General features: G+C 44.4%; 4 protein-coding genes across 28 annotated transcripts in view; 2 read left to right on the top strand and 2 right to left on the bottom strand.

Annotated features, from left to right (window-relative positions):
• Window positions 1–41,375, top strand: part of PATJ (PATJ crumbs cell polarity complex component) — a 292,499-nt gene extending 251,124 nt beyond the window's left edge. For all 5 annotated transcript variants that reach the window (XM_056532909.1, XM_056532907.1, XM_056532910.1 and 2 more), the window contains 10 exons: window positions 2,390–2,583; window positions 5,182–5,329; window positions 7,341–7,427; window positions 16,106–16,211; window positions 18,175–18,212; window positions 18,291–18,413; window positions 23,146–23,250; window positions 30,865–30,962; window positions 35,201–35,324; window positions 37,308–41,375. In XM_056532909.1, the coding sequence (XP_056388884.1) occupies window positions 2,390–2,583; window positions 5,182–5,329; window positions 7,341–7,427; window positions 16,106–16,211; window positions 18,175–18,212; window positions 18,291–18,413; window positions 23,146–23,250; window positions 30,865–30,962; window positions 35,201–35,324; window positions 37,308–37,454 (1,170 nt within the window). In that variant the 3' untranslated portion in view covers window positions 37,455–41,375. The remainder of the gene's footprint in view (window positions 1–2,389; window positions 2,584–5,181; window positions 5,330–7,340; window positions 7,428–16,105; window positions 16,212–18,174; window positions 18,213–18,290; window positions 18,414–23,145; window positions 23,251–30,864; window positions 30,963–35,200; window positions 35,325–37,307) is intronic.
• A 15,150-nt stretch (window positions 41,376–56,525) lies between these two features.
• Window positions 56,526–211,269, bottom strand: KANK4 (KN motif and ankyrin repeat domains 4). Of its 2 annotated transcripts, XM_056532890.1 has the most exons (11): window positions 211,175–211,269; window positions 187,528–187,739; window positions 131,616–131,679; window positions 125,656–127,308; window positions 115,132–115,243; window positions 114,301–114,507; window positions 89,807–89,894; window positions 78,284–78,503; window positions 67,726–67,868; window positions 63,121–63,321; window positions 56,526–57,039 (listed from the first exon to the last, which is right to left on the bottom strand). In XM_056532890.1, exons 3-11 carry the CDS (start codon window positions 131,629–131,631, stop codon window positions 56,911–56,913), a joined length of 2,769 nt encoding a protein of 922 aa, XP_056388865.1. In that variant the 5' UTR covers window positions 131,632–131,679; window positions 187,528–187,739; window positions 211,175–211,269; the 3' UTR covers window positions 56,526–56,910. The 2 variants fall into 2 exon arrangements, with proteins under 2 accessions (XP_056388865.1, XP_056388866.1); XM_056532891.1 differs by lacking the exons at window positions 187,528–187,739; window positions 211,175–211,269 and adding an exon at window positions 132,717–132,753.
• A 19,407-nt stretch (window positions 211,270–230,676) lies between these two features.
• Window positions 230,677–253,762, top strand: USP1 (ubiquitin specific peptidase 1). Of its 4 annotated transcripts, none has more exons than XM_056532894.1 (9): window positions 230,677–230,833; window positions 241,960–242,203; window positions 244,166–244,292; window positions 244,427–244,528; window positions 244,612–244,772; window positions 246,182–246,828; window positions 247,311–247,475; window positions 247,831–248,032; window positions 252,614–253,762. In XM_056532894.1, exons 2-9 carry the CDS (start codon window positions 242,031–242,033, stop codon window positions 253,323–253,325), a joined length of 2,289 nt encoding a protein of 762 aa, XP_056388869.1. In that variant the 5' UTR covers window positions 230,677–230,833; window positions 241,960–242,030; the 3' UTR covers window positions 253,326–253,762. The 4 variants fall into 4 exon arrangements, with proteins under 4 accessions (XP_056388869.1, XP_056388868.1, XP_056388867.1 ...); XM_056532893.1 differs by having other exon boundaries at window positions 230,792–230,943; XM_056532892.1 differs by lacking the exon at window positions 230,677–230,833 and adding an exon at window positions 231,311–231,438.
• A 2,715-nt stretch (window positions 253,763–256,477) lies between these two features.
• The window catches only part of DOCK7 (dedicator of cytokinesis 7), a 211,460-nt gene continuing 179,579 nt past the window's right edge, over window positions 256,478–288,358 (bottom strand). For 5 of the 17 annotated variants that reach the window (XM_056532871.1, XM_056532874.1, XM_056532880.1 and 2 more), the window contains 12 exons: window positions 287,587–287,687; window positions 284,705–284,897; window positions 282,042–282,185; window positions 276,164–276,295; window positions 274,520–274,534; window positions 261,819–261,953; window positions 260,326–260,415; window positions 259,977–260,213; window positions 258,958–259,101; window positions 258,408–258,514; window positions 257,814–257,981; window positions 256,478–257,049 (listed from right to left, as the gene is read on the bottom strand). In XM_056532871.1, coding sequence (XP_056388846.1) covers window positions 257,007–257,049; window positions 257,814–257,981; window positions 258,408–258,514; window positions 258,958–259,101; window positions 259,977–260,213; window positions 260,326–260,415; window positions 261,819–261,953; window positions 274,520–274,534; window positions 276,164–276,295; window positions 282,042–282,185; window positions 284,705–284,897; window positions 287,587–287,687 — 1,509 coding nt within the window. In that variant the 3' untranslated portion in view covers window positions 256,478–257,006. The remainder of the gene's footprint in view (window positions 257,050–257,813; window positions 257,982–258,407; window positions 258,515–258,957; window positions 259,102–259,976; window positions 260,214–260,325; window positions 260,416–261,818; window positions 261,954–274,519; window positions 274,535–276,163; window positions 276,296–282,041; window positions 282,186–284,704; window positions 284,898–287,586; window positions 287,688–288,358) is intronic. The other 12 variants (XM_056532873.1, XM_056532879.1, XM_056532883.1 and 9 more) reach the window with 4 other exon arrangements.

Below are 288,358 nucleotides of genomic sequence, written 5' to 3'. Positions count from 1 at the left end.
AACTGGGGCGGACAGGTAAGCAATGCTGTATGCTGCCGAAGGCTGTCTGGGCATGCTGAGAGTTGTAGTTTTGCAACAGCTGGAGGCACACTAGTAGGAAAACACTTCTGTAATGCACCATACAAGGTCTCAGCACATTACCTCCCCCTTTTTGATATTCCTTCCTCACCCATATGAAATGCATTCATTACCAATAACAACAATATCTATATAATCAGGCCCACAAGCCGGGAGGCGGCATAACGCCGCATCCGCCAAGATGGATGTCACCGGCGTCTTGCTGGAGGACATCATTAATCATGAATGTAAATGCTGTGAATAAAGGCGTCAAGAAGCAGACGTACTGCATACAGAGTGCTGCACGTTCTGTAGCGGGCCCCGGCTAGTCAGATCAGTCCCAGTCTCCGGCGGGTCCTCCGTCAGCCGGCCCCCGTCCTGCGCACACACCGGCTTTGTTGCGGTATTGCGGTGTGCAGTGTAGTTGCACTCGCTCGCCGCGGGATGAATTGTTAATGCGTCTGCAAAAGCTTTGTAAGGAGAAAGTCTTTGTTTGCTGCTAAAGTCGACTTGTCAGGAGAAATTAGGCTGACCCACAGTGCAGAAACCTCAGCTGCGACTGGTGCCGCTATAAGCTCCAAGCTCTGTACCCGGAATCACAATGACTGTGTCCTGGTTTACCTGCGACAAATACATCTTAATCCTTATGTAACACAGTTTTGCTACTTTTTACTACTAGAGATTCTTGTGTATGCCTTGTGCTTACCTGTTTTAGCTGAAGTGGCAGGTTTGAGTTTGCAGACATAGGAAATGCTATTCCATCACAGAAATTATTTCTTAATGTTGCATACATTTACCACAAATTCTCTGAGAGAGTGGATGGAGTCTGATCACTGCAGTTCACCTAATGAGACTAACTGGGTTACCTGGCTAAACTCCAGCAACCAGAAGCCAACTACATATCCTGATACCATAGAGATAGGAGCAGCAGTATACAGATAGAGCTGGAGGGGAGGTATATAACTACTATATATCCTGATCCTATAGAGATAGCAGCAGTATACATATGGAGCTGGAGGGGAGGGGTATAACTACTATACATCCTGATCCCATAGAGATAGCAGCAGTATTCAGATAGAGCTGTAGGGGAGGTATATAACTACTATATATCCTGATCCTATAGAGATAGCAGCAGTATACAGATAGAGCTGTAGGGGAGGTATATAACTACTATATATCCTGATCCTATAGAGATAGCAGCAGTATACATATGGAGCTGGAGGGGAGGTGTATAACTACTATATATCCTGATCCCATAGAGATAGCAGCAGTATACAGTTAGAGCTGGAAGGGAGGTGTATAACTACTATATAGCCTGATCCCATAGAGATAGCAGCAGCAGTATACAGATAGAGCTGGAGGGGAAGTTTATAACTACTATATATCCTGATCCCCTAGAGATAGGAGCAGCAGTATACAGATAGAGCTGGAGGGGAGGTGTATAACTGCTATATATCCTGATCCCATAGAAATAGCAGCAGTATACAGATAGAGCTGTAGGGGAAGTGTATAACTACTATATATCCTTATCCCATAGAGATAGCAGCAGTATACAGATAGGGCTGGAGGGGAGGTGTATAACTACTATATATCCTGATCCCATAGAGATAGCAGCAGTATACAGATAGGGCTGGAGAGGAGGTATATAACTACTATATATCCTGATCACAGAGATAACAGCAGCAATATACAGATAGAGCTGGAGTGGAGGTGTTAAACTACTATATATCCTGATCACATAGTGATAGCAGCAGTATACAGCTAGAGCTGGAGGGGAGGTGTATAACTACTATATGTCCTGATCCCATAGAGATAGCAGCAGTATACAGATAGAACTGTAAGGGAGGTGTATAACTCCTATATATCCTGATCACATAGTGATAGCGGCAGTATACAGATAGAGCTGGAGGGAAGGTGTATAACTACTATATGTCCTGATCCCATGGAGATAGCAGCAGTATACAGATAGAGCTGGAGGGAAGGTGTATAACTACTATATATCCTGATCACATAGTGATAGCGGCAGTATACAGATAGAGCTGGAGGGGAGGTGTATAACTCCTATATATCCTGATCACATAGTGATAGCAGCAGTATACAGATAGAACTGTAAGGGAGGTGTATAACTCCTATATATCCTGATCACATAGAGATAGCAGCAGTATACAGATAGAGCTGGAGGGGAGGTGTATAACTCCTATATATCCTGATCACATAGTGATAGCAGCAGGATCCCCCTTTATAATAGACACTATAACAGCCAGAGGGACTGAATACCTTTCAACCAGCAGTATTAACCCTTTATCACCCCCATCCCTACTTGGTACTGCAGGTCAATGGCGTGGATCTGAGGAGCGCCTCCCACGAGGAAGCCATCACCGCTCTGCGACAGACGCCCCAGAAGGTGCAGCTGGTGGTGTACAGGGACGAGGCGCAGTACAGGGACGAGGAGAACCTGGATATCTTCTATGTGGAGCTACAGAAGAAGAGCGGCCGAGGGCTGGGGCTGAGCATTGTGGGTAAGAGGTAAGATGGCGGTAACATTCTGCATATATCTCTATAACAGTAACTTCTTTAGGTTGTGCTATGGGGGACAGACTGGGAAAGGGTTTCCCAACCAGGGTGCCTCCAGCTGTTGCAAAACTACAACTGCCAGCATGCCCGGACAGCCAACGGCTGTCCGGGCTTGCTGGGAGTTGTAGTTTTGCAACAGCTGGGGGGACCCCTGGTTGGGAAACACTGCTTCTAATAACAAGTGAAAAATGTAAAGGAGAAAAATATAGAATTACTAATCTATAACCCAGCTTTCCCTGTCTCAGACCTTAACATCAGCTGTAACCCAGCTTCCCCAATCTCAAAACATATCACCGAGCTGTGAGCTCATCAGCAGTCTCTGAGCATGTTACCACTCAGCTTTCCTAGGCTTAGCAAAATGCTCATAATGTATCATCAGTGAGCTATAACCCAGCTTTCCCAGTCTTGAAATGTATTGTCGTTTAGCTATAGCCCAGCTTTCCCAGTCTCAGAACGGGTCCTTATTTAGTTATAAGCCATTTTTTTTTTCAATCTCCAAACACATTTTCACGTAGCTATTAGTGTTGAGCGCGAATAATCGAAATCCAAATTTTTACTGCAAATATCGGCACTTCGTGATTTTGCGAATATTTAGAATATAGCGATATTTATTCGTAATTAAGAATATTAGTTTTTTTTCTTCACAATAAACATCACAACAATGGTGTGTACTGTGTAAATGTTATTTACTGTGCGAGTCGGTGTGGAGCGCGAATATGCAAATTTTCGCAAATATCTGCACTTCGAGAGGACACTGATCCCTCCCTTCTTTTAGGTGAAAGATATAATCGCGCATGCGCACTATGCAAATTTCTTTACGAATTTTCGCATGGAATGAAACGAAAGAACATAGCGAATATGCAAATTTTGCGAACATAGGACGAATATTCGTCCGTATATTCGCAAAATATCGCGAATTCGATTATGACCCCTGCTGCTCATCACTAAGTTATATCCCAGCTCTCCCAGACTCAGAACATATCCTCGCTTATCTATAACCCAGCTTTTCCAGTCTCAGAACATAAAGCCAGCTGTCACCCATCTTTCCCAGTCTCAACACACATCACCACTTAGCTATAACCCAGCTTTCCCAGTCTCAGCAGCAGTCTTAGAGCATATCGCTGAGCAGTAAACCAGCTTTCCCAGTCTCAGAACATATAATCTAATTTCTCCAGTCCGAGCAGAAGTCTTAGGACATATCACTGAGCTCTAACCCAGCTTTTCCAGTCTCAGCAGCAGTTCAGCTGTAACCCACCTTTCCCGGTATCAAATTGTATAGTCCCTTAACTATAACACAACATTCCCAATATTATCAAGTCTCTGAACATATCACCACTTAGCTGTAACCCAGCTTTCCTAGGTTTAGCAAACATTTTAGAACGTATCCTCATTTCTCTATAACCCAGCTTTCCCAGTCTCATAATGTATTCTCATTTAGTTATGACCCAGTTTTCGCAATCTCAGTGGCAGTCTCCGAACCCTGCTCTCCCAGTCTCAGAACGTATCCTTGCTTATCTATAACCCAGCTTTTCCAGTCTCAGAACATAATGTCAGTTTGAACCCTGCCTTCCCAGTCTCAAAACATATCACCACTTTACTGTAACCCAGCTTTCCCTGTGTCAGCAACAGTCTTAGAACAAATCACGGAGCAGTAAGCCAGCTTTCCCAGTCTCAGAACATATAATCACTTAGCTATAATCCAGTTTCTCCGGTCCCAGCAGAAGTCTTAGGACACTTCAATGAGCAGTAACCCAGCTTTCCCAGTCTCAGCATCAGTCATGGAACATAATATCAGCTGAAACCCACCATGTTTCCAAATCTCAAATTGCATCCTCACTTAGCTATAACTCAACATTTCCAAAATCAGCTAGTCTCTGAAAATATCACAGCTGTAATCCAGCTTTCCCAATCTCAGCGACAGTCTCCAATAATATCACCACTTAGCTATAACCCAGCTTTCTCAGTCTCCAATAATTTCACAACTTAGCTATAACCCAGCTTTCCCAGTCTCCAAACATCCTTACTTAGCTATAATTTAGCCTCTTCTGTCCCGGCAGATGTCACATAACGGTAACCCAGCTTTCCTAGTCTCAGAACTTATCATCACTTAGCTATAACCCAGCTTTCCCAGTCTACGCAAAAGTCTCCAAACACAGCACTTCTTAGCTGTAACCCAGCTTTCCCTGTCTTAGAAGCAGTTTTAGAACATAATCACTGATGTGTGTACCAGCTTTCCCAGTCTCGAACCGTTATATGGTGCAGAAACCCAGCTTTCCCACTCTCAGTCCGGTGTGTTTGTATGACACTTGATGCATTTAGTATTAACGTTCCATCCTGGATTGTATGTGAAACAACCACTTGACAAGAACAAGCTGCTCCGGTACGTGCGCGAGGCTGCGCCATTGTTCCTGACGGCTCATTTTGTAGCCCACATGATCATATTCATTGTCCTATTATGGCGACAATTACGGCATCGCCAAGACGGCGAGAGGAGCTGATGGATGAGTCAGAGCTCGGAATAACATGAATGTTTAATGTCTCGTCTTCCAGGAACGGCAGCGGAGTCTTCATCTCTGACATTGTGAAAGGGGGCGCAGCCGACTATGACAGGAGATTAATGCAGGGAGATCAGATACTGTCTGTCAACGGCGAGGACGTCCGCAGCGCCTCCCAGGAAGTGGTGGCCACCGTACTGAAGGTAGGTACTCTGCGGGGAATAGGGGGTGGGACTGAATCTCATGTTCTGAATCTCTGGAGAAGTTGTTAGGGACCAAGAGCACATTGTCCGTCATCATATAGTGCAGTGTTTCCCAACCACAGTGCCTCCAGCTGTTGCAAAACTACAACTCCCAGCATGCCCGGACAGCCAACGGCTGTCCGGGCATGCTGGGATTTGTAGTTTTGCAACAGCTGGAGGCGTCCCTGGTTGGTAAACACTGACCTATACTATATACTACTATATAGTCCAACATGCTATGAGTTGTATTTTTGCAACAGCTGGAGACACCCTGGTTGGTAAATACTGATATAGCGAAAGGTGAACATCACATAGGAGATCTTCACCTGTCAGCAGACATTACATACAGATAGCAGAGATAGGGGGAGGAGACAGCTCTAACATCTGTGCTTCACTGCTGACCGGGGCAATCATGTCCTGCTGTGCTGTACTAACTATTCTGCTGGTGAGGTCACTGTGTACATACATTACATTACTTATCCTGTACTGATCCTGAGTTATATCCTGTATTATACTACAGAGCTGTACTCACTATTCTGCTGGTGAGGTCACTGTGTACATACATTACATTACTTATCCTGTACTGATCCTGAGTTATATCCTGTATTATACTCCAGAGCTGTACTCACTATTCTGCTGGTGAGGTCACTGTGTACATACATTACATTACTTATCCTGTACTGACCCTGAGTTATATCCTGTATTATACTCCAGAGCTGTACTCACTATTCTGCTGGTGGAGTCACTGTATACATACATTACATTACTTATCCTGTACTGATCCTGAGTTATATCCTGTATTATACTCCAGAGCTGTACTCACTATTCTTCTGGTGAGGTCACTGTGTACATACATTACATTACTTATCCTGTACTGATCCTGAGTTTTATCCTGTATTATACTCCAGAGCTGTACTCACTATTCTGCTGGTGAGGTCACTGTGTACATACGGTACATTACATTACTTATCCTGTACTGATCCTGAGTTATATCCTGTATTATACTCCAGAGCTGTACTCACTATTCTGCTGGTGAGGTCACTGTGTACATACATTACATTACTTATCCTGTACTGATCCTGAGTTATATCCTGTATTATACTCCAGAGCTGTACTCACTATTCTGCTGGTGAGGTCACTGTGTACATACATTACATTACTTATCCTGTACTGATCCTGAGTTATATCCTGTATTATACTCCAGAGCTGTACTCACTATTCTGCTGGTGAGGTCACTGTGTACATATATTACATTACTTATCCTGTACTGATCCTGAGTTATATCCTGTATTATACTCCAGAGCTGTACTCACTATTCTGCTGGTGAGATCACTGTGTACATACATTACATTACTTATCCTGTACTGATCCTGAGTTATATCCTGTATTATACTCCAGAGCTGTACTCAATATTCTGCTGGTGAGGTCACTGTGTACATACATTACATTACTTATCCTGTACTGATCCTGAGTTATATCCTGTATTATACTCCAGAGCTGTACTCAATATTCTGCTGGTGAGGTCACTGTGTACATACATTACATTACTTATCCTGTACTGATCCTGAGTTATATATACTCTCTATGTACTCATTGAGCTGTCTTTATCTCAGACTTGTTGGGTTTTCCGTTATCCCCGTGCCGCCATTCTTTCGCTTTGTCATCTTTATCGTCTGTAGCGTTCTACAATCTGCCGATCCTTTTGGGGGATGTAGGGAATCCGTCCCAGTGAATCCCCCGCTGCTCTCCTTCCTTTTCATTAGACATCTTGTAGTTCTTTCCCACACATTTTCCCGCTCGCTCACATCTGTCGCCGGCTCTGATCCCCATTATAACCCATCTCTCCCTTCGCAGGTTCTGGAGACTTTGTCTCCCTTTTGTGTTCTGATTATTTTACCACCACGTTGTGTTTGTTTATGGCTGAATCCCCCTGTTGCTCCGATTCTAAAAGACTCTTCTATTTTATCTAAAGTGCGCACAAGGACTCGTTCATCTGGAGATCGGGAGACTCCGAGTCGCGTCTTGGCCGCCGTCCAGGAAAGACTATCAAGGCAGTCAGGTGCGGAACGTGTTTTCTCATTGATGTACAAGACGTTTATTTACAGCTTCTCTTCCTACTTTGAAGTCTTAATGGTTTCACAGCTTTTATGCCATCTTACTGACATTATGAACAGTCACTGCAATAATATTTTGCAGTGTTTCCCAACCAGGGTGCCTCCAGCTTTTGCAAAACTACAACTCCCGGCATGCCCGGACAGCCAACGGCTGTCCGGGCCTGCTGAGAGTTGTAGTTTTGCAACAGCTGGAGGCACCCTGGTTGGGAAACACTGCACTATTCTATTGCAGTGACTGTTCATAATGTCAGTAAGATGGCAATTTCTTCCAAAAACAGCGCCACCTCTGTCCTCAGGTTGTGTGTGGTATTGCAGCTCAGTTTCGCTTCTCTGGCCTGTTTGCAGCCGAAACATACTACAGCTGGGAAATTATGGAGTTTGCTTAAATCCCATTGACTTCAATTGCGTCGACCACCTCCAGCAGCTGCGAACAGAAGAAAGCCGGAAGGAACAAGCTGGGACAACCCCTTTTTAAAGCGTATCTGTCATTTCAGGTGACTTTTCAGGATAAGCTATGTGTGTACATGAGGATGGAGCAGCACTATTTCTGGCCATTATATAACTTGTATATGGTATTTTTCAACTGATTTCTGCTCTATAATTTGCAGTTCTCCCAGAGATTGTGGGCGGAGCACCCTCCTCCGTTTATAGACTTACATTGCTTGTCTAAAGCTCCCTCCTCCTCCATAGACTTGTATTGCTTGTCTAAAGCTCCCTCCTCCATAGACTTGCATTGCTTTCCTAAAGCTCCCTCCTCCTCCATAGACTTGTATTGCTTGTCTTGAACTCCTTCCTCCCCCTTCCATAGACTTGTATTGCTTGTCTTGAGCTCCCTCCTCCCCCTCTATAGACTTGTATTGCTTGTCTTGAGCTCCCTCCTCCCCCCTCCATAGACCTGTATTACTTGTCTTGAGCTCCCTTCTCCCCCTCTATAGACATGTATTGCTTGTCTTTAGCTCCCTCCTCCCCCTCCATAGACCTGTATTGCTTGTCTTGAGCTCCCTTCTCCCCCTTTATAGACATGTATTGCTTGTCTTTAGCTCCCTCCTCCCCCTCCATAGACCTGTATTACTTGTCTTGAGCTCCCTTCTCCCCCTCTATAGACATGTATTGCTTGTCTTTAGCTCCCTCCTCCCCCTCCATAGACTTGTATTGCTCATCTTGAGCTCCCTCCTCCTCCTCTATAGACATGTATTGCTTGTCTTGAGCTCCCTCTTCCCCCTCTATAGACTTGCATTACTTGTCTTGAGCTCCCTCCTCCCCCTCCATAGACCTGTATTGCTTGTCTTGAGCTCCCTCCTCCCCCCTCCATAGACTTGTATTGCTTGTCTTGAGCTCCCTCCTCCCCCTCCATAGACTTGTATTACTTGTCTTGAGCTCCCTCCTCCCCCTCCATAGACTTGTATTACTTGTCTTGAGCTCCCTCCTCCCCCTCCATAGACTTGTATTGCTTGTCTTGAGCTCCCTCCTCCCCCCTCCATAGACCTGTATTGCTTGTCTTGAGCTCCCTCCTCCCCCTCCATAGACTTGTATTACTTGTCTTGGGCTCCCTCCTCCCCCTCCATAGACTTGTATTACTTGTCTTAAGCTCCCTCCTCCCCCTCCATAGACTTGTATTACTTGTCTTGAGCTCCCTCCTCCCCCTCCATAGACCTGTATTGCTTGTCTTGAGCTCCCTCCTCCTCCTCTATAGACATGTATTGCTTGTCTTGAGCTCCCTACTCCCCCTCCATAGACTTGTATTACTTGTCTTCAGCTCCCTCCTCCCCCTCCATAGACTTGTATTACTTGTCTTGAGCTCCCTCCTCCCCCTCCATAGACTTGTATTACTTGTCTTGAGCTCCCCTTCACCCACATCCATGACCTCTCACCAGTCCACCAGCACCCACACTTCCCGGCTTCAGCTGTTTTTGGCATTCCCGACCACCTCCGGCCACAGTACAGAGAAGCGTAACCGAGCTGCAATACCACACACAACCTAAGGACAAAGGTGACGCTGTTTTTGGAAGAAAAATTACCATCTTACCTAGATTATGAACAGTCACTGCAATAGAATATTGAAGTGTTTCCTAACCAGGGTGCCTCCTGCTGTGGCAAAACTACAACTCCCAGCATGCCCGGACAGCCAACGGCTGTCCGGACATGCTGGGAGTTATAGTTTTGCAGCAGCTGGAGGCACTCTGGTTTGGGAAACACTGCAATATTCTTTTGCAGTGACTGTCATATATACAAAGCACATTGGAGGCTTATGCAAATATAAATGTATTAAGATTTTAAAGGATAGCGTTTTCCCTAAAAAAAAAAAAAAAACCAGTAAAGTAAAGTAAATTTGTATATATGCCACTTACTTCTGAACCCAGGATTTTTTATTGCCCATTTTCACTTAGAACATTACTAAGTTATTAAATTATTCTCTGTGTCGGCAGTGGAAGAGGCATCTGCCTGTAACATTGATCCTCAGCAGACGTGCCACCAAAGACACGTATTCTCTGTAAGAGCTATCGACAGACTGCGATAATAACATTAATTAGATGATCTCTCAATAAAGTGTCCTTCAGAAATCGCTAATCCCAGCAGAACCTTAATGGCGATCAATTCATGTGATAAAAAAAATAAATAAATAATAATCCTTATGAATGTCTCTATTCTCATATCACGGGGTTAATAGATGCTCTCGGCTCTGGATCCATGCCGCACGCTTGCCTTTGTTAGAGCCGGATGGCGGTGATTATCTGCCATGAGGGCTTGAAATAAAAAATTGGAAAGGTATTATTTTCTACGGTTCCTACTTTATGGGATTATATAGTACAAAGTCTGATGTTCAAAGCTCCATTACTGCCGGCGATTGAAACAAGAGCAATAATATGATGGGGACACTGTGCAGATCGCCCGCTCCCTTATGTATTCATAATGTAATGGCTGATAACAGGGAGCAAAAGATTATTTTGCGTGGCAAATAGAAATATTGACTTTCATATTTAAAGGGGCCGTCACGCCCCCTCCCATAGACTTACATTGAGGGGGCGGGGTGTGACGTCATGAGGGGGCGGGGCTATGACTTCACGAGCTCCCGACTCCAGCATTCGGAACAGTTTGCTCCAAATGCTGGGCAGCGGAGTACAGTGGTCCCTCAACATAAGATGGTAATCCGTTCGAAATGGACCATCGTTTGTTGAAACCATCGTATGTTGAGGGATCCGTGCAATGTGAAGTATAGGACAGTGGTCTACAACCTGCGGACCTCCAGATGTTGCAAAACTACAACACCCAGCATGCCCGGACAGGCGTTGGCTGTCCGGGCATGCTGGGAGTTGTAGTTTTGCAACATCTGGAGGTCCGCAGGTTGAAGACCACTGGTATTGGAGGTTATACTCGCCTGTCCCCGCCGCTCCGGACCGTCACCGCTTCCCTGGATGTCGCCTTCCATTGCTGTCCCCGGGGTGTCCTCGATGCTCCGGCAAGGCCTCTGCTTCCCCGGCATCCTCACTCTCAGTCGCCGCCATCACGTCGCTACGCACGCCGCTCCTATTGGAAGACGGGACGCCGTGCGCGGCGACGTGATGACGACGATGGAGAGCGCCGACGATGCAGGGGATCCCGAAGAGGATGCGCCAGAGCCCCGAGGACAGGTAAGTGATCATCAGCAGACCACACGGGGCACCGTAAACGGCTATCCGGTGGCAGCTGAAGCAGTCTGCGCTGCCGGATAGCCGTTTATGCGATGGCCCCGACATACAAAAGCATCGCATGTTGATGCTGCCTTCAAAAAGCGATGGCCTCTGAGAGTGATCGTATGCTGAAATGATCGTATGTCGGGGCCATCATAGATCGGGGGGGTCACTACACCTTTAACTAAAATTAATGATCATCATTCAGGAAGTTTTTGTACACCTGACAACAATTTGGGGGCTCGTCCGGGATGAAAAATTCATTATTTTAACTATTGAACAAAATGGCGACCCCCCCCAACCCAAGTAACTTCAAAGTATCGATTTCAAGACATCTAAGGGAAACTTGATGGTTTCCACGACTTTCCTACACATAGTATCCGAGGCAACATTCTTAAAGGACATCTGCAGCGAAAACAACGTATCCCCTATACACATGATAGGGGATAAGTGTCTGATCACGGGGGTCCGATCACTGGGACACCCAGCGATCTCCGGAACGGGGTACTCGCATTGCCGCGCTGTGCGCCAACTAATGCGTGTAGCGTCGGCCTCGGTGAGGTTGACGGTATGCCCCCTCCTCATACAGCGCTATGGGAGCACACATGGGACGCATGAACGCTGCATCCCCGCCTCTCCCATAGAGATACATGGAGGGGGCGTGTCGGTCGCAACATGACGTTGTGGCCGACACACCTCCTGCACGCGGCTAGGGGATAAGTTGTTTTTGCTGTATATTTCCTTTAAAGGGGTACTCAGGTGGAAACATTTTTTTTAAATCAACTGGTGCCAGAAAGTTAAACAGATTTGTAAATGACTTCTATTTAAAAATCTTAATCCAGTACTTCCAGTACTTATCAGCTGCTGTATGCTCCACACGAAGTTGTATTTCTTTCTGGAGTTCTTTTCTGTCTGACCACAGTGCTCTCTGCTGACACCTCTGTCCGTATCAGGAACTGTCCATAGCAGGAGAGGTTTGCTATGGGGATTTTCTTGTACTCTGGACAATTCCAGAAAGGGATACAACTTCCTGTGGAGCATACAGCAGATGATAAGTACTGGAAGGATTAAGATTTTTATGTATAAGTAATTTACAAATCTGTTTAACTTTCTAGCACCAGTTGATTTAAAAAAGAAATTTTTTTTCCACCGTAGTACCCCTTTAAGATCTTGGAGACTGTGGATTTAAAGGGGTTGTCCCATCTCACCTTTTTTGCTATTCCTGACGCCCACAGCCTGCTTGCGGCTGCTAGGCAAAACAGTTTGCGGAATGCCCATTGGCTTTAATGTTTTTATTCAGTAAATCGCTTTACATTCTGGGGCTATGTAGTGGGCGGTACTACTCAGCGATTGACAGGTAACTATATGTATACATGTGCTTGTAAAATATGTCAATCATTTAGTGGGACCGTCCACTTGATCACTTAGCCCTAAATGAGCAAATTAGACACGTGGGCGTCCTACTCACTGATTAACAGCTCTCTATGTGTACACTAATATACACATATAGCTGTCAATCACTCAGTTGGACCGCCCACATGACTACTGAGCCTCGAATAAGCAGAGATTTACATGAATAAATGACAGGTTATCCACAGAATTATATATCAATCTGCTTAGCTCCTCCCTGCATGTTCACTGTGACACATTCCTTTTAATAAATACAAGTATATTTTAATGGAACTGAATGGACTAATATATTGATTTTTTTAAATGTTTTTAAGTATTTATTTTTAAATCACAGATGAACCCCCAATGTGTTATCCCTCAAATGCTGGCACAGGTTACTTTACATGGGGGCTCGTCCGGGACAAACCGCAGATTATTACAGATCAGTTCTGAAAATTGAAACAATGTTGAGCTTATGTAGGGAATTCTTTCTCTATACATGGATTTCTCTGTACATGGATATTTATTTATTCATGGATCAGAACAATAGGCTACAAAATAGTTTTCAACCATTGTAGATCTCCTTAGTTCTTAAGGCAATGAACAATGTTTTTCATACTTTAGCCCCGGTGGATTAAAAAAAGTGTTTCTCTACAACCAGGCATTCCTACTTAATAATGGGGTACTCCGGTCCGCAGGCCAGGATTGTGACGTCACAACCACGCCCCCTGGTGAAGTAATACCACGCCTCCTCCATTCATGTCTATGGGAGGGGCATGTCGGTGTGGTGTGACAACATGAGGGGGCGTGGCCATGATGTCACAACCACTGCCGCAGGAATCTGGAGTTTGTTTAGAACGCCGGGTGCTGCCGAAGATCGCGGGACCCCCGTCATCAAACATTTATCCCCTGTCCTTTGATTAGGGGATAAGATGTCTAGCAGCAGAGTACCCCTTTAAGTTATATTCTGTTAAGTATTCCAATACTATCCTGCGAGTCTCGCAATCTTCCCGTTTCTCTTATCATAGTCGCCATTTACAAGGCATATCGCCAGACAAGGTCACTAAAACACACAGCGCAGATCCGCGGCCTTGTTCTGCTAAGTGACAATGTTTCACCGAGGTGCTTGCACAACATTGCATATCAATATGGACGATCACTCAAAATCAGCGTTTTTTTCCCTTATAGTCTTTTACCCGGAAAACCTTAAAAGCTTTATCTTCGGAGAATTTTCCAGTCCACCAGCTCAGCGCTGCATGTACCTAAATCTAATGAAACATCAGGGAACTGCTATCTGTAAAGTGTTTCTTGTCACGAATTGTAATGGTGCACAGATAAAGGAAAATATAGGTTACCCCCCCCCCCCCCCCCACCACCACCTTCTTATACACATATCATGCCGATATTATACCCATTTTCTCACCATAGAAACCAATGGCGTTGCAAAAAGAAAAAAATGTATAAAGTCAAAATGTTATACATATTAGAGAAAAGTCGGCCAAACATGCTAATTTTGGTGATACCAAACTGTCTAGTGCAGTGGTCTATAAACTGTGGACCTAAAACTATTTTGCAGCAGCTTTAGGTCCACAGTTTGAAGACCACTGGTCTATTGTGTATGGATGGGGGCCTCCAGACTCTGGTTAAGGCTCCTGCTGCAGCCTAGTTAGAGCTGTGGAGTGGGGGGTTCCTGCTGTAGTCAATTGTTATGCAGCCCCAGATAAAGCTCTGGGGGGAGGCTTCTGCTGCAGTCAGTTGCTGTACAACCCAGATAGAACTTTCAGAGGAGGCTCCTGCTGCAGCCTAATGCTGTGCAGCCCTGATAGAGCTGTGGGGGGGGGGGGGGGGGGGTTTGGGGGCGATGCTCCTGCTGCAGCCAACTTCTGTGCTCCCCTTTATAGAGCTGTGGGTGGAAGCTTCTGCTTCAGCCAATTGCTGTGCAGCCCTGATAGAGCTGTGGGGGGAGGCTCCTGCTGCAGCTAACTGCTGTGCACCCCATATAGAGCTGTGGGTGGAAGATTCTGCTACAGCCGATTGCTGTGCAGCCCTGATTGAGCTTTGGGGGGAGGCTCCTGCTGCAGCCAACTGCTGTGCACCCCATATAGAGCTGTGGGGAGAGGCTCCTGCTGCAGCCAACTGATGTGCAGCCCTGATAGAGCTGTGGGGAGAAGCTCCTGCTGCAGGCATTTGCTGTGAATCCCAGATAGAGCTGTGGGGGGGGGGGGGGGGGGGGGGAGGCTGCTGTTGCTGTTGACTGTCTGAGCATGCTGGGAGTTGTAGTTTTGCAGTAGCTTTAGGTCCGCAATTTGGAGACCATTGGTGTAATGTGTATGGAGAGGGCCTCCAGACTCAATCATTTGTTTTTCATATAGATAAGCAGCCAGCACAGGTGTCTGGATGTAGTGTTTTCTCAGCTTTTCTGTTTTCTACATTTTGAAAGCACATGAGAATCGGGATGAATACCTGTAGCCGGAAACTATTGCAGGATTATGGTTGCCTTCTGATTTCCTGTTGCAGCCCAGATAGAGCTGTGGGGGGAGGCTCCTGCTGCAGCCAATGGCTTTGCAGCCCTATATACTATTTATATAATATTTTTTCTTCCTTTTTCCCGCCCTTACATAGTTACATAGTTAGTATGGTTGAAAAAAGACATAAGTTCATCAAGTCCAACCAAGGACTTGAAGGGGAGGGGTGTGGTGGGATGAAGGGAAGGGATGTGATTTTATATTTCTGCATAAGCATAAGGGGTACTCCGCTGCTCAGCGTTTGAAACAAACTTTTCAGAACGCTGGAGCTGGTACCGGGAGCTCGTGACGTCATAGCACCGCTCCCTCATTAAGTCATGCCCCACCCCCTCAATGCAAGTCAATGGAAGGGGGCGTGACAGCCATAACGCCCCCTCCCTTAGACTTGCATTGAGGGGGCTGGTTGTGACATCATGAGGGGACGGGACTATGACGCCACGAGCTCCTGGCGCCGGTTCCAGCATTCAGAACAGTTTGTTCCAAACGCTGAGCAGCGGAGTACCCCTTTAATGTTACTTTCTTCCAGGAATTTTTTTACCATGCTTTAAAGCTTTCAACTGTTCCTGCTGTGACCAGTTCCTGAGGTAGACTGTTCCATACGTTGACAATTCTTATGGTAAAGAAGGCTTGTCGCCCCTTGAGACCAAACCTTTTCTTCTCTTTTCTCTTTCCCTCTGTATTTTAGTTACAGCTTTATGTGAATTATTATGTAACAGTATCTGAGAATATTGTGCTAAAATACTGTGATAAAAAATTGTGATATAAGATAAAAGAAAGGAGATTCGGGAACGATTGGAGATTTTTTTCTTTTTTTAACTTGTGTTTATTCCTTTAATAAATTCCACAGAAATCACAAAATGTTCCTAATGATAAAAGCTCTGGCCCTACGCTAAACTGTTCCGACGCTCAGCACGCTGCGCCCTTGAACGAGGGATTTGTACCTCATCATCGCCGTCTTCATCCTGTAATTAAATTGTAATAGAATTATGAAGGCTTCACAACGTACAAGGACTTAATTACTCAGCGAATCTTTTGTTCCAGGTCGGTAAGAGCGCTCCGCCGCCCTCGCTCGCCCCAGTCGTAGCCAATGCTCAGAATTACAGCAGCTCCAAGAGATCGTCTGCTCCGTCCTCTCAGAGAAACTCCGGTAATCATCTGTGTTCTCTGCCGCTTCCTCCAGGGTATTGCTCTATAGCAGCAGTGGGAGGCTTAATGGAACTTCTTATACTGCCCCCCCCCCTCCGTGCTCAATTCTCATTACTGTGTAATGGGCATAAACAGAGGTGTCCCTGAGGTTGGTGTATGGGGAGGGCATTATATAATGGTTAGCTGCTATAATGCTGGGAGGGTAGATGGGTATATCAGATTACAGTACAGGTATAATGATGACTCCAGAAAGAAGATCAATGGAATCCTCTGTGTGCAGACACTGCAGGAAATACTGGGGGATGTTATCATTAGAGCATGCAGAATTGTGAATGTGGCTCCAGAGTAATGTGTGACTCCACCAGCAGAATAGTGAGTGCAGCTCTGGGGTATAATACAGGATATAACCCAGGATCAGTACAGGATAAGTAATGTAATGTATGTACACAGTGACCTCACCAGCAGAATAGTGAGTACAGCTCTGGGGTATAATACAGGATATAACTCAGGATCAGTACAGGATAAGTAATGTAATGTATGTACACAGTGACCTCACCAGCAGAATAGTGAGTACAGCTCTGGGGTATAATACAGGATATAACTCAGGATCAGTACAGGATAAGTAATGTATGTGCACAGTGACCTCACCAGCAGAATAGTGAGTACAGCTCTGGAGTATAATACAGGATATAACCCAGGATCAGTACAGGATAAGTAATGTAATGTATGTGCACAGTGATCTCACCAGCAGAATAGTGAGTACAGCTCTGGAGTATAATACAGGATATAACTCAGGATCAGTACAGGATAAGTAATGTAATGTATGTACACAGTGACCTCACCAGCAGAATAGTGAGTGCAGCTCTGGAGTATAATACAGGATATAACTCAGGATCAGCACAGGATAAGTAATGTAATGTAATGTACACAGTGACCTCACCAGCAGAATAGTGAGTACAGCTCTGGGGTATAATACAGGCTATAACTCAGGATCAGTACAGGATAAGTAATGTAATGTATGTACACAGTGACCCCAGCAGCAGAATAGTGAGTACAGCTCTGGGGTATAATACAGGATATAACTCAGGATCAGTACAGGATAAGGATCAGTACAGGATAAGTAATGTAATGTAGGTACAAAATGACCCCACCAGCAGAATTGTGAGTACAGCTCTGGAGTATAATACAGGATATAACTCAGGATCAGTACAGGATAAGTAATGTAATGTATATACACAGTGACCTCACCAGCAGAATAGTGAGTACAGCTCTGGAGTATAATACAGGATATAACTCAGGATCAGTACAGGATAAGTAATGTAATGTATGTACACAATGACCCCACCAGCAGAATAGTGAGTACAGCTCTGGGGTATAATACAGGATATAACTCAGGATCAGTACAGGATAAGTAATGTAATGTGTGTACACAGTGACCTCACCAGCAGAATAGTGAGTACAGCTCTGGAGTATAATACAGGATATAACTCAGGATCAGTACAGGATAAGTAATGTAATGTATGTACACAGTGACCTCACCAGCAGAATAGTGAGTAGAGCTCTGGAGTATAATACAGGATAAAACTCAGGATCAGTACAGGATAAGTAATGTAATGTATGTACACAGTGACTTCACCAGCAGAATAGTGAGTACAGTTCTGGAGTATAATACAGGATATAACTCAGGATCAGTACAGGATAAGTAATGTAATGTATGTACACAGTGACTTCACAAGCAGAATAGTGAGTACAGTTCTGGAGTATAATACAGGATATAACTCAGGATCAGTACAGGATAAGTAATGTAATGTATGTACACAGTGATCTCACCAGCAGAATAGTGAGTACAGCTCTGGGGTATAATACAGGATATAACTCAGGATCAGTACAGGATAAGTAATGTAATGTATATACACAATGACCCCACCAGCAAAATAGTGACATTTTGTTATTTCTGACTCTAGGTATAGAAATGGAGCCCAGGACGGTCGAGATAAACAGGGTGAGTTCTGTGAATATTACACAGTAATGTGCTTTATATATGTGATTTGGTTGTATAATAACAGGTTCTTATCTCCAGGGCCCCAATGATGCTTTAGGCGTCAGTATAGCTGGTGGACGAGGGAGCCCGCTGGGTGACATTCCCGTGTTTATTGCCATGATTCAGGCCAGTGGGGTGGCAGCTCGGACTAACAAGTTGAAGGTAAGTATTTTGTGTAGGTCTCTGATGTGCTTAAATGGGCACTCTCATTAAAACTAATGTTTGCTATTGCACTCCTTATGGTAAATAAAAAAAAAATCTAATATACTTTGTTTAAAAATAATGACCTTTTCTATGTTTTATTTGTGCTTAAAAAAGCTCAAGAGCACATTTTCCCCCAACTCATACACAGACTTAGGACTAAGTGCAGCCTGGAGTGCTGGGGAATGTGCGTCTAACTAACAGCATATGGCAGTTAAGTGTGAGAGGAGCTATGATTGGATGAGGCTGGACACCCCCCCCCCCCCCTCAGCACTCCAGGCTGCACTTCCTGTGTTTAGGCTTCGGTCCTAAGTCTGTGTATGAGATGGGGAAAAATGTGCTCTTGAGCTTTTTTAAGCACAAATAAAACATAGAAAACGTCATTTTTTTTAAACAAAGTATATTAGAAATCTTTTTTATTTACCATAAGGAGTGCAATAGCAAAAGTTTATTTTAATAAGAGTTACCCTTTAAATAAACAAATACAGTGAAAACTCAGCAAAAGACCACCTCTTATAGAAGACCACCATGTTACCAGACCACATTTTTAGTTCCACCATTTAATACATTTTTTTGAGAAGACCGTCCTCTCTAGAAGATCCTTTTTTTGTGTAGTTTTGGGTGGTTGTCTTTAAGAGGTTTCACTGGATCTGCCCATTATGTGAATGATACCCCTTTACACTCTGAAGGCCGCCCTCCTGACACTGCCAGCACCATTGTTCACTGTTGCATGTTAATTCAGTTGCAAAACAAACTAAATTGTTTAAGGGGGAAATTGGTAAAATAACACAATATAACCTTGTTGCATTAGTGTGCATACCCTCTTATATCTGAGGATGTGGCTGTGGTCAAAATTAACCAATCACATTCAAACTAATGTTAAATAGAAGTCATTACGCACCGACCATCATTTACAGTGACTCTGAATAATAACAAATAATGTTCAGCTGTTTTAGTAGGATTTTATGTCCGTAAAATCCTACTAGAACAGCCAAACTTTTGCCTAATTGCATCTCAGAGCAGAAGCCATGGTTCGCAGAGCACTTAAACCATCAGAAGGATCTCATTGTTAAAAGATATCAGTCATGAGAAGGTTACAAAAACATTTACAAAGCATCAGTTATACCATGGAACACAGTGAAGACATTATCAGGGGTAGAAAATATGACACAGCAGAGACATTACCAAGAACTGGAGTCCCTCCAAAACTAATGAAAAGACGGGAAGTAAACTGGTCAGGGAGGCTTTCAAGAGGCCTACTGTAACATTACAGGAACTGAAGGAATTTCTGGCAAGTACTGGCTGTCTGCTGCATGTGACAACTGTCTCCCATATTCTTGTATGTATGGGCTATGGGGTAGAGTGACAAGACGGAAGCCTTTTCTTAGAATTAAAAACATCCAAACAGGCGGAAGTTTACAAAAACAGATATCCAGTCCCCCAAAAGCTCATGGTAAAAAGAGTTATGGTCTGATGAAACCAAAGTGGAATGTTTTGGACATAATTCCAAAAGGTATAACACTGCACATCCCCCGAAGAACACAATCCCCACAGTGAAGCATGGCGGGGGTAGCATCACGGTTTGGGGATTTTTATCTTCAGATGGGGCGGAGTCAGAGTGGAGGGAATTATGAACAGGTCCAAATCCCAGGCAGTTTTGGCACAAAACCTTCAGTTCTCCATTAAAAAGCTTAAGATGAAGATGAAACTCACCTTTCAGCACCACAATGACCTAAAGCTCACATCAAAATCCACAAAAGCTTTACAAGAAGATGAACGTTTGGAATGGCCCAGCCAGAGCCCAGACCTTTATCCAATGGAACTACTGTGGGGTGATGTTAAGACCATGCAAAGGAGATGCTATCATACACTGGAGATGTCCTCATACACGGGAGATGTCCTCATACACGGGAGATGTCCTCATACACGGGGAGATGTCCTCATACACGGGGAGTTGTCCTCATACACGGGAGATGTCCTCATACACTGGGAGATGTCCTCATACACGGGGGGATGTCCTCATACACGGGAGATATCCTCATACACAGGGGGGTGTCCGCATACACGGGCGATGTCCTCCTCATACACGGGAGATGCCCTCATACACGGAAGATGCCCTCATAAACGGGAGCTGTCCTCCTACACTGGAGATGTCCTCATATACGGGCGGATGCCCTCATACACGGGGGGATGTCCTCATACACGGGGGGATGTCCTCATACACGGGGGGATGTCCTCATACACGGGGGGATGTCCTCATACACGGGGGGATGTCCTCATACACGGGGGGATGTCCTCATACACGGGGGGGATGTCCTCATACACGGGGGGGATGTCCTCATACACGGGGGGGATGTCCTCATACACGGGGGGATGTCCTCATACACGGGGGGGATGCCCTCATACACCGGGAGATGTCCTCATACACGGGGGGATGCCCTCATACACGGGGGGATGCCCTCATACACGGGGGGATGCCCTCATACACTGGAGATGTCCTCATACACTGGAGATGTCCTCATGCACGGGAGATGCCCTCATACACAGGGGATGTCCTCATGCACGGGAGATGCCCTCATACACGGGGGATGTCCTCATACACGGGAGATGTCCTCATACACTGGAGATGCCCTTATACACGGGGGGGATGCCCTCATACACGGGGGTGATGCCCTCATACACCGGGGGATGCCCTCATACACCGGGGGATGCCCTCATAAACCGGGAGATGTCCTCATACACTGGAGATGTCCTCATACACTGGAGATGTCCTCATACACTGGAGATGTCCTCATACACTGGAGATGTCCTCATACACTAGATGTCCTCATACACTGGAGATGCCCTCATACACGGGGGGGATGCTCTCATACACTGGAGATGCCCTCATACACGGGAGATGCCCTCATACATGGGGGGATGTCCTCATACACGGGAGATGTCCTCATACACGGGAGATGTCCTCATACACGGGGGGATGCCCTCATACACGGGGGGGATGCCCTCATACACGGGGGGATGCCCTCATACACGGGGGGGATGCCCTCATACACCGGGAGATGTCCTCATACACGGGGGGATGCCCTCATACACGGGGGGATGTCCTCATACACGGGGGGATGCCCTCATACACGGGGGGATGCCCTCTTACACGGGGGGATGCCCTCATACACGGGGGGATGCCCTCATACACGGGGGGATGCCCTCATACACGGGGGGATGCCCTCATACACGGGGGGATGCCCTCATACACGGGGGGATGCCCTCATACACGGGGGGGATGCCCTCATACACGGGGGGGATGCCCTCATACACGGGGGGATGCCATCATACACGGGGGGGATGCCCTCATACACGGGAGATGCCCTCATACACAGGGGAATGCCCTCATACACGGGGGGATGCCCTCATACACGGGGGGATGCCCTCATACACGGGGGGGATGCCCTCATACACGGGGGGATGCCCTCACACACGGGGGGATGCCCTCACACACGGGGGGATGCTCTCATACACTGGAGATGCCCTCATACACGGGTAGATGCTCTCATACACGGGGGGATGTCCTCATACACGGGGGGGATGTCCTCATACACGGGGGGATGTCCTCATACACGGGAGATGTCCTCATACACGGGGGAATGTCCTCATACACGGGGGAATGCCCTCATACACGGGGGGGATGCCCTCATACACGAGGGGATGCCCTCATACACTGGAGATGCCCTCATATACGGGGGGATGCTCTCATACACGGGGGGATGTCCTCATACACGGGGGGATGTCCTCATACACGGGGGGATGTCCTCATACACGGGGGGATGTCCTCATACACGGGGGGATGTCCTCATACACGGGGGAATGTCCTCATACACGGGGGGATGCCCTCATACACGGGGGGATGCCCTCATACACGGGGGGATGCCCTCATACACTGGAGATATACTCATACACTGGAGATGTCCTCATGCACGGGGGGATGCCCTCATGCACGGGGGGATGCCCTCATGCACGGGCGATGCCCTCATGCACGGGAGATGCCCTCATGCACTGGAGATGCCCTCATACACGGGGGGATGTCCTCATACACGCGGGGATGTCTTCATACACGGGGGGATGTCTTCATACACGGGGGGATGTCTTCATACACGGGGGGATGTCCTCATACACGGGGGGATGTCCTCATACACGGGGGGATGTCCTCATACACGGGGGGATGTCCTCATACACGGGGGGATGTCCTCATACACGGGGGGATGTCCTCATACACGGGGGGATGCCCTCATACACGGGGGGATGCCCTCATACACGGGGGGATGCCCTCATACACGGGGGGATGCCCTCATACACGGGGGGATGCCCTCATACACGGGGGGATGCCCTCATACACGGGGGGATGCCCTCATACACGGGGGGATGCCCTCATACACGGGGAGATGCCCTCATACACGGGAGATGTCCTCATACACGGGAGATGTCCTTATGCAACCAGGTTATAGATTTTTTTCTTTCCCCTCAAATATTTCAGTTTTGTTGTGCGATTGAATTGTTCACGTTACAGGTCACATTAATGGAGGAAAAAGCTCTGACCCGGGCATTTATAAGGGCATTTATAGGGCATGTATAAGGGCATTTATAAGGGCGTGTAGACTTTTTATATAGTTGTCTATAATGTCGCCTTTCTTGCTCTCAGGTTGGGGATCGGATTGTCAGTATTAATCAGCAGCCACTGGACGGGTTGTCCCACGCCGATGTGGTTACCATACTAAAGAACGCCTACGGCACAATCGCCCTGCAGGTACGTTGTATCGGCGCAGCGTTCTGTCTGCGAGCGACAGATAATTGTTCTATATCTGCGCGCCATTCTGCACCACGCAACGAGCCAAAAAACCCTGTTTTACCGCAGGTAAGTAAATGTTTTCAGTGTCCCGCTTTCATCTGGAAATTGCAGTGTGCACCCGAGCGATGAACGGATTGGCGTCCGGCTCACTGGTCTGTGATGATCGCCTTCAATCTCATCTGCAGCAACCACTGAGCTGCTAAAAAATGGATGAATGTATTTAGAAAAGTTTTAGGACAAAGATACTTCTCACTGTCACCCCCCCCCATAGACTACATGTCACATGACTGTGATATCTGTTAGACCCCTTGATAGCAGATATCCACTTGTGCCCTTGTGTATGAATGTAAATGATGACCTTTTTACTGCGTTATCTGCTGAAGTCATCTGGAAACCATTATGGTCAGAGACTCCAGCTTAGCTGCATTGTCTATTGGGGTCTAGGATGGTCTGAAATCCCCCTCCTGTCTCATCCGAGGCTCACAATGGTGTCTATTGGGGTCTAGGATGGTCTGAAATCCCCTTCCTGTCTCATAGAGGCTCACAATGGTGTTCTGTTCCCGCTGTGCTTTATACTGCAGCTCTGCTCCATAAGGGAGCCATTATTGTCATTGACTCCAGCTTAGGGTGCATGCACACCACGATTTGTGCATCTGGCAGCCGTATACGGCTGCCGGATGCACAAATTGTGGTGTGCATGCACCTTAAGCTGTATTGCCTATTAGAGTCTATATTAAACTGAAATCCACCTCTTGTCTCATTAGAGACTCACATTGGCATTCTGTTTCCCCTGTGCTTTATACTGCAGCTCTGATCCATAAAGACATTGCTATGATCAGTGATTCCAGTCTATTGGAGTCTATAGTAGTCTGAAATCTTTCATCTGTCTCATTAGAGACTCATAATAGTGTTCTGCATCATTCTATTCCCCTGTGCTTTCTTCTGCAGCTCTGCTCGATAAGGGAACTGTTATGTTTAGGGACTCCAGCTTAGCTGCATTGCCTATTGGGGTGTAGGGTAATCTAAAATCCACCTCCTGTCTCATAGAGGCTCACAACAGTGTTCTGTTCCCAATGTGCTTTATACTGCAGCTCTGCTCCATAAGGGAACTGTTGTGATCAGTGACTCCAGCTTAGGGTGCGCACACACCACGATACGGCTGCCGGATGCACAAATCATGGTGTGCGCGCACCCTAAGCTGGAATCACTGATCATAGCAATGTCCTTATGGAGCAGAGCTGCAGTATAAAGCACATTGGGAACAGAACACCATTGTGAGCCTCTATGAGACAGAAGGTGGATTTTAGACTATCCTACACCCCAGTAGGCAATGCAGCTCAGGGTGCATTCACACCACGTTTTTGCAATACAGTTCCCGTATACGTTTTCTATGGGAAAATCGTATGGAACCGTATTGAAAACCGTATGCATTGACTCTCCATTGAAAACCGTATGCCAAAAGATGCATCAGGTTGTGTCAGTTTTGCATCCTGTACGGTCTTGTCAGTTTTTTTTCCCGTACCCAAAACCGTAGTCTACCACGGATTTTGGTCCGGGTGAAAAACTGTATTAAACCGTATATGTTTTTTTTTAACATGGGAGTCAATGGGAAGCGTACAGAACTGTCTATGCGTACAGTTCCATCCGGTTTGCACCATATACTGTTTTTGACTTTGCACAGTTTTTTTTCTTAGAATTTCAATCAAACAAGTGAAATTATTCAAAATGGGCTGAAAAGTTAAAAACGCATACGTTTTTTTCTTAAAAAAACGGATGCAACCTGACATCAATTTACAAAGCGTATACGGTTTTTAACCGTATACGAGTTGAAATTTGTACACACGTTTTGATACAGTTTAATCAGGTTTTGAGGAATCCGTTTTTCATCAAAAACCTGATATGGGAGCTGTACTGCAAAAACGTGGTGTGAATGCACCCTAAGCTGGAGTCCCTAAGCATAACGGTTCCCTGATCGAGCAGAGCTGCAGAAGAAAGCACAGGGGAATAGAATGATGCAGAACACTATTGAGATCCTCTAATGAAACAGGCGAAAGACTTCAGACTACTATAGACTCCAATAGACTGGAACCACTGATCATAGCAATGTACTGATGGAGCAGAGCTGCAGTATAAAGCACAGGGGAAATAGAACACCGTTGTGAGCCTCTATGAGACAGGAGGTGGATTTTAGATTACCCTACACCCCAATAGACAAGGCAGCTTATTGGGCTTTGCAGGTAAACTGTAATCCACCTCCTGTCTCATTAGAGACTCAAACTGGCATTCTACTTCCCTGTGCTTTATACTGCAGCTCTGCTCCATAAGGACATTGCTATGATCAGTGACTCCAGCTAAGCTGCATTGTCTATTGGGGTCTAGGATAGTCTAAAATCCCCCTCCTGTCTCCTCAGAGTCTGACAATGGTGTTCTGTTTCCGCTGTGCTTTATACTGCAGCTCTGATCCTTAAAGGGGTACTCCCGTGGAAAACTTTTTTTTTTATCAACTGGTGCCAGAAAGTTAAACATATTTGTAATTCATTTCTATTTAAAAATCCTAATCCTTCCAGTACTTTTTAGGGGCTGTATACTAAAGAGAAATCCAAAAACGAAATGCATTTCCTCTGATGTCATGACCACAGTGCTCTCTGCTGACCTCTGTTGTCCATTTTAGGAACTGTCCAGAGCAGGAGAAAATCCCCATAGCAAACACATGCTTCTCTGGACAGTTCCTAAAATGGACAGCAGAGGTCAGCAGAGAGCACTGTGGTCATGACATCAGAGGAAATGCATTTTGTTTTTGGATTTCTCTTTAGTATACAGCCCCTAAATAGTACTGGAAGGATTAAGATTTTTTTTAATAGAAGTGATTTACAAATCTGTTTAATTTTCTGGCACCAGTTGATTTAAATAAATAAAAAAAAAAGGTTTTCCACGGGAGTACCCCTTTAAGGGAGCCATTATGATCAGTGACTCCAGCTTAGGGTGCATGCACACCATGATTTGTACATCCGGCAGCCGTATACGGCTGCCGGATGTACAAATCATGGTGTGCATGCACTCTTAGTAACACTGCCTATTGGACTTTGCAGGTAAAATGAAATCCACCTCCTGTCTCATTGAAATCCAGCCCCTGGTTTAGGAGCGTAAACAGCGCCACTCCTGTCCACAGGCTGTATGTAGTATTGCAGCTCAACTCCATTTACTCTAGTGGAGCTGCAGTACCACACGTGTTCTGCGGACAGATATGGCGCCATTTTAGAATAGATGTATGATCCCTTCAGGTTAAAATTATAACCACCTAGACCTCAGGCCGGGTTTACACGTCGTATACTAGACGGGGGACATTTCTTCATTGTCAGTCACCGTGGCCGATCCCTTGTATCACCAGACAATCTCGGCAAATACATCAGTTCATTCCGCATCTTATCGTATTCTACCGCCACAAGGTCGTATAATTGCGTTCACCGGTGTGGAAAGCCCTGCCAGTGTTTACCTCTGAAGCGGAGATCTCACATTGCGCAGATGATGCCGGAGGCACAGAGATTAGCCGCCATTTAATTTACCGGAGCAGGTGCTTAAATAAGATAAGAGGAGCCGGGGGTGACCTGCCCTGTGCAGATTGTATGGACCTCGGCCACCCCTAGGAGGCGCCATCTGATAACCTTCACCGGATCATATTGATTCTGCAGGGTTTAGATTGAAGAGATGTTCAGGTATCAGTCACAGATCCCAACATCAGGACGAGGGCCGACCCTACAGACTATACACATAGATAAGAGATATATCCAGATAAAGTCTGTATACTGTATAGTAAGGTGACAGAACGGACATTATTATCAGGATCCTAGAGATATAAGATGAGGAAGAGCGATCAGCGGTGACATCACTAAGAATACAGTCTATCCATTCACTAGAGATCAGCGATGACATCACTGAGAATACAGCCTATCCATTCACTAGAGATCAGCGGTGACATCACTGAGAATACAGCCTATCCATCACTAGAGATCAGCGGTGACATCACTGAGAATATAACCTATCCATCACTAGAGATCAGCGGTGACATCACTAAGAATACAGTCTATCCATCACTAGAGATCAGCGGTGACATCACTGAGAATACAGCCTATCCATCACTAGAGATCAGCGGTGACATCACTGAGAATACAGCCTATCCATCACTAGAGATCAGCGGTGACATCACTAAGAATACAGTCTATCCATTCACTAGAGATCAGCGATGACATCACTGAGAATACAGCCTATCCATTCACTAGAGATCAGCGGTGACATCACTGAGAATACAGCCTATCCATCACTAGAGATCAGTGGTGACATCACTGAGAATAGAGCCTATCCATCACTAGAGATCAGCGGTGACATCACTGAGAATACAGCCAATCCATCATTAGAGATCAGCGGTGACATCACTGAGAATACAGCCTATCCATTCACTAGAGATCAGCGGTGACACCACTAAGAATACAGTCTATCCATTCACTAGAGATCAGCGGTGACATCACTGAGAATACAGCCCATTCATTCACTAGAGATCAGCGGTGACACCACTAAGAATACAGTCTATCCATTCACTAGAGATCAGCGGTGACATCACTGAAAATACAGCCTATCCATCACTAGAGATCAGCGGTGACATCACTGAGAATACAGCCTATCCATCACTAGAGATCAGCGGTGACATCACTGAGAATACAGCCTATCCATTCACTAGAGATCAGCGGTGACATCACTGAGAATACAGCCTATCCATCACTAGAGATCAGCGGTGACATCACTGAGAATACAGCCTATCCATCACTAGAGATCAGCGGTGACATCACTGAGAATACAGCCTATCCATCACCAGAGATCAGCGGTGACATCACTGAGAATACAGCCTATCCATCACTAGAGATCAGCGGTGACATCACTGAGAATACAGCCTATCCATCACTAGAGATCAGCGGTGACATCACTGAGAATACAGTCTATCCATTCACTAGAGATCAGCGGTGACATCACTGAGAATACAGCCTATCCATCACTAGAGATCAGCGGTGACATCACTGAGAATACAGCCTATCCATCACTAGAGATCAGCGGTGACATCACTGAGAATACATCCTATCCATCACTAGAGATCAGCGGTGACATCACTGAGAATACAGCCTATTCATTCACTAGAGATCAGCGGTGACATCACTGAGAATACATCCTATCCATCATTAGAGATCAGCGGTGACATCACTGAGAATACAGCCTATCCATCACTAGAGATCAGCGGTGACATCACTGAGAATACAGCCTATCCATCACTAGAGATCAGCGGTGACATCACTGAGAATACAGCCTATCCATCACTAGAGATCAGCGGTGACATCACTGAGAATACAGCCTATCCATCACTAGAGATCAGCAGTGACATCACTGAGAATACAGCCTATCCATCACTAGAGATCAGCTGTGACATCACTGAGAATACAGTCTATCCATCACTAGAGATCAGCGGTGACATCACTGAGAATACATCCTATCCATTCACTGGAGATCAGCGGTGACATCACTGAGAATATAGCCTATCCATCACTAGAGATCAGCGGTGACATCACTGAGAATACAGCCTATCCATCACTAGAGATCAGCGGTGACATCACTTAGAATGCAGCCTATCCATCACTAGAGATCAGCGGTGACATCACTGAGAATACAGCCTATCCATCACTAGAGATCAGCGGTGACATCACTGAGAATACATCCTATCCATCACTAGAGATAAGCGGTGACATCACTGAGAATACAGTCTATCCATCACTAGAGATCAGCGGTGACATCACTGAGAATACATCCTATCCATCACTAGAGATCAGCGGTGACATCACTGAGAATACAGCCTATCCATCACTAGAGATCAGCAGTGACATCACTGAGAATACAGCCTATCCATCACTAGAGATCAGCGGTGACATCACTGAGAATACAGCCTATCCATCACTAGAGATCAGCGGTGACATCACTGAGAATACAGCCTATCCATCACTAGAGATCAGCGGTGACATCACTAAGAATACAGCCTATCCATCGCTAGAGATCAGCGGTGACATCACTGAGAATACAGCCTATCCATCACTAGAGATCAGCGGTGACATCACTTAGAATGCAGCCTATCCATCACTAGAGATCAGCGGTGACATCACTGAGAATACAGCCTATCCATCACTAGAGATCAGCGGTGACATCACTGAGAATACATCCTATCCATCACTAGAGATCAGCGGTGACATCACTGAGAATACAGCCTATCCATCACTAGAGATCAGCGGTGACATCACTGAGAATACAGCCTATCCATCACTAGAGATCAGCAGTGACATCACTGAGAATACAGCCTATCCATCACTAGAGATCAGCGGTGACATCACTGAGAATACAGCCTATCCATCACTAGAGATCAGCGGTGACATCACTGAGAATACAGCCTATCCATCACTAGAGATCAGCGGTGACATCACTGAGAACACATCCTTTCCATTCACTAGAGATCAGCGGTGACATCACTGAGAATACAGCCTATCCATTACTAGAGATCAGCGATGACATCACTGAGAATACAGCCTATCCATCACTAGAGATAAGCGGTGACATCACTGAGAATACAGTCTATCCATCACTAGAGATCAGCGGTGACATCACTGAGAATACATCCTATCCATCACTAGAGATCAGCGGTGACATTACTGAGAATACAGCCTATCCATCACTAGAGATCAGCAGTGACATCACTGAGAATACAGCCTATCCATCACTAGAGATCAGCGGTGACATCACTGAGAATACAGCCTATCCATCACTAGAGATCAGCGGTGACATCACTGAGAACACATCCTTTCCATTCACTAGAGATCAGCGGTGACATCACTGAGAATACAGCCTATCCATTACTAGAGATCAGCGATGACATCACTGAGAATACAACCTATCCATCACTAGAGATCAGCGGTGACATCACTGAGAATACAGCCTATCCATCACTAGAGATCAGCGGTGACATCACTGAGAATACAGCCTATCCATCACTAGAGATCAGCGGTGACATCACTGAGAATACAGCCTATCCATCACTAGAGATCAGCAGTGAAGTATCTTTATTGCCTTCTGTATCAGGCGCCGAACGGATGATGACGTCTTATGTGTTTTCTATAATGACTATGGCAGTGTTTTCCAACCAGGGTGCCTCCAGCTGTTGCAAAACTACAACTTCCAGCATGCCCGGACAGCCGAAGGCTGTCCGGGCATGCTGGGAGTTGTAGTTTTGCAACAACTGGAGGCACCCTGGTTGGGAAACACTGGACTACAGCATAATGGAAAGCAAAGTAATTTACATGTCTCCAGGCTTGTGTTACAGCGCCCCCTGCAGTGTGCTGCGCCCTGTGATTACTGAGCATTTCTCGCACCATCTCTGCGCACACAACTGAAGTGTGAATAGAGACATTTATTATATTTATGCGGCTCTGCAGGGACGCGGAGATGGGATTGCAGTACTTACCATCTAAGTCGCTGTCTTTTATGTCCTAGGTTGTTGCAGATACCAATATTAGTGCAATAGCGAGTCAGCTGGAGAGCATGTCCCTGAGCCAGAACATTAACTCCGAGCACCAGCCCGACGAGGGGGAGTGAGTATATAGATATATATATATATATATGTGTGTGTGTATCTGGAGGGACAGATATATTGTCTTATAAAATATTATTAAAACATTTTAGTCAGCTACCTTCAATACAGCCTATCCATTCACTAGAGCAGCGATTCCCAACCTGGAGTACGTGTACCCCCCAGGAGTACTTATCAGCTCTCCTAGGGGGTATGCTAAAAAAAAAAAAAAAATAACAATGTTTAATCTGTAATGACGGCTGCAGCCACTGCTCACAGCTTCAAAAGCAGAGAAGAGCTGACGTCGCTGTCAACAGAAGCGGAGCAGAAGGACAGCAGAGGTGAAGGGTGGGCACCATGATGCTGTGGACAGTGACTACTGAGTCGGATTTGGTGCTCCATTGCTATATCAGGTCGGGGACCTTCTGCTTTGGGACATAGAAGTTGGTCCCCAGACCAGAGGAGCAATGGAGCACTGAGGCGGGGCAGTATAAAGCTATATGGGGGCAGTATGGGGGCCTACAACTATATGGGGGCACAGAGGGGGGCCTACAACTATATAGAGGCACAAAGGGGGCCTACAACTATATGGAGGCACAAAGGGGGCCTACAACTATATGGGGGCACAGAGGGGGCCTACAACTATATAGAGGCACAAAGGGGGCCTACAACTATATGGAGGCACAAAGGGGGCCTACAACTATATGTGGGACACAGAGGGGGCCTACAACTATATGGAGGCACAGAGGGGGCCTACAACTATAGGGGGGCACAGAGGGGGCCTACAACTATATGGGGGCACAGAGGGGGCCTACAACTATATGGGGGCACAGAGGGGGCCTACAACTATATGGGGGCACAGAGGGGACCTACAACTATATGGGGACACAGAGGGGGCCTACAACTATATGGGGGCACAGAGGGGGCCTACAACTATATGGGGGCACAGAGGGGGCCTACAGATATATGGGGGCACAGAGGGGGCCTACAGCTATATGGGGGCACAGAGGGGACCTACAGCTATATGGGAGCACAGAGGGGGTCTACAACTATTTAGGGGGCACAGAGGGGGCCTACAGCTATATGGGGGCACAGAGGGGGCCTACAACTATCTAGGGGGCACAGAGGGGGCCTTCAACTATTTAGGGGGCACAGAGGGGGCCTACAACTATTTAGGGGGCACATAGGGGGCCTACAGCAATTTAGGGGGCACAGAGGGTGCCTACAACTATTTAGGGGGCACAGAGGGGGCCTACAACTATAAGGGGGCACAGAGGGGGCCTACAACTATAAGGGGGCACAGAGGGGGGCCTACAACTATATGGGGGCACAGACGGGGCCTACAACTATATAGGGGCACAGAGGGGGCCTACAACTATTTTGGGGGCACAGAGGGGGCCTAAAACTATTTTGGGGGCACAGAGGGGACCTACAACTATTTTGGGGGCACAGAGGGGGCCTACAACTATTTAGGGGGCACAGAGGGGGCCTACAACTATTTAGGGGGCACAGAGGGGGCCTACAACTATTTAGGGGGCACAGAGGGGGCCTACAACTATTTAGGGGGCACAGAGGGGGCCTACAACTATTTAGGGGGCACAGAGGGGGCCTACAACTATTTAGGGGGCACAGAGGGGGCCTACAACTATTTGGGGGGCACAGAGGGGGCCTACAACTTTTTGGGGGGCACAGAGGGGGCCTACAACTATTTAGGGGGCACAGAGGGGGCCTACAACTATTTAGGGGGCACAGAGGGGGCCTACAACTATTTAGGGGGCACAGAGGGGGCCTACAGCTATATGGGGGCACAGAGGGGGCCTTCAACTATTTAGGGGGCACAGAGGAGGTCTGGGGATATAGGGAGAGGAGCAGGAGGTCTGGAGATATAGGGAGAGGAGCAGGAGGACTGGGGATATAGGGAGAGGAGCAGGAGGACTGGGGATATAGGGAGAGGAGCAGGAGGTCTGGGGATATATAGGGAGAGGAGCAGGAGGTCTGGGGATATAGGGAGAGGAGCAGGGGGTCTGGGGATATATAGGGAGAGGAGCAGGAGGTCTGGAGATATATAGGGAGAGGAGCAGGAGGTCTGGGGATATAGGGAGAGGAGCAGGAGGTCTGGGGATATAGGGAGAGGAGCAGGAGGTCTGGGGAGATATAGGGAGAGGAGCAGGAGGTCTGGGGATATATAGGGAGAGGAGCAGGAGGTCTGAGGATATAGGGAGAGGAGCAGGAGGTCTGGGGATATAGGGAGAGGAGCAGGAGGACTGGGGATATAGGGAGAGGAGCAGGAGGTCTGAGGATATAGGGAGAGGAGCAGGAGGTCTGGAGATATAGGAGGAGGAGCAGGAGGTCTGGGGATATAGGGAGAGGAGCAGGGGGTCTGGGGATATAGGGAGAGGAGCAGGAGGTCTGGGGATATAGGGAGAGGAGCAGGAGGTCTGTGGATATAGGGAGAGGAGGAGGAGGTCTGGGGATATATAGGGAGAGGAGCAGGAGGTCTGGGGATATATAGGGAGAGGAGCAGGAGGTCTGGGGATATAGGGAGAGGAGCAGGGGGTCTGGGGATATAGGGAGAGGAGCAGGAGGTCTGGGGATATAGGGAGAGGAGCAGGAGGTCTGGGGATATAGGGAGAGGAGGAGGAGGTCTGGGGATATATAGGGAGAGGAGCAGGAGGTCTGGGGATATATAGGGAGAGGAGCAGGAGGTCTGGGGATATAGGGAGAGGAGCAGGAGGTCTGGGGATATATAGGGAGAGGAGCAGGAGGTCTGGGGATATATAGGGAGAGGAGCAAGAGGTCTGGGGATATATAGGGAGAGGAGCAGGAGGTCTGGGGATATAGGGAGAGGAGCAGGAGGTCTGGGGATATAGGGAGAGGAGCAGGAGGTCTGGGGATATAGGGAGAGGAGCAGGAGGTCTGTGGATATATAGGGAGAGGAGCAGGATGTCTGGGGATATATAGGGAGAGGAGCAGGAGGTCTGGGGATATAGAGAGAGGAGCAGGAGGTCTGGGGATATAGGGAGAGGAGCAGGAGGTCTGGGGATATAGAGAGAGGAGGAGGAGGTCTGGGGATATAGGGAGAGGAGCAGGAGGTCTGGGGATATAGGGAGAGGAGCAGGAGGTCTGGGGATATAGGGAGAGGAGCAGGAGGTCTGGGGATATATAGGGAGAGGAGCAGGAGGTCTGGGGATATATAGGGAGAGGAGCAGGAGGTCTGAGGATATAGGGAGAGGAGCAGGAGGACTGGGGATATAGGGAGAGGAGCAGGAGGTCTGAGGATATAGGGAGAGGAGCAGGAGGACTGGGGATATAGGGAGAGGAGCAGGAGGTCTGGGGATATAGGGAGAGGAGCAGGAGGTCTGGGGATATAGGGAGAGGAGCAGGAGGTCTGGGGATATAGGGAGAGGAGCAGGAGGTCTGGGGATATAGGGAGAGGAGCAGGAGGTCTGGGGATATAGAGAGAGGAGCAGGAGGTCTGGGGATATAGGGAGAGGAGCAGGAGGTCTGGGGATATATAGGGAGAGGAGCAGGAGGTCTGGGGATATATAGGGAGAGGAGCAGGAGGTCTGAGGATATATAGGGAGAGGAGCAGGAGGTCTGGGGATATAGAGAGAGGAGGAGGAGGTCTGGGGATATAGGGAGAGGAGCAGGAGGTCTGGATATATAGGGAGAGGAGCAGGAGGTCTGGGGATATAGAGAGAGGAGGAGGAGGTCTGGGGATATAGAGAGAGGAGCAGGAGGTCTGGATATATAGGGAGAGGAGCAGGAGGTCTGGGGATATAGAGAGAGGAGGAGGAGGTCTGGGGATATAGGGAGAGGAGCAGGAGGTCTGGGGATATAGGGAGAGGAGCAGGAGGTCTGGGGATATAGGGAGAGGAGCAGGAGGTCTGGGGATATAGGGAGAGGAGCAGGAGGTCTGGGGATATATAGGGAGAGGAGCAGGAGGTCTGAGGATATATAGGGAGAGGAGCAGGAGGTCTGAGGATATATAGGGAGAGGAGCAGGAGGTCTGGGGATATAGGGAGAGGAGCAGGAGGTCTGAGGATATAGGGAGAGGAGCAGGAGGTCTGTGGATGTACAATTTTTTTCTATTTTTGGAAATGGGCTGCCAAGGGTTACTCAGGCAAAAAAATATTAGGAACCCTTGCACTAGAGAATAGTGACAGCGCCCCCTATAGCTGGTTTGGAACATTTCACTTTCTGTGTCTGTACATTTTAGTAAATTATTTTTGTTTTTCCGTCTTTCTTGTCTATTTTCAGTTCTTCCGTCCCAAAAATCATCCACCTGGAGAAGGGTCCGGACGGGCTCGGGTTCAGCATTGTTGGAGGATACGGGAGTCCCCATGGAGATCTTCCCATATATGTGAAGACAATATTCTCCAAGGTAAATCACATTAGGTTTATAATCTGCAGCTCTGATCATCTATAGACGCCCCCTACAGGAGATGTCAGGTGCAGATTATATTGGTTCCTCCGCGATCCTGATGTGAGGTCGGGGTCTCAGGTTATGTAACTAATATGGGGCGTCCTATGTCACATAATCTAAGAAGACGTCAATGGTCCAGAGCAGTGTTTGGCTGTCCGGGCATGCTTGGAGTTGTAGTTTTGCAACAGCTGGAGGCACCCCTGCTGGCAAACACTGGTCCAGAGATTCTGCATCCTGACAACACTGCCACCTGCTGGCTGATGTCAGGAGCAGCACTCATTCTCCTCCGTATGGAACAGAACATTTTTGTTATTTTTTTTCTCTCTTTTGGCCACATACTAAAACCTCTTGTTTAGTGATAAATCATTTAATCAAAAAAACTACCTTATATATCCTGATATCACTGGGTCAAATGTGGGCTCCATGATGTTGGGGCCCATTTGTGATTGATACCTGTGTAGCACCTATGTCCCTTCTGATCTGCACTATTAAAGAAGCTTTTGACTTCATATCCAAACCCCATATCCCGTCCTCATAGCCCGACCTCCTATCCCGTCCTCCTATCTCCACCTCATATCCTGACCTCCTAACTCGACCTCCTATCCCACCATCCTATCCCACCCTCCTATGCCGTCCTCCTATTTCGACCTCCTATCTCGACCTCCTATCCCAACTTCCTATCCCGACCTCCTTTCCTGTCCTCTAATCTCGACCTCCTATCCCGACCTCCTATCCCGACCTCCTATCCCGTCCTCCTATCTTAACCTATTATCCCGTCCTCATATGCCATCCTCCTATCCCGACCTCCTATCCCGACCTCCTATCCCGACCTCTTATCCTGTCCTCCTATCCCGTCCTCTTATCCTGTCCTCCTATCCCGTCCTCCTATCCCGTCCTCTTATCCCGTCCTCATACCCCGACCTCCTACCCCGACCTCCTATCTCGACCTCCTATCTCGACCTCCTATCTCGACCTCCTATCCCGACCTCCTATCCCGACCTCCTATCCCGACCTCCTATCCCGACCTCCTGTCCCGACCTCCTATCCCGACCTCCTGTCCCGTCCTCCTATCCCGACCTGTAATATGTGACCAGGTATTGAAATATCTCCAGCCGTACGGATATTATGGGAGAACATACATTTCCCATTGATTTGCATGTTACTTTAAACAAAAACTCCCGACCCTCACAAATGGGGGTAGTTGAGGGTTAAATTAACTATCCTATATTTTAAGTGGACATATATGTAACATGTGACCAAGTATTATCGAAATATCTCCAGCCGTTTGGAAGTTATGCAGTAACATATATTTCCCATTGACTTGTATGGGACTTTAAACATAAACCCCGCCCCTGGCAAATGGGGGTGAGTAAGTGTTAAATCCCCTATCCTGTGTTTGTTGGTGACATATAAGTAACATGTGACCAAGTTTCATGTTAATATCTTTAGCCGTTTGGAAGTTTTTGTGGAACATACACACATATATACACACACACAGGTTGAGTTTTATATATATATATATATATATATATATATATATATATATATTATTATTATTATTATTATTTTTTTTTTTTTTGCCTCTATAGTGCAGCATAGGCTATTATTAGAGAATAATGTAGAGGTTCTTGTGTATGCATTGTGCTTACCTTTTTTAGGCATGTGGCATGCATGAGTTTGACGCCATATTGAACCCAATACCATCACTGATATTGATTCCTAATCCATTTACTATGAATCCTCTGGTTTTGCAGAGAGAGAGAGAGGGGGAGTGGAGTCTTATCACTTCACCTGATCATCTAACTTTTTTGCCCAATTGCAGTAAAATAACACAAAAAATGCTGCAGTTTTGCGCTTCTTGATAGTATATACTTTTATCAGTTACTTTAAAAAAAAAAAAAAAAAAAGTTTTAATTTATTTTCACATTGTTTCCCCCCAAGGGCGCCGCCTCAGTGGACGGGAGACTGAAGCGCGGGGATCAGATATTAGCGGTCAACAACGAGAGCCTGGACGGCGTCACTCACGAAGAAGCGGTGGCCATCCTGAAACGTCAGCGGGGGAATGTCACACTAACCGTACTGTCGTAATCAGGTGGAGGCCGAAGTCCTAGGCGGACCCTTACTCTGCGTTGTGCGTTGCAGCAGCTGCCTTGCCATGCTGGTATCTGTAGTTCCACTACTCATGGAGAGCTATGGGGCCGCCTATGGATTACGGATCACGTAATTCCGTAATAATCACGACCCTGTTACCTTAATCCGATACGTCTTCCAGCCGACTAGAGACGTAGACTCTGAGGCCGTTGTGTGTCCGCGCTGAATCCCGTCCCCCGTCCGTCCTTACACTGTGTGGGGCAGTACTGAATACCGTATTGTGTACTGCGTTGCGGCACTATAGAGGGCAACGCTTATATCCAGACTCGAATGTTTTTAGCCAAACGCACCAAGCGCCGGATGTGTCCACATTGTCACCCGTGTTACTACTTTTGTCGCTGTTGCGCAACATGTCTGCCATATATATACGTAAGACCAGTCAGCGACCATACTGGGAAGGGTTAAAAGTAAATTGCAGTCGTTTTAGTCAAATAAACTTAGCTGTCAGTGAATGGAAACCTTCATCCGGTGCAGATGCAGAGAGCTTGTTACAGTGTATCGGTTCTATGCGGAGCTTTTTAATGTGAGCAAGTATGCTTCCATTCACTGACAGCCTGCAGAGATCTTGAATAGAATAAGAAAGCACAAGTATATACAAAAGTTGCAAAAAAAAAGCTTTATTATGTACAGGTCTATACCAGTGGTTTCCCCAACCAGGGGGACTCCAGCTGTTGCAAAACTACAACTTCCATTATTCCCGGACAGGCAACAATTTCTATGCAGACCTACACGTCACCATGGCGACAGACTACCAAATAAGTAGTCTGATCCTGCATTCATACTATCTATTTTTGAGTCCCCCTATGGAATTGCATGTAGTATGGGAACACAGGGCATAATGGGAGTTGTAATTTTGCAACAGCTATAGAGAAACACTTATAAACTGGCTTATTCTCAGTGCAGCTCCTAGGGGGCGGAGCCTGACACAGGGTTTCTGACTTTGATGTTCAAATCCCTGTGTTATGCTCCGCCCCCGAGGATCCACGCTACAATGTATCACTTGTGTTGCCAGGTCAGCGAGTGGTGTTCACATATAAGGCGCCTACGCACTGCATCTCCACTCACGGAAGTGGCTACTTCCACCGGTTAACTTGCACTAAACCAAACCCCAGCCGATTGGCCGACCCTTCACCTTTGTGTATCTGCAATGTATCAGTCTAATATAACCCTTCATATCTCCCTGTACCGCACAATGTGTACACAGTCTGTCCTGTCCAGGTGTAATCTTCAACACCGCCCCCTACTTGTATCTGTATATAAGGTAAAAGTTATATTCTATTTAAGACTAAAGAGCTAATTTTTCAGAAATCTATGGATAAATTGTGAGCTGCGCTGCTTTATTCGGGTGGGGAGAGATTTATTATTAATATATAAATATATATAATTATTATTTTTTTTATTTTTGCATAATCCACTGGTAATAGAAATGAATGGAAAGATCACAACGTAATACATAGCTGCTGAAAGTGAAGCTCCGCCCCCAATAGTCAGCAAATATAAAGGTGAACGTCTTTTGTAATAAATCTTTATTGTTGATGGTTTGTTTTTGTTTTTTAAACCAAGCAAGCTTCTTGGGTAACAGGCCCATGTACAGCAGTTTGTTGATATGTCCATTTATAAGAACAGATCCATCAACAGCAGTTTGTTGACAAGACCATGATAGCAATAACAGATCCACCAATGACAACTTATGGACAAACCCATGTAAGACTTAGATTGATCAACACCAGCTTTTTGACATATAAGAGTAATAGACTCATCAAAGGCAGCCTGTTGATAAGTCCATTATAATAATAACACATCCATCAACAGTAACTTGTGGACAAGCCCAAAGTAAGAATGAAAAATCCATCAACAGCAGCTTAATAAACATATCCATTATAAGAGTAACAGATCTATTAACATCAGCCTGTGTACAAGCCCAGTTTAAGTATTACAGATCCACCAACAGCAGTTTATTAACTTGTCCATTATCAGAACAGATGCAACATGTTAACAAACTGCTGATGATGGATCTTTTAGTCTTATAATGGCATGTCAACAAACTGATGTTGATGGATCTGTTACTCTTATAATGGACATGTTAATAAGCTGTTTAATAACATGTCCATTATAAGAGTAACAGGTCCAGCCTATGTACAAGCCCTATTTGAGAATAACCGATCCATCAACAGCAGTTTATTTCCATTCCAACTATTAGAACAACAGATTTAACATGTCAACAAACTGCTGGTGATGGATCTGTTACTATTATATTGGACATGGTTATTAAGCTGATGTTGTCTATTAGAGCATCAGAACCAACAACAGCAGCTTTTTAACATGTCCATTATAACAGTACAGATCCATCAACAGCAGCCTGTGTACAAGCCCAATTTAAGAATAACAGATCCATCAACAGCAGTTTGTTTACATGTTGGATCTGTTGTTCTAATAATGCACATGTAAACAAACTGCTGTTGATGGATCTGTTACTCTTATAATGGACATGTTAATAAGCTGTTTAATAACATGTCCATTATAAGAGTAACAGGTCCATCAACTGCAGCCTGTGTACAAGCCCAATTTAAGAATTACAGATCCATCAACAGCAGTTTGTTAACATGTTGGATCTGTTCTAATAATGCACATGTAAACAAACTGCTGTTGGTGGATCTGTTACTCTTATAATGGACATGTTAATAAGCTGTTTAATAACATGTCCATTATAAGAGTAACAGGTCCATCAACAGCAGCCCAATTTAAGAAAAAAAGATCCATCAACAGCAGTTTATTGACATGTCCATTATTAGAATAACACATCCATCAACAGCAGTTTATTCACATGCCCATTACCATGATTTGTGCCTCCGAGGCACAGATATGTCACAGATATGCACAGGCCCCATTCATTTTAATGGCCCGAGTGTAGTCAGCTAGTGACTACATTCGGGTCATTTCCCAATGTATCTGAGTTTTGTTTCGGACTGAAAATTGCTGCAAGCTGCATTGCTTAGTCAGAGTCAAAAATGTAAACGCTCGGGAAATGACCTTAACTTGGTGACTAGCACTACGCTTGGGCTATGAAAATGGAGGGCACCCGTGCCTGTCCAAGCATGAACATGTTGGCATGTCATTTTGATATTCTCCGATGTATCGGGAGGCACAAATTGTGGTGTGAACAAGACCCAACAGACAGCAGTTTGTTGACACGCCCATCATAAGAGTAAGGTTGTCTTCACATTGCTGAATCTCTGGACGGAATTTCCGCCAGAGATCCCGCGGGTGACACTAAGACCACGCGGACTGCATTGTCATCCCCACGGACAGCAAAACATGCATTGCCGTCTATGGGGACTGCAATAAAGTCTGTGCAGTCCTAGCGCCCCCCACTGGATCTCCGGTGGAAATTCCGTCCAGAGATTCCACACTGTGAACCCGGCCTAACACATCCATCCACAGCAATTTGTTGACATGCACATTATGAGTATCAGATCCAGCAACAGCAATTTGCTGATAGTTTTTTTAATTATTAACTGAAATAAAAATGGAAGCAGCAGAAGAGATAATAAATAAATGTTACGTTATTTGCCGTTTGTAGATATAATGTTACTAGACGGAACTTCATTTTCCATAGAGCTGACAAATGTGGGCGGAGATCTTCACATTGAATGTACATATGTGTGAATGTTGTTAGTAGTACTGGAGGGTTGGCAGCAGGGACAGAATATTACCCACTGCCCTAGAGAACAGGAGAGAAGTACCCATCTGTGATGTTCCTTCTAGAGATGAGCGAACTTACAGTAAATTCGATTCGTCACGAACTTCTCGGCTCGGCAGTTGATGACTTTTCCTGCATAAATTAGTTCAGCTTTCCGGTGCTCCGGTGGGCTGGAAAAGGGGGATACAGTCCTAGGAAAGAGTCTCCTAGGACTGTATCCACCTTTTCCAGCCCACGGGAGCACCTGAAAGCTGAACTAACTTTTGCAGGATAAGTCATCAACTGCCGAGCCGAGAAGTTCGTGACGAATCGAATTTACTGTAAGTTCGCTCATCTCTAGTTCTTTCTATAGCTGGTGCCAAACTCTGCGATAAGTTATATTGTGGCCATAGAGCAGTGGTCTTCAACCTGCGGACCTCCAGATGTTGCAAAACTACAACTCCCAGCATGCCCGGACAGCCGTTGGCTGTCCGGGCATGCTGGGAGTTGTAGTTTTGCAACATCTGGAGGTCCGCAGGTTGAAGACCACTGCCATAGAGGATTGTGGGGATTTTTTTTTTTTTTCCCTTTATGTCGATCAGTCGGTTCTTTTTCTTTACAGATCATGTGTTTTCTCAGGTGATTTTCTTTGTTGTTGTTGTTTATAGGATTCTTATGTCCGATCCTGTATCTTCTGTATCATGTGAACAGAATATTTTATTAAGCTTATAAAATTCTAATAAAATGGTTGGTTACAGCCCGGTGGGTGCGGACGTCTTCTCTCCCATAGGGACCGCTCTCCGCTTCTCTAGTGATTGTTAGGACCCCGTAATGAGAACGGGAAAACAGAAATGCAAATTTATTGAAAATATAAAACTTTTGATCTAAACATTAGTATTCATACCCCTGACTATGACACGTGATGTTTAGCTCTGGCTCCTCCCATTTCTCCTGATAATCTCTGAGATGTTTCTGTACCTTGATCAGAGTCACTTGTGGTAAATTCATCTGATTGGACAACACAGCCCTGTCTATATATCAGAGCAAACACCAAGTCATGAGGGAGAAAGAACTGCCTGTAGAGCTCAGACACAGCCCTGTCTATATAAGATCTCACAGCTGACAATGTATATCAGAGCAAACACCAAGTCATGAGGGAGAAAGAACTGCCTGTAGAGCTCAGACACAGCCCTGTCTATATAAGATCTCACAGCTGACAATGTATATCAGAGCAAACACCAAGCTATGGGGGGAAAGAACTGCCTGTAGAGCTCAGACACAGCCCTGTCTATATAAGGTCTCACAGCTGACAATGTATATCAGGGCAATCAGCAAGAGGCTAAAAGAACTGCCTGTAGAGCTCAGACACAGCCCTGTCTATATAAGATCTCACAGCTGACAATGTATATCAGAGCAAACACCGAGCCATGAGCGGGAAAGACCTGCCTGTAGAGCTCAGACACAACCCTGTCTATATAAGAGCTCACAGCTGACAATGTATATCAGAGCAAACACCAACCCATGAGCGGGAAAGAACTGCCTGTAGAGCTCAGACACAGCCTTGTCTATATAAGATCTCACAGCTGACAATGTATATCAGAGCAAACACTGAGCCATGAGCGGGAAAGACCTGCCTGTAGAGCTCAGACACAACCCTGTCTATATAAGATCTCACAGCTGACAATGTATATCAGAGCAAACACCAACCCATGAGCGGGAAAGAACTGCCTGTAGAGCTCAGACACAGCCTTGTCTATATAAGATCTCACAGCTGACAATGTATATCAGAGCAAACACCGAGCCATGAGCGGGAAAGACCTGCCTGTAGAGCTCAGACACAACCCTGTCTATATAAGAGCTCACAGCTGACAATGTATATCAGAGCAAACACCAACCCATGAGCGGGAAAGAATTGCCTGTAGAGCTCAGACACAGCCTTGTCTATATAAGATCTCACAGCTGACAATGTATATCAGAGCAAACACTGAGCCATGAGCGGGAAAGACCTGCCTGTAGAGCTCAGACACAACCCTGTCTATATAAGATCTCACAGCTGACAATGTATATCAGAGCAAACACCAAGCCATGAGAGGGAAAGAACTGCCTGTAGAGCTCAGACACAGCCCTGTCTATATAAGATCTCACAGCTGACAATGTATATCAGAGCAAACACTGAGCCATGAGTGGGAAAGACCTGCCTGTAGAGCTCAGACACAACCCTGTCTATATAAGATCTCACAGCTGACAATGTATATCAGAGCAAACACCAAACCATGAGAGGGAAAGAACTGCCTGTAGAGCTCAGACACAGCCCTGTCTATATAAGATCTCACAGCTGACAATGTATATCAGAGAAAACACCGAGCCATGAGCGGGAAAGACCTGCCTGTAGAGCTCAGACACAACCCTGTCTATATAAGAGCTCACAGCTGACAATGTATATCAGAGCAAACACCAACCCATGAGCGGGAAAGAATTGCCTGTAGAGCTCAGACACAGCCTTGTCTATATAAGATCTCACAGCTGACAATGTATATCAGAGCAAACACTGAGCCATGAGCGGGAAAGACCTGCCTGTAGAGCTCAGACACAACCCTGTCTATATAAGATCTCACAGCTGACAATGTATATCAGAGCAAACACCAAGCCATGAGAGGGAAAGAACTGCCTGTAGAGCTCAGACACAGCCCTGTCTATATAAGATCTCACAGCTGACAATGTATATCAGAGCAAACACTGAGCCATGAGTGGGAAAGACCTGCCTGTAGAGCTCAGACACAACCCTGTCTATATAAGATCTCACAGCTGACAATGTATATCAGAGCAAACACCAAACCATGAGAGGGAAAGAACTGCCTGTAGAGCTCAGACACAGCCCTGTCTATATAAGATCTCACAGCTGACAATGTATATCAGAGAAAACACCAAGCCATGAGGAGGAAAGATCTGCCTGTAGAGCTCAGACACAGCCCTGTCTATATAAGGTCTCACAGTTGACAATGTATATCAGAGCAAACACCAAGTCATGAGGGAGAAAGAACTGCCTGCAGAGCTCAGACACAGCCCTGTGTATATAAGGTCTCACAGTTGACAATGTATATCAGAGCAAACACCAAGCCATGAGGGGTAAAGAACTGCCTGTAGAGCTCAGACACAGCCCTGTCTATATAAGGTCTCACAGCTGACAATGTATATCAGAGCAAACACCAAGACATGAGGGGGAAAGAACTGCCTGTAGAGTTCAGACACAGCCCTGTCTATATAAGGTCTCACAGCTGACAATGTATATCAGAGTAAACACCAAGCCATGAGGAAAAAGAACTGCCTGTAGAGCTCAGACACAGTCCTGTCTATATAAGGTCTCACAACTGACAATGTATATCAGAGCAAACACTAAGCCATAAGAGTGAAAGAACTGCCTGTAGAGCTCAGACACAGCCCTGTCTAAATAAGATCTCACAGCTGACAATGTATATCTGAGCAAACAACAAGCCATGAGGCGGAAAGATCTGCCTGTAGAGCTCAGACACAGCCCTGTGTATATAAGGTCTCACAGCTGACATTGTATATCAGAGCAAACACCAAGACATGAGGTGGAAAGAACTTCCTGTAGAGCTCAGAGACCGGATTGTGTAGAGGCGGAGATCTGAGGAAGAGGACTAAACATTTCTGCTGCTCTGAAAGTTCCCAAGAGCTCAGTGACCTCCATAATTCTTACATGGAAGAAGAAAGAACAACCAGGAATCTTCCTAGAGCTGCCGCCCCACCAAACTAAGTAATCGTTGGAGTAGGGTCGGAGAACAGAGATATTCTTTTTTTAAATAACTTTATTTATAAAAGTTTAGATTTTTTTTTTCAAGTTAATAACAGAGAGAAAAAAATAGGAGAAAAAGGTAAATGACATTAATGAAAGGGAACATTAACATTTCTCTATCAAGTATAACGTCCTACCTGTCCGATAATATAGTGAATGTCGCAGAGTTACTCAAATAAATGAACATAGTTATAACGTTTGTGAGATGTCGACAAGGAAAATACATTTACTCCTAGGCACCGATCACGTAAAACAATATGTATCGCCATATCTCAACATAATAAGAATACACATACAGTGCTCCCTCAAGTTACAATATTGATTGGTTCCAGGACGACCATTGTATGTTGAAACCATTGTATGTTGAAACCAGAACTCTATGGAAACCTGGTAATCGGTTCTGAAGCCACCAAAATGTCATCCAAAAATAGGAAAAGGTGAGGATTAAAGAAAAATAAGTAGATAACTAATACAGATAAAGCAAATCCTTACATATAAAAGTAATAAAGATCTGCTGGGAGCTGTAATCACTGTCTATGTCAGTGTTTCCCAACTAGGGTGCCTCCAGCTGTTGCAAAACTACAACTCCCAGCATGCCCAGACAGCCTTCGGCTGTCCGGGCATGCTGGGAGTTGTAGTTTTGCAAAAGCTGGAAGCACCCTAGGTGGGAAACACTGGTCTATGTAGAGTACACAGTCCTATACAGTACACAGTGTCCTAAAAAAGTAAAATGGAGCCGCCCTCACCTGGTGTCCAAAGGAGCAGGTAACCCTGGTGCAGGTAAAGAGTACAGAACATGTAATACCTTCCTGTACTGTAGGAGGCGCTACCAGACACCAGTCAGTGCATACACTTCAGTAATACAGGTAAAGAGTACAGAACATGTAATACCTCCCTGTGCTGTAGGGGGCGCTACCAGACACCAGTCAGTGCATGCACTTCAGTAATACAGGTAAATAGTACAGAACATGTAATACCTCCCTGTACTGTAGGGGGCGCTACCAGACACCAGTCAGTGCATGCACTTCAGTAATACAGGTAAAGAGTACAGAACATGTAATACCTCCCTGTACTGTAGGGGGCGCTACCAGACACCAGTCAGTGCATACACTTCAGTAATACAGGTAAAGAGTACAGAACATGTAATACCTCCCTGTACTGTAGGGGGCGCAACCAGACACCAGTCAGTGCATACACTTCAGTAATACAGGTAAATAGTACAGAACATGTAATACCTCCCTGTACTGTAGGGGGCGCTACCAGACACCAGTCGGTGCATACGCTTCAGTAATACAGGTAAAGTGTACAGAACATGTAATACCTCCCTGTACTGTAGGGGGCGCTACCAGACACCAGTCAGTACATACACTTCAGTAATACAGGTAAAGAGTACAGAACATGTAATACCTCCCTGTACTGTAGGGGGCACTACCAGACACCAGTCAGTGCATACACTTCAGTAATACAGGTAAAGAGTACAGAACATGTATTACCTCCCTGTACTGTAGGGGGCGCTACAAGACACCAGTCAGTGCATACACTTCAGTAATACAGGTAAAGAGTACAGAACATGTAATACCTCCCTGTACTGTAGGGGGCGCTACCAGACACCAGTCAGTACATACACTTCAGTAATACAGGTAAAGAGTACAGAACATGTAATACCTCCCTGTACTGTAGGGGGCACTACCAGACACCAGTCAGTGCATACACTTCAGTAATACAGGTAAAGAGTACAGAACATGTATTACCTCCCTGTACTGTAGGGGGCGCTACAAGACACCAGTCAGTGCATACACTTCAGTAATACAGGTAAAGAGTACAGAACATGTAATACCTCCCTGTACTGTAGGGGGCGCTACCAGACACCAGTCAGTGCATACACTTCAGTAATACAGGTAAAGAGTACAGAACATGTAATACCTCCCTGTACTGTAGGGGGCGCTACCTGACATGAGTCAGTGCATACACTTCAGTAATACAGGTAAAGAGTACAGAACATGTAATACCTCCCTGTACTGTAGGGGGCGCTACCAGACACCAGTCAATGCATGCACTTCAGTAATACAGGTAAAGAGTACAGAACATGTAATACCTCCCTGTACTGTAGGGGGCGCTACCAGACACCAATCAATGCATGCACTTCAGTAATACAGGGGTTTTACCAGAGAATGCCCATTCTGATTGGTCAGTTCTTCCGGCCATTGACACGTTATGCAGATCTGGACTGTCTGTATATTGTATGTTGAGTCTGGTTTCAACTTACAATGGATCAGAAAAGACCATTGTATGTTGAAACTATTGTATGTTGAGGCCATTGTAAGTTGAGGGATCACTGTATTAATATATGAAGTCAATCAGGAGAACAAGTGTTTCAGTAAAAACCTGATCCGGAGCTCTGGACCTCAGACTGGGGGGGTCGTTCACCTCCCAACAAGACAATGAGCACCCAGAAAAGACAACACAGGAGCGGCTTAGGGACAACTCTGTGAATGTCCTTGAGGGGCCCAGCCAGAGCCCGAACCCAATGGAACATCTCTGGAGAGACTTGAAAATGGCTTTCGAGACTTGAATTTCAGTTTTCTGTCTAAAAAGAGGTTCTGCATCAGCAATAAATGACATCTGCAAAATATAAACCTGATAAAAATCCAGGGGCCCCATTAGGAGACTTGCCACAGGCAAAGGGCCCGCTCTGCCTGTCCTTCAAGAGCCCACACACCTTATGCCAGCATTGGGCAGAGGTGGGTATTGTAAGGGATAATGTGCCCCCTGCTGTCCATTATATGAACAGTAGATGTCACATCTATGTCCTCAGCCTGTGGTCCTGAGCTCTTCTATGGTCTCAGACTCTTCAGTGACTTGTAGTGTTATAGTTTGCAGTATATAGTGGGGACATGTACTGCACTTTATCTTGCAGAAATGAACCCATCCTGTTATTTTCCTGCACATTTGGGGAGATTCATCGAAACCTGTCCAGAGGAAACGTTACACAGCTTCTGTCATCTTTAGCAAGGCCTCTACAAAATAAAAGAAGCTATCCGATTGGTTGCTATGGGCAACTGGGCACCATTTTTGATAAATCTCCCCCAATATTGTGTCCCCGATATTTTGACCAATGATGGAGATGCTGCGGCTCCAGTCTGGTCATTCTCTGTCTTCTCCAGCAGATGGCGCACTTGTCAAGCCATTCTCACTAATTAATCTTCTCGCTGCTTCTTACATATGATTAATTTTTTCAAGGTCATTTGAACGACCTCTACAGATGAGCTGGGATGACATCATATGGGCGCCGCTGATCCGCACTGATGTGTTCAGTGACATTATATCCTCCTCACAATCTATAAAACACATTCAATAGAGTTCACAAAGTCTATGGAGCGCGCAGAACTTTATAGGTGCGGGGGAAGATTGTAAGGAAAGGAGGTTCAGTGCAGATTATATATATATATATATATATATATATATATATATATATATATATATATATACACTACAGCCCAGACCCCATAATAGTCACTGCGCCCCCATAACAAAAAACACATCCAACACACATCTTACAGTCTAGAGGCCACATGTGGGGTCAGTAAGTGGCTGCACCGTGTTCTTTATTTATAGATCTTAGATAGATAGATATGAAATAGATAGATATGAGATAGGTAGATAGATATGAGATAGATATGAGATAGATAGATAGATAGATAGATATGAGATAGATATGAAATAGATAGATATGAGATAGATAGATAGATATGAGATAGATAGATAGATAGATAGATAGATAGATAGATAGATATGAGATAGATATGAGATAGATAGATATGAGATAGATATGAGATAGATAGATAGATATGAGATAGATAGATATGAGATAGATATGAGATAGATAGATATGAGATAGATAGATATGAGATAGATAGATATGAAATAGATAGATATGAGATAGATAGATAGATAGATAAATATGAGATAGATAGATATGAGATAGATAGATAGATAGATATGAGATTGATAGATATGAGAGATAGATAGATAGATAGATAGATATGAGATAGATAAATAGATATAAGATAAATAGATAGATATGAGATAGATATGAGATAGATAGATATAAGATAAATAGATATGAGATAGATAGATAGATATGAGATAGATAATAGATATATATGAGATAGATATGAGATAGATAGATAGTAGAGATGAGCGAACTTACAGTAAATTCGATTCGTCACAAACTTCTCAGCTCGGCAGTTGATGACTTTTCCTGCATAAATTAGTTCAGCCTTCAGGTGCTCCGGTGGGCTGGAAAAGGTGGATACATTCTTAGGAAAGAGTCTCCTAGGACTGTATCCACCTTATCCAGCCCACGGGAGCACCGGAAAGCTGAACTAATTTATGCAGGAAAAGTCTTCAACTGCCGAGCCGAGAAGTTCGTGACGAATCAAATTTACTGTAAGTTCGCTCATCTCTAATAGATAGAGATATAAGAGACTGTACAATCAGAAAACTACATATTATTTAAATCAGATTTTTATCATAGATTTATTTTTCTTTTGCTTGAATGTGAAACTACAACTCTAAAACAAACCCAATAAATAAATAAATATATATATATATATATATATATATATAAATATATATATATCAAATATTAATAAAATAATATATAAATAGATAAATCAAATATAAATAAAGTAATATATAAATACATTAAATAAATAAATACAAAAAGGAAAGAAAGAAGGATAAGAATATGATATCTAATGATCTAGGCCTGATGTATGGCAGGAAGAAATGGAGACAGATGGGAGTGTGACTGCGGGATCAGACTACACAGGATTTTCTTTGTAGTCTGTTACCATGGAGACAGCTGAGCAAAGGAGCTGAAGAAACAAAGTTTCTTTTTATTTTCAGGCTGTCCGGGCATGCTGGGAGTTGTAGTTTTGCAACATCTGGAGGGCCATAGTTTGAAGACCACTGGGCTAGAACATTGATCCAGGGATTTATTCTGAGGCCATAGATGACGTTTGGGCAATGGGGCAATTGTCAGTAGCTTCATGGGGGGGGGAGGGGTTCTGCCTTCCCCTGGATCAACACAGTAGGTTTTTAGGTCTTTTTTTTTATTTTAATTTTTTTAACCCTACAAACTAACTATGAATACAGACAATACAGCAAGGGAACCCTTCTCTCCAATATGGCCACCTCTGGGGGAGATTTTTGTATGTGGAATATAAATATTTTTGGAATTTCTTTTTTTTCTGAAAGAGACTAAACGTACATAATTGAGACGTTCCCTTTAATGTATATGAGAAGATATAAACATCTCCGATAAGACAGAAATCACAGGTGCTGCTCGTCCTCCCCCGATAAGCGTCTCGCCGCATAGTAACGTAATGCCGTTTCTGGACTCAGCACAGTAACTGCTGTTTCACGCTTTGGTGAGCAGATGAGGAGACGGCTCTATTAAGAACAGAATATCTTCATGCAAAAAAAAAAGAAAAAAAGAAAGAGCTTTTAGCTTTACTATACATAGATTTATTACCAAGCGTCTCACTGCACAGGACGGAGGATTTCATCCGTCGCATTATATTCGCCTTACTACTGCAATGGTGGTACCAGTAAAACCAGATGATTGGGGGGGGGGGGGGGGGTTGTGGGCTCCCGACTCAAGCTACAAAGCAAGAAAAATAAAAAAAGAGTCCTGCACTGAATCCTAATGGAATTGCTTCAATGTGAAACTACAACTCTAAAACTAACCCCAATAAATAAAAATAAAAAAATTATAGAATAATGAATAAATACAATACAATAGAATACAATACAATAATAAAAAAAGGAAATTAATTCATAATAAATAATAATATAAAAAATAAATACAATAACATAAAATACAATAATAAAAAAGGAAATTAATTAATGATAAATAAATAATAATATAAAAAAATAATAAAATAAAATACAATAATAAAAAAAGGAAATTAATTCATGATAAATAAATAATAATATAAAAAAATAAATAAAATAAAATACAATAATAAAAAAAGTAAAGTAATTCATGATAAATAAAATATAAAAAATAAATAAAATACAATACAATAATAAAAAAAGGAAATTCATTTATGATAAATAAATAATAATATAAAAAATAAATACAAGAAAATAAAATACAATAATAAAAAAAGGAAATTAATGATAAATAAATAATAATATAAAAAATAAATACAATACAATAATAAATTCATTAAAATAATATATAACAATCTAGCTCTGATCTACATTCATACTTCCTGCTGATAGGCCAGAAAGAAATGGAGACAAATGAGAGTACGATTGCGGGATCTGACTGCACAGGGTTTGTTTGTAGTTTGTTACCATGGAGACGAGTCGGAGGAGGAGCTGTAGAAACAAAGTGACAGTTAAAGGGGTACTCCGCCCAGAGACATTTTATCCCCTATCCCAGTGGTCTCCAACCTGCGGACCTCCAGATGTTGTAAAACTACAACTCCCAGCATGCCCGGACAGCCGTTGGCTGTCCGGGCATGCTGGGAGTTGTAGTTTTGCAACATCTGGAGGTCCGCAGGTTGAAGACCACTGCCCTATCCAATCAGTTCACCTGGGTGACCTCCAGCACCAGCAGCCTAATTAAATGACCAGGTGCAGTGATGAGACTCCACACCCTCTCTGCAAGACCAGAGAAGTCATGGGAAATGTGGACAGCACAACTTCTCTGATAAAGGGGTACTCCACCCGGAGACATCCTTTGGATAGGGGATAAGATGTCTGATCACGGGGGACTTTCTGCTGGGACCCCCCGCGATCTCCGTGCAGCACTCGGCATTCTAAACAGTATGTTTAGAATGCTGGATTTCTGGATCCGGAGACATGACGTCACAACACGACCCCTCAATTTGTGTCTATGGAAGGGGGCGGGATGGCCGTCACGCCCCCTCCCATAGACATGAATTAAAGGGGCACGTCTCTGGCCCCGGCGTTCTGAACACACTGTTTAGAATGCTGGGTGCCACACGAGTGCTGCACGGAGTGCAGGGGATAAGATGTCTCTGGGTGGTGTACCCCTTTAACGAAGAAGTTGTGCTGTCCACATTTCCCAGCAGCAGTATAAAGAGCTGGAGGGGAGGTGTATAACTACTATATATTCTGATCCCATAGAGAGAGCAGCAGCAGTATACAGATAGAGCTGGGAGGGGAGGTATATAGCTACTATATATCCTGATCCCATAGAGATAGCAGCAGCAGTATACAGATAGAGCTGGGAGGGGAGGTGTATAACATATATATCCTGATCCCATAGAGATAACAGCAGCAGTATACAGATAGAGCTGGGAGGGGAGGTGTATAACTACTATATATCCTGATCCCATAGAGCTAGCAGCAGCAGTATACAGATAGAGCTGGAGGAGAGGTGTATAACTATTATCTTTATATATCCTGATCCCATAGAGATAACAGCAGCAGTATACAGATAGAGCTGGGAGGGGAGGTGTATAACTACTATATATCCTGATCCCATAGAGCTAGCAGCAGCAGTATACAGATAGAGCTGGAGGGGAGGTGTATAACTACTATCTATATATTTCTTGATCCCATAGAGATAGCAGCAGCAGTATACAGATAGAGCTAGGAGGAGTATGGAGAGGTCTGGGAGCTGCCAGTTTGGATCTGATAATGAAATAAATTAATAATTTGCAGAAAGAGAGATGACAAATGGCAAGTTATATTTTATTGCTTGACTTTACATAAAAATATATAACAATAATCAATAGAATAATATGCGGCAAGACAAAAAATACATTACAGAAAAATACAAGTAGACCATTAAAGAGGATATAAAGATAAGTGCATCGATTATTTGGGCATTAAAGAGTTAACCTATGGAAGCCATGTAATATAATAAGACCTGATCCAGTATATATATATATACATAGGGCTGAGCTCTGCTGACTCTTCTCACTCCCTTTGTGCTGTCATCATGTGGGGTCTATGGGGGGCGCCCTGATCTGTCCGCCCCGGACCATGGATTTTAATGGTATTTGGCACTTTAGCACATTAATATAAGGTTTATGCGATTACAATATCCCGGGGGCTCATTAGTGTAAGGATATATATATATATATATATATATATATATATATATATATATACAGGGATTCTCTGCACGGTAGGAGCCCTTTTAATTATTAGCGTCCATGAAAATCATCTGATCATATATTGTCCGACAACTGGAATCACCAGTGATCAGCCGTGATCTGTAGAGGAACCTGAAGGGAAGTGTTCGATTTTACTACAGCGCCACCACAGGGGAAATTAAGTATTACACAGAACCCAGAAAATGCAATGGACTGTAATGTACTGACCTCCAGAGCTGTACTCACTATTCTGCTGGTGAGGTCACTGTGTACATTACATTACTTATCCTGTACTGATCCTGAGTTATATCCTGTATTATACTCCAGAGCTGTACTCACTATTCTGCTGGTGAGGTCACTGTGTACATACATTACATTACTTATCCTGTACTGATCCTGAGTTATATCCTGTATTATACCCCAGAGCTGTACTCAATATTCTGCTGGTGAGGTCACTGTGTACATACATCACATTACTTATCCTGTACTGATCCTGAGTTATATTACAGTACAGGATCAGTACAGGATAAGTAATGTAATGTATGTACACAGTGACCTCACCAGCAGAATAGTGAGTACAGCTCTGGAGTATAATACAGGATATAACTCAGGATCAGTACAGGATAAGTAATGTAATGTATGTACACAGTGACCTCACCAGCAGAATAGTGAGTACAGCTCTGGAGTATAATACAGGATATAACTCGGGATCAGTACAGGATAAGTAATGTAATGTATGTACACAGTGATCTCACCAGCAGAATAGTGAGTACAGCTCTGGAGTATAATACAGGATATAACTTAGGATCAGTACAGGATAAGTAATGTAATGTATGTACACAGTGACCCCACCAGCAGAATAGTGAGTGCAGCTCTGGGGTATAATACAGGTGACTCTCCTTTCTATATAGATTATTTTTATTGTTATTGGTGGACATGTCATTTAAGCAGAGGGCGATACCTAGTTTTGCAGAAATTTAAATTTTGGTTTAAATATTTAATGGTGTTCATTATCAGGATGACGGTTTCAGCGCTGCCGTTCTCCCTCCAGGAGTCTATTTCTGTCTTGGCTGAGAGATCCGCTCTAATAAGACTGGAAACATTTGCACCCCCCCCCCCCCCAACCAGCGATTGGACGTCTTTGGAAGTATCAGCGCGGTCTGTGTGCTTGATATTCTAAGATCCCAGATAATTACAGCCTGTGTACGAGTGAAATTTTGTGCTAATTTTTTTCGGTCATTTACAATCATGGCAGCTTCTGTTGTGAACATGAAGAATTATTTTGTGCTATTCTTCTTTTTGTGCTTTTGATCATTCTTAAAGAGGTTTCCCCTCCTCCTTTTACCCACAGGAAGTGGCATAAATACTGGTTTGCAAAAAACTACAACTCCCAGCATGCCCAGACAGCCGTCGGCTGTCTGGGCATGCTGGGAGTTGTAGTTTTGCAATATCTGGAGGGCCACAGTGTGAACACCACTGTCATTTGGGTCACAGGTCCTATGCCATATCTTAGGCATAAAAGGGGAATACCCCTTTAAAAAAAAAAAAAATTTGGCGTAATCCCTGGATCTGTATTCTTCTCACGTATCTTATGGGAATATAAAAAATAGCAAACAGAGATGAATTACACCCGGCGATTACATCCTGTGACATATAACCATATAAAAGTCACCTACGAGTGACATCATCCCGTGCTATGACATCATCGCACCTTCTCTTAAAGGCTCCCGCCCCCCCCCCCCCCCCCAAAGTGAGAACATCCCGGCAGGCACAGATATAAGAAGGAACATTCGGATAATCATTTCACATCTTTTCTCATGCACGTTGCACCAATAACCCCGCCCTCTATAAAAAAAAAATTGTGCAAATACATATAAAATTTGGCGCAACAGTCGTAATTCTATGACAGATCATTCAGGAGGGTGCAGGGTGACGAGCGATGTCATGGAGCGGGGGCAGCGGTAACATGCAAGGCTATGGCGTGAAGGCCCCAGTCGGTAGGATGGAGTGGGGGAAGGAAAGGGTGTGAATACTTATTTTGATATCCAAAATATTGCAAAAACGTAGAGAGAGAAAAAAATTATAATAAAAAAAAAGTTGTATTTGCTAAAATTTGCAGTTTAGGTCGTCCAGGAATAGATAAAAAAAACGGAGCTAATTTCTTCTTAAAAAAAAAAAAAAAAAAAAAAAAAAAAAAAGCTCCACCCCTTTCCTCGGGCCGTCTTTGGTATTACAACTTGACACTACTTTCTTTAAAGGGGTTATCCAGGAACAAACTTTTTTATATATATCAACTGGCTCCAGAAAGTTAAACAGATTTGTAAATTACTTCTATTAAAAAAATCTTAATCCTTTCAGTACTTATGAGCTTCTGAAGTTAAGGTTGTTCTTTTCTGTCTAAGTCCTCTCTGATGACACCTGTCTCGGGAACTGCCCAGTTTAGAAGAGGTTTGCTATGGGGATTTGCTTCTAAACTGGGCGTTTCCCGAGACAGGTGTCATCAGAGAGCACTTAGACAGAAAAGAACAACCTTAACTTCAGAAGCTCATAAGTGCTGAAAGGATTAAGATTTTTTAATAGAAGTAGTTTATAAATATGTTTAACTTTCTGGAGCCAGTTGATATAAAAAAAAGTTTTTTTCCTGGAATACCCCTTTAACCCCCTTTGTCACCCAGAAAATTTGGGCTTTCATTTAACAGTTTCCTTCATTTTGGGGCTCATATGATTTATTGAAAAAATGTTGTTATTATTATTATTTATTTTATTTTTATTTTTTTATGTTGGGGGGGGGAATAAAAAAAAATTGATTTTTCTTTTCTATGCTTTTTAAAGAATTGCCATTCACCATGTGGTAAAAAATAAAAAAAATAAAAAAGATATTTGTTTCTTTTATTTTCTGGGCATTAGTGCGGTTACCTTTTACTTGTTTATATATTATTATTATTATTTTTTTAAGCTTTAGCAATTTGGCACAATAAAAAATAAATGTATATAAAAAAAAAATGTGTGCCCACAATTTAACCCTTTTTTAAATTTGTTTTCTTTCAAGAGCTATAGGTGGGGAATTTTTTTTGGGGGGGAGTGTAGTTTTTCCCGGTATCATTTTCAGGTATATACGGCTTTTTGATCACTATCTTTTCCAATTTTTTGGGAGCGGATTAACAAAATACTGTTATTTTCACTTTTTTATTTTGTTTTCCTTTACAGTTTACTATACAGAATAAATAATTATATATTTTAAATAGTTTTATAAGCTGCAATACCACACACAACCTGAGGACAGGGGTGGCGCTGTTTTTTTTTGGGGGGGGGGGGAAATCCACTCAGTTTTTTTTTTATTCTGGATAATATTGGCCTGTAGGTTTTTTTTTTTGGGGGGGGGGGGGGGGTTTGCTCTTGGTAAATTTATAAAAATAAAATAGAAAAAAATTAAAATAAAATAGAAGAAAAAAAATGGCATCCAGAACTTTGGTCCAAAAAATTGGTTGCCTCCAAAATCGAAAAAAAATTTCCAGCGACAATCTAATATACAGTAACCCCCCGCTATATGGGTTACCATTCCTGTAGACGTGAAGAGAATAGACATTGGCGTATCTGACCCCCCCCCCCCCCTGGCAGCGGAGAGCCGGGCCCTATACACATATTTGGAATAGTTGAGTGTAAATGAAGACAATGCAGAGATGGATGATTTGCGCTCTCGCTGTTCGGAGTGGAGTGAGCGCTCAGATGAATGAGTCTTTTGTCCTCCATGGTTGTTTACAATGAACCTCCTTCTCCGGTGTCAGCGGAGGGGCAGGGACAGCCGGGCTCTGTGTGGGCTTGTAGAAGTTCTGCAATCTCTCTGTGGGCGGAATCCAGCACAATAGACAAAGCCGAGTTACCAGCCTGTTCCAAAAAACAAAAAAATGTAGGTTAGATTATAAATAATATCAAAAAGGAGGATGTCAAAAAACGTAACCTGAACTTCCAGGTGCGAAAATTCTGTCAATTACGTTCCTTCACGTGCGAGAGATGTAGCAGAGCTGAATCTGTCATGCGATTTGGCGTTTTTAGCAGGAAACCATTTGAAAGTTGAACAATATTTAGAATTTTCTGCCCTAAATATAATACGTTGTTTTTGTTTGTGTTTTTTTTGCCGGTCTATTTTTAATGTATGGTATGAACAATGCGCAATTTGTATTCAGAAAACCGTCAGGGAAATCCAGGGAGTGGCGGCACAAGAATAGGCCACGATCCATATTATACAAATATTAGAAAATGTAAAAAATCTAAAGCAACTTTATTATAAAAGTCTTAAAGGGGTTCCCCACCATAAAGGGACTTTAGTACGTACCTCCCAGACAGTAATGGACATGCTTAGGAAGGGTCCGCGCTTGTTTCGGGGCTAAATTGCTATGTTGTGAGATTACCATAATGCTGCTGATTTCTTTTGCGAAATGGCTATTTCCTGTTGGAGTTTCCTCCCTCCAACTACAAGTCCCATGATTCCTTGTGTTAAGTGTGAGGTCACTTTTATCCCTCCCACACATCAGCTTCCCCACCCATTGAAACACACCTGTGCTCCCTTCCATGCAATAGACCAGTGTTTTCTAACCAGGGTGTCTCCAACTGTTGCAAAACTAAAATTCCTTGCAGAATGATCTCCCCCACCCCCCCCGTCACCCAGCGATTTCTCCACTGTATATGAGATCTATAGATAGATAGATATGAGATAGATACAGTAGTCCAAAAAAGTATTAAGTCAACCACCAATTGTGCAAGTTCTCCCACTTAAAAAGATGAGAGGCTGTAATTTTCATCATAGGTTACAACAGAGGTCAAACGTTCGCTGTAAGTCTTCACACACTGTTGCTGGTATTTTGGCCCATTCCTCCATGCAGATCTCCTCTAGAGCAGTGATGTTTTGGGGCTGTCGCTGAGCAACATGGACTTTCAACTCCCTCCAAAGGTTTTCTATGGGGTTGAGATCTGGAGACTGGATAGGCCACTCCAGGACCTTGAAATGCTTCTTATGAAGCCACTCCTTCATTGCCCGGGCGGTGTGTTTGGGATCGTTGTCAGGCTGAAAGACCCAGCCACGTTTCATCTTCAATGCCCTTGCTGATGGAAGGAGGTTTTCACTCAAAATCTCACCATACATGGCCCCATTCATTCTTTCCTTTACATGGATCAATCGTCCTGGTCCCTTTGCTGAAAAACAGCCCCAAAGAATGATGTTTCCACCCCTATGCTTCACAGTAGGTATGGTGTTCTTTGGATGCAACTCAGCATTCTTTCTCCTCCAAACACGATGAGTTGAGTTTTTACCAAAAAGTTCTACTTTGGTTTCATCTGACCATATGACATTCTCCCAATCCTCTTCTTGTGATCATTTTGACACCACGGGGTGAGATCTTGCGTGGAGTCCCAGATCGAGGGAGATTATCAGTGGTCTTGTATGTCTTCCATTTTCTAATAATTGTTCTTCACACCAAGCTGCTTGCCTATTGCAGATTCAGTCTTCCCAGCCTGGTGCAGGTCTACAATTTTGTTTCTGGTGTCCTTCGACAGCTCTTTGGTCTTGGCCATAGTGGAGTTTGGAGTGTGACTGTTTGAGGTTGTGGACAGGTGTCTTTTATACTGATAACAAGTTCTATCAGGAGCCATTATTACAGGTAACGAGTGGAGGACAGAGGAGACTCTTAAAGAAGAAGTTACAGGTCTGTGAGAGACAGAAATCTTACTTGTTTGTAGGTGACCAAATACTTATTCTCCACCTTAATTTGCTAATAAATTCTTTAAAAATCAGACAATGTGATTTTATGGATTTTTTTCTCATTCTGTCTCTCATAGTTGAGGTTATAATCTATGATGGACATTACAGCCTCTCATCTTTATAAGTGGGAGAACTTGTACAATTGGTGGCTGACTAAATACTTTTTTGCCCCACTGTAGATATGAGATAGATATGAGATAGATAGATATGAGATAGAGAGATAGATAGATAGATATGAGATAGATAGATATGAGATAGATAGATATGAGATAGATAGATATGAGATAGATAGATATGAGATAGATATGAGATAGATAGATATTAGATAGATATGAGATAGATAGATATGAGATAGATAGATAGATAGATAGATAGATAGATAGATAGATATGAGATAGATATGAGATAGATAGATATGAGATAGATATGAGATAGATATGAGATAGATAGATAGATATGAGATAGATATGAGATAGATAGATATGAGATAGATAGATATGAGATAGATATATAGATAGATATGAGATAGATAGATATGAGATAGAGATATGAGATAGAGAGATATGAGATAGATAGATATGAGATAGATAGATATGAGATAGATAGATATGAGATAGATAGATAGATATGAGATAGATAGATATGAGATAGATATGAGATAGATAGATAGATATGAGATAGATAGATATGAGATAGATATGAGATAGATAGATAGATATGAGATAGATAGATATGAGATAGAGAGATAGATATGAGATAGATAGATATGATATAGATAGATATGAGATAGATAGATATGAGATAGATAGATAGGTAGATAGATATGAGATAGATAGATATGAGATAGATATGAGATAGATAGATATGAGATAGATAGATATATAGATAGAGAGATATGAGATAGATAGATATGAGATAGATAGATATGAGATAGATAGATATATAGATAGAGAGATATGAGATAGATAGATAGATATGAGATAGATAGATATGAGATAGATAGATAGATAGATAGATAGATAGATATGAGATAGATAGATATGAGATAGATAGATAGATAGATAGATATGAGATAGATAGATAGATATGAGATAGATAGATAGATATTTTGGAGGTATGGTCTATGAATTTAGTTAGTATTGTTATATAGTACTGTTATACTATTGTTATACTCAGAGAGGTCCCAGAATCCCCCTTAGGTTCTTGAAGACCCAATTAGGAAACTCCATATAATTTTATGTTCCCTTTATATAGAGATCTCGCAAAGTAAAGAGAACAAAGAATGTCTTCAGACGATCCGCCGTCTCACTATTGACTTTGGCCGTGGGGTATTAGCAGCTTCTGCCACGCTGATGCCAGCTGACACATAGCGGGCATACCAGGCTTATCTGGGTCAGGATTGATATGCCAGGTGGTGACTGATAACGGCATGTTTATAGATAGAGATCGGCAGGATATATCACAGTGTATATAGAGGTGAGGGCCCGGTGAATAGGGCCCCGGAGCGGCACCTCCCCCCCATGTGCTCCTATGTGTAATAATCTGGAATTTCATCCTCTATCATGTGACTCGTCCAAATACTGAGCAAAGTTCATAACTGAGGAAATTCTATACGTGAGGCCGGGGTGCGGGCAGAGCTGCCTCCTGGGCCCAGTCTGGGTGGTCTCCTTTATATTACAGGGGTCTGAGCTGGAATATCTGCAGGGAGGGAAGCAGATCAATCATAAGTGTTACCGCCATATACTGCACTTCCCTCACCTATAGGCCCCATATATGTTGCATAGAACAGATGAGACCACCGCCACTTGATGGACTCCTATGACTAATAATGGGTCTCGCTATGACTAAGTTTCTACTTGCTTTTTTTTTTTTTGCGTTTTTCCCATAAAAATGCCAAAATGGCCCCCATGGCGTTTTGTTCATTGAAAAACGCTGCGGCCAGATGTTAGCTGTAAATCAATGAGAAATCCCAAAATTCGTTTTCCACTTTGCGTTTTTCTGTTTGCCATTTTTTTTTTTTTTTTTTTATCCTTTTGGCGTTTTTTCACTCTTTTTTAGCTCCTTGGCGGTTTTGCAAAGTCGCAGCATGTTGAGCCTATAGAGTTTTTGAGCCCATAGAAGTCTATGGGTGTAAAAAAAAACGCCAAGAAAAACAACATGTGGGTTTTTGCAGGCGGTTTTTATTCTTTTTTGGACTTTAGCAATCCAAAAAATTGATGGAGATACCTTTTTTAAATAAAATTTCATAGGGTACCATTAATAAAAATAAAAATAAAAAGATACAGTAGTGATGGAAAAAATTGGTATCTAACAAAATGTATCTTTTTTATAAAGAAATTTGTATTAATTATTAAAACAGGGATCAATCTATGTGGGCGGGCAGGGACCTAAAAATGTCGCCGACAATAATAAAAATGTAGTGTGTATGTGTTTTTCACTTATTTTTTTCTTTTTAAATTTTTTAGGTAGTACTACTACTCCCAGCATGGAACACATGCTCCATGATGGGAGTAGTATTACCTGTAGTCCTGACACCCGCTGTGATCCTCCTGTATAATGTATAGATGCGGCAGCCGCTCTTCTATGGTCCCCTGCACTGACGTATATATATACACCTATTCATATTTCCCACAGAGAACTGTGATTGGTCAGATGGTTCCAGCCAATCACAACTCTGTGGGAAATAGGAATATGTGTATATATACGTCAGTGCAGGAGACCATAGAAGAGCGACCGCATCTATACATTATACAGGAGGATCACAGCGGGTGTCAGGAGTTACACTCGCTGAGATCTGTCTATTATTGCAGGTACTACAGCTCCCAGCATGGAACAGAGTGTGCTCCATGTTGGGAGTAGTAGTACCTGCAGTTAAGGACAGATCACAGCAGGTGTCACTCCTGACACCCAATGCGATCGTCCTATCTATTGCAGAGATGTGGGGCGGCTTCTTCCAGCGCTCGCATCTCTGCTCTGTACTCCGGCCAGTGATATGAATAGAACATCACTCATTCATATCTTCCGCCCAGAGTGGGGATTGGCTGCAACCATCCGGCCAATCATCACTCTGGGCGGAAAATATGAATGAATGATGTGAATATCTACTTACATCACTGGGCGGAGTACAGAGCAGAGATGTGAGCGCTGTATAGAGCCGCTCCACATCTCTGCAATAGATAGGACGATCGCATTGGGTGTCAGGAGGGACACCGGGACGATCTGTCTATTAGTACAGGTACTACTACTCCCATCATGAAACAGTCTGTTCCATGCTGTAAGTAGTAGTACTACCTAAAAAATGTAAAAAATAGAGAAAAAAAAGTAAAACACACACACTTTATTAAAAAAATTAATAAAAATGCTGTTATAAAATATATAAATTTTGTTATATAACTTTTTTTCCATCACTACTGCATCTTTTTTTTTTTTTTTTTTGGTACCCAACAAATTTAGAAAAAATGTCAAAGGGGCCAAAAATGCGATTTTCACTCAAAGGCAAAAAACGCCAGGAAAATGCTGTGGTGTTTTTTCTGGCATTTTTTTCTTGCGGTTTTATGGCCACAAAAAAAACAAGTAGAAACTTAGCCAAAGGTGTCTGTAATCCACTTGGAGAAGCTAAGTGAACACATAGGTTGCACCATTTTTTACTAACATTTGTGCTGTCTTACATTTCGCCTATTATTATTATTATTTACTATTATCATTATTATGATTAATAATATTCAATAATTATTATTTATTATTGTTGCTATTCACTATTATTATTTATTAATATAATTTACTATTATTTATTAATAATATTTAAAAATGGTTACAATTGTTATTATTTATTATTTTTCATGATTAATATTTAATAATATGTATTATCAATATATTATTTATTGATAATAAATATTTAATCATTTATTATCAATATTAGTCATTATTATTATGTATTGATAATATTTATTGTTATTATTTATTAAGAATATTTAATAATTATTATTATTATACTATTATTTTTTTAATAATATTTAAACAGTTATCATTACTATGATTTGTATTTAATATTATTTATTATAATTTATCATATTTAATATTTTTATCAATATTATTCATTGCTATTATTTATTGATAATATTTTTTATTATTATTATTATTATTATTATTGTTAATAATTGACTATTATTTCAGCCGCACCCAAAACAGTCAAGAGAACGGTTCACCGATACCTTATCCGTCAGGTCCACGTCACAGTCTGGATGAGATAGGAGAAGCTTCACGATTTCCAGGTTCCCCACTTGGCAGGCGATGATCAGGGCGGTCTCGCCGTCCTCAGCCGTCAGATTCACGTCCGCCCCGCACTCCAGGAGGACTTTCACCATGTCCGAGCGTCCGTGGCTAACTCCGAGCATCAGCGCTGTTTGTCCACCCTGCAACACACAGACAATTTAGTTGTCTGACAATCTCATCTTTAAAGAAAAAAAAAAAAATTCTATACTTTTTTTTTTTTTTTTTTATTAATTATAATTATTATTATTATTTTCTTTTTTTATTTAAAAAAAAATTTTCAGGAGGAAAATAAAAAAAAGATTACATGCTTAATCTGCAGTATCCCTGTTCAGATCCTGCTTCTGAAAAAATGTCTTGGTTGTAGTATGGCTGCACTGCTGTTACATGCTGTTATTTCCTGTATAAGATGTGAATGCTATGGATTGCCTATTGTGCTGCCATCTAGTGTCAGAACCTGTAAGTGCATGTGAGAGAGGTCCATTCACTATCACTGCCACATGATACTTTAAATCAGTGATCTCAAAACTGGACCTCCTTCTGTTGCAGAACTACAACTCCCAGCATGCCCGGACAGCCAACGGCTGTCCGGACATGCTGGGAGTTGTAGTTCTGCAACAGAAGGAGGTCCACAATTTGGAGACCGCTGGATCTAACATCCCACTGATGAGGACACAAGGTGCCCAGGGTCCAGCTATTTCTCCCTAGCTACTGTAACATCAACAACTCTGGAGAACTACAACTCCCAGCTGGCCTACATCAGTATGCACCATGTCCAGGGGTCAGACCAGGACATGCGATCGTAATCCAGACGCACAAATGTGGCCATCATCCAGCCATGCATGGGGACCTTTACGGCCCATCCACACGCCAAAATTTCCGCCCAGAGAATTTCCAGGTGTAGATATTGCATGCAGCAGGTGCCGCCGGAATGAATAGGCGCTATGACCACGTGTACATGTGCCGTAGCCATTGACGGCAATGAAGTCCACACAGATGTCCGCAGAAAGAATGAACATGAATGAATTTTACGTGACGGAAATTCTGCGTTGCGCACAAGGCAACAGGAGGCCGCTGCAGCCGTTTGACCCGACAGGGACGCAACTCTGAACGATGCCTCCGTTCCTTACAGCAAGCAGAGATTTTGAAAATGTTGGGAAATTTTGAACACCAAGTCATTGTGATACAGAAAAGGGGAACTCTTCCAAGCGCGAGACCTTTGGACCCATTTTTGGTGACATCATGGTGAATACATTGACACGGAGCGGTGATGGACACAATGCCCCAGTGTCTGGACTTTCCATCCAATCTGCGCCGTGACTGTCGCTATTCATATCACAGCTGGGCAGTAAAGTGCAACCTTTGGCTCTATCGTAAAACTTTCCTAAATACTTGTCCGGTGATGTCACAGACTTACGGACACTTGAAATTATTTTTTTTTTAAAATAATGGGTCATACTGCTGAGCGTCGGCTGCCTCCTGCTGTGCGCGCAAATAAAGCCATCCAGCCATATACATAATAGTTATATATATATATATATATATATATACAGTATATATATATATATACGGTATATATATATATATATATACGGTATATATATATATATATATATAGAATACATAACATTATTATTGCTATGGGGATATAGGAATACGAGGCGGGAGCAAAGGATCGGGTATACTGAAATTTTCTTCTGTGCTCATGACGTTATGCCACGCCCCCTCCATTCATGTCTATGGGAGAGGGTGTGGCGGTGTGAGGTGGAATTTTGCGCCCCGTGAAGACTTGCGTCCGCTCCTACCCCAGCTCTCCAATCTTCGGAGAGCTGAGGGAGGAGCGGACGCAATTCTTCACGTGGTGCAAAATTCCACCTCAGACCGGCACTGTGCATAGTTTTCTCTGTGCACCCGATGACTGGGGTACCGCGCCAAAGATCGTGGGGTCCCCAGCGGCCAGACCCCCGAGATCGAACATGTTATCCCCTATCCAAATTCCCTTTTCTATTAAAATCAATAGGGAAAATTTACAATAATTCTGCAGCGCGCATTGACCTGCCGCAATTTTAAAATCCGCACTGCATGTCAATTTCCGCAAATGTTTTTTTTTCTCCATATCATGTGAACAAGATTTTATTATTTTATTTATTTATTTATTTATTTATTTTAAATCTCACTTGGCTACTACTGTAAATGCAGTGGGATTTTATGTACAGAAATTCTTTGCAGAAAATCCACTTTAAATTCGCCATGTGCGCCTGTACTTAAAGGGGTACTCCGGTGGAAAACTTTATTTTTTTTTTTTTTTTTTTTAAATCAACTGGTTCCAGAAAGTTAAACAGATTTGCAAAATGACTTCTATTAAAAAATCTTAATCCTTCCAGTACTTATTAGCTGCTGTCTACTACAGAGGAAACAGTGCTCTCTGCTGACACCTCTGTCTATTTTAAGAACTGTCCAGAGTAGGAGAAAATCCCCATAGCAAACATATGCTGTTCTAGACAGTTCCTAAAATGGACAGAGATGTCAGCAGAGAGCACCGTGCTTGTGATGTCAGCAGAGAGCTCTGTGTTCCAAAAAGAAAATAATTTCCTCTGTAGTAGACAGCAGCTAATAAGTACTGGAAGGATTAAGATTTTTTAATAGAAGTCATTTACAAATCTGTTTACCTTTCTGGTACCAGTTGATTTAAAAAAAAAAAAAAAAAAAGTTTTCCATCGGAGTGCCGCTTTAACCCCTTTAGTGGCAGTTCCATGTGCATACAGCCGTTTATATATAGCATTTATAGCTCCTCCTCAAGGCTTTAGGACCCAGATATCATTGTGACCTCTGCAGCCCTTATTGCTCTATGTCAGTGGTCTCAAACTGGTCCCCTCCAGATGTTGCAAAACTACAACTCCCAGCATGCCCGGACAGCCTTTGGCCAGTGTTTTCCAACCAGCGTGCCTCCAGTTGCTGCAAAACTACAATGCCCAGCATGCCCGGATACTCTATCCTATCCATGTAATACTACATTCCACAACTAGTGGCCACTACTCCTACACTAATCCTTCCAGTACTTATTAGCTGCTGGATACTACAGAGGAAATTATTTTCTTTTTGGAACACAGTGCTCTCTGCTGACATCTCTGTCCATTTTAGGAACTGTCCAGAGCAGCATATGTTTGCTATGGGGATTTTCTCCTACTCTGGACAGTTCTTAAAATGGACAGAGATGTCAGCAGAGAGCACTGTGCTCGTGATGTCAGCAGAGAGCTCTGTGTTCCAAAAAGAAAATAATTTCCTCTGTAGTATTCAGCAGCTAATAAGTACTGGAAGAATTAAGATTTTTAATAGAAGTAATTTACAAATCTGTTTAACTTTCTGGCACCAGTTTATTGAAAAAAAAAAATAAATAAAACGTTTTCCACCTGAGTACCCCTTTAAAAGGCGTGACCCAGGAATAGCCGAACAGCTTATTTCTCCCAAAACAGCGCCACCTCTGTCCTCAGGTTGTATGAGGTATTGCAACTCAGTTCCATTGTCGTGAACGGAGAAGAGCTGTAATACCGCACACAACCTGAGGACAGGGGTGGCGCTGTTTTTTGGAAGAAATCAGCTCTGTTTTTCTATTCTTGGATAAACCCTGAGATCAGTGGTCTCCAAAGTGTAGACCACCAGATGTTGCAAAACTACAACTCCCAGCATGCCCGGACAGCCGTTGGCTGTCCGGGCATGCTGGGAGTTGTAGTTTTGCAAGATCTGGAGGTCCACACTTTAGACGCACATGCCTCAATTACCATAACAGGCCAAGCAATTAGCGCACACATGTTTGCACGCCTGTGATCTCACACGTGACCCGACCGCAGGGTCTTCGGAAGAAATATCAAACAACTTGGCCAAAAACATAAATTCCTCTGTAACTTTTGGCCGAGCTGAAGACAATTATTTACTACGGGGGGAATTATATAAAATCCTGGGTTTGTAGTAATGTGTTCCTAATTACAAGGGTCTGTCCAGGATTAGAAAAGCATGGCCGCTTTCCTTCAAGAACAGCGCCACTCCTGCTCACAGGTTCCATATGGTATTACAGCTCTGCCTTATTCACTTTAAAGGGGTTGCAAAAAATTCATATCCTGCTGGTTCCGGGAAAAAATACCTATACTTACCTATACCTGGTTCCACACTGGTCCTGTCCGGTCCCCGATCTCCAAACTTCTTCCTGCTTTTGAGACGAGTGCTCATTGCAGGACCTGCCGGCTCAGCCAATCACTGGCACAGATGGGACCTTGTTGCAGGTCCTGCAACAATCGCTCAGCTCCGAAGCAGAAAGACAGGAGGACCAGACTGAGCAGATCTGGAGCTGCAGGGAACCAGGGCTTGGTAAGTATAAGTATTTTTTTTTTTTTTTGCAAAACACCATTTAAACCCATTAATGAAGCTGAGCTACAATACCGCACACAACCAGTGAACAGGAGTGGCGCTGTTTAATAAAAAAAAAAAATCAGATATGTGCAGTAGATCCCAATTGGCTGTATATATATATATATACATTTTCAGTCCTATACCTGAGGGGCGGAGAGATTAACATTTCCCAGCGTCAGAAGAGCCTTCACCACTTCCATGTCTTCGTCCGTCTCGGCTGACGCCAGGGGGGTGAGCATCACCGGGGTGTACCCCGCTTTATTCTGATGGTCCACATCGCAAACCCCTAAAATAAAGAGAGGAAAATGTTACATATATGGAGTGAATGGAGTCAAGCTGTAATACCACACACAGCCTGAAGACAGGGGTTGGCGCCATTTTTGGTAGAAATTAGCTTTGTTTTTCTACTCCTGGAATACCCCCTGAGATTAGTGGCCTCCAAAATGTGGCAAACCAGATGTTGCAGAACTAGAACTCCCAGAATGCCCGGACAGTGAATACTGTGAACTGCCTATTTTGCTGCCATCTAGTGTTCAGAACCTGTAAGTGCACGTGAGAGAGGCCCATCCCCTAACACTGCCACATAATACTTTACATTGGTGGTCTCCAAACTGCGGACCTCCAGGTGTTGCAAGACTACAACTCCCAGCATGCCCGGGCAGTGAATACGGTGATCTGCCTATTTTGCTGCCATCTAGTGTTCAGAACCTGTAAGTGCATGTGAGAGAGGCCCATCCACTAACACTGCCACATAATACTTTACATCGGTGGTCTCCAAACTGTGGACCTCCAGGTGTTGCAAGACTACAACTCCCAGCATGTCCGGACAGCCGTTGGCTGTCCGGACATGCTGGGAGTTGTAGTTTTGCAACATCTGGAGGTCCACAGTTTGGATCCACATCACAAACCCCTAAAATAAAGAGCAGAAAATGTAAGACGAAAACTATCCAGTCCATCAAGGGTCTGTGCCGGCCGTATAAGGTGGGTAATTGAATTGGTTTCAGTCGGTGTCAGGTTTAGGCCGTCAATCCCTTTGATGCGCGATCAATACTTAAATTAGAGACGCGTTTCAAGCCAAATGAGATAAGATCCATCAGTACAGACATCATGAGGTCCGACGTGCCTGAGTCCTCATCGCTCGGCTGGAGATTTGTCTTTTCTGCCCATATTCCGATAGTGATCAACACAGGAAGGTTATAATAATACACGATCTTATAGAACATTAGATTTTATCTCAGATCTGACAAGTCTGTAAAGTTTAGGTGAATCACGGTATAGATTATATATAGTCACGACCTACATCAGTACTCACTATTCTGCTGGTGAGGTCACTGTGTACATACATTACATTACTTATCCTGTACTGATCCTGAGTTATATCCTGTATTATACTCCAGAGCTGTACTCATTATTCTGCTGGTGAGGTCACTGTGTACATACATTACATTGCTTATCCTGTACTGATCCTGAGTTATATCCTGTATTATACTCCAGAGCTGCACTCACTATTCTGCTGGTGAGGTCACTGTGTACATACATTACATTACTTATCCTGTACTGATCCTGAGTTATATCCTGTATTATACTCCAGAGCTGTACTCACTATTCTGCTGGTGAGGTCACTGTGTACATACATTACATTACTTATCCTGTACTGATCCTGAGTTATATCCTGTATTATACTCCAGAGCTGTACTCACTATTCTGCTGGTGAGGTCACTGTGTACATACATTACATTACTTATCCTGTACTGATCCTGAGTTATATCCTGTATTATACTCCAGAGCTGTACTCACTATTCTGCTGGTGAGGTCACTGTGTACATACATTACATTACTTATCCTGTACTGATCCTGAGTTATATCCTGTATTATACTCCAGAGCTGTACTCACTATTCTGCTGGTGAGGTCACTGTGTACATACATTACATTACTTATCCTGTACTGATCCTGAGTTATATCCTGTAATATACTCCAGAGCTGTACTCACTATTCTGCTGGTGAGGTCACTGTGTACATACATTACATTACTTATCATGTACTGATCCTGAGTTATATCCTGTATTATACTCCAGAGCTGTACTCACTATTCTGCTGGTGAGGTCACTGTGTACATACATTACATTACTTATCCTGTACTGATCCTGAGTTATATCCTGTATTATACTCCAGAGCTGTACTCACTATTCTGCTGGTGGGGTCACTGTGTACATACATTACATTACTTATCCTGTACTGATCCTGAGTTCTATCCTGTATTATACTCCAGAGCTGTACTCACTATTCTGCTGGTGAGGTCACTGTGTACATACATTACATTACTTATCCTGTACTGATCCTGAGTTATATCCTGTATTATACATCAGAGCTGTACTCACTATTCTGCTGGTGAGGTCACTGTGTACATACATTACATTACTTATCCTGTACTGATCCTGAGTTATATCCTGTATTATACTCCAGAGCTGTACTCACTATTCTGCTGGTGAGGTCACTGTGTACATACATTACATTACTTATCCTGTACTGATCCTGAGTTATATCCTGTATTATACTCCAGAGCTGCACTCACTATTCTGCTGGTGAGGTCACTGTGTACATACATTACATTACTTATCCTGTACTGATCCTGAGTTATATCCTGTATTATACTCCAGAGCTGTACTCACTATTCTGCTGGTGAGGTCACTGTGTACATACATTACATTACTTATCCTGTACTGATCCTGAGTTATATCCTGTATTATTCTCCAGAGCTGTACTCACTATTCTGCTGGTGGGGTCACTGTGTACATACATTACATTACTGATCCTGTACTGATCCTGAATTATATCCTGTTTTATACTCCAGAGCTGTACTCACTATTCTGCTGGTGAGATCACTGTGTACATACATTACATTACTTATCCTGTACTGATCCTGGGTTATATTCTGTATTATACCCCAGAGCTGTACTCACTATTCTGCTGGTAGGGTCACTGTGTACATACATTACATTAATTTACTTATCCTGTACTGATCCAATCAGACAAATAAACGAGTATATAACACCTGCAGCCCGCCCTAATCTTTGCCCTAGCGGCCATTGGGTACCTTCAGTTGAAAAGGAAAGAAGGGTTTTAAGCTTAATCCACAGGCTGTAAGTCAGGTCAGTTCAGCTCTAGGTTTCTCTTTACTGTTTACATTGGGCTTTTCTGCAGCCAGTTTTGGATTACGTTCACCTTGCTGGCAGATTTCTCTAAGCTGCTGCAGCACTCTTGGGGACCAGATCCTGAGAATCTATTTCCTCTGTGTCCTCTCTTTGCTGAACTGCAAATCCAAGATGGCCACAAGCACATGTCCAGACTCCTCCTTCCCCAGCTCAAGTAACACCTCAGTTCCTCCATCTACTGGACGCTTCATGTAATTGCGGGGTAACAACACGACAGTTATCCCAGGGGGCTACACCTGTATTATACTCCAGAACTGCACTCAGCATTCTGCTGGTGGATTGGCCATATACCTACATTCTTGTAAACTGCCGGAGCACATTCTGTACGGACGCTGGACACGCAGGGACTGCTGGGAGATTTCATCTTGCAGATATTTATTGCAGTCCTGGATGTGAATGGCCTATAAAGCCACCGGGACTTGCATAGTAACTTTATTTTTTATGTTGTTTGTATACAGGCTATAAAGCAACGCTCTAATCAATACCCAATAATCCTAAATGCTGCCACTTTATTGCCTGCTGGCTCGCCGGGAGATGACATTTACATTTAAAGGGTAAAAGCTCATTTAGAAATCGGAGTTGTTTTATATCCACGTATAAAGGCCACGTCCTAGAAGGTGCAAAACAGTATAAAATAAAATCAGTAAATAAAAGAGAAATAAGCAATTCTGCCTAATAGAATCCATCACACTACTGTATAGGAATTCATATAGAGAAGTGGTCTTAAACCGTGGCCCTCCAGATGTTGCAAAACTACAACTCCCAGCATGCCCGGACAGCCGTTGGCTGTCCGGGCATGCTGGGCGTTGTAGTTTTGCAGCAACTGGAGGCACGCTGGTTGGAAAACACTGGCCAAAGGCTGTCCGGGCATGCTGGGAGTTGTAGTTTTGCAACATCTGGAGGGGACCAGTTTGAGACCACTGACATAGAGCGATAAGGGCTGCAGAGGTCACAATGATATCTGGGTCCTAAAGCCTTGAGGAGGAGGAGGGGCTATAAATGCTGTATATAAACGGCTGAATGCACATGGAACAGGTTAAAGGGGTACTCCGGTGGAAAACTTTTTTTTTTTTTTTTTTTTAAATCAACTGGTGCCAGAAAGTTAAACAGATTTGTAAATGACTTCTATTAAAAAATCTTAATCCTTCCAGTACTTATTAGCTGCTGAATACTACAGAGGAAATTATTTTCTTTTTGGAACACAGAGCTCTCTGCTGACATCACGAGCACAGTGCTCTCTGCTGACACCTCTGTCTGTTTTAAGAACTGTCCAGAGTAGGAGAAAATGGCCAAAGCAAACATATGCTGCTCTGGACAATTCCTGAAATGGACAGAGATGTCAGCAGAGAGCACTGTGTTCCAAAAAGAAAAGAATTTCCTCTGTAGTATCCAGCAGCTAATAAGTACTGGAAGGATTAGTGTAGGAGTAGTGGCCACTAGTGGTGGAATGTAGTATTACATGGATAGGATAGAGCAGTGGCCTCTAGTGGTGGAATGTAGTATTACATGGATTGGATAGAGTAGTGGCCACTAGTGGTGGAATGTAGTATTACATGGATAGGATAGAGTAGTGGCCACTAGTGGTGGAATGTAGTATTACATGGATAGGATAGAGCAGTGGCCACTAGAGGTGGAATGTAGTATTACATGGATAGGATAGAGTAGTGGCCACTAGTGGTGGAATGTAGTATTACATGGATAGGTTAGAGCAGTGGCCACTAGTGGTGGAATGTAGTATCACATGGATAGGATAGAGTAGTGGCCACTAGTGGTGGAATGTAGTATTACATAGATAGGATAGAGTAGTGGCCACTAGTGGTGGAATGTAGTATCACATGGATAGGATAGACTAGTGGCCTCTAGTGGTGGAATGTAGTATTACATGGATAGGATAGAGTAGTGGCCACTAGTGGTGGAATGTAGTATTACATGGATAGGATAGACTAGTGGCCACTAGTGGTGGAATGTAGTATTACATAGATAGGATAGAGTAGTGGCCACTAGTGGTGGAATGTAGTATCACATGGATAGGATAGACTAGTGGCCTCTAGTGGTGGAATGTAGTATTACATGGATAGGATAGAGTAGTGGCCACTAGTGGTGGAATGTAGTATTACATGGATAGGATAGAGCAGTGGCCACTAGAGGTGGAATGTAGTATTACATGGATAGGATAGAGTAGAGGCCACTAGTGGTGGAATGTAGTATTACATGGATAGAGTAGTGGCCACTAGTGGTGGAATGTAGTATTACATGGATAGGATAGAGCAGTGGCCACTAGTGGTGGAATGTAGTATTACATAGATAGGATAGAGGAGAGAGAAGGAACTATAGAAATGGAAATGCATTATACCATTTCTATATAACTTTGTTAAAAGTATTTGGGTAAATACATGATGTCCGGAGCCTGTACAGAGTCCTGTTTATCTGGGTATTGTGCCCTTTACTTAGTGCAGTGGTCTCAAACCGTGACCCTCCAGATGTTGCAAAACTTCAACTCCCAGCATGCCCGGACAGCCAACGGCTGTCCGGGCATGATGGGAGTTGAAGTTTTGCAACATCTGGAGGGCCACAGTATGAGACCATTGACTTAGTGACAGAACCATTGCATGGCGCCAGGCGGGTGATGTCCCCCAGTGTCCGGTGTCTCAGCTGCGGCTGGTATACGGCGTTGTGAAGCGGAGCTGTCAGTCAGATATCAGACAGCGGAATCATGGGATCAGGGATCAGCAGGTGACAGATCTTCTCCCTCCTCAGCTCCATCTCTCTGCGTCTCCCCAGTGAATGGACTAATGGGTTTTCCAGGCCGCCCATCAGCCATAGCGGACGTGTCCCGATTACTAATGCCTTGATTTCGGGACACTCAGAAAATCATTATCCCCATGAACTTCCATCCCGCTCTTTTGCAGAATATATGTAGCCAGTAGTCACAGCAGTACCTTTCTCTTTTCCCTAGGAGTCACAGCAGTGCCCCTCATTCCCCAGTAGTCACAGCAGTACCTTTCTCTTTTCCCTAGGAGTCACAGCAGAGCCCCTCATTCCCCAGTAGTCACAGCAGTGCCCCTCATTCCCCAGTAGTCACAGCAGAGCCCCTCATTCCCCAGTAGTCACAGCAGTGCCCCTCATCCCCCAGTAGTCACAGCAGTACCTTTCTCTTTTCCCTAGGAGTCACAGCAGTGCCCCTCATTCCCCAGTAGTCACAGCAGTACCTTTCTCTTTTCCCTAGGAGTCACAGCAGAGCCCCTCATTCCCCAGTAGTCACAGCAGAGCCCCTCATTCCCCAGTAGTCACAGCAGTGCCCCTCATTCCCCAGTAGTCACAGCAGTACCTTTCTCTTTTCCCTAGGAGTCACAGCAGAGCCCCTCATTCCCCAGTAGTCACAGCAGTGCCCCTCATTCCCCAGTAGTCACAGCAGAGCCCCTCATTCCCCAGTAGTCACAGCAGTGCCCCTCATCCCCCAGTAGTCACAGCAGTACCTTTTTCTTTTCCCTAGTAGTCACAGCAGTACCCCTCATCCCCCAGTAGTCACAGCAGTACCTTTTTCTTTTCCCTAGTTGTCACAGCAGTGCCCCTCATTCCCCAGTAGTCACAGCAGTGCCCCTCATCCCCCAGTAGTCACAGCAGTACCTTTTTCTTTTCCCTAGTAGTCACAGCAGTACCTTTTTCTTTTCCCTAGTTGTCACAACAGTACCCCTCATCCCCCAGTAGTCACAGCAGTACCTTTTTCTTTTCCCTAGTTGTCACAACAGTACCCCTCATCCCCCAGTAGTCACAGCAGTACCTTTTTCTTTTCCCTAGTTGTCACAGCAGTGCCCACCCTTTCTCCATGTCAAGTTGACCTCTCCCTGTAACCTATAATTACTCGATGTCATATTTTATAGTTAATAATTATATTCTGTAATAATTTTATGGGCAGCTACACAACTCTGTGTTGCCAGTGTCTCTTCTTAATGTGAATGTTGTATAACCAAGAAACAATAGAACGATGCTGCTGCCAGTCATGTAGCGCTGGGATATATTTATCATGTGGGTATTTTACTGGCGTGCCCCGAGGTGGGTTGTTCAGTCGCGGCACAGACATGTTTTATGATAATGTTGGTGACCTTCAATCACAAACTCAGACAGCAGAGAATTACAGAGCGCCGCCAGCCGAAAATAATCCGCGTGCCGTCACTTCTCCTATACTGCTTATTCTCTTATATGTCCTGTAGTTTCCATCTGTCTCTGGATAGTCAGCCATATTGGATAATCAGCCATGTTGGATAGTCAGCCATATTGGATAGTCAGCCATGTTGGATAGTCAGCCATATTGGATAGTTAGCCATATTGGATAGTCAGCCATGTTGCATAGTCAGCCATGTTGGATAGTCAGCCATGTTGGATAGTCAGCCATGTTGGATAGTCAGCCATGTTGCATAGTCAGCCATGTTGGATAGTCAGCCATGTTGGATAGTCAGCCATGTTGCATAGTCAGCCATGTTGCATAGTCAGCCATGTTGGATAGTCAGCCATGTTGGATAGTCAGCCATATTGGATAGTCAGCCATATTGGATAGTCAGCCATGTTGGATAGTCAGCCATATTGGATAGTTAGCCATATTGGATAGTCAGCCATGTTGCATAGTCATTCATGTTGCATAGTCAGCCATATTGGATAGTCAGCCATATTGGATAGTCAGCCATATTGGATAGTCATTCATATTGGATAGTCAGCCATATTGGATAGTCAGCCATATTGGATAGTCATTCATATTGGTTAGTCAGCCATATTGGATAATCAGCCATGTTGGATAGTCAGCCATATTGGATAGTCAGCCATGTTGGATAATCAGCCATATTGAATAGTCAGCCATATTGGATAGTCAGCCATGTTGGATAGTCAGCCATGTTGGAGAGTCAGCCATATTGGATAGTCAGCCATATTGCATAGTTAGCCATATTGGATAGTCAGCCATATTGGATAGTCAGCCATATTGGATAGTCAGCCATGTTGCATCGTCAGCCATATTGGATAGTAAGCCATATTGGATAGTAAGCCATATTGGATAGTCATTCATATTGGATAGTCAGCAATATTGGATAGTCAGCCATATTGGATAGTCAGCCATATTGGATAGTCAGCCATGTTGCATCGTCAGCCATATTGGATAGTAAGCCATATTGGATAGTAAGCCATATTGGATAGTCATTCATATTGGATAGTCAGCAATATTGGATAGTCAGCCATATTGGATAGTCAGCAATATTGGATAATCAGCCATATTGGATAGTCAGCCATATTGGATAGTCAGCCATATTGGATAGTCGGCCATATTTGATCTGATGAGGCTGCTTGTTCTGCCACTAAGTAACTTTAATGGGGTTATTCCAAGATTAAAACATATGTATCTGATAGCTGGGACCTGCACTGATCATTAGAATGGGGGTGGGGGGAGGTGTCTTTTGTTCACCAAGTAAATGGAACGGCAACACATATGCCCGACCTTCGCTCCATTCACTTGCCATTGGACTAAAATACCCAAATAGCTAAAAAATAAAATGTATCATTGTTACTGAAGCAAACGTATTTCGAGAGGATCTAACCTCCCTTCCTCAGTTCCATCAAAAGTTCTTGGGATATTTTGGGATAACCGCGGAACTGAACTACTGAACTTATACCCAGTCACTTGTGCTCGTCTACGAGGGGGCCTGGAGGGCCCCGAGGATGGGTAAGTAGCAGGGCCCCGTACAGGAAATCGTGGGGGGTCCCTGCGATCAGACACTTATTGCCTATCCTGTTAATGTCCCCAGAGTACCCCTTTAAGTCCCTCCCTCTTTCACAGGGGTGTCAAACGCATTTTAACCAAGGGCCAAATCAGCTTTATGGTTTCCATCAAAGGGCCTGTTTGTAATTGTAAGACTGTATGAATGTAACTACTCCTTAGCACAGTGTTTCCCAACCCGGGTGCCTCCAGCTGTTGCAAAACTACAACTCCCAGCATGCCTGGACAGCCTTCGGCTGTCCAGGCATGCTGGGAGTTGTAGTTTTGCAACAGCTGGAGGCACCCGGGTTGGGAAACATTGAGCTAAGCAATAATTGTTCAGTCACAAATTAGGTGCAAAGTGTGCATGTTGGGTGTTGCAGTTTTACAACAGCTGGAGGCACCCTGATTGGGAAACACTACCTTAGCATAACCTGAGACACCATATCACACACCAAAATAGTTCAACTTGTTATATTGCACCACTTGGTAACCAAAAGGGCAAGATAACCCATCACCCCCCCCCCCTCCCCCCCCCCCCCCCCCGGGGGACATTATCGCAACTGGCAATAAAATCGCAATGCAATATGTCGTGTGGCCCTAACAGGGATTATGTCTTAGCTTCTAAATAATAAAAATCTAAGTAAATGAGTAGTGGAACAGAAGCAATGAAATCATAATTTGCTTGTAATCCAAGAGAATAAACTAATACCAAAACTGATACAATGTAACGAAACTAATGATGCAATGTAAGGAAACCAATAATACAATACAAAGAAACTTATTTTACATGGAACGAAACAAATAATACAATGTAAAGAAACTAATGATACAATATAATGAAACCAATAATACAACGGAACGAAACTAATGATACAACTGAACAAAAATAATGATATAGTGTAACAAAACTAATGATAGAATGTAATGAATCCAATAATACAATGTAATGAAATCAATAATACAATGTAATGAAACCAATAAAACAACGGAACGAAACTAATGATACAACTGAACAAAACTAATGATATAATGTAATTAAACTAATGATACAATGTAACAAAACCAACAGTACAATGTAAACAAACTAATGAAACAATGTAACAAAACTAATAATACAATGTAACTGAACACACAATGTACTGAAACCAATAATACTGTACAATGTAACAAAACTAATAATACTGTCAAGGATCGACCGAGGTGTGGGATTAAAATGTGTGTGACCGCTGCTGTTTATTGCTGAGGGCCGGCGAAAGGGATTCACACCAGACGGCATGCTGGTATAATATCTCCTTTCTCAGCATGCTCAAAGGAGCTGCCCCTAAGGAGTTCTGATTTAATCCAGGAAGTGCAGTTGGTTTTTACATTGTGCAAAGAAGGAGGTTTAGTTATGACATCACAATTAGCATGTTACATTTTGATTGTCAGAATCATTTTGATCAACTTGACAATACAATGTAACAAAACTAATGATACAATGTAACGAAACCAATAATAAAATGTAACAAAACTTATTATAAAATGTAATGAAACTAATGATACAATTTAACAGAACTAATGATACAATGTTACAAAACCAATAATACAATGTAAACAAACTAATGATACAATGTAACGAAACTAATGATACAATGTAATGAAACCAATAATACAATGTAACAAACTTTATGATATAATGTAACAAAACTAACGATATAATGTTCTGAAAATAATCATTAAATGTAACGGAACAAAGTGTTCCTCACCTGTGTTCATAAGCAGCTTTACGATTCCAAAGTTGGAGTGGGACACGCTGTAATGCAGGGCGGTGTTCCCGTTCTCGTCGGCGATATTGACCACCATCTGCAATAGCTGCGGGCTGATCGATCGGAATTCCTCCAGATAAACGGCGACCAAATCCGGCGAGGACGTCTTCTGGCTGGAGACTCGGAACCACTCTTGGCAGACGGTGTATAATGTTTGTCTCTACAACGGCAAGAAAAAGTTATGGGTTAGTTTACCGCGCCAAAAGCGTGATGTCTATCTTAGAACAATCCTCAGATAACCGACGGCGAGAAGAAACCGCAACTCTGTGTTCTAAGAGATTCCATAAATCAAACATTTATTGGAAACATGGAACATCTCTCCCTCCGCGGATAATTCATTGTTTACGCTGTAACAGATCCCTGCGAGGCTCAGATATAAGAGCGATACGATGCGGTCATAACAGAAACCTGGATCTGATTCTAGACTGGAGAGAGCATTAAAGGGGTACTCCTGTGGAAAACTTTATTTTTTTTTTTAAATCAACTGGTGCCAGAAAGTTAAACAGATTTGTAAATCACTTCTATTAAAATGTTTTAATCCTTCCAGTACTTTTTAGGGCCTATATACTACAGAGGAAATGCTTTACTTTTTAGATTTCTCTGATGTCATGACCACAGTGTTCTCTACTGACATCTCTGTCCATTTTAGGAACTGTCCAGAGCAGGAAAAAATCCCCCATAGCAAACATATGCCACTCTGGACAGTTCCTAAAATGGACGGCAGAGGTCAGGAGAGAGCACTGTGGTCTTGACATCAGAGAAATCTAAAAAGTAAAGCATTTAATCTGTAGTATACAGCCCCTAAAAAGTACTGAAAGGATTAAGATGTTTTTAATAGAAGTAATTTACAAATCTGTTTAACTTTCTGGCACCAGTTGATAAAAAAAACAAAAAGTTTTCCACCGGAGGAAAACAAATCTTTTCAGATCAACTGAGGGCAGAAAGTTATACAGATTTGGGAATTACTTCTATGTAAAAATCTTAAAGGGGTATTCCAGGAAAAACTTTTTTTTATATATCAACTGGCTCCAGAAAGTTAAACAGATTTGTAAATTACTTCTATTAAAAAATCTTAATCCTTTCATTACTTATGAGCTTCTGAAGTTAAGGTTGTTCTTTTCTGTCTAAGTGCTCTTTGATGACACCTGTCTCAGGAACCGCCCAGTTTAGAAGAGGTTTGCTATGGGGATTTGCTTCTAAACTGGGCGTTTCCCAAGACAGGTGTCATCAGAGAGCACTTAGACAGAAAAGAACAACCATAACTTCAGAAGCTCATAAGTACTGAAAGGATTAAGATTTTTTAATAGAAGTAATTTACAAATCTGTTTAACTTTCTGGAGCCAGTTGATATAAAAAAAAAAAGTTTTTTCCTGGATAACCCCTTTAATCCTTCCAGTACTTATCAGCTGCTGTATGCTCCACAGGAAGTTGTGTAGTTCTTTCCAGTCTGACCACAGTGCTCTCTACTGACACCTCTGTCTATGTCAGGAACTGTCAAGAGTAGAAGCAAATCCCCATAGCAAACCTCTCCTGCTCTGGACAGTTCCTGACATGGACAGAGGTGTCAGCAGAGAGCACTGTGGTCAGACTGGAAATAAATAAAAAAATAAATAAAAGAACTTCCTCTGTAGTATACAGCAGCTGATAAGTATTGGTAGGATTAAGATTTTTAAATAGGAGTGATTTACAAATCTCTTTAACTTTTTGGCACATTTAAAAAAAAAAAAATAATAATAATAATAATTCCCAGTGAAGAACCCCTTTAATGTTGATATCCAGGATAAAAAAAAGTTAAAACTGCTCTGGACAGTTCCTGACATGGACAGAGGTGGCAGCAGAGAGCACCGTGTTCGGACTGGAAAGAACTACACAATTTCCTCTAGAGCAGTGGTCTCCAACCTGCGGACCTCCAGATGTTGCAAAACTACAACTCCCAGCATGCCCGGACAGCCGTTGGCTGTCCGGGCATGCTGGGAGTTGTAGTTTTGCAACATCTGGAGGTCCGCAGGTTGGAGACCACTGCTCTAGAGCATACAGCAGCTGATAAGTACTGGAAGGATTAAGATTTTTTAAATAGAAGTAGTTTACAAATCTGTATAACTTTCTGGCACCAGTTGATATGAAAATATTTCTTTTCAACCGGAGTACCCCTTTAAAGGGAAACTCTACACAAATTCTAAGGGGAATAAATTCTGGACCAGTTAATTTACTAATCAATATTCTTAGGAAATTGTTGTGTAAAAAATGATACAAACAAAACAATTAAAGGTCTGGTTGTCGCCAAAACGTGGCGAAGTGCGAATCTCTCTATCCGGTTGAATAAAGACAGATTGTGGTGTTCTGCAGAGATAAAACCCGCCCGCGATAAATAGAAATAAAAACCACCTCACATTGTGTGTATCTCTATGTGCCGCGCAGTGAGGTGATTATGCGGCGCTCTCACCCTTCGTGTTAATTACACCGTCTCTCCAGAGATAACCGCACTTCTGCCTGGTAATAAGTGTAATGAGGACCTGAGCGGGAAAAGGTTATTTATAGAAAGATTCTCTACCGCCCTATGAAAAGTGCAAAATAATTAGATCTGGAAAGATAAATTCCTCCAAATACATATTCTCCTATTAAAGTAGTTATATACTATAACATAAGAGCAGTATTATAGTAGTTATATTCTTATATATAGGAGGCAGTATTATAGTAGTTATATTCATGTATATAGGGGCAGTATTATAGTAGTTATATTCTTATATATAGGAGGCAATTTTTATTAGTAAAAAAAAAAAACAGAAATATTACAGTACATTCGACCACAAAAACTAAATGAAAACAATAATCACGTATTATATATCATACACTTGCATTAAAGAGAAAATAAATAAATAACAACACAAAAACATCATGAAGGTGAATATTATTCTATATGTACATTCCTCCATAATGAACGATTTTTCCCATCCTTCCTGACCTCCAAACATTTGATCCACCTCAGTTCTGACATGATCAGGTCCACTGCTCTCCTATCATGGAAGGGTTCACTGTACATGGACACGCGGGTTCTGGTGTGCCAGTGATAGTATTTTATGACGGTGATGATCAGATATAACGTCTCCCGGTCAATGTCCCTCACACTAGATGTTACACCATATATAATTTCAGGGTATTTTAGGGTCTGTAGTCTCAGGATCTTAAGCTTCCTGGATATCGCCTGCCATATGTGTCGCCCTCCCCAACACTCCAATATAAAATGTGTCATGGTCTCCTCCTCCTGACACCCCAAGGGACACTTGCGATCTGACAGACTCAGATATCTTAAATTCCCCCTGACAAATAGTTTGCCGTGTAAGGACAGCCAGGCGATGTCATGAAATTTTTTCGGGAGCCTAACACTATTCAGGAGTCTCAGACTGTCCTGTAAGATGGCGGATGTACAGTCCTTCAGAGCTGGCTGTAAATAGAAGAACGTCCTACACACCATGACATACAGGTCCTTACGGGTCTTACACTCTATATAGGACTTCTCAATGCGCCATCTCTTCAGACATCTGAGCCCGTATTCCAGGTACGGGGGGAGGTAGTCACGCGTCCATCTCCCCCTCTTGAGACTGCCGCCTCGCACCCAAGACTCTGCAAAAGGCAATATCCAGTCCCTGATACTATTCGCCCACAGGGAGCTGTTGTTTGAGTCCATGCAACCAAAATTAACTTTTAGAAACATGGAGTCAAAGAACACCCTTGGATTCAGCATATCCAACCCACCCTCTCTCCTCTGTAGGTAGGTGATCCCTCTTTTTATTGGGTTCAACCTGTTCCCCCAAAACATCTGGAAGAACAGGCTAAAGAGCCGAGCGGAGAAACATTCTGGCAAAGGAAAAACGACAGAGACATACAAGAAGACGGGGACCAGGTAAGTCTTCAACATTGTAACCCTTTCTCTATAGGTCAGCCTCCAGTTCTTCCATCGCTGAACCTTTGCATTTCCAGCTTCCAACTTCTCTTCCCAATTTAGTTTGGCATTATCGTCCCTCCCAAATTTGACCCCTAGGATTTTAATATAGGAGGAGGCTCTCACAAATTGGGGCAGATCAAAGTCTGGATCAGAATCAGATATCCAGAGAGCTTGACTCTTCTCAAAGTTGACCAGAGACCCTGAGGCCTCCGAGTAACTTCTGATGGCCATAGACAACATCTCCACCTCACGAGGCTCAGATATCACTACAGTCACATCATCCGCATAGGCAACAACACTCAGGGGCAGGGAGTGGGGGACCGGCACCCCCTGAAAACCACACTCCTGCAGTGACCTCAGAAACGGATCTAAGGCAAATACATACAGCAGCGGACTCAGTGGGCAACCTTGTCTCACCCCCGCCTCAACCCTGAAGGTGTCACCCTGCCAACCATTGATCAGAGGAAAGCTCTCGGCCTCACAATACAAAGTCTTCAGCCAATCGATGAATTGTCCCGGAATACCGTACTTTGACAAAGTGGCCCATAGATACTCGTGATCTACTCTGTCAAAGGCTTTAGCCTGGTCAAGACTGACAACATATCTCCCACACCTCAGGGCTTTACATCTCTCAAACATCTCCCTTATGGAGATCACTGCCCCAGAGATGTTCCGCCCTTTTACTGTGCCATACTGACAGCCTGCCAACAGTGCCGGGGACAGACAAACTAACCTAGAAAACAGGATTTTTGCCAGAATCTTCCTGTCGACATTCAAGAGGGCAATTGGCCTCCAGTTCTTGATGTCACTCGGCTCTTTACCTTTAGACAGCAGAATCAGCGAGGACACTCTCATGGATGGAGGCATCAGGTGACTTTCTAGACAATTTGTGTAAACATCCACGAGGATTGGGGCCAAGAGGTCTCTGAATGTCTTATAGAATTCTGCTGTTATCCCATCCGGACCTGGTGCCTTCTTCAGATGTAACTTATCAATGGCCTCTTTGACCTCTGCCACCGTCAATTCTGCTGTCAAAGGAGAAAAGTCCAAATCATTAGTATCAGGGAGCGGAGTTGTCTCCAAGAATTGGGTCATCTTGTCTCTATCCAAAACCTTCCTCTGAAACAAGTCAGCATAGTACGATCTCACCACCCCCAGGATACCCTCCCGAGATTCCTGCAAAACACCCTGGGAGTCAGTGAGACCGGTGACAGATTTATTTGCCACCCGCTCCCGGCAATTCTCAAAGGGATCAGGAGACCCTAAGGACCCATAATCCCTTTCAAGAACCAGGGAGGTATACCTGCTGTACTGATACTGCCTTATCTCAGATTTCAGCTGGTCTATCCTTTGTTGGTCCCCACCCGCCGAATATAGTGACTCCAATTCTTTGCGCAGCTTGAGATACTGGCCATACTTACTCCTCCCCTTTTTAAAGGACAGTCTCTTTAAGAGGGTTCTGATCTCATCCTTGACATCCTCCCACCAGGCGGCCATATCATCATAGAAGTCCACCCGCTCTAGCTGACTCTGCATGAAGGAATGAACACATGTCTGAACATAGTCATCCTCCAACATACTAGAGTTGAGCTTCCATAGCCCCCTACCAATATCTGGGCGCTTAGTGGCTCCTAAACAGAAAACCAAGGCCATATGATCTGAATATGGGACAACTTTCTCACACATCTCACTAACCATTTCTGCAGGACTCACAAACGCCATGTCAATCCTACTGCTCCTGTCAGAACATGTGTATGTAAATTTTGGCTTTCTACCGCCCCGTGTAAAGACATCACTTAACCCGGACTGCAAGATCATGTTATTAAGGACTTTTGAGTCCCTGGCCACCGCTCTACCTGAGGACCTGTCACCTGAAGTCCTAGTGACATTGAAATCCCCGGCCATTATAACAGGGACAGCTGTAAACAGATATGGCTTGACATCATTAAACAACTGGACCCTTTCTGTCACTGTCTGCGGGCCATAGATATTTATGAGCCGGAGCCTTCTACCATGTATAGTGACCTCAAGGATCAGACACCTTCCCATGATGACCTCTGTCATCCTATGTATTGTCACATCCCTGGTGGTAAACAATATGGCCACCCCGGCATAAGGCTCCACAGCCAGTGACCAGAAAGAGGGACCAGACGTCCATTCCCTCTCAGCCTCACGTAGGTGCCCCAGTGTAGTCAGGCGTGTCTCCTGTAAGAAGATGACATCTCTGTCCAGATATCTAAGATGGTCATAAACTATGTGCCGTGTCCTCTTCACTTTAATACTGTTCACATTACTTGAAGCAAGTTTTAAAGTAAACCCAGCCATGATAAGATAGTACAAGAAGAGCAGAGACCTGACGCCCATCATCACAAGTCAGAATCTGAGTCCCGCTGTCCACCACCTGTCTCCATGTCTGACTCTGCATTAGCTTTTACAGTCTGGGGTTTTCTTTTTATTGGGGGTTGGTCCCTTGTGTCATCATCACATTCGTCCTCTATTCTTTTTAACTCTGTGTCTAAATCACCGTCAAACTCTGACAGAACCTCGTATCTGTTGGACACGACCATTACTCCTGCCCCATTGTTGACCTTTTTCTGACTGGTGGTATACTCTCTCTCTGGCCTGCGGGATGAGGTGTCTTTTTTCCTTCTTTTAATTTTCTGGGCCTTACTTTCCTCAGATGCAGATGGGGATACAGAAGAGGATACCCCCGGTTGCTGCTGGTCCTGTGGGACAACCTCCATTCCACCTTGTGTGTTTTCTAACTGCTGAGGTGTTGGTGCGGTGTTACCCAAGTCTGGCTGGACCTCCTGTCTTGTTAATATAGACCCAGATATCAAAATCTCCTCCTCTACAGCCTCTGCCCCCGCCACAAGGTCCTCATCAGGAAGCTCCCGGCAGATGTTGTGCCAGGCATTGGGACAGTCCCGGTGAGGGTGACCGATCTCACCACAGAGATTGCACCTGATGTTCTGGCAGTCAGCACTTAGGTGACCAGTTTCCCCACATAGATTACATTTTACCACTGTACATGTATTTGCCAGATGGCCAGGTTTACCACATTTAAAGCACTTTCTGGGCTGACCAGGGTAGAAACAAACGCCCTTTTCCCTCCCAATGAAGAAGGAGTTGGGCAGATGTTGTGTGATGTTCCCATGTTGGCGCAGCTTCACCAGGACCTTCCACCCTCCAGTCCAGATACCGTCATCATCTCTGTTCTTGGTGAGATCAGACACCAGGTCACAATGTCTGCGGAGCCACACCACAATGTCCTGGGGAGGAACAGCTTCATTCCAGAAGATGATGTTTATGATGACGGTATCTGGCTTGGATATGGGAATAAAACTGAATTTACTCCATCCATCCTTGTCTCTGAATCTGGGGAAGTTGGACCAGAACCTATCCAGATTAGACATGAGCTTAAAGCTGACATCATAGCCCTGTCTATCTGGTAGGTTTATTACTGCCAAGATGTCCGCTGGCACAAACCCCATCTGGTGGCACAGGAGCTCCCTCACCACAAACCTCCTATCCGGAAGGTCCTCCTTGGCACCTCTGTGCCGGAATCGCACAACATTCCTCCTTTTAAATGCCTGGCCAGTGTAATTGGCGCTGGAGGTGAAGGATGGAGCACCACGGCTCCAGGCATTTCTAGGAGGAACCTGGCGGGTACCTGCGTCCTGTCTTACAGGGTTGGGGTCTACTCTAGGGGGCCCTGCCACATTTGCTGTGCTTGTGGGTAAAGGGGGGAAATCCTGCACAGTATTTTGTACAATAACACCTGTCCCATCCACCTCTATATCATCATCAGACACAACACCCCACACAGATTGTGCACCCCCTCCAGCCACCGACCCCTCAGGAACATCACAGTCCGCACCCCCAGTCCGTGCCCCAACATTATCACAATCCACACCCCCAGTCCGTGCCCCAACATTAGTGCTCTGCTCCATCACCCCATCACCTTCATACACTGGTAAAAGTCCAATGTCCTGCTGATGTACTGGGACTTCTGGGACTTGTGGTGCCTCTGTTGGTCTCTGCTCCTGCTCAGGCCCAGCTGCAGGTTCCTGTGGCTGTTGTTCCTCGCCATACTTGCATATGTCCCCATCCTGGAAAGAGAACCGTGTCGGCTGTATGAGGGGTCTTGTCCCTTGCTGGGGCTCCTCCGGGGTGATGTCCGGTTCTATATCAGGTTTGGAGTCTGCTTCAAAGTTCAGCCTGTAGTTGGAGAATCGTTCCTGGTTCTTATACGTCTCTGCCAGTGGCCCCATCTTTACCAGTATACAGTCCATCTCCTTTACAATATCTGCGAGCTCAATGCTGAGTGTGTACAGTCTCTTATCATGTAGAGTCTTATACTGGGGATTTGCAGCCTTTAGCATATACACTGAGTCAATCTGCATGTGCAGCATACCCTTCAGGTGCTTGAGCTCCTCCATCCTCCTCACCAGAGCAGGGATCTCCTCCGCCAGCTGTAGCTCTGGTGCCCGGGCGGTCTCTTTGCCCTGCTGGTGGGGTTTGGGCAGTCTCTGAGGCTCCTTGAATGTATCAGACCCATGAGCAGCTGTATCAAGGTCTCTGGCCTGGGATCTGGTGCGGCCTGAGCGGGTCATGCTGGAGACCACATCTTGTTTCTGAAGGTTCTCTTGCAGTGTTTGTCTCTCCAGTGATGTCCTCCTGTGTCTCTGTGCTGGAGAGTGGAGCTGCACACCTGCTGCATATGATCCACTCTGCCCCAGCTCCTGTGCACCATCATGGCCTGGAATAGCAGACTCTGGGTCTCTTACAGAGGTTTCTTTCTTGGAGTCTCTTGGTTGTTCACCAAGCTGAGAGCCTTGGCCGGCCGACTGTATAATATCACACTCACATACACTTGCTGCTTCTTTCTTTACTTTACTCACATCCATGTCTGTACTTTCTTTCTTTGCACTTGCAGTGCTTCCATGCTGAGGACTTCTTTGTGGAAAATCCACTTTAGGATTTACCTCCATATCAGAAAGAGCATTGGAGTTTTCATCCAGTGTAGGCCGAGAAGCCTGGGCCTTGCTTGGGGAGCTTCCCCGCCCAGGGTGGCCCCGCCCTGGGCTTGCTCCAGACATGAGGAGAACCACAGACACACAACCTCACAGCTAGGAGGCAGTATTATAGTAGTTATATTCTTGTATATAGGAGGCAGTATTATAGTAGTTATATTCTTGTATATAGGAGCAGTATTATAGTAGTTATATTCTTGTATATAGGAGCAGTATTATAGTAGTGATATTCTTGTATATAGGAGCAGTGTTATAGTAGTTATATTCTTGTATATAGGAGCAGTATTATAGTAGTTATATTCTTGTATATAGGAGCAGTATTATAGTAGTTATAGTCTTGTACATAGGAGCAGTATTATAGTAGTTATATTCTTGTATATAGGAGCAGTATTATAGTAGTTATATTCTTGTATATAGGAGCAGTATTATAGTAGTTATATTCTTGTATATAGGAGCAGTATTATAGTAGTTATAGTCTTGTATATAGGAGCAGTATTATAGTAGTTATATTCTTGTATATAGGAGCAGTGTTATAGTGGTTATATTCTTGTATATAGGAGCAGTATTATAGTAGTTATATTCTTGTATATAGGAGCAGTATTATAGTAGTTATATTCTTGTATATAGGAGGCAGTATTATAGTAGTTATATTCTTGTATATAGGAGCAGTATTATAGTAGTTATATTCTTGTATATAGGAGTAGTATTATAGTAGTTATATTCTTGTATATAGGAGCAGTATTATTGTAGTTATATTCTTGTATATAGCAGCAGTATTATAGTAGTTATATTCTTGTATATAGGAGCAGTATTATAGTAATTATATTCTTGTATATAGGAGCAGTATTATAGTAGTTATATTCTTGTATATAGGGAGCAGTATTATAGTAGTTATATTCTTGTATATAGGAGCAGTATTATAGTAGTTATATTCTTGTATATAGGGGCAGTATTATAGTAGTTATATTCTTGTTTATAGGGGGCAGTATTATAGTAGTTATATTCTTGTATATAGGAGCAGTATTATAGTAGTTATATTCTTGTATATAGGAGCAGTATTATAGTAGTTATATTCTTGTATATAGGAGGCAGTATTATAGTAGTTATATTCTTGTATATAGGAGCAGTATTATAGTAGTTATATTCTTGTATATAGGAGGCAGTATTATAGTAGTTATATTCTTATACATAGGAGCAGTATTATAGCAGTTATATTCTTGTATATAGGAGCAGTATTATAGTAGTTATATTCTTGTATATAGGAGCAGTATTATAGTAGTTATATTCTTGTATATAGGAGGTAGTATTATAGTAGTTATATTCTTGTATATAGGAGCAGTATTATAGTAGTTATATTCTTGTATATAGGAGACAGTATTATAGTAGTTATATTCTTGTATATAGGAGCAGTATTATAGTAGTTATATTCTTGTATATAGGAGCAGTATTATAGTAGTTATATTCTTGTATATAGGAGCAGTATTATAGTAGTTATATTCTTGTATATAGGAGCAGTATTATAGTGGTTATATTCTTGTATATAGGAGCAGTATTATAGTAGTTACATTCTTGTATATAGGAGCAGTATTATAGTAGTTATATTCTTGTATATAGGAGCAGTATTATAGTGGTTATATTCTTGTATATAGGAGCAGTATTATAGTAGTTACATTCTTGTATATAGGAGCAGTATTATAGTAGTTATATTCTTGTATATAGGAGACAGTATTATAGTAGTTATATTCTTGTATATAGGGGCAGTATTATAGTAGTTATATTCTTGTATATAGGAGCAGTATTATAGTTGTTATATTCTTGTATATAGGAGCAGTATTATAGTAGTTATATTCTTGTATATAGGGGCAGTATTATAGTAGTTATATTCTTGTATATAGGGGCAATATTATAGTAGTTATATTCTTGTATATAGGAGCAGTATTATAGTAGTTATATTCTTGTATATAGGAGCAGTATTATAGTAGTTATATTCTAGTATATAGGAGGCAGTATTATAGTAGTTATATTCTTGTATATAGGAGCAGTATTATAATAGTTATATTCTTGTATATAGGAGCAGTATTATAGTAGTTATATTCCTGTATATAGGAGCAGTATTACAGTAGTTATATTCTTGTATATAGGAGCAGTATTATAGTAGTTATATTCTTGTATATATGGCAGTATTATAGAAGTTACATCAGTATATGGTAGTTATATCAGTATACAGTAGTTAATCCTTACACATGTTGTAAGGCTACAGGATCCCCAATCGTCATTGACCTTTCTTCACGCTCAGATGACATGCGCCCGGGTTTAAAGGAATTGGATCATTTTATGAGATTAATTATACTATAAATTCCATTACCGGCTCTTGTCTATAAACGATAACATATGCGCCAAGCCTGCTGTTTTTTAATTAAAAGTCCAATTATCACTTGTGGTTGGATGCAATGAGAACAAAGGGGGGGGGGGGGTGTTCTGTACCAGCTTATTATCCGTGGTGGTCCTCAGTTCTGCAAGATGGCTGCTCAGTATCTGGCACTCGCTGCGGAAGGATTCTCCCACTGTACACCTGTGTGAAGAGAACAGGAGATCTTTATCATCTAACAAGTCCATTTATTATATATTTTAATAATAATATAATAATAATAATATAACCTGCATTCATTGCCACATTTCAGGAAGAATTCTGTTAATCCAGCACCTGGTTGTTCAGGAATCCAGCATGATGAAAAGTCCTATGGACCCAACAGCAGCAGAAGATCCATGATGAACAGCGCCACTTCTGTGCACAGGCTATGTCTGGTATTGCAGCATTAACTTGAAAGGGTCTTAGCTTCAATATCACACAAAGCCCATGGTCAAGAGTGGCGCTGTTTCTGGATGTAATCATGTTTTTCTAGGATTGCCACAGACATTGTCAATGATGAACCAGGAAATGCATGGACTCAATGCAGATCTTTCTATTTTTAAGACCTCTGCTTGCTGTCAGTAAGTGTTAACATTCTTGCCCGGACAGCCAATGGTGTCTCTAGCTGTTGCAAAACTACAGCTCCCAGCATGCCTGGAGAACAAAGGGTGTCTCCAGCTGTTGTCAAAACTACCACCCAGCATGCCCGGAAATTCAAAGGTGTCTCCAGCTGTTGCAAAACTACAACTCCCAGCATGCCCGGAAAGCCAAGGGTGTCTCCAGCTGTTGCCAAACTACCACCCAACATGCCCAGACAGCCAAAGGTGTCTCCAGCTGTTGCAAAACTACAACTCCCAGCATGCCCGGAAAGCCAAGGGTGTCTCCAGCTGTTGCCAAACTACCACCCAGCATGCCCAGACAGCCAAGGGTGTCTCCAGCTGTTGCAAAACTACAACTCCCAGCATGCCCAGACAGCCAAGGGTGTCTCCAGCTGTTGCCAAACTACCACCCAGCATGCACAGACAGCCAAGGGTGTCTCCAGCTGTTGCCAAACTACCACCCAGCATGCACAGACAGCCAAGGGTGTCTCCAGCTGTTGCAAAACTACAACTCCCAGCATGCCCAGACAGCCAAGGGTGTCTCCAGCTGTTGCCAAACTACCACCCAGCATGCTCGGAGCCAAAGGTGTCTTCAGCTGTTGCCAAACTACCACCCAGCATGCCCAGACAGCCAAGGCTGTCTGGGGCTGTTGCAAAACTACAACTCCCAGCATGCCCATACAGCCAAGGGTGTCTCCAGCTGTTGCAAAACTACAACTCCCAGCATGCCCAGACAGCCAAGGGTGTCTCCAGCTGTTGCAAAACTACAACTCCCAGCATGCCTAGACAGCCAAGGGTGTCTCCAGCTGTTGCCAAACTACCACCCAGCATGCTTGGAAAGCCAAGGGTGTCTCCAGCTGTTGCCAAACTACCACCCAGCATGCCCAGACAGCCAAGAGTGTCTCCAGCTGTTGCAAAACTACAACTCCCAGCATGCCCAGACAGCCAAGGGTATCTCCAGCTGTTGCCAAACTACCACCCAGCATGCTCGGAGAGCCAAAGGTGTTTCCAGCTGTTGCAAAACTACAACTCCCAGCATGCCTGGAAAGCCAAGGGTGTCTCCAGCTGTTGCCAAACTACCACCCAGCATGCTTGGAGAGCTAAAGGTGTCTCCAGCTGTTGCAAAACTACAACTCCCACCATGTCCGGACAGCCGTTGGGTGTCCGGGCATGCTGAAAGTTGTCGTTTTCCAACAGCTGGAGACACACTGTTTGCAAAACACTGCCCTAAACTTTATTATAGGAACGTGAAACATAATATCCAGGTTTGGATTAAGAGAGACACGAAAGAGAAGCCATGAAAGCCTCGTCCTGCGCTGCATCTACATCATTGCCCATTGATCCCATTGCAGGGTACGGTAGGGACACGTGATTTGGCCGCGCTCCCTGTTTTGCGCACAACACGCTGCACGCTGTGTACCGATCAATGGTCTGCACAGCTGGGGGCTGGACACGAATAATGCAGTGAGGCACCTGGTGCTGTATATGAGTCTTGGTCATGTCATTTTGTTTCTACTCTTTTTTTTTTTTCGGTAAAAAGAAACGTACGAATGAGACCGCGCACCGGCGAATTACTGGAAGGGACCCAGGAATCTTTTGGCGATAATAAAGAACTAATCAATTCATTTCGGAATAGGCTTTCTACATGTCCCTGCTGACTCGCTGCATTGTAATTGCTTTAAATGACTATTATTATAATCACCGGCTATTTATAAAGGGCCAGCAGATTACGTAATCCTGAGCAGTATTAAACGCTGTGCACACCTGTGCTTGCAAATAGTCCTGCTTTTTGTTTTTTGTTACATTCCCACCATTTTGTGTATACAGCTCCTTTGCAGACCTATGTATCACCATGTGTGTATTCCAGTGTTTCCCAATCAAGATTCCCCCAGCTGTTGCAAAGCTACAACTCGTAGTATGCCCCGACTGCCAAAGCTGTATACATTCCCTGTCTGCTCCTCTGTGCTGTGCATAAGCTGCTGTCATCCAGGCTGAGCCAGGGTTATTCGGTATAAGAGTTTTACTAGATTGCTCCTTTTCATTGTGCTAGCACAGTTTTCCCAACCAGTGTGCCTCCAGCTGTTGCAAAACTACAACTCCTAACATGACCAGACAGCCAAAGTTGTATTAATTCCCTGTCTGATACTCTGTGCTGTGTATAAACTACTGTAATTCAAGCAGAGTCAGGGTTATTCAGTATAACAGTTTTACTAGATTGCTCATTGTAATAGCACAGGGTTTCCCAACAAGTGGGCCTCCAGCTACAACTTCCAAAATGACCAGACAGCCAAAGTTGTATAAATTCCCTGTCTGCTCCTCTGTGCTGTGCATAAGCTGCTGTCATCCAGGCTGAGCCAGGGTTATTCGGTATAAGAGTTTTACTAGATTTCTCCTTTTCATTGTACTAGCACAGTGTTTCCCAACCAGTGTGCCTCCGGCTGTTGCAAAACTACAACTCCCAAAATGACCAGACAGCTAAAGTTGTATTCATTCCCTGTCTGATACTCTGTGCTGTTTATAATCTGATGTAATTCAAGCAGAGTCAGGGTTATTCAGTATAACAGTTTTACTAGATGGCTCATTGTAATAGCATAGGATTTCCCAACCAGCGGGCTCCAGCTGTTGCAAAACTACAATTCCCAGCATGCCCAGACAGGCAGTTGATCCTCTGTGAGCTTGGTCAATCCTCCCCAAGTCAATGGTTGTGGGAGAAGTCCATGGTGAAGGGGGAATCCAAAACCAGTTAGAACCAGTTTGGGAATGGCTGAATTGCTAGGCATACGTACACCTAGGCCACACGTCTTCTACCTAGGTAAAATCCTGCCTACAATCAAGTCACTGTTCCTGTTCACGCTCTGAGGAAAACACACTAATGTTTTTAATCTCCAAAAGGAAGTTCATTGTCTATGCCAGAGAAAAGATGACTGAACAAGAGCCTCTCTGCAATACACTAATCTCTGCATTGGCCTCTCGAGTTAGTGCCGCTTGGCTGTCGCATCATGAATATTTCCCTAGATACGTCCATCTGGATAATATGTTACAGACCACAATGTGAAGATAAAGTGCACACGCTCTTAATCTCCAAGAGTGAGTTAAAGGGGTACTCTGCCCCTAGACATCTTATGCCCTATGAAAAGGATAGGGGATAACATGTCTGATCACGGGGGTCCCGCCGCTGGGGACCCCGGCGATCTCGGCTGTGACACCCCAGACATCCGAATGACTGGTGATGCGGGGCGGAGGCTTGTGACATCACGGCCACGATCCCTCAATGCAAGTCTTTGGGAGGGGGCGTGACGGCCGCCACGCCCCCTCCCATAGACTTGGATTGAGGAGGCGTGACCGTAATGTCACGAGCGGGCACCGCCGTGACGTTACAAGCCTCTGGTGCTGCACCCGACACTCTAAAGAAACAGTAGCAGGGAGATCGTGAGGGACCCCACCAGCGGGACCCCCATGATCAAACATCTTATCCCCTATCCTTTTGACAGGGGATAAGATGTCTAGGGGCGGAGTACTCCTTTAATTGTCTACATAAGAGAGAAGATGACTGAACAAGGGTCTCTCTGCAACACACAAGTCTCCCAGGTAGCCTACAGCATGACGCTCATCCTCACAGCTTAGACAGTGTCTACTGTACGGCTGTATATTATGTGCACGCATTGCCTTATGAAAGCAACAACAAACTGGAGACTGTGCAAAGACGCGATAATACGAGGTCAAACACTATTTCCATTATAGTGAGAGAGAGGATGACCCTGTGATGAGGGATCAGATGGAGAGGCGGGAGGTCCTGGGCCGCCATCACCGTACTTCATAGCGGATTTGGCTTCTCTGCAGTTCAGACGCATTGCACGGTGCTGCATGCTGTGCAAGAACTGCTGATATCTACAAATAGCATGCACCAAAGAAGTATTAGCGGTCCTGAAATACAGCTGCTAGGATGGTGTTTCCCAACCAGTGTGCCTCCAGCTGTTCAAAACTACAACTCCCAGCATGCCCAGGCAGCCTTTGGATAGTGTTTCCCAACCAGTGTGCCTCCAGCTCTTGCAAAACTACAACTCCCAGCATGCCCAGACAGCCTTAGGATAGTGTTTCCCAACCAGTGTGCCTCCAGCTGTTCAAAACTACAACTCCCAGCATGCCCAGGCAGCCTTTGGATAGTGTTTCCCAACCAGTGTGCCTCCAGCTGTTGCAAAACTACAACTCCCAGCATGCCCAGACAGCCTTAGGATAGTGTTTCCCAACCAGTGTGCCTCCAGCTGTTACAAAACTACAACTCCCAGCATGCCCAGACAGCCTTTGGATAGTGTTTCCCAACCAGTGTGCCTCAAGCTGTTACAAAATTACAACTCCCAGCATGCATTGACAGCCAATGGCTGCTAGCAGGTTGACCAAGATCCACTACTGGTATCATGAAAGCCTCTATGAGCAGAGAATAAGAGAATAAGCTCAAACCTTTTCCTCCCAGTCCCACAACAGGACACCCTGAACTCATATACCGCCCTAGAGAGTTTCAGCCTATTCCAAGTAACACTATGGAGCAGGATTTTGTATGGGGCCCCCTCTATTTAATGTGCACCAACTGAAGGTACCCAACGGCGGATAGGACAAAGATTACAGAGAGCTGCAGGTGTGCTTGTGGGTGGGTGGGTGAGACCTATGTACACACTGTATTTGTCTGATTTGTGCTATACTATACCTTTTTCTTACCTTTTCCTATATGCAAAACAAAGTTAGTTTCAAGTTAGCTTTTTGTCAGCCCCAAAACCCTGTTACCGGAGTAACTGTCAAAAAGTTGCACAATTGCCCAAACCCTTAACACTTCGTCGATAGTTTTTTTTTTTTTTTTTACATTTTTCTTAAATGTGCATAAAAATAGTGTAAAAAATAGTGAATAAGACCCTTGGAATTTCGGCTCCGTCTCTGACAGCCTATATGGCAGAATATCCTGCTATAACATGTGCTGTATGTGTCCGTCCTGTAGTCATTATTCTTGTTAGCGGGTAATAATTGCGCACAATTGTCCCGACGTGTAGTGATGTCACTGACAGGAGGCAGGTGGTAATATCAGGCCTGATCCCTCATACGACGCGTTTCACAGACTCCTCTTTCATCGTGGATATAGTCTGTTCCTGCTCTGATTTCAGTAGGTCGGTGTCTGTCTATTCTTCGGTGTGACCCCGCATATTTCTGTGACGTTACTGTGCAGTTCTTGATGACTGTTTGTGCAGGTGCTGGATACTGAATCCGGGCTCTGACATCTGCTTTCTATGAAAATAACCTACAGATTGAACGGTGACATCACTGCGCAGCTACAACCTGCTGTAGGAAATATCTATACAGTGGCTATTCAATTGTTGCAGAACTACAACTCTCAGCATGCTCTGAGACATAGGCAATGTGTACTCAAATAGTGGTCAACAAGGCATAAAGTTTTTTCAAAACTACAACTACCAGCATGCCTGCACATCCTTAGGCCAGTGTTACCCAACTAGGGCGTCTCCAGCTGTTGCAAAACTACAACTCCCAGTATGCCTGGACAGCCTTAGGCCAGTGTTTCCCAACTAGGGTGCCTTCAGCTGTTGCAAAACTACAACTCCCAGCATGCCTGGACAGCCTTTGACCAGGGTTTCCCAACCAGTGTTCCTCCAGCTGTTGCAAAACTACAACTCCCAGTATGCCTGGACAGCCTTTGTCTAGTGTTTCCAAACTAGAGTGCCTCCGGCTGTTGCAAAACTAAAACTCCCAGCATGCCTGGACAGCCTTAGGCCAGTGTTTCCCAACTAGTGTTCCTCCAGCTGTTGCAAAACTACAACTCCCAGCATGCCTGGACAGCCTTTGTCTAGTGTTTCCCAACTAGAGTGCCTCCAGCTGTTGCAAAACTACAACCTCCAGCATGCCTGGACAGCCTTAGGCCAGTGTTTCCCAACTAGAGTGCCCCCGGCTGTTGCAAAACTACAACTCCCAGCATGCCTGTACAGCCTTTGGCCAGGGTTTCAAAACCAGTGTGCCTCCAGCTGTTGCAAAACTACAATTCTCGGGATGCCCAGACAGCCTTTGTCCAGTGTTTCCCAACCAGGATGTCTCCAGCTGTTGCAAAACTACAACTTCCAGCATGCCCAGACAGCCTTCGGCTGTCTGGGCATGCTGGGAGTTGTAGTTTTTCAACAGCTGGAGGAATCCTAGTTGAGAAACACTGGAATAAAGAAAAGTACCCAGGTCCAGGGTTACACAGCCACACACAAAAAAGATAGGCATTAGCCAAACGTTCTCTATCTCTCCTATAATTCCCCCCATATACATGAACACTCAGCTCGGCTGAGCATTCATGTGTTCTCAATGGAGAGAGTGGAGTTGGTGAGTCTGTCTCCTCTGGTGGCGGCTTATCTTGTGCTTATAAAATCCAACATGCCTGTCTCTTGGGAGTTCCTCATCTTCGGGAAAGCATTCATCATGTTTGTCCGAAAGAAGAAGGCTAAACAAGGGCTTCTCTGCAATACACTAATCTCTTCTGTGGCCTACAGTCAGAGCAGGTGCTGGATGTTTGTCACATTAGTTTTACTGCCCATATCTCTATAAGTATCATGTCACAACTGATTTACAGGGGCGCAGCAATGTTTGCTGTAGTGCACAGCCGATTCCTTGTTGTGCTAGACACAGCGCTGCCATTAGGTTGCGTCTGGAAGTGCAGCTCAAACTGCTTAGGATGTGTATGATTTAGGAACTCATATCAATAGTGTCTGTAAGTTCTCTTACAATATTTCCAAACCAAAGAGCCTCCAGCTGTTGCAGAACTACAACTCCCAGCATGTCTGCACAGCCAAAGGCCAATGTGTTTCAACCAATGTGTTTCTAGCTGTTGCCAAACTACAACTCCCAGCATGCCCGGACAGCCAAAGGCAAAAAACCTAAAAGCGCTTCCCCTACCCCAGTGTTTCCCAACCAGGGTGACTCCAGATGTTGCAAAACTACAACTCCCAGCATGCCTGGACAGCCTTCGGCTGTCCAGGCATGCTGGGAGTTGTAGTTTTGCAACCCCTGGAGGCACCCTTTTTGGGAAACACTGCCCTACCCTACACCCCAAGACAGTTTTTCCCAATCAGGGTGCCTGCAGCTGTTGCAAAATAACAACTCTCAGTATGCCTGGAAAGCCTTTAGTTGTCCGGGCATGCTGGGAGTTGTAGTTTTGCAAGAGCCAGAGACACATTGGTTGGGAAACACTGTACTAGGACAACAAATAAGAGCAATCTAGTAAAACTCTCATACTAAATAACCCTGGCTCTGCCTAGATGAAAGCAGTTTATGCATAGCGCAGAGGAGCAGACAGGGAATGAATACAGCTTTGGCTATCCGAGCATGCAGGGAGCTGCAGTTTGCCAGCAGCTGGAAGCTCCCTGGTTGGGAAACACTGTTCCATGTGTTCCCATACTTAACATGCTCCATAGGCGAGCAAAAAGAAAGGTAACACAGAAAAAAGATAGCATGAATGCAGGTTCAGACTACGTAGGGTTCTTTTTATGTAGTCTGTTGCCATGGTGACACATAATCCTGCACAGAAATTGTAGGCTGTCCAGGCATGGTGGGAGGCACAATGGTTAGGATATACTGTCTTAGAGTATAGAATATTAATTATAGGTGCTGCCTAGAATACTTTTCAGCTATATACTAGCCACTGTACACCGTTGCGAACCGCGGCATTCATTCGGCTTGGTATACAACGCCCCACTGCTATCTAGCTGATATTACTTCACATTCATTTCCTGTTAAAGCTCCATAACCCGCTGACTTAACTACGTGAATAAATAAATGGCGTGCATGGTAAAGTATGCGGAGTAACAAAGATTACGGCAACTTCCATCGCAGCATCTGATAAGAAGGGAAGGAGCCCATTTATATACGTATCATAAATCTGCGCAGGTCTTTTAATAAAGCCGCACTCTGCACAACGCCACGTGTTTGCCTAAGACACATTTAAAAGAGCGGAAAGATGGAGACTATATTAAAAAAAAATAAAGTTCATGGGGTCAGGGGACATAAAGAGGAGACAAAAACAGACTTAAAGGGATACTCCGCTGGAAAACATTTATTTTTTATTTTTTAAATCAACTGGTGCCAGAAAGTTAAAAAGATTTGTAAATGACTTCTATTTAAAAATCTTAATCCTTCCAGTACTTATCAGCTGCGGTATTCTCCACAGGAAGTTCTTTTATTTTTGAATTTCCTTTCTGTCTGACCACAGTGCTCTCTGCTGACACCTCTGTCCATGTCAGGAACTGTCCAGAGTAGGAACAAATCCCCATAGAAAACCTCTCCTGCTCTGGACAGTTCCTGACATGGACAGAGGTGTCAGCAGAGAGCACTGTGGTCAGACAGAAAGGAAATTCGAAAAGAAAAGAACTTCCTGTGGAGCATACAGCAGCTGATAAGTACTGGAAGGTATTAAGATTTTTAAATAGAAGTAATTTACAAATCTGTTTAACTCTCCGGCACCAGTTGATATGAAAATAAATTGTTGTACCCCTTTAACGCACTGTTTCCCAAGCAGTGTGCCTCCAGCTGTGGCAAAACTACAACTTCCAGCATGCCCGGACAGCCAAAGGTGTCTCTAGCTGTTTCAAAACTACCATCCAGCATGCCCGGACAGCTAAAGGTGTCTCTAGCTGTTTCAAAACTACCATCCAGCATGCCCGGACAGCTAAAGGTGTCTCCAGCTGTTGCAAAACTACAACTCCCAGCATGCATGCACAGCCAAAGGTGTCTCCAGCTGTTTCAAAACTACAACTTCCAGCATGCCTGGACAGCCAAAGGTGTCTCCAGCTGTTGCCAAACTACCACCCAATATGCCCGGACAGCTAAAGGTGTCTCCAGCTGTTTCAAAACTACAACTCCCAGCATGCCCGGACAGCTAAAGGTGTCTCCAGCTGTTGCAAAACTACAACTCCCAGCATGCCTGCACAACCAAAGGTGTCTCCAGCTGTTTCAAAACTAAAACTTTCAGCATGCCCGGACAGCCAAAGGTGTCTCCAGCTGTTGCCAAACTACCACCCAGTATGCCCGGACAGCTAAAGGTGTCTCCAGCTGTTGCAAAGCTACCACCCAGCATGCCCGGACAGCTCTAAAGGTGTCTCCAGCTGTTTCAAAACTACAACTTCCAGCATGCCCGGACAGCCAAAGGTGTCTCTAGCTGTTGCAAAACTACAACTCCCAGCATGCATGCACAGCCAAAGGTGTCTCCATCTGTTTCAAAACTACAACTTCTAGCATGCCCGGACAGCCAAAGGTGTCTCCAGCTGTTCCCAAACTACCACCCAGCATGCCGGACAGCTAATGGTGTCTCCAGCTGTTGCAAAACTACCACCCAGCATGCCCGGACAGCCAAAGGTTTCTCCATCTGTTTCAAAACTACAACTTCCAGCATGCCCGGAAAGCCAAAGGTGTCTCCAGCTGTTACCAAACTACCACCCAGCATGCCGGACAGCTAATGGTGTCTCCAGCTGTTGCAAAACTACCACCCAGCATGCCTGGACAGCTAAAGGTGTCTCCAGCTGTTTCAAAACTACAACTCCCAGCATGCCCGGAAAGCCAAAGGTGTCTCCAGCTGTTACCAAACTACCACCCAGCATGCCGGACAGCTAATGGTGTCTCCAGCTGTTGCAAAACTACCACCCAGCATGCCCGGACAGCTAAAGGTGTCTCCAGCTGTTTCAAAACTACAACTCCCAGCATGCCCGGACAGCCGTTGGCTGTCCGGGCATGCTGGGGGTTGTAGTTTTGCCACAGCTGGAAGCACACTGGTTGGGAAGCACTGCCATAGCAAAAGACATGGTATAGACTGTGAATGTTTGCCTTATTTCAGCAAAATGATGTCCTCCAGAGCTGCTCTTCCCATCTATACATGGAGCTGTTTTTTGGTCACCTGGTCACCCAGTCTGTATAAAATTACATACAGACATTTCCTTTTCTTCCCTCTTTTTTGTCTCTATGTTTGAAGTGCAACACCACAAATACAACAGAAGTACGTGCTCCAGAGCTGCTCTTCCTAACTATATCTGGACCACAATAAACACGCCTTTGGGCACTCAGTATATAATGTATATACAGTCCCTTCCCCAGACCTCTCCCTCCTCTCTCTCTCTCTTACTTTACCACCATTTTGACTGCGCCAATTTCACTTGAAAAGGCAGAAGTATGCGCTTCAGAGCTAGGGTCACCACCTTTCTTGCAAAAAAAAAATTACCAGCCATGCTAATTTGCATAATTAATTATATATGCGTGACATCACAGGATACATATATGCGGGTAATTTTGTCCTATTCTGACTCCTATAACTTTTTTATTTCTTCTTATACGGCCTGTATGAGGGTCATTTTTTGCGCCCCAATCTGTCGTTTTTAACAGGACCATTTTTGTTTTGATGTGACTTTTTTTTATCACTTTTTTTTTATTAAATTCAGAAGTTACAGTTAGTTACTAACTACAACTCCCAGCATGCCCTGATACAGCCTGTGGCTCCGCAGCTGCCCCAAGCAAAAAACTACAACTCCCAGCATTTTGGACTATCTAGTAGTATATAGTATATGTCAGTGTTTCCCAAACAGGAGTGCCTCCAGCTGTTGTAAAACTACAACACCCAGCATGCCTCAGCGGAACAATTTTCAGTGCTTTGACAGGACGCTAGCAACTCTAAGGGTCCTTTTTCTTCAGCTTTCTCCACTGTATAGGATAACAGTGCCCTGGCGTCACAAAGTGACCAGGTATTTCCACCAACACCACCCCGTGAGCCGATGCCACAAGCTGTGCTTCAGAGCTGTTCTTCCAAACCATATTGTAAACACAATCAATTAGTTACAAGACCATACAGTGCTGTCTTGGATTATTCTGTATACAAGTACATACAGACACTTCCCAGTACCTCTCCCTCCTCTTCTGTGCCTGGAATGCCAGTTTTACATCAATTGTTTATGCAATAAAAATTCCATTAATTTCTACGATTTAAATAATTTATAATGATACAGCAAGAAATAGGATTTTTACATAAGTTTTACAATGGGGTCACTTGAACTTGAAGACAAAGTTGAATGAGACAGAGATACAATGTAACAACCAACATGAGATGATACAATGTAGCAACCAACATGATACGGATACCATAGAACAACCAACCGTAGAAGGAGATAAAATGTAACAGCCAACACGAGACAGAGACACAATGTAACAACCCACACAAGACGGACACAATGTAACAATCAACATGAGACAGATACAATGTAACAATCAACATGAGATGGACACAATTTAACAACCAACATGAGACGGATACAATGTAACAACCAACATGAGACGGATATAATGTAACAACCAACATGAGACGGATACAATGTAACAACCAACGCGAGACGGATACAATGTAACAACCAACATGAGGCGGATACAATGTAACAACCAACATGAGAAGGATACAATGTAACAACCAACATGAGACGGATACAATGTAACAACCAACATGAGACGGATACAATGTAACAACCAACATGAGACAGATACAATGTAACAACCAACATGAGACGGATACAATGTAACAACCAACATGAGACGGATACAATGTAACAACCAACATGAGACGGATACAATGTGACAACCAACATGAGACGGATACAATGTGACAACCAACATGAGACGGATACAATTTAACAACCAACATGAGACGGATACAATGTAACAACCAACATGAGACGGATACAATGTAACAACCAACATGAGACGGATACAATTTAACAACCAACCTGAGACGGATACAATGTAACAACCAACATGAGAAGGATACAATGTAACAACCAACATGAGACGGATACAATTTAACAACCAACCTGAGACGGATACAATGTAACAACCAACATGAGAAGGATACAATGTAACAACCAACATGAGACGGATACAATGTAACAACCAACATAAGACGGATACAATGTAACAACCAACATGAGACGGATACAATTTAACAACCAACATGAGACGGATACAATGTAACAACCAACATGAGATGGATACAATGTAACAACCAACATGAGACGGATACAATTTAACAACCAACCTGAGACGGATACAATGTAACAACCAACATGAGAAGGATACAATGTAACAACCAACATGAGACGGATACAATTTAACAACCAACCTGAGACGGATACAATGTAACAACCAACATGAGAAGGATACAATGTAACAACCAACATGAGACGGATACAATGTAACAACCAACATAAGACGGATACAATGTAACAACCAACATGAGACGGATACAATGTAACAACCAACATAAGACGGATACAATGTAACAACCAACATGAGACGGATACAATGTAACAACCAACATGAGACGGATACAATTTAACAACCAACCTGAGACGGATACAATGTAACAACCAACATGAGAAGGATACAATGTAACAATCAACATGAGATGGATACAATGTAACAACCAACATAAGACGGATACAATGTAACAACCAACATGAGACGGATACAATGTAACAACCAACATGAGATGATACAATGTAACAACCAACATGAGACGGATATAATGTAACAACCAACATGAGACAGATACAATGTAACAACCAACATGAGACGGATATAATGTAACAACCAACATGAGACGGATACAATGTAACAACCAACCTGAGACGGATACAATGTAACAACCAACATGAGGCAGTGATACAATGTAACAACCGACATGAGACGGATACAATGTAACAACAAACATGAGGCAGGGATACAATGTAACAACAAACATGAGGCTCTTACAATGTAACAACCAACATGAGGCAGTGATACAATGTAACAACCGACATGAGACGGATACAATGTAACAACAAACATGAGGCAGGGATACAATGTAACAACAAACATGAGGCTCTTACAATGTAACAACAAACATGAGGCAGGGATACAATGTAACAACAAACATGAGGCTCTTACAATGTAACAACCATCATGAGGCAGGGATACAATGTAACAACAAACATGAGGCTCTTACAATGTAACAACAAACATGAGGTAGGGATACAATGTAACAACCGACATGAGGTTCTTACAATGTAACAACCAATGGAATGTTTCCAGGTCTTCAGCAGACCATCACACTGTAGTGATTCAAAGCCTCCGAAGCCAAACGGTTCAGCTCGGCTACATAATTTTGCATACATTACATCTTTTTGGTGGTCTGTAGTCTCCATGTCAGCCATCCCTGCCTGGGAGTATACAGAATATTACATCTGGAAATGATCATGGAGAGCACAATAATTTTGCAGAAATGCGGCTCTGGTGATCGGTGGGAATCTGTAGCTAATGGATGGGAAAGAACAATGTATAAATTCCAGGGATCTGCGCGACATGTGACGGTATAAAGCAGCATTCATTTCATGAGCACCCCCCCCTGAAAAAGTCCTTGTGCACATGGCAGGGCCATCTGGACAATGCCCGTATGGCGGTACATGAAGAACTACAGCTCCGTGCTATGTCCTCCATTATAGTTATATTCTCTTCTATGAATTCCTCAATCAAATAGAACATCTCATATTACCTTTTACATATGTCTCTGCAAGAAATCACAAATACAGAGGAAACATACAGCCCTAAAGATTTTTCCCTAAACCTACTATGGATCATCATAGAACAGTGTGCATTACACTTCAGGGCAAGGTTTCCCAACCAGTGTGCCTCCAGCTGTTGCAAAACTACAACTTCAGCCACAGCTGTATTCATTCCCTGTCTGCTCCGCTGCATTGTGCATAAGCTGTCACCCAGGCAGAGCCCAGGTTATTCAGTATGAGAGTTTTAATTGCTTCTATTTGATGTCCTATAACAATGTTTTCCAACCAGTGTGCCTCTGGCTGTGGCAACACTACAACTCCCAGCATGCCCGGACATCCATTGGCTGTCCGGGCGTGCTGAAAGTTGTAGTTTTGCAACAGTTAGAGCCACACTGGTTGGGAAAAACTGTCTCAGGTTGTAGGGTAGGCGAAGCGTTTTTATGCTTTTGAGGCCATATTTGACAAATTATCCTGTTTATTTATAATTGACTCTTAACATTGAAACAAAGGATAAAACAAAACGATTAATAATGATTGTGCTTCTCCTGATTACAGTTCTGCTTTTTGTGATTAGAAAGAGTCATCAAGATTGTGTGGTCAGACATATACCCTCCGCTGATCTCCTAAAATGCTGAGAAACCTCTGCCATAAGGTCTGCAGAATAGTGAGTACAGCTCTGGAGTATAATACAGGATATAACTCAGGATCAGTACAGGATAAGTAATGTAATGTATGTACACAGTGACCTCACCAGCAGAATAATGAGTACAGCTCTGGAGTATAATACAGGATATAACTCAGGATCAGTACAGGATAAGTAATGTAATGTATGTACACAGTGACCTCACCAGCAGAATAATGAGTACAGCTCTGGAGTATAATACAGGATATAACTCAGGATCAGTACAGGATAAGTAATGTAATGTATGTACACAGTGACCCCACCAGCAGAATAGTGAGTACAGCTCTGGAGTATAATACAGGATATAACCCAGGATCAGTACAGGATAAGTAATGTAATGTATGTGCACAGTGACCTCACCAGCAGAATAGTGAGTACAGCTCTGGAGTATAATACAGGATATAACTCAGGATCAGTACAGGATAAGTAATGTAATGTATGTACACAGTGACCTCACCAGCAGAATAGTGAGTACAGCTCTGGGGTATAATACAGGATATAACTCAGGATCAGTACAGAATAAGTAATGTAATGTATGTACACAGTGACCTCACCAGCAGAATAGTGAGTACAGCTCTGGAGTATAATACAGGATATAACTCAGGATCAGTACAGGATAAGTAATGTAATGTATGTACACAGTGACCTCACCAGCAGAATAGTGAGTACAGCTCTGGAGTATAATACAGGATATAACTCAGGATCAGTACAGGATAAGTAATGTAATGTATGTACACAGTGACCTCACCAGCAGAATAATGAGTACAGCTCTGGAGTATAATACAGGCTATAACTCAGGATCAGTACAGGATAAGTAATGTAATGTATGTGCACAGTGACCTCAGCAGCAGAATAGTGAGTACAGCTCTGGAGTATAATACAGGATATAACTCAGGATCAGTACAGGATAAGTAATGTAATGTATGTACACAGTGACCTCACCAGCAGAATAGTGAGTACAGCTCTGGAGTATAATACAAGATATAACTCAGGGTCAGTACAGGATAAGTAATGTAATGTATGTACACAGTGACCTCACCAGCAGAATAGTGAGTACAGCTCTGGAGTATAATACAGGATATAACTCAGGATCAGTACAGGATAAGTAATGTAATGTATGTACACAGTGACCTCACCAGCAGAATAGTGAGTACAGCTCTGGAGTATAATACAGGATATAACTCAGGATCAGTACAGGATCAGTAATGTAATGTATGTACACAGTGACCTCACCAGCAGAATAGTGAGTCCAGCTCTGGAGTAAGGTTGGGTGTGTCTGTGCTCCTGTGACTTCCAGCAAACTTCCAGAGAAGCAGACTTTTCTTCCGCCCCTCCCCAGGTGTGTGGCAGACTCCTGGGTAGGGATCTCTGCTATGGAGCCCCGGGAATCCAGGACTTCATTTTGCGCTCCCCGTTCTAGGCCGGAGGGGTGTGTGTTGCGCGAACATGCAACGGCCAGTAGCCAGGATGGGGTCAGAAGATCGACCAGGGCCCACAGCAATGTGGGGCCCCCTCCCCCATCCCCAGCTGGGAGCTGCAAAGCTTCTAGCAAAAGTTCATCCAGGCCAAGAAGCTCATCCAGGCAGAGGAATGGAGTAAAGGCGTCTACATCAGTTTCCCCAGAACCCCAGCAATGGGGGGTAAAGGGGCCAAGGGAATCCCTGGCAATATTCACATCCAGAATGCAGGCCAAGATGGCTCAATATGAGGAGCTTGGGAAGCAGCTCGGAGGAATAAGAGCGGATTTAAAATTTGCCCGCTACCAAGTGGATCAGTCATCCAGGGCCAAGAAGGCAGCATTTGCCACTAAGGTAAAAACATTAAAGAAAAAAGTGGAGGAGATTGTGCGGATGAGGTCTGACATTGTGGAAGGTGCCGGCATTTTCCGTGAGAAATTTGTCCATGGTGCTCGTTTCTCTGGTATGCCGGTCTCCAGAGATGATGATGATGATTGCCAGAGTGAGGAGGAGGAGATGGAGGGAGGTGAAGGAGGTGAGGAGGGCAATGTGAGTGAGGGGGATATGGATACTAATTCTGTGCGTGACACCACTGCTACCCCTGACCCCCCACTTACCCTGAGTGAAGACCGTGTGAACCCGGCTCAGGTGGCCTTACCTACCTCCAGTGAGGATGATGATGATAATGATGATGGCAGTGACTGCAGTCAAGGCAGCGGCTTGGCAGATGGGGGTCTCCTGCGGGCGATTGTAATGCAGGAGTCCCCCACCCGTCTGGAAAACTTCTCTTTTGGAGAGGATTTAGGCCCAGAGGAGGAGAGGAAGAATAAAAAAGCGAAGGGCAGGAAGAGGAAGAAAACGCAAGGACAAGTGAAGTTTGTCTTTTCTTCTTTCCAGCAGTCTGAGTCAGCTGAGAAGCCGATTCAGGGTGCTGGGTCCCCCAACCTGCCAGACCCCGTTTCTGTAGTGGAGCGGGGCCAGCATGGGGGATACAGTAGTGCACCCAAAATGGCTGCGGGTGCGATAGAAAAAAAAGGGCACCCTCCTGTGAGGGGGGAGGGTGCCCAGGCACCAGAAAATGGTGGCAGATTCTTGTTCGGGGGGCGGTACAGGTCCTGGCACTGCAGGGCACTCCCCTGTGAGGGGGGGGAGTGTTCGGGCACCGGACCTTGTTGGTTCAGGGGGCGGTCCCCTAGGTGATGCAGTCGGTACCGATCCTGGCACTGTGAAGGAGGAGGTTCCCTGCGCGTCAGCCGCAGTAGGCGGGGCGGGAGTGCGTCCGGAGGGACAGCTCCCGTCAAAATCGGCGGCGTGCGATGGGGCGGGGCCACCTATGATGGGGGCGGAGTCTGTGTCTGTGCCCAAAGACACTGGACAGAAGAGCCGTGCAGCTCCAATCATTAAGCCAGCAACCCTTATACCTGGAGTAATAGACCCAGCCAGCCCGGCCTGTAACACATCAAGGGAGAGTGTACACAAGAGTGGAAGTGAGAGCAAAAATGTGAATAAAAATGGTAATGTGCAGGATGTGAGTTATGGCAGTGTGCATGGGAGGAGTTGTAGTAGCAGTATGGATGAAGGGAGAGGGGTGCAAGAGAGGGGTGCAAGCGAGGTGCAAGAGAGGGGTGCAAGCGGGGTGCAAGAGATGGGTGCAAGTGGGGTGCAAGAGAGGGGTGTTTGTGAAATACAGGTGAGGAGTGGTAGTGGTATGCAAAAGAGAGGTGTTATGGCTGAGGCTTACATTAGGAACAAGGGTCCTGGTTTGGGGTCTGGTTCTGGTTCGACTGCCCCCCCGGTAGTGGCTGCTTCTCCCAGAAGCTATGCCAGCGTCACTGCCAGGGGATCAGGGGGATCTCCATCTCCATCTGGCTCTGGGGGTCAAATGCAACAGCGCCTCCTGGAGGCTCTACGTAGGGGAGACAGGTCAATCCATGTAGAGGGGAGGGGTGAGGTTGACCTGTCTTTTTGGATAGAAAGACATGGCTTAGGCGCCTTCCGAGAACAAAACGGGGAGGTGGTCTGGTCCCTCCCAACATCCGGGCAGGAAAGTGGCCGTAGGAATGTGGTCCGTTTGGTGTGGAGGGGCGAAGATGCATGTCCGCCTCGGGGAAAGGTGGTTGAGCTCCTCCTCCAGATGGAATTCAGGGCAAGTGACATCTTTGCCCTGATCCACCCCTATGGTACTTCCGAGTTTGACATCAGCTTCGTTCGGCCGGAGGGTTTGGAACTTTTCTGGTCGAACTATGAGGTGGTGAAAAGCGAGCCCGGCTGGCGGGATTTCGCCGTAAAGGCGATATCCTGTCAGAATCTGGCGAAGAAAGTGACTGTATTGACACGTAACGAGTCACTATCTTGCTATGACATCATGACCTGGCTCAGCAGATATGGTGATGTGACGGACATGCCGAAAAAGAACTATGACGAACATGGGATCTGGTCTGGGGCCTGGACGTTTTCCGTCAAACTGAAGCGTTCGGGGAGCACTGTTGCCCACATCCCATCAGCTGCTTTTCTTGGGAGAGACAGAATCCAAGTTTTCTACCAGGGGCAGCCCAAGGTCTGTCACAGGTGTGGCAGCCCCACTCACTTTAGCGCAGCCTGTACCGTGCAGGTCTGTGCACTGTGCGGTGGGGTAGGTCATCTTGCCGCATCCTGTAGGCAGACCCGGTGTCATCTGTGTGGTGTCTTAGGACACCCTTTCAGCCGTTGTCCTAGCGCCTTTGCCCGTGCGACGGTCACCTTGGCTGGGGAGAGCAGTAATGTTGCCTCAGCTGGGGAGGGCACGAGCGCGGGAGAAGGTGCAACAGGGTCAGTGAAGAGGAAAAGTCCCGCCAAGCTGAGGCGGGAGGCTAATCGGAGAAGGAGCAGGGAACTGGAGAGTTCCCATGTGGCAGGGGTAGCTTCTGGCCCTGCTCCAGAGGTTAGTCCTGAAACTGCTGAGGCCCTGGAGGAGAATGTGCTGGATGAGGAAATGGGGAGAATCTGTAAAGAAGAGGGCAGCAAGGCCGATCTTTCCGATTCCTCCCACTATGAAAGTGTGGATGAGGAAGGTGAAGAGAGGCCAAAAAAAAAGGCCAGTAAAGGGAGAAAGAAGAGGTCGGAGCCCTCTAGTCCTCGTCCTATGGACCAGGTCCCAAGCGGAAGCTTACCTGCCCCCCCTCTGATTGATCTGTCTAACCGGTACTCTGTCCTTGATGACATCTCCTCCCCCTCCATGGAGGGGGGGGGTCGAGGATGGGGTGCCTGAAGTGGGGGAGCCTCCGGGGGGAACTGGGCCCTGTCCTGATGGGGCAATTTCCTCAGGGGATGGGGCCAAACCGGAGCCAGGTGGAAATGGGGATTCAAAAATGGACCAATCAGAATCCAAAAAAACGGTCCAAAGAGAAAGAAGCCTCCTCATCTGGGGATGAGGGGGTGAAGAAAAAACAGAGATAATGGGGGTTAGGGCCATCTAACTCAATCACCCATGATGGCGGCACTCAACCCATTGACGCTGGCATCTATTAACTGTGCCAGCATAAAGTCTGATACGGCTAGATTCGCAGCCTTTGATTTTCTCGGCCGTGTTGATGCCGACATTTTCTTTTTACAGGAGACCAGGTTGTTAGATCTAGCCTCCCTGGTAAAAACCAGGAGAGAGTGGAGGCGCGGCCCCTCCCACTGGTCTCTTGCGGCTGAGCCGTATAGTGGGGTGGCGGTCCTTTTTACCGCTCCTGTTGAATGCAGACGGGTTATTGAGTTAGAAATGGGGAGGTGCCTGATCTTAGATGTCCTCATGAAGGGGCAAGAGCTTCGGCTCATTAACATCTACGCCCCACAAACCAAGTGGGACCGTAAAGATCTCTTTATGAGGATTAAGCCCTTTCTTTTTACAAGCCGACAGGTGATCTTTGGAGGGGATTTCAATACTGTCACAAGGTCCCAAGATAGGAGAGGCTCCAATGATCGGCTGGCTTATGATAGCATAGCCCTCAATAGTATAGTTAGGGAAGCTCGCCTAGAGGATGCCCACATCCGGAGCCCCTCAGGCCACGTGGGTTTCACCTATCATCGAGGTAGCTGCAGGTCTAGGATAGACAGGTTTTATTTAAAGGAGGAAGCCGTCTCTTCCGCAGTGTCCGTGGTTGAGGTGGAGTTCTCCGATCACTGTATGATTTCTTTTTCCTTGAATGTTTCAGAGACCCCCCGGATGGGTAAAGGTTATTGGAAGCTGAATTCGTCCCTCCTGGAGGAAGCGGAGATAAGACAGTCCTTTGAGGATTTTCTTCAGAGTCAGGTACCTTTACTGGACCCATGTAGTAGTAAGTCTGAGTGGTGGGAGATATTCAAGAAGAGGGTTGCGGGGTTCTTCCGCCAGCTCTCGAGCCTCAGGTCCCTGAACAGGTATCGCCTGTATCAGGGTCTGAGGAGGAAACTCGAGCTTCTCGTCTCGACTGGAGGTAGCCGAGAGGATATCTCCAGAGTGAAGTCCTTGCTGATGAGGTGTCAGTATGATAGGCACGCATCTTTGGTTTTTGAGAGGGATTTCGGGAAGTACCGCTCGCCCGACCCTTACAGAAACTGTAAGATGTCAGTGAGTAGTAAAGTGGTCTCAGGACTGATTGATAGTACGGGATCTCTGAATCGGTCCAGATCAGGGATTTTGGAGGTCGTCAGATCCTTCTACTCACACCTCTTGGGAAGGAAGGATCTAGATCGAGACAGGATGTCGGCTTTCCTGGCTGAAACCATTCCTGAGCCAGGGGTAGACCCCTCTCTTGATGTTTTGGCAGAAGAAATCAGGGAAGAGGAAGTGAGACTGGCGATCGAGGGGTTCGCCCCTAAGAAGTCGCCAGGTCCGGATGGCTTAACATCCGAGTGGTACAGGACCTTTAAGGAGTCTTTAGCTCCCCTCTTGACTGAGGTATTCAATGAGTGTCTCTCCTCGGGCACTCTGTCAAAGTCAATGAGGAGGTCAGCCCTGATTCTTCTCTCAAAGGGTAAAGATCCCAGCCGTATTGAGAATTGGAGACCCATAGCTCTTCTCAATACGGACAGGAAGCTTCTGGCCAAGATACTGTTTAATCGGCTGGTGAAGTTTGCCCCCCGACTCCTTTCGGGGGCCCAGCACTGCTCTGTTCCAGGCCGAAGCACCTTAAGTGCTGTCCTTAGTGTCAGGGAGGCAGTGGAGCGGAGTAGTGCAGGTCTCTGGAAGGGGTACTTGTTGTCCCTGGATCAGGCCAAAGCATTTGATCGGGTGAACCACGAGTACCTCTGGTCCGTCCTCCTGAGATATGGCTTACCGAGTACTTTTGTTAATTGGCTTAAGATCTTGTATGCAGGGGCAGAGAGTTTCCCGCTGGTGAACGGTTGGTCTGGCCGCTCTTTTGAGGTGGGGTCCGGAGTCCGTCAGGGTTGTCCCTTGAGCCCGCTTTTATACGTGTTCGCAATCGATCCCTTCATCCGGAGGGTAGATTGTGGGCCGTTGGCGGGAGTCGGGATGAGTCTGGCGGAGCTGGATGTCGCCCAGAGAGTGGTGGCGTACGCTGACGATGTCACCATTTTCGTCTCCTCGAGGGTGGAGGTCGAGATGGTGATGTCGGAGGTGGATCGCTACTCGGAGGCATCCGGGTCTAAGATCAACCAGGATAAGTGTGAAAGTCTCTGGCTGGGAGGGGGAGATCCCACGTTTGATCTCCCGGACACCCTTCCAGGGCCCCAAGAGTCAGCAAAACTTCTGGGCATCACATTCGGCCAGGATGATTATCCCACCAAAAACTGGGATGGTAAGCTCCAGGATGCCACTCAGAAGGTGAATCAGTGGAAGGGTTGGTCTATGACCCTCAGGGAAAGGGTACACCTGATCAAATCGTACCTGCTTCCCTTGTTTATCTATCTGGGCAGTGTATGTATCTTGCCAGAGGCTTACTACACTAGGGTCTACAGCCTGTTTTTCCATCTGTTATGGGGGAACAGGATGAACCTAGTCAAGAGGGAGGTTACGTACCGCACGAGGAGACTAGGGGGTTTATCTATGGTAACCCCGTGGTGTTCTTAACGAACACCTTCTTGAAAGCCAACATCTCAAACCTTTGGTCAGAGAGGGCTCCTCCGTGGGTATTCTCCTGCAGGGAGTGGTTTCGGCCTTTCTTCCAGGAATGGGAGACAGGAGGGCAAGTGAAGGACCTCCGTACGCCCCATGGATACCTTCCGGCTTACGCTACCCCGACTCTGAAGGCGATACGTCGGTGGGGTCTGGGAGTGTGGGAGATCAGGACCCAGTCAAGGCAGTTCCTTGACAAACGGGTTCTGTTGACCCACTTCCAGAAGCCTCTGGCGCTCAGGGACTGCCCAGGTCGGGATCTGAGGGTGGGGTTGTATCTTTTAAACATGAAAAGGATCCCCCAGAAGTTTTGGGACTTGGCCTGGCGCTGCTTTCAGGGGAAGCTATATGTGAGGGACAATTTGAAGTGTAGGAGATCTGATGACCGGGGGTGTCCCCGAGAAGAGTGCGGGGACATGCTGGAAAGCATGGACCACTTCCTGCTTCATTGTCCCTTTAATATAGGGGTCTACAACAGGGTGGGCGCTTCCATCGGCTGGAGTCAACTTGCCGGCCTTACCTATCCGGAATGGGCTTATGGGGCATTCAGGACCCTGGGTGGCCGTGATCGGGGCACTTTATTCTTAGTCAGTTTAGTGGTTAGATACTACACGTGGAATGCACGGTGTTTAGTGTCTACACAGCGGAAAGTCCTCTCCGAGGTGGAGGTCTGTAGGAACATCACCGGTGACCTCGGGAAGATCAGGTCTTTGGAGTATGGCAGTCTTGGTACCAGTAGGGCTTCTCTCCTATGGAGAGGGTTTTGTTTTGATGTGCCCTAGGTACTAGACCTTTTGGGTAGAGTACCCTGGTTTTGGTTAGGGACAGTGATGTAGGGACAGGGTTAGGGTGATAGTAGGGTCAGTTTATCTTTAGGGATAATGGTAGGGTGAGAGGTAGGGTGCAGTTAGGGAAAGAATGTAAATATTTTGTATGTATCAGGATTGCCATCCTTCTTCCTGGTGGTGGGCTAATGCATGTGCACCATAGCTTTTTGTTTTGTTTTCAGACGCTAAAGTTATGTAGGGCTTACAGGCACCGAACTTGGGCCTAAAGTGGGTTGTATTGTTTGTTTTTGTATATTATAAAGCTGGTTATGGTAAAGTTGGTTGGGAGGAGTTCTAGGTTGGGAGGGTGTATTTGTGGGTGGTGGTGGTTGTTTGTTTTGGTGGACCTGGCATGGGTCAGTTATGGACTGGACATTGAGGGCTATGGACTCTATGGACTCTGACCCATGTACAGGAGGGTGGGTGGTGCGGGTGAAGGGACAGTTTAGAGTAGGTTGTTTTATTATATTTGTAGGTGTGTTTTCTGTATATTTATAGGTGTATATAGGTTATATGTATATAGTATGTATATAGTATATTTAGTAAATATTATAATTTTGTTTGTTTTATATCTTGGTTTGTGTATTATATAGTGTTTATAGTAGTGATAGATGGCAGTCGAACCATTTTTTTTTTTTTTTTTTTTATTTATTTTTTATTTTTTTTTTTTTTTCGTTGTATTTGTGTATCTGTTGTGGACTTTTTTGGGTTGTTTTATGTTTGCAATATATATAATATTTATAAAAATTTTTTTTTTTTTTTTTTTTTTTTTTTTGTTAAAGCTAAATATGCAATTTTATTTTTTGTTTTTGCACATTAGGTATGCATGCATGTGAGTGTGTTTGGTTATGTTTGGTGTAGTATTAGTATTTTTAGGAAAAGCTGGGCTTGCCGTTTAGGCAGGATTTTTGTTCTTGAAAAGTTTGGGTTTATGTTATTTCATTTTGTTGTTTTCCATTATGGCAAAGTTGTGCTGGTTCTGTGTTTGTTATGATTTATATTTTTCTAATAAAAGATTTACAGGATATAACTCAGGATCAGTACAGGATCAGTAATGTAATGTATATACACATTGACCTCACCAGCAGAATAGTGAGTACAGCTCTGGAGTATAATACAGGATATAACTCAGGATCAGTACAGGATAAGTAATGTAATGTATGTACACAGTGACCTCACCAGCAGAATAGTGAGTACAGCTCTGGAGTATAATACAGGAAATAACTCAGGATCAGTACAGGATAAGTAATGTAATGTATGTACACAGTGATCTCACCAGCAGAATAGTGAGTACAGCTCTGGAGTATAGTAGTGAACATTTACCTCTGCACACTCTGTGGAGCCTCTGATGATATTGTTGGGCCCGGAGTTTCCAGTAACTTCTCTTCCTCCTTTTCAGCTTCTTGCTGGGCCATGTTGTCCGTGCGGTCACCATCTCCACCCTGTGAGGCCATCTCGGTCCCCTCCTCACCATCGCTGTCTCCGTCGTCCCCAGAGGAAGTAGAATCCTCACTAGATGTTGTCTCATAACTATGGACACAAGATTAGAGTATAAATTTGTTCAGCCTCAGTTTACATTTTATTTAACTTCCTAGAATCCATAACAATGTAGCACAACACAGTAAAATTAAGAAATTACACAAGATAAAAAGAATAAAAATAATAAATTGCCACCTTCTTTCAGAAACAACACCACTCCGGTCCATCGGTTACTTCAGCTCTAGTGAATTGAATGAGTCTAAGCTGCAATACCACACACAACCTATGGACAGGGGTGGCGCTGTTCTATAAATTTACTTATTTTATTTATTTATTTAGTTTTTTTTTTTTTTTGAAGGATGAAACCATGTTTATCTCGACTTAACTTATTTTATCAAAATATTTACTATAATATTCTATAACATCAACGATATGAATTGAATGATCTGGGACTTTTATGGAATTATCTTCAGTTATGTAATAGAGCAGTGTTTCCCAACCAAGGTGCCTCCAGCTGTTGCAAAACTACAGCTCCCAGCATGCCTGGACAGCCGAAGGCTGGGAGTTGTAGTTTTGCAACAGCTGGAGGCACCATGGTTGGGAAACACTATAATAGACCCTTATATTCTGATTATATTTACATGTGGTAGTGTGTGCGTCCTCTGTGATGCTTACCCACCATTGACCCCAACAAACTGGAGATTCTTCTTAGCTCGAGTCTCTCCAGCCGAGCGGCCGCTGCTGTTTTTTTTCTTCATTATAGACTTCAGGCTCCTGGGAGACGCTTCTGTACAGGGAAACCCAGATATGAATTATATTGGGCATCTACTGTGGAGGACGACACTTATACACCTCTCCTCTAGCTCTATCTGTATATTGCTGCTATCTCTATGGGACTGGGATAAATAGTTATGCACCTCTTCTCCAGCTCTATCTGTATACTGCTGCTGCTATCTCTATAGGATCAGGATATATAGTAGTTAAACACCTCCCCTCCAGCTCTCTTTGTATACTGCTGCTGCTGCTGCTATCTAGATGGGATCAGAATATATAGTAGTTATACACCTCCCCTCCAGCTCTCTCTGTATACTGCCGCTATCTCTATGGGATTAGGGTATATAGTAGTTATACACCTCCCCTCCAGTTCTATCTGTATACTGCTGCTATCTACATGGGATCAGGATATATAGTAGTTATACACCTCCCCTCCAGTTCTATCTGTATACTGCTGCTATCTAGATGGGATCAGGGTATATAGTAGTTATACACCTCCTCTCCAGCTCTATCTGTATACTGCTGTTGCATCTATGGGATCAGGATATATAGGAGTTATACACCTCTGCTCCAGCTCTATCTGTATACTGCTGCTATCTCTATAGGATCAGGATATATAGGAGTTATACACCTCTGCTCCAGCTCAATCTGTATACTGCTGCTATCTCTATGGGATCAGGATATATCGTAGTTATATCCTTCCCCCAGCTCTATCTGTATACTGCTGCTGCCATCTCTCTGGGATCAGTCTATATAGGAGTTATACACCTCCCCTTCAGCTCTAACTGTATACTGCTGCTGCTATCTCTATAGGATCAGTATATATAGTATTACACACCTCCCCTCCAGCTCTATCTGTATAGTGCTGCTGCTACCTCTATGGGATCAGTATATATAGTAATTATATAGTATTTCTTTGCTGCATTTCTATGTTTTTGCTGATTTAACATGCCATTTTTTACTGTGATTTTGAAGAATTTTAGCAAGAACAGACAAAAATGGAATAAAAATTCAACAGAAAACAACATAACCCATCTTTATTGTGATTATAGCTGAAATAACTTTCTCCTCATGGCAATATCTACCTACAAAAACACATTTTAAATAAGAAAACACATCAAAACTGACACCTAACCACATATGAATCTATTGAGTTCACCTGGGTGACCTCCAGGACCAGCAGCCTAACTAGATGACCAGGTGCAGTGATCAGACTCCACTCCCTCTCTTTACAAAGCCAGAGTATTTATGGGAAATGTAAGCAGCATTAGGAAATCATTTCAGTGATTGAATTGCAATCAATATGGCTGCAAATTCATGTTTAAAACAGGTAAGCACAAGGCATACACAAGAACCTCTACATTATTCTCTAAATTGCCTATGCTGCACTACAAAAGCCAGTGTTTCCTAACCAGGGTGCCTCCAGCTGTTGCAAAACTACAACTCCCAGCATTCCCGGACAGCCAACGGCTGTCCGGGCATGCTGGGCGTTGTAGTCTTGCAACAGCTGGAGTCACACTGGTTGGGAAACAATGATATAAGCAATAAAAAATTCCCTATTGTTCATACGGACCTATAAAAAGATGACAGATTTGTCATCCCTTAGGTAGCTAATATTTTTCCTTTAAAGGGGTACTCTGGTGGAAATTTTTTTTTTTAAATCAACTGGTGCCAGAAACTTAAACATTTGTAAATTACTTCTATTTAAAAATCTTAATCCTTCCAGTACTTATCAGCTGCTGTATGCTCCACAGAAAGTTGTATTTTTTTCGGGAATTCTTTTCAGTCTGACCACGGTGTTCTCTGCTGACACCTCTGTCCATGTCAGGAACTGTCCAGAGTACAAGCAAATACCCATAGCAAACCTCTCCTGCTCTGGACAGTTCCTGACATGGACAGAGGTGTCCGCAGGGAGCACTGTGGTCAGACTGGAAAGAACGCGAGAAAGATATGCAATTTCTGTGGAGTATACAGCAGCTGATCAGTACTGAAAGGATTAAGATTTTTAAATAGAAGTAATTTACAAATCTGTTTAACTTCCAGGCACCAGTTCATTAAAAAAAATAAAAAACATTTCACCGGAGTACCCCTTTAAAGGAAATTTTTCTTAAGGGATTTTTATTTTTTTTTAAATCAACTGGTGCCTGAAAGTTAAACAGATTTGTAAATCAAGGAAAATAAAATAGATTTGTAAATGACTTCTATTAAAAAAAACTTTACCCTTCCAGTACTTTTTATCAGCTGTATGCTACAGAGGAAATTCTTTTCTTTTTGGATTTTTTTTTTGTCTTGTCCACAGTGCTCTCTGCTGACAACTGATGCCCGTATCAGGAACTGTCCAGAGCAGGAGAAAATTCCCATTGCAAACCTATGCTGCTCTGGACAGTTCCTGACACGGACAGAGGTGTCAGCAGAGAGCACTGTGGACAAGACAAAAAAGAAATTCAAAAAGAAAAGAATTTCCTCTGTAGCATACAGCCGCTAATAAGTACTGGAAGGGTAAAGATTTTTTTTAATAGAAGTCATTTACAAATCTGTTTAACTTTCTGGCACCAGTTGATAAAAAAAAAATAAAAAAAAAATTTTCGACTGGAGTTCCCCTTTAAGCAGATTCTACTACGCAGGCAGCTTACTGCTTGATTTATTGAGGTCTCCAGTGTAGATGACCACTTTGATCCAAAGGTCACATATGCTCGGTCTACAGCTCCCTGAGGAGCCTGCATATATAGTATTAGTATGCAGGGGGCAAGTGAGGTCATGTGGGGGGCTTATGGAAGCCCACCCTCTCTGTAATAAATCCTCATTGCTGGAGACAAGAAGCCAAACTGGAGCCAATGCTTCCTGGATGAGATGGAATATTTATGGACCGGGGAGGACAAAGCTCAGATTATCCTCCACTACTGGGCCAGTTGTTTGTCTTTAATAGGTTAATACAAAATAAATAGAACATAGAGCAAAATGTTTGCAAAATGACGAAATAATATAGGCATCAATTTCATTTCTAAATATTCCTCTAGGGGGACATCAGTTCATATTGAGGTGTTCCAGATGGGTTACGGGTTTAAAGGGGCACTCCTGTGGAAAAAAAACATTTTTTCAACCAACTGGTGCCAGAAAGTTAAACAGATTTGTAAATTACTTCTATTTAAAATTCTTAATCCTTCCAGTACTTATCAGCTGCTGTGTTACTGCCCCCTGTGTTACTGGTCCCCTCTCTGGGATCCTGGCCGAACCGTATAGACTGTAACACTTCTCTATCTCAGTAAAAGCTACTGACCTGGCCTTGGACTATTATTTGCCTAACCTAGGACTAGTGGTGCTACCTTTGGGTGATTAAAGGGGTATTCCAGGCAAAACCTTTCATATATATATATATATATATATATATATATATATATATATATATATATATCAACTGGCTCCTGAAAGTTAAACAGATTTGTAAATTACTTCTATTAAAAAATCTTAATCCTTCCAATAGTTATTAGCTTCAGAAGTTTTCTGTCTAACTGCTCAATGATGATGTCACGTCCCGGGAGCTGTGCATGATGGGAGAATATCCCCATAGGAGCTGCACAGCTCCCAGGACGTGAGTCATCAGAGAGCAGTTAGACAGAAAAAAACAACAACTCAACTTCAGAAGCTAATAACTATTGGAAGGATTAAGATTTTTTAATAGAAGTAATTTACAAATCTTTTTATCTTTCCGGAGCCAGTTGATATATATAAAAAAGTTTTGGCCTGGAATACCCCTTTAAGGTTAAATCACACCCTGGCGTCACGAACACAAAGGGGTTAATACCATCTACCCCTGGGCAACAACATCTGCCCCTTACACCTTACATCACACCCCGTGGCTCACCACAACAGTGTCTCCCAACTAGGGTACCTCCAGCTGTTGCAAAACTAAAACTCCCAGCATGTCCGGACAGCCTTCGGCTGTCCGGGCATGATGGGAGTTGTAGTTTTGCAACAGCTGGAGGCATCCTTGTTGGAAAACACTGTTGTAGGGCCTATGGGGACCAAGCATGATACAAGGAAAGGCCCTAATACTGTTTTGTTCCCTTTAAACAGAATATTTGTCTTCTCTCGGCCATAAAAGGCAAATGCTGATAATTTCATGTTCATTTGTGCACGGGGGGGGGGGGGTTTGGCAGAATACACTGAGCAGAGAGAAGTGGACTGAGGTACAGGACGCAACTCCCGTTGGCAGAGTTCTGGCAGTGTCCACCGTGTTCCATGATGTAACATACACAATTACCATAATATTACAGACAAAAAAAAAAACGACAAGAGGCCTATGGGCCAGATCCGGCGTCACCGATAACAATGTCTGACTGGTGGAGCGCTAGAAATGATTGAGCGTGTCCTCTGGAAGATCCAAAAAAAAGTAAAAAAAATTAATAAATAAAACGTGAAGCCCTGACAAATATTCAAGAATAAACCCGAGTGAAATCGTATTGATGACATGTTTAGAAGATCCTGGTTACCATGCCAATGAGAGAAACACCGCGAAACAAAGGGTAGAGGCAAGAAGAGAAAGGTCACAAAGAAAATCAGAACATTCTGCAAGGAATAGAATAAGACGGCGAATGATAGAACAACAACACAAGACGAGAGCAGGATTAGAAAAACAGATCATTGAATATATTTTACTTTCTGCTGATTTTAGCTCCAGCTCCTTCCTTTCTCTCAATTCCTCTTCTCCTCCCTCTTTCCATCCTCTCCTTTTCTCCTCACTCTTTCCTTCCTTTCCTCTTCTCCTCCCTCTTTCCTTCCTCTCCTTCCTTTTCTCTTCTCCTCCCTCTTTCCTTCCTTTCCTCTTCTCCTCCCTCTTTCCTTCCTCTCCTTCCTTTCCTCTTCTCCTCCCTATTTCCTTCCTCTCCTTCCTTTCCTCTTCTCCTCCCTCTTTCCTTCCTCTACTTCCTTTCCTCTTCTCCTCCCTCTTTCCTTCCTCTCCTTCCTTTCCTCTTCTCCTCCCTCTTTCCTTCCTCTCCTTCCTTTTCTCTTCTCCTCCCTCTTTCCTTCCTTTCCTCTTCTCCTCCCTCTTTCCTTCCTCTCCTTCCTTTTCTCTTCTCCTCCCTCTTTCCTTCCTTTCCTCTTCTCCTCCCTCTTTCCTTCCTCTCCTTCGTTTCCTCTTCTCCTCCCTCTTTCCTTCCTCTCCTTCCTTTCCTCTTCTCCTCCCTCTTTCCTTCCTCTCCTTCCTTTCCTCTTCTCCTCCCTCTTTCCTTCCTCTCCTTCCTTTCCTCTTCTCCTCCCTCTTTCCTTCCTCTCCTTCCTTTCCTCTTCTCCTCCCTCTTTCCTTCCTCTCCTTCCTTTCCTCTTCTCCTCCCTCTTTCCTTCCTTCTCTCATTATACTGTATTTTCCAATCTGTCTTCCAACCATTCTTCTTGTTCCTCCTTCCTTTATTCACTTTTTCTTTTCTTCTATCCCTATTTCCTTCCTTGCTCTCGCCACCTTTCCAGCTCATTATTTCTTCTTTTCTCTCATTCCTTCTTCTGTTCTGCTTTTCTCCTTTCCTTCCTCACGTCCCTTCTCCCTTTATTGTTTCTTCTTCCCTCTCCTCATTGTTTCTTCTTCCTTCTCCTCATTGTTTCTTCTTCCCTCTCTATATTGTTTCTTCTTCCCTCTCTTCATTGTTTCTTCTTCCCTCTCTATATTGTTTCTTCTTCCCTCTCTTCATTGTTTCTTCTTCCCTCTCTTCATTGTTTCTTCCCTCTCTTCATTGTTTCTTCCCTCTCTTCATTGTTTCTTCTTCCCTCTCTTCATTGTTTCTTCCCTCTCTTCATTGCTTCTTCTTCCCTCTCTATATTGTTTCTTCTTCCCTCTCTTCATTGTTTCTTCTTCCCTCTCCTCATTGTTTCTTCTTCTCTCTCTTCATTGTTTCTTCTTCCTTCTCTATATTGTTTCTTCTTCTCTCTCTTCATTGTTTCTTCTTCCCTCTCTATATTGTTTCTTCTTCCCTCTCTTCATTGTTTCTTCTTCCCTCTCTATATTGTTTCTTCTTCCCTCTCTTCATTGTTTCTTCTTCCCTCTCTATATTGTTTCTTCTTCCCTCTCTTCATTGTTTCTTCTTCCCTCTCTATATTGTTTCTTCTTCCCTCTCTTCATTGTTTCTTCTTCCCTCTCTTCATTGTTTCTTCTTCTCTCTCTTCATTGTTTCTTCTTCCCTCTCTATATTGTTTCTTCTTCCCTCTCTTCATTGTTTCTTCTTCTCTCTCCTCATTGTTTCTTCTTCCCTTTCTATATTGTTTCTTCTTCGCTCTCCTCATTGTTTCTTCTTCCCTCTCTTCAATGTTTCCGATCTTCCTTTTCCCATTCTTTCTTTTTTCTGCCTTCCTTGCTTCCTCCTTTTCTCCCTCTCTGCATTATCTCTTCTTCCCATCATCACTACTTCTATTCTGCTTTCCTTCTATGTTAATTGTTTTCTTCTTCCTTCTCTTATTCTTTCAGCTTCACTTCATTACTCTTTTCCTGCCTTGCATTCTTTTCTCACCAAATATCCTTATTTCTACTTCACTATTTTGCTTATCTCATTCTTTCTTTTTTCTTCCTTCCTTGCTTCCTCCTTTCTTCCTGTCTTCATTATTTTTCCTGCTTCTCCTCCTCCCCTCATTCCTTTTTCTGTTCTGCCTCCTTCTTTCCTTCCTCACTTCCCTTCTCCCTCTCTCTTTCTTCATTGTTTCTTTTTTCCCTCTCTTTTTTCTCTTATTTCTTTAGCTTTTCTTTATTCTATCTTTCCTGCCTTGCATCCTCTATTCTCAATATTCCATATTTCTATTTCCCTATCTTCCTTTTCTCATTCCTTCTTTTCTCCTTTTCTTCATTATTTCTTCCTCCCTTCATTCCTTCTTCTGTTCTGTATTGCCTCTATCCTTATTGTTTCCTTATTCCCTCTCTTTCTTCCTAATTTCTTCTTCCTTCTCTCTGTTCTCTCATTTCCTATTGTCTTTATTTTCCTTCCATAGGAACATAGAGTGAGTGCCGCTGCCTTTGTCCCTGTTGCAGGGCCCATCCTTGTGTCATGCTCAGTCCACACAGGCCCAACACCAGTGTTTCCCAACCAAGGTGCCTCCAGCTGTTGCAAAACTACATGGCCCTTCTTCCTTATTTCTTCTCCCCCTTTCTCTGTTCTCTCATTTCTTATTTTCCTTATTCTCCTGCTCCTTGCTTCTTCTCTCCCATCTTGCTTATTATTTCCTTCCTCTCTTCCTATTCCTCATTTCTTCTTCCTTTCCAGAACAATGGAGAAGAGAAACATTCCCAAAAGAAAATGCTGAGAAAACGTTCTTTCTTGCCTATTCCTGTTGCCATTCCACTTTTGGAGGATAAGGGCCCCATGTAGCCCTCTTGCCCTGTCTGTAGGATTACTGTAAAAGTTCACAAACTTGTTTAATGCCCCTAAACTTTGCCAAAAACAATACTGTTACAGAAGACAGTGAGGAGGGGAGAGGAGGGAGATGCAGCTGCAGTTTCTTTCTCTGTATCTGTAAGGCTTTGTTTGTACCCCATAATTGTAAGCGCTGCGGAATCTGTAGGCGCTATATAAATAAATAAATAAAATAAGGCTAGATTTTCACTTGTTTTTTTTTTCTGGCAGTTTTTGGAATATTGCCTCTGCAGTATTTGATCCAAAGCCAGAAGTGTATTCAAAAGGAATAGGACATATGAAGGAAGGACTTACATTTCTCCTTCCTTATGGATCCACTTCTGACTTTGGCTCAAAAACTGCAGTGACAGATATCCAAAAACTGCCAGAAAAAAAACTAAGTGGAAATCTAGCCTAAGGGAGGTAGGACGTGCAGGCTCAAAGTAAAAGTTCAGAAACATCAGTACTCCCTCTTAAAGTTGTCAGAAATAACATAGAAAGGCTACGTTCACACAGCGGAATATATGTGGAACCTCTGCCCGGAAAACACGGACAGACATTCCACAAACATCAGAACATACTAGCATTAGGACCGCTCAAAAATGTGCTGTCTCCATAGACAGTAATGCATTTCCGAGCGCAATCCACTGACTAAAGATCTATTCACACGGCAAAATTTCCGCTTGTGGAATTCCGCCTCAAATTAAAGCCCATAGACTTCTATGGGATTCCGCACTCCCATTCAGGCTTCTGAATTTCTGCTAGCGGAATTCCGCAATCGGAAATTCAGAAGTGTGAATGGGTGTACGGTATCCCATAGAAGTCAATGGGCTTTAATATGAGTCAGAATTCCGCAAGCGGAATAGGCCCTAAGACAGAGAGGGAGGTGAGGAGGTGCAGCTGCAGATTCTCTGTCTGTAAAACTATGTGCTGCGAAATGGGAGGAGAAGAAATTTCTGCATGCTCCATGTTGAAGCTCACAAACTACCCTAGTCCCCACAAAAAACTTGTCAAGTCACACGGTAAGGCCTCATTAACACTACCGTTAGGACACGTAGTGAGACGGCCGCCGGGGCAAATAGCGGGAGAAAAAATAGAGCTTGCACCGTCTTTTTCTCCTGCTACTCTCGCTGAAAAAACAGTGGCACCCGACGGACCCCATTGACTATAATGAGGTACATCGGGACTAGCTGTTGCCAGTTGCACTCCGTCAAAATGACGGCTGTCAAAAAAAGAGAGTTTGACGTCCATTCTTGACAGAGTGCAACCCAGCAGTGTAAAAGAAGCCTAAAGCAGACATCTTTAAAAGCATGAATACAATAATTACAACCCGACGCATTTCTGTCAATGAATGACCTTAATCATGGGGCCATGATTAAGGCCATGCATTGACCGAAACACGTCTGTTTGTAGCTCTTGTATCCATAAGGGGAGAGGAGGGGGATGCAGCTACAGCTTCTCTCTCTTTTTGTATGTCTAAAATAACATGAGGACACACACAAGAAAAAGTACCAGCACATGGAGAAACAAAATAAAGCAGAAGAAAACAAAATACTCCAGCAAAAGGTAACTTTAGTAAAACTTCCATTTATTTAAACATCTTTAAAAACGTATACAGCCATGGATACAAGAGCTACAAACAGACGTGTTTCGGTCAATGCATGGCCTTAATCATGGGCCCATGATTAAGGTCATTCATTGACCGAAATGCGTTGGGTTGTAATTATTGTATTCATGCTTTTAAAGATGTTTGAATAAATAGAAGCTTTACTGAAGCTACTCAGGGGGGACTCATAGCTGAGACTTTTTACATGGCAGTGTGCATCTTAAAGACAGCAATAAGGGCCCAAGATGACATCGGGTTTTATAGCTTTCAGTGTTGTAATTCATTTTCGTTCTTAACTCTTAATTAAAGAGTTGTCCGGTTTACAAACCCCATATTCATACTCCCTATTAGGTAATTCTGAGTTAATAGAATAGGGGGAGGGGGGGGGGTCTAGGATCCACATGATATTTCATTGTCTAATGAAGAATGGTTACAGAGGGCGCCTCTTCTTCTGTCCTGCATTACACCACAACCCACTGACTTGAATGGCTACCGTGAAATGCCTAATTTCTCCTGTGGTGGCGCTGCGGGGAAAGTTATCACTTACTGCCAGGTTTCCTAAAAGATTAATGACCCTTGGGCTGATTCCCAATACTTGTTTGCTAAAAAATGTAATGAATCAGGGCTTATCTAGGCTCAGCCCCCTCTTCTCTGGGGCCCCATTGCAGCATAAGGATTTTTTATTACATATATAAACTTACTAACTTTTTTCTATTGCAGTGGTCTTCAAACTTCGGACCTCCAGCTGTTGCAAAACTACAACTCCCAGCATGCCCGGACAGCCAACGGCTGTCCGGGCATGCTGGGAGTTGTAGTTTTGCAACCTTTGGAGAGCCACTGATACATATGATCCTCTTTGCTTGGACACTCTATTAACCTTCTTCTAAGCCGAGGAAGAAATTCTTAAGTTTCCTTTGGAGGTTCTACTTATATCTTTAGAACGGTGGTCTCCAAACTGCAGGAATCCAGTTGTTGCACAACTACAACTACAACTTGCAGCATGCCCGAATAGCCCAAGCTGTATTCATTCCCTGTCTGCTCCTCTGCCCTGAGTTTTTAACTTTGCACCATCTGGAGGTCCGCTGTTTGGAGACCACCGTTCTAACGATATAAGTAGAATGTCCAAAGGAAACTCCAGAATGCCTTTCTCGGCTCAGCCTTCTATTGCTTATTTTAAGCGCACATACTTGGCTTATCTATGCACTTCCATGATGAGGCTCCCCAAGACGTATGACCGGGGAGGCAGGAAACATTACATAAACATCTCCCCTCTCCACGGTCACTGGCCTGTCAGGTAGAAATTATTACTGTGGAGATAAGCTGGGACAAAAATGCCGAAAAGGAAAAAATGCCAAAAAAAATTATCGTCTGCTCCCGCCATAATTTCCGATTTTTTTTTATCCATATTTCCAAAACAATTAAAAATACATTTTGCTGTCTCTCACTGACCTGCTGGCTGACTCTCCGGCCTGAGATTCTCCCGCTCAGATGTTGTTTGGGTGGAGTAAACCGAGGACAACAAGTTGAGGGAATTCACCAGTTGGTTCTGGATGGAGCTGAGTTTGGACGCCGGGTGTCTCAGGGCGCTGGCCAGATCCGGATATCCATGTTCTAGACACGTCCACTGTTCCTGTAGTAGGTCCTGGATTCGTTTAACATACTGTCCTATGGAGGCATCTGCGGGGGGTTGATGGACAGTGGGGCAGTGCCTGACAGGGACAGGTTCTTCATAGTTGCAGTCTTTGTTATTGCCACAAATCTGAGAGTCCGTCAAGGCGTCCACCACATCACCTTCTTTGGCGTCAGTCTTAGTCATTCTATCCATTTCTACTCTACTACATTCATTATTATCATCGACCAACATCTCATCCTGTACTACAGGGGCCGCGGCGCCAGTCTCATTGGTGGCCAGACTATGATCGGTGTCCAGATCCAGATCGGCATGATGGACACCACAGCCTACTGACCGAGTCTCAGGGCTTATATTGGCATACGTATCTTTATCAAGACTTTCCTTCTTCTCTTCAGCTGGAACTTCTTCCGTGTTGACCGCCGTATCCCTCAAGTGTTTACTCCCACTTTCCCTTCTGCTTTCCTCCATGCATTCCAACATTTTGGTCAAATCCGCTATATACACATCCTTGGCCTTCAATTCGTTGTTTTGTTTCTCCACCAAAACCCTCAGATTGTGCACCTCCCTGGCCCGGTCGTCAAGTCTCTTGGTCAGACCCGTCACCTGCTGTTTGATGGTGGAGAACGGCGAGTCGCTTAGATTGTCGTAGCTCAACTGTCCATTGACTTCTCCATTTCCATTGTCCACGCTCTCCGTTTTTGCCTTGTTTTCCAAAAACTCTTCTTCCCGCTGATCTTTTACGTTCCCTATGAATTGAGAAAGTGACTTCAGCTGAGTGTTTAACTTGTTGTTTTTGCCTTCGAGGACGTAGATAGTTTTTTGCAGTTCTGGGATGGTTTTTATCTGTTCCTCCAGTTCTTTGATCTTCTTGAATGCGGCTGCCAGCTGCTGATTGGACTGGAGTCGCGATGGACTCGCCGGCTCCTCCGAGGAACCCAGTAAACTGTTGCTGAAGGCGCCCATGTTACACCTGACCTTCAAGTAGTGGGTTTGATCAGAAGACATTGTGCTTTGTGGAAGGCTGGCTGGAAGACTAGAAGCTCGAGCGAATTGTGGGCGATCCCTGCAGCCGCTAAAATCTTCAGGCGCCAATTCTTCTAACGCGGCATCGCTGACAGTATCCTTTCTCCGATAGTTCAACTCGTGGACGTACCTCAGGCGCAAAGAGGAATCGTTTCCTGAAAACCCATCTCTTGTGCCGCTCCTGTGGCCGCTGGGACTCCAGGTTCTGCTCGAGGCTGCCGAGTAGGACTGCGACCCATTTTCCGGCACACTAAAGTTACGAGGCAGCGTGCTAAACTTGGATTGCTTGGCTCTTCTGTGAATGTGGATCCTCTTGATGGTATTCCCTTTTTCGATATCATGCACGTACTTAAGAAAGTCGAGGTCCAGGTGGAACCCATAAGGCGTCTCCACGGAATAAGACACTCGGTTCTCCTTCGGTTCCTCCTTCGAAACAGCATTTTCTCCTTGAAAAAAAGAAAGAAATGAGAAACAAACTTAGTATTCCCAGACGGTCTTCTATGGCAAAAGGCTCAAACATTCATTAAAAAGGTCTTAACCAACCTTCAGCCCATTCAGTGTTTAGTGTCTCATGCATTAGTGATGCCACTAGGTCCCTGGTGGATTCTTGGGTTGAATATTGGCCTCATAAAACAAGAGCTCAGTGCACGAATACGACACAAAACTGCGTGTTATCGGGTAGGGAAAAAATCAATGCTTCTTATTATTGTCTGGCTGCTTTATAAGGAGGGAACCGGAGCAAATATAGCGGCTATTACAGCAAAGGTTTAACTCCTGTATTACGGGAGAGGACTGCAGGTATCTCACTTCTAATACATCTCCATTACCCAAATCTCTTACCTTAGCTATGGGAATAATTTGGGTAAGGGAAAAAGAGCAGACGAAAAGAAATTGGATTCTTTAATCTGCTTGTTCCATTTCTACATAGATGTTGCTTGGGCGGCCTGTTGTGGTACACAAAGGTTTAACCCCTCTACAAGAGCATTTAGACATCATCAAGGGGAAAATCGATTTGTTTTAGGACAGTGTTTTCCACACAGAGTGCCTCTAGATGTTGGACAGACAAAGCTGTATTCATTCCCTGTCTGCTCCTCTGCACTGTGCATGAGCTTTGTTCTGATTGCTATATTTGAAGTCAGGAAATAGTTTCCCCCCCCCCTGTTATGGGGCAATTGGCATCCTCTGGGTCAGGGTTTTTCTAGGGGCAAAGTACCCCTTTAAGAACTGATCAACGATTGGTCCTCATTTAGCTGTGACAACTAACTTAACTGCATATGTCCTATAAGAGCATTTAGACATTATCAAGCGGAAGATCTATTGCTCTAGACCAATGTTTCCTAAGCAGTGTGCGTGCATGTTGGGAGTTGTAGTTTTTCAACAGCTGGAGGCACACTGGTTGGGAAGCACTGTTATAGACACCCTCAAAGAGTGGTTCTCATTCTGGAGGACTTAAAGGGTAACTCTCATTAAAATAAAGTTTTGCTATTGCACTCCTTATGGATTAAAAAATTGATGTTTTCTATGTTTTATTTGTGCTTAAAAAAAAGCTCAAGAGCACATTTTCCCCCATTTCATACACAGACTTAGGACCGAGGTCCAAACAATGAAAGTGCAGCCTGAAGTGCTGAGGGGGGGGGGGGGTCCAGCCTCATCCAATCACAGCTCCTCTCACACTTAACTGCCATATGCTGTTGGTTGGACACCCCCCCCCCCCCCCCTCAGCACTCCAGGCTGCACTTCCTGTGTTTAGGCTTCGGTCCTAAGTCTGTATATGAGATGGGGAAAAATGTGTTCTTGAGCTTTTTTAAGCACAAATAAAACATAGAAAACTTCATTTTTGTTAACCAAAGTATATTAGAATTTTTTTTTATTTATCATAAGGAGTATGGTAAATAGCAAAAATTAGTTTTAATGAGAGTGCCTATTTAAAGGTGTACTCTGGTGGAAAACAATTTTTTTAAGTCAACTGATGCCAGAAAGTTAAACAGATTTGTAAATTACTTCTATTTAAAAATCTTAATCCTTCCAGTACTCATTAGCTGCTGTATGCTCCACAGGAAGGTTCTTTTCTTTTTTAATTTATTTTCTGTCTGGCCACTGTGCTCTCTGCTGACACATCTGTCTATGTTCGGAACTGTCCAGAGCAGAAGCAAATCCCCATAGCAAACCTCTCCTGCTCTGGACAGTTCTTGACACGGACAGAGGTGTCAGCAAAGAGCACTGTGGTCAGACTAGAAAGAATTACACAACTTCCTCTGAAGCATACAGCAGTTGATAAGTATTGGAAGGATTAAGATTTTTAAATAGTAGTCATTTACAAATCAGTTTAACTTTCTGACACCAGTTGATTTAAAAAAATAATAATTCCACCGGAGTACCCCTTTAACAGTACCATTTAAACAAGCATCATGTAATACCACATTTCTCCTGTAGTGGCCGCTATAGGAAAACCTGAACCTTTTTCCAAAGAGCTGATTGGCGCTGGGTACTCCATTAGGTGGGACATCCCCTTTAACTCCGATAGGAGACTGAGCTAACAGTAAATCTCTATTTACAGGGTTATATTATCATTCTTGACGCTTTTCTTTAATAATATTATGAATGACTGTATTTTATATCGACGTCCCAATCCTTGTTTGCTTCATTTATGTTAATTCAGGAAAAACATTTTCTTTGTATATGATGACCCATTTTGCAGAGCCTGATAGGAGCGGTTAAGTGAAAATGTAAATGACATCGGCGCTTAGTTTAATGAAGGCGATTAATCAGGCCGCGCGGCTCGTATACGCTCGGCGAGCGGCAGAATTAGATTAATAGATTTAATAAGCAGCGGAAGTAACAGATACATAATTTGGCTATTTTAGATTATTTCTGGATGCTTAGTCTGTAATGTATGTGATGGCTGTCCTTAAAGGGGTACTCCGCTGCTCAGCAATTGGAACAAACTGTTCCGAATTCTGGAGCCGGCACCGGGAGCTCGTGACGCCATAGCCCCGCCCCTTCATGATGTCACGCCCTCCCCTCAATGCAAGTCTATAGGAGGGGGCGTGACAGTCGTCACGCCCCCTCCCATAGACTTGCATTGAGGGGGCGGGGCTATGACGTCACAAGCTCTTGGCGCTGTTCCAAACACTGAGCAGCGGGGTACCCCTTTAATGGGGACCCGGTATAGAGCCATATGGGTATAGGATTCCCTGTTAAGCAATCCAAGGGGATCCCTCCATCTTTGGATCAGCACTGATCAGAATGGGGATGCCACTGTGTATAATGACCTTTGCCCTGGTCCTGATCACATGGGCGCACCTACTGCACCCATGTGATCAGCATGACGAGTATGTTTTTCATGATGCAGCTAGTCCTGTATCTTTAACAAGGCTAAGAAGGCCCAGGCCTAGGGCAGCACTTTAACAGGGGGTGATGGCTGGGGACAGGATTTTTTTTCCCCCTTAAAATCTTAAAGAGTACCTGTCATATCCCACAAAAACAATATTATATGTTACTAAGTGCCTAATCCTGATCATGTACATATAAGATTTATAAGTCTAGCACCTATATTTGGTTTGTCATTCTGTGCTTTGGAGGGGGTGTGTCCTCACTCTGCATGACACCTCTTCCTCCCTGAGTATGCTGTGCTGTGCTGGGTCTCTTCATCCAATCACTGCAGGCTGCTCTGTAACACCCTCCCACCTGTAATCATGGCTTATAAAAAAAGACTACTAGGGGTCCCCATACCCTCCAGAACATAATCCTGTCTGGCTGCACCATCATCTTTGTCCTAGCTAAAGCATAGGCAGGAAGTGAGGGCGAGACTAGCACTCCTCTGTGCTCACTCCTATCCTATCAGACTGCAGCATGGAAACAAAGAGGAGGAGGTTACAGAGCAGCCTGCAGTGACTGGATGAAGCACAGCACAGTTGACTGCAGATTGGTGAATGCATGGTGAGTGAGGTCGGACTCAGTGCTGCCTCAGACACGCCCCCTTCCTGAGTAGTGGATGTCAGAATGAGTGAGCAGCAGAACGGAGGGATTGGTGAGTCAAATACAGAAGTGAGACACCTTAAAAGACATGTAAAGCATCTGCACAACCTAGTGAGTAACATATAGAAGCATTATTATTAGGTACACTTTGAGCTTAATTTGCATAAAACTAACAGAAGACACAATAAAAAAAATCGTATTGTTGTCCCACCCCAGCATGCTACTATTATAATATTTTTAGTTAAAGTGCATCAAAATGAAGAGGTCTGATGTATAAAGCACAAGTGCAGGACCTCAGGGGCGGAGCATGATCTTTAAATCCATGTGTTATGCCCCGCCCTCTCGGGGCCTGCACCAGCCATAACCTTCAATTTCAATTAACAAACAGCTGGATAACTAATATTTTACATCTGCGTTATGGGTGTTCGAGCAACGAGGATCATATATATCAGTGGTCTCCAAACTGTGGACCTCCAGCTGTTTCATAACTGAAACAGCTGAAGGCAAACTGGCTGAAGGTAGTTGAAGGTAGTTTTGCAACAGCTGAAGGCAAACTGGCTGGAAAACACTGATTTAAAGGATATCTGTCTGAATTAGGCTTCTGATGCTAGGATTCCCTTAAGAACTTTAATGAAGATTTGGTCACTGTCCCTTGAAATAAACCTATAATGAAACCTTTGGAGGCCCACTGGCTGTAGACCATTGACATATATGTTACTCGTTGCTCGGAAACCCGTGACCCAAGCAATAAAAACTCTCCGCTAGAAATACTTACCGTTTGTTTTCTCCATCCTTATTTACCTAGCAAACTTCATCCACACAGAAAAATGGGTTAGAACCTAGGAAAAAGTAAAAAAAAAGAATATAAAGATGTTAACTACGGCACTTTGCCTCCGCCACCTGGTGCCCCGCACAAAAAGCTACAGAAGAGACGAAAACCAGCAAACTCACTGCATAAAATCAATGCAATCTCCTCCATTCAGCTTTCACGTATCCCCCCCACCCCCCTCCCTCCCCCGCCTCCGCTAACCTACAAACAACCAGTCGCCGGCGTTCTCGCAGGTGCTTATTTATTTGGGTAAAAAAAAAAAAAACGCTACATAGATGAAAGAAATAAAAAGCGAACGGATGGCGCTACATATGTTATTTCTAAACTCGTTTCGAAATGGAGGACCCCCCCCCCCCCCCGAGCAAACCCCCCTCCCTCCCCAGCAGCTTACGCGTCACGGTGAAAACACATCAGCACGGATGGATACTGCGAGAAAGATTTCACAGGCCGACGCCAGACAACAGCCGCGCGGGCTCGGCAAGCGACAGCCTGTTTATCTGTATCATCAGCACCGGTTTATAGGTCCTAAATTATAAATCTAAGCGCGCGACGGCGCCGCGGTCTCCGGGTATTGATTAACTTGATTTACTGCCTAATGCGTTTGCAAAAAAAAACAAAAAAAAACACCTGCTTTATCTCCGCTCCGTAACTAGATCATTAAAAAACAAAAATATATAATTTGCATATCTTACATAACGTTCACACATAAAAGAGATTTTTTTTATTTTTTTCTCGCCGGCGCCCTCGGTAAATGAGATGCGATTTTACGTGGTCCCCGTGCGTTAACGAATACATAATCTGAGGAGAAGGAAGAAAAACACATTAAGAACTGTTCATTAACGCCATCGCCACCTCCGACGGCTCAGACTGTCATCTGCTTCTGCATTGCAGTCGGTTTAGGATGGAAGAGGAAGAAAATAACACGAAATCCCCGTCGGGGAACGGAGCCATCACATTTTCAGGAAAATGACATCGCCTGGTGTTGACATTGAGGGTTTCTGTACCCTACCTGCAGGTCTGGGGGGGAGGCAGAAGTTTTGACGTTACCTTCTCAGACACATCCGCTCCCATGGCAGGTCAGAGGGGGGAATGTTTACAGCAGAAGACTAAGTGAGCGTTCTCCCTACTAACGGGCTCTGTCAGGTGACCAATGACCTTCGGAGCAAAGCAAATAATTTTTTTTTAGAGCAAGCGGGATACATTTGCACACTAGGCTGAGAAAGAGATGGCACAATTGCAGTGTAAGGCTGCGTTCACACTGAGTAATTCCTCTTGAATTCTCCACTTAGAAATAATTAAAGGGGTACTCCGGTGGAAAAAAATGTTTTTTTATTTTTTATTTTTTATCAAATGGTGCCAGAAAGTTAAACAGATTTGTAAATTAAAAATATTAGAGAGGCTCTTATCACCTAGACAACCTGTGACTCAGGCTGCCCAAATAACACCTATACCCAAGGCGCCAAAAATTTAAAAAATATATAGAAAAATTGGGGCTCAGAGTCATGAATATCAGATACAAATTAATTTATTGATATTAAGATAGTAAGATAATTATCTTAATATCAATAAATTAATTTGTATCTGATATTCATGACTCTGAGCCCCAATTTTTCTATATAGATTTGTAAATTACTTCTATTAAAAAATCTTAATCCTTTCAGTACTTATTAGTTGCTGAATACTACAGAGGAAATTATTTTCTTTTTGGAACACAGAGCTCTCTGCTGACATCATGACCACAGTGCTCTCTGCTGACATCTCTGTCCATTTTAAGAACTGTCCAGAGCAGCATATGTTTCCTATGTGGATTTTCCTATGGGGATAGTTCTGGACAGAGATGTCAGCAGAGAGCACTGTGCTCGTGATGTCAGCAGAGAGCTCTGTGTTCCAAAAAGAAAATAATTTCCTCTGTAGTATTCAGCAGCTAATAAGTACTGGAAGGATTAAAAAAAAATTTTTTATATAGTTTTTGTATAATTTAAGTACTGGAAGGATTCAAGCGGTACTCCGGTGGAAAACTTTATTTATTTATTTATTTTTTTTTTTTTTTTTTTAATCAACTGGTGCCAGAAAGTTAAACAGATTTGTAAATTACTTCTATTAAAAAATCTAAATCCTTCCAGTACTTGCTGACTACTACAGAGGAAGTTCTTTTCTTTTTGGAACACAGAGCTCTCTGCTGACATCACAAGCACAGTGCTCTCTGCTGACATCTCTGTCCATTTTAGGAACTGTCCAGAGCAGCATATGTTTTCTATGGGGATTTTCTCCTACTCTGGACAGCTCTTAAAATGGACAGAGATGTCAGCAGAGAGCACTGTGTTCCAAAAAGAAAAGAATTTCCTCTGTAGTGACAGCAGCTAATAAGTACTGGAAGGATTAAGATTTTTTTTATAGAAGTAATTTACAAATCTGTTTAATCCTCTGGCACCAGTTGATAAAAAAAATAAAAAAAATAATTAAAAAAGTTTTCCAACGGAGTACCCCTTTAAGATAATAAATAAATTAAATAATTTAGAAATCTGTTTGATTTTCTGGCACCAGTTGATTAAAAAAAAAAAAAAACAATTGTTTTCCACTGGAGTACCCCTTTAAAGTTGAGCAAAACATAAAAATAAAAAAAAAATAAAAAAACTCAGAAAAATTTGGGAAACTGGAGAGAAAAAAAATAAGGCAAAAACGACTTGGCGTGTGTAATAATAAACAGCAGACCCGGCCGCAGCGCGTATTATAATAGAACATTGTACAGACACAAGGATCACAGGAGACGTACGCCTGGCTGAGGGGAACCTCCCGGAACATTAGTATGCGCAGAATATTATTCATCTTTCCTATGTTAATGCCTTCAAAGTAACAGACTGCAGACCCTGCATCCGCTCAATGGCTGCGAGCTGAATATTATCTTCAAAAACTGCACGAAATGCGGAATGGAATTCTGAACCGCGGATACAATGTCCCTGGTAGAATAGAGGTATTTTTTTTGTTGTTGTTTTTTGTAAAAGGGGCTTTAGGAATGAAGAGTAGGTAAGAGAAGACGACTGGAGTAATGGCGAAGGGGGGGGGGGGCAGCGCAGCCGCATAATGTCTGGGGGCGAAAAGCAAAAATTATCAATTTATTAAGATAAAGATTTGAAATAAGCGGAAACTGGAAACATGGCGAAGTGATGGCGAAGTGCAATATAGGAAGTATAAACTGCATTCGGGGCCACAAATTATCTGTGCTTTTTCTCCATAAGAAAGTAGATGAAACGTGAGTTATAGGAGAACAAGATAAGTCCATAGACATTATATCACCCCAATCTACAGAAATCTGCGAATTATGCTCCGAAAAAATGTGAATTTATAACAACTTAAAGCACTTATTAAAAAAAACTACAGTTAAAATATAGATTTAACATAAAAAGCTGACTTTGTAAATAGTTCTACTAACACAGACTTATATACTGTATTATACTCCAGAGCTGTACTCACTATTCTGCTGGTGGGGTCACTGTGTACACACATTACATTACTTATCCTGTACTGATCCTGAGTTATATCCTGTATTATACTCCAGAGCTGTACTCACTATTCTGCTGGAGGGGTCACTGTGTACATACATTACATTACTTATCCTGTACTGATCCTGAGTTATATCCTGTATTATACTCCAGAGCTGTACTCACTATTCTGCTGGTGAGGTCACTGTGTACAAACATTACATTACTTATCCTGTACTGATCCTGAGTTATATCCTGTATTATACTCCAGAGCTGCACTCACTATTCTGCGGGTGGGGTCACTGTCTACATACATTACATTACTGATCCTGTACTGATCCTGAGTTATATCCTGTATTATACATCAGAGCTGTACTCACTATTCTGCTGGTGAGGTCACTGTGTACATACATTACATTACTTATCCTGTACTGATCCTGAGTTATATCCTGTATTATACTCCAGAGCTGTACTCACTATTCTGCTGGGGAGGTCACTGTGTACATACATTACATTACTTATCCTGTACTGATCCTGAGTTATATCCTGTATTATACTCCAGAGCTGTACTCACTATTCTGCTGGTGAGGTCACTGTGTACATACATTACATTACTTATCCTGTACTGATCCTGAGTTATATCCTGTATTATACTCCAGAGCTGTACTCACTATTCTGCTGGTGAGGTCACTGTGTACATACATTACATTACTGATCCTGTACTGATCCTGAGTTATATCCTGTATTATACCCCAGAGCTGTACTCACTATTCTGCTGGTGAGATCACTGTGTACATACATTACATTACTTATCCTGTACTGATCCTGAGTTATATCCTGTATTATACTCCAGAGATGTACTCACTATTCTGCTGGTGAGGTCACTGTGGACATACATTACATTACTTATCCTGTACTGATCCTGAGTTATATCCTGTATTATACTCCAGAGCTGTACTCACTATTCTGCTGGTGAGATCACTGTGTACATACATTACATTACTTATCCTGTACTGATCCTGAGTTATATCCTGTATTATACTCCAGAGCTGTACTCACTATTCTGCTGGTGAGGTCACTGTGTACATACATTACATTACTTATCCTGTACTGATCCTGAGTTATATCCTGTAGATCTTTTATTAGAAAAATATAAATCATAACAAAAACACAAAACCAGCACAACTTGGCCATAACTGAAAACAGCAACATGAAATAACATAAACCAAAACTTTACATTTAAAATAAAAGAACATAAATCCTGCCTAACCGGCCAGCCCAGTTTTCCTAACAAAAAGAAAAACACACCTTACATAACCAAATATCTAACAACACACTCACATGCATACTCAACTTACATAACCAAAAAAGAAACATAAAAATAGCACTATTTAGCTGTAACTCAAAAACACCCAGACTTGGGAAAAACACACACTACAAAACACACAGAAAACACAACAAGCACTCCCACTACACACCACCACCCCTTTTTTTTTTTATGTTTTATTTTTTATTTATTTATTTATTTTTTTTGTAAACTATTTTTTTTTTATAATAACACTAATAATAATAATAATAATAATAATAATACTATGCCACACACATGCATCACAGATCCATAAATTTACAAAGGCATAAAGATAAATTAATCTACAACTCAAAAAACACCCAAACTTGGGAAAAATCACATATTACAAACCGAAAACACTCCCACTGCACACCAAATGTTATATATATATATACACACACACACACTTTTTTTTTCCCCTTCCACACACACATATATACATTAGTTTTCTACGTTATCCCACAAGACCTAAACCACAACTGGATACAAAAATTACTACAAAAATAACATCTGGTTCGACTGCCATATCTATCTCTACTATAAACACAATATAAACAATATATAATTCACAAATCAAGATAAAAAAAAAAAAAAAAAAAAAAAAATTAATATATATATTTTTATAATAATTACATGTAATGTACACAATTTATACATATAAACTATATACACTACATACACACCTATTATTATACAGGAAACACACCTAAATATACAATAAAACATCCTACTCTAAACTATCCCTTCACCCACACCACCCGCCCTTCTGTACATGGGTCAGAGTCCACAGTTCTCAATGTCCAGCCACGACTGACCCCTGCCTGGTCCACCAAAAGAAAACCACCACCCACCAAATACACCCACCCAATCTAGAACTCCTCCCAACCAACTTAACCATAACCAACTTTATAACATACATAAACAATATAACCCACACTAGGCCCAAGTTCGGTGCCTGTAAGCCCTTCATAACCTAAACATCGGAAAACAAAACAAAAAGCTATGGTACACATGCATTAGCCCACCACCAGGAAGAAGGATGGCAATCCTGATACATACAAAAATTTACATACTTTCCCTAACACCTCCCTACCTCTCACCCTACCATTATCCCTAAAATAGAAACTGACCCTACTATCACCCTAACCCTGTCCCCTTACATCACTGTCCCTAACCAAAACAAGGGTACTCTACCCAGAAGGTCTAGTACCTAGGGCACATCAAAAGAAAACCCTCTCCATAGGAGAGAAGCCCTACTGGTACCAAGACTGCCATACTCCAAAGACCTGATCTTCCCGAGGTCACCGGTGATATTCCTACAGACCTCCACCTCGGAGAGGACTTTACGCTGCGTAGACACTAAACACCGTGCGTTCCACGTGTGGTACCTAATCACTAAGCTAACTAAGAATAAAGTGCCCCGGTCTCGACCACCCAGGTTCCTGAATGCCCCATAAGCCCACTCCGGGTAGGTAAGGCCGGCAAGTTGACTCCAGCCAATGGAAGCGCCCACCCTGTTGTAAACCCCTATATTAAAGGGACAATGAAGGAGGAAATGGTCCATGCTTTCCAGCATGTCCACACACTCTTCTCGGGGACAGTCCCGGTCATCAGATCTCCTACACTTCAAATTGTCCCTCACATATAGCTTCCCCTGAAAGCAGCGCCAGGCCAAGTCCCAAAACTTCTGGGGGATCCTTTTCATGTTTAAAAGAAACAACCCCACCCTCAGATCCTGACCTGGGCAGTCCCTGAGCACCAGAGGCTTCTGGAAGTGGGTCAACAGAACCCGTTTGTCAAGGAACTGCCTTGACTGGGTCCTGATCTCCCACACTCCCAGACCCCACCGACGTATCGCCTTCAGAGTCGGGGTAGCGTAAGCCGGAAGATATCCATGGGGCGTACGGAGGTCCTTCACTTGCCCTCCTGTCTCCCATTCCTGGAAGAAAGGCCGAAACCATTCCCTGCAGGAGAGTACCCACGGAAAAGCCCTCTCTGACCAGAGGTTTGAGATGTTGGCTTTCAAGAAGGTGTTTGTTAAGAACACCACAGGGTTTACCATAGATAAACCCCCTAGTCTCCTCGTGCGGTACGTAACCTCCCTCTTGACTAGGTTCATCCTGTTCCCCCATAACAGTTGGAAAAACAGGCTGTAGACCCTAGTGTAGTAAGCCTCTGGCAAGATACATACGCTGCCCAGGTAGATAAACAAGGGGAGCAGGTACGATTTGATCAGGTGTACCCTTTCCCTGAGGATCATAGACCAACCCTTCCACTGGTTCACCTTCTGAGTGGCATCCTGGAGCTTACCATCCCAGTTTTTGGTGGGATAATCATCCTGGCCGAATGTGATGCCCAAAACTTTTGCTGATTCTTGGGGCCCCGGAAGGGTGTCCGGGAGATCAAATGTGGGATCCCCCCCTCCCAGCCAGAGACTTTCACACTTATCCCGGTTGATCTTAGACCCGGAAGCCTCCGAGTAGCGGTCCACCTCTGACATCACCACATCGACCTCCCCCCTCGAGGAGACGAAAATGGTGACATCATCAGCGTACGCCACCACTCTCTGGGCGACATCCGGCTCCGCCAGACTCATCCCGACTCCCGCCAACGGTCCACAATCTACCCTCCGGACGAAGGGATCGATTGCGAACACGTATAACAGCGGGCTCAAAGGACAACCCTGACGGACTCCGGACCCAACCGCAAAAGAGCGGCCAGACCAACCGTTCACCAGCGGGAAACTCTCTGCCCCTGCATACAAGATCTTGAGCCAATTAACAAAAGTACTCGGTAAGCCATATCTTAGAAGGACGGACCAGAGGTAGTCATGGTTCACCCGATCAAATGCTTTTGCCTGATCCAAGGACAGTAAGTACCCCTTCCAGAGACCTGCACTGCTCCGCTCCACTGCCTCCCTGACACTGAGGACAGCACTTAACGTGCTTCGGCCTGGAACAGAGCAGTGCTGGGCCCCCGAAAGGAGTCGGGGTGCAAAATCCACCAACCGATTAAACAGTATCTTGGCCAGAAGCTTCCTGTCCGTATTGAGAAGAGCTATGGGCCTCCAATTCTCAATCCGGCTAGGATCTTTACCCTTTGAGAGAAGAATCAGGGCTGACCTCCTCATTGACCTAGGCAGAGTGCCCGAGGAGAGACACTCATTGAATACCACAGTCAAGAGGGGAGCTAAAGACTCCTTAAAGGTCTTGTACCACTCGGATGTTAAGCCATCCGGACCTGGCGACTTCTTGGGGGCAAGCCCCTCGATCGCCAGTCTCACTTCCTCTTCCTTAATCTCTTCTGCCAAAACGCCAAGAGAGGGGTCTACCCCTGGCTCAGGAATGGTTTCAGCCAGGAAAGCCGACATCTTGTCCCGATCTAGATCCTTCCTCCCCAAGAGGTGCAAGTAGAAGGATCTGACGACCTCCAGGATCCCTGATCTGGACCGATTCAGAGATCCCGTACTATCAATCAGTCCTGAGATGATTTTACTACTCACTGACATCTTGCAGTTTCTGTAAGGGTCGGGCGAGCGGTACTTCCCAAAATCCCTCTCAAAAACCAAAGATGCGTGCCTATCATACTGACACCTCATCAACAAGGACTTCACTCTGGAGATATCCTCCCGGCTACCTCCAGTCGAGACGAGAAGCTCGAGTTTCCTCCTCAGACCCTGATACAGGCGATACCTGTTCAGGGACCTGAGGCTCGAGAGCTGGCGGAAGAACCCCGCAACCCGCTTCTTGAATATCTCCCACCACTCTGACTTACTACTACAAAGGTCCAGTAAAGGTACCTGACTCTGAAGAAAATCCTCAAAGGACTGTCTTATCTCCACTTCCTCCAGGAGGGACGAATTCAGCTTCCAATAACCTTTACCCATCCGGGGGGTCTCTGAAACATTCAAGGAAAACAAAATCATATAGTGATCAGAGAACTCCACCTCAACCACGGACACTGCGGAAGAGACGGCTTCCTCCTTTAAATAAAACCTGTCTATCCTAGACCTGCAGCTACCTCGATGATAGGTGAAACCCGCGTGGCCTGAGGGGCTCCGGATGTGGGCGTCCTCTAGGCGAGCTTCCCTAACTATATTATTGAGAGCTATGCTATCGTAAGCCAGCGGACCATTGGAGCCTCTCCTATCTTGGGACCTTGTGACAGTATTGAAGTCCCCTCCAAAGATCACTTGCCGGCTAGTAAAAAGGAAGGGCTTGATCCTCATAAAGAGATCTTTGCGGCCCCACTTGGTTTGTGGGGCGTAGATGTTAATGAGCCGGAGCTCCTGTCCCTTCATGAGGACATCTAAGATCAGGCACCTCCCCATTTCTAACTCAATAACCCGTCTGCATTCAACCGGAGCGGTAAAAAGGACCGCCACCCCACTATACGGCTCAGCCGCAAGAGACCAGTGGGAGGGCCCGCACCTCCACTCTCTCCTGGCTTTTACCAGAGAGGCAAGATCTGACAACCTGGTCTCCTGCAGATACAAAATATCGGCTTCAACACGGCCGAAAAAATCAAAGGCTGCGAATCTAGCCGTATCAGACTTTATGCTGGCACAGTTAATAGATGCCAGCGTCAATGGGGTGAGTCCTGCCATCATGGGTGATTGAGTTAGACGGCCCTAACCCCCTCATTTCTGTCTTTTCTTTACCCCCTCATCCCCAGACGAGGAGGCTTCTTTCTCTTTTAGCCTTTTTTTAGACTCTGATTGGTCCATTTTTGAATCCCCATCTCCGTCTGGCTCTGGTTTGGCCCCATCCCCTGAGGAAATTGCCCCATCAGGACAGGGCCCAGTTCCCCCCGGAGGCTCCCCCACTTCAGGTACCCCATCCTCGACCACCCCCTCCAAAGAGGGGGAGGAGATGTCATCAAGGACAGAGAACCGGTTAGACAGATCAATCAGAGGGGGGGCAGGTAGGCTTCCGCTTGGGACCTGGTCCGTAGCACAGGGACTAGAGGGCTCCGACCTCTTCTTTCCCCTTTTATTGCCCTTCTTTTTTGGCCGCTCTTCACCCTCCTCATCCACACTTTCAAAGTGGGAGGAATCGGAAAGATCGGCCTTGCTGCCCTCTTCTCCACAGATTCTCCTCGCTTCCTCCTCCAGCACATTTTCCTCCAGGGCCTCAGCAGTTTCAGGACTAACCTCTGGAGCAGGGTCAGAAGCTACCCCTGCCACATGGGAACTCTCCAGTTCCCTGCTCCTTCTGCGATTAGCCTCCCGCCTCAGCTTGGCGGGACTTTTCCTCTTCACTGACCCTGTTGCACCTTCACCCGCACTCGTGCCCTCCCCAGCTGAGGCAACATTACTGCTCTCCCCAGCCAAGGTGACAGTTGCCCGGGCAAAAGCGCTAGGACAACGGCTGAAAGGGGTCCTAAGACACCACACAGATGACACCTGATCTGCCTACAGGATGCGGCAAGATGACCTACCCCACCACACAGAGCACAGACCTGCACGGTACAGGCTGCTCTAAAGTGAGTGGGGCTGCCACACCTGTGACAGACCTTGGGCTGCCCCTGGTAGAAAACTTGGATTCTGTCTCTCCCAAGAAAAGCAGCTGATGGGATGTGGGCAACAGTGCTCCCCGAACGCTTCAGTTTGACGGAAAACGTCCAGGCCCCAGACCAGATCCCATGTTCGTCATAGTTCTTTTTTGGCATGTCCGTCACATCCCCATATCGGCTGAGCCAGGTCATGATATCATAGCAAGATAGTGACTCGTTACGTGTCAATACGGTCACTTTCTTGGCCAGATTCTGACGGGATATCGCCTTTACGGCGAAATCTTGCCAGCCGGGCTCACTCTTCACCACCTCATAGTTCGACCAGAAGAGTTCCAAACCCTCCGGCCGAACGAAGCTGATGTCAAATTCGGAAGTACCGTAGGGGTGGATCAGGGCAAAGATGTCACTTGCCCTGAATTCCATCCGGAGGAGGAGCTCAACCACCTTACCCCGAGGCGGACATGCATCTTCGCCCCTCCACACTAAACGGACCACATTCCTACGGCCACTTTCCTGCCCGGATGTCGGGAGGGACCAGACCACCTCCCCGTTTTGTTCTCGGAAGGCGCCTAAGCCGTGTCTTTCTATCCAAAAAGACAGGTCAACCTCACCCCTCCCCTCTACCTGGATCGACCTGTCTTCCCTACGTAGAGCCTCCAGGAGGCGCTGTTGCAAGTGACCCCCAGAGCCAGATGGAGATGGGGATCCCCCTGATCCCCCGGCAGTGACTCTGGCATAGCTTCTGGGAGAAGCAGCCACTACCGGGGGGGCAGTCGAACCAGGACCTGACCCAGATCCCAAACCAGGACCCTTGTTCTTAGCTGAGGTGTCAGTCAAACCTCTCTCTGGCATTCCACTACCACTCCTCACCTGCATTCCACTTGCACCCCTCTCTTGCACTCCACTTACACCCCTCTCTTGCACTCCACTTGTACCCCTCTCTTGCACTCCACTTGTACCCCTCTCTTGCACTCCACTTGCACCCCTCTCTTGCACTCCACTTGTACCCCTCTCTTGCACTCCACTTGTACCCCTCTCTTGCACTCCACTTGCACCCCTCTCTTGCACTCCCCTTGCACCCCTCTCTTGCACTCCCCTTGCACCCCTCTCTTGCACCCCACTTGCACACCCCTCATCCACACTGCTACTACAACTCCTCCCATGCGCACTACCATAACTCACACTCTGCACATTACCATTTTTCCACACATTTTTGCTCTCACTTTCACTCTTGCCTACACTCTGTATATTACAGGCTGGGCTGGCTGGGTCTATTGCATTATGTATAAGCGTCGCCGGTTTCAGGACTAAGGTTGCATTTCCAGTCTTCTGGGGTGCAGACACAGGCTCCGCCTCTGATATGGATGGCACCGCCCCCTCACACGAAGTCATGGATTTTGGCAGAAGCTGTCCCTCCGGACGCACTCCTGCCCCGCCTACTGCAGCTGACGTGCAGGGAACCTCCCCCTTTACAGGTGAGTGCCCCGCAGCGCCAGAAACGGTACCAACCGCACATAGGGGACCGCCCCCTGAACCACCAAGGTCTGGTGCCCGGACACTCCCCCCCCTCACAGGGGAGTGCCCTGCAGCGCCAGGACTTGTACCGCTCACTTCAACCCGGGGACCGCCCCCTGAACGGGAGAAACTGCCGCCATTTTCTGGTGCCTGGACACCCTCCCCCCTCACAGGAGGGTGCCCTTTATTTTCTATAGCACCCGCGGACATTTTGGGTGCACTACTGTATCCCCCATGCTGGCCCCGCTCCACTACAGAAACGGGGTCTGGCAGATTGGGGGACCCAGCACCCTGAACTGACTTCTCAGCCAGCCCAGACTTCTGGAGGGGAGAAAACACAAACTTTATCTGCCCTTCAGTTTTTTTCCTCTTCTTGCCCTTTTTTTTATTCCTCCTCTTCTCCTCTGGGCCCAGATCTTCTCCAAAAGAAAAATTTTCCAGACGGGTGGGGGACTCCTGCATCACAATCGCCCGCAGGAGACCCCCATCCGCCAAGCCGCTGCCTTCACCACAGTCACTGCCATCACCGTCCTCATCCTCGCTGGAGGGAGGTAAGGCCACCTGAGCTGCCATTATGTAGTCCTCACTCAGGGTAAGTGGGGGGTCAGGGGCAACATTGGTGGCACCAACAGAACCCATGTCCATATCCCCCCCACTCACATTGCCCTCCTCACCTCCATCACCTTCCTCCATCTCCTCCTCCTCGCTCTGGCAGTCATCATGCTGTTTTTCTGAACCTCTGGAGGCACGCATGTTGGAGAACCTTTCCTTATTGATCAGTTTCTCACTGAGGAATCCAGCTCCAGCCACAATGTCCGACCTCAGCTGCACCAGATCCTCCACCTCTTTCTTTAACGATCTCACCTTTGCAGTGAATGCTGCTCTCTTGGTCTTGGCTGCTGTATCTGCCTGGTAAGACACAAGCTTCAGCTCTTCCCTCAGGCCTCTGAGCTGTTTGCCGAGTTGCTCATATTCTGCCATCTTAGCCTGGATTCTGGATCCGAAGGTAGCCAGGGATTCTCTGGGCCCTTTTACTCCCCATTGCTGGGGTTCAGAGGAACCAGACACCTTAGCCTTTCCTGCACTCCTTTGCCTGGAGACACTTTTGCTGGAAGCTTTGCAGCTTCCAGCAGGGGATGGGGGAGGGGGGGGGATGTTGTGGGTCCTGGCTGAACGCCTCACCCCATCCTGGCTACTGGCCGTCGCATGCTCCCTCACACTCCCAGCCGGCCATAAACGGGGAGTGGATGATGGAATTCTGGGGTCCATAGCAGGAAAAACCTACCCAGGCGCCTGCCACACACCTGGGTAGGGGCGGATGAAAACGCTGCTTCACTGGAAGTCTCTGGAAGTCACAGGAGCTCAGACACACCCAACCTCTCTCCAGAGCTGTACTCACTATTCTGCTGGTGAGATCACTGTGTACATACATTACATTACTTATCCTGTACTGATCCTGAGTTATATCCTGTATTATATTCCAGAGCTGTACTCACTATTCTGCTGGTGAGGTCACTGTGTACATACATTACATTACTTATCCTGTACTGATCCTGAGTTATATCCTGTATTATACTCCAGAGCTGTACTCACTATTCTGCTGGTGAGATCACTGTGTACATGCATTACATTACTTATCCTGTACTGATCCTGAGTTATATCCTGTATTATACTCCAGAGCTGTACTCACTATTCTGCTGGTGAGATCACTGTGTACATACATTACATTACTTATCCTGTACTGATCCTGAGTTATATCCTGTATTATACCCCAGAGCTGTACTCACTATTCTGCTAGTGGGGTCACTGTGTACATACATTACATTACTTATCCTGTACTGATCCTGAGTTATATCCTGTATTATACTCCAGAGCTGTACTCACTATTCTGCTGGTGAGGTCACTGTGTACATACATTACATTACTTATCCTGTACTGATCCTGAGTTATATCCTGTATTATACTCCAGAGCTGTACTCACTATTCTGCTGGTGAGGTCACTGTGTACATACATTACATTACTTATCCTGTACTGATCCTGAGTTATATCCTGTATTATACTCCAGACCTGTACTCACTATTCTGCTGGTGAGGTCACTGTGTACATACATTACATTACTTATCCTGTACTGATCCTGAGTTATATCCTGTATTATACTACAGAGCTGCACTCACTATTCTGCTGGTGGGGTCACTGTGTACATACATTACATTACTTATCCTGTACTGATCCTGAGTTATATCCTGTATTATACTCCAGAGCTGCACTCACTATTCTGCTGGTGGGGTCACTTTGAACATACACTACTTATCCTGTGCTAACCAGGAATCCGGATGTGAACAAATATTTAACCCTATCCACTGATCTATATTCTATAAAGTGATGTCCAAATAGTGGACATCCAGATGTTGCAAAACTACAACTCCCAGCATGCCCGAACATCCTTAGACCATTTTTTTCCAAACCAGTGCTCCTCCAGCTGTTGCTGTTGCAAAACTACAATTCCAAGCATGCCCGGACAGCCAACGGGAGTTGTAGTTTTGCAACAGCTGGAGATCCGCACTTAAACACTATGTATACACATCAAATTCAAGTTTGCGAGCGAGGAACCCATTCAGGGGGGCGATGGAAACAACTGAGTGCTGTACTCGGCTGCCTATGTGACCCCCATAATGGAGAATGCTTTTTACTGCAGTGAGGAGGAACGAGCGACTCAGGGCCCCCACTATAAAAATTGGCGGCATCTCGGCGACAGACTCTGTCAGATTTCCCCATAGCAACCAATCACAGCTCAGCTTTTGTTTTTGCTGAGCTTGGTAAGATGTAAAAGCTGAGCTGTGATTGGTTGCTATGGGGAAATCTGACAGAGTCTGTCTCAGACAGATTGATAAATCTGGGTCTATGTGTGTTGCCCATAGCAACCAGTCACAGCTATGGGAAAATCAGACAGAATAATATTCGGGGCCTAAATGTGTTTACTAGAGTCCTGCTGCAAGGATAAAGGTCTCCAGAGAAAGGAGTACCTAAGTTCTAAGGTAGCATTCAGGAGAAGTATTCTGGGGCCCAATTGCAAAGGAAAACTGGGCATTGCTTGCCTCATGGTCCTAAGTTGGACAGTTCCTCCAGGATAACACAGCTGTATCTAAGCAAAGTCCATATAAGTAAGTGGAGGGGAATTGTGCACATTTACCCCGGTTCACCCCTGTGGACCCAGAACTTCAGACTGAAATCACAGATTATACGTCAATTTTTATGTAGGTTCGAGCAGGTTTTTCGGCGATGTATGGATCTCAATTACATTTCCTTCTGAAATGAATGGGAGACGTTTTTCATGCAGTAAAAATGCTTTATACACGGAATAGACTCATATTTTGAGGAAGATTCATCAAACCTCTGAAGAGGAAGAGTGGAGCAGTTGCCCATAGCAACCAATCAAATAGCTTCTTTCATTATTATAAAGGCCTCTGAAAAATTAAAGAAACAATTTGATTGGTTGCTATGGGAACTGCCCACTCTTCTTCTACACAGGTTTTAATAAATCTCCACTTTTGTGCATTTTTTTGGTGTGGATGTGTGATGTCCCAGTACGGGATATGCTCCAACAGTCCTGTCAGGTTGAGTCTCTGTACGTCCTCAGGGCTCTCCTGCAGTGTTCCCCCATAATGTGAATAGGTTGTATATTAAGTGCAGAGGACCTTTGAAGTGGGTCACATGATTATGTTTGTCACATGTTTAAGTCATATGTTTGTTACCCAAAGAACTCCAGATGACCAGGTGACCCGCAGTTGGCCTATGGGCTCCTTGCTCAGCCCCCCTTTATAAGAGGGGGAGGAACTACAATCTCTCTCTTGTGTTTCACTTTCTGCTGAGGTCAAGTCCAGTCCAGACGTCTCAGGGTCAGTGTCAAGTACATCTGGAGGCCTCAACCTAAATCGCAGCCACAAGTCAATAAGTCAAGTCATCTTTATCTGCTGTCATCATCTTCTTCAGTCAAGTCAAATGTAGTCAGCGTGACCTGCACCTATAGTCTCTCAAGTCAAGTAACCCTAACCTGGTCTTGGACTATTATTTGCCCTGCCTAACCTAGGACTAGCGGTTTTACCTTCAGGTGGTTACATAGGCAAACCACGCCCTGGTGTCACGAACACGAAGGGGTTCATACCATCTAACCCTGGGCAACACCATCTGCCCCTTACACCTTACATCACAACCCATGGCTCACCACAGATGGGGCTTTAAAGTGATACATAATATAAATTGCTGAACTCGATCTGGTCATATAGATGCAAAATACCGCAGTCTTTAAAGGGGTACTCCGGTGCAAAACAATTTTTTTTCATATCAACTGGTGCCAGAAAGTTAATCAGATTTGTAAATTACTTCTATTAAAAATCTTACTTGCAGTACTTATCAGCTGCTGTATGCTCCAGAGGAAGTTGTGTAGTTCTTTCCAGTCTGACCACAGACACCTCTGTCCAGAGCAGGAGAGGTTTGCTACAGTGATTTTACTTCTACTCTGGACAATTCCTGACACGGACAGAGATGGCAGCAGAGAGCAATGTGGTCAGACTGGAAAGAACTATACAACTTCCTGTGGAGCATACAGCTGCGGATAAGTACTGGAAGGATTAAGATTTTTTTTTAATAGAAGTAATTTACAAATCTGCATAACTTTCTGGAGCCAGTTGATTTGAAAAGAATGAGTTTTCCACCGGAGTGCCCCTTTAAGGGGTTAATTTACCGTGCTCTGCCCTGTTGTATGGCACCTGATATCTTGCAGATGTCGACGTGGTAGAGCGAAGTTTTATATACAGACTCCCTTGAACAGAAGCCAGATTTCGTTTTAAGGGATATACGATTTGGTTACCTGTGCCAAGCTGTACAAAGCATCGCAAAGATACCACGGTCTGATGTGTATAAAATGGCGAAAAAAGGGGGGAAAAGTCCACGGATCTGCAAATATACAGACAGCTCTCCCATGGGGGCCTCTGCAAACACCACTGCGGAATACTATTTTCTTAAAGTTATAAATGGGGTCTTTATTCCTCATGTAGACAAAAAAAAATATAGAAGTCTGTTTTTTTTTTTTATTATATATTTGCAGTGAGTTGTTCCTTTTTGGAATTTCGGAGGCACCCATAGGAAATGCCTTCCAAACAATGTTATACGTATCTGGACTCAACTGGTCAATTCCACTGATAATTCCTTCATGTATATCAGTGTTTCCCAACCAGTGTACCTCCAGCTGTTTCAAAACTATAACTGAGTGAGACGTAACACCCCACAGGTGTTTGATGACTTTTCTATTTAAATTTTTTCACAAAAATGCTGGTTTGTCCCCAAATTTTACATTTTTAAAAGGGGTAGAGAAAAAGCCCCCTGAAATTTGTAACCCCATTTTCTTCTGAGTATGGAAATACCCCATATGTGGATGTAAAGTGCCCTGCGGGCGAACTACAATGCTCAGAAGGGGAGGAGCGCCATTAGGCTTTTGGAGAGAGAATTTGTTTGGAATAGAAGTCGGGGTCCATGTGCGTTTACAAAGCCCCCTGTGCTGCCAGAACAGTGGAAACCCCCCACATGTGACCCCATTTTGGAAACTACACTCTTCATGTAATGTCATAAGGGGTGCAGTGAGCATTTACACCCCACTGGGGTTTGACAGATCTTTGGAACAGTGGGCTGTGCAAATGAAAAATAAAATTTTTCATTTTCACGGACCACTGTTCCAAAAATCTGTCAGACACCTGTGGGACGAAAATGCTCACTGTACCCCTTATTACATTACATGAAGAGTGTAGTTTCTGAAATGGGGTCACATGTGGGGGGTTCCACTGTTATGGCACCATGGGGGCTTTGTAATCACACGTGGCCTTCTCTTCTGAGCATTGTAGTGCACCCGCAGAACAGTTTACGTCCACATATGGGGTATGTTCTTACTCAGAAGAAATGGGGTTACAAATTTTGGGGGCCTTTTTTCCTAGTTTCCCTAGAGAAAACTGAAAAACACCAGCATTTTTGTAAAAAAAATTTATTTTTTTTATTTTCCCATCCAACTTTAACGAACATTCGTCAAACACCTGTGGGGTGTTAAGGCTCACTATACCCTTTGTTACATTTCGTGAGGGGTGTAGTTTCCAAAATGGGGTCACATGTGGGTATTTATTTATTTTTATGTCAGAACCGCTAGAAAATCAGCCACCCCTGTGCAAATCACCAATTTAGGCCTCAAATGTACTGTACATAGTGCGCTCTCACTCCTGAGCCATGTTGTGCGCCCGCATTTTACTTCCACATATGGGATATTTGCGTACAAATAATTTGCGTTACAAATTTTGGGGGTCTTTTTTTCCTTTTACCTCTTGTGAAAATGTAGGAGGCAACAAAAGCATGTTAGAGTAAATTTTTTTATGTTTTTTACACTAACATGCTGGTGTAGACCCCAAGTTTTCCTTTTCATAAGGGGTAAAAGGAGAAAAAGCCCCCCAAAATTTGTAATGCAATTGCTCCCGAGTACTGAAATACCCCATATGTGGCCCTTAACTGTTTCCTTGAAATATGACAGGGCTCCGAAGTGAGGGAGCGCCATGCGCATTTGAGGACTAAATTAGGGATTGCACAGGGGTGGACATAGGGGTATTCCACGCCAGTGATTCCCAAACAGGGTGCCTCCAGCTGTTGCTAAACTCCCAGCATGCCTGGACAGTCAGTGGCTGTTTGGAAATGCTGGGAGTTGATGTTTTGCAACAGCTGGAGGCTCCGCTTTGGAAACACTGCCGTATGAGAAGTTTTCACTTTTATTGGGGGGGGGGACACTGTACGTGTGTGTGTATATGTAGTGTTTTACCCTTTATTTTGTGTTAGTGTAGTGTAGTGTATTTAGGATACATTCGCACTGGTGGGGGTTTACGGTGAATTTCCCGCTAGGAGTTTTGCTGCAGCTCAAACTTTAAGTAGCAAAAACAGGAACTCCAATGTGGTGACGGGATTGAGAGCGCAGGACAACCAGGTTAAAGGAAATGAGGTTTATTCACCTATGATGCAACGCGTTTCACAGACTGCTTCATCAGGCCTGATGAAGCAGTCTATCTGTGAAACGCGTTGCAGCTCCACCCTTCGTTATAAAGGGGGCTGAGCAAGGAGCCCATAGGCGAGCGGCAGGTCATCTGGTCACCTGGTGCTCTCTGGGTAACAAAACATGTGACTTGAACATGTGACAACATTATCATGTGATTAACTCAAAGGTCCTCAAAGGTCCTTTCCACCTAATACATATAACACAATGGGGAAGACGCTGCAGGAGAGCCCTTAGGACACAGAGGGACTCAACCTGACAGGGCCTAAGTACTGTACGGGATTATATTCCGTACTGGGACATCACAACATGAATGGAGGGGTCTTTGCGTGACGTCACGAAGGGGCGTGCCACGATCAGACATCTTATCCCCTATGCTTTGGAGATCTTTGGCCGGATAACTTCTTTAATATTTTGGCGGGAAATCCCTTTACATTTTGATTGATGATAAATCATCTCATTGTAACGTCTTGTTTCTTATTCCTAAGTCATGGATCGTTGTTATGGTTCTTCTTGGTATTGGTGCGCGGGCATTGACAGAACAGGCTGGCTGACGTGCCCGCTCATATTTGGTGACCCTGTGAAGCCGTGAGGTGTATTCCATTTTCTGTAGTATAAGTAATGTCCAAAGGATAGGGGATAAGATGTCTGATCGCTGGGGACCCCCGCAATCTAGCATGCAGCACTCACCTGTAAGTACTGCCGGAAGTGCTGGAGGTTCTCAGTCTTTTGCCTCCCGACCACGGGGACGGAGTATCGTGATGTCAAGACTCCGCCCCCGTGTGACATCACGCCCCGCCCCCTCAATGCAAGTCTATGGGAGGGGGTGTAATGGCCCTGTACTGTGACATCACTGTGTGCTATGTGATGGCCTGGGGTAGTAGGGTATGGGGAGTGTAGCTGTGCGGTGACTAAAGGGTGCTTGTTAACCCTTGCTATTCGTGATGCCAGGGCGAGGGCTCCTCAGTAATGCTTGTCCTACCGCCACCCTTCCCAAGAGCGATAGGGAGGTAGATAATAATGGAATGTCCACAAACGGAGATTTTGCTGAAACAGATGTAACTTTTACTGAAGATTTTATGCAAGCTTCATAACCGGAACAGTTTCTATACTTACAAGCTTTCTTTGGAGATTGACAAAGGTTGGGACTTTAGCAATTTAGAGTCTTTAGGATGATATGCGCTGTTTCACTGGATTTAGGGGATTTAGTTGCGGTCCAGTAGTCACGCTAGATTTAGCGGGGAGTAGTTTAGAACTAACGGTTTTAGTTCAGCTGAGGCCGGTAGGTTTTTCAGGCCAAGCGTGTCTTTGCAAGTTGCGCAGATCCATCCTGCTAGTCCGGCATCCACGAGAGCAGCAACCCAAGAGAGCGATAATTGGCTACAGCTCCCTTATATGGGCAGGGGCTGGACTAGTGCTAATTGGTCCAATACTGATGTCAATCACCATTACAAAGGATCATGGGTAACACGTGACCCAAGGACCTCCAAAGGTCCTCCAACATACCATAGAGGATATTTAACATGGTCACATGACCGAAGGTCCTGCGACGCTAAACAAGGTAAGTACTATACATTATATTAAATATACATTATTATCAAATATATATACGTGTATTAACATTATAGAAGAAGAGGCGACTAGGGGCTGTCCCACCTGGGGGACCCTACCTGAGCGTAGTTACTCTGACTTTGGGGACCACCACACTAGGTACGGTATGTAATACGGTACCAAGACACCACAGAATTATCCCTGTTCATTAGGAAAAACTAAATAATAATTTCTAAACTATACGCTTGCTGTTGAAGATGGCCGTGGGGGAGTGGGACCAAATTTCAGGTTTCGCTATGGGGCCTTATGGTCATTTGTCCCTATCCAGAACTGCTAATAGGCAGGACAAGTGTTGGTCACCACTATACACAGTACAGGACCCTCCCTTCACTTGCACTGGCTCTCCTGGCTTCTTCTTACCTCCCTAATAAATAATTACAAATTTGAAACTTTTTACCAGAGTTTCCCTTTAGGAATAATTTAAAGGGAAAGCTGCAGAACCTCTTACAATTTGGATTCATAGTAGTCAGCGAATGTCAGTGTTTGTCAACCAGGACGCCTCCAGCTGTTGCAAAACTACAACTCCCTGCATGCCCGGGCAGCCTTCGGGCTGTCCGGGCATGCTGGGAGTTGTAGTTTTGCAACAGCTGGAGGCACACTGGTTGGGGAAACACTGTAGGCGAAAACAATCTCTGGACAGAAGAAGAGGTTCTTTTGTTGCCATTCCAGAAATAACTGCGCCCTCACTGGGAATATTTGTTCGTTCTGATCTCTTTCTCTTCCACACAGGAAATTGATGTAATGAGTTTCCAGTATGGTGACTGCACGACCCGGACAATCCCTTCTGCTCCACATCTTCTTACCGCGTGCCTCCAGCTGTTGCAAAACTTCAACTCCCAGCATGCTGGACAACCTTTGGCCAGTGTTTCCCAACCAGTGTGCCTCTAGCTGTTGCAAAACTACAACTCCCAGCATGCCTGGACAGCCTTTGGCTACTGTTTCCCAACCAGTGTGCCTCCAGCTGTTGCAAAACTACAACTCCCAGCATGCCCTAGATAGCCTTTGGCTACTGTTTCCCAACCAGGTGCCTCCAGCTGTTGCAAAACTACATCTCCCAGCATGCCCTAGACAGCCTTCGGCTACTGTTTCCCAACCAGTGTGCCTCCAGCTGTTGCAAAACTACAACTCTCAGCATGCCCTAGGCAGCCTTTGGCTACTGTTTCCCAACCAGGTGCCTCCAGCTGTTGCAAAACTACATCTCCCAGCATGCCCTAGACAGCCTTCGGCTACTGTTTCCCAACCAGTGTGCCTCCAGCTGTTGCAAAACTACAACTCCCAGCATGCCCTAGACAGCCTTTGGCTACTGTTTCCCAACCAGGTGCCTCCAGCTGTTGCAAAACTATAACTCCCAGCATGTTAGGACAGCTTTTGTCCAGTGTTTTCCAACCAGTGTGCCTCCATCTGTTGCAAAACTACATCTCCCAGCATGCCTTAGACAGCCTTTGGCTACTGTTTCCCAACCAGTGTGCCTCCAGCTGTTGCAAAACTACAACTCCCAGCATGCCCTTGATAGCCTTTGGCTACTGTTTCCCAACCAGGTGCCTCCAGCTGTTGCAAAACTACATCTCCCAGCATGCCCTAGACAGCCTTTGGCTACTGTTTCCCAACCAGTGTGCCTCCAGCTGTTGCAAAACTACAACTCTCAGCATGCCCTAGGCAGCTTTTGGCTACTGTTTCCCAACCAGGTGCCTCCAGCTGTTGCAAAACTACATCTCCCAACATGCCCTAGACAGCCTTCGGCTACTGTTTCCCAACCAGTGTGCCTCCAGCTGTTGCAAAACTACAACTCCCAGCATGCCCTAGACAGCCTTTGGCTACTGTTTCCCAACCAGGTGCCTCCAGCTGTTGCAAAACTATAACTCCCAGCATGTTAGGACAGCTTTTGGCCAGTGTTTTCCAACCAGTGTGCCTCCATCTGTTGCAAAACTACATGTCCCAGCATGCCCTAGACAGCCTTTGGCTACTGTTTCCCAACCAGTGTGCCTCCAACTGTTGCAAAACTACAACTCCCAGCATGCCCTAGACAGCCTTTGGCTACTGTTTCCCAACCAGTGTGCCTCCAACTCTTGCAAAACTACAACTCCCAGCATGCTGGGAGTTGTAGTGTTGCAACAGCTGGAGGCACACTGGTTGGGAAACACTGCACTGGATGTTGGATGCTCGCCCAGTATGCGATTGCTTCTCTCCACGCCTAATGTCAGATCAGATGGGAGAGAATCCTGGACAAACCCTTTTGGGCTCCGCGTTAATGAATTAAGCAAAACTAAAGTGAACAAAAAAAAAAACATTCAGGAAATACTTTGTTTAACCCCATTATTCCAGCGGGCGAAGCCGGATTATCAAATTTTATGAATTTCCGAAAGTAAGAGAAAAAGTCATAAAAGAATGTGTAATACGTCCTAGTGCGGGGACCTCCAGGATGGCAGCCAGTAATAAGAAATGCTGCAGTATCATTAGATCGAAAAGTGTCGCAACGTAAAAAGAGATGCTTCTAAAAGGCGATCCCCGCGACAGAAGATTACGTCGTCTCGGAGGCAGTGATGTTATGTAAGAAGGTTTATTGACATATACAGTAAAATCTCTTTTAGCGAACGCCTCCCAATAGCGGACAGAATTTTATTCCCCGGCAGAGTCCCATAAGACTTAAAGGGGTACTCCGGTGCTCCAGCGTTCTGAACATTTTGGTCTGGAGGATGTGATCGTGGTGTCATGACCACGCCCCTTCACGATGTCACTCCACGCTCCCTCCATTCATGTCTACGGGAGGGGGCGTGTCTGCCGACACGCCCCCTCCCACAGACATGAAAGGAGGGGGCGTGGTGCGATATTGCTAGGGGTGTGGCCGTGACGTCAAGACCACTGCCACAGGAACCCGGTGTTTGTTTAGAATGCCGGGTGCTGCGGGTGATCAAGGGGGCGGGACCTCCGCAATCAGACATCTTATCCCCTATCCTTTGGAAAAGGGATAAGATGTTTGGCAGCGGAGTACCCCTTTAATGTATTTGCACCCTCCGAATAGGGAACATTCAAAATAGTGGACAAAACATTCCCAATAGGGGACAAAACACTCCCAATAGGGGACAACCAGGCTTATGTGCCGCCCCTTCCTTGCACACAGGGCCACCATCAGGGGGCCTGGGCTCAGGTGCAGGGGCTCTCAGCGGGTTTGACGTTCTCCTGACATCCTTTTGCACTGCAATTTCTGAGAGCAGCAGCGGCGGCAAAGTAGTGATGTCAGGAGCGTCACTTGCCACTGCTGGCAACTGCCTCACAGTGAGTACAGCACACAGGACGTCAGAGAAAATCAAAGCTCGCTGAGAGCCCCTGCACCTGAGCCTGCTGGCCAGGTAAGAAGAACAACAAGGGGAGGAGGGAAGGGGAAAAGTGATGTGGCATTATGTGGGGATGATTTGGCACAGGGGGAATAAAGTGCCCCAGGGGAATAAAGGGGGAAATGTAATGGCACAGGGGGTGGTAAAGAGGGGGGTAATGAATTTGTACAGAGGGTCATAAAGGGGGAATGAAATGGCATAGGGGGAATCAAGGGGAAATTATGTGGCACAGGGGTAAAGGGGATGATTTGGCACAGGGGGAATAAAGTGGCACAGGGGGTTCAAGGGGGAGGAATGAAGTGGCATTGAAGGGATCAAGAGGGGGAATAAAATGGCACAGGGAGGGGGGAATAAAATGGTACAGGGGGATAAGGGATGTTTAAATGCCACTGGGAGATTCTCCTGTAATATTGCCTTTTTTATGATGTTTTATAGGTAATTACACTCTGGAGTGAGTACAGTGGAATATTCCATCATTTAGAAAGATTTCTTAGCCTTTTTTCCCAATGGGGACATCTCTCAAAATCGGACACTTTTTTCCCCCCGTGAGTGTCTGCTATTGGGAGATTCCACTATATATTAAGGATGACGCGTTTCCAAGGCAATGCAGCCCTCTTCCTCAGGTCAAAGAAGAAGGGCTGTATTGCCTTCGAAACGCGTATTTGAAGCATCTCTCTCTGTTGTAAAACTTAAAATGCTAATTTTAAGGATTAAAAACACACAATGCTGTTGTGTCGTGGTTGCGGTGCGGTTGGCCATATGCCGTAAGGTTTTTTTTGTTGTTTTTTTAAATACTTGCCAATTACATCCTAATTGCTAAATAGCTTAAACAATCAAGTAATAAAAAACGGAAAGTTATCAGCAACATTTCATAAACTGCATATGGCCAACCATGAAGCATGTAGCTTTTGGTGTTTTTTGGGGGGTTAAAACAACTATAGCATTTTTGTTTACCGTTTTTTTTGTTTGTTTGTTTTTTGAGTTATTTCTGCCATGGAAGTCTATGGGAGGCAAAAAATACGCCATAAAAAATGCCATGTGGGTGTAAGCATTGGTGTTTTTTTCTCCGTTTGCACATGACTTGTCATAAGAATATGTAGCAGAAAAAAAAAATGCTTACAGTAATACCCACTAGTATAGATTGTTCCTCAGCTCACCCTTTTTCGCCAGATACCCGTCGCACGGAACTGTGTGAACCAACACCAGGATAGCAGAAAAAGAAATGGAAGTCCAGCGCAGGAAAACGTGCAAATAAAAGCAGATATTTATTCTTTGTTCAAGCCATAGGACAGCAGGACAAAATGTAACGCATTTCAGCCGGTATAACCAGCCTTAGGCTGGGTTCACACTACGTTTTGTAACTACGGTTCTCGTATATGGCTGGGAGGGGGGGCGGCGCCTGCACTCAGACGTAAAGGGGAACCTTATTTAATGCATGTCTATGAGCCGACCGGAGTGAACCGCAGCCTCCGGTCATTTGCTTTTTCGGACGTACGTCGACCACGTTTTTGCCTGCGGTCGGGAAACCGCATACGGCTGAAAACGCAGCCGACCGGAGGCTGCGGTTCACTCCGGTCGGCTCATAGACATGCATTAAATACGGTTCCCCTATACGTCTGAGTGCGGGCGCCGCGATTAAGCCCCCCCCCCCCTCCTCCCAGCCGTATACGGGAACCGTAGTTACAAAACGTAGTGTGAACCCAGCCTTACTCATACTACTACTACTGGTATGAGTAAGACTGGTTATACCGGCTGAAACGCGTTACATTTTGTCCTGCTGTCCTATGGCTTGAACCAAGAATAAATATCTGCTTTTATTTGCACGGTATCCTGCGCTGGACTTCCATTTCTTTTCCAGTAACACCCTCTGTTTTTGAAAAAAACACAAGTACTGCATCTTGGTAGAGCACTTTTGGCGCATTTTTCTGAAACGTACAGTTTTTTCTTCTAATAACAAGAATACAAAATTGCGCATTGCTGACAGTCCGCACTTTACAGGCTGCCACCTAACAGCTGCTGATAAGGGTCAAAAAGCTTCAAAAGGACGTCGGCTAATTAGTGGCAAACCGGCGGCGGCACAATCCATTAGCCGTGACCCTGTGAATAAAGCAATTTGCTCAGAAGAAGACATTTATCTTAGTAATAAATTGCTGGAGCGCAACCGAGCAGCAAGAAGGTTTATCCCTCCGCGGATGGAGAATGCGCAAATCCTCTCCCATTACTTGCGCTTCTTACATTCTGGACTCGTGTTCTTTAAAATCCACACAAAGGATTATATATATATATTTTTTTTTTACTGGCATACAGAAGTAGAGAGCAGTGTTTACCAAGCAATGTGCCTCCAGCTGTTGCAAAAGTACAACTCCCAGCATGCCCAGACAGCCTTTGACTGGTGTTTTCCAACCAGTGTGCCTCCAGCTGTTGCAAAAGTACAACTCCCAGCATGTCCGGACAGTCCTCGACCAGTGTTTTCCAACCTGTGTGCCTCCAGCTGTTGCAAAACTACAACTCCCATGATGCCCTGACAGCTTTTGACCAGTGTTTCCCATCCATGTGCCTCCAGCTGTTGCAGAACTACAACTCCCAACATGCCTGGACAGCCTTAACCCAGCATTTCACAACCAGTGTGCCTTTACTGTTGCAAAAGTACAACTCCTAGCATGCCTAGACAGCCTTTGGCCAGTGTTTCTCAACCAATGTACCTCCAGCTGTTGCAAATCTACAACTCCCAGCATGCCCAGACAGCCTTTGGCTAGTGTTTCTCTAGCAGTGTGCCTCCAGCTGTTGCAAATCTACAACTCCCAGCATGCCCAGACCGCCTTTGGCCAGTGTTTCTCAACCAGTGTGCCTCCAGCTGTTGCAAATCTACAACTCCCAGCATGCCCGGACAGCCGAAGGCTGTCCGGGCATGCTGGGAGTTGTAGATTTGCAACAGCTGGAGGAACCCTGGTATGGAAACACTAGCCAAAGGCTGTCTGGGCATTCTGGGAGTTGTAGATTTGCAACAGCTGGAGGAACCCTGGTATGGAAACACTAGCCAAAGGCTGTCTGGGCATTCTGGGAGTTGTAGATTTGCAACAGCTGGAGGCACCCTGGTATGGAAACACTGGCCTAAAAGGTCAGTCTTCATGCTTGTTTCATGCACGGATAAGGACACCTCCTCCGCTGTAGAGATCACCCCAAAAATAAACCCCTCTCAGCAGACGTTAAGCCGTCGATATGGTGCGGACCGGCGCCATGTGATTCTGACAGCTGAACAGCCGGACCTGGGTTAATCAGGTGTCACGGCCGTCAACTTCAAAGAGATTCTGCAAACATCAAGAGATAAAAAAAAAAAAAAAAAATCAGCACTCGGTGCCAGGATACGTTGGCACTTAAGGCGCGAGATCTAATAATAGCGCGCGATTATCTTAGCGCTCCCGAATCCTGTTTATCTGGACCTTATACTTATCCTCGGTGTCCAGACCCAGAAATAACACGGCCAACAATGAAGCCGCAATATTAATAGCGTCTTAGACACGAAATCCTTCCAGAGAACGCCAGAAATAAATATAGGGCTGCGAGCGGCAGAAAATCGCAGGATCACAGCCGCCGCCGCGCGGAGACCGAAATTCAATTTCTGGGAACGGCTTTTGCAGGATGTCACGCAGAATTATCGCCGATTTTGATGGACGCAGTAATTGTCCGGAGCCTAGGATGACAGTTTCATCGGGTAATAGAAGAAAATTTAATTTGGCCACTTTTTATTTATTTATTATATTTATTTATTATATTTATTTATTTATATATTTTTATTTATTTATATTTATTTCTTTATTCATTTATATTTATTTTTTCTTTTTTATTTATTTTTTTACAGTGTATTTCCAACCAGAGTAAAGCTGGCCATGCATTTCAATTAGGAGCAGGCTTTTCCGATCCCCCCCCCCCCCCCCCCAATACACATCCCGTACATTAAAGGGGTATTCCAAGAAGAAACTTGTTTATATATATATATCAACTGGCTCCAGAAAGTTAAACAGATTTGTAAATTACTTCTATTAAAAAAATCTTAATCCTTTCAGTACTTATGAGCTTCTGAAGTTAAGGTTGTTCTTTTCTGTCTAAGTGCTCTCTGATGACACATGTCTCGGAAAACGCCCAGTTTAGAAGAGGTTTGCAATGGGGATTTGCTTCTAAACTCGGCGTTTCCCGAGACAGGTGTCGTCAGAGAGGACTTAGACAGAAAAGAACAACCTTAACTTCAGAAGCTCATAAGTACTGAAAGGATTAAGATTTTTCAATAGAAGTAATTTACAAATCTGTTTAAATTTCTGGAGCCAGTTGATATATATATATAAAAAAAAATTTTTTTCCTGGAATACCCCTTTAATACTCGGCTCTGCTATGTAGTGGGGATAATACAGAACCATGACAAATTATGGACCTTAAAGAGGTTCTCCGACGTCAGGTTAAAAAACTGAAATAAAAATGCTGCAGAAGTATAGCATGGATTACCAGTCTGTCCCAGTTCTAAAACCACAAAAATAATCCGTTTGTTTTGGAGGACTTAGTCCTGTACTTCCTGGTTGCGCAGTTGAGTAGTACTACAATTCCCAGAATGCATTGCTTTCCCTAAGCTCTTTACCACAATCTTCCTCCAGCACTCCTCCTGTTGCAGAACATGTTTTTTCATAGTAGGTTATTGCAGTGAGGTTGCAGCACCTGCTGTAATCATTCCCTGTCTGCTCCTCCGCCTGTGTCATTGCTCAGCTCAAGGCAGTATGCTGTAAACATGCCAAATTTATTTTTAAATGTCCCAATAAAGATAACTATATCTGTATATTTAAAGATGTATGTCTGTATATGATAGGGAGATGATAATATAGGCTGTAGGGGCGATGACATCACTCAGGGGGCGGGGCAAGAGATTAGAGACCAGATGCAGTCACACCTCCTGAGAATGATGTGTTGTCTCTGGGGAGAGGGGGAGGTGAAGAGATGCTGAGACATTAAGAGAACTGTACAACTTTGTATCAGGAGAGAGGGAGGAGTCAGGAGCTGCTGAGACAACACCACACTGATTATGAAAGGACTACACAACATACTGTAAGGAGAAAGGAAGGAGCCTGGAGCTAAAGACAACACCACACTGACAATGAGTGGACTTCAAAACTTCCTGTCAGGAGACAGGGAGGAGTTGAACTGCTGAGACAACATCACACTGAAAGGTTAGAGAGGACTACACAACTTCCTGATTGGGGAGCTCACAAAAAAGCACGAGGAAGCCTGTAACACTATACTACTAAGTTATTTGTCTTGGGGTAATAGTCTTTAAATATCATATTCTAATACCGGAATACTCCTTTTATGAATGTGAAATGGTGTCACATGGTCCATATCTGTGTCTGCACTGAACACATTCTTGACTCCTATGGGAAATGACACCTTTTTTTCTCTGAAGGATTTCGTGACGCGCAGGAAGAGTTAACATTGAGTCATCGCAGTGAGACACATTGTAAGGATTAATGTTTTCCTCGTTATCTTAGATGTGAACGAGGTGATAATGAGCGGTAACACGTCTATATTCACCCAATATGGCGGAGCCTGATGTGTGCAGAATCACTGGAGTATCTACCATCAGAACAGGAGGGGTCCGGCTCTGAACTGCCCCCGCTCTTTTCCTTCACTATAAAAAATCTGTTTACCTGCAGCAGCAGATAGGGGGAGCTCTCTGCATACAGACTGATATAGCTTCCTATGAGCTTGATCATCTAAATGATCTGTTTTAAAGGGGTACTCCGTTCCCTTGCTTTGGGAGCGTCCGGAAGTTATTGTTCCGAACGCCCCTTGTGACGCCACGCCCGACCCCTCGTGACGTCACGCCCGACCCCTCGTGATGTCACGCCCGACCCCTCAACGAAAGTCTATGGGAAGGGGGCGCCCCTTCCCATAGACTTTCGTTGAGGGGGCGGGCGTGACGTCACAAGGGGCGGCCCTGAACACGGAAGCCCGCACACACATCGTTCGGAACAATAACTTCTGGACGCTGGGGAGCGGAGCTCCGAAAGCAAGGGAACGGAGTACCCCTTTAAAGGGGTACTCCGGCCCTAATACATCTTATCCCCTATTCAAAGGATAGGGGATAAGATGTCTGATCGTGGGGGTTCTGCCGCTGGGGACCCCCGCAATCAGTCATTCAGCACCCACCTTTGCGAGCTCTCCGCAGCGCTGGAGGCTCAAAGTGTGCAGCGTGACGACCACTGGGCCGGAGTATCGTGACGTCACCCTCAATGCAAGCCCATGGGAGGGGGCGCGACGTCATAGACATGAATGGAGGGGGCGAGCGGGACTTCACCACCACAGCCCCCCCCCTGAACCCAGTGTCTGCACATAGATTGCGGGGGTCCCAGCGACCAGACAGTGGCCGGCCAGGATAAAGATGTCTAGCAATGGAGTAGTCCTGAAAAGGACCGCACCAGGACATGTGCAATAATCCAAAGGTTTTCCTATTAAAGGGGTACTCTGCCCCTAGACATCTTATCCCCTATCCAAAGGATAGGGGGATAAGATGTCAGATCACCGCGGTCCCGCTGCTGGGGACCCCCGGCATTGCCGCTGCGGCACCCCGCTATCATTACTGCACAGAGCGAGTAAAGACATTGCCATGTACCATCCACTAAAGAAGAAAAGCTGGGGAACAGGAGATGGGCTGAGCGTAAAAAGCATGGAAATATTATAAGTTAAAGGGGTACTCCGGTGGGAAAAAAAAAAACTGGTGCCAGAAAGTTAAACAGATTTGTAAATTACTTCTATTAAAAAAAATCCTAATCCTTCCAGTACTTATAAGCTGCTGAACGCTACAGAGGAAATTATTTTCTTTTTGGAACGCAGAGCTCTCTGCTGACATCACGAGCACAGTGCTCTCTGCTGACATCTCTGTCCATTTTAGGAACTGTCCAGAGCAGCGTATGTTTGTTATGGGGATTTTGTCCTACTCTGGACAGTTCTTTAAAATAGACAGAGATGTCAGCAGAGAGCACTGTGCTCGTGATATCAGCAGAGAGCTCTGTGTTCCAAAAAGAAAATAATTTCCTCTGTAGTGTGCAGCAGCTTATAAGTACTGGAAGGATTAAGATTTTTTTTTAATAGAAGTAATTTACAGATCTGTTTAACTTTCTGGCACCAGTTTTTTTCACCGGAGTACCCCTTTTAAAGCAGAATTTCGGACCATCTTGCTGTGGGGCTCCTATTTCTACGTTATGACATCATCGTACAGGAAAGTGATCTGTTCTCTAGGAACGTGTGCGGGTCCGGTTCAGGTCCCTGTGGAAACAATCACAATGTGTTGCCATGATGCCAAGAGCAACGGTTACTGCAGTGTTTCCCAAGCAGGGTGCCTCCAGCTGTTGCAAAACTAAAACTCCCAGCGTTCCCAAGCAGGGCGCCTCCAGCTGTTGCAAAACTACAACTCCCAGCATGCTCGGACAGCCTTCGGCTGTCCGAGCATGCTGGGAGTTGTAGTTTTGCAACAGCTGGAGGCACCCTGCTTGGGAAACACTGGGTTACTGTTTGGAAAGCGCCGCATGCGATATGATGGAATAATCCCGTCACTTGTCGGGCACCAAATGATTCCCGGTCACAGAAGGATCCAACATTGTTCCAACAATACGTCAGTCAGTGTCCAAACAATGTAACCACCACAGAGGGATGACAGCTCAGATACAGGGAAGTCTGAATCATAGATATCACCGCTTCAGGAAAGGGGCTGTACAGGATGAGACAAACAGTGCCACACCTGTCAACAGGTGGCGAGGGGTATTGTAGAGACAGAAGCCATATAGGGGAGAACTTCCTCCCTCACTCTGCTACACACAGCTCAGAGCAGTTCAGTGTGAGATGAGCTCTGATTGGCTAAGGCTGCACACATCCCCCCCCCTCCAGACTGCATTTCCTGATTTTGGGCTTCTGCCAGGCCAGCAGGAGTCCAAAGTCTGTGCAAGAGATGGGGGGGGGGGGGGGGGAATGTGCTCTGGATAAGTAGGGAGACACCTAGTGGCAGCTTTTTTTTTTTAACACTAAGAAAACTTCAAATTATTATTTTTTTTTTAACAAAGTACATTAGAAAGATTTTTTTATTTACCATAAGGAGTGCAATAGCAAAAATTTGTTTTAATGATAGTGCCCATTTAAGAAACACTTTAGGTTTGTTTGTTTTTTACCCATATCCTACACACTCAATATCACTAGTCCTACAGCACCATCTGTTTTATTCCAGCACAGCTGCATTCAGATGGGTCATTACTGTAACTGGGTCATGTGATCACCAGTCTGACCCATCGACTCACAGTGCTTAATGTGTCAGAGGAAGTAGTCAGTGCTGGGTCAGCTGTCAACTACAAGGTGACATCATCACCTGTCAGACCCCTTCCCTCCCTGCTCTACCTGTATACTGCTGCTATCTCTATAGGATCAGGATATATAGTAGCTATACACTTCCCCTCCAGCTCTATTGGTATACTGCTGCTATCTCTATGGAATCAGGATATATAGTAGTTATACACCTCCCCTTTAGCTCTATCTGTATACTGCTGCTATCTCTATGATACCAGGATATAGAGTAGATATACACCTTCCCTCCAGCTCTATCTGTATACTGCTGGTATCTCTATGGGATCAGAATATATAGTGGTTATACACCTCCACTAGCTCTATCTGTATACTGCTGCTATCTCTATAGAATCGGGATATATAGTAGTTATACACCTCCCCTAGCTCTATCTGTATACTGCTGCAATTTCTATAGAATCGGGAAATATAGTAGTTATACACCTCCCCTAGCTCTATCTGTATACTGCTGCAATTTCTATAGAATCGGGATATATAGTAGTTATACACCTCCCCTAGCTCTATCTGTATACTGCTGCAATTTCTATAGAATCGGGATATATAGTAGTTATACACCTCCCCTGAGGCTGTGTTCACACATTGCGTTTTTGCAGTGTTTTCTCTTTGTGTTCAGATTTTTCCAAAATCATGACAAAAAATGGTTATATTAGACCTGCAAATCTGAAATCGCGTCATTTTTCCAGTGATTTTGGAAAATTGCAGCAAATAGACATAACGTAGGTTACTGCAAAAAATGCAGTAAAAACGCAGCATGTGAACACAGCCTAAAGAACTTTGAATCTCCATATAACATATCAATTGTTATAACAGGTCAAATAACTTTTGCTTCATGGCAATATTTTCCTTAAAAATAAAAAAAAATGCATCTGAACTGACCCCAACCCACTTATGCGTCTAATCAGTTCTCCTGGGTGACCTTCAGCACCAGCAGCCTTATAAGATGGCCAGGTGCAATGATGAGACTCCACTCCCTCTCTCTCTATAGAGGATTTATGGGAAATGTTAGAAATAATTTCATTGACGGAATCAGTACAGCTGAAAAACAATGCCTGCCATATCAGTAAAACAGGTAAGCACAAGCCATGCACAAGAACCTCTAAATTATTCTCTAATAATAGCCTATGCTCCACTGTATAAGCAAAAGGGGGAAAAAATGTCATCTTCAAATCTGACTTTAGCAAATCCTGGATAATATATATACAGAAGGCATTGCACGTTCTTCAGTCTCTTTGATGCTTTTCACAAACACTATGCCGCCAGATGGTACAAGGAGTATTCTAGCAATAAGGTTCAATTTGACTATGCTACAGGGGCTGTAAAGTTAGTGTAGTTAATAATATAGTGTCTGTACCTGTGTGTGACGGTTTTCTCACAATTCTTCTGTGTTTTTCACCCCAATATTTATTTTTACCAGCATACAAAATGACTGTTGTCTCAGATTTTTCCCAGGTTGCAATGCGACCGAGACCTGACATCACTAGTCAGCTGATGACAGGGAGCCTGTCTGCTTCAATGGGTGGAGGGATCAATCTGCAACTAATGCAACATCTGTTGGCACCCTGATTGAAAACCACAGGTCTTTTGAATGGATGCAGCTCATTTATGTTTCAATGGGTGGGGTGGCTGATGTGTGGGGGGGAGGAAAATGGAATTATGGGATTTGTAGTAAAAAAAGAAAAATCAAACAGGAAATACCAGCTCACAAAAAGCTAGCCACAGTGTTATGGTAATCTCACAGCATAGCCATTTAGCTCCAAGACAAGCGCAGATCCTTCCTAATCATGTCCATTACTGCCTGCCCGGTACATACTAAAATCACTGTTAGGATTCGGCTGGCAGGAGGTGGATCCTCTGTGCCAGAGAGGGATTGGCATGGACCGTGCTGGTGGACCGTTTCTAAGTTGCTACTGGTATTCACCAGAGCCCGCCGCAAAGCGGGATGGTCTTGCTGCGGCGGTAGCAACCAGGTCGTATCCACCGGCAGTGGCTCAACCTCTCTGACTGCTGAGAAGGCGTGGGACAGAAGGACTAGACAGAGGCAAGGTCAGACGTAGCAGAAGGTCGGGGCAGGCGGCAAGGTTCGTAGTCAATGGCGATAGCAAGAGGTCAGGAACACTGGTAAGGCAAACACTATAAACGCTTTCTCAAGGCACAAAGGCAACAAGATCCGGCAAGGAAGGGGAAGTGATGTGATATAGGGAAGTGAACAGGTGGAAGCTAATAGACTGATTGGGCCAGGCACCAATCATTGGTGCACTGGCCCTTTAAATCTTAGAGAGCTGGCGCGCGCGCGCCCTAAGGAGCGGAGCCGCGCGCACCAGGACGTGACAGCCGGGGACCGGGACAGGTGAGTGACTTGGGATGCGATTCGCAAGCAGGGGGCGCCCCGCTATGCGAATCGCATCCCCGCCGGCAGTGTCAGTGCAGCGCTCCCGGTCAGCATGTCTGACCGGGGCGCTGCAGAGAGAGGAACACCGCGAGCGCTCCGGGGAGGAGCAGGGACCCGGAGCGCTCGGCGTAACAATCACCTTATGGTGGAGAACCCCTTTAAAGGGGTACTCCGGTACTGAACAACTTATCCTCTATACATAGTGACCCCTCGCAATCTCCATGGGGAGAGTCAGGGGGTAGGAGATCGTTCAAGGCCCCAGCGGTCAGACCCTGCACGACCAGTCACTTACACTCAACCCTATGGATAGCGGATAAGTTGTTCAGTACCAGAGTACCCCTTTAAGACATAAATTTCCCTTTACGGGCTTTTAACATTGATGGCCCATCCACAGGATAGCCATCAATGTTTTACATTTCGGCACAGCCACGACTCTGGTACATACACAATGAATAGGTGGACGCCGCAGCTCCATACATTGTGTAGTGGTGGAGTCGGGTACTGCAGCTTAGCCCCCATTCACATCAGTGGGAGCTGCACTGCAGTGACCTGGCACCACCGCTAATGATTGGAGTCGAGGCTTTCAGCCATACATTGGGTATGTGCCAGAGCCAATGCTTTGCCCAACAGCTGAACGGCGTGGGTGCCAGGTGTTCGTACCCTGTAAATAGGCCATCAATGTTAAAATCGTACTTGTCATATCACAGAAATAAAATAATGCTTCTATATGTTACTCTCTGGGTCATGCAAATGCTTTACATGTCTTTTTTTTATGTGTCTAGCTTCTGTATTTGGCTCACAAATCCCTCCGTTCTGCTGCTCACTCATTCTGACATCCACTACTCAGGAAGGGGCATGTCCTAGGAAAGCACTGAGCCCGCCCTCACCATGAATTCACTTCTTCCCTGAGTCTGCTGTGCTGGTCTCTTCATCAAATCACCCCAGGCTGCTCTCTAAGCCCCTCCTCTCTGATAGGACAGGAGTGAGCACAGAGGAGTGCTAGTCCCGCCCTCACTTCCTGGACTTTGTCCCTGCCTGTGCTTCAGCTGGGATAAAGATGAGTGTTTTATGCGTACGGGGAGATCAGGGGAGACATATGGCAGCTGAACCAGCTATTAAGGACTTAAGATGCACCGTCTTCTTAAAGGGGTACTCCGCTGCTCAGCGTTTGGAACAAAATATTTCCGAACACTAAGATCCGGCGCCTGTGACTCATGATGTCATCACCCCGCCCCCTTTTGCTGTCTTGTCCCACCCCCTCAATGCAAGCCTATGGGAGGGGGCGTGGCGACCGCCACGCCCCCTCCCATAGACTTGCATTGAAGGGGCAGGGTGTTACGTCATGAGTCCCCGGTGCCGGCTCTAAGCGTTCGGAACATTTTGTTCCGAACGCTGAACAGCGGAGTACCCCTTTAAGATCAACAGCAATAATCTAATAAAGACAAAAAGGAATGTTTGCTACGTCTTGTTTTTTTTACCTTGTACTGCGCTGCCTCAGAGTTGTGTGCACAGTCACTAATAAAAACAATGTCCGGGGCGGCCGGACGCCCGATCCGTTATCTGCAGCTGCGTAAATATTTTCAAGTGAAGAGAAGGTTTCGTAAACAACCGAAATAAAAAATATCATATCATCAAAGCCGGGACGCTTCCTGTAACATTCCCCCAAGAATACAAAAACATCAAAAAAAGTGGCATTACCATCATTTCTACAGGACGAGCAGAGGAGCAGACGGAGAACGGCATCTCAGGGGGGAAAGAAAGTCCTGGATTTATCAACTAAATTTATATTGAACTCCGCGTCCCCGTAACCTATTCAACTCGGCCTCGGGCGATGTTCACGCACTGAGGGTCGGCTGCAGAAAATGCTCAGTGCTTCTACACCAAAACAAATATATTTAACCCCTAAATGACAGAGCGTGCATGTACGCTTGGGGGGGTGGATGAAGCAGCTGGGACTCACCTATAATCATCGCGCTCATTGTGGCATCTATAAGTAAAAATGGATGGTTTCTGATGGATTCAGGGGTCTGATCGGGACCTCCGCAGTGCAGCATCCACAAGCTAAGATGGTGGCTAGAGGTCTCTGTTATACAGTCTGCCTCAGGCAGACTGTACAAGTAGAGTGCTGACATTACTGATCAGGACTATGCTATTGCATCGCATTGTTGTTTAAAAAAAAAAAAAAATAACAGTATGCTGAGACGATGGTGTTTTTTCCCCCCATAGACTTCCATGGAAGGTTCAAAAATAATAATAAAAAAAACGGCAAGAGAAACGCAATGTGGGTTTAACATTGGCGTATTTTTCTTTTTGCCATATTTTTCCCCCCCAGGTCACATGCAGGGGGAAAAACAATATTTTTGAAAAAAAAAAAAAAGGCCCGGAAACTGCATTTTGAGAGCTCAAGTTGAGGGGGCATTTTTTTTTTGTTGCATTTTTTTCAGGTATCATGTGATTAACGTGAGAAATTCTGCTCAGAAATTCTGTTGCAGCCGACGTTTTCAATGGGATTCTGCTGCAACGTGTACATGGCGGAATTTCTGCAGAGGAAACATCTGCTGTGGAAATTCAGATTCCAGCTTCCGCAGAAAGAATTGGTGATTTTAGCGCTGATGTCCGATGCCCAGGTTCTACCGGTGCCCGCAGCCTGCAAAATGGCCACCCGGATATTTTCTGGGCCGACATTCCGTTTTGTGAACATACCCTAATATAGTCCTGACCCGATCACATCTAACAACCTGCATTGAAGGCATCACAGGGGTCATCACGTATCCATTACACAATTATACCTGGGGGTTCTATTGGTCTGTGTAAAACCCCAATAAAATCCATATCAACTGATGCAATAAAATCTGGAATGTCCCTGGACTACAACTCCAATTCCAAACTACAACTCCCAGCATGCCCAGATATCCTTAGGCCAGTGTTTCCTAACTAGTGTGCCTCCAGCTCTTGCAAAACCACAACTCCCAGCATGCCTGGAAAGACTTAGGCCAGTGTTTCCCAACTAGTGTGCCTCCAGCTGTTGCAAAACTACCACTCCCAACATGTCCTGACAGCCTTAGACAAGTATTTCAAAACCAGTGTGCCTCCAGCTGTTGCAAAACCACAACTGCCAGCATGCCTGAACAGCCTTAGGCCAGTGTTTCCTAGCTAAGGTTCCTCCAGCTGTTGCAAAACTACAACTCCCAGCATGCCCAGACAGCCTTAGGTTAATGATTCCCCACTAAGGTTCCTCCAGGTGTTGCAAAACTACAACTCCCAGCATGCCTGGACAGCCTTAGGTTAATGATTCCCCACTAAGATTCCTCCAGGTGTTGCACAACTACAACTCCCAGCATGCCTGGAAAGCCTTAAGCCAGTGTTTCCCAACAAATGTGCCTTCAGCTGTTGCAAAACTACAACTTCCAGCATGCCTGGACAGTCTTAGACCAGTTTTTACCAACCAGCATGCCTCCAGCTGTTGCAAAACTACAACTCCAGCATGCCTGGACAGCCCTAGTTCAATGTTTCCCAACTATGGTTCCTCCAGCTGTTGCAAATCTACAATTCCCAGCATGCCTGGACAGCCTTAGGCCAGTGTTTCCTAACTAAGGTTCCTCCAGCTGTCGCAAAGCTACAACTCCCAGCATGCCTGGACAGCCTTAGGCCAGTGTTTCCTAACTAAGGTTCCTCCAGCTGTTGCAAAGCTACAATTCCCAGCATGCCCGGACAGCCTTAGGTCAATGTTTCCCAACAAATGTGCCTCCAGCTGTTGCAAAACTACAACTCCCAGCATGCCTGGACACCCTTAGGCCAGTATTTACGAACCAGCATGCCTCTAGCTGTTGCAAAACTACAAATCCCAGCATGCTCGGACAGCCGAAGGCTGTCCGGGCATGCTGGGAGTTGTAGTTTTGCAACAGCTGGAGGCACCCTGGTTGGGAAACACGGACTTGTGCCAATGCACAATGTTATTTCTGGTATTTTCCGGTCTCGGTATCAGCAGGATCAGGACACGATAAGGATTTGTTCTCGGTGTCAGGAAGTTGAGCCTCAAGTGTTTGCTTCGTCCCTGCCAATCCTGCGAGATGTGAAGCGCTATCAATGGCGCGGCCTCTTGTCGCTCGCAGCTGCAGCTCTCGCAGCAATCAGTGACTTTTTCCTTCTGATTGCAGCTCTTGCAGCGTGCTGAGTGCTCTCCCCGCGTTGTGACCCAATCTGTGTACATTACCGACTTCCCCTGACCGCTTCCTGCCCTTTCATTATTTTGTCTGTCGCCTTCGTGCTTTGCGTGCGACTCCAAACCTCGCCTTTGGATTTAAATGGGAACTGTCACTTTAAAAATAAATACAATTAATAAATAAATATTTTGACATGTAAGAAGTTTTGTTCGGAGGGGGTCTGAGTGTTCCGGGAGTTAAAGGGTCACAAATGTAAAATTGTATAATATAAGATGTATAATAGCGCAGCAGCGTTACTAGGGGGGCGACTGGTATCAGTGACACCTATGGACATATGTGAGTAATATATACATGAGGGGGGCAGGGATATTTCTGGATTGCCTGCCAAATAATTCACGAACAATGATACAGTCAGCCTGAATTGGCAGAGAAATAAAAGCAATATACTGCATCCACTTAAAAAGAAAAATGGAGATAAAAAGGACTTTTATTATATTATTCTGCTGTACATACATTACATTACTGATCCTGAGTTATATCCTGTATTATACTCCAGAGCTGTACTCACTATTCTGCTGGTGAGGTCACTGTGTACATACATTACATTACTTATCCTGTACTGATCCTAAGTTATATCCTGTATTATACCCCAGAGCTGTACTCACTCTTCTGCTGGTGAGGTCACTGTGTACATACATTACATTACTTATCCTGTACTGATCCTGAGTTATATCCTGTATTATACTCCAGAGCTGTACTCACTATTCTGCTGGTGGGGTCCCTGTGTACATACATCACATTACTTATCCTGTACTGATCCTGAGTTATATCCTGTATTATACTCCAGAGCTGTACTCACTATTCTGCTGGTGAGGTCACTGTGTACATACATTACATTACTGATCCTGTACTGATCCTGAGTTATATCCTGTATTATATTCCAGAGCTGTACTCACTATTCTGCTGGTGAGGTCACTGAGTACATACATTACATTACTTATCCTGTACTGATCCTGCGTTATATCCTGTATTATACTCCAGAGCTGCACTCACTATTCTGCTGGTGAGGTCACTGTGTACATACATTACATTACTTATCCTGTACTGATCCTGAGTTATATCCTGTATTATACTCCAGAGCTGTACTCACAATTCTGCTGGTGAATAAACACTCTTTGTAATGATGTTTATGAATCGGCACATAGCGGATTATACCAGACGTATAAAGCGGTGGCAGCGGATCAGATCTCTGCGGTGCGGATGAGTAGATTAGAGGGGTAATCTCTCTACTTGCTGAGAATTTTGGAGAAACCTCATTTTTAATCCTTCTAAGGATTTTCTTCCCTATATAAGCAGAAAAAGATCTAAATCTCTACGTCAGTGTTTCTCAACCAGTGCGCCTCCAGCTGTTGCTAAACTACAACTCCCAGTATGCCCGGACAGCCAACGGCTGTCCGGGCATGCTGGGAGTTGTAGTTTTGCAACAGCTGGAGGCACCTTAGTTGGGAAATACTGTTCTACATAAATAAGTGTTGTCTTTCCCAGGATTCTGGTCCCTGATCACACAGAGGGCTCGCTCGGCCTCCTCATAAAATTTTGGATATTTTTGGAGCCTATCCTCTCTTTTCTTCCCATTCATTATGGCTGCTGGGTAGGAAGCCGCCCAGATGACCCATTGTTGATAATAGGATTGAAGTGATGAAAAGGACTTTACAGAACAATGTAACGGGGGGGTAATAGTATGAACTGTGTGCGGGGTCATTATACTTAAAGGGAAACTTCTCCAAGAATCTGGAATTTCCTATTGTAGATATTCATCACGTCTTGTTATGCAGCGGAATGAATGTGTTTGGGCGGCTGCTTATCTCCAGTGGTGGCCCCGGCTGGGAGGAGACCCAATGTGTGGGGATCTGGGGGTGCCTTAAAGAGGCTTTGTGACCCATCTATTCCCCCTATATCATGCACAGTCACACTCACTATCATTGGTCCTACAGCGCGATCTGTTTCGTTCCAGCACAGCTGCATTGATGTGATTCATTACTGTAAGTGTGTCATGTGCTCATCAGTCTGACCCACAGAGAATCACAGTGTTTAAATGGGCACTGTCATGAAAAATAATTTTTGATATGTTGTAGTACTCAAGTACTACAACATATCTCTAATATACTTTTATTTAAAAAAATGCTTTTAAAACGTTTTAAAAGCAATTTGAAATTCGGCCACTAGGGGGCGCCCTCCTAGTGGCCGAATGCAGTGCAGAGTGACGTCACAGCAAAATTCCGACTGATTCCGGCAGGGCATCAGTCGAAATTTTGCGCAGGCGCAGTAACAGCCAGGGCTCCGCATCGGCTGACGGCCCTGCTGCAAGGTGCGGGGGGGGGTTGGCTGCTACAGCAAGGTGCGTGGAGTGCTGCTCTAAGGTACGGGGGGATGGGGGGCGCTGCTGCAAGGTACGAGCGGGATGGGGGGCGCTGCTGCAAGGTACGGGGGAGGATGGGGGGCGCTGCTGCAAGTTACGGGGGGGGGGGGGTGTTTGGGTTTACTTACCGAGCGGCAGGAAGAGTCTCTCCCGCATCCGTCCCTCCCGCATCGGCTCCTGGCTCACTCCTTCCCCCATGAAACTCCTGTCCTGGGTGCCTCCAGTTGTTTTACCACTACAACTCCCAGCATGCCCTGACAGCCAATAGATGTCAGGGCATGCTGGGAGTTGTAGTGGTGAAACAGCTGGAGGCACCCTGTTGGGAGAACTAAGGGCGGAAGTCCCCCCCAGCAGGCATCAGTGACGTGGTGCCTGCTGGGGAAGTCTGCCTGGTAGTGAGCACACTACCAGGCAGACTAAATGCCATTTTAAAAATAGTAAAAAAAATTAATAAAGGCAGGGAGGGTGTTAGGGATAGAAGGGCAATAGGCAGGGACAGAAAAAAAAAAATCATGATGGTGGGAGCTACCCTTTAAGGTGTCACAGAAAGTGGTCAGTCCTGGGTCAGCTGACTTCCTGTGAACTACAGAATGACATCATCACCCGTGAGATCCCTCCCCCTATAGCTCTATCGGTATACTGCTGCTGCCATTTCTATGGGATCAGGATATTAATACATCTCCCCTCCAGCTCTGTATACTGCTGCTATCTCTATGGGATCAGGATAAATAGTAGTTATACACCTCCTCTCCAGCTCTATCTGTTTACTGCTTCTAACTATATGGGATCAGGATATATATAGTAGTTATACATCTTCCCCCCCCCCCCCTCTGTCTCTATGGGATCAGGATATATAGTAGTTATAAACCTCCCCTTCAGCTCCACCTGTACACTGCTGCTATCTCTATGGGATCAGGATACATAGTAGTTATACACCTCCCCTTCAGCTCTACCTGTATACTGCTGATATCTCTATGGGATCAGGATACATAGTAGTTATACACCTCCCCTTCAGCTCTACCTGTATACTGCTGATATCTCTATGGGATCAGGATACATAGTAGTTATACACCTCCCCTTCAGCTCTACCTGTATACTGCTGCTATCTCTATGGGATCAGGATATATATAGTAGTTATACACCTCCCCTTCAGCTCTACCTGTATACTGCTGCTATCTCTATGGGATCAGGATATATATAGTAGTTATAATCCTCCCCTTCATCTCTACCTGTATACTGCTGCTATCTCTATGGGATCAGGATATATAGTAGTTATCCATCTCTTATTCAGCTCTATCTGTATACTGCTGCTATTTCTATGGGATCAGGATATATAGTAGTTATCCATCTCTTATTCAGCTCTATCTGTATACTGCTGCTATTTCTATGGGATCAGGATATATATAGTAGTTATAATCCTCCCCTTCATCTCTATCTGTATACTGCTGCTATCTCTATGGGATCAGGATATATAGTAGTTATCCATCTCTTATTCAGCTCTATCTGTATACTGCTGCTACTATCTCTATGGGATCAGGATATATAGTAGTTATCCATCTCTTATTCAGCTCTATCTGTATACTGCTACTATCTCTATGGGATCAGGATATATAGTAGTTATCCATCTCTTATTCAGCTCTATCTGTATACTGCTGCTATCTCTATGGGATCGGGATGCATAGTAGTACCCCCAGTAATCTGATATTTATTGGCTATCCTGTGGTTGAGTCACCAATATAAAAGTCCTAGAATAAAAATATTTTTGGTTCTACTACAATGTATCTAAAATTAAAAAAAATAAAGCAACACTGTAATAGGTCTTAGGGTGAAGTCAGCGGCACAGAGTATTTCAGGAGAGGAGGTCATCGCCCTGTCATGTGATGATGTTGTGAGGACATGTGACCAGGGCAGCGTCACATGATGCAGACAGGAATGGAGAGAAGTGACGGATAATATTCCTGGTTTGCACATTTATTCATGTTAAACGATTTGTGATGACGTTTATTACAGCGCGCGCTACTTCCCAATAACCGTAACACGGAGGGACTATATTATATGTGCACACTTATAGGGACTATATTATATGTGCACACTTATAGGGACTATATTATATGTGCACACTTATAGGGACTATATTATATGTGCACACTTATAGGGACTATATTATATGTGCACACTTATAGGGACTATATTATATGTGCACACTTATAGGGACTATATTATATGTGCACACTTATAGGGACTATATTATATGTGCACACTTATAGGGACTATATTATATGTGCACACTTATAGGGACTATATTACATGTGTACACTTAAAGGGACTATATTATACAGTATGTGCACACTTATAGGGACTATATTATATGTGTACACTTATAGGGACTATATTATATGTGCACACTTATAGGGACTATATTATATGTGCACATTTATAGGGACTATATTATATGTGCACACTTATAGGGACTATATTATATGTGCACACTTATAGGGACTATATTATATGTGCACACTTATAGGGACTATATTATATGTGCACACTTATAGGGACTATATTATATGTGCACACTTATAGGGACTATATTATACAGTATGTGCACACTTATAGGGACTATATTATATGTGCACACTTATAGGGACTATATTATATGTGCACACTTATAGGGACTATATTATATGTGCACACTTATAGGGACTATATTATATGTGCACACTTATAGGGACTATTTTATATGTGCACACTTATAGGGACTATTTTATATGTGCACACTTATAGGGACTATTTTATATGTGCACACTTATAGGGACTATATTATATGTGCACACTTATAGGGACTTTATTATATGTGCACACTTATAGGGACTATGTTATATGTGCACACTTATAGGGATTATATTATATGTGCACACTTATAGGGACTATTTTATATGTGCACACTTATAGGGACTATATTATATGCGCACACTTATAGGGACTATATTATATGTGCACACTTATAGGGACTATATTATATGTGCACACTTATAGGGACTATATTATATGTGCACACTTATAGGGACTATATTATATGTGCACGCTTATAGGGACTATATTATACAGTATGTGCACACTTATAGGGACTATATTATATGTGCACACTTATAGGGACTATATTATATGTGCACACTTATAGGGACTATATTATATGTGCACACTTATAGGGACTATATTATATGTGCACACTTATGGGGACTATATTATATGTGCGCACAACAGCTGGAGGCACACTGGTTGGGAACCATTGGCTTACTGCTGTCTGGGCATGCTGGGAGTTGTAGTTCTGCTTCAGCTGCAGGAACACTGGTAGGGAAACACTGGCCAACGGCTGTCTGGGCATGCTGGGAGTTGTAGTTTTGCCACATCTGGAGGTCCACAGTTTAGAGACCACTACATTCATTGATAAAGGTAAAATAATAATAACAACAAGACGTCCTAAAATGTTATGAGCTGAAAAGAAATATTTTCCAAGGTTTTGCAACAGTATTTATTCCCCACAGCGATATCTGAATAATAATCATTAACGCCCATCGAGACCGGGAGATTGACATCTCGCTAAATCTTCACAAGTGGGCGCCATTAAAGAACTGCTGACGCCAAAATACAAGCTGGGGCGATCAGTCAGCGGAGCAGTCGCTTAATATTCCCGGGATACAGCAGAGAAGATCCAACATCTCCAGTCTGTGTCTGTTCACCCTGCGTGCAAAACACTAGATCAGTGGTCTCAAACTGCGTCCCTCCAGATGTTGCAAAACTACAACTCCCAACATGCCCGGACAGCCAAAGGCTGTCCGTGCATGCTGGGAGTTGTAGTTTTTCAGCAACTGGAGGCACACTGGTTGGGAAACACTCACCAAGGGCTATCTGGGCATGCTGGGAGTTGTAGCTTTGCAACATCTGGAGGGCCACAGTTTGAGACCACTGCCTTAGATTAAAATTCCCTTTATTAAAAGTAGATTTTATTATCTAGGGCGGTGGTCTCAAACTGTAGCCCTCCAGATGTTGCAAAACTACAACTCCCAGCATGCCCAGATAGCCCTTGGCGAGTGTTTCCCAACCAGCGTGCCTCCAGTTGCTGCAAAACTACAACTCCCAGCATTCCCGGACAGCCGTTGGCTGTCCAGGCATGCTGGGAGTTGTAGTTTTGCAACATCTGGAGGGCCACAGTTTGAGACCACTGCCCTAGATAATAAACTCTACTTTTAATAAAGGGAATTTTAAAGATCTCTGCTTCCTGTCATCTACTTGCTTATAGGAATAGGCTGAGCGCTGGTACGAGCCTAATAGGTCTTATTTATTGATTTTACAATCATTTATGTATCTAAAATAAAACAATAAAGCAACTTTGTAAATAGTCTTGATTAAAGATTTTCTATCGTTTTCCATGTACAGCTCAGATGTGGATCTATTGGTGTGAAGTCTGATCATGTAGTCCGGTGTTTCCCAACCAGTGTGCCTCCAGCTGTTGCAAAACTACAACTCCCAGTTAAAGGCTGTCCGGGCATGCTGGGAGTTGTAGTTTTGAATCAGCTGGAGTCAAACTGGTTGGGAAACACTGCTCTAATGTATCAAGTACTTCAGCCTTTGGCTGTCAGGGCATGCTGGGAGTTGTAGTTTTGCATTAGCTGGAGACACACTGGTTAGGAAACACTGCCCAAAGGCTATCCAGGCATGTTGGGAGTTGTAGTTTTGCCACAGCTGGAGGCACACTGGTTAGGAAACACTGACCATGGGCTGTTCTGGCATGCTGGGATTTGTGGTTTTGCAACAGCTAGAGGCACCCTGGTTGGGAAACACTGCTATAACGTATCACGGATGTCTCCAGCTGTTGTAAAACTACATCTCCCAGCATGCCCGGGCAGTCAAAGGCTGCCTGCATATGCAGGGAATTGTAGTTTTTCAACAGCTGGAGGCACACTGGTTGGGAAAAACTGCTCTAATGTATCACGGGGGGGCCTTCAGCTGTTGCAAAACGACAACTCCTAGCATGCCTGGACAGTGAAAAGCTGCCTGGGCATGCTGGGAGTTGTAGTTTTGCAGCAGCTGGAGGAACACTAGTTTGTAAAAACTGTTCTAATGTTTCATGGGTGCCTCCAGCTGTTGCAAAACTACATCTCGCAGCATGCCCGGACAGCCTTTGGCTGTTCAGGCATGCTGCGAGATGTAGTTTTGCAACAGCTGGAGGCACCCTGGTTGGGAAACACTGCTTTACAATGCTGACAGCTCCTCCGGTGACAAGTTTCATCTTCCATCAGCTCACTTTTGCTTATTTTAGGAAAACAGCAATCAGTGCATGGAGGAGACTTAATGATCCCTACAGTCCTCAGGGGCTCCGCCATGATTCATGCCGGTGGCTAGGACGTGTCCCGCTAAACGCTTCCGCGGTTCTACCTATTGCATCAGCGATCGGTGCGGGGAGCGCAGTTATTATGGTGGTTATTATTGTATCTTAGCTTCATGGGGAACATAAAGTGAAGCGGTCGCCACCAAATCGGTCGCCACCAAATCAATAATTCTTTACCATGACGTGTATTTAAGTGGGCGACGCAAAAGGCGAAAAAAAAACAAAAAAACAATAAACTAAACTACATTTAACCTTAACGTTTTTTTTGTTTGTTTTTTTACCCGACCCCCAAGCATTTTGTTTGGACAGCGTTAAGTTTAGAATTCAATCAGATAAGAGACGTCTTATAAATAAGGAAACCGCGCTATTTTTATTCACATGTTACCACATAGACGGAAATGGGATGAGCGCAAAGCCAGAGAAAATATTATCGTCTTTCCTTAATCCTAAAATAAAGTATCTGGGCCCCGGGATCCTCCGCACACACAACACGGAGGAGGTGATTATCATTTCGGTATTGAAGGAATCGTCCGATCTGATGTAAACCCAGATTATCCATTGTATTCTAAACGTTCTATAGTCATTTAGATTATTTTCAAGATCTCTGCTTGCTATCAGTGAATGGAATCAATCATTCTCTATATCCAGAGGAGAAAATAAAAAAACATATTTTTGGTTTAGTTGGAAGACAGAATAGCATAATAGCGTACTGTGCTAAGGGTCGCCACGTGGCCGGTATTTTACCGACACAGACGGTATTTTGGCCACCCTGCCGGTAATTTTATATAAAAAATACAGGCCATGCAATGGATGGTAATTATCTAACCAATTCTCCAACTCCCGGAATCTTGCACCATATGCTATACCAGTGTTTCCAAACCAGAGCACCCCCGGTTGTTGGAAAACTACAACTCCCAGCATGCCCGGACAGCCAAAGGCTGTCCGGGCATGCTGGGAGTTGTAGTTTTGCCACAGCTGGAGGCACCCTGGTTGGGAAACACTTACCCATACTATATACTACTATATAGTCCAACATGCTGGGAGTTGAGGTTTTGCAACAGCTGGAGGCACCCCTGGTTGGAAAACACTGACCTATGCTATATACTACTATATAGTCCAACATGCTGGGAGCTGTAGTTTTGCCACAGCTGGAGGCCCCCTGGTTGGGAAAAACCTTACCCATACTATATACTACTATATAGTCCAACATGCTGTGAGTTGTAGTTTTGCAACAGCTGGAGGCACCCCTGGTTGGGAAACACTGACCTATAGTATATACTACTATATAGTCCAACATGCTGTGAGTTGTAGTTTTGCAACAGCTGGAGACACCCCTGGTTGGGAAACACTGACCTATACAATATACCAATTGTCACGATTCGGCTTCCAGGTAGTGGATCCTCTGTGCCAGAGAGGGATTGGCGTGGACCGTGCTGGTGGACCGGTTCTAAGAGGCTACTGGTGTTCACCAGAGCCCGCTGCAAAGCGGGATGGTCTTGCTGCAGCAGTAGCAACCAGGTCGTATCCACCGGCAACGGCTCAACCTCGCTGACTGCTGAGAAGGCGTGGGACAGAAGGACTAGGCAGAGGCAAGGTCAGACGTAGCAGAAGGTCGGGGGCAGGCGGCAAGGTTCGTAGTCAAGATGGATAGCAGAAGTTCAGGTACACAGGCTTTGGACAACACTAAACGCTTTCACTGGCACAAGGCAACAAGATCCGGCAAGGGAGTGCAGGGGAGGAGATCAGATATAGTCTGGGAGCAGGTGGGAGCCAATTAAGCTAATTGGGCCAGGCACCAATCATTGGTGCACTGGCCCTTTAAGTCTCAGAGAGCTGGCGCGCGCGCGCCCTAGAGAGCGGAGCCGCGCGCGCCAGCACATGACAGCAGGGGACCGGGACGGGTAAGTGACCTGGGATGCGATTCGCGAGCGGGCGCGTCCCGCTGTGCGAATCGCATCCCCGACGGCCATGACAGTGCAGCGCTCCCGGTCAGCGGGACTGACCGGGGCGCTGCAGGGAGAGAGACGCCGTGAGCGCTCCGGGGAGGAGCGGGGACCCGGAGCGCTAGACGTAACACCAATATACTACTATATAGTCCAACATGCTGGGAGTTGTAGTTTTGCAACAGTTGGAGGCACCCCTGGTTGGGAAACACTGACCTATACAATATACTACTATATAGTCCAACATGCTGGGAGTTGTAGTTTTGCAACAGCTGGAGGCACCCCTGGTTGGGAAACACTGACCTATACAATATACTACTATATAGTCCAACATGCTGGGAGTTGTAGTTTTGCAACAGCTGGAGGCACCCCTGGTTAGGAAACACTGATCTATACTATATACTACTATATAGTCCAACATGCTGGGAGTTGTAGTTTTCATTTGGAGCTGCTGAGCCACAGGCTGTATCAGGGCATGCTGGGAGTTGTAGTTAGTAACCAACTGCAACTCCCGAATTTAATTTAAAAAAAAAAGTGATCAAAAAGTCTAATCAAAACATAAATAGTCCTGTTAAAAACTACAGATCGGGGCGCAAAAAATTACCCTCATACAGGCCCCATATAAGGAGAAATAAAAAAGTTATAGGGGTCAGAATAGGACAAAATTTCCCCTACATATGTGTTTCCTGTGATGTCACGCATATATAATTAATTATGCAAATTAGCATGGCCGGTATTTTATTTTTATTTTTTTTGCAAGAAAGGTGGGAACCCTAACTGTGCTGCATATTGATACCTAGTAAAGGGGCACCTTCACTCCACGTTTTTGTAATTCGGCTGCCGTATCTCTGCCGCATCCCATTCACTGGAATGAGCCGGAGTCAGACAGCAACTCCGGTCGGCTAATTTTTTGGACCGTATCCGGTTTGGTAGCCAGACTGAAAACCGCGGTCTGTGGCCGGATGAGGCAGGTGAGATGCAGAAACGGGGTGTGAGTGCACCCTTACAATGTTTCAGCACAAGGTTGTCAGTGTAGTTATAGGAGCATTGCCCAAATATTTACATTCTGCCCGAGGAGGATTCCTTACATTGATACATTGTTGCAAACCCATCAGACGTGAGAGTTAGGCTGCATTCACACGGAGTAAATCAAGAGTAATTCACGCCGAAAAATTTACGGGCGGAAAAAATAATTTTATTTTCGCGCGCAATTTGCGCAGAATTGCACGTGAAATTGCAGGAGAAAGAAGTAAAGGGGTTTTCAGCCATTTCCGTGCAAATTCTGCGCAAATTTTGTGCAAATTGACTTCTATTGATTTCTATTGACTACCATTGACTTCTATTGATTTCTGCTAGCGGATTCCGCTTGAAGAATGAACATGCTCATTCTTTAAGCTGAACGGAATTCAGCGTCGGAATTCCTCTAGCAGAATTTCCGCAGTGCGAACAGGACAGCGGAAAAAACATTAAAGTCAATGGGCAGAGGAGATGTAAATTAATTTGGAGCGGAGAATTAATGAGGAATTACTCTTGAATTTCTCCGTGTGAACGCACCCTTAGACATTTCTGTTCACTGACAGCAAGCAGAGAAAATGAAACATTGGCAAAACAAAGGGGGATTAGGATAAGACTCGACTATGAGGCGGATATGGGGTCACCACCTTTCTTGCAAAAAAATACCAGCCATGCTAATTTGCATAATTAATTATACATGCGTGACATCATAGGATACATATGTGGGGTAAATTTTGCCCTATTCTGACCCCAATAACTTTTTTATTTCTCCTTATATTGGTCTGTATGAGTAGTAATAATAACTGATTGGTCAATACTGACTGCGGGACTGGAGGACTTTATTATCCAGGATTAGAAAACCCCAAGCTGCTTTCTTTTAAAAACAGCACCACCCCTATCCTCAGGTTTGTGCGTGGTATTACAACTTGGCTCCATTCACCAAAATTGAAATAATGTTTATTTAAATTTTTTTTTTTTTTTTTTATCCTGGATATCCCCTTAATGACCAAGCCCATTTCCACCTTAAGGACCAGGCCAATTTTATTTTTGCGTTTTCGTTTTTTCCTCCTCACCTTCTAAAATCCATAACTCCTTTATATTTCCATGTACAGACCCATATAAGGGCTTGATTTTTTGGGTGACCAATTGTACTTTGTAATGAAACCTACCATTTTACCATAAAATGTACGGCGAACCCCAAAAAAAATTCTTTTAGGGAGGAAATTTAAATGAAAACCAAAATTTTGCACATTTTGGAGGGTTTTGTTTTCACACTGTACACTTTACGGTAAAATTGACATATGTTCTTTAGTCTGTGGGTCAATACGATTAAAATGATACCCATGACTAGATACTTTTATATTTTTGTGCCTCTTAAAAAAAATCTAAAACTTTTTGTACAAAATCAGTAATCTAAAATCGCCCTATTTTGACCACCTATAACTTTTTCATTTTTCCGTATATAGGGCGGTATGAGGGCTCATTTGATGTGCTGTCATCTGTACTTTTTTTTAGATACCACATTTGCATATATAAAACTTTTAGATAATTTTTTATTAATTTTTTTTAAAATAAAATGTGACAAAAAAGCAGCATTTTTGGACTTTTTTTTATTTTTTACGTTTACGCCATTCACCGTACGGGATCATTAACATTATATTTTGATATTGCGGACATTTACGCATGCGGCGATACCAAATCTGTTTATTAAAAAAATAATTTTACGCTTTTTGGGGGTAAAATGGGAAAAACTGACAATTTTTTTTATTGGGGGAGGGGATTTTTCACTTTTTTTTACTTTTTATTTTTACGTCTTTCAACACTTTTTTTTTTTACACTTTTTATGTCCCCATAGGGGACTATCTATAGCAATCCTTTGATTGCTAATACTGTGCAGTGCTATGTATAGGACACAGCACTGATCAGTATTATCGGTCATCTTCTGCTCTGGTCTGCTCGATTGCAGACCAGAGCAGAAGACCCCGGGAGACGGCCGGAGCCAGGTGAGGGGACCTCCGGCTGTCATGCTGGATGATCGGATCGCCGCGGCAGCGCTGCGGGCGATCCGATCATCCAATCAAAGTACCGCAATGCCGCAGATGCCGTGATCTGTATTGATCAGGGCATCTGAGGTGTTAATGGCGGACATCCGCACGGGTCCCCGGCTGCTGCTAGCAGCCGGAACCTGCCGTGTATGATGCGAGCACCCTTCCGATGCTCGCGGTCATATACAGGACGTAAATGTACGCCATGGTGCGGGAAGTCCCGCCAAACCAGGACGTACATTTACGTCCGTGGTCGTTAAAGGGGTTCTTCACTGGAAAAATTTTTTACTTTTTATATATATATATATATATATATATATATATATATATATATATATATTTTTTTTTTTTTATTTTTTTTTTTTTTTTTTAATAAGCCATAAAGTTAAACAGATATGTAAATCACTCCTATTTAAAAATCTTAATCCTACCAGTACTAATCAGCTGCTGTATACTACAGAGGAAGTTCTTTTATTTTTTATTTCTTTCCAGTTTGACCACAGTGCTCTCTGCTGACACCTCTGTCCATGTCAGGAACTGTCCAGAGCAGAAGAAGTTTGCTATGGGGATTTGCTTCTACTCTGGACATTTCCTGACATGGACAGAGGTGTCAGCAGAGAGCACTGTGGTCAGACTGGAAAGAACTACACAACTTTCCTCTGGAGCATACAGCAGCTGATAAGTACTGGAAGGATTAAGATTTTTAAATAGAAGTAATTTACAAATCTGTATAATTTTCTGACACCAGTTGATTTAAAAATAAAAAATAAAAAAAATTTCCAGCAGAGTACTCCTTTACAGGGATCGCCCAGAATAAGAAAAATGCTGCCTTATTTTTGCAAAATTAGCACCACTCTTGTCCGCAGGTCGTGTGCAGTACTGCAGCTCAGACCCATTCACTTCAATAGAGTCAAACTGCAATACCAGATACAACCTAATCCTAGACAACCCTTTCAATTTACACAATATATTAAAAGGAGTTGTCCAGGATTAAAAAAAATTTGCCTTTTTTTTGCAAAAACAGCACCACTCCTGTCCACAGGTCATATCTGGTATTGCAGTTTGGCCCTATTGAAGTGAATGGGTCTGAGCTGCAGTACTACACACGGCCTGCGGACAAGAGTGGCGCAATTTTGGAAGTATTTTTCTATTCCTGGGCGAACCTTTTAAAGGAGTACTCCGCCCCGAGACATCTTATCCCCTTTCCAAAGGATAGGGGCTAAGATGTCTGATCCCGGGGGTCCCGCTGCTGGGACCCCCGCGATCTCCCTGCAGCACTCGGTGTTCATTTAGAATGCCGGCTGCTGCGCTGGAGATTTGTGACGTCACAGCCAAACCCCCTCAATGTAAGTCTATGGGAGGGGGCGTGGCGGCCGCCACGCCCCCTCCCATAGACTTACATTGAGAGGGAGGACGTGATGTCACGAGGGGGTGTGGCCATGACTATACTACCCCTTTAAAGGTGATACCCAGGATTAAAAAAAAAAAGACATTATTTCTTTCAAAAACAGCGCCAATTTTGTCCCTAGTTCATGTCTGGTATTGCAGCCGGTTCCTTTAAAGTGAATGGAGCCGAGTTGTAATACCACGAACAATCCAGTGGATAGGGGTGGTGCTGTTTTTTGGAAGAAATTAGCTCTGGTTTTCTAATCCTGGACAATAAACACACGACTGCAGGATCAGACTACACAGGGCTTGTCTGTAGTCTGTTACCATGGAGACACATAACACAGCAGGGGAGCTGTAACAAACAATACAAGATTTCTTAATCTTCCGTTTTTTTGCTTTCTGCGCATATTTCTCACAGACAGTGGTGTAATCGCCCAGAATGCAGAACTACTGACAGCCGCAGTTTGCGGTATCACAAAAAACGTAATATTTAGCATGACACAAAAAAAAATAAAAAAAAACGCCATCACAGTGGAAAATATTAATCTTATCGTTCTTTCTAATTTACCGCTAGATTACGATCCACATCCTCCGTCCAAACCGCCTCCTGTTGCAAAATTGTTAACTACTTATTGCCGGACAAGTGAACGCCGCGCAGATGCTGTAGGTCGCACTTGTCTTACACAGATCATCGCCATTCATGTGACACTCGCTCACACACAGTCACTATTTCCTATTAACCCCTCACATGCTGGGACGGTCCTTTACCTCTTTTGCTGGTATCCAGGGGTAAAAGCAGTGTTCCCAACCAGTGTGCCTCCGGCTGTTGCAAAACTACAACTCACAGCATATCTGGACAGCCAAAGAAGCATGCTTTGAGTTGTAGTTTTGCAACAGCTGGAGGCAAACTGGTTGGGAAACACTCCCCAATGTCTGTAAGGGCATGCTGGGAGTTGTAGTGTTGCAACAGCTGGAGGCACACTTGTTGGGAAACACTCCCCAATGGCTGTCCAGGCATGCTGGTAGTTGTAGTTTTGCAACAGCTGGAGGCACACTGGTTAGAAAACACTGCCCAAAGGCTGTCCCGGTGTAATGAAAAATCGTCATGCTTGGAGTTGTAGTTTTGCAACAGCTGGAGGCACCTGCGATACACTAGAGCAGAGTTTCCCAACCAGGGTTCCTCCAGCTGTTGCAAAACTACAACTCACAGCATGCCCGGACAGCCTTTGGGCAGTGTTTCTTAACCATTGTGCCCCCAGCTGTTGCAGAACTACACCTCCCAGCATGCCTGGACAGCCAAAGAAGCATGCTTTGAGTTGTAGTTTTGCAACAGCTGGAGGCAAACTGGTTAAAAAACACTCCCCAATGGATGTAAGGGCAAGCTGGGAGTTGTAGTGCTGCAACAGCAGGAGGCACACTGGTTAGGAAACACTGCCCAAAGGCTGTCTGGGCAAGCTGGGAGTGGTAGTTTTGCAACAGCTGGAGTCACCTGCAATACACTAGAGCAGAGTTTCCCAACCAGGGTTCCTCCAGCTGTTGCAAAACTACAACCCCCAGCATGCCCGAACAGCCTTTGGGCAGTGTTTCCTTACCAGTGTGCCTCCAGCTGTTGCAGAACTATAAGTCGCAGCATGCCCGGGCAGCTTTTTTGGCAGTGTTTTTCTAACCAGCGTGCCTCCATCTTTTGCAAAACTACAACTCCCATCATGCCCAGATAGTCAAAGGCCAGTGTTTCCCAACCAGGGAGCCTCCAGCTGTTGCAAAACTACAACTCACAGCATGCCCGGACAGCCGACTATCCGGGCATGCTGGGAGTTGTAGTTTTGCAACAGCCAGAGGTACATTAGTTGAAAAACACCATGTTAAAAAAATATTGTGTTCCCTTAGCTGTGGGTATATAGGAAAAGACTTAAATTCATCCGAAACCAAGCACGCTTACATTGTAACGAAACCTCAGCAATGAATAAACAACCCGGATAATAATCCCCCAAAAAAAGAAATCTTAGAAGGAAAACCCGCAACGTCGGCGGAGATTTGGCAAAAACTGGAAAACAATGGAGCCGCTCTATGCATTGTATCCCAAACTTCTCCCCTCTCTTTGTCAGGAACACAGGCGCACACACACCCACCTCTCCCGCAGAAGCGTCGCCCAATTCCTAGATGTCGAAAAATGTCAATGCTCCCTTTTTCCCCCCCTTTGCGAAGGAATCCGACTGTAATCCCATAGAGGGTTCAATTAAATACCAGACGAGCCCCTCTCATTATAAACTTGGGGGTTGGGGGGGGGGATTAACTCTTTGATGCCTTTCTTTCTTCTCTGTCCGCACTCAGGGTTTTTTTTTTTTTTGCCAAAGCCCCCCCCCCCCCCCCCCCAACTGAGGACCCTTGTACAATCAGATGTTTCCTATTAGGGGCCCATAAAGGGGGGGTCTTTATATTGAATCTTATTCTTCATCATCAAGCTACTAAGCTAAATAACCTCAATGCTCAAGTAAGGAGCCCCTATATATATATATATATATATATATATATATATATATATATATATATATATATATAATTTTTTTTTATTTTTGGGGTGGAAATACAAAGGGTACAGTTATTCTGGCAAAATTCTAAGGGTCAATCCTATTGTTTTCCCTGAGTGGGAATGTGATATAGGGAATAAGGGGGACTGGATAGCATAGAACGGGGCTTTATCTGCAAGGGAAACAGCTGCAGATATTCCATAGGATGGAACCAGCAGTCCCGGCATGCTCTCACGCCTCCCCTGGACAGTCGTAAAAAGGTTAAAAAATATGGAAGGAGAATTCTGGAGAGAAGAAGAAGAAGGAGACGGGGGCTTACCTTGGAGATGTGGTTGCTGCCTGCTTTCTCCCCGCAGGTTTGCAGACTGTACATGGAGCTGTGTGTGTGTTGGTGCCTGAGAGTGGGATGGTCCTACATTCTTACTTGATCAGCCAGATGCTGACACTGTCTTTCTTAAGGAGTACGACAAAAAAAAAAAAAAAATCTGCCTTCTAGAAAACTTCGGCGTCTTGTCCATGCGCTGTCCTTTCCTTAAAGAGAGAAGAAAAAAAAAATAAGGGAAGAAAAGGAGAAAAGACGATTAATAAAGGCATTAATATTTCTTAAATAATAATAATGGGTTATCCCTCCCCGCCTATGTGATTGTTTTTCTTCTGTGGACCTGATGAAGGCGCAAGTGGGTGGCGAAACACGTTGTACTGTTTCGGGTGATATAGTAATAAATTAAAAAACTTATTTGACACATAAAGCAGGCAACATAGAACACATACATAGAGCACATGCTGCACACACACTACTCATAGACGACATACACATAGGACACATGCTGCACACACACACCACTCATAGACGACATACACATAGGACACATGCTGCACACACAACACTTAAGGACAACACAAGCATGGAACACATGCTGCACACACACCACTCACAGCCAACACACACATAGGACACATGCTGCACACACACCACTCACAGCCAACACACACATAGGACACATGCTGCACACACACCACTCACAGACAACACACACATAGGACAAATGCAGCACACACACCACTCATGGACAACACAAGCATAGAACACATGCTGCACACACACCACTCACAGACAACACACACATAGGACACATGCTGCACACACACCACTCACAGACAACACACACATAGGACACATGCTGCACACACACCACTCAGACAACACACACATAGGACACATGCTGCACACACACCACTCAGACAACACACACATAGGACACATGCTGCACACACACCACTCACAGACAACACACACATAGGACACATGCTGCACACACACCACTCACAGACAACACACACATAGGACACATGCTGCACACACACCACTCAGACAACACAAGCATGGAACACATGCTGCACACACACCACTCTCAGACAACACACACATAGATAACATGCTGCACACACACCACTCACAGCCAATACACACATAGGACATATGCAGCACACACACCACTCACAGCCAACACACACATAGGACATATGCAGCACACACACCACTCACAGACAACATGCACATAGGACATATGCTGCACACACACCACTCACAGACAACACACACATAGGACACATGCTGCACACACACCACTCACAGACAACACACACATAGGACACATGCTGCACACACACCACTCAGACAACACAAGCATGGAACACATGCTGCATACACACCACTCACAGCCAACACACACATAGGACATATGCAGCACACACACCACTCTCAGACAACACACACATAGGACACATGCTGCACACACACCACTCTCAGACAACACACACATAGGACATATGCTGCACACACACCACTCACAGACAACACAAGCATGGAACACATGCTGCACACACACCACTCTCAGACAACACACACATAGGACATATGCTGCACACACACCACTCACAGACAACACACACATAGGACACATGCTGCACACACACCACTCAGACAACACAAGCATGGAACACATGCTGCACACACACCACTCACAGCCAACACACACATAGGACACATGCTGCACACACACCACTCACAGCCAACACACACAGAGGACATATGCAGCACACACACCACTCACAGACAACACACACATAGGATACATGCTGCACACACACCACTCACAGACAACACAAGCATGGAACATATGCAGCACACACACCACTCACAGAAAACACACACATAGATCACATGCTACACACACACCACTCACAGACAACACACACAGAGGACACATGCAGCACACACACCACTCACAGACATCACACACATAGGACACATGCTGCACACACACCACTCACAGACAACACACACATAGGACACATGCTGCACACACACCACTCAGACAACACAAGCATGGAACACAAGCTGCACACACACCACTCACAGCCAACACACACATAGGACACATGCTGCACACACACCACTCACAGACAACACACACATAGATCACATGCTGCACACACACCACTCACAGACATCACACACATAGGACACATGCTGCACACACACCACTCACAGACAACACACTCATAGATCACATGCTGCACACACACCACTCACAGACAACACACACAGAGGACACATGCAGCACACACACCACTCACAGACAACACACACATAGGACACATGCTGCACACACACCACTCAGACAACACAAGCATGGAACACAAGCTGCACACACACCACTCACAGCCAACACACACATAGGACACATGCTGCACACACACCACTCACAGACAACACATATACCGCACAAGCACCATTCTTGCAGCAGTCACACACATTACACACAGCACATTCTGACTATTTGTGCTGCACATCATCGGCCCGTATATAATGCATTTCAATGAGGCGACCGGAGTCAAATGCTGATTCCGGTCGGCTAATTTTTGCCCCTTATACGGGTCTCTAACCAGACACAAAACTGTGGTATACCATGGTTTTAGGTCCGGTCAGAAAACTGTATATGGGGCAAAACCAATCAATTGTTTGAAAGACTATCAGCAGAATACAGATGCTTAAATAGGCACTGTCAGAGTGAAAAACTTTTCTTTGCAAAACATTAACCTTTACAATTATGCTTCATAAAAATTCTTATTTCCTTTTTATAGAAATCATGGCTTATAAAAAATTACCACTAGGGGTCCCCATACCATCCAGAACATAATCCTATTCGGCTGCAGCATCATCTTTGTCCCAGCTGAAGAACAGACAGGGACAAAGTCCAGTAAGTGAGGGCGAGACTAGCACTCCTCTGTGCTCACTCCTGTCCTATCAGACTGCAGCATGAAACCAGAGAGGAGGGGGTTACAGAGCAGCCTGCAGTGATTGGATGAAGAGCCCCAGCACAGCACAGCAGACTCAGGAAGTAATTGAACGCTTGGTGAGTGAGGGCAGGCTCAGTGCTTGCCTCAGACAAGCCCCTTCCTGAGCAGTAGATGTCAGAATAAGTGAGCAGCAGAACAGAGGGATTTGTGAGCCAAATACAGAAGCTAGACACATAAAAAAGACATGTAAAGAATCTGCATCACCTAGTGAGTAATATATAGAAGCATTATTTATTTTCTGTGATATGAGAGGTAAACTTTAAGGTGGTATGTGGATGGACAATGTAGTTCTGCCTGGCAGCAGAATTCATAAGATGTTTACGGTGGCCTAAGATGGACAATGTAGTTTTACTTGGAGCCTTTAAAGGGGTACTCTGGTGGAAAACATTTTTTTTTTAAATCAACTGGTGCCAGAAAGTTAAACAGTTTTGTTAATTACTTGTTTTTAGAAATCTTAATCCTTCCAATACTTATCAGCTGCTGTATGCTCCACAGAAAGTTGTGTAGTCCTTTCCAGTCTGACCAAAGTGTTCTCTGCTGCCGCCTCTGTCCATGTCAGGAACTGTCCACCCCTGAAGTTGACTCACTGTGGTGCAACATGTAGACCAGTGTTTTCCAAACTGTTTGTCTCCAGCTGTTGCAAAACTACAAATCCCAGCATGCATTTAATCATTGCAGGATATTCTGGGAGTTGTAGTTCGAAAACCGCTGGAGGGCCACAAATTGGAGATCACTAATATAGGGCATTGTTTCCCAGCCTGTGTGCCTCCAACTGTTGCAACACTACAACTCTCAGCATGCCTGGACAGCCAAAGCTGTATTCATTCCCTGTCTGCTCCTCTGTAATGTGTATACGCTTTGTTCCAATTGCTACATTTGAAGTTGGGAAATAGTTTTCCCACCAAGTATGGGGCAATTGGCATCCTCTGGATCAGTATTTCCCAACCAGGGTACAGCCTTTGGCTGTCCGGGCATGCTGGGAGTTGTAGTTTTGCAACAGCTGGAGACACAGTGTTTGGAAAACACTGACGTAGACTTTTCTTTACTCAGTTTTCTTTTAGCGAAACGACAGGAAAACTTTCAATTACGTGGTCAGCTAGCACTAATTTCGACTTTAGGCCCCTGATGCTGTAAATGTATTGCAGTGAGGCCCTTGCTCAGCTTTCTTCTCTCTGACGAAGGTGAAAAATTTCTTGGAGGTGAAGAACTTGACCACTTTATCCTCACAGCCTGGACAGGAACAGGAACATGTGACTTGACTGTAAGCAGGATTTCACCTAGAGAAGACACATGTGGTCTAGGTATCTGCAGGAATAGTAGATGTTCACACTTTGCTGGCCTGGGCCAGACTCTCTGACTGGCAGGTTTGGGTCCACCGCTTCTCCTGGGAGAGGATGGTCGGACTAGGGGCTTATCCCACAACCATTGGTTGGGAGGATCAGGTGACCAAGGCATCATCCATCTGATACATTAAGAGTCTATTCACACGTACAGTATTCTGTGCAGATTTGATGCGCAGGATTTTCTGCTGCAGATTTCAATGTAAACTGAACACAGCTCGAAATCCTGCGCAACAAATCTGCGCAGAATACTGTACGTGTGAATAGACCCTACAACAGATTTTAACCCATCGCACTATGAATATAAGAATACCAGTATATGCCAGGAGTATGGTGCAATGCACATAAATACATTTACAAATGGAATGGAAGTGATTACAATATTAGAACAAAAGCAGAAGATTATTGGGGAAAACTGTACAAAAGAAAGGTGGCACTGGTCTGGATACAAGATGAGATACAGCTGGGATACATAAAGGATCTAATACTCTGTTGGGCACCTCTTGTCTGGATACAAGATAAGATACAGTTGGGATACATAAAGGATCTAGTACTCTGTTGGGCTCCTCTAGTCTGGATACACGATGAGATACAGTTGGGATACATAAAGGATCTAGTACCCTGTTGGGTACCTCTCGTCTGGATACAAGATAAGATACATTTGGGATACATGAAGGATCTAGTACCCTGTTGGGCACCTCTTGTCTGGATACAAGATAAGATACAGCTGGGATACATAAAGGATGTAGTAGTCTGTTGGGTACCTCTCGTCTGGATACAAGATTAGATACATTTGGGATACATAAAGGATCTAGTACTCTGTTGGGTACCTCTCGTCTGGATACAAGATAAGATACAGCTGGGATACATAAAGGATCTAGTACTCTGTTGGGCACCTCTTGTCTGGATACACGATGAGATACATTTGGGATACATAAAGGATCTAGTACTCTGTTGGGCACCTCTTGTCTGGATACAAGATAAGATACATTTGGGATACATAAAGGATCTAGTACCCTGTTGGGTACCTCTTGTCTGGATACAAGATAAGATACAGCTGGGATACATAAAGGATGTAGTAGTCTGTTGGGTACCTCTTGTCTGGATACACGATGAGATACATTTGGGATACATAAAGGATCTAGTACTCTGTTGGGCACCTCTTGTCTGGATACAAGATAAGATACAGCTGGGATACATAAAGGATCTAGAACTCTGTTGGGCTCCTCTAGTCTGGATACACGATGAGATACATTTGGGATACATAAAGGATCTAATACTCTGTTGGGCACCGATAGTCTGGATACAAGATAAGATACAGCTGGGATACATAATGGATCTAGTACTCTGTTGGGCACCTCTTGTCTGGATACACGATAAGATACAGCTTGGATACATAAAGGATCTAGTATTCTGTTGGCCTCCTCTTGTCTGGATACACGATAAGATACAGCTGGGATACATAAAGGATCTAGTACTCTGTTTGGCACCTCTTGTCTGGATACACGATACAGCTGGGATACATGGAGGCTCTAGTACCCTGTTGGGTTCCCTTTAGCCTGGATACAAAATAATCTATGGTTCTATCGGACCATAAATGGTCCTTCTAGGTAGGCCCACCTTGGGGTTTCATCCACACAAGGACGCTCTCATTCCCAATTTCTTGGCTTCCACCAAGTCCTTAAAGGGGTACTCTGCCTCTAGACATCTTATCCCCTATCTCTCATCCTAACGCCTCCCGACCACGGTGACGTGAGATGGTGACATCATGACTCCGCCCCCGTGTGAAGTCACACCCCGCCCCCTCAATGCAAGTCTATAGGCTGTCACGCCCCCTCCCATAGACTTGCATTGAGGGGTAGGGCATGACGTCACACGGGGGCGGAGTCGTGACGTCACGATCTCACGTCACCGTGGTCGGGAGCCGAAGCCTCCAGCGTTTCCCGGAAGCTGCAACAGGTGGGTGCTGCAGCCGAAATCCTGGGGGTCCCGCGATCTGACATCTTATCCCCTATTCTTTGGATAGGGGATAAGATGTCTAGGGGCGGAGTACCCCTTTAATCCCACTAAAATGGCTTTACCCTCTCCCACCTTCTATGACAGAATGGACCGCTAAAGTCCACCAATTGTGTAGGTTTGCGGAGATGTCCAGCAGATCTGAAAGGACTCATGACAACTCCTTGTGCACCTGGAAACCATGGTCGAGTCACGTACGTCCCCTAGATCATGATACTACCTCTTAGCTTCATGTGCCGGACTGAATTGAATTATGTATGTCTGACATGATACCTGTGCCCCCCCCCCCCCCCTACCAGGGTCTCTTGTAACCCCTTGCTTTGGCTTGCTGTTATTGCTGTTTGATTGTATTTGCCTGCGCTGTATGTTGCAGTGATACTTGTTTCTTGTATTATGTCTAAAACTCAATAAAATCTTAATGGATAAAAAAATTTAAAAAATTATGGTTGGGATACATGGAGGCGCTAGTACTCTGGTCTCTAAAGTCTGGATACAGAATGAGATACGGTTGGGATACATGGAGGCCCTGGTTCCCTGTTTGGTGCTTTTAGTCTGGATACAGGATGAGATACATTTGGGATACATGGAACCTCTAGTACCCTGTAAGGTGCCTCTAGTTTGGATACAGGATGAGATAAAGGTGGGATACATGGAGGCCCTAGTACCCTGTTTAGCGCTTTTATTCTGGATACAGGATGAGATACAGTTGGGATACATGGAGGCTTTGGTTCTTTGATGCCTTTAGTCTGGATACAGGATGAGATACGGTTTGGATACATGGAAGCTCTAGTTCCCTGTTTGATGCATTTAGTTTGGATACAGCATTAGATACATTTGGGATACATGGAACCTCTAGTACCCTATAAGGCGCCTCTAGTCAGGATACAAGATTCCATATGGCATCCTGTGCCAATTTACCCTCAGCTGTTGCAGCATGGCGTGTCGATCCTCGAAGTTGCTGAAGTAAGCTCTTATGTGGTGGCTCCCAGATCATCACACCAGCAGGGGGCAGCTGATCATGCTTGTTGGTGGATTAAATGATTTTCTCTACTTGTGGTCTGTCTGGGCTGTCCAGAGCCTGTTTGCCATGTCTGTGTGTTTATCAAAATCTGTCAACTGGGCATTGTAGAGGAATTTCTAGCAGTCAACGATCTCTGATCACACACTACACACAAGTAGCCTCTGAGAGCCTTTTTTATAGGGAAGTGGGGGGGGGGAGCACTTTTACGCCCTCTTGTGGCAAGAACTAGTGTTTAATCAGACCTCACCTGTAATCATCATATGTGCCAGGGACATAATTGCATGCAATCTGACATTTCTATTTCGATGCAATTTTTATTTATTTTTGTCAATGAGTGAATATAATGAACTACACATAGATCGCCCCCTAGTGACAACAAGAGCAACTGAGATTATTACAGGATATAGGGCAGTGTTTACCAATGGAAGGCTGTCTGGGTATGCTAAGAGTTGTAGTTTTGCAACAGCTGGAGGCACACTGGTTAGGAGACACTGCCCAAAAACTGTCCGGGCATATTGGGAATTGTAGTTTTGCAACAGCTGGAGGCACACTGGTTAGGAGACACTGCCCAAAAACTGTCCGGGCATATTGGGAGTTGTAGTTTTGCAACAGCTGGAGGCACACTGGTTAGGAAACACTGCCCAAAGTCTGTCCTGGCATGCTGGGAGTTGTAGTTTTGCGACAGCTGGAGATAATCTGTTTGGAAAACACTGATATAGGGGCTAGGTTTTAAAACTGTGGACCTCCAAAACTACAAAATGATGTTGTAGTTTTGCAACAGCTGGAGATCTATATCTTGGAGACCACTAATTTTAGACTGTCCCTTTAAATTCGTACACACTTAAAATTATAATTAACCCCGACATGACTGATTCCAGAGGGTAATACCTTGCAGTTATCTGTTCTTTCCACATATACATTCTAGTTAATAGTGTTTGGCTATAGGGCAATATATATTTTAGGGTTTTGTGGTCCTTTAGGCCATCCCAGCGCGGTCCCTGACCTTTACAGCGACCGGAGAGCCTCTAACCAGCCCCTTCCGAATAGCTGCACTTGATGTAGAAAGGGGATGTGAGACTAATGTGTGATCTGGCTGCAGACACATGACCGTAAATCATACACGAAATAGGGAGAAAAAAAACATCTAAAAATAAATCCTAAATCACATCTCTGCCTAAAAATACTTCTTCTGCATGCAAATCTCAGGAGTTGGCGTAAATAAACACATCTATCATTCTGCAAAAAAAATAACAATTTTAAAAATGTTCACTAAAATTACAAAGTATCACAAAATAACTTTGCTGCACCATTCACAGTATGTGCCCTGCCCCACTGTTTCTTACACTTCCCTATGTGGGTTTGCACACTAGCCCTGTGCATCCTGATCTTCCTGGTGCCATGGGGATTCTGCTGTCCCATTCCCACGTCGGAAATTCCGCATTCTGTAAAATGTTTGCGGAATTCTGGATGGAATCCTATTGAACTCAATGGGGCTTTGGATTTCAGCAGAAATCTGTGTTTTTCTGCCGAAAGTCTGCAAATCTGCCAAAAATTATGCAGCAGCCAATGGCTGTCCGGGCATGCTGGGAGTTGTAGTTTGGCAACAGCTGGAGGCACCCTGGTTGGGCAACACTATGCTAAGTTCCAACTACAGAATCTCCAGTTGGAAAAAATCCATCCGGAGATTCTGAGTGTGCCTGGCAAAGACTGGTACATTGCCCTCCCCATAGGCAGCAATGTATTCTAGTGGGATTCCACCGAAAAAGTGAGCAAGATCATTGTTTTGGCGGTGGAATTTTAGCGGAAGAACGTGCACTGTGCACCAGAACCCCAATGCCAACAATGAGATTCTGCTCCACTGGAATTTACGAAAGGAATTTCAAAGGTGAAATTTACTCGGAAATTCCGTGGTGGGAGCCTAGCCTTACAGATACCCCCATGTACCACTTCATCCACGTTCATTCTGCGTTTCTGTAAATGGTGATGGCGCTTGTCCGCATGGTCCTGGCGACTGATGAATTCTGCACACAGAATATCCACTCAGATTTTTTCCAGGCGGATATTCCATAGCGAGCACTTACCCTAAGGATATGTTTACACGGTGGAATGTCCGCCCCGGAACATTTATGAGCGAATATTCTGCGAACAACGGCTAGGTTATGGCCGCTTGGAAATGCGCTGTCTCCTTAGATGGCAATGTCATTTCTGAGTGGCTTCCGCCAAAAGAATCGGGATTTCTGTGCAGCAGAATAATATTAAAAGCAATAGGATTCTACTACAACGGAATTTAAGGCTAGGTTCAGACTACGGAATATCCGAATGTCTGCCTGCAAAATTTTCCGCAGCTATTTTCCGCCTCCAAAGGCGTTTTTTCAGTTTCATGTGTAATTTTATTCCGCACGGAAATTACGGCACCAAATCCGCCTTAAATTTCCGCTTCAATCACAAGCAGAACACAGAGGGAGTGCTAAGAGCCAAGTTCAGCCCCTTTTGGACCATGTGATCACATGACCCAAACCAGGTCAGTCAATTTTTTCAATGTGGGCTAGTCCAAGAACCAGTGGGCTGATCATATTTAAATTTCTGACTCAAATCGGTACGGATTTTCCGCATGTAATCCGCTTTCAATCTGCCTACATTGCGCGTTTGAACAAAAAAAATCCGCCGGGAAATGAGAGTCCCATTGAAGTCAATGGGATTCTGCTGCGGAAATCTGTCTGTAGAAAGAGCACCTAGTGGAAATTAGACACGCAGATTCCGAGTGAAAAAATCCGAAGTATGAACAGGTGCGCGGTAATCCCATTGACTCGCATGTACTTTTTAGCAAGCGGAATTTCGGACGGAAATTTTAAAACGGAATTTCTGTCGGAAATTCCGTAGTCTGAACTTAGCCTAACAGTTTTTTTTCCAGCAGAATTTCACATGGCAGAATTTCTGCACCAAATTCTGCATGAATTTAAAGCCAGTTTACTTCAATCGAATTCCTGCAGCGGAAATTCTGCTGTGTGAACAAGACAGCGGAATCCCATTGAAAAGTATTGGCTATAAATTCATGCAGAATTTCAAACTCTGTGTCGGGGAGATTTATTAAGACCTGTCCAGAGGAAAAGTTGCCCAGTTGCCCATAGCAACCAATCAGATCGCTTCTTTCATTTTTAACAAGGCCTCTGCAAAATGAGAGAAGCGATCTGATTGGTTGCTATGGGCAACTCTTTTTTCATTTGTGCGGAAATTTCATTTTTGGCACCTTGGCAGTTTTTCCAGCCTTTCCCCTTATTTCACAGATGAAAAAACGCCAAAAAAATGAATAAAATAAAAAACGCCAAATGCAAAACTTACATGACGTTTTTCCTGGCGTTTTTTCACTCCCATAGACTTCTATGTAAGAAAAACGTTACGATTTTTCTGAAAAAAAAACAAACAAACGCCATAGGCTCAACATGCTGCGATTTTGGAAAACTGCCAAGGAGCTGAAAAACGCCAAAAAAGAGTGAAAAAACAGCAAAAGGATAAAAAAAAAAAAAAAAAAATACCATACTGAAAAAACTACAAGTGGAAAAGAAATGTAACAATTTCTCATTGATCTGGCCGCAGCGTTTTGTGAAAAAAGCCATGCGGCAGATTTGGTGTTTTTCTTGGCGTTTTTGCAAAGAAAAAAAAAAGTGGAAACTTAGCCTAAGTTCGGCTGCGGAATCCCACTGAAGTCAATTTGTGCGGAATTTGTGCATAATACATGCGGTAATCATGCGGTATTCCATAATTTTTTAACTGTACTGGGAGTCATGCAGATTCCGCAGCACGAACTCAGCATCAATTCTGCAAATGCGGAAAAAAATGCAGAATTCTGAAAAAACAAATGCGGAATTGATGCGGAAATGTGAATTCGAGTAATTCCTCTTGAATTCTCCACTTAGAAATAATTAACATCTGCTTTGCCACTGACTTCAATGTATTTTACTCTGCACAGCTCACACTGCGTAAATTCCGCTTGCTGAATTCCGACGTGGAATTCCGTTCTGCTGGAGGAGGGAACATGTCCATTTTTCTTGCGGAATACGCAAACAGAAGTCCATTGAAATCAATGGTATAAACGTTTCCGCTTGAAATCGTTTCCGCACAGAATTTGTGTGGAAATTCCGTACGAAAAACAAAATTCATAAAAAGGGAAATTCCAATTGGTAGTTGTAGTCCAGAAAAAGTTTCCTTCTATATTCCGCGTTAATTCCATGCAATTTTTCGAGAAAATTTTTTTGGGGGAAAAAATTAAATAAAAAAACTAAAATTCCGTGATGGAATTTTTACAAGAGGATTCCTCTCCTATTCCTCAGTGTCAACGCACCCTGTCGCTGCTAGAGGGGAACGAAACCATGCCCAAATGCGGTGGCGAGTTGTAGTTGGGGGGCCGCAGGTTGGAGATCACTGATATAGGGCAGTGTTTTCCAACCAGGGTGCCTCCAGCTGTTGCAAAACTACAACTCCCAGCATGCCCGGACAGCCTTCGGCTGTCCGAGCATGCTGGGAGTTGTAGTTTTGCAACAGCTGGAGGCACATTTGTTGGGAAACACCGGCCTAAGGCTGTCCAGGCCTGCTGGGAGTTGTAGTTTTGCAACAGCTAGAGGCATGCTGGTTGGTAAATACTGGCCTAAAGCTGCCCAGGCATGCTGGGAGTTGTAGTTTTGCAACAGCTAGAGGCATGCTGGTTGGTAAATACTGGCCTAAGGCTGTCCAGGCATGCTGGGAGTTGTAGTTTTGTAACAGCTGGAGGTACATTTGTTGGGAAACACCGGCCTAAGGCTGTCCAGGCATGCTGGGAGTTGTAGTTTTGCAACAGCTAGAGGCATGCTGGTTGGTAAATACTGGCCTAAAGCTGCCCAGGCATGCTGGGAGTTGTAGTTTTGCAACAGCTAGAGGCATGCTGGTTGGTAAATACTGGCCTAAAGCTGCCCAGGCATGCTGGGAGTTGTAGTTTTGCAACAGCTAGAGGCATGCTGGTTGGTAAATACTGGCCTAAGGCTGTCCAGGCATACTGGGAGTTGTAGTTTTGTAACAGCTGGAGGTACATTTGTTGGGAAACACCGGCCTAAGGCTGTCCAGGCATGCTGGGAGTTGTAGTTTTACAACAGCTAGAGGCATGCTGGTTGGTAAATACTGGCCTAAAGCTGCCCAGGCATGCTGGGAGTTGTAGTTTTGCAACAGCTAGAGGCATGCTGGTTGGTAAATACTGGCCTAAAGCTGCCCAGGCATGCTGGGAGTTGTAGTTTTGCAACAGCTAGAGGCATGCTGGTTGGTAAATACTGGCCATAGGCTGTCCAGGCATGCTGGGAGTTGTAGTTTTGTAACAGCTGGAGGTACATTTGTTGGGAAACACCGGCCTAAGGCTGTCCAGGCATGCTGGGAGTTGTAGTTTTACAACAGCTAGAGACATGCTGGTTGGTAAATACTGGCCATAGGCTGTCCAGGCATGCTGGGAGTTGTAGTTTTGTAACAGCTGGAGGCACATTTGTTGGGAAACACCGGCCTAAGGCTGTCCAGGCATGCTGGGAGTTGTAGTTTTGCAACAGCTAGAGGCATGCTGGTTGGTAAATACTGGCCTAAGGCTGTCCAGGCATGCTGGGAGTTGTAGTTTTGTAACAGCTGGAGGTACATTTGTTGGGAAACACCGGCCTAAGGCTGTCCAGGCATGCTGGGAGTTGTAGTTTTGCAACAGCTAGAGGCATGCTGGTTGGTAAATACTGGCCTAAAGCTGCCCAGGCATGCTGGGAGTTGTAGTTTTGCAACAGCTAGAGGCATGCTGGTTGGTAAATACTGGCCTAAAGCTGCCCAGGCATGCTGGGAGTTGTAGTTTTGCAACAGCTAGAGGCATGCTGGTTGGTAAATACTGGCCTAAGGCTGTCCAGGCATGCTGGGAGTTGTAGTTTTGTAACAGCTGGAGGTACATTTGTTGGGAAACACCGGCCTAAGGCTGTCCAGGCATGCTGGGAGTTGTAGTTTTGCAACAGCTAGAGGCATGCTGGTTGGTAAATACTGGCCATAGGCTGTCCAGGCATGCTGGGAGTTGTAGTTTTGTAACAGCTGGAGGCACATTTGTTGGGAAACACCGGCCTAAGGCTGTCCAGGCATGCTGGGAGTTGTAGTTTTGCAACAGCTGGAGGCACCCTGGTTGGTTAAAACTGATCTAGGGATTCCTAGGACCTTCCAGGTCCCATAATCTTCATTCTACTCTTCTGAGATATAGTAAAAGACACTTCGATGAAGGTTACAATGACCTTGTGACTACAGCCACCACCCTGATACAATTACTTCCCCAAAAGACTCCACAAACTCATTTACAATTCTGAAATATGTGCAAACTCAATGTCTTCCAGCTCATTAGAATAACCCATATGGCAAATTAAATCTTTTTTTTATTTTTTTTTGCATTCATACGTGAAACCCGGCGCATCAATCTGGAGATCACATTTGTTATGGATTACATCTTTGGCCGCCCGTGTCTGCTCAAACCCGAAAAACTGGTGCGTGATTTATTATTATAGATACAATTTAGTGTCGATAAAAAAAAAAAAGGAGGAACAGGATAAAAAAAGACACAATTCTATTTACTGAATCCGGCAACAAAGACGTTTATAACGAATGTGTCAAAACAAACTGGAAGGCTTCAGGCTCATACCGAGTGCTTAAAGGGGTATTCCGCTGTCAGAAACCTGGATTTAGAGGGTACCTGTCATGATCTTGTTAAATGTTCTAGTCCTCCCGATTCACTGCCCCCATCAGGATAAACCACCCCCGGCCTTTATTTTTATTATTTTTTCATTTTCTGCCTTGATATTGTTCTGTATTTACTGCTCAGTCTCAGTCAGACTCACAGACTGGGAAGGGGCATTCCCCAGCAGGCGTGACATCATCTGAAGCCATACAGGGGAGAACTTCCTCCCTCACTCTGCAACACACAGCCGAGAGCAGTTCAGTGTGAGATGAGCAATGATTAGATAAGGCTGCACACACACCCCTCAGCACTCCAGACTGCATTTCCTGAGTTTGGACATCTGTCAGGCCAGCAGGAGTCCAAAGTCTGTGCAAGAGATGGGGGGGGGGAATGTGCTCTGGACAAGTAGGGAGACACCTAGTGGCAGCTATTTAAACACAAATAAAACATAGAAAACTTAATTTTTTTTTAACAAAGTACATTAGAAAGATTTTTTATTTACCATAAGGAGTGCAATAGCAAAAATTTGTTTTAACAAGAGTGCCTGTTTAAATAACACAAAAAAGCAGCCTAAGATATATAACTTACTACTATAGTGTTATCACTAACTTTACTGATTTTTAGCGTACTTGTGTGAAACAACCCCATTAGGAAGTTGTGTACTCTGCTCATTGTCAGGGTGTTGTTGTCTCTGCAGCTCCCTGGCTCCTCCCTCTCTCCTTCAGGCAGTTGTGTAGTCCTTTAATTGTCAGTACGGTGTTGTCTTCAGCTCCCCGGATCCTCCCTCTCTCCTGACAGGAAGTTGTGTAGTCCTCTTATTGTCTGTGTGGTTTTTTCCTCAGCAGCTCCCCAGCTCCTACCTCTCTTCAGCGACAACCCATCATTCTCTGCTGTCTCAGGAGGCGTGGCTGTATCTTGTCTCTAGAGCTCTAGCCCCACCCCGAGTGATGTCACCACCTCTCACCAGCCTCTACAGCTACATCCCAATCTCCCTCTCTCTATATTATATATATATATATATATATATATATATATATATATATATATATATATATATATCTAGGAAGGATGCCGCAGCACACGGACGATTCAAAAGTGTAAACAGTGGTTTATTCCATGATAATACAAATTAGCAACGTTTCTGCTGCCAATGCAGCCTTTGTCAAGCCAAAGGCTGCATTGGCAGCAGAAACGTTGCTAATTTGTATTATCATGGAATAAACCACTGTTTACACTTTTGAATCGTCCGTGTGCTGCGGCATCCTTCCTAGATGTCTGAATTGCCTTGACCGGGGCTCCACTCGCTGCTTGCACCGCTATCACATCATTGTGGGACGTGCTGCTCTAATTTTCCTGTGCTGTATATATATATATATATATATATATATATACACACACACATACACACATCTTTATAGAAGAATGAGCTGTGGTTGCACCATGCTTCCTTGTGCTAAATAATGTCACAGGCAGAGAAACAGACATAGAATGAATACAGCAGGTGCTATTACCTTACTAATTGTTCGATTGTCTGCTTTGATTAGTGTCTTTCAATGTTAATACATTTGTGTTATATTCTCACAGTTATGAATGCCAAGGGTATAATTTTGCAAAAAAAAAAAAATGATCACCCTGTAGGACACCATGTCAAGCTAGGGTCATCATCTGGGCCCCTGGCTTTCATGGCAACCCAATGGCACCCTGTGATCACAGTGCAGGGGCCCCTCAATCAACCCCCTCATTGTACTACTGCCTAGATGCCGCAGTTGCTCTTGAAAAGGGCATCTTGGGGGTTAAGTGGCTGGGATCAGAGTTTTCTCCAAACCTGGACACTGCGCGCGGGTATTAGGCTGGGTTCACATCACGTTTTTGCCAATACGGGAGCGCATACGGCTGGGGGGAGCTTAAACCGGGCACTTCCGTATCCCTGCCGCATGCGGTCCCATATGTAATTAATTTCAATGAGCCGACTGGAGTGAACCGGTCGGCTCATTTTTCCCCGCATACGGTTTTCTTACGGACCTAAAACCATAGTCAACCACGGTTCTAGGTCAGGTAGAAAACCGCATAAAGTGAAAAATTAGCCGACCAGCTCAATCCAGTCGGAGTTTTATGAAATTAAGAGTCATATGAAATTAATTACATATGGGACCGCATGCGGCAGGGATACAGAAGTGCCCGGTTTTAGCTCCTCCCAGCCGTATGCGCTCCCGTATTGTAAAACATGATGTGAACCCAGCCTTAGCTGCATGGCATAGACCAGCGCCAAAGGCTGTCCAGGCATGCTAGGAGTTGTAGTTTTGCAACAGCTGGAGGCACACTGGTCAGAAAATAGTAACAGACACTCTATAGGTAAACCTATTATATATATATATATATATATATATATATATATATATATATGCAGACAGCTCCCCTAGTGGCTGCTGCACACAGCAAAAAAAAAAAAAAAACTTTAAAGGGGTATTCCGGGCAAAAACATTTTATCCCCTATCCAAAGGACAGGGGATAAGATGTCTGATCGCAGGGGGCCCGCTGCGGAGACCCCCCGCGATCTCCCTGCAGCACCTGCATTTTATGCGGGTGCTGAATATCCAGTTTCAGAAACCTCCGGGTTTCCAGGACAGGGGACGTGACGTCCTGCCACGGCCCCTCCATTCATGTCTATGGGAGGGGGCATGACAGCCGTCACGCCCCCTCTCATAGACATGAATGGAGGGGGCGTGGAGTGATGTCATGTCCCCTGTCCTGGAAACCCGGAGGTTTCTGAAACTGGAGATAGGGGATAAAATGTTTTTGCCCAGAATACCCCTTTAACTCTTAGGGCTTAAAGGACAACTGCAGCGGCATTACACTTATCCCCTATCCACAGGATAGGGGATAAGTGTTTGATCGCGGGCGGTCCGACCGCTGGGACCCCCCTCGATCTCCCTAACGGGGCGCCGCCATTAGCGCTCATGGTGAGCGCTAAGGCGCGTAGCGTCGACCTAGAGGTCGATGGTGACGCCCCGTCTCCTCCCTGTCCCCATACAGTTCTATGGGGGATGCGGGGAGGCACGAATGCTGCCTCCCCGCCTCTCCCATAGAGATGTATGGAGGAGGCGTGCCGGCTGCAACGTCATGCTGCGGCTGGCACGCCCCCTGCACGGGACAGCCGCGGCCCCGTACAGGAGATCACAGGGGGTCCCAGTGTTCGGACCCCCCCCCCCGCGATCAAACACTTATCCCCCATCTTGAGGATAGGGGAAAAGTGTTTGCAACGCTGCAGATGTCCTTTAACCCCTGCCATTCAGAGTCCCATTGACTAAAGGGCTTTTTGCAGAGGAGATTCTGCTGAGAATGAACATGTTAATTATTTTGCAGGAATCTGGATCCACGTTGGAAGTTCCACTATATAACTGTAGTGTTCATTGCACTGCAGAACCCCATTGGGATCAATAGGAGTCTGCTGCAAGCCAAATCCGTTCAGAATTAATTTAGAGCAGAATTTCCGTAGTGTGGATTGGCCCTAGAGCTATGTTCACAAGGCAGAATTCCACTCGGAAATGAGGCTAAAGCAGAGTCCCATTTATTTCAATGGGATTCTGCTGCACTGTGCAAATGGTGGAATTTCCACAGCGGAAAAACATCTGCTGCGGAAATCACAATTTTGGTGTCCGCAGAAAAAATGAACATGAATCATGATCACTGATTTTATGAATCCCGCTTGAAAATGCTTTGCCGTCTATGGAAATGATTGCATTGCCATCTATGGAAATTACACATTTCTAAGCGGTCCTAGCGCCTGCATAACATGCAAATTTGCGGAATGTTCTTCTGTGTTTTTTCCGGCCGGACATTCTGCTAATTTTCTGCCATGTGAACATGAACAAAAGTGTGAACAGGATATACACTGCTCAAAAATATAAAGGGAACCCTAAGATAACACATCCTAGATCTGAATGAACTAATCGTATGAAATCCTTTCGTCTTTACATAGTTGAATGCGCTGACAACAAAATCACACAAAAATTATCAATGGAAATCAAATTTATTAACCCATGGAGGTCTGGATATGAATTCACACTCAAAATCACAGTGGAAAACCCCACTACAGGCTGATCCAACTTTATGTAATGTCCTTAATACAAGTCCCAATGAGGCTCAGTAGTGTGTGTGGCCTCCACGTGCCCGTATGACGTCCCTACAACGCCTGGGCATGCTCCTGATGAGGTGGGGGATGGTCTCCTGAGGGATGTCCTCCCAGACCTGGACTAAAGCATCCGCCAACTCCTGGACAGTCTGTGGTGGATGGAGCGAGACGTCCCAGATGTGCTCAATCAGATTCAGGGGAACGGGCGGCCAGTCCATAGCATCAATGCCTTCCTCTTGTAGGAACTGCTGGCACACTCCAGCCACATGAGGTCTAGCATTGTCTTGTATTAGGAGGAACCCAACCGCACCAGCATATGGTCTCACAAGGGGTCTGAGGATCTCATCTCGGTACCTAATGGCAGTCAGGCTTCTGGGTTGTTGCCCTCCTAAGGCCTCCTCCACGTCTCCTGATGTACTGGCCTGTCTCCTGGTAGCGCCTCCATGCCCTGGACACTACGCTGACAAACACAGCAAATCTTCTTGCCACAGCTCGCATTGATGTACCATCCTGGATGAGCTGCACTAATTGAGCCACTTATGTGGGTTGTAGACTCCGTCTCATGCTACCACTAGAGTGAAAGCACCGCCAGCCTTCAAAAGTGACCAAAACATCAGCCAGGAAGCATAGGAACTGAGAAGTGGTCTGTGGTCACCACCTGAAGAACCACTCCTTTATTGTGGGTGTCTTGTTAATTGCCTATAATTTCCCCCTGTTGTCTGTTCCATGTGAAATTGATTGTCAATCAGTGTTCTTCCTGAGTGGACAGTGGGATTTCACACAAGTGTCAGTGACTTGGAGTTACATTGTGTTGCAACAGCTGGAGGCACCCTGGTTGGGAAACATTGCCTTTTGGCTGTCTGGGCATGCTGGAAGTTGTTGTTCTGCAACAGCTGGAGGCACCTTGGTTAGGAAACATTGGCCTTTGGGTGTCCAGCATGCTGGTAGTTGTAGTTTTGCAACAGCAGGAGGCACCCTGGTTGGGGAAACACAGCTTTATCCCCTATAATGCTCTGGTCCTATGGGCAGTGTCTGGTTTATCAGACACATATTAATGCCTGTGCTCTGCAGATACATCCATTACAGTAGGATAATAAAATGCAGAATCTGTGAGATATTCCCTAGTAACAGAAGGCAGCGATCTATAGGAGACATCGTGCTCCTGCGGACAGGTAATGAGCAGGAGGCGACTTCGCTTCCTTAAGCCGCTCGCTATAATCCATATCACTGATTGGGATAAATGATAGTGTCGCCGGCGTCTCCTCTGTGATCCTGCTGCGCTCTGCTCCGAAATGCTGAGATGGACATAGTACTAATGATGATGATGATGAACAAACAGAAATGGCCTGTCCACAGGGGCCGCCGCGTCCTCACATACCATCTGTAGGCGCACAGTGATGAAGCTCAAGAACACGAAGGGTTAATATAAAAAAAGAAGTGTAAATCCATCTCACCACTCCAACATTTACTGTGACTGGAAGATGACTTGGATTTTCGGAGAGCAGGGCAGGCAAATGTGGTGTCCCGGTACCGCATTGCATCCAGTACCTAGTGTAGAGGTCCCCAAAGTCAGAGTAACTACGTTCAGGTAGGGTTCCTCAGGTGGGACAGCCCCTAGTCACCTCTCTTTAAGTCTAACTTTAATATTAGTAAATGAATATAATTGATAATTATAGCTATATTCTACGGAAATGTATAGTACTTACCTTGTTCGGCGTCGCAGGAACTTCGGTCATGTGACCATGCTAGTAACCTCTATGGTATGTTGCAGGACCTTAGGAGGTCCTTGGGTCACGTGTTACCCACAAATCTCTGTAATGGTGATTGACATCCGTTTGGACCAATTAGCGTTAGTCCAGCCCATATAAGGGAGCTGCGTCCAATTATCGCTCTCTTGGGTTGCTGCTCTCTTGGATGCCGGACTAACAGGACGGTGCTGCGCAACTTTCAAAGACACGCTAGGCCTCAAAACCTCCGGCCTCAGCGGAACCAAAATCGTGAGTTTAAACCTCATTCTTGCTAATGCTAGCCTGACTACTGGACCGCAACTAATTCCCCTAAATCCAGTGGAACAGCACAATAGACCAAAAGACTCTTAAAGCTAAAGTCCCAACCATTGTCAATCTCCAAAGGAAGCTGTTGTTATGATAACAGACTGTTGTGTTAATGAAGTGTACAGAAAATCTTCAGTAAAAGTTAACGCTGTTTACAGAAGCCTTCCGGTTGTGGACAATCCATTATTATCTACCCCAAACCTATTATCATCTAACTCTCCCTATCATTCCTGGGAAGGGCGGCGGTAGGAAAAGCTTTATTGAGGAGCCCCCACCCTGGCGTTACGAATAGCAAGGGTTAAAAAGCACCCTTTGATACCCGCACAGCTACACTCCCCATACCCTTCACCCCTTAGGCTATCACACAAACAACGGACTAGTATCAAGAAGAGGGCAAAAAAGCAGGGGCCTCCAGCTGCTCCAAAACAACAATAAGTTAAAACTTCACTTTTATTCCAGAATGGTTTGTGTACCCGACGTTTATGTTCCTGGTTATGATCTGGACTGGGTTCTCTGCATGTAGGAACACATGTATATTGGTCTCCTTGCAGACTTACCTGCTTTGATCCGCTCCGCATTTTGTGGCTATTGTATAGCTTGCATACGTCATTCCCATGCGCGTCCATGATCGGCGGGTTCACTATGGGTTGCCACTATATAAAGGGCACATGTATATGTTGCCACGACTAAGAGCTACATTCAGCTCGAAACGCGTCAGAGTTTCTCTTGTTTTATCACCGTGTTGGATATCCCATTGCTTTTAACATGTCTGGAATAAAAGTAAAGTTTTAACCTATTGTTGTTTTGGAGCAGCTGGAAGCCCCTGCTTTTTTGCCCTCTTCTTGAGGTTAATATAAAAAAAACTGCAGCATCTAAAACAGGAGTCTCCATACTGTGGATCTCCAGATGTTGCAAAACTACAACTCCCAGCATGCCTGGACAGTTTTTTTTTTTTGTATGTCCATAAGGGCAGCCACGTCCTCACATCCCCTCCGGAGGTGCACAGGGATGAAGCTGGTACATAGAGGACCTCAAGCACACGTAGGGTTAATATTAAAACATATTAAAAATAAAACAGAGGTCTCTGAATTGGGAACCTCCAGATGTTGCAAAACTACAACTCCCAGCATGCCCAGACAGCCAAAGGCTGTCCGGGCATGCTGGGAGTTGTACTTTTGCAACAGATGGAGGCACCTTGATTGGTAAACACTGCCCTATATCAGTGATTCTCTACCTGTGGGCCTCCAGCTGTTGCCAAACTACATCTCTCAGAATATCCGCAAGGGTAGCCACGTCCTCACATCCCCCTTGGCAGTGCACAGTTATGAAGCGGATAGTTAGGGGACTTCAACACACGTAGGGTTAATATAAAAACCTGCAGCATCTAAAACTGGGGTCTCCAAAACTGTGTACCTCCAGATGTTGCAGAACTACAACTCCCAGCATGACCAAACAGCCAAAAGTACAACAGCCCAGCCATGGTGAGAGTTGTAGTTTTGCAACAGCTGCAGGTACACTGGTTGGGAAACACTGGCTAAAAAGCTGCCCGCGCATGCTGGGAGTTGAAGTTTTGCAACAGCTGGAGGTCCACATTTTGGAGACACCGCTGTAAACTGTATGTACATGTGACTAGAATAAACTCATAGACACTTTGTAGATGGCTCAGTTACTGATACAAAGCTCCAAATCTCCAGCTTAGTTGGAGATAACAGTAATCTCAGTGCATACTGTGTATACATAGAACTTGATAACACAGTATACAGTAAGCTTTCCATAGCACAGGCTGCAAGTATTCAGAATTTCATCATGTAACTCCACAGCTGTGCAGAGGATCTGGAGCTTTGTATCAGCAAAAATTAGCATTAAATACTATAATGATATATTAGAAATGAATCAGCGCAGAATGATGGACCACATGAACACTGGTTCTTACATATTTAAAGGGCCAGTGCATGCTGCTGATCTCCATCCTCTTCTAAACACCTGGGATTGTATATTATTTAAAGGGGCACTCTGGAGCAATAAGGTTTCTTTTTAATGAAACTGGTGCCAGAAAGTTAAAGGGGGTATTCCAGGAAAAAACTTTTTTTTTATATCTATAGCAACTGGCTACAGAAAGTTAAACAGATTTGTAAATTACTTCTATTAAAAAATCTTAATCCTTTCAGTACTGATCAGCTGCTGAAGTTGAGTTGTTCTTTTCTGTCTAAGTGCTCTCTGATGACACCTGTCTCGGGAACTGTCCAGAGTAGAAACAAATCCCCATAGCAAACCTCTTCTACTCTGTGCAGTTCACGAGACAAGCAGAGATGTCAGCAGAGAGCACTGTTGCCAGACAGAAAAGAACAACTCAACTTTAGCAGCTGATAATTATTGGAAGGATTAAGATTTTTTTAATAGAAATAATTTATAAATCTGTTTAACTTTCTGGAGCCAGTTGAGATATATATATATATATATATATATATATATATATATATATATATATAAAGTTTTTCCTTGGAATACCCCTTTAAACAGATTTGTAAATTAGTTCTATTTAAAAATCTTAATCCTCACAGTACTTATCAGCTGCTGTATGCTCCACAGGAAGTTGTGTAATTCTTTCCAGTCTGACCACAGTGCTCTCTGCTGACACCTCTGTCCGTGTCAGGAACTGTCCAGAGCAGGAGAGGTTTGCTATGGGAATTTGCTCCTACTCTGGACAGTTCCTGTCATGGACAGAGGTGTCAGCAGAGAGCACTGTGGTCAGACTGGAAAGAACTACACAACTTTCTCTGGAGCATAGAGCAGCTGATAATCTGTATAACTTTCTTGCACCAGTTGATTTAAAAATACATTTTTCCACCCTCGGAGTACTACTTTAATCTAAGTAAACAGTAATGGTAAACTTCATTATTAGTAAAAATCGGCAAGAACTCACTATGACCATGATGTGTGACTAGACCAGCGTTTTCCAAACAGGATGCCTCCAGCTGTTGCAAAACTACAACTCCCAGTATGCCCGGATAGCCGCTGGCTGTCCGGACATGCTGGGAGTTGTAGTTTTGCAACAGCTGGAGGCGCCATGCTTGGGAAACGCTGGTGTACACCCTAACAGGGCCCAGGGAGCTAAACCTTTGGTGGGCCTGTACGAAGTTCACTAACTTTGCTTGCACACATAGGCGTGTGCACGGGGTGTGCCGGGTGTGCCTGAGCAAACCCTAATCAAGCCATGGGGGGGGGGGGGGGGGGATCCGCGGCCGCTACCTAGCAGCCCGCAGGGGGCTCCTCGTAACATTCGGGACATCCCTGTGTCCCGAAAGATCTTTTCGGGACACAAGGATGTCCCGGTTACCTCTATCTCTGCTCACACAGCGCCTGCCACGTGGGCGGAACGTTCACATCACTGCCACATTTCCCGGGCGGACTAGCTTTTCTCCTGCACACTGCCTGATGTCTGTTGCCATGGAGACGCAGACGCGGCAGAATAGAATAGAAGAAGCAGGAAGATGGCGCAGGACGTGTCTGGGGCTAAATTCACTTTTCATCCCCTTGAGAACCGAACATTTTACTTTTTGGATAACAGAAGCAGCCGGGAGCTGCTGACCAAGTGGTACCTAATAGTGTGTGCCCTTCTGCTCCCCACCATGTGTATAGCAGTGTTTGCCAAGCAGGGTGCCTCCAGCTGTTGCACAACTACAACTCCCAGCATGCATGGACAGACTTCGGCTGTCCGGGCATGCTGGGATTTGTAGTTTTGCAACAGCTGGAGGCACCCTGCTTGGAAAACACCAGTGTATAGTCTATAACAGCCATTGTGGTTAACCCTTTAATGACCAGTGCTGCCTTTCATCCTATATACCAAGGGGTGTCCAACCTGCGGCTCTCCAACTGTTGCAAACATAGGCGTACCCTAATAAAGCCCAGGGGGGATCTGCGTCCACCACTGAACAGCCCGCAGGGGGCCCCCGTCACATTCCCCTGTTACAAAGATCTTTTTGGGACACAAGGATGTCCCTGTTACCTTTCTGCGGCGGCCCCTGTGTTAACTTTAAAAACGCAGGGGCCGCTGGGAGGTAGTGCACGCAGGGATGTCACTGATGTCCCGTGCGTGCGCCCATAGCAATGGAGGAGCGGAGTATCGACGAGGAGAACGAGCTGGCAGCACCTCATCTTCAGTGTTCCAACCACCGCTCCTCCAGTCCCGGGACCTACTGCTATGGTCTATAGGCCGGACCGGAGGAGCGGTGGTCGTAACGCTGAAGTGGGGCAGTTCATAGGCATACAGCCTCCAGCCATACACTGTAAATGGCTGAAGGCTGTATGTCTGTGGGGAAACTATACTGCACCTAATGTGGGGGAACTATACTGCACCTAATGTGGGGGAAGTATACTGCACCTAATGTGGGGAAAATATACTGCACCTAATGTGGGGGAACTATACTGCACCTAATGTGGGGGAACTATACTGCACCTAATGTGGGGGAACTATACTGCACCTAATGTGGGGGAACTATACTGCACCTAATGTGGGGGAACTATACTGCACCTAATGTGGGGGAAGTATACTGCACCTAATGTGGGGGAAGTATACTGCACCTAATGTGGGGGAACTACTACACCTAATGTGGAGGGAACTATACTGCACCTAATGTGGGGGAAGTATACTGCACCTAATGAGGGGGAACTATACTGCACCTAATGTGGAGGGAACTATACTGCACCTAATGTGGGGGAAGTATACTGCACCTAATGTGGGGGAAGTATACTGCACCTAATGTGGGGGAAGTATACTGCACCTAATGTGGGGGAAGTATACTGCACCTAATGTGGGGGAACTGTGCTGCACCTAATGTGGGGGAACTGTGCTGCACCTAATGTGGGGGAACTGTGCTGCACCTAATGTGGGGGAACTGTACTGCACCTAATGTGGGGGAACTATACTGCACCTAATGTGGGGGAACAATACTGTACCTAATGTGGGGGAAGTATACTGCACCTAATGTGGGGGAACTATACTGCACCTAATGTGGGGGAACAATACTGCACCTAATGTGGGGGAAGTATACTGCACCTAATGTGGGGGAAGTATACTGCACCTAATGTGGGGGAAGTATACTGCACCTAATGTGGGGAAAATATACTGCACCTAATGTGGGGGAACTATACTGCACCAAATGTGGGGGAACTATACTGCACCTAATGTGGGGGAACTATACTGCACCTAATGTAGGGGAAGTATACTGCACCTAATGTGGGGGAAGTATACTGCACCTAATGTGGGGGAAGTATACTGCACCTAATGTGGGGGAAGTATACTGCACCTAATGTGGGAGACGTATACTGCACCTAATGTGGAGGGAAGTATACTGCACCTAATGAGGGGGAAGTATACTGCACCTAATGAGGGGGAAGTATACTGCACCTAATGTGGAGGGAACTATACTGCACCTAATGTGGAGGGAACTATACTGCACCTAATGTGGGGGAAGTATACTGCACCTAATGTGGGGGAACTATACTGCACCTAATGTGGGGGAAGTATACTGCACCTAATGTGGGGGAACTATACTGCACCTAATGTGGAGGGAACTATACTGCACCTAATGTGGGGGAAGTATACTGCACCTAATGTGGGGGAACTATACTGCACCTAATGTGGGGGAACTATACTGCACCTAATGTGGGGGAACTGTGCTGCACCTAATGTGGGGGAACTGTACTGCACCTAATGTGGGGGAACTGTGCTGCACCTAATGTGGGGGAACTGTGCTGCACCTAATGTGGGGGAACTGTACTGCACCTAATGTGGGGGAACTGTACTGCACCTAATGTGGGGGGAACTGCACTGCACCTAATGTGGGGGAACTGCACTGTACCTAATATGGGGGAACTGTACTGCACCTAATGTTGGGGAACTGTACTGCCAAACTAATGTGGGGGAACTGTACTGCACCTAATGTTGGGGAACTGTACTGCCAACCTAATGTGGGGGAACTATATTGCACCTAATGTGGGGGATCTATACTGCACCTAATGTGGGGGAACTGTACTGCCAACCTAATGTGGGGGAACTATACTGCCAACCTAATGTGGGGGAACTATACTGCCAACCTAATGTGGGGGAACTATACTGCACCTAATGTGGGGGAACTATACTGCCAACCTAATGTGCAGGGACTTTTATGTTTTTGTAAGTGTGCATGCAAGCAAGAGTGTATTTGTGTGTGTGTTTGTGTGTATATATATATATGCATGCGCGCAGCGTGAGTTTGTGTTTTAAGGTGCACACCCTAATGCAATAGGCTGCGCACGCCCATGCTTGCACAACTATAAAAAAAAACTTTTACTCAGCTCCGTTTCGTCTGTCTTAAGTTTTAGGCAAAATTCTGCAGTGAGTAATGAGCTTGATAAAATATCAAACCGCTTGTGGTTCATTTTGGAAAACTGCAACATAGGCCACATATTAGGGAATAAAACCCTCAATTACAAGAGACTAAGCCAAGGATTCCACTCAGAAACAGTCTGAATGTAACACTGAATCTATAGGATATATATATCTATATACAGTGGGCAGAGACCCATGGGACTTGATGTATTTGCACCCTCCGAATAGAGGACATTTCCAATAATGGTCCTGGACACACCCAATAGGGGACAACTAGGCTTATGTGCCACCCCTGCTGGACACCCCCCGTAGCAGCCCCAGGAAATCCCTTGTGCCAATTCCCCCCCCCCCCCCCCCGGGCCAGATCAAGGCAGGCAGTGATGAGTGACGCTCCTCTGCACTTTAGGCTGCTTTCACACTATAAAATTCATCCGTTGTAAAGATCCGTTTGATGTTCCGTTATGAAAACCCTGAAAATCGGCCATTAAACGTCCGTTAGAAAATCCCATTATAGTCTATGCCAGTGGTCTCCAACCTGCGGACCTCCAGATGTTGCAAAACATCCCCCACTGGTCTATGGTATTTTTACATTATCCGTTTTAATCCGTTATAGTCCGTTATTAATAACGGACGTTATTTTGTGACGGAAGATGGTAACGGAAGAAATAGTGCATGCACTATTTCTTCCGTTCATTCTACCGTCACAAAATAACGTCCGTTATTAATAACGGACTATAACGGATTAAAACGGATAATGTAAAAATACCATAGACCAGTGGTCTCCAACCTGCGGACCTCCAGATGTTGCAAAACTACAACTCCCATCATGCTTTGAAAGCCTTTTAGTGACCATATTGCATTCTTCCCCAATTGGTGGTTCTCTGACTGTTGCAAAACTACAACCTCCATCATACCATAAAAGCCTTTGGTGGCCATATTGCAGAGTTCCCCAACCTGTGGCTTCCCAGCTGTTTCATAAGTATAACCCCCATTATGCACTAGGGATTTAGTTTTCAAACAGCTGTACAGAACTGCAAACCCTGTGTGTGTGTGTGTGTGTGTGTATATATATATATATATATATATATATATATATATATATATATAAAGACTCTGCAAAATTGTATAATATATCTTCGTAGCAGTCGGAGTCCAGTATTATATGATACAAATCTATTTCCAGCCATTTCCAATAGATCGATGCATCAAAATCCATCCTTTAGTATGCTGCCCCTAGTGGTGGCAGCAGAGTTGTTTCATTTAGCTCAATGTCTATGCAGAGGGTTTGGAGCTCTGTATCAGAAATATTGAGTTCCCCTTGTATACAGATATATTATGTATTCATTCAGCACAAAGTTTTGGAAATAATAAGGAAATTGTGTTAACTTGGTGTCAGGCTTTATACCAGTGTTTCCCAACCAGAGTGCCTCCAGATGTTGCAAAACTACACCTCCCAGCATGCCCGGACAGCCTCTGGCTGTCCGGACATGCTGGGAGTTGTAGCTTTTGCAACAGCTGGAGATGCCCTGGTTGGGAAACGCTGCTTTATACACAAAAAGACATAGCCATCTTTTTTTTTTATTGATTCATGTTTTACTACTTTAAAAAAAAAAAAAAAATACTTGTTTTGAATCACCCTACCCCACAATCCTTATTACATATTTTATTTTTTAGTTTTTCAGTATCGTTATTAAAGTTTTTATTGGCATCATTTTTTGAGGCAAAGTGACCAAAAACATAGCAACCCAGTATTTATTCACTTTTTACAACTTTTAGCATGCAAGATAAATATTATATATATATATATATATATATATATATATATATATATATATATATATATGAAATATATATGAACATGAAAAAAAATATATATATATACACACACACACACAAGCAATATAAAAGGAAACATAATCTCCACATTCCACATAACATTGTGTATATATTTTATTTTTATATTTATTTATAATTTATGTATTTATTAATTTTTTTAAGTATTTTAAATATTACATTTTACCTTTATTTCATTGTCCAATACACTGCAATACTAATACATTTCAGTGTATCTTGTTTTTTTATCGTTCTCTGGCTACTGTTATAACAGGCCAGGAGACCTCCACTAGGCTTCTGCTGCAATGTTAAAGGAGAACTCCAGAATAGGAAAATTATCATCCATACTGCCGGCAGTAAAAAAAATAAACAGGTACATACCTTCCTTCGCTCCCCCGGCGCCTCCGGCCTCAGCCTATCGCCGGGCGCGTTAAGACTTCGCTACGGTCGGTGATTGGCTGAGTGCAGTATGACTCGCCGACCAATGGCAACCAGGAAGAGGATCGCGGCGGAGACCGGAGTGGGTTACCGGAGGTCCCGGAGGAGCGAAGGAAGGTATGTACCTGTTTATTTTTTTACTGCCGGCAGTATGGACGATCATTTTCCTATTCCGGAGTTCTCCTTTAACCCAAAGCCACCTACAATCACCTTGTAGGGGTCGGATTTGATGCTGCGGTTGATATTGACCGGTGGCATCCAAGCGGTTAAACTTTACAAAGCGCACCGAAATGCGTTGAACGACTGAAGACTCAACTTTCGCCGAATGACTTTAGATACTATTTCCAAATAGCCTCCTGATGAAATAGACTAAACAACGTTACAGCTTTTAGCAGTAATAAGACGGTATGGGTCTGGACGCCTCCTCTGCATTTACTTGGTTCCAGAATGACCTGTGGTTTGCAGACGCTCATGACTAATCAGGTTGTCACTCGCTTCTGCCCAGACCAGGGTTGTCAAGTAATAGAATTCAACCTCAGCCATAACATATGGTTGCAATTAGCAATAGTTTTTAGGGGCAAAGAAAAAAACGTTATACTCCTGTAATGGAACTTTCCGACCATCACTGGTGTCTTCCGAGGTGTCAGAGGGATCTTTAAGCCCAAGGTGAAAATGTCACACATTCAAGAGGAAGAGGTATGTCCCCCAAACCCAATACAGTGGTCCCTCAAGTTACAATATTAATTGGTTCCAGGACGACCATTGTATGTTGAAACCATTGTATGTTGAGACCAGAACTCTATGGAAACCTGGTAATTGGTTCTAAAGGCACCAAAATGTCATACCAAAAATAGGAAAAAGTGAGGATTAAAGAAAAATAAGTAGATAACTAATAGAGATAAAGCAAATCCTTACATATAAAAGTAAGAAAGATCTGCTGGGAGCTGTAATCACTGTCTAGGGCAGTGTTTCCCAAGCAGGGAGCCTCCAGCTGTTGCAAAACTACAACTCCCAGCATGCCCGGACAGCCAAAGGCTGTCCGGGCATGATGGGAGTTGTAGTTTTGTAACAGCTGGGGGCACCCTGCCTGGGAAACAGTGGTCTATGACGAGGACAGGAACTTCTTCAGGGTCCTGTACAGTACACAGTGTCCTAAAAAAGTAACATGGAGCCACCCTCACCTGGTGTCCAAAGGAGCAGCTAACCCTGGCCCAGGTAAAAAGTACAGAACATGTAATACCTCCCTGTACTGTAGGGGGCGCTACTAGACAGCCAGTCAGTGCATGCACTTCAGGAATACAGGGGTTTTACCAGTAAATTGCCCATTCTGATTGGTCAGATCTTCCAGTCATTGACACATTTCACAGATCTGGACTGTCTGTACATTGTATGTTGAGTCTGGTTTCAACTTACAATGGTCCAGAAAAGACCATTGTATGTTGAAACTATTGTATGTTGAGGCCATTGTAAGTTGAGGGATCACTGTAAGTACCCAGACCTCTGAATGGGGGGTCTGTATGTGGGACTTCTCTCTACAAGAAGTTCTCCCCAACATGTGGTTCTTCAGTTGCTGCAAAACCACAACATGTCCGGACAGCTCGTCACCCTGTGCAGCAGTGTTACCCAACCCGTGGCTCTCCAGCTTTTTCAGAACTACAACTCCCATCATGTCCTGAAAGCTCTGCACCCTCTATAGCAGTATTTCCTAAACAGGGTGCCTCCAGCTGTTGCAAAACCACAACTCCCAGCATGACCGGACAACCTTGTAGTTTTGCAACAGTTGGAGGCGCCCTGGTTGGAAAATACTACTCTATGGCTTAGGTTTTCAAACTATGGACCCCCAGCTGTTGTAAAACTACAACTCCCAGCATGTCCTGACAGCTCTCCATCCTCTATAGCAGTGTTTCTCAACAAGGGTGCCTCCAGCTGTTGCAATACTACAAGTCCCAGCATGTTTTGAGAGCTCTGCACTCTCTATAGCAGTGTTTCCCAACCAGGGTGCCTCCAGCTGTTGCAATACTACAAGTCCCAGCATGTTTTGAGAGCTCTGCACTCTCTATAACAGTGTTTCCCAATCAGGGTGCCTCCAGCTGTTGGAATACTATAACTCCTAGCGTGCCCCGCCAGCCAATGGCTGCCTGGGCACGCCGTAAGTTGTAGTTTTACAATAACTGCGGCTCTATAGCATTATTTTTCAACCTATGACTCTAGAGCTGTGGGAAAGTTAAATGGTGAATTGTCGATTCTGAGGATGTGAGCATTGGATATGCTCAGCATCGCCCCCTCCTGTCAGCAGACCATATGAGGAAGTTCCCCTTTCATTCGGCCATAAATATTTAGTGTGTTTCTATTGAGTCAGTGTTATTTATTCATAAAACAAGCGGGGAGCTTGTAAACAAGTTTACACGGATCATGTAACAACCTGACACTACTGCTGGAGGCGACCGGGATGGAACGGAAAACTGAAGACTGGAATAAAGAACAAAGTAACCTTCAAACATTCATATATAATAATTATAACAAAACTCTGGAGGTGAAACAACAAGTGTAACGTCTGTTTGTAACATTCTTAAAGGGGATTTCTGTAACTATAACTGATTCTATTTTAGGGACTGACCATTCCAAGGTCAGTTTGGTGGTGGTCCAGCTCCCACCGATCACCTGATTGAAGGGGCCGTGGTGTTCCCACAAGGGCTATGTCTTCGTTCATGCATACAACTGGTTGTGCCTGGTACTGAAAGCCAATAGGATTTGGACTTTAACCCCTTCATGACCTGGGCATTTTTTGAAAATCTGACCACTGTCACTTTAAACATTAATAACTCTGGAATGCTTTTACTTATCATTCTGATTCCGAGATTGTTTTTTCGTGACATATTCTACTTTATTTTATCGGTAAAATTTCACTGATATTTGTATCCTTTCTTGGTAAAAAATCTAAAAATTTCATGAAAATTTTGAAAATTTAGCATTTTTCTAACTTCATACACCAGTGGGGTGTAAATGCTCACTGCACCCCTTATTACATTCCGTGAGGGGTGTAGTTTCCAAAATGGGGTCACATATGGATATTTATTGTTTTGCGTTTGTCAGAACTGCTGTAACAATCAGCCACCCCTGTGCAAATCGCCTCAAATGTACATGGGGCACTCTCCCTTCTGGGCCTTGTTGTGCGCCCTCAGAGCATTTTGCACCCACATATGGGGTATCTCCGTACTCGGGAGAAATTGCGTTACAAATTTAGAGGGTCTTTTTTCCCTTTTACCTCTTGTGAAAATGAAAAGTATAGGGCAACACCAGCATGTCAGTGTAAAAAAATTATTTTTTTACACTAACATGCTGGTGTAGACCCCAACTTCACCTTTTCATAAGGGGTTAAAGAAGAAAAAGCCCCCCAAAATTTGTAAGGCAATTTCTCCCGAGTACGGCGATACCCCATATGTGTCCCAAAACTGTTGCCCTGAAATACGACAGGGCTCCAAAGTGAGAGAGCGCCATGCGCATTTGAGGCCTGAATTAGGGATTTGCATAGGGGTGGACATAGGGGTATTGTACGCCAGTGATTCTCAAACAGGGTGCCTCCAGCTGTTGCAAAACTCCCAGCATGCCTGGACAGTCAATGGCTGTCCGGCAATACTGGGAGTTATTATTTTGCAACAGCTGGAGGCTCCGTTTTGGAAACAGTAGCGTACCAGACGTTTTTCATTTTTTGGGGGGAGGGGGGCTGTGTAGGGGTATGTGTATATGTAGTGTTTTTTACTTTTTATTTTAGGTTAGTGTCAGTGTAGTGTAGTGTTTTTAGGGTACAGTCACATGGGCAGAGGTTCACAGCAAGTTTGCCGCTGGAAGTTTGAGCTGCAGCGCAAAATTTGCGCCATCTCAAACTTCCAGCACTCACTGTAAACCTCCGCCCATGTGAGTGTACCCTGTACATTCACATTGGGGGGAGGGGGCAAACATCCAGCTGTTGCAAACTCCGAGCATGCCCTTTGGCTGTCCGTGCATGCTGGGAGTTGTAGTTTTGCAACAGCTGGAGGAACACTGGTTTGGAAACACTAAGTTAAGTAATAAACTTTCAAGTGTTTTGCAACCAAACTTAGTGTTTCCAAACCAGTGTGCCTCCAGCTGTTGCAAAACTACAACTCCCAGCATGCATGGTCTGTCAGTGCATGCTGGGAGTTATAGTTTTGCAACAATTGCAACAGCTGGAGGCACTGAGGTAGGAAACGGACAATGTTTCCCAACTAGTGTGCCTCCAGATGTTGCAAAACTACAACTCCCAGCATGCCCAGACTGCCAAGGCATGCTGGAAGTTGTAGTTCGGCAATATCTGAAGGATCAGATGTTGCCGAACTACAACTTCCAGCATGCTTGGGCAGTCTGGGCATGCTGGGAGTTGTAGTTTTGCAACATCTGGAGGTCCACAGTTTGGAGACCACTGTATAATGGTCTCCAATCTGTGCTCTTCCAGATGTTAGAGAACTACAACTCCCAGCATGCCTGGACAGACTGAGCATGCTGAGATTTGTAGTTTTGCAACATCTGGAAGAGCACAGATTGGAGACCATTATACAGTGGTCTCCAAACTGTGGACCTCCAGATGTTGCAAAACTACAACTCCCAGCATGCCCAGAAAGCCAAAGGCTGTCTGGGCATGCTGGGAGTTGCAGTTTTGAAACTCTCAGAGGCAGCAGTGAGATCGCTTTACGGCGATCTCACTGCTGCCAATGAAGATGCTGCACTGCTGCCGGAAACTCACCTCCGGGACGCAGCGCAGCCAGGACCGCACGGAGGACGCCGGGACCGCACGGAGGACGCCGGGACCGCTCGGGACACCGCTCCGACGGGTAAGTGACGCCGGGGGACGGGTCAGGGACACTTAGTAGAGCGGTGTGTGTCCCGATCCCTGTGATCCGGACTCACACACCGCGCTGCTAAGTATTCTCATAGCGAAACGCTGCTATCAGCTAGTCAGATTTGACCAGCTGATAGCAGCGATCGCTGGGGGGGGTGGGGGACGAAACCCCCCGTGGTCGCACGGTAAGATGGCTGGCTATCAGTGATAGCCAGCATCTTTCCGGGCGCTGCGGGATGCCGCGAGTAGCGGCAGTAATGTCCATGACGTACCTGTATGTCATGGGTCGGGAACACCTTGCCACCCATGACGTACAGGTATGTCATAGGTCGGGAAGGGGTTAAAGAGGTACTCCGGTGGAAAATTTATTTTTATTTTTTTAAATCAACTGGTGCCAGAAAGTTAAACAGATTTGTAAATTGCTTCTATAAAAAAAATCTTAATCCTTCCAGTACTTATTAGCTGCTGAAATTCTTTTCTTTTTGGAACACAGAGCTCTCTGCTGACATCACGATCACAGTGCTCTCTGCTGACATCTCTGTCCATTTTAAGAACTGTCCAGAGTAGGAGAAAATCCCCATAGCAAACATATGCTGCTCTGGACAGTTCCTAAAATGGACAGAGATGTCAGCAGAGAGCACTGTGCTCGTGATGTCAGCAGAGAGCTCTGTGTTCCAAAAAGAAAATAATTTCCTCTGTAGTATTCAGAAGCTAATAAGTACTGGAAGGATTTTTTTAATAGAAGTAATTTACAAATCTGTTTAACTTTCCGGCACCAGTTGATTTAAAAAAATAAAAATAGTTTTCCACCGGAGTACCCCTTTAAGACTACTAATCTCATATTGCACAGAAGTCCCGGACGCAGTACTCACTGCCCACCATTATGGCATAGATCCCGCTAACTGGTGAAATTGTTCTGTAGTAATATCGGCGCAACCAGACAGGATCGCTTTTCGCAGTTGCCGCACTTTAGATGGAGGTCTTGACATGCTCTAAGCAGCCCGTTTTACCTCGTCCCAGAGTTGTTCTATAGGATTAAGATCTGGGGACTATGAAGGCCGGGGAAGAAAGGAAAATTTACGGTCATATTGCAGAAATAAATACATGTCTATAATACCCTTATGGATGGTCCATGGTCTCCTACCATAGAGAGATCAACATGACCAATCCTTAGATACTGTAAGTCCTATTGTTTTAATGAGCCAGGATGCGTTCAACAAAAAACATTATCCCACCTCCTCCACCAGTCTGAACGGTTCACACTTGACAATTGACAAGAAGGAATCATCAGTTTATGCTGCTTGTTGCATGGTGCCACAGAGATCCGGATCCATCTGACCAGGCCATGTTTCTCCACAGAGATCTGGATCCATCTGACCAGGCCATGTTTCTCTATAGAGATCTGGATCCATCTGACCAGGTCATTTTCCTCTATAGAGATCTGGATCCATCTGACCAGGCCATGTTTCTCCACAGAGATCTGGATCCATCTGACCAGGACATGTTTCTCTATAGAGAACTGGATCCATCTGACCAGGTCATGTTTCTCTATAGAGATCTGGATCCATCTGACCAGGTCATGTTTCTCTATAGAGATCTGGATCCATCTGACCAGGACATGTTTCTCTATAGAGATCTGGATCCATCTGACCAGGCCATGTTTCTCCACAGAGATCTGGATCCATCTGACCAGGCCATGTTTCTGTATAGAGATCTGGATCCATCTGACCAGGACATGTTTCTCTATAGGGATCTGGATCCATCTGACCAGGCCATGTTTCTCTATAGAGATCTGGATCTATCTGACCAGGCCATGTTTCTCTATAGAGATCTGGATCCATCTGACCAGGTCATGTTTCTCCATAGAGATCTGGATCCATCTGACCAGGACATGTTTCTCTATAGAGATCTGGATCCATCTGACCAGGCCATGTTTCTCTATAGAGATCTGGATCCATCTGACCAGGTCATGTTTCTCTATAGAGATCTGGATCCATCTGACCAGGTCATGTTTCTCTATAGAGATCTGGATCCATCTGACCAGGTCATGTTTCTCTATAGAGATCTGGATCCATCTGACCAGGCCATGTTTCTCTATAGGGATCTGGATCCATCTGACCAGGTCATGCTTCTCTGTAGAGATCTGGATCCATCTGACCAGGCCATGTTTCTCTATAGAGATCTGGATCCATCTGACCAGGTCATGTTTCTCTATAGAGATCTGGATCCATGTGACCAGGCCATGTTTCTCTATAGAGATCTGGATTCATCTGACCAGGCCATGTTTTTCTATAGAGATCTGGATCCATCTGACCAGGCCATGTTTCTCCACATAGATCTGGATCCACCTAATCAGGCCATGTTTCTCTACAAAGATCTGGATCCATCATACCAGGCCATGTTTTTCTAAAAAGATCTGGATCCATCTGACTAGGCCATGTTCCTCCACAGAGATCTGGATCCATCTGACCAGGCCATGTTTCTCCATGTAGATCTGGATCCATCTGATCAGGCCATGTTTCTCCACATAGATCTGGCTCCATCTGATCAAGACATGTTTATGCACAGAGATCTGGATCCATCTGACAAGGCCATGTTTCTCCACAGAGATCTCCATCAAACCATTCTCTGTTTACTTACCACACTGGTACATAAGAAAAACCCCAAAGTTGGCAGTGAAATCCTGGCCCTGGTTAGTGTAGTCTAGCACTGATGGCGAAGCCTCGCTCCAATCACTGGATTTTCCCATCTATTGTGGATTCACACTGAAACTGATCCATAGAAAACTGATCACTAGATGGAGAGAAGATGAAACCTGAACCAATGATAAGACAGAGTCTGTATTTTAGACTACTTCGGACTCTCTGTAGGCACTGTAGATAAATTGTAGTCACATGTCACAGCTGTAGCTGTGCTAAAAATCATAAAGGAAATTATCGTAAGGAACAGAGACGCATCACCTCTAGGGGTCAAGATGAGCACTTGGCCGGTGAGTTCTGAATTATTGGAATTATACTGTTATCTGATCTACATGCAGCAATGATAAAGTTTGGATTTGTTCCTCCTGCTCATGGACTTAGTTAATGTCGGTTCAGCATTTTATGACATGATCCTTCAGCTCTCTCCTGATTTCCATAACTCTCACAATGACGTAGTAGGATGAAGAATGCTTCTCTATACTGGGATTTCTGTCAGGATCACAGATGGCCTGAGAATTGTGCACAGCTTGTATAATAGCACTTTGTCCATTATCCTCTATGTTAATAACCACATGCAAATCAACCTTCAAACCAGCCCCTACGACTTCTGTTACAGACGGCAACTCTCAGAAGCTTGTATCAAAATTGCTGACATTTCTTATCCCTCTGAGAATGACCCCTCTGTGACAGGGGGTTAGGGTTACCAGCTAGCAGACCATTATTAGGGTTACCAGCTATGACCTCCCTCTGTTAGGAGCTGATCTTGCTGTAGAGGACTCACCATTACAAAGTCAAGAAAATTACCTATTGTTTGAATCACGTTTTTATGTTAAACATATTCTCGAAAAATTGTTTGATTTTCTACCTAGATTATAAAATAATCCTGAAATCTTGCACTTTAAGTTTTAACCACAAGGCCTAAAACTAAGCTGAGACTTTCTGTTCTTTCTGTGATGATAAGGAAGAGGCTCCTGGAAAGTGATCTGTACAGCATTACAGTGAGAGGTGACACCAGTAGACAGAAGACAAAAGGAGCTCAACCTCTCCCGCTTTGTGGAATCACCTCTTAAAAGGTCACAGAGGATGCCCAGACAAGTTTCCCACTCATCATCTGTCTATTACTGCCGATGTCCAATGGGACTTGCTGTACAGCATATCTCTAAATGAAGAAAAGAACATGTTTCAGTATCTCTTTAATATGTAAAAAAAAATCTAGGCAATACATTTCCTTTATAACAGAGTGCATACATGAACGGTCGGGGTATATGAAGCTTGTTAAAAAGCTGAGCATCAGAACAGGCTCATCAGCAGCCATCGCTCACCGCTAATGCCAGACATCGGTATGATCTGGTGTTAAGGGGGTATCAGGATCATACAAGATCTCCTGTGTGGGGCACGGCTCTCGTGCTGAACCTACCAAATTCCTAACAACTTCCAAGACAAGTGGGAGTGCTCATCTCAGAGGATTAGGCCTTTAACCTTTCAGATGACACAATCAAAGTTAATTGTGACATCTACAAGTTGTAAAATATAGGTGCAAAACCTTTCGGAGAGGGGGTTACTGATCGGGACCCCCACAATACAATTGGGGCGCCTGATCTGTCCAATCTTCAGTCTGCTAGTCCAGTCTGCTTCGGCAGGCTGGAAAGGTAGAGTGCAGATATCACTGATTAATGCTGTGGCATAGTAGAAAAATATGATCCAGCATACGGATAAAAAAAAAATTCAGCTTTATTGAATTTCTTTAAAAGCAAATATTTGCACAGTTGTGTGAATACTTGTTTTTAAAGAAGTTCAATAATGCAGATTATCCATATGCTGGATTATCTATTTCTTCAGTTTGCATTTTACGCACTAGAGTTGGTGTGGATCCGAGCAAAGGATTACTCTAGTAGGTTAGCTGGCATTCCAAGATTGCATGTACGGACAGTAGGGAACAGTGTTTGCAATCTAAAGATTACATAGAATAATCCATTATGGGGACTAATAAACAGTAAATAAAATGATTAAAATAATGTAGTAAAAATGTGAAAAAAAGCCCCTCCCCTAAATAAAGCTTTTCAATTAAAATAAACAAAAATAAACAAATATATGCGATAACACTGTGTGCAGAAATGTCTACACTATAAAAGTGTCATGTATGTAAAAGTGAAACTACACGATGAATGGTGTAAAGATTTAAAAAAACATAAAATAAAGCGTTCTCCCTTGGGACAGGAAACAGTTAAAAAGGTCACACATAAAAGGTCAGGCAATCCCTTCTTCAGTTTAGCAAGATATGGGAACATCTAAAGAAAATACTTTAAAAGAAAAAACAGAACACAACCTATCTACCCCTATTCAACTATAATTAAAGGGAACTTATGTACAATGTCTTCTTTTTTCTTTAAATATTCTTTTCTTTTTTTTCCCCATACTTTTTTTTAATTTTCCTTTTTTAATTTTTATTTTATTTAAAAAAAATTTTTTTTTGGGGGGGGGGGGGGGGGGAATTGAAGGGTGCTGTCATAGGCTCAACAAAAAACAATTACCGGTACGTAATTTAAAGATTACCTGTCATCACAAAATCTTTTGATGTTTTGTTAATCAATGTATTAGAAACAACTTTCTAATACCATGTGATAAACAAAAATGTATAATTTATATATTTAATTTTACTTTTAAAAACTGACCACTAGGAGTCTCCCTACATGTCCCGGCCAAAAGTCTCTCATAGAGTTCAGACTCATGCCGGCCTGGCATGAGTCCGAACTCTCAGTGCAGCCAGGACACTGACAAGCACAGCGCAGCTCCCTGCCCGTCCGACAGGCGGAGCGAGCGCTGTGCCCGCAGCAGCTCCTGACATGGCCAGCCTCCACTTACAAGACTCAAAATGGCGCTAACACGCTAATGAGCTGGAGATATATAGGCACACTGCATTGCAATTGGATGGAAGGATTAACTCATCCACGCCTGGGAAGAAAAGCACAGAAACATATAATGAATGAATGAAAAACCAAGTCTGAACAGGGCCTAAAATGGTAAAATGCAAAAAAAAGACAGACGTTATAATAGGTAAGAAATAGAGCTTTTTAAAGGGGGGGGGGGGGGGTGTTAGGTGTAGGGGGTGTTAGGGAACATAGTGGAAGGTAGTTTAGGAGAGTTTGTTTGATGACAGGTACTCTTAAGTTTTCCCATTTGCCCTATGACAGCACCCTTGGAAAATGGCATAGACTAGTACAGTGATCCCTCAACTTACAATGGCCTCAATATACAACAGTTTCAACATACAATGTTCTTTTCTGGACCATTGTAACTTGAAACCAGACTCAGAATACAATGTACAGACAGTCCAGATCTGTGAAACATGTCAATGGCTGGAAGAACCGACCAATCAGAATGGGCAATTTTCTTGTAAAACACCTGTATTACTGAAGTGTATGCACTGACTGGTGTCTGGTAGCGCCTACAATACAGGGAGGTACTACATGTTCTGTACTACTTTTTACCTGTGCCCATGTTATTTTTAGGACATTGTGTCTTCTGTACAAAACCCTGAAGGAGCTCCTGTCCTCTACACAGACCAGCATTTCCCAACCAGGGTGCCTCCAGCTCTCAGGAGTTGTAGTTTTGCAACAGCTGGAGGCACCCTGGTTGGTAAACACTGACAGTGATTTACAGCTCCCGGCAGATCTTTCTTACTTTTATATGTACAATCTTTCTTTATCTGTATTAGTTATCCACTTATTTTTGTTTAATCCTCTCATTTTCCTATTTTTGGATGACATTTTGGGGCTTCAGAACCAATTACCAGGTTTGCATAGAGTTATGGTCTCAACATACAATGGTTTCAACATACAATGGTCGTCCTGGAACCAATTAATATTGTAACTTGAGGGACCACTGTATAACTAGGGAGGGACAATAGCCTCTAGAACTTTTCTACCAAATGCAAGATCCTCCTTGAGAAAAAGAGGATTCAATCTATAATGGATTAAAAAAAATGCATGTGGTGACCCCCAAGTGGCTGCTCTGCATTTCTGATCAATGTACTACATTGCGTGATTAGCACTGATGAGGTATCAGGTGTGGCTTCCAGGGACTGTGCAAACTCATTGGAATAGTTTCCTATTCACACAGCAGCATATGGATGGTGCTGAGGTTATTTTCTTCTTGCATTGATTATGATACCTAGCGTCTCTTTGCTGGGTTTGTACAAAAGGAAGATAACACATTCTCTTGAGACCACTGATAATCTGACACTACTTTTTGTAAAAAGGCAGGTTCTGGAGAGATAACTATCATTCTGGAGACACATGAAGGGTCTCTCAATAGAAATAGCTGTGATTTCTCCTACCCTTCTAGCTGAAATAATAGCCAATAAGAAGGAAAATGTGATAGTAATGTGGTAGCCCTTGGGGGGTGTATGGTAGTGGTGGTATAATATCGGTATATGAGGGGTTAATGTTAACCCTATAGTTCGTGACGCCAGGCTGAGGGCTGCTATGCTGAGGCAATGCTCCGGCCTATCGCCGCCCTCCCCAGTAACGATAGGTACATGAAATGACTGAAGGTCCACAAGGAGATTGAACTTGAACTTTACTTAAGTGCTTGCGATACATCCAAGGCACAGTAACAGTCTCGTACAAACAGTCCTTATATTGCTCAGTGACTGACAGTTGTTGTGGACCTTGCTATTTAGACAGTCTCTGAATTTAGGGTAGATATTTGCAGATCCGTCCGGATTTAGGGGTTAGATTAGGTCCGGTGATGCTGCAGAGTATCTGGGAATTGATACACTCAATATTCTGGATTACTCAGCCGTTGCCGCAAGGCTCGGGCCTAACTCACTGCGTTAGTTGCTGTACAGGTCTTTCCACGTCAGGAGTACAGGAGCGAGAGCGAGAGCGAGAGCGAGAGCGAGAGCGAGAGCGAGAGAGAGAGAGAGAGAGAGAGAGAGAGAGAGAGAGAGAGAGAGAGAGAGAGAGAGAGAGAGAGAGAGAGAGAGAGAGAGAGAGAGAAGATGGCCGCCGCTCCCTTATATGGACAGGGGGCGTGGCGAATCCGATTGGTCCGAACATCTGTCACTCACCATTACAGAGAGTAATGGGATTGCTTACGTCACAGGGCCTCCAAAGGTCCTTAAGCTTAATACCATAGAGTTTACCTAGTCATGTGACCCGCAGCTCCTGCAACGCTATGGAACCGGTAATTAACTATTTATTTACATATATATTACTGTATTTACATTACCTTTACATAAATTACTGGTCTATGAGCTGGAATAGAGGCGACAAGGAGTAGACTACATCACAGGAATCCCTACGTCCTAGGGACTCTGGCTATGGGGACCCACACATACATAGGTACCGTATAAGATACGGTACTGGGACACCACAGTAAGCATCCTTACCCATGACCTTGTTCATACATGAACCACATAATGATTTCGTATAAGTGCCTGCTTCCTTCTGCAAACGCCACACTCTCCGCACGCTGCAACTGCTCCTCATTGCTGCCAATCATACAGCAGGGTTGTCAAACAAGAACTGGCTGGCTCCATCTTTCAGCGTGTACCTCCTTACATAATGGGCCCCTTCCAGGTGCGTGGGCCGCAGCCTGCCTCTGCCTGACCCCTTCCGGGTCAGGAGGACCAGAAGAAACTTCTCCTGGTTGCTTCCCTCCAATGCGCTCCTCGGCAGTGACGTCATCAACGTGCGGAACGCTGACGTCCCCAAGTGGGTAAAGCCGCACCGCATAAGGACCCTGTGCATCCCGCTCTACAACTTCCACATAACGCCGGCACCAGTGGGGAGCACACTGGTCAAAGGACCATGGAACAACAAAGGGCAGGTAACCCAGGAAGAGAGTCCGGCAACTGACGCAGGAGATGCCCGATGTCCCTGAGCTAAAGACCGGGGCCCCCGCAGTCCTTCCTTGTATGAGTTACCTGAAAGAAATAAACCCAGGACAGGAAACAGAACTGGAGAAGAAGGGGTTGCCTGACCTTTTATGCATGACAATGTTAACTGTTTCCTGTCCCGAGGGAGGAGGGATAACGCTCTACAAGGGTGGAGTCATAGGGCGAATGGTAAAAATTTACAAAAAAAGTCCCATAATTTTTATTTTTTTTGCATACAGCCCTGTACACACAAAAATAACAGTGTTATAGGGGTCAGAAGAGGACAATTTTAAGCATTCCTATTCTCTTACAAAAAGTTATATGGGGAGATTTATCAAAATCTGTCCAGAGGAGAAGTTGCCCATAGCAACCAATCACATCGCTTCTTTCATTTTTCAAAGGCCTTTTCAAAAATGGAAGAAGCGATCTGATTGGTTGCTATGGGCAACTCTTCCTCTGGACAGATTTTGATAAATTTCCCATATAATTTGTAAACGTTGTAAAATAAAACCTGTATAAATTGGGTAACATTGTAATTGTATTGATCTACAGAATAAAAGGCTATGGCCTCCAAAAGCAGAAGAGTTGTCAATTGTGGTAATAATTGCGTAAAAACTAAATCCCATGAAGATAACTATTCCCTCATGAGACTCTTCCCCAAAGCGGCCGCCTCCCCTTCCCGCCAAAACCCTCCTCAACCGCCAACCCCTTCAAACCGCAGCAACCGCCTTAGCAACCAGTCAAAGAGCCCCGCGGGACATACGTCATTCAACCCTCCCACCAGTGGCAGAGGCGGAGCCTGTACCACGTGCTGCCACTGCTCCAATCAAATGCCGAAACGCCACTGCCCATAACAAAAAACGTGGAAACTGTGTGCGGAAGTTGGGCTACGTAGAAGGCGGATGACGTCATTACGTCAGGTAAGGCGGGCTCCGGCCTTAGGAGCTCCAGGGATCCTGATTTGTGGCGATTTTTCCCGCCAGACCGGGTGCGGATGTGCTGAGGCGGCGGACACCCCCGGAGGCGGCAGGTACTTGTTGTTTCGTCACGGTTCTCGGTCCTGCGGCCGCTGTGTGTGTACTGTGCCCCCGGCCCGCCCACACTCGTGCTGCGTTTTTGAAGTGCGCGCAACTAGCTGAGAGCAATGGCGGCGCCCGTCAGTCTCTCCCAGGTGTTCGGTGGTGGAGGAGCCGGCTCTGTGTCGTGTTCTCCGTGTTTAGTTGTCTGTAACCTGTGGCGCCTCAGGTGTCGGGAGACTACAACTCCCAGCATGCCCTCGTGTCAGGACACGCGGACTGTGTACGGCAGATTTTCCCAACCGGGGTGTCTCCAGCTGTTGCAAAACTACAACTCCCAGCATGCCCGGACAGCCTTTGGCTGTCCGGGCATGCTGGGAGTTGTAGTTTTGCAACAGCTGGAAGCATCCCAGTTGGGAAACAGTGGAGTACGGAAAGCACAGATGGTTAGGGGCCCCAGACCTGCTAGTGAGGGCCCCAGATGGCGCTGTCCTGTGTGCAGTATCCAGGTCTGTGTGAAGGATGACATGATGGGAGTTGTAGTGCGGCTGTATCACACATGGTTGTCTTACTTTTCACGCAGCTGCTGTATGTATCGCATGTGAGGAGCTTGGCTACCCAGCTGACCAGAATGTATCACAGGGGCTGGCTTTAGATACGCAGCTCGGCAGGGGAGGATGGGCCTTAGGTACGCAGCTCGGCAGGGGAGGATGGGCCTTAGGTACGCAGCTCGGCAGGGGAGGATGGGCTTTAGATACGCATTTCGGCAGGGGAGGATGGGCCTTGGGTACGCAGCTCGGCAGGGGAGGATGGGCCTTAGGGACGCAGCTCGGCAGGGGAGGATGGGCCTTAGGTACGCAGCTCGGCAGGGGAGGATGGGCCTTAGGGACGCAGCTCGGCAGGGGAGGATGGGCCTTAGGGACGCAGCTCGGCAGGGGAGGATGGGCCTTAGGTACGCAGCTCGGCTTAGATTCGTGGCTTAGCTGGCAGTATCACTTGTGATAGACTTAGATACTGCATCTTGGCACACAGTATCACACAGGCTAGGCTTAGTTTCATGGCTCAGCACACAGTATCACACAGGCTAGGTTTAGGTTCATGGCTCAGCACACAGGCTAGGCTTAGATGCATGTATGGTCCAGATGACATTATCACACAACATAATGCTGAGCTGCTGCATCTAAGCCTGAGTGTATCACGTGAGAGGTTTAGATTCATGGCTCAGGTGAGAGTATCACACAGGCTAAGCTTATGTTTGTGGCTTAGATACTGCATCTTGGCACACAGCATCACACAGGCTAAGCTTTGGTTTGTGGCTCAGGTGACAGTATCTCACAGGCTAGCCTGAGGTTCGTGGCTCAGCACACAGTATCATACAGGCTAGGCTGAGGTTTGTGGCTCATGTGACCATATCTCACAGGCTAGGCTGAGGTTTGTGGCTCAGGTGACCGTATCTCACAGGCTAGGCTGAGGTTCGTGGCTCAGCACACAGTATCATACAGGCTAGGCTGAGGTTTGTGGCTCATGTGACCATATCTCACAGGCTAGGCTGAGGTTTGTGGCTCATGTGACCATATCTCACAGGCTAGGCTGAGGTTTGTGGCTCATGTGACCGTATCTCACAGGCTCGGCTGAGGTTCGTGGCTCATGTGACCGTATCTCACAGGCTCGGCTGAGGTTCGTGGCTCAGGTGACCGTATCTCACAGGCTCGGCTGAGGTTCGTGGCTCAGGTGACCGTATCTCACAGGCTAGGCTGAGGTTCGTGGCTCAGGTGACCGTATCACACAGGCTAGGCTGAGGTTCGTGGCTCAGCACACAGTATCATACAGGCTAGGCTGAGGTTTGTGGCTCATGTGACCATATCTCACAGGCTAGGCTGAGGTTTGTGGCTCATGTGACCGTATCTCACAGGCTCGGCTGAGGTTCGTGGCTCAGGTGACCGTATCTCACAGGCTCGGCTGAGGTTCGTGGCTCAGGTGACCGTATCTCACAGGCTAGGCTGAGGTTCGTGGCTCAGGTGACCGTATCACACAGGCTAGGCTGAGGTTCGTGGCTCAGGTGACAGTATCACACAGGCTTGGCTTAGGTTTGTGGCTTAGCTGGCAGTATCACTTGTGATGGGCTTAGATACTGCATCTTGGCACACAGTATCTCACATGCTAGGCTTAGGTTTGTGGCTCGGCACATAGTATCACACACAACCTAGGTGAACAGTGGAACAGTCAGTATCACACATGACTCAGATACACAGCTGAGATACAGATACACAGCTGAGCCGTCAATCTCCCTCCCGTACAGGCGGAAGGGGGCGTGTTGACCACCGCACGAAGCAGTGGCGCACACGCCCCCTCAATACAACTCTATGGCAAAGTCGGAGCGCTGCCTTCGGCAATCTCCGGCTCTGCCATAGCGCTGTATTGAGAGGGGGGGGGGGGGGGTCGGCCGCCACTACGTGCCGTGGTCGACACGCGCTCACTGACCAGCGAGCCCCCTGCGATCTGAAACATATCCCCTATCCTTAGGATAGGGTTTTAAGGACTGGACTACCCCTTTAAGGTGCCCCTATTTTATATTTAATAGGAAAATACATATACGTTAATGGGTGCTAAAAATTGCTATACAGCATAATCAATTTCCCATTGGCTTTATGTACCAAATAGACTGACCATAATTAGGGATCGACCGATTATCGGTTTGGCCGATATTCACGATTTTGGACATTATGGGTATTGACAATTACCTTGCCGATAATGCCCTGCCCCGGCCAGAGACCGCCGCTGCCTCATTGCCTCCCCCATCCCCAGTTTTATAATTATCTGTTCCCGGGGTCCACGCTACTTCTGGCTCCTGCAGCATCATGCGCTATTGCTGTGCGCTACGCAATGACGAGTGACGTCCTCAACACGACGTCACCGTTAGTGCGCACAGTGACCACTCAGAACGCTGCCGGAGCCAGAAGTAACGCGGACTCCGGAAACAGGTAATTATAAAACCGGGGAGGCAATGGGGCAGCGGCGATGGTTGGACTCAGGACCGGCAGGGGGAGAGAAGCGTGCAGCGGCGGTCTCTGGCCAGAGGATAGGGGGGGGGGCAGTGGCGGTGGTTGGACTCAGGACCCCAGGACAGGCAGGGGGAGAGAAGCGGGTGGCGGCGGCGGTCTCTGGCCCTGAAAAAGCTGCTGTAGTTCATTGATTTAAAGCACCCGCATTAAATCATTGATCTGCAGCGGCTTCTGCGGGGGGAGAAATTGCGGATAACTTATACCGGAGTATCTGTATAAGTTATCGGCTATCGGCCTTAAAGTTCACAGATTATCCGTCATGGCCCTAAAAAATCTATCGGTTGATCCCTAACCATAATGGGTGTTTTTCTCCTACGCACACAATGTGGTTGACCATATTTTTGCATACAGCAAAGTTAAAGGAGATCTCCAGTATTGGAAAACTTATCCCCTATCCTAAGGATAGGGGATTCGTTTCTGACTGCTGGGACAACCGCAATCTCCTGTACCGGAGAGGGGGCATGGATGGTGTACAGCAGCGTCTGTTCACGTATACATTTGTTCCTTACCAAGAAGAGAAAATGCAGTGTAACCCATCTTTAGGGTACGTTCACATGAGCGGATTCACAGCGCACTTCATGATGCGGCTCCGCCGCTGAAGGACCCTCTGAATTCTGCATTCACATGTGTGGTGTCCCGGTACCGCATCCTATACGGTACCTGTATAGAGGTCCCCATAGCCAGAGTCCCTAGGACGTCGGGCCCTTCTTATCTAGTCCGCCCCTTGTCACCTCTCATCTAGGTATTAGTTATCTAACAGTTTATTTAGGATTTATATAAATATAATAGTACAGATGTATATAACTGGTTAATTACCTGTAGCAGGACCGGCGGGTCACGTGATCAGGTAAACTCTATGGTTTTTGCTTAAGGACCTTTGGAGGTCCCTATGACGTATTTCACCCATCATTCCTTGTAACGGTGCGTGACAGTTACTCGGACCAATCAAAACGGCCCTGCCCATATAAGGGAGTGGCGGCCATAGCGCTTTCTCTTGTTCCTGGGCTGTTGACAGGGAAGGATCTGCGCTGCTGTCATCAGTGAGTTTAGTGATCTTTACAAACCGTGAGTGTATCAATCCCTAAGCACTCTGCAAGATCACCGGACCTTATCTATCCCCTAAATCCGGACGGATCTTCGCAATTAACCCGAAATTCAGAGACTTGTATCAAAAGTCAAAGTCCGCAACAACGGTCAGTCACTGAAGTGTATGGAGACTGTATTAATGAGACTGTTACTCTTCATTGGATGTACCACAAGTCTTTAAAGGGGTTATCCAGGAAAAAACTTTATTTTATGTATCAACTGGCTCCAGAAAGTTAAACGAATTTGTAAAATACTTCTATTAAAAAATCTTAATCCTTTCAGTACTTATGAGCTTCTGAAGTTAAGGTTGTTTTATTCTGTCTAAGTGATCTCTGATGACACGTGTCTCTGGAAACGCCCAGTTTAGAAGCAAATCCCCATAGGAAACCTCTTCTAAACTGGGCGTTTCCCGAGACAGGTGTCATCAGAGATCAGAAAAGAACAACCTTAACTTCAGAAGCTCATAAGTACTGAAAGATTAAGATTTTTTGATAGAAGTAATTTACAAATCTGTTTAACTTTCTGGAGCCAGTTGAGATGTATGTATATATATATATATATATATATATATATGTATGTATATGTATGTATATATACCGTATGTATATATATATATATATAATATGTATATGTATATATATGTATATGTATATATATGTATATGTATATATATATATATATATATATATATATATATATATATATATGCCTCTCCCTCCTCTATCTCTCATTTTTTTTTCCTGGAATACCCCTTTAAGTAAAGTTTATCCAAGTTCAGCTACCTTTTGGACCTTCAGTCATTATTTGCATGCACCTATCGTTACTGGGAAGGGCGGTGAAAGGCCAGAGAATTACCTCAGCATACTAGCCCTCAGCCTGGCGTCACTAACAATAGGGTTAACCTTAACCCCTGATATACTGAAGCAAAACACTGACAACACTACCCCTACCCCAGAGGCCTACCACACATGTGCCTGCTCGTAGCGGCAATACGCCGCTAAGTGCAGGCACATTGAAACGATGTGCAAGTCGCCGCGCATGCGCGGTGTACTCGCACACATTGCGGCTGCTCCCGCTGTACAATGAGCCAGGCCAAGAGCTGCCGCGATGTGCGAGTATACTGCGCGTGGTGACTCGCACATCGCACTGTCTGCTCGTAGCGGCGTATTGCCGCTACGAGCAGGCACATGTGAAGGCAGAATACAGAGGGTCCTTCAGCAGCGGATCCGCAGCGAAATACACTGTGAAAATCGGGTGAACGTACCCTTATGCTCAGTTCATGTCAAGCTGATGTGGTACCATACAGGTGTATTACCTTACGCTTGTTAACATCTTCCCATAGGGTAAAAATTGAGCACTATGTGGTGGGCGCATAAACAGTATTCTAATCACCAGCGGTGTTAACATGATCTGTAATGCACAGGCTCTGCAGAGAAAAACAAAATGAAGGGCTGAGATGCGCCCAGAATGCGTCAGGTTATCTCTGCTCTTCTATGTCTCGCATATAGTGGGATTCCCAGCTGGTTTCTTCCAGTGTTACAGCTGTTACATTAAAACCAAAAAAGTACCTGTCGCTAAATAAACTCTTCTAAACTAACTTAGGCTCTCCTCCCACCCTTAACCCCTTAAGGACGCAGGGTTTTTCCGTTTTTGCACTTTCGTTTTTTTCCTCCTTACCTTTTAAAAATCATAACCCTTTCAATTTTCCACCTAAAAATCCATATTATGGCTTATTTTTTGCGTCGCCAATTCTACTTTGCAGTGACATTAGTCATTTTACCCAAAAATGCCCGGCGAAACGGGAAAAAAAATCATTGTGCGACAAAATCGAAGAAAAAAATGCCATTTTGTAACTTTTGGGGGCTTCCGTTTCTACACAGTGCATATTTCCGTGAAAGTTACACCTTATCATTATTCTGTAGGTCCATACGGTTACAATGATCCCCTACTTATATAGGTTTGATTTTGTCGCACTTCTGGAAAAAATCATAACTACATGCAGGAAAATTTATACGTTTAAAAATGTCATCTTCTGACCCCTATAACTTTATTTTTCCACGTACAGGGCGGTATGAGGACTCATTTTTTGCGCCGTGATTTGAAGTTTTTATCGGTATGATTTTTGTTTTGATCGGACTTTTTGGTCACTTTTTAGTAATTTTTTAATTGTATAAAAAGTGACCAAAAATGCGCTTTTTTTTTGATGTTGGAATTTTTTTGCGCGTATGCCATTGACCGTGCGGTTTAATTAATGATATATTTTTATAGTTCGGACATTTACGCACTTTTTTTACACTGTTTTATTTTTTTTATGGGAAAATGGGTTAAATGACCTTTTTATTAACACTTTTTTTTTTAAACATTTTTTTTTTGCAGTGTTATAGGTCACACTACACACTGATCTTTAACACGCCTGTGATCAGTGTTATCGGCGCTTGACTGCTCCTGCCTGGATCTCAGGCACGGAGCAGTCATTCGCCGATCGGACACCGAGGAGGCAGGTAAGGGCCCTCCCGGTGTCCTGCCAGCTGTTCGGGACGCCGCGATTTCACCGCGGCGGTCCCGAACAGCCCGACACTGCAGCCGGGTCACTTTCGCTTTAGAAGCGGCGGTTAGCTTTGACCGCCGCTTCTAAAGGGTTAATACCGCACATCGCCGCTGATTACCTCAGTTTTTTCCTCCTTACTTTTAAAAAAATCATAACCCTCAATTTTGCACCTAAAAATGCATACAATGGTTTTATTTATTTATTTTTTGTGCCACCAATTCAATTCACCAATTGTAATGACATCAGTCATTTCACCCAAAAATCCACGGCAAAACGGGGGGAATCATGCGACAAAATTGAAGAAAAACACCATTTTGTAACTTTTGGGGGTATTCAGTTTCTACGCAGTACATTTACCGTATATACTCGAGTATAAGCCGACCCGAGTATAAGCCAAGACCCCTAATTTCAACCCAAAATCCCAGGAAAAGTTATTGACTCGAGTATAAGCCTAGGGTGGGAAATACCTCATCCCCCCCTGTCATCATCCAGACCCGTCATTAACATCCTCATCATCCCCTTGTCATCATCCCACACATCCCCCCCTTCATCATCCCCTTGTCATCATCCCACACATCCCCTTATCATCCCACACATCCCCCCTTCATCATCCCCTTGTCATCATCCCACACATCCCCCCTTCATCATCCCCTTGTCATCATCCCACACATCCCCTTATCCCACACATCCCCCCTTCATCATCCCCTTGTCATCATCCCACACATCCCCTTATCCCACACATCCCCCCTTCATCATCCCCTTGTCATCATCCCACACATCCCCTTATCCCACACATCCCCCCTTCATCATCCCCTTGTCATCATCCCACACATCCCCTTATCCCACACATCCCCCCTTCATCATCCCCTTGTCATCATCCCACACATCCCCCCTTCATCATCCCCTTGTCATCATCCCACACATCCCCTTATCCCACACATCCCCCCTTCATCATCCCCTTGTCATCATCCCACACATCCCCCTTCATCATCCCCTTGTCATCATCCCACACATCCCCTTATCATCCCACACATCCCCCCTTCAACATCCCCTTGTAATCATCCCACCCCCCCCCCCCTTCATCATCCCCCCCCCCCTTCATCATCCCCACACCCCCCCCCCCCTTCATCATCCTCTTCTCATCATTCGCCCTCAGTGGTCTTCAACCTGCGGACCTCCAGAGGTTTCAAAACTACAACTCCCAGCAAGCCCGGGCAGCCATCGGCTGTCCGGGCTTGCTGGGAGTTGTAGTTTTGAAACCTCCGGAGGTCCGCAGGTTGAAGACCACTGCGGCCTTCAACCTGCGGACCTCCAGAGGTTTCAAAACTACAACTCCCAGCAAGCCCGGGCAGCCATCGGCTGTCCGGGCTTGCTGGGAGTTGTAGTTTTTGAAACCTCCGGAGGTCCGCAGGTTGAAGACCACTGCGGCCTTCAACATGCGGACCTCCAGAGGTTTCAAAACTACAACTCCCAGCAAGCCCGGGCAGCCATCGGCTGTCCGGGCTTGCTGGGAGTTGTAGTTTTGAAACCTCCGGAGGTCCGCAGGTTGAAGACCACTGCGGCCTTCAACATCATCCAGCCCCCTCTCACCCCCTTTAGTTCTGAGTACTCACCTCCGCTCGGCGCTGGTCCGGTCCTGCAGGGCTGTCCGGTAAGGAGGTGGTCCGGTGAGGAGGTGGTCCGGGCTGCTATCTTCACCGGGGGCGCCTCTTCTCCGCGCTTCCGGCCCGGAATAGAGCCGTTGCCTTGACAACGACGTATCTGCGTCGTTGTCAAGGCAACGTGACTATTCTGAGGCCGGGCCCGAAGCGCTTAGAAGAGGCCTCCCCGGTGAAGATAGCAGCCCGGACCACCTCCTCACCGGACCACCTCCTCACCGGACAGTCCTGCAGCACCGGACCAGCGCCGAGCGGAGGTGAGTACTCAGAACTAAAGGGGGTGAGAGGGGGCTGGATGATGTTGAAGGCCGCAGTGGTCTTCAACCTGCGGACCTCCGGAGGTTTCAAAACTACAACTCCCAGCAAGCCCGGACAGCCGATGGCTGCCCGGGCTTGCTGGGAGTTGTAGTTTTGAAACCTCTGGAGGTCCGCAGGTTGAAGACCACTGCGGGTGGGGGAGTTCACTCGAGTATAAGCCGAGGGGGGTGTTTTCAGCACGAAAAATCGTGCTGAAAAACTCGGCCTATACTCGAGTATATACGGTATTTATTTTTATTTTTTTGTAAAAATGACATCTTATCTTCTGTAGGTCCATACGATTAAAATGAGACCCTACTTATATAGGTTTGATTTTGTCGTACTTCTGGAAAAAATCATAACTGCATGCACGAAAATTAATGTTTTAAAATGGTCATCTTCTGGCCCCTATAACTTATCTTTCCGCGCTCGGGGCAGTACGAGGGCTCATTTTTAGCGCGGTGGTTTAGCGCAAAGTTTTTATCGGTAACATTTTTGTTTTGATCGCTTTTTATACAATTTGTTTGTGGTATAAAAAGTGACCAAAAAATAAGCTGTTTTGGACTTTGGAATTTTTTTGCACGTACGCCATTGACAGAGTGGTTTAATTAATGATATATTTTTTATAGTTCAGATAGTTCAGACATTTACGCAAGCGGCAATACATGTTTTATATTTTTTTCCACTTATATATATTTTTTTTTATGGGAAAAGGGGGGTGATTTCAGACTTATTAGGGAAGAGGTACAATCACATTTATTAACTTTTTTTTTTTTTTTTTTTTTGCAGTGTTATAGCCCCCATAGGGGGGTATAACATGCATTGCACTGATTGCAGGCACTGTGCAGTGTTGATCAGTGTTATCTGCACTTGATTGCTCAAGCCTGGATCTCAGGCTTGGAGCAATCAAATGCCGATCGGACAGCATGGAGTCTGGTAGGGAGCCTCCCGCTAACCTCTCAGCTGTTCGGGATGCCGCAATTTCACCACGGCAGTCCCGAACAGCTCCTTTGAGCTAACCGGCAGCATATTCTCACGTTTTAGATGTCGCAATCAACTTTGATTGCGGCGTCTAAGGGGTAAATACCGAACGGCGATGTCCGGTTACTGATAGCAACTGGGACCCCACAGATACTAAGCATGCTTCACGTAAATATCTCTGTGGTCGTTAAGGGGTTAAAAGCCTCTGAATCATACCATTCTTGTTCACATAGTGCAGTCTTTCAGCAGGAGAAAGTGGGCATCCTCTAGCAGGCATGACATCACTGAAGTCTGCTGGGGGACCACTTCCGCCCTCACATGGTTGTAGTGCTGTGATGAATAGAAGACCTCAAGCTGTATGCATGTTTCAATAAGGCTCAGTGCAGAGAAGCACTTCCTGATTTGGACTCCTGCCAGGCCAAGAGGAGACCAAACTCGCTGTATTACTTGTGGCAGGGAACAGAACAGAGCCACCTTGTGGCCGTTTTTCTATTACATTTTAAACATATTTACGTTGAAAAATTTGAAAGCAAGTAAATTTGAAAGTGTCTAATTACATAAGAGACACTATATTAAGTTTTACTTGGTGACTGGTACTCTTTAAAAGCAGAAAAAGGGCAGGTGGGCCAAATGGTGTCCGACAGTATCTGACATGCCAAATCATAAAGTCTATAGACTGGGTCCGAGCATGTCCAGAACAGCTCACATCTTATGGGGTGTTCCTGATATAGGAGTTAGTACCTACAAAAGTGTCCAAAAAAGGACTTCAGGGAACTAGGTCATAGTGTCCCAAGGCTCATTGAAATGTGTGGAGTGAATAGTGCGATACTACAGTAGAGGAAATTGCCGAAAAACTTTGATAGAAAGGAGTCAGGACACTCTGAATATTGCATTCTGTCACTTTATAGAGGACATAGCCTAAAGGGGAACGAATAGCAATGTCACTGGCACTAACCTGAATGTGCAGATGATGGAACTCTACCTACTGGGTGAACATCAGTGCAGACGTTCCAGAGATATCTTGTTGCTGATATGGTATTTTTATCCTAACTGCACTGGAGGCGGTGGGTGCCAGCCCCACTAGAAAGAACCGCCTGTCCCTGCGCTCACCACAAACTGAAGAGCAAAATGTGGAGGAGAAGGTGACATTACCTATCTGTCTTATTTTTTCCTACAGATTCATAGATAATCTATGATCACATGCTTAGTTACATGCAATATGCATGTAGATATTTTTTGCTAATAGCATAGCTTTCTAGCAAACATAGGATGTGGTGCTGTACAGTCTCTGTGCAGACTACCATATGCATGAGGCTTTAGTCTTTACACAGACTTGTAGTGTTATGATTGAGGTTTTAGTTCACAGTGAATTTTTAACTCTAAATTTTGTTTCAATAGGCAACACATCTCATGGTACCAATCCTGGCTCTTACATAGAAGCTGGATCTGGTGGAGACCATAACAGGAAAATGCCGGTGGTTACTCAGTGCGAAAGTCAGACAGTGCTGGCCAAAGCCAGCCCCACCAGAAAGAATCGCCTGTCCCTGCGCTTCTTCCAGAAGAAGGAGACAAAAAGAGCTTTGGACTTTGTCGAAACACCACAAACTGAAGAGCAAAGTGTGGAGGAGAAGGAGACAGAACCGTAAGTAACATATTATATTTTGTGTTGTAAATGTATATGGATGGTCTAAATGCTACATGTGTGATTCAAGGGGGGGATCTGCTGTGCTCATTTTTGCCCCTATCCGGATTTCTGTCCGGACTTAAAACCGCAGTGTACCGTGGTTTTAGGTCTGGTCAGAAAACCGGTTACAGGGCAAATATTAGCCGACCGGAGTCACAATAAATAAATGAATGAGATCGGGGCCGGGTCAAGCTGGGATATGAGAGAGCGCCAGGAGGAGACCAAACTCACTGTACTAATTGTGGCAGGAAAAAGAACAGAGCCACACATCCACCGTATTTATCGTCGTATAACACGCACTTTTTAGGCTAAAATTTTTAGCCTAAAGTCTATGTGCATGTTATACGCCGATACACCCCCAGGAAAGGCAGGGGGAGAGGGGCCGTCGCTGCCCGCTTCTCTCCCCCTGCATTTCCTGGGGTCTAGAGCCCTGCTGCCGGCCCTTCTCTCCCCCTGGCTATCGGCGCCGCTGCCCGTTCTGTCCCCCTGACTATCGGTGTCGGGGCCCCATTGCTGGCGCCGACAGCCAGGGGGAGAGAAGCGGCGCCGACAGCCAGGGGGAGAGAAGGGGCAGCGGCACCCATTGCCGGCGCCGCTGCCCCGTTGCCTCCCCCCATCCCCGGTGGCATAATTACCTGTTGCCGGGGTCGGGTCTGCGCTGCTTCAGGCCTCCGGCGCGCGTCCCCAGCGTCGTTGCTATGCACTGCACGGCGCACTGACGTCATGCGCCGTGCAGCGCATAGCAACGACGCAGGGGGACGCATGCCGGAGGCCTGAAGCAGCGCGGACCCGACCCGCCAGCAATGGGTGCAGCTGCCCCTTCTCTCCCCCTGGCTATCGGCGCTGCTGCCCGTTCTGTCCCCCTGGCTATCGGTGCCGGCGCCCCATTGCCGGCGCCTATAGCCAGGGGAGAGAAGCGGTGCCGACAGCCAGGGGGAGAGAAAGGGCAGCGGCACCCATTGCCGGCGCCGCTGCCCCGTTGCCTCCCTCCATCCCCGGTGGCATAATTACCTGGGTCGGGTCCGCGCTGCTGCAGGCCTCTGGCGTGCGTCCCCGGCGTCGTTGCTATGCGCTACACGGCGCATGACGTTAGTGCGCCGCGCATAGCAACGGCGCAGGGGACGCGCGCCCGAGGCCTGCAGCAGCGCGGACCCGACCCCGGCAACAGGTAATTATGCGACCGGGGATGGGGGGAGGCAACGGGGCAGCGGCGCCGGCAATGGGTGCCGCTGCCCTTTCTCTCCCCCTGGCTGTCGGCGCCGCTTCTCTCCCCCTGGCTATCGGCGCCGGCACCGATAGTCAGGGGGACAGAACGGGCAGCGGCGCCGATAGCCAGGGGGAGAGAAGGGCCGGCAGCAGGGCTCTAGACCCCAGGAAAGGCAGGGGGAGAGAAGCGGGCAGCGTCGGCCTCTCTCCCCCTGCCTTTCCTGGGGGTGTATCGGGGTATACACACGCGCACACACACACCCTCATTTTACCATGGATATTTGGGTAAAAAACTTTTTTTTACCCAAATATCCTTGGTAAAATGAGGGTGCGTGTTATAGGCCGGTGCGTGGTATACCCCGATAAATACTATGTGTATATGTGTATATATATATGTATATGTATGTATATGTATGTATATGTATATATATATATATGTGTGTGTGTGTATATATGCATATATGCGCAAGTGAATGGGGAAAGTGTCTGCTAAATACACAAGGGACACTATTTTAAGTTTTATTTGGTGACCGGTACTCTATAAGCTAGGACTCGCTCACTCATTCATTCTGAGCTGGCGAGTGTCGTCTGTTGAGTTACTGATGTGTCATCTATGTTTCTTAAAGGGGTACTCCTGTGGAAAACTTATTTTTTGTTTTTTTTAACTGGTGCCAGAAAGTTAAACAGATTTATTTATTTTTTGTCTCTCTGAAGCTGCGATCAGGTGGTCCCTGCCGCTCAGTTGTCTCCAACAGTCTGCTGCATGAAGAAGGAAAGCTTGGTTCCCTTTGTAGGCTTCAGCAACCTTGGTAACACCTGCTACCTTAATAGCATACTTCAGGTACATGCACTGCTTTTGTTCATTGATATGTATTAATTAAACATTATCTCTGTCTTATGTTTTACATGTACTATTCTACAAATTAATCTCTTATTCTTATTTTTGCTCCCTAATTTCTCTTTCCCCTCTTGCAGGTTTTATGCTACTGTCCTGGGTTTAAAATCGGCGTGAAACAACTAAGTGATATTATATCAAAGAAGAAAGGGAAAGAAGACGAACACTCTGCCGAAAATAAAGTAGGTTGTCAGTTCACAATTTCTGCATTTTATATATAATTTTTAATTTTTTATTTATCTGACTTTATTTTTGTAACTTACAGGAGAGTACGAAAGAAGACTTGCCTGCAAGCTACGAGGTCATTTGCAACTTGAGTTCATTGATACATTCCACAGAACACCTACAAGTCAGCTATCTTTTAAATCCTGAGAATTATGATACAGAACTTGCTGCACAACCCAGACGACTTCTGAACACACTGAGGTATTACTAGCCTGTAATGTAATCTTTCCGAACGAAATGTTCTGAACGCTTTGTGCGTGCTGCAGGGGTTGGCCATGCCTCCACAATGCAAGTCTATGGGAGGGGGTTGGTGGCCATCACGCCCCCTCCCATAGACTTAGATTGAGGGGGGTGCGGTGTGATTTCTCGAGGGGGCGTGGTTGATCTCTCTCTCCCCCCCCCACCCCCCCCCCCATAGCGCACACACAGTGTTAAAACAAAATGTTCCAAATGCTGGCAGTGGAGTACCCCTTTAAATTGGTTGTCCCACCATCAACACTTTAACGCTATCCCCAGGATAGGGGATAAATGAATGATTTTGGGGCAGAGGCAGGTTGGCAAGTAGAACCTCCCTAACTCAGTCCCAAGGCTCCCTTTGGAATGGAGCGACTGTCATTCATCTACCTGCTACTCAATTTACGGTCTATTGTGCTGACAAAAATAGCAGAGTTTGTGGGACACCGCCCTTTAAAGCAGAGTTCATATGGGCACAATGCAGTGTTTACAATCAGTGGCAAAGTAGCTGACACTTACTGATCACAGATAAGTGACTTAAGAATAAGCCATTATAGGGATTTTCTGACTATACCCTCCATACTGGACTCCCTGTATTTCCTTTCTAATGCTTTTAGGTTACTTCCCAGTTTCTACTTCCTGGTCCCAGTGTAAACAAACGTGAGCAATGCAGCCAATCCTTTGCTGTGATAGGTTTCTGTACATAGGAAACCAGGAAAATCTAGGACTTTTTATTCTACATCGTTCTGAAATGTTAAATGTCCCTGTTAAATTTGCCTTCAGAAAAGAAACTTTTATATTTATATTGCTTCAGCTTAGCGGCTGGCTTGTGATTGCTTAGATCACTATTCCCCAACATGTGGCTATTCAGCAGTTGTGAATCAATTCTCAGCTTGCCATGTCGGCTGAAGGCTTGCTGGGATTTGTAGTTAAAAAACCAAACCAAAAACAACTAAAAAATTGTCAAGTTTTCGATAGTTTAGGGTCTCACTGTTGAGACCTCACTGATCATTAGAATGATAGTGAAGTGTGTGGTTATGCGCATCACTCCCTGGGTTGCTGTGATTTCCTTACTGAATGGCCCCACTATAAATCTATTAAGCTCATCTAGTGAAACCTGAAAAATTACATCAAGCAGGGGAGTGAAGCTCATAACTACACACTTCTCCCAGCACCTTTTTAATGATGATGAAGGTCTTTGCACTGAAGCTGTCACTAAACAAACTTTTCACCTGTCTTTATAACATATCATAGGGTGGACACTTAAGACTAAAGTCTTTCTTTGTAGAAATAAAGTGACTTCTGTACAGCATACATGTAATTAGATGATATTAAAATTTACAAGCATTAATTTTTTTTTTTTTTATAACTCTTAGGGAACTAAATCCTATGTATGAAGGATATCTCCAGCATGATGCACAAGAAGTGCTGCAGTGTATTCTGGGAAACATTCAGGAAGCCTGTCAAAGCCTCAAAAAAGAAATTAAAAGTGTACATGTGAGTGAACCGGTGACACCACAAGCTGAAGACAAAGAGCCTAATGGTTGTGAGGCTGCAACTGAAACTGTGGACCTATCCGAGGAAACAGAAGGGGCAAAAAGTGACAGCGGGAAACGAAAGAGCGATAATGAGGTTGGAAATGTAAAGAAAAAAACAAAGCTAACTAAAGAGCCAGAGCCTGTGGCGCAAAGACTCACCAGATCCAAAAGGAAACCGGTTCTGGAAAAGAAGGATGATAAAGCGGAGAGATCTAAAGTTGGTGCAGATGCCGGTTCCACCAGTCACACCCAGCACAAAAAATCTAAATTAGGATTGAACTGGTTAAAATCGAGTAGACAGCCAAGTATTTTATCAAAGTTCAAGAGTTTGAGTAAACTGGACAACTTGTCTAAAAGTTCCCGCGCTGAGCCCCAAAGCCTCCACATTAAATCCGATCCAGAGCAAACCAATAATGACGAGCCGGTAAAGGAGAACGCCAGCTGTAAACCAGAAGAAGGCCGAGACACCAAGACATCACAGAACGGTTGGTAATGGTTGTATATATGACTTGGAGAAACTACAATTAGCTACAAAGGCTGTTCCTTCTGTATTTTAGCATGGTAATATGGCATTGTAACCTATTAACACTATGCAGTTAACATGGTCTTTTAGGCCTGTTAACCATAAGGAAATAGTGCAGGTCCAGTGGGGCAGTGTGTGACTTTCCTAAACAGATTCTTGACATCTTGGACTGCTTTCTATTGAGTTATATTGCTGCCATGTTTTGCATTCGTATTATAGCTGCAAGTCTGTCTGACCATGGGATTTAATGACCTAAAATTAAAAGCATCATAGAGATCTATAATGCTTTCATTTTAGGTGAGAAATCACTTTTGTGTCAGTTTTTTTTTTTATTTATTTATATATTTTTTGCTATATAAATTTCTATTGATTGATTTGACATTTTGGTTTTATGTAAAATGAATGTGGATTCTGTAGCGCTGATTTGTGATTCATGATTTATAGAGACAAGCGAGTATGAACTGGTGGAGAAATTGTTCCAGGGCCAGCTGGTGTTACGGACACGATGTCTGGAGTGTGAATGTTTCACCGAGCGAAGGGAAGACTTTCAGGATATCAGTGTTCCTGTGCAGGAAAATGATCCGCCAAGACTAGAAGAATCCTCTGATAGTAAGTGTGGGCATCGTGTCTTCCATGTAATCCCTTTAAGGGTGCATTCACATCTAGGACTTGTGCATCTGGAGGGAGAATTTCGAAGATGTTAGGAAAGGTTTCCAGTTGGCTTTTTATTTTTTATTTTTTTTTTAACCATAGCTGGTTTTGGAAAATGCAGCAGACCATGGTTTTCTGTCGTGTGTGTGTGTGTGTGTGTTAAAAAAAAAAAAAAAAAAAAAAAAAAAGCCAACTAGAGATTCCTTCTGACTCCAGGATTCTGTGTGATCAAATATTCCATCAGTTTATGGTGCTATACTATGTGCTTCAATATATTGTCAGTCTAGTTTATAATTTTATTTATTTCAAATAGTTTCACCTGATCCCAGACTGGAAGTTAAAACCTTGAAATGGGCGATATCCCAGTTTGCATCTGTGGAGAGAATAGTTGGAGAAGATAAATACTTCTGTGAGAATTGTCATCATTACACTGAAGCCGAGAGAAGCCTTTTGTTTGATAAGATCCCAGAAATTGTAACCATCCATCTCAAGTGCTTTGCTGCAAACGGCTCCGAGTAAGTCTTTCTTATAATCGAAATTTTATTCATCTACATGTGTTTAGTGCAACTGGAACAGTTTCTTTTTATAGCGTGTGTTCCACCGTGTTTGCGTATTTCAAGGCATGGATACATTGGCAACGTGTCAAAATGACACGGCTTGGACAGGCAAGTCCCCCATTGATTTCAATGACATGAACGTAGTCAGCTGGTGACTGAGGTAAATTTATCAAAACTTGTGTAGAGGATGATTGGAGTGGTTGCCCACAGTAACAATCAGATTAATTTATTTGAATTTGAAAAGGCCTCTGAAAAATTAGTGATCTGATATGTTGCTATGGGCAACTGATCAACATTTCCTCTGCCCTGGCTTTCGATAAATTACCCCCAATGTTTTGATAATTTTTTGAGTATATTAGAGCAAAACTTGGCTATTTTTGGAAAATGATGCCAACGTAATGTCTTGGTTATGTGAAGATCCTTTGTTACTCTTAGAGCTCAGGTTTCTGTACGGACACGTATCTTGGAGTGATTACATAACAGATTTGCATCCCCAAAGTATATTTAAACTTCATACAATAAAGTTTTATTTGCCTAGGCCTCCTTTTTAATGTTCTTTTCCCTCTGGCGCTGTAGAAAATAGGCCGTAGGGAAACTGCTGCTAGAACTGATTCTATTTGAGTGGGACAGTTCACATTCCACTGAGACGCTGGATGGTTGGACTCGCCAGATGCTACACAATGACATATGTAATCCTAGCCTTATAAGGATTATCACTTTTACTTACTACTAAATGGACGCCCTTACCCGTGTCGTCCTCTCTAGTGGGAGGGCGTCTGCTTCTTTTCTGGGACGTTTGGCTTGCACATCAGGACTCCTGGGTTCGGGACGTCGTATCCGATTGTTGCCGCATAGTTTGCTTTCCCCGGGATCATTTCTTACGATCCCGCCCTCCTCGCTCCCCTTCTTTGGTGGCAGCCTTTCAGGTCTCTTTCACGTACTCTTCTTGCTCAGGGACTGATTGTTCCAGTTCCTCCAGGGGAGTGTTTTTCGTGGTTCTACTCCAATCTTTTTGTAGTTCCCAAGAAAGGTGGCTCTGCCTGCCCCATTCTGGTCCTCAAACTGCTTAACCATGGAGTCCCTCCGCTCGGTGGTCCCCCTGATCCATGGATGCGGAGTTTCTTTCTTCAGTGGATATCCGGGATGCTTACCTGCACATCCCCATTTTTTCCCAGCCCATCAGCGATTTCGCCACTTTGCCGTCCCTGCGGGTCATTTCCAGTTTATGGATCTTCCTTTTGGTCTAGCAACAGCTCCCAGGATGTTCACCAAGGTCATGACAGTGGTGATTGCCCTCCTTCGGGTTTGGGGGATCTGTTCTTCCTTACCTGGATGACCTATTGATTTAAAGATCCGGCTCGGTCCCAAAACTTGAGGAGCCTTCATCTCGCTGTACAGACTGTCTGCCATCGGCTGGGTGATCAACAGGGAGAAGTCCAACCTTTCTCCCACTCAGTACCTTGTCTTCCTGGGTCTCCGTTTTGACACAGCGGCTGCCAGAGTTCGCCTTCCGTTGGACAAGCAGCGCTCTCTATCGGAGGGTGTCTGTCTTCTATGGCGCCCCTCTCCTGTTCCAATTCACTTCTGCATGGTGGTGTTGGGTTGGATGGTGGCGGCTATGGAGGCAGTTTCTTTCGCCCGGTGTCAGTGTCATGCTCTCCAGCTGGCCATTCTGGCCCAGTGGGATAAGTCCCCATTCACCCTGGATCGCCTAATTCTTCTGCCTCCTTCCGTCCGTTGGTCTCTTCTCTGGTGGCTACACTCCCCTCCTCCAGGGGTGGTTGTTACTCCCCCTCCACTGGCAGGTCATAACGACTGATGTGAGTCTACTGGGTTGGGGAGGTGTGTTTCGGGAACTCACGGTCCAGGGTCACTGGTCCTCTCAGGAGGCTCGCCTCCACATCAATCTGGAGCTCCGTGCCATTTTTCTTTGCCCCCTCCGGTGGGAGAGGTTTTTACAGGGTCGTCTTGTTCGAGTCCAGTTGGACAACGCCACAGCATATATAAATCGCCAGGGCGGCACACGCAGTTGCTTAGTGATGGTGGAGGTCTCCAGGATTAGAGTTCCCTCCATCTCAGCGATCAATATCCCGGGAGTGGAGAATTGGGAAGCGGACTCTCGCCCCCTCCTCTGTGGACCTGGGGGGAGTGGTCTCTCCATCCGGAGGCCTTTGTACAGATCTGCGATCTTTGGGAAACCCTGGAAGTGTATCTCTTCGTATTTCGCCACAACAGACAGGTTCCTTGCTTTTGTCGCAAAGTCCCACGACCCTCTGGCTTTGGCAGTGAACGCGCTTGTGATCCTGTGGTCGTCCTTCAGCCTTCCTTACCTCTTTCCTCCCCTCTCCTGCCCAGGGTTCTGAGGAAGCTCAAGGCGGAGGACATCTCCACCACTCTGGGGGCTCCAGACTGTCCCAGACGTGCATGGTACACCGACATAGTTCGGCTGGTTGCCCACGTACCTCTGTGGCTTCCAGTTCGTCCCGATCTGCTCTCCCAGGGTCCTGTCTGCCACCCCAATTTTATTGTTGCTGCATTTGACGGTTGAAACCGAGGTTTTGAGAGCTCGGGGATTTCGGATCGGGGTGATTCGCACCATGCTTCAGGCGCGGAAGCCTTCTTCCGCTGGGATTTACCATCGCACTTGGCGGGCCTATTTCCGGTGTTGTGAGACTGTGTGTTTCTCCGGTCATCTTTTCCTTTCCGTGCTGCCTTGCAATCCTGTCTGGATCAGCGCTTGGCACTCAGCTCTCAAGGGTCAAGTGGCTGTTGGCTTCCAATTCACACGTCCGCAGGACGTGGCCCATGCGGTGCTGCCATACATGGAGCTTTTGAGGGAGGCTCCATTCGAACCTCTCATTGTATCCTTTCGTGGAAGGTTGCCTTCCTCATTGCAACTACCTCCATTAGGCGGGTCTCCGAGCTGGCGGCTCTATCTTGTCACTTTCCGTTTGTCCTTAATCAGGACAAGGTGGTTTTTTGTCCGCCTCCCTCCTTCTTGCCAAGGTAGTTTTTCTCTTTTCACGTGAATGAGACCACCGTTCATCTCCATCCAACTCAAAGGAGCTTTCCTTACATGGTCTGGACGTTCGGGCTGTCCGGATCTAAATTTCTCTTGCTTCCTCCTTTCTGCAGGGTGACTCCTTCTTTGTGATTCCAGAGGATTGTTGCAAGAGGCTTCCAAGGTGATAGTCTCGAGGTGGATCTGTCCTTCAATCTCGGAATTGTTCCTTCGTAAAAGGAAGGTCCAACCTTTTTGGGTTACTGCGCATTCCACACGTTCCTTTGGGGCTTCTTGGGCGCTACACCATAGGGCTTTGGCCTTACAAGTCTGTAAGGTGGCCACCGGGTCGTCCTTGCACACATTCACTAAATTCTACCAAGTGTATATTCCTCTTTGGTTTTTGTGCTTCAGTATTTTTTAATTCCCCTTTTTTGTTTTCTTCCCTTTTTAATTCCTCCCCCCCCCCCCTCTTTTTTTATTTTTGTCACAAGTGCAGAATTTGATGCCTCTATAATATGTATAATGCTACTGAAGTCTCAGGATGACTACTATCGCTATCGCAATTTCTTCACTTGGTTGGGACTCTTTGCTGATTGTGCGGCCTCTGTAGAATGTGACTCGCATGGTTTGTTTGTGTTGTATTCTTGTTTGCAATGAAAAATGAGTTAAATAAAAAACGATCTTAATAAAAAAAATAAAAATTTTTTTTTACCAAGTGCATACTTTTGCGTCGGCTGATGCCGGTTTGGGTCTCAAGGTGTTGCAGGTGGCAGTGGCTCAGTCTTCTGTCTGATTCTGAGTTGGGTATTTTTCCCACTCCGGGGACTGCTTTGGTACGTCCCACGGTCGGTGTCCCCCAATGAAGATGACTGAGAAAAGTAGACTTTTTTTATTTTATTTTTTATGCTTATTGTAAAATCTCTCAGAGGATCCATTGGGGGACGTTCGGTTTTCTGTCTGAGGGGTTGTTTTTGGTTTTTTGTCTGGTTCCCTCAGACACCTGCTGGTTTCCTTCTGTCGGTCCTCTCCTACTGCTTTTTTGGGACTAAACTAATTTAGCTCAGTCAGTGGGCAGGGTATATCTTGCCAGGAGGGACCGAATTCTTTTTGTATGCCTAGTGGCAGCAAGATCTACCCATGGTTTCTGTGTCCCCCCCCCAATGGATCCTCTGAGAGATTTTACAGTAAGCATAAAAAAAAATCTACTTTTTGTGTAAAGCTGCCAGAGCCATCGGCTCAACCAGTTTTTAGGGGACAACTGTTTATAGCTCTTACCAGTCCCCCCCTCCCCCAACTATTTAAAGGGATTTACTTGGCTGACATTAGTTATGTGACCCTCTGTGCAGTAAAGGTTAGACCGTACTCACTTTCTAAGCCACTGTTATGTCTCCCACACCCCAGTGCTATGCTCTTGTTGGTTTTTGGGTGGGTAGTTCCTGCTGCACAGTAAGATGTTGGTCTTTTGAGATGTTTCAGATTAATACTTTTAATCGTATGGACATTGTTCAATTCTGTGTGTTTTTGTCCTTTTTCAGGTTTGACTGCTATGGGGGACTCTCCAAAGTGAACACTCCCTTACTAACCCCATTGCAACTGTCCTTGGAGGAGTGGAGCACCAAGCCATCGAGGGACATCTATGGACTCTTTGCTGTGGTCATGCACAGTGGAGTGACCATCAGCAGTGGACACTACACGGCCTATGTCAAGCTGAGTGACCTCAATCTCCAGGTGGACCAGCTGAAATTTCCCGCTGACCACCACGAACTAATGAAGACCGAGCCACTGACAGAAGAGGAAGCTCGAACATCCGATGAAAACTGCGACAGCGAAGTTACTTTTCGGACTGGTGCAAACTTTCCTGTAAATGGTAAAGTAGCCAAAAAGAATACGGACACAGTTGGCCTCCTCGGAGGGCAGAAAAGTAAACCTGACTTTGAGCAGCTGCCTACGCCAAAAACCCCAAAAGCAGAGAAGGTGCAGGGCATTCTCCCTGATGATAAAGCAAGTACTGGCTTCAGTGGTGATGTCGGTGCTGAAAAGGACCAAAAACCGCAGGGTGGACTCTATGGCGACAAGTCTGCACTGTATGCCCTGCAGAGTCTACGGGAGTACGAGGGCAAATGGCTGCTCTTCGACGATTCGGAAGTAAAAGTGACTGAAGAACGAGACTTCTTGAGCACAATTTCTCCAACCACTCAGTCTACGTCCACCCCCTACTTGCTGTTCTACAAAAGGAGAGTAGAGTAGAGTAGAAGTCGCGGCTAGAGATGAGCGAACTTACAGTAATTCGATTCATCACGAACTTCTCGGCTCGGCAGTTGATGACTTTAGCCTGCATAAATTAGTTCAGCTTTTACGTGCTCCGGTGGGCATCAACCACCGAGCCGAGAAGTTTGTGGCGAATCGAATCACTGTAAATTCGCTCATCTCAAGTCGCGGCTCCAGCCTTGTACCATATGTAAAGTTTCCTCCTCCAGTGTATGTATATATTTGTATCTTGTATATAAGCAGATCTATGTTTTACTGACAGACGAGCCACAATCCTAAATGGATTGTATGTAGAGCCCTTGTATGTATATACTTTTATATATAGGTTAAATCATGTAAAATTCCTTTTTCCTCCCACATAGACACTTATTACACTTACCAGTTTCTATATATTTTTTTTTAAATAAAGATTCTTATTCTATATACTAAAAAAAACAAAAACAGAATATATTGGTCGAGTGCAGAGTGACCAGACCATGGCAGCTTGGAACATGGAGGACCTGCGGGTACTATAACTTTTATGCAAAGTTATTGTCAATTGAGCAATAATGTATAGGCGTCTAATCCTATTTATTTACAGAACTTTGAAATTCTGTGACTCTTATACAGAGTGCGAGCGCTGCCATTACTGGACTGTAGTAGAGTTCAGGAAAATGACAGAATCCTTTTCTAAATGTCATTTAATAGAAAGTTTCTTACAAATATTTTGTAATGTGTTGTCTGATGTTGTGACCATACACGGGATTTGTAATTGGATAAAGGTTTTTTTTTTAAGATTCTTTGTGATTTGCATCTGTGCCGGTTATAAAGGGGGGGGGGGGGGGTGGTTTGTGTAATATTTTGTATTGGGTTTACAAAACAAACAAACAAACTTATTCTGAAAATTCGCCACTCCTGCAGTGGAAGTGCTGATGCGATACATTGTCCATGTAGCTAAAAATTTGGATTCAGCAATATTCATCCATGTACTGCACGTGACTTGCTGCTAAGTCATGTGACCAGTGTACAGAATGTTATTGCGGCACTCCTTGTCTGCCGCATTAAAAGGGTAAAATCTGCACATTTTGCGTTTCTTTTAAAGGGGTTTTCTGCCAGTAAAAATCTTATCCCCCTATCCTTTGGATAGGGGATAACATTTATGATCACAGGGGTCCAGCGGCCAGGCCCCCCCCACCTCACAATCTCTGTGGCCGTGTCCAGAACACGGGGGCATGATGGCTAGTACGTAGTTGTCATGCCTCTTACCATGGAGGTGGTTGTAGTCGCCAGTCATCTGGCTCGGAGCAGTGTTCGCTCTGTGCACGGATGACTTGGGCTGCCATGCTGGAGATTGTGGGGGTCCACAGTGGTGGGATACCCACAATCTGACATATTATCCCCTATCCTTTTGGGTTAGGAGTATAGAATGAGTTTGTGTTGCAGTGTGCATGGTGCAGCAGGATCCCATTGAAAATATGAGGCTGCTGCACCAGAAATTCTGTAGCGAATAACTTATGTGCAGCAAAATAATGCAGGGGATAGACTTCAGCAACTGTTTTAGATCATTGTTCCACCTCCTGCTGTATGTTGGCTACTACCTTACCTCCACCTCCTCCTGTATGTTGGCTACTACTCTGCCTCCACCTCCTGCAGTACACTGGATTGTAATGTGCATCCAGCATTTGCAAAGCTACAACTCCCAGGCAGTTGTAGCTTTGCAAAAGCTTGGAGGGATACTGGTTGGGAACACTAATTGGAGGGGGGCTGCCATCTTCCACCACATGTGCCCCCAGGTTTCCTGTGGTATTGTAGCTTAGCACAATGTACCTTTTTTAATGAATGGGGAGGTGCAGTGCCACTTACTATTTTGAAAGCAGGGTTATTTTACCTGTCACTGCAGGGGATTTGGAGCTCGGTACCAGACAAATATAATCCACATTATTGGATGAACAAAATATTAGAACGGTAACAAATGACTCTGGTGTTACAAGTAAAAATATTTAATAGTTTAATGAGTCCAAATAATACAATACAAAATATACATGGAATATAATCTGAGCACAAAGGCTGAAGAGCAATAAATAGCCACAATTTATTAACCCATTTCCCCCCCCATTACCTTGACAACTGAGGAGAAAAAAAAACTTCAGATTTTCTAAGCGTGGGTGGTTGGAAAGTAACTTGTGCTTTTGTAAAGGAGAAAGACCTAATGGGGGGAGGGGGATGATAGAGAATGAGCCCCAGACTAAGTTCTGCCTATACCGACATTTGCAATGAAAATGCTACAATGTGTAGGGCAGAACTACAACTCCCAGCATGAGGCCTAGTGTATGAAAAAAATGTAGAATAAGAAAATAGAAATTGCTTCTTAAGAAAAACCATTTGAAGGTGCGTCTACTCTAATGTCACGAGAAAACAATGTCCGGCGTCAATGGAAGATCGTATGGGAGAGAAGTGACTAGTGCAGCGCCATGTTGTGCCAGGAATTTACCGAAAGTGAACGGTGGACAGATGAACCATCAGTTGCAATTTTTCTTAGATTCAATAAATTAAAGTAAGAAGTGGATCCATGGCTGGAAGAGCAGAGACAGACGCCAGGAGCTGGGACTATGTAGGAAACGACAGTCACCCTAATAATACCGCCACCCTGGAGAACAGAACATAGTGGTTACCGCGGCTAGAAATATTTACGCAATGAGAGGAAACTCCGTGGGTGTTGACTGACAGATGGAATGAAAACAAAACAAAAAGTGTAAAAATATTAAAAAAACTGAACAAGAAGGTTAAAATTAGTGTCTAGCAATGGGTAAAAGATGGACAGGAAAGTACCAGCTTGGGGGGGGTGTTTAGTACCTGACTGGACATGTGTAAAGGGATACTCCAGAGGGAAAAAAAAGTTGTTTAACAAGTTCCCAGAAAGTTCTATAGAGTTGTAAATTACTTCTATATAAAAAATGTTGATCATCCTTCCAGTACTTATGAGCTGCTGTTTGCACCAGAGGAAGTTGTGTAGTTCTTTTCAGTCTGACCACAGTGCTCTCTGCTGCCACCTTTGTCAGTGTCAGGAACTGTCCAGAGTAGGATCAAATCCCCATAACAAACCTCTCCTGCTCTGGACAGTTCCTGACATGGACAGAGGTGGCAGCAGAGGGCACTGTGGTTAGACTGGAAAGAACTACACAACTTCCTGTGGAGCATACAACAGCTGATAAGTACTGGAAGGATTACGATTTTTAAATAGAAGCAATTTACAAATCTGTATAACTTTCTGCCACCAGTTGATTTGAAAACATTTTCACCCCCCTCCGGAGTAACCCTTTATGTTTCTTGTACCGATTTATAACTTTATGGCTACCATTTAGCTTGTGACCTAAAAACAGACAGGAATGAGGAAACAATATTTGGTAAGAATGAAGTGAGAGGAGGTGAGTACCTTTAAAAAACTATTAAAATGACAAAGTGGAATATAAATTAATATAAACTTGATATAAAATTGATTCTTGAACCACAGGAAATAAAAAAATGAAATGATGGGAAACAAAGTAACGCGGACGGGAGCGTCCTGTAACAGTGTGAGGCGGTCACGAGGCCGCAGTGCGCAGGACGGGTTCCGTTCTCTGTCCCATTGCTTTCTGCTATAGTCACCGTCTCCATTTTGTTGAGGATCCCGCGTTCTGCTCCTCACAGGTCGATTTTTCTTAGACTCATCCTACTGAACGAATCCCTGCGGAGCACAGAAAGGAACCGTAATACATCACAGGGGTCCTGATATCGCTACAGTCATACCGAAATAAGGTAAAAACTGTTCAATTTCAATGAATGGAGACATGGCTTCAAAGGGGTACTCCAGTGGTCTAAGCATTTTTGGGGGCATTTATCATTTTCCTTAGAGCAGTTTTTGTGTGTAGATTTGTCTCTATTTAGGCGCTGCGCCTCAGGCTATTTTTTGCAACTTTTCCACTGAACAAACTGTTCCGAACACTGGAGGTGGGAGCTCGTGACGTCATAGCCCCGCCCCTCAATGCAAGTCTATGGGAGGGGGCGTGGCTGCTTTAGAGCTATAGTACTCTACGGCTTTAGCACTGCTTCCTCATGTCTTTCTATAAATGATATAGGCACAGATAGTACTGCCTCCTCAGGTTTTTATATAAATGATATAGGCACAGATAGTGCTGCATCCCTATCTCTTTCTATAAATTATATAGGCACAGATAGTACTTCTTCCTCATGTCTTTATTAATGATATAGGCACAGATAGTGCTGGCCCCTGTCTCTCTATATAAATGACATTTTACTTAGCAACCAGGCCAAACATGACTGCTGTGAGTCCACCAGGGCAGAAGCTGCTCTTTCCACTGATAGAACAACCGCCTATTCCCCCCCCCCCCCCCTTTAAATAATTTTACCAAATTCAGATTTGGCGTTTCTGGCTCAGCAGAAAGTTGTTCATCCCTCCACCAAATGGGAATATGGTGGCTATGGACTTACCTGTGACATGTGACGGGAACCACATTCTTGTACAGCTGCGGGATCTTCCTGTTGATGAGCGGCTGCAGCGCCTCCTTCAGGCGGTGGTAGTTACGCTCTAATTCCCGCTGATATTCCTTCTGATCTGGGCCGATTAGACTCTTGTTCTTCCTTAGAGCGTCCTCACATCTATGGGATAACACACAGGGCGGAGCTAATAAAAGCCGCAATCCCCCTCCCCCAACTTCTCAACGATACAGAGCTACTCCCATCATCCACAATCACTGTCCAATCTTAAAGGGGTTATCCAAGATTAGAAAACCAGAGCTCCAGGTTGTGTGTGGTATTGCAGCTCAGTTCCCCTGAAGTGAATGGGGCCAAGTTGTAATACCGCACACAACCTGAGGAGAGACGTGGCGCTGTTTAGAAGAAATTAGGCAATGGATACTGTAGATTCAGCAGGGGGTTGTGGGTTGTACTGCAGTCAATTCAATTCTATGGAGCTGCAATACCAGACACAACCTGATCAGTCCCCAACGTGTAACATAACTACAACTCCCAGCATGCATAGTTTTGTGTCGGGGTACCACGCCATATGGAGACTTGGTAACTTACCTTTTTGTAAAGTCTTTAAAACAGAGTCTCAGTTTGTTATGATGGCGAAATAGTTTCGGATCGTTTGGAATTTCCGACAAAAACACCTGAGCGACCTCCAGTGGACCCTGCAAGAGAAGCGCACGTGAGACATCGCCGTATTCCGCCACGTGCTCTGCCGTCCTGAGCTCTACTGGATAATTAAGACTCATCGGGGGGAATTTAACCTTCTTGCACAGTGTGGCAAAATTGCGCACAATTTCGAACTCCTGCGCAGGTGCAGGAAATGATTGCATACCCGGATAGTATAAGCTGTATTCATTTCTTGTCTGCTTCTTTGCGCTGTGCATAAGCTGCTGTCATAGAGGTAGAGTTTACTAGATTGCTCCCATTCTTTGTCCTAGTACAGTTTTTCCAAAGCGGTGTGCCTCCAGCTGTTGCAAAACTACAACTCCCAGCATGCCCGAACAGCCTCCGGCTGTCCGGGCATGCTGGGAGTTGTGGTTTTGCAACAGCTGGAGACACAACGGTTGTGAATCACTGCTGTAAGACATTCAGAGGCATAACCAACCTGATTCACTGTGGTCCCCACCGAGCCCTGTAGGACCATCTGCAGCATTTTCGGGTCGGCCGGATCCTGGTGGGTGGCGAAGGCCAGCTCCTGAGTCTTCTTCTGCATGTCCTCTATGGCAACTTCGATAGGGGTCAAAATAATCTGCAATGTACACAGGATCGCTTAACTACTGAGCCAAACAACAGCAACGAAACCTCAGCTGTGGAACGGAAACATTCACCCCAAGATATATATACCTATATACCTTACCTCTATATTCCCTATATACCGTATTCCATGGATCTATATTCCCTATATACCGTATTCCATACACCTATATTCCCTATATACCGTATTCCATGGATCTATATTCCCTATATACCATATTCCATGCATCTATATTCCCTATATACCGTATTCCATGCACCTATATTTCCTATATACCGTATTCCATGGATCTATATTCCCTATACCATACATCTATATTCCCTATATACCGTATTCTATACATCTATATTCCCTATATACCGTATTCCATACGTCTATATTTCCTATATACCGGTTTCCATACATCTATATTCCCTATATACCGTATTCCATACATCTATATTCCCTATATACCGTATTCTATACATCTATATTCCCTATATACCGTATTCTATACATCTATATTTCCTATATACCGTATTCCATACATCTATATTTCCTATATACCGTATTCCATACATCTATATACCGTATTCCATACATCTATATTTCCTATATACCGTATTCCATACATCGATATTTCCTATATACCGTACACCATACATCTATATTTCCTATATACCGTACACCATACATCTATATTTCCTATATACCGTATTCCATACACCCATATTTCCTATATATTGTATTCCATACATCTATATTTCCTATATACCATATTCCATACATCTATATTTCCTATATACCGTATTCTATACATATATATTCCCTATATACCTTATGGTTCTATAGTGTGTATACTATATACTGTATGCAGACGCCGGACTCACCTCCTCCTTGTGGATGACGTTTATGCGGGTTTTGATGTAGGGGAAGGCGTGGGACGTGGTCAGGATGGTCTTCCTCTTGAACTGCTCGTGTAGTTCGCCGTGCGCGCGCCCGTCCAGGGTGAAGGGTGTGCAGTACATGAACCGCCGCAGGTTGTAGTTTTTGTCGAAGTAAGTGATCCTGTCCTTCATCTCATAGGTGTCGAAGTACGGCTCCACGTAGGTGATCTGGATGAACGCCTGCGGAAGAACAACACCGGGGACTTAACAGCTCCGCAACCTGAGCTACAGTCGGTCACATCAATGACTAGCGCCGCCGCCATAGACAAGACCCCCCAATCTTCTCCGTTACCTTATTGGCGTCTAATTTACATTTGTCGACTGGATTGGAATCCTTGATCACCTCCAGCGCGTCCTCCCCGAAACGCTCACCATAAAATCCCTACAGAAGATTATACAGTCACCATCTTTACAGTTTATATCAGTGAAGACACAAAAATAATGTAGGCACAGATAGTACTGCCTCTCCATCTCTTTATATAAATGATATAGGCACAGATAGTACTGCCTTCCCATCTCTTTATATAAATGATATAGGCACAGAAATGACTGCCTCCCCATGTCTTTATATAAATGATATAGGCACAGAAATGACTGCCTCCCCATGTCTTTATATAAATGATATAGGCACAGAAATGACTGCCTCCCCATCACTTTATATAAATGATATAGGCACAGATAGTACTGCCTCTCCATCTCTTTATATAAATGTTATAGGCACAGATAGTACTGCCTCTCCATCTCTTTATATAAATGATATAGGCACAGATAGTACTGCCTCTCTATCTCTTTATATAAATGATATAGGCACAGATAGTACTGCCTCTCCATCTCTTTATATAAATGATATAGGCACAGATAGTACTGCCTCTCCATCTCTTTATATAAATGATATAGGCACAGATAGTACTGCCTCCCAGTCCCTATATATATATATATATATATATATATATATATATATATATATATATGTTGTGCTGGCTCCCTATCTCTATATTAATGATGTACGTACAGACTGTACTGCCTTCCTGTCTTTCTATGTAACTGACGCAGGTACAGAGAGTACTACTTTCATGTCTCTGTTCGTGACATAAGAATAATGTATAACACTGCTTCCCTGCTTACACAGATGGTACTTCCTCCCCATCTTGTTATTTAAATTATATAGGCACAGATAGCACTGTCTCAACATAAATTATGTAGGCATAGTTAGTACTGCTTCCCAACCACTATATATATTATGTAGGCACACAAATGGTACTGCCTTTCTGTTTCTCCAAATAATGATGGCACAGATAGGACAGCCTCCCAGTCTCAATATAAATGATGGAGACCGATAGTACTGTAAAAAAAGTTTTGCTATGAAATATAATTAAACTTGAAAGCTTTATTTAGTAAATAAAAAAATGTATACAATCTAGGGAGAGATAAAATATACATAGAAAATACCTACACAGATATTACTGTCTCCCTATTTATCTATATAAATAATGATGGCACAAAAAGTAATGTCTCCGTTTCTGTATTTAAATAATGATGGCACAGATAGTACTGTCTCATTGTTTCTCCATATAAATAATGATGGCACAGATAGTACTGTCTCCTTGTTTCTCCATATAAATAATGATGGTACAGATGGTGCTTTCCTTCAACAAACAATTTATGAACCCCGCAAAGTAGCTGAACTCCACCCACATTGCTATACACATATGTAGCTACTGTATATATACTATACACAGCACATACTCCAGACATGGTCTGGATGTCTAGTGAAATGTCTTTTACCTCCAGTCGGTGAGATATTTCCGCTAGTTTGGTTATTGCCGGTTCCTTGTACACAAACTCTTGTTCATCCAAGTCTCCGAATCTGGTCCCGTAAAAACCGACACGGAAATAGGTCCCGAACATTCTCTTCCCGACCTAAGGAAAAGGGGAGTGACTAAATGATCACACGGCTAATGACCGCTACACAAAATCACAGCAGAATCCGGAAACATCGAACAGAATATCAAGTAAAAAAATTTAAATAAATAAAAAGCCGAATTCAAAATCTCCAACTGTTTGGTGAATACAGCTGTTTTGCGTAATGTCTCCATGGTTACAGACTACAAACAAAACCCTGTGTAGTCAGAAGTGACACTTATGTGCTGCCGCCTGGTTTTCTTCATAACCTACAAACCGTAGACGGAAGAAAGTGGCACATGTGGCATCAGACTACACAGGGTTCGCTTGTAGTCTGTAACCATGGAGACGCAATGGTCTGCAGAGCAGCTGTGTACACAAAACGACAGCAGATTTCTTTGAGACGATGTGCACGGAAGCTTCATTTCATTCTGTTTTTAGATGCATTGGAGGATCCCAAAATATTCATTGCAAAAGTCTACACACCATATAAATCGCCCATCATCCATCCCAGGCACCCATTGTCCTTACACCAGTGTGTCCCAACCAAGGTGCCTACAGGTGTTGCAAAACTACAACCCCCAGCATGCCCGGACAGCCGTTGGCTGTCCGGGCATGCTGGGAGTTGTAATTTTGCAACAGCTGGAGGCACCCTGGTTGGGAAGCACTACGTTATGCTCCGGACACTTGTTGGTTGAACCTCCCCTTAAACCAATGCATGCTCAGCTCAGCTGAGCGTGCATATTTTTTATTGGAGAGAAGAGTAAGACACAGAGAGAAAAGGAAGGATCAGAAGTTGAAATTTAAAATGTCTGATCCTTCTTTTCCTCTAACAAATAATGTCGGGTGACCCCCACACACACACACGGTCGGCCGCTCCTAACAGAATCGTCAGGTTTAGTCGACTTTTATATGGGCGCTTTAAAGGGCTTGTTAAAGGGGTATTCCAGGAAAAAAAAAAAATTTTTTTTATATATATCAACTGGCTCTAGAAAGTTAAACAGATTTGTAAATTACTTCTATTAAAAAATCTTAATCCTTCCAGTAATTATCAGCTGCTGAAGTTGAGTTGTTCTTTTCCATCTGGCAACAGTGCTCTCTGCTGACATCTCTGCTTGTCTCGGGAACTGCACAGAGTAGAAGAGGTTTGCTATGGGGATTTGCTTCTACTCTGGACAGTTCCCGAGACAGGTGTCATCAGAGAGCACTTAGACAGAAAAGAACAACTCAACTTCAGCAGCTCATAAGTACTGGAAGGATGAAGATTTTTTAATAGAAGTAATTTACAAATCTGTTTAACTTTCTGGAGCCAGTTGATATATATATATATATATATATATATATATATATATATATATATATATATATAAAAAAGTTTTTTCCTGGATAACCCCTTTAAGGATTGGAAAAAAACTGCTTTCTTCCAGGAAACAGTGCCACTCTACTCTTCAGGTTGTGTACAGTATTGCAGCTCTGATGTATTGAAGAAAAGTAAGTAGACTTGTAATACCACACACAACCTGAGGACAGGGGTGTTTTTCTTTTTTCTTTTTTTAAGGGGTACTCCACTGGGAAATATATATATATGTATATATTTTTTTTTTTATCAACTGGTGCCAGAAAGTTAAATAGATTTGTAAAATACTTCTATTTAAAAATCTTAATCCTCTCAGTACTTATCAGCTGCTTTATGCTCCACAGGAAGATATTTTCTTTTTGAATTTCCTTTCTGTCTGACCACAGTGCTCTCTGCTGACACCTCTGTCCATGTCAGGAACTGTCCAGAGTAGGAGCAAATCCCCCTAGCAAACCTCTTCTGCTCTGGACAGTTCCTGACACGGACAGAGGTGTCAGCAGAGAGCACTGTGGTCAGACTGGAAAGGACTACACAACTTCCTGTGGAGCATACAGCAGCTGATAAGTACTGGAAGGATTAAGATTTTTAAATAGAAGTAATTTACAAATCTATTTAACTTTCTGGCACCAGTTGATTTAAAAAAATTAGTTTTTTTTCCAGTGGAGTACCCCTTTAAGGAGCTAGGTCAACCCTAAACGTTCCTGTATGATCTGGAGTGTGCGTGTCGTCAATGTGATAAATATAACCGAGACCAGATGGAGCTCGATATATATATATATGTATAAAAGAAGGGACGCGCAGAATAGCAGAGAGGATTATGGGAAACTAAAAAGCGCTGATTAACCTATTATTTTCCAGAGGGAAAAAAAATAATAGGGCAGCGTGAGAGAGGAGATTACACCCAAAGAGCCATTAATAGAGCTGAGAGACAGAGCACAGCCACCATATTGTTATACAACCCGCGGTAAACCCCTCTCATCGGTGCTGCGCAGCGGGGGGGTGGGGGTGGGGATCATTCACATCGTCACAAAGGGAGGTGCTGCGCCAGCCGGGGGACATTACCTCATAACCACCGTAGAAAACTGTAAGTGGGGAAAGAATTACAGTTCACCAAAATGGTAATAATTTAATTTACAAAATTTCCCAAAATTCCAATTAAAAAAAGAAAAGAAAGAAAAAGAATTTCCGGCAATCTGGCGCATCAAGGGTCAATTGTTATATATTTTTATATTATATTTTTTTCTCTTGGCTGAAGTTACATGATATATATTACTTAATATCCCGAAATGGAACTTACCACAACAGACAAGAGTAAAAAGTGGGGAGAAGGGTCAGCGACCGGGAGGGGTGGGGGGGGGGGGGGGGGGCGAGGGGGAGGGGTGGGGGGGGGGGGAGACAGAGGACGGAGGGGGGAGAAAAACAGAAATTATTTCAATTAGGGTTCATCAAAAATAAATGGATCAAAAACGAATATTCAACTGGAGGAAGTACAAATGCAATGGTAGGGGTGGGGGGGGCCATGCAGCGGGGTTAGTGGATGGAGTGGAAAGGGTTAATGCCAGGCAAGCAAGTGGAGGGTAGAGGATCGGTGGCTGACCAGAGGCTGTAGGACTACAAGTGTCAGCAAGTATTTGGAGTCCACAGTTGATAGGCCACAGTTCCCCCACCTTTGGGTTATAGGAGCGTATGGAGAGGACGACAACAAACCGGAGAACAACGTCAGGGGGTCGATTTAGCTTAAACGAGATCAGGAATAAATCTGTGAAAATTCTAAAAATGATTATAAAATTTGAAAAAAAAAAAGCTCTGATCTGCAGCTGTTATTATACTCCAGAGCTGTACTCACTATTCTGCTGGTGGAGTCACTGTGTACATACATTACATTACTTATCCTGTACTGATCCTGAGTTATATCCTGTATTATACTCCAGAGCTGTACTCACTATTCTGCTGGTGAGATCACTGTGTATATACATTACATTACTTATCCTGTACTGATCCTGAGTTATATCCTGTATTATACCCCAGAGCTGTACTCACTATTCTGCTGGTGAGGTCACTGTGTACATACATTACATTACTTATCCTGTACTGATCGTGAGTTATATCCTGTATTATACTCCAGAGCTGTACTCACTATTCTGCTGGTGGAGTCACTGTGTACATACATTACATTACTTATCCTGTACTGATCCTGAGTTATATCCTGTATTATACTCCAGAGCTGTACTCACTATTCTGCTGGTGAGGTCACTGTGTACATACATTACATTACTTATCCTGTACTGATCCTGAGTTATATCCTGTATTATACTCCAGAGCTGTACTCACTATTCTGCTGGTGAGGTCACTGTGTACATACATTACATTACTTATCCTGTACTGATCCTGAGATATATCCTGTATTATACTCCAGAGCTGTACTCACTATTCTGCTGGTGAGGTCACTGTGTACATACATTACATTACTTATCCTGTACTGATCCTGAGTTATACCCTGTATTATACCCCAGAGCTGTACTCACTATTCTGCTGGTGAGGTCACTGTGTATATACATTACATTACTTACCCTGTACTGATCCTGAGTTATATCCTGTATTATACTCCAGAGCTGTACTCACTATTCTGCTGGTGAGGTCACTGTGTACATACATTACATTACTTACCCTGTACTGATCCTGAGTTATATCCTGTATTATACCCCAGAGCTGTACTCACTATTCTGCTGGTGGAGTCACTGTGTACATACATTACATTACTTATCCTGTACTGATCGTGAGTTATATCCTGTATTATACTCCAGAGCTGTACTCACTATTCTGCTCGTGGAGTCACTGTGTACATACATTACATTACTTATCCTGTACTGATCCTGAGTTATATCCTGTATTATACTTCAGAGCTGTACTCACTATTCTGCTGGTGAGATCACTGTGTACATACATTACATTACTTACCCTGTACTGATCCTGAGTTATATCCTGTATTATACTCCAGAGCTGTACTCACTATTCTGCTGGTGAGGTCACTGTATACATACATTACATTACTTATCCTGTACTGATCCTGAGTTATATCCCGTATTATACCCCAGAGCTGTACTCACTATTCTGCTGGTGAGGTCACTGTGTACATACATTACATTACTTACCCTGTACTGATCCTGAGTTATATCCTGTATTATACTCCAGAGCTGTACTCACTATTCTGCTGGTGGAGTCACTGTGTACATACATTACATTACTTATCCTGTACTGATCCTGAGTTATATCCTGTATTATACTCCAGAGCTGTACTCACTATTCTGCTGGTGAGGTCACTGTATACATACATTACATTACTTATCCTGTACTGATCCTGAGTTATATCCCGTATTATACCCCAGAGCTGTACTCACTATTCTGCTGGTGAGGTCACTGTGTACATACATTACATTACTTATCCTGTACTGATCCTGAGTTATATCCTGTATTATACTCCAGAGCTGTACTCACTATTCTGCTGGTGAGGTCACTGTGTACATACATTACATTACTTATCCTGTACTGATCCTGAGTTATATCCTGTATTATACTCCAGAGCTGTACTCACTATTCTGCTGGTGAGGTCACTGTGTACATACATTACATTACTTATCCTGTACTGATCCTGAGTTATACCCTGTATTATACCCCAGAGCTGTACTCACTATTCTGCTGGTGAGGTCACTGTGTACATACATTACATTACTTATCCTGTACTGATCCTGAGTTATATCCTGTATTATACTCCAGAGCTGTTCTCACTATTCTGCTGGTGAGGTCACTGTGTACATACATTACATTACTTATCCTGTACTGATCCTGAGTTATATCCTGCATTATACTCCAGAGCTGTACTCACTATTCTGCTGGTGAGGTCACTGTGTACGTACATTACATTACTTATCCTGTACTGATCCTGAGTTATATCCTGTATTATACTCCAGAGCTGTACTCACTATTCTGCTGGTGAGGTCACTGTATACATACATTACATTACTTATCCTGTACTGATCCCGAGTTATATCCTGTATTATACCTCAGAGCTGTACTCACTATTCTGCTGGTGAGGTCACTGTGTACATACATTACATTACTTATCCTGTACTGATCCTGAGTTATATCCTGTATTATACTCCAGGGCTCCACTCACTATTCTGCTGGTGAGGTCACTGTGTACATACATTACATTACTTATCCTGTACTGATCCCGAGTTATATCCTGTATTATACCTCAGAGCTGTACTCACTATTCTGCTGGTGAGGTCACTGTGTACATACATTACATTACTTATCCTGTACTGATCCTGAGTTATATCCTGTATTATACTCCAGGGCTCCACTCACTATTCTGCTGGTGAGGTCACTGTGTACATACATTACATTACTTATCCTGTACTGATCCTGAGTTATATCCTGCATTATACTCCAGAGCTGTACTCACTATTCTGCTGGTGAGGTCACTGTGTACGTACATTACATTACTTATCCTGTACTGATCCTGAGTTATATCCTGTATTATACTCCAGGGCTCCACTCACTATTCTGCTGGTGAGGTCACTGTGTACATACATTACATTACTTATCCTGTACTGATCCCGAGTTATATCCTGTATTATACCTCAGAGCTGTACTCACTATTCTGCTGGTGAGGTCACTGTGTACATACATTACATTACTTATCCTGTACTGATCCTGAGTTATATCCTGTATTATACTCCAGGGCTCCACTCACTATTCTGCTGGTGAGGTCACTGTGTACATACATTACATTACTTATCCTGTACTGATCCTGAGTTATATCCTGCATTATACTCCAGAGCTGTACTCACTATTCTGCTGGTGAGGTCACTGTGTACGTACATTACATTACTTATCCTGTACTGATCCTGAGTTATATCCTGTATTATACTCCAGAGCTGTACTCACTATTCTGCTGGTGAGGTCACTGTATACATACATTACATTACTTATCCTGTACTGATCCCGAGTTATATCCTGTATTATACCTCAGAGCTGTACTCACTATTCTGCTGGTGAGGTCACTGTGTACATACATTACATTACTTATCCTGTACTGATCCTGAGTTATATCCTGTATTATACTCCAGGGCTCCACTCACTATTCTGCTGGTGAGGTCACTGTGTACATACATTACATTACTTATCCTGTACTGATCCCGAGTTATATCCTGTATTATACCTCAGAGCTGTACTCACTATTCTGCTGGTGGGGTCACTGTGTACATACATTACATTACTTATCCTGTACTGATCCTGAGTTATATCCTGTATTATACTCCAGAGCTGTACTCACTATTCTGCTGGTGAGGTCACTGTGTACATACATTACATTACTTATCCTGTACTGATCCTGAGTTATATCCTGTATTATACTCCAGAGCTGTACTCACTATTCTGCTGGTGGGGTCACTGTGTACATACATTACATTACTTATCCTGTACTGATCCTGAGTTATATCCTGTATTATACTCCAGAGCTGTACTCACTATTCTGCTGGTGGGGTCACTTATAAATCCTATAAATACATATATAACGGTTATAATGTAACCAGGTCTGATGAGAAGTTGATTACTGCTCTAGAACTGGATTTCTTCAGGTTGATCATATGCAGGACACATGTAACAGCGCTACCTTCATGCAGAGGAATTGAGAAAAATTAAGAAAATCGTCTTCACAGTCCGGCAATTCCAAATTCTTTTAATTGCAAAAATTTTGAAAAGAAAACTCATCCTTTGCTCTCTTTGTTGTTTTCACTAGGACAGTAATAATCATCTTAAAGGGGAAGTCCATCAGTTTTTCCATTCAGCAGGTTCTAGTAGGTAATGGAGGATTCTGCTGCTAAAATTAACTATGTGACCCCCACTGGAATCCGCAGACCCCTTCCTCCCCCAAGTAATGTTTGGGGGCTGCTCTTTGCAGTTTATGCCTCCTCCTTACTGTATGACATCATCTCCTGTTTGTCATTGGCCATAGGCAAGACCCCTCGGCCATTACTTGCCCCTTGGGCTACATGAATTACTGTGTATCCAATGTTACTAAGGCCAATAGTGATTTGCGAAAGAATTTGCTACTTTTTCGCTTCCACGCTGTTATTTTATAAAATTCAGATTTGCTTCGGCGTTTTCAGTTGTAGCCGATTTATCAAATGTGAAAGTTTAAAGGAAAAGGAAAAAGTGGAAAACTTTTTTTTTTTTTTAAATCAACTGGTGCAAGAAAGTTAAACAGATTTGTAAATTACTTCTATTAAAAAATCTTAATCCTTACAGTACTGATTAGCTGCTGAATACTATAGTGGAATTTCTTTTCTTTTTGGAACACAGTGCTCTCTGCTGACACCTCTGTCCATTTTAGGAACTGTCCAGAGCAGCATATGTTTGCTATGGGGATTTTCTCCTACTCTGAACAATTCTTAAAATGGACAGAGGTGTCAGCAGAGAGCACTGTGCTCGTGATGTCAGCAGAGAGCTCTGTGTTCCAAAAAGAATATACTTTCCTCTGTAGTATTCAGCAGCTAATAAGTACTGGAAGGATTAAGATTTTTTAATAGAAGTTGATAAAAAAAAAAAAAAAAAAAGTTTTCCCCCGAAGTACCCCTTTAAATTGTATAACAAAACAATTGTACTGTTCATGTCTATTATCGAGCAGATTAGGTAAACATCCACAATGCAGGGAGAAAAAAATTGTATGTGGACTTCTCTGGATTTCTATATTGATTACTAATTAAATGTGACAAATAAATAACATTCTAAGACAGTGGTCTCAAACTGTGGCCCTCCAGATGTTGCAAAACTTCAACTCTCAGCATGCCCGGACAGCCGTTGGCTGTCCGGGCATGCTGGGAGTTGAAGTTTTGCAACATCTGGGGGGCCACGGTTTGAGACCACTGTTCTAAGACAAACACAATGTTACTATAATATTAACACACAAAGAATTATACCGTTCATGTATTTTATGGAGCACAGTGAGTAAACCTCTACAGTGCATGGAGAGATAAACCTCCACAGGGCAGGTGGAAAACATTAGTGAAACTCTGTTACTGGAGAGTAAACTGATAAAAGCTGTTTCCATTAAAGGGGTACTCTGCCCCAAACATCTAATCCCCTATCCAAAGGATAAGGCACAAGATGTCTGGTCGCGGGTGGTCCGGCTGCTGATCTCCGGGCCGGCGCCACAGTGTTCTAAACATGGAAGCTTGGAGCTTCAGTGTTCGTGACGTAACGCCACACCGACTCCATTCCTGTCTATGGGAGGGGGCGTGACGCTCCTGGTCGCCCGTCATCTGGAGATTGCAGGGGGCTTTTCTTTGGATAAGAGATAGATAGGGGTGGAGTACTAGGGTCTAGGGGTGGAGTACCCCTTTAAGGAGAGGATATCAGAAGTGCAGGATTCACAGGTGCACACGACGCCTGGTGAGAGACAAGACTGGTTAGTGTGAACTGTGCCCTGATGCAAACAACTCTCGGAAAAAACTCAAAAGACGTGCTATACTGAAGAAAAGCTGGGTGATGTAACTGGACAATCTAAACTCTATGGAGAGTCTGTAGCCGGACCTGAAGGGGGCGCTGTATACAGGGCATCCGAAGGATACTGAAGAACTGAAACACATTTGCAAGGAGGAATACTATTAAATTCCACCTTGATTAAACATTTGGTGAAGGTGACTGCTGCTAAATGGGGATCTTAGGGTTACTATTCAAGAGTTCACTTACTTTTTCTCCCTGCACTGTTGAGGTTTACTCAATAAAAGACATGAACAATACAAGCGTCTGTGTCTTATCTACACTGTGTTTGTCTATAATTTTGTCTCAAATACCAACCAGACCACAATATATTAGTAATTGATGTAGGAATCCAGTGAATTACAAAGAGTTCACTTACTTTTTCTCCCTGCACTGTTGAGGTTTACTCAATAAAAGACATGAACAATACAAGCGTCTGTGTCTTATCTACACTGTGTTTGTCTATAATTTTGTCTTAAATACCAACCAGACCACAATATATTAGTAATTGATGTAGGAATCCAGTGAATTATAAAGAGTTCACTTATTTTTTCTCCCTGCACTGTTGAGGTTTACTCAATAAAAGACATGAACAATACAAGCGTCTGTGTCTTATCAGTTTAGTTACACTGTGTTTGTCTATAATTTTGACTCAGATAACAACCAGACCACAATGGATTAGTAATTGATGTAGGGATCGGTGAATTACAAAGAGTTCACTTACTTTTTCTCCCTGCACTGTTGAGGTTTACTCAATAAAAGACATGAACAATACAAGCGTCTGTGTCTTATCAGTTTAGTTACACTGTGTTTGTCTATAATTTTGACTCAGATAACAACCAGACCACAATGGATTAGTAATTGATGTAGGGATCCAGTGAATTACAAAGGGTTCATTTACATTTTCCTGCAACTCTAAATCCTCCAGCTGCCTACTTACGGTAAAGACTATTTCCACCTGCACAAACTACTACTTATCTGTTGAAATACATCCAAAAAAACAAACACAAATAGAGACTTTGCAAAACTAAAAGAAAAAATAACAAATGTGCGTCTACAGCTACAGAACTATGTGTCTCCATGGCTACAGACTCTCAAAAACGACTGTAATTTCTGTTCTAGCGATTTTATTCACACCTTTTTTTTTCTCCTCAGGCCTTTTGTGCTGCTTTGTAAATATGAAAATATTTGAATAATCATTTTTGCGCCACTATTGGTTTTTTATTTGCGCAAAAAAAAAATTTTTTTGTTGTTGCAGCCATATTGGATTTTTCTTGCGTTAAAATTGCAGAGTTTGGCGCCAAAATCGCCAATTTTTCCGCCAAATTTTCCATCCCAGAAATTTCTGGTGGAAACATCTCATGAAATATTCCATGGTTACTAGTGCCCAGACAAGCGATAACTGTATGAATAAAAAAATTCTGAGCTTAAAGGGGTACTCCCGTGGCAAACTTTTTTTTTTAAATCAACTGGTGCCAGAAAGTTAAACGGATTTGTAAATTATATAAAGTAGAAATAGATAGTGGCAGTGGCACCTAACGGTATATTGAAAAAATGCAGCAAAGTTAATAATAGAGGTCCCACAGCTAGCAAACTATAGTGGTAGTCCATATATATTCAAAATGTCCTGCGTAACAGTGGTGCCGGGACAGAAGTGCTTTTGCACGAAATCAACCGGTTAATCGCCTCCTGAGCTTCCCGCACTTATCCCTGCCCCAGGGACGGACTTCATGCCGATTAGCAGCTAGCGTCTAACTGTGAGTTGCCGGACCCCCATTTCTTTGTTACTAGCAGGATTTGTAAATTACTTCTATTAAAAAATCTTAATCCTTCCAGTACTTTTTAGGGGCTGTATACTACACAGGAAATGTTTTTCTTTATGGATTTCTCTTCTGTCACGAGCACAGTGCTCTCTGCTGACATCTCTGTCCATTTTAGGAACTGTCCAGAGCAGCAAATGTTTGCTACGGGGATTTTCTCCTGCTCTGGACAGTTCCTAAAATGGACAGAGATGTCAGCAGAGAGCACTGTCATCGTGACAGAAGAGAAATCCATAAAGAAAAACATTTCCTCTGTAGCATATAGCAGCAGATAAGTACTGGAAGAATTAAGATTTTTTAATTGAAGTAATTTACAAATCTATTTAACTTTCTGGCACCAGCTGATTTAAAAACACATTTTTTTTTTCAACGGGAGTATTCCTTTAAATGTGAGTGCAGGTGCTGTGACTAGAGATGAGCGAACTTACAGTAAATTTGATTCGTCACGAACTTCTCGGCTCGGCAGTTGATGACTTTTCCTGCGTAAATTAGTTCAGCCTTCAGGTGCTCCGGTGGGCTGGAAAAAGTGGATACAGTCCTAGGAAAGAGTCTCCTAGGACTGTATCCACCTTTTCCAGCCCACCGGAGCACCGGAAAGCTGAACTAATTTATGCAGGTTAAGTCATCAACTGCCGAGCCGAGAAGTGCGTGACGAATCTAATTTACTTTAAGTTCGCTCATCTCTAGCTGTGACCAAGAAAAAAATAAAATAAATATATATAATTTTTTTTTTTATATATATATATATATATATATATATAGATATATATTATATATAGTATATCATCATAGATATATAGATATATATATATATATTCATTTTCTTTATCACTTTGGGGGAGATTCTCAAAGAATTTTAAGAAAATTTGTTATAATAAAAAAAAAATTATATATATATATATATTTATTTATTTTAATTAGCTCACCACACCACCTTCACAGGTAGTGTGTCCTGCAGAACAGCTCAGGCTCCATTTAAGAAGTCTCAAAACTGATTGGGATTTTTACGCCAAGCCAGAACTCTCTCCAGAAGGAAAGAGGACCCATCTGCAGATCTGGACACCTCTTCAGGTGTAACGGAGATTCAAGTTAGGCCATTTAGCACTCCGCGGGCTTCTGGGTAAAAAAATATTTATATATATATATATATATATATATATATATATATAAAAAAAATTTATAACAAATTTTCTCAAAATTCTTTGAGAATCTCCCCCAAAGTGATAAAGAGAATGAACGCCCTTTTCTCTCTCCCTTATATTTTTGGAACATACATTTAGTAGGAGTATCACATGACTAGAGGACCAGACTACATTGGGTTTGTTTGTAGTCTGTAACCATGGAAATACAGTTTTGCATTAAAGCTGTAGACCAGTATTTCCCAACTAGGGTGCCTCAAGCTGTTGCAAAACTACAACTCCCAGCATGCCCGGACAGCCTTCGGCTGTCCGGGCATGCTGGGAGTTGTAGTTTTGCAACAGCTGGAGGCACCTTAGTTGGGAAACACTGCTGTTGACCATAGCTGATAGGTATTTTTAGCCTTTTTAATGACTGCATGACAAAGCCTCAACCTATATATATATATATATATATCCACTACCTACAGGTTATGTATTAAAAAATGGCTGAATCGACCCCTTGATTTTGGCGGTGGGGGAGGGGATGATGGAGAGCACTACATCTGGAGGATGATGAGTGTGATCACTTATTAGTGTACGGTGTGGCCGTCATGCACTAGGTCTGGTGGTCTCAGTGTGTCTGGTTAATGGATGGAGGTGACAGCCCACCGCTAGCACATGTGGGTGAAGCATTGCAGAGGGTCTCAGACTATTAGTGGTGTGTACTGACTGCACCATACCTACCTCCCAGCCAGTGCTCTGTGTAACAAGAAGATAAAAAAACAGCGTCAGCCGGACAGTGCACAATCACGGGCCGAGGCAACCGGCGGCTCTGGGGCCGTGGCAGAACTACAACACCCAGCATGTCATGTCTGAGCCTCAGTATACAACCACCAGCCTCTGGAGTGGAAATACCAAGACTAAGGCAAAGCATTCTGGGAATTTCAGTGCTGAACCACAGACTGACAACCGCGGGTGACCTACATATACCCTGCGATATACATACGAAATTACACAACACGGAATAGTGACTTTACTTCTTATTACTGTGTGATAGATAGATAAATAGATAGATAGATATGAGATAGATAGATAGATATGAGATAGATAGATAGATAGATATGAGATAGATAGATAGATATGAGATAGATAGATAGATAGATATGAGATAGATAGATAGATAGATATGAGATAGATAGATAGATGAGATAGATAGATATGAGATAGATAGATATGAGATAGATAGATAGATATGAGATAGATAGATAGATATGAGATAGATAGATAGATGAGATAGATAGATATGAGATAGATAGATATGAGATAGATAGATATGAGATAGATAGATATGAGATAGATAGATATGAGATAGATATGAGATAGATAGATATGAGATAGATAGATAGATAGATATGAGATAGATAGATATGAGATAGATAGATATGAGATAGATAGATAGATATGAGATAGATAGATATGAGATAGATATGAGATAGATGGATATGAGATAGATAGATATGAGATAGATAGATAGATAGGAGATAGATAGATAGATAGATAGATAGATAGGAGAGAGATAGATAGATAGGAGATAGATAGATATGAGATAGATAGATATGAGATAGATAGATATGAGATAGATAGATATGAGATAGATAGATATGAGATAGATAGATATGAGATAGATAGATAGATATGAGATAGATAGATAGATATGAGATAGATAGATATGAGACAGATAGATATGAGACAGATAGATATGAGACAGATAGATATGAGATAGATAGATATGAGATAGATAGATAGATAGATATTAGATGGATAGATAGATATGAGATAGATAGATATGAGATAAATATAGATAGATAGATTAGATAGATAGATATGAGATAAATAGATAGATAGATATGAGATAGATAGATATAGATAGATATGAGATAGATAGATATTAGATAGATAGGAGATAGATAGATTTGAGATCTGATAACATTACATGTATACAGATTGTTCAGTATATAACATATGGGGCTTATATAAGATCTGGGCTCCGCTCGCAGTATTACGTCTTCCGCTGGAGAAGGTCACCACTACAGGGGGGTAATCACCCGCCTGATCTGCAGACACGAGGCGGGTGCAGAGAGACGTCTACAGTAAATGTCAGCCCGGATGGATGAGACGCCTTCACCTTCTTCAGGTATTATATGCGCACAAAGAAGAAACTAACAAGAAACATCTGAAGAACTATGAAGTGTCAGAGTCATCTATACGGGAGCTGCAATAACCCCTGTGGACACTAGAGGGCGCTCTGTGATCATTTCTGAGGTGGTCTATCTAGTCAGTAACACTGGAGTCGTATCCCACAGGACGGTCCTGACGTGTCCCCATTACCTGGTGGACGATCTTGCTGAACGCTTCCTGCAGTTTACCGTGAATCGTACACAGTTTCTTGGCGTCTCGGTTGGCCTCGTGTATGGGGATGAGCACTTTGTAGACGTCGTTCACGGCCTCGTACATTCCGGCCTGGAAGATAGTGAGTGATGGTGATAAGAGGCCGAGGTTATAATAATAATAATCTATAAATTACATCAGTGTTTCCCAACCAGGGTGCCTCCAGCTGTTGCAAAACTACAACTCCCAGCATGCCCGGACAGCCGAAGGCTGTCCGGGCATGCTGGGAGTTGTAGTTTTGCAACATCTGGTGGCACCCTGGTTGGGAAACACTGAATTACACAGTCATATGGGCTCCTCCTGGTGTGATGTCATCACCGTGGGCCAATCATAACATTCCCCTGCTGCTCCTCCTCCCCTCTCACAGCACATAGCCTGCAGCTGCATCCCCCTCCTCTCTGCCTTCTATTTACCAGGTTACACTGGGTGATTCCCCCTATCCACAGGTAAATTATGAACATTAAAGGCGTACTCCGCCCCTGGCATCTTATCCCCTATCCAAAGGATAGGGGAAAAGATGTCAGATTGCCGGGGTCCCGTTGCTGGGGACCCCGGGGATCGCCGCTGCGGCACCCCGCCATCGTTACTGCACAGAGCGAGTTCGCTCTGTGCGTAATGACGGACAATACAGGGGCCGGAGCATCGTTACGTCATGGCTCCGCCCCTCATGACATCACGACCCGTCCCCTTAATGCAAGTCTATGGCAGGGGGCGTGACGACCGCCACGCCCCCTCCCATAGACTTGTATTGACGGGGGCGGGCCGTGACATCACGAGGGGCGGAGCCATGACGTAACGATGCTCCGGCCCCTGTATTGCCCATCATTACGTGCAGAGCGATCTCACTCTGCGCAGTAATGATAGCGCAGTGCCGTAGCGGCGATCCTCGGGGTCCCCAGCAGCGGGACCCCGGCGATCTGACATCTTAGCCCCTATCCTTTGGATAGGGGATAAGATGTCTAGGGGTGGAGTACCCCTTTAAGAGAGATCCTGCAGGTAGGTGAAGGGAAACTGCAGGCTGCTGGGAGGTCACTACATCCTACTTTGTCACAAGTTCATGTATTTACACATGTATTACTGATGAAAAGCAAATATAACAAGTGGTCAAGGCTTAAAGGGGTTTTCCAGGTACAAACTACTTTTTATATCAACTGGCTCCAGAAAGTTAAACAGATTTGTAAATTTACTTCTATTAAAAAATCTTAATCCTTCCAATAATTATCAGCTGCTGAAGTTGAGTTGTTCTTTTCTGTCTGGCAACAGTGCTCTCTGCCGACATCTCTGCTTGTCTCGGGAACTGCACAGAGTAGAAGAGGTTTGCTATGTGGATTTGCTTCTACTCTGGACAGTTCCCGAGACAGGTGTCATCAGAGAGCACTTAGACAGAAAAGAACAACTCAACTTCAGCAGCTCATAAGTACTGAAAGGATTAAGATTTTTTAATAGAAGTAATTTACAAATCTGTTTAACTTTCTGGAGGCAGTTGATATATATAAAAAAAAGTTTTTTTCCTGGAATACCCCTATAAAGGGGTTATGCAGGAAAAGAAAACCCGAGCTAATTTCTTTAAAAAACAGCTCCACGTCTGTCCCCAGGTTGGGTGTGGTATTACAACTTGGCTCCATTCACTTCAATGGAACTGAACTGAGCTTCAGAACCGCACCCAACCTGGAGACAGACAGGGAGTGTTTTCTGACAGAAATTAACTCTGTTTTTCTATTCCCAGATAACCCCTTTATAGGGGTACTCCGGAGGAAAAAAACTTTTTCAAATCAACTGGTGCCAGAAACTACACAGATTCGTAAATTACTTCTATATAAAAATCTTAATCCTTCCAGTACTTATCAGCTGCTGTATGCTCCAGGAGAAGTTGTGTAGTTCTTCCCAGTCTGACCACAGTGCTCACTGCTGCCACCTCTGTCCGTGTCTGGATCACATGAGGTTTGCTATAGGAATTTGCTCCTGCTCCGGACAGAGGTGTCAGCAGAAAGCCTGGAAAGAACTACACAACTTCCTCTGGAGCATACAGCAGCTGATAAGTACTGGAAGGATTAATATTTTTATATAGAAGTAATTTACAAATCTGTTTAACTTTCTGGAACCAGTTGATTTGAAAACAATTTTTTTTCCTCCTGAGTACCCCTTTAACGGGATACTCCGCCCCCTTGACATCTTATCCCCTATCCAAAGGATAGGGGATAAGATGTCAGATCGCTGGGGTCCCGCTGCTGGGGACCCCCGGTATTGCCGCTGCAGCACCCTGCTTATCATTACTGCACAGAGCGGGTTCGCTCTGTGCGTAATGACGGGCGATACAGGGGCCGGAGCATCGTTACGTCACGGCCCGTCCCCCTCAATACGAGTCTATGGGAGGGGGCGTGGTGTAGTCACGCCCCTGCCATAGACTTGTATTAAGGGGGCGGGCTGTGATGTCACGAGGGGCGGAGCCATGACGTCACGCTGCTCCGTCCCCTGTATCGCCCCTCATTACGCACAGAGCGAACCCGCTCTGTGCAGTAATGATAGCGCGGTGCCGCAGCGGCGATCCCCGAGGTTCCCAGCAGCGGGACCCCAGTGATCTGACATCTTATCCCCTATCCTTTGGATAGGGGATAAGATGTCTAGGGGCGGAGTACACCTTTAAGCATACAGCACTACCCAAATACTGTAATAAAGAAGTGCAGGGTGTCTTAAAGTATTACTATCATTATAGAAAACTTCTGACATGTCTAAACTTTGTATAGGTCGGGACCTCCCCCACGATCATGAGATATAGCTGTGTGAGGCGGCAGTAGCGTGCTTCACTCCCCGGATCGGTGGTCAGACCATATGAAAGCAGGTGATGGCTCTACAGACTATTATAGAGCCATCACCTGCTGTCAGTGGGGGACCCCGACCGACCAAACTTCGGACATGTCAAAAGTTTTCTATAATAGAAGCAACATTTTTTTTACCCCTTAAAGGGGTACTCCGGTGAAAATTCCAGTACTTATTAGCTGCTGAATACTACAGCGGAAATTCTTTTCTTTTTGAAACACAGAGCTCTCTGCTGACATCACGGGCACAGTGCTCTCTGCTGACACCTCTGTCCATTTTAGGAACTGTCCAGAGCAGCATATGTTTGCTATGGGGATTTCCTTTTAATCTGGACAGTTCCTAAAATGGACAGAGATGTCAGCAGAGAGCACTGTGGTCATGATGTCAGCAGAGAGCTCTGTGTTTCAAACGGAAAAGAATTTCCACTGTAGTATTCAGCAGCTAATAAGTACAAGAAGGATTAAGATTTTTTAATAGAAGTAATTTACAAATCTGTTTAACTTTCTGGCACCAGTTTATTTAAAATGAAATAAAAAAAAAACATAGTTTTTCACCGGAGTACCCCTTTAACCCCTTAAGGACTCAGCCCATTTTGGCCTTAAGGACTCAGACAATTTAATTTTTACGTTTTCATTTTTTCCTCCTCGCCTTCTAAAAATCATAACTCTTTTATATTTTCATCCACAGACTAGTATGAGGGCTTGTTTTTTGCGCGACCAGTTGTCCTTTGTAATGACATCACTCATTATATCATAAAATGTATGGCGCAACCAAAAAACACTATTTTTGTGGGGAAATTAAAACGAAAAACGCAATTTTGCTAATTTTGGAAGGTTTTGTTTTCACGCCGTACAATTTATGGTAAAAATGACGTGTGTTCTTTATTCTGAGGGTCAATACGATTAAAATGATGCCCATTATTACATACTTTTATATTATTGTTGCGCTTAAAAAAAAATCAAACACTTTTTAACCAAATTTGTACGTTTATAATCCCTTTATTTTGATGACCTCTAACTTTTTTATTTTTCCGTATAAGTGGCGGTATGGGGGCTCATTTTTTGCGCCATGATCTGTACTTTTTTTTGATACCACATTTGCATATAAAAAACTTTTAATACATTTTTTATAATTTTTTTTAAAATAAAATGTATTAAAAAAGTAGAAATTTTGGACTTTATTTTTTTTCGTACACGCCGTTCACCGTACAGGATCATTAACATTTTATTTTAATAGTTCGGACATTTACGCACGCGGCGATACCAAATATGTCTATAAAAAAAGTTTTTTACGCTTTTTGGGGGTAAAATAGGAAAAAACGGACGTTTTACTTTTTTATTGGGGGAGGGGATTTTTCACTTTTTTTTTACTTTTACTTTTACATTTTTTTTTACACTTGAATAGTCCCCATAGGGGACTATTCATAGCAATACCATGATTGCTAATACTGATCTGTTCTATGTATAGGACATAGAACAGATCAGTATTATCGGTCATCTCCTGCTCTGGTCTGCTCGATCACAGACCAGAGCAGGAGACGCCGGGAGCCGCACGGAGGAAGGAGAGGGGACCTCCGTGCGGCGTTATGAATGATCGGATCCCCGCAGCAGCGCTGCGGGCGATCCGATCGTTCATTTAAATCGCGAACTGCCGCAGATGCCGGGATCTGTATTGATCCCGGCACCTGAGGGGTTAATGGCGGACGCCCGCGAGATCGCGGGCGTCGGCCATTGCTGGCGGGTCCCTGGCTGCGATCAGCAGCCGGGATCAGCCGCGCATGACACGGGCATCGCTCCGATGCCCGCGGTTATGCTTAGGACGTAAATGTACGTCCTGGTGCGTTAAGTACCACCTCACCAGGACGTACATTTACGTCCTGCGTCCTTAAGGGGTTAAAGCATTAGGGTATGTTCACACATACTACATATGCTGCAAATTTTCTGCTGCAGATTTTCTACAGACAAGTCAATTAGAAAATCTGCAGCATATACAGTATGGGAACATGTGAACGTACCCTTACTGTAAAGCTTTGATCGGATGGGGTGTCAGTGCTGAGTTGTCCCACCGACCTCTATATATAGTCGGATGAAGCACGCAGCTGTGCTCTTCGCTCCCCAGGTCGCCAATCTTTGACATGGATCACCAATTCTTGTTATCAGGGGGGGTCCTGACGATCAGACCCCAGAACAATTAAATAGGCTACCACAGTGTTTCCCAACCAGGGTGCCTCCAGCTGTTGCAAAACTACAACTCCCAGCATGCCCGGACAGCCAAAGGCTGTCCGGGCATGCTGGGTGTTGTAGTTTTACAACAGCTGGAGGCACCCTGGTTGGGAAACACTGTGATAGGCGATTTAAATGTTTGAAATGTCAGTTCTTCTATAAGCAGAATGTATAAATTGCGTAAGAGGCTGGGTGATGTATAAGACAAAGCCTTTGTCGCTTTTTCTCCCCCCCCCATATTTAGAGCGAATTAACATTTCCCGGTAGGAGACAAATTAAAAGTTGCCTATAAGAAGCCTCTGATGTAAAGAAGGTAGAAGAACGCGTGAAAAACGACCGGAGATCTTTTTATTTGTATATATATATATATATATATATATATATCTATCTCAACTGGCTCCAGAAAGTTAAACAGATTTGTAAATGACGTCTATTAAAAAATCTTAATCCTTCCAATAATTATCAGCTGCTGAAGTTGAGTTGTTGTTTTCTGTCTGACAACAGTGCTCTCTGCCGACATCTCTGTCTGTCTCCTGAACTGCACAGAGTAGAAGAGGTTTGCTATTGGGATTTGCTCCTACTCTGGACAGTTCCCGAGACCCGTGTCATCAGAGAGCACTTAGACAGAAAATAACAACTCAACTTCAGCAGCTCATAAGTAGTGAAAGGATTAAGATATTTTAGTAGAAGTCATTTACAAATCTGTTTAACTTTCTGGAGCTTGTTGATGTATAAAAAAAAAAGATTTTTCCTGGATGACCCCTTTAAGCTTAGGTTACCATGGAGAACGAGGACGCCGCCTGTTCTAGGAGCCCGACCAGCCCGGCCTCGGTAAAGTATTTCCCCGAGCAGATTCCCTCTTCGTCCGGCGACACCACGTCGTCCGACACCGCAGACTCTTCCAAGACGTTGGAGGAAATATTCTGCGGGAAAAAACAGATCACATCTCATTGTACTACGGGTTGAGGGTTTTTAATTCCGGTTTTATGTAAATAAAGCTTAGATATTGTTGAAAACGTTCAGCAACTTTCTTTATAAGATCTCTGCTTGCTAGCAGTGAATGGAAACTTTATAGTCTACATCGGTGTTTTCCAACCAGTGTGGCTGCAGCTGTTGGCAAAACTACAACTCCCAACATGCCCGGACAGCCAAAGGCTGTCCGGGCATGCTGGGAATTGTAGTTTCGCAACATCTGGACGCACCGTAGTTGGGAAACACTGTCCTAGAGAATGCATGGAGTGCATGCCAACCCCGTGCAGCGGGGAGATTTAGGGACCACGTGGGGGCTCCCAGCAGTTGGACCCCTGCACGATTATACACTTTTCTTCTATCCTGTGGATATGGGATAAGTTTTCAAAGGCTGGAGTACCCCTATAATTCAATATAAACAATCTACTGTGAGATATATATATATATATATATATATAATATACTAGCTGAGTACTCGGCGTTGCCCGGTTTTTCCTTCCTAATCCTTGTTGGGGAGGAAAATCAACAAAGGAGGAAACTTTTGACTTCATATCCCGTCCTCATATATTGTTGTCATATCCCAACCCCATATCCCGACCTCCTATCCCGTCCTCCTATCCCGTCCTCCTATCCCGACCCCCTATCCCGTCCCCCTACGCTGACCTCCCATCCCGTCCTCCCATCCCGTCCTCCCATCCCGACCTGTAATATGTGACCAGGTATTGAAATATCTCCAGCTGTACGGAAGTTATGCCAGAACATACATTTCCCATTGATTTTCATGGGACTTTAAACAAAACCCCCGACCCTCACAAATGGGGGTAGTTAAGGGTTAAATTAATTATCCTAAATTTTAAGTGGACATATAAGTAACATGTGACCAAGTATTATGGAAATATCTCCAGCCGTTTGGAAGTTATGCAGTAACATATATTTCCCATTGACTTGTATGGGACTTTAAACAAAAACCCCGACCCTGGCAAATGGGGGTGAGTAAGGGTTAAATCACCTATCCTATGTGTGTTGGTGACATATAAGTAACATGTGACCAAGTTTCATGTTAATATCTTTAGCCATTTGGACGTTTTTGTGGAACATACATACACACATACATATATATATATATACACATACACACATATACATACATACACACATACATACATATATACATACATACACACATACATATATATATATATATATACATACACACATACATATATATATATATACATACACACATACATATATATATATATATATACATACACACATACATATATATATATACACACATACATACATATACACACATACATACATACACACATACATATATATATACACACATACATACATACACACATACATATATATATACACACATACATACATATATACACACATACATACATATATACACACATACATACATACATATATACACACATACATACATATATATATATATATATACACACATACATACATATATATATACACACATACATACATATATATATACACACATACATATATATATATATATACACATACACACATATACATACATACACACATATATACACACATACATACATACACACACACATACATATATATATACACACATACATACATATATATATACACACATACATACATATATATATATATATATATACACATACACACATATACATACATACACACATACATATATATATATACATACATACACACACACATTGAGTTTTATATATATAGATATTTATATACATACATATAGCTCTATATATACGTCCGCAGTACAACTCCCCTTTCTATTCTGATATGCTACAATGTATCAAGTGTACAAGTGCAGGTAAAAAAGTATCAACTTCATACAATGATTAAAGGGGTACTCCGGTGGAAAACTTTTATTTTTATTTTTTAAATCAACTGGTACCAGTAAGTTAAACAGATTTGTAAATTACTTCTATTAAAAAATCTTAATCCTTCCAGTACGTATTAGCTGCTGAATACTACAGAGGACATTCTTTTCTTTTTGGAACACAGAGCTCTCTGCTGACATCACGAGCACAGTGCTCTCTGCTGACATCTCTGTCCATTTTAAGAACTGTCCAGAGTAGGAGAAAATCCCCATAGCAAGCATATGCTGCTCGGGACAGTTCCTAAAATGGACAGAGATGTCAGCAGAGAGCACTGTGCTCGTGATGTCAGCAGAGAGCCCTGTGTTCCAAAAAGAAAATAATTTCCTCTGTAGTATTCTGCAGCTAATAAGTACTGGAAGGATTAAGATTTTTTAATAGAAGTCATTTACAAATCTGTTTCACTTTCTGGCACCAGTTGATTTAAAAAAAATAAAACAACACCAATGGTTCCCAACAAGCAGAGATCCTGAAATTGGTGAGAGATTAAAATTTGTAGTAATTTGGCTTTATTTCTGGACTCTCTGCCGTATATACACCTGGAACGTGACGCAACCGACGGGTAGATACTTGCGGTCTTCTAGCATGCTGAGATATTCGGCGACCAGCGCTGCGGAGTGCACCAGGCACTGCGCGGATTCGGCGTGGTTGCTTCTTTCAGAGTGTTTGCCCGCCATGTTCTGCAGCCACGTTAAGCGAAGATCTGGGGACGTCTGGTAACCTTTGGCAATTCTAAAACAAAGAAAGAAAAAGAATAAAAAACAAAATAATGATGTAAGAGTAAAAAGGCATTAAAGGGTGTGCAGACCATTCTACTGTCCAAACGCATCTTAAAACGACGAAATAGCCGGAGGCTTTCCTTAAAGATTTCACACAGTTATTTGTACACGGCTTCTATGCAGAGCCATGTGTCTCCATGGTTACAGACTACAAACAACCCCTGTGTAGTCTGATCATGGGTAGGTCGCAAAAGGAGGAGGCAGAAGGTGTGGAGTAAACTGGATTAAAGGGGTACTCCGCCCCTAGCCATCTAATCCCCTATCCAAAGGATAAGGGATAAGATGTCACATCGCGGGGGTCCCGCTGCTGGGGACCCCCGGGATCTTGGCTGCAGCACCCACCTGTTGCAGCTTCCGGAAACGCTGGAGGCTTCGGCTCTCGACCACGGTGACAGGAGATCGTGACGCCCCTCAATGCAAGTCTATAGGAGGGGGCGTGACGGCCGTCACGCCCCCTCCCATAGACTTGCATTGAGGGGGCGGTGCGCAACGTCACACGGGGGCGGAGTCGTGACGCAACGATCTCCCGTCACCGTGGTCGTGAGGCGTTAGGAGGAGAGCCTCCAGCACTGCTGGAAGCCGCAACAGGTGGGTGCTGCAGCCGAGATCCCGGGGGTTGCCAGCGGCGGGACCCCCGCGATCTGACATCTTATCCCCTACACAGGATTACAGTCAATGTTGAACTTTCAAAATCACTTATAGTGTCCTTGTCAAAAGTTTTGATTAGTCAGGGTCTCAGTGCTGACCCCCCCCCCCCCCCCCACCAAGATCTAACCAGGTGAACCTCGCAGCAGGGAGCTTCACTCTCCTATTTGGCACTCAGCCAGTCAGATTTAAGGTGAAGGCTTCAGACTATAATGAAGTCACCTGCGATCAGTAGACGACTCAACACTGAGACCCTGATCGATCAAAACTATTGATATGTCCCTGCGACATGCCAACAGTTTCCTATAATGATAGTAATGCTTTAACCAACCCCTCCAAGAATTAGGCTGGCTTCACATCACGATTTGAGTGTCCACTACACAGATACGATTTCAGAAGCTCAAATCTGCAGAAATCATATCTGTGTACGGAGCCATTAACTATTATGGGGCTGCGGACGCGATCGTAGTCAGCTAGTGACTACTATCCGGTCATTACCAGATTACCAGATCATAGTCAGTAGTTGACTACGATCGAGTCCGCAGCCCCATAATAGTTAATGGCTCCGTGCACAGACACGATTTCTGCCAATTTGAGCTTCTGAACTCGTATCTGTGTAGTGGACACTCAAATCGTGATGTGAAGCCAGCCTTAAGGTATGTTCACATGTACTAGATAGACTGAGAATTTTCATCTGCAGATTTTAAGCTTCAGATTTTCTGCTAGTAAGTCAATCATAAAATCTGCAGCAAATATAGCACATGAGAACACACCCTTAAGAAAAGTTTTGACATTTTACAAGTTTTGATCAGATAGGGTCACAGTGCTGAGTTTGCCCACTGATCTCTAGATATAGCTGGGTGAAGAACACTGCTGTGCCCTTCCCTCCCCAGCTCAGCTGGAACTCATTACAGTAGACGGACTCCATACACTTATAATGGCAAAGAGCAGCACGAGTCTCCCGACTATATTTAATAAACAATGGATGTCTCAGCACCGAAAACCCCTGACTGATCAAAACTTTTAAAATGTCTGTGAGACATGGACCCCAATTCTTGTCATCGGGGGGAGCTATAGTGATCAGACTTTGCCTCGCTGCTCCATTAGAAGTCTATGGGCAACAAGACAAGGATTGCTGAAAGTCAGAGACCAATGTATGCTGCGCTCACTTATTCCCGCTCGTTCTCCTGATCAGTGGAGAAATCAGTACTGAGACCTAAAAAGGTACCTTTCATCCAAAAAAAACTTTTGATATATTATAGATTGATGTATGCAGAATAACCTTCCAATTGCATGTTATTAAAAAATATGCTTCTTTCTATTTAATTTTCCTCTTTGAAAAAATTACCACTAGGGGTCTCCCTACCAGTCCTGGGCCGCAAGTCCTTTATTTTTTTATATAGATTTCAGACTCATGCTTGAGTCCTAAATCTCAGACTCCAGCCGGGACACAGACAAGCTCAGCTGGCATCTCTGAATCTTCTCCTCTCTGTTTACAACTGCATGTGCAGAGAGAAGAAAGATCGGAGCTCAGATAGTAAAATGAATGAGGGCATGCAGTAAGGCAGAGTCAGGGGTATGCTCTTCTGTGCTATGAGAACAGTCAAAAAGACAGGCAGGGAGCAGTGCTGAGCTTGTCTGTGTCCCGGCTGCAGGACTCCAGCATGAGTCTGAAATCTATAAAAAAGGGCTTGCGGTCAGGACTGGTAGGGAGACCTCTAGTGGTCATTATTTCTATAACAAAAATTAAATAAAAAGAAGCATATTTTTTAATAACATGCAATTGGATGGTTATTCTGCATACATTAATCTATAATATATCAAAAGATTTTTTGGGATGAAAGGTCCCCTTTAACTGATCTAAACTTTTCACATGTCCGTACAACATGTCAAGTGACAGCGCCCATTTAATTATTTCATTTTGGATGCAGTGAAGTCCTAAAAAATGGGTGTAAAAGTCTACAATACCCTTTGAGCAGCGGTAAAACCTCCCCCACCTGTACATAAGGTCAATCAGCATCTCCGGGTCCTCCTGGTGCTCCTTCATCTTCACCGTGTCTGACAGGATCATATGGAGGTTAAAGACCAGATCCTGAACCTGAAACACAAAACGTTACGTCAGATCAAATGATCCTAAATGGAAAACTGATGTCAAATTACAAAACTGGTTTTAGAGTATATGGAAAAAGATCAAATAAAAAGTGTCAAGAATAGGACACGAGTCCCACGAAGTGATACAGGCGAAACTCAAAAAATTAAATATCGTGCTAAAGTCCATTGTATTCCAGTAATGCAAATTAACTGGTGCCAGAAAGTTAAACAGATTTGTCAATTACTTCTATTAAAAAAATCTTAATCCTTCCAGTACTTATCAGCTGCTGTATACTGCAGAGGAAATTCTTTTCTTTTTGAATTACTTTTCTGTCTGACCACAGTGCTCTCTGCTGACACCTCTGTCCATGTCAAGAACTATCCAGAGAAGAAGCTAATCCCCATAGCAAACCTCTCCTGCTCTGGACAGTTCCTAAAATGGACAGAGGTGTCAGGAGAGAGCACTGTTGTCAAACAGAAAGGAAATTCAAAAAGAAAAGAACTTCCTCTGTAGTATACAGCAGCTGATAAATACTGGAAGGATTAAGTTTTTTTTTAATAGAAGTAATTGACAAATCTGTTTAACTTTCTGGCACCAGTTAATTAGCATTACTGGAATTCTGTACTCTTTACCTGTATTTACTGAAGTGTATGCACTGACTGGTGTCTGGTAGCGCC

This window comes from Hyla sarda, chromosome 7, assembly GCF_029499605.1.
Source record: "Hyla sarda isolate aHylSar1 chromosome 7, aHylSar1.hap1, whole genome shotgun sequence".
NCBI classification, from domain to species: Eukaryota; Metazoa; Chordata; class Amphibia; order Anura; family Hylidae; genus Hyla; species Hyla sarda.
Note: the sequence above shows the minus strand (reverse complement) of the source record. Positions and strands in the feature narration are given on the sequence as shown.

What these genes read in the sequence shown, in the direction of transcription:
- KANK4 (XM_056532890.1), bottom strand. An exon ending in GCCGGAGAGTCAGCCAGCAG is followed by an intron (nt 115,244 to 125,655) that starts GTCAGTGAGAGA and finishes TTCCCTGTACAG; the next exon opens with AAGCGTCTCCCAGGAGCCTG. An exon ending in AAAGCTGCTTATGAACACAG is followed by an intron (nt 67,869 to 78,283) that starts GTGAGGAACACT and finishes TCTTTATTTTAG; the next exon opens with GGGTTTGCGATGTGGACCAT.
- USP1 (XM_056532892.1), top strand. Translation starts at nt 231,411, where the DNA reads ATGGCGCTGTCCTGTGTGCAGTATCCAG. An exon ending in GAGGAGAAGGAGACAGAACC is followed by an intron (nt 242,204 to 244,165) that starts GTAAGTAACATA and finishes GTCTCTCTGAAG; the next exon opens with CTGCGATCAGGTGGTCCCTG. An exon ending in ACCTTAATAGCATACTTCAG is followed by an intron (nt 244,293 to 244,426) that starts GTACATGCACTG and finishes CCCCTCTTGCAG; the next exon opens with GTTTTATGCTACTGTCCTGG.